This window comes from Ornithorhynchus anatinus, chromosome 7, assembly GCF_004115215.2.
Source record: "Ornithorhynchus anatinus isolate Pmale09 chromosome 7, mOrnAna1.pri.v4, whole genome shotgun sequence".
Lineage (NCBI taxonomy): Eukaryota > Metazoa > Chordata > Mammalia > Monotremata > Ornithorhynchidae > Ornithorhynchus > Ornithorhynchus anatinus.
In genome coordinates this window covers 81413709-81702066 of record NC_041734.1, presented here as the reverse complement: position 1 = coordinate 81702066, position 288358 = coordinate 81413709, and the positions used below count along the sequence as shown (strand labels likewise).

The following is a 288358-nucleotide window of genomic DNA, read 5'->3' as shown; positions in this document are numbered from 1 at the left end:
AGACATGAAGGGAGCGAGCAGGATGAGGCAGAAGGGAGTGGGAGAGGAGGAAAGGAAGGCTTAGTCTGGGAAGGCCCCTGGGAGGAGAGTGGTGGTCCGTCGGTTATGAGGATGGAGGGTGTTTCACTCGTTCATTCAAACATTCATTCATTCAGTAGTATTTATTGAGCGCTCACTAGGTGCAGAACACTGTACTAAGCGCTCGGAACGGACAAATCGGCCACAGAGACAATCCTTGCCCACCGATGGGCGCACAGTCTAATCGGGGGAGACAGACAAAAACAACAGCAATTCATTCATTCAAGAGTATTTATTGAGCGCTTACTACGTGCAGAGCACCGTCCCAAGATATAGCCAGAGGCAGGACGTCGGGGAGAGGCCGGTGGCGAGATAGATGAGATGGAGGGACGGGGAGAAGGTTGGCATTAGAGGAGCCAAGTGTGAGGGCGGGGCGGTAATAGGAAAGTAGTGAGTTGAGGGAGGAAGGGGGAAGGGGGGTTGAGCACCTTCAAGTTGACGGAAAAGAGTTTCTGTTCGATGTGGAGGTGGGTGAGCAACCACCGGAGGGTCTTGAGGAGCGGGGAAACACGGACCGAACGCTTCTGTAGGAAAACGACCCGGGCAGCGGAGTGCAGCTTGGACTGGAGTGGGGAGAGACGGGAGGCCGGGAGGAGGAGGCCGATGCGGTAATAGAGACGCGAGACGATAACTGCTCGGATTAACAGGGTAGCAGGTTGGACTCAGTCCGTGACCCACGTGGGGCTCACGGTCTTAATCCCCGCTTTGCAGGTGAGGGAACTGAGGCCCAGGGAAGTGAAGTGACTTGCCCAAGGTCACCCAGCGGACGAGGGGAGGAGCTGGATTAGAACCTAGGTCCTTCCGACTCCCAGGCCTGGGCTCCGTCCTCTAGGTTGCCCTACTTCTCGTTCTCTCTGATTCCTCTCCCGCGGGCACAGACGATCCCGACCCCAGAACGCGGGTCTCCCGTACCTCCTGCCGCTGGTTATGTCCACGTGTTGTAGTTGGCAAGTGACGTGGACTGGTGGAAAGAACCCAGGCCTGGGAGTCACAGAGGACCTGGGTTCTAATCCCAGCTCTGCCGCTTGTCCGCTGGGTGACCTTGGCCGAGTGACGTCGTTTCTCTGGGCCTCAGTTTCCTCCTCTGTAAAATTGTTCTCCCTCCCCTTTAGACTTTGAGCCCCTTGTGGGACAGGAAATGCGTCTCACTGTGGGCAGGGAATGTGTCCGTTTATTGTTCTATTGTCCATTCTACTGTCCATTCTATTGTCCTCTGCCAAAGCCTTCAGTACAGTGCTCTACACACGGAAGCACTCAATAAATACGATTAATTAATTGCATCATCTTCGTCTCTACCCCAGCTCTTAGTACAGCGCAAAGCACATGGTAAGCGATTCACAGAGAGTATTGTTAATAATGATGATAATAGTAATGTTGGTATTTGTTAGGCGCTTACTATGTGCAGAGCACCGTTCTAAGCGCTGGGGGAGATCCAGGGTCATCAGGTTGTCCCACGTGAGGCTCACAATCTTCGTCCCCTTTTTACAGATGAGGGAACTGAGGCACAGAGAAGTGAAGTGACTCGCCCACGGTCACACAGCTGACCAGTGGCAGATCTGGGATTCGAACCCACGACCTCTGACTCCCAAGCCCGGGTTCTTTCCACTGAGCCGCGCTGCTTCCCTAATACGACGCGGCCACTGTCAGGGGAACGACCTCTTTTACTCATCCGCTGACTCTGTCCAGAGTTTTGCTGGAAATTGAGATGAACGAAGCAGGTGCTCACTGGACCGCATCCCGCGGGATTAAAAGGAATCGGATAAAAGCGGCGTAGCGTAGCGGATAGAGCCCGAGCCTGGGAGTCAGAAGGTCACGGGTTCTAATGGCGGCTCCTCCACCCGTCTGCCGTATGACCTCGGGCAAGTCACTTCACTTGTCTCTGCCTCAGTTACCATCTTTAAAATGGGGATTGAGACTGTGAGCTCCCATGCGGAACGGGGACCGCGTCCGACCCGATTTGCTCGTAACCACCCCAGCGTGTTGTACAGGGCCTGGTGCGCACAGTAAACGTTTAACAAACACCCAAATTGTTCTCGTTATTATTATTATAAAATCAACCACCAAGTTAACTGGTGACCACCCTGGCCACAGCGCTCACCCCTCACTTCGGTCAATAAATGATTTTTCTGTTCTACCTCTTCATTAGCGTCCTTTTCGACAGGAAAGCAGAGAGCCTCCTCCTGTCCTACGATTTTCCATTTTCAGTTCCCCGCTGCCGGTTGACGGATCATTGAGTATGGCTTGACTAAAGTGACATTAAATGGATCCTTCCATTCCCTTCATTTCCCTGTTCCCGGACTCGGGCCCCCTCTAGTCATTTTGAAGCGTAGGGAGAAAAATGCTTTTCCTTTTTCATTTATCCAGCGACGCTGATTGGGTCTATTTAACCTTTGAACGCGCTCATTTATAATCACACGGAAGACGTCGGGATGGTCCGTCTGAGATATTGGTTTTCCAGGCCATCTGCGCGTGGATTGGTCTGAGGAGCTGGGGAATTTCAGTCAGTCAGTCAGTCAGTCGGATCTGTTGGGCGCTCACTGTGTGCCCACCACTGTATTAAGTGCTCGGGAGAGTCCGATATATCAATAAACGGACACATTCACTGCCCACAACACGCTTACAGTCTCGGGGTGCGACGGCCGTTAATAGAAATTAATTAAAATACACATATAAATAAATCCCAGAAGTAAATCATGGGTTCGACTCCCGGCTCTGCCACTTGGCAGCTGTGTGACTGTGGGCAAGTCACTTAACTTCTCTGTGCCTCAGTTGCCTCATCTGTAAAATGGGGATTAAGACTGTGAGCCTCACGTGGGACAACCTGATTACCCTGTATCTATCCCAGCGCTTAGAACAGTGCTGTGCACATAGTAAGCGCTTAACAAATACCAAGATTATTATAATTACAGAATATGGCCGGGAGTGGGTGGTGATTAAGAGAGCTGGTCTGTGGCCTAAAGTGTCCACCAAACTCTGTTATAGTGGGCTCGCCCAAGTGCTTAGAACAGTGCTCTGCATACAGTAGGCGCTCAATAAATATCATTGATTGATTGATTTTAAGCTCGTCGTGGGCAGGGAGTATGTCGGTTTATTGTTATATTATACTCTCCCAAGCGCTTAGTACAGTGCTTTGCACACAGTAAGCGTTCATTCGATCAAACCGGTTGAATGAACGAACGAATGAATGAATAAATCATTTATTTATTGATATCGAGGTCTGTCTCCCCCTCTAGACTGAAAGCTCGTTAGGGGCAGGGAACGTGTCTGCTAATATTTGGTGCACTGTGCTCTCCCGGGTCTTAGTCAAGGAGCTGTGCGGCCTAGTGGCAAGAGCAGGGGCTTGGTTGTCAGAGAACGTGGGTTCGAATCCCGGTTCGGCCACACTCTGCTGTGTGACCTTGGACAGGTCATTTAACTTCTCTGTGCCTCAGTTCCCTCACCTGTAAAATGGGGATTGACTGTAACCCCCACGGGGGACAGGAACTGTGTCCAACCTGATGACCTGTAATCTCCCCCAGCGCTTAGAGTAGTGCTTGGCCCATAGTAAGCGCCAAACAAATACCCATCATTATTATTAGTCCACTGCTCTGCACACGGTAAGCGCTCAGTAAATGCATTTGAGTGATCGGTTGATTGATTGATTGATCCGCAGTAGCCCTGGGGGCTAGGTGCTCCATTCTCATTCTTGTCTCCCGTTCCCACATCTCTCCATACCCAACAACACAGATGATAGAGTTTTCTTCCAGTTCATCTTGATTCTATTTATTGCTATCGTTTCTGTCTGTCCGTCTCCCCCGATTAGACCGTAAGCCAGTCAGAGGGCAGGGACTGTCTCTATCTGTTACTGATTTGTCCATTCCAAGCGCTTAGTACAGTGCTCTGCACATAGTAAGCGCTCAATAAATGCTATTGAATGAATGAATGAATGAAAGGGAGGGTGGTTCTTTGGGCTGGGAGTTCAAGGGCCGGTAGGGGAAGACCCGTTCTCAGGTGGTCTGAAAGGGCCAGTTGTTCCAGTTCTGTGAGGAATTTCTCCGAGCATCCTCCGCTTCTCGTCCCCAAAGTTCAGAGGACCCGGGTTCTAATCCTGGCACTGCTCACTTGCCTGCTGGGTTTACCCGGGCAAATCATTTCACTTCTCTGGGCCTCAGTTTCCTTATCTGTAATTGCTGCCAGAATCCTCTGTTTCCCTTCCTCAAACTGCAGAGGACCTGGCTTCTAATTCAGGCTCTGCCCACTTGCCCGCCGGGTGACCTCGGGCAAGTCGTTTTGCTTCTCTGTTCCTCACTTACCTCATCTGTAAAATGGGGATGAAGACTGTGAGCCCCACGTGGGACGACCTGATGACCCTGTAACTATCCCAGCGCTTAGAACGGAGCCCCGTACATAATAAGCGCTTAACAAATACCAACGTTATTCTCTGGGCCTCAGTTTCCTCATCTGAAAAATGGGGATTCCATACCTGTTCTTCCTTCTACTTGGAGGGTGAACCCCATGTGGGGTAGGGACTGTTCCTGATCTGACGATCTTGAGTCTACTCCGGTGCTTAGCACAGTGCTTTGCTACCGAATTAGCGCTGAAAGACGATCACAATGAATAAGGGCGCCTTGCTCTCCACTGTCCTCTCCCTCACTCTAATTTCCCCTCTTGGAGGACCCCCCCTCTTCCCGTCAGACCCCAGCCCTGAAAGTCTGCCTCCTCCACGAAGCCATCCCTGATTCATTCCCAGTATTCCAAGTCATGAAAACCCATCAGCCAGGCCCATCTAGCATTCCTTACGTCATCCCGGACCCACGATCCCATTACGTCTTGTACCATCATGACGGAAGACAGAAGCAACAGCAGCCTGAAGCCTCTGTGGAACTTGGAGAGCTGGGCTTTCCTGGTTGTTTTGGATTTTTTGTTTGTTTGGGTTTTTTTATCCTCTTTGTTTTTATTTGCATTTGCCCTTCCCTTAGGCTGTTTTAACGAGTTGATTGTTTCATCTCTCATTTACCTGTGGCCAGTCCTCTCTTCCCTCTTTATTCTTCCCTTGTAAGTCTCCTGAGGGACCCGACCCGCGTTCGATTCTCCCCTTAGTCCCCTTTATTCCCCCCCCGAAACCATTGAAAACCCATTGCGGTTTCTGTAGATCAAGGGAAATGGCGACCGTGCGCGAGGAGAAGCTAGAGGAGAGAATAATAATGATAATAATGTTGGTATTTGTTAAGCGCTTACTATGTGCCGAGCACTGTTCTAAGCGCTGGGGTAGATACAGGGTCATCGGGTCGTCCCACGTGAGGCTCACAGTTAATCCCCATTTTACAGATGAGGGAACTGAGGCATAGAGAAGTTAAGTGACTCGCCCACAGTCACCCAGCTGACAAGTGGCAGAGCCGGGATTCGAACTCATGACCTCTGACTCCCAAGCCCAGGCTCTTTCCACTGAGCCACGCTGCTTCTCTCTGAGCCACGCTGCTTCTCTAGTCATCATCTTGGAATACGACGAGTCCTTGCAAACGTGGAAACTTAAATTCTCCATTTTAGGAGGAGTCCTTGCAAACGTGAAAGCTTACATCCTCCTTTTCCAGGTGGATTTCTTGAGGAATTTCACGTTGCACATCTTGAACTGGGCTACTGACTCGAAAATTGGGTATAGGAGTCATTCCGTCCTCGCCCTTTCCGTCTTAATGGACCCGTGTTAAGTGCTCAGAGTCAGGGCTTAGTTTAGGGGTGAATGAAGTGAATTAGTTCGGCGCTGTGCTCACAGTAAGTGCTCAGTAAATACTATCGATTGATTGATAGACATTTCCCTTCAGCCTCCTCATCAGGCCCCAAACCAAATTGATGTACCACTTCTAACGACAGAATCGAATCAATCAATCGATGGTATTTATCGGGCACCGTACTAAGCGCTGGGGAGAGTTCAAATGTTACTGAAGAGTAACAGATATTCCAGAAGACCATTTTATTTAAAATAATGATAATTATGATGATATTAAGCCTTTACTAGGCATACACACAGTACTAAGCAGTAGGGCAGGAGCCAGATTTTCAGAGCAGAGTGTTCTTCCCACACCGGGTTCAGAATCCGAGAGATAGAGCGAGAGAGGGAGCATGAGAGAGACATAGCGACACACACACACTCAGAGAAAGAAGGATAGAGAGAGAGAGTAAATGATAAGTATTTTCCCACACTCTGAAGCAGCTAACTGAAGCAGCTAACGGGATAATTTAACACCGACGCGTCCGTTTGTCTTTCCGATAGGCTTTGGGCAAGCAGAGGTATGTTTTCCTTCTCAACAACAACAACAAAGATTCAGGCCGCTGACACAAATGTCTCAAAATGACCCATTTTATCTGACTCGGGCAAAATTGCCCATAATTCCCTTTCCCTTGAACAAATAATTGTTTATCGATCCGGAATGAGAACAAAATCACAGAGAGCAGAATAGGGCGAGATCGGCTTGGCTTTAATTCACTTTATTTTACCTGTTTATTGAGACTCCAGCCCAAGGAGCTGGGCAGGTTATGCGTACGTGCTCGAGGCAGGGAGAGAGAGAGACACGAGAGAGGAGAGGATTGGTATCCCGTCTCCGGATTTTCCGAAAGCTCCTTGTGGACGGGAATCGGGGTCTCGTCTCCTGCCGGATTTTCCCCAAGCGTTCAGTTCAGTGTGCCACTCCATTTGGGAGCTCAGGACATAGCCTGACCGCTAAAGAATTACCCACTTTATAACATACGTCCATATCTGTAAATTTATTTATTTATAGTAATACCAGATTCCCCCTCTACAACTGCCAGGTCCTATGGGCAGGGAACGTGTCTGTTATGTAGTCGGGTTGTCTTCTCCCAAGCGCTTAGTCCAGTGATCTGCACGCGGTAAGCGCTCAACAGATACGATGGACTGACCGACTGATCAGTCGGTGATACCAGCGAAGGGGGAATGAAGAGTCAATTCCGGCTTCATCTGCCCCTTCTTTGGGGTGGGGGAAGAGGCACAGGGTGGGAAGGAGGGCTACTGTGAGCCCCCCCGAATCCTAAATGAAGACCTCCCACCATCCCTCCCTTTCTCCTCCCTCCCCCATCACTCCCTCCCTCCCCTTTCTAATAATAATAATGATGATGATGATGATGGTATTTGTGAAGCACTTACAATGTACCAGCTCTGGACACCGTAGACTGAAAGCTCTTCAGGGCAGGATCGCACCTCCTAACTCTATTGTTCTCTTCCAAGCGCTCAGTACAGTGCCCGGCACTGAGTAGACTGGAAGCTCCAGGGATCATGTCTACTGTCCTCTCTCCAGTGCTCGGTTCGGTGCTCTACTCTCCGTAGTTCGGAAGTCAGTCGATCGTATTTATTGAGCGCTTCCTGTGCCAGAACACCGTTCTAAGTGCTCGGAAGACTCCTAAAGAACAATGTAACAGACACATTCCCCGCCCACAACTTGCTTACAGTCTAGTGGGGGAGGCAGACATTAATGTGGAAGCTCCCTGAGGCCAGAGATGGTGTCTAATGAGTCTTTTGTCCCAGGTGCTCAGCACAGTGCTCTGCACGTAACGGCCGTTCGATAAATATCACTGATGAATTAATTCTGCCCTTCCCCTTCCTTCTCCTTCCCTCCTCACTCCCTCCATCTTAAATCCACCTCATATTTCTCTAGCACGCGACGTGTACGTTTTGCTCATCAACGTCTCCTGATTTTCACACATTATCCATTTAATATGCACGCACCGCATTTGAACAACCTGCTAAGGTGAAGGCCACCTCAAACTGACTGAAAATCCTCCCCACAAGCTGTCGTTTTGTCGCTTCCCCTTCGAGATCGTTGCCAGGGTGGTTGGAGATGTTGTTTCATAGGCAGATAGTTATTTTCTTTCTAATTTGCCGGGGTCTCTCCCTCTCTATTCTCATTTGAATCGGAAGAGTGCTTTGGTTTTCCCCCAACCGTCAATGATCTCGTTTTATTCTCACGATCCCAGCAATGTCCAGATCCTTATAATAATTATGGTAAGCGTGGTATTTGTTAAGCGCCTACCGTGTGCCAGGCACTCTACGAAGCGCTGCGGTGGACACAAGGAAATCGGGTTGGACCCGGTCCCTGTCCCGCGTGGGGCTCAGGGTCTCAACCCCCATTTGACAGATGAGGGAACTGAGGTCCCGAGAAGTGAAGTGACTTGCCCAAGGTCACCCAGCAGACGAATGGCGGAGCGGGAATCAGAACCCACGACCTTCTGACTCCCAGGCCCGGGCTCTGTCCTTACGGAGACCGATCCAGAGGACTCTGTGTAGCTACCATTCCACGGCACATTCGATGACTTCCTTCGATGACTCTATCTGTAAATTCTTTGATGCCTGCTTCCCCCTGGAGACTGGAAGCTCCTTGAGGACAGAGATAATGTCCGCTAACTCTGTTGTCCTCTTCCCAGTGCTCGGTCCAGTGCTCTGCACACAGTAAACGGTCAGCTCCTTGAGGAGAGGATCATGTTCATCAACTATCGGCCAGCCAGTCGGTCGTCTTTATTAATGTTAACGTTGGTATCTGTTAAACGCTCACTATGTGCCGAGCACTGTTCTAAGCGCTGGGGGAGATACAGCGTAATCAGGTTGTCCCACGTGAGGCTCACAGTTAATCCCCATTTGACAGATGAGATAACTGAGGCACAGAGAAGTGAAGTGACTCGCCCACAGTCACACAGCTGACAAGTGGCAGAGCTGGGATTCGAACCCATGACCTCCGACTCCTAAGCCCGTGCTCTTTCCACTGAGCCACGCTGCTTCTCTGTGTGCGGAACACTGTACTAGACTGTAAGCTCGTCCCCCAGACTGTAAGCTCATTGTGGGCGGGGAATGTGTCTATTTTTATAGTGTACTCTCCCAAGCGCTTAGTACAGTGCTCTGCACCCAGTAGGGGCTCAGTAAATACGATTGAATGAATGAATACAAAATGCTTGGGAGATTATTCATTCATTCATTCATTCAATCGTAGTTATTGAGCGCTTACTATGTGCAGAGCACTGTACTAAGCGCTTGGAATGGACAAATCGGCAACAGAGAGAGACGGTCCCTGCCCAATGACGGGCTCACAGTCTAATATTAATTTATGACAGACATATTGCCTGCCCACAACGAGCTTACAGTCTACAGTTGGAAGTACGTGTTTGACGGAGAACATTACTTATGTTTAGCACTCCTCCGCACAGGCGATACTGAATTTTACTGCCCGGATTCCTTTCGTCTCTTTATGACTCTCCAACTTGGTTTCGGTTTTGCAACCCAGCGCTATCCACCTCGGCTCAAAACCTCTCGACTTCTCCTCTCCGTCTCCCTTGACTTTTGAAGCACTGGTTTGGCTTGAACGGCTCATTTCAAAGCGTGTTTGATCTCTGCTGGGCACAGGGTGTCTTTGTGCTGGGGAGGATGGGAAAGGAAGGGAAAGAAAACACTTTGAAAGTGTTTTTAAATCAAACTACTTCATCTGAGCGTTTCCGTGTGTACGCTTACATCTGCTTCCTGATCTTTTGCGGCTCGTTCGCGTCGCAATTCGATCATTTGCTTATGTGAAAGTAAATACGTAGATAAAAAGGAGATAAAAGTATGGCATCTTTCATCAGCATCGAAAACCTAGATTTCTATTAGCTTTGTCCTCTGTTTGGGCCATGGAAATGCTTGAATGGCTTCTTCCCCACTGCTTTCAAACAGTCCCCCATGTCCCGTGTCCTCCCCGTGCCGATAAAACCCTCCCTTGACCCCACGGCTCCCTCCAGCTGCCGTCGCATCTCCCTCCTACCGTTCCTCTCCCGACTGTTCGAGCGAGTCGTCTACACCGCTGTCTCAAGTTCCTCTCCTCCAATTCTCTCCTTGACCCCCTCCGATCTGGCTTCCGTCCCTCTCGATGCCCTCTCAGAGGTCTCCGACCATCTCCCTCTTGCTAAATCCGACGGCCTCTACTCCATCCTAATCCCCCTCGACCTCTCGGCTGCCTTCGACGCTGTCGACCGCCCGTCGACATCTCTGAGGAGCAGGGCAAGGCCAATAACTGGGGTGTTTGTTCAGCTCTTACCGTGTGCCGGGCACTGTACTAAACGCTGGGGTGGACACAAGCAAATCGGGTTGGACACAGTCCCTGGCTCGCGTGGGGCTCACGGTCTTCATCCCCATTTTCCAGATGGGCGAAGGGAGGCCCAGAATAGTGAAGTGACTTTCCCAAGGCCACACAGCAGACGTGCGTCGGAGCCGAGGTTAGAACCCACGACCTTCTGACCCCCGGGCCCGTGCTCTATCCACCACGGTACGCTGCTTCTCTAACTACTCCCCTTTTCCGGATGAAGGAATTGAGGTCCAGAGAGGTTAAGTGACTTACCCGGGGTCACCCAGCAGGCCGAGGGCAGAGCTGGGATTAGAACTCACATTCTCCAACCCCCCGGTCCCTCCCCCACCTCCCCATCTGACCTTCTGCCTTTCGCGCTAATTCCGGAGAGGAGAAGTCGGCCCTGTAAACGGACCGCCTCTGAACCATCCTCGTTTTGTCTTAGGATTCGGCGGTTTCAGATCGCGAGCGGGGTCGAGACACCGGAAAATCGGACTTCTAATTCCTCACCGTGAAAATCCACCCTGCCCCGACCGCATTCCGTTCAGATCCTTCATCTTCTCTCGGGAGGAAGCCCCCCCAGTGAATGCGGCGGGGAATGAATGGCCTTCATCTCCTCACCTCTCCTCGCTCATCAGACACCGGGCAGAATCAAAGAAAAACGCAAGCTAAACATCTGGCTTTTGCTGCCGAAGACAGCTCTCTGTCAGACAGATTGAGGCTCCTTTCCCTTCTGGCCCATTTGATCATTTTTGCCCAAGCGGACGCCGGAGAGTTGAGGATTCTCTCCGACCCCGCGAGGCGCTTTGACTTTTCTTTCCCACCCGCTCGGCCCGTTGTGGCTTACACTTCTCCCACTGAGATATCAAGCTGTTTGTTCTGTATTTTGGATGGTTTGTGGAGAGTGGCTTCTTTGCTTTCCCACTCTCTTTCCTTCTCTCATTATTTCCCTCTCACTCTCGCTCCCCTGCCTCTCCTTTGCTCGATGGGTCTCTGTTTCTCTCTTTCTTTCTCTTTAATAATAATTGTGGTATTTGTGGATTGCTTTCTATATAAAAACGGCGGCTTTTGTAAGCGCTCACTATGTGCAAAGCCCTGTCCTAAGCACTGGGGAGGATACAAGGTGATCAGGTCGTCCCACGTGGGGCTCACAGTCTTCATCCCCATTTTACAGATGAGGTAACCGAGGCCCAGAGAAGCGAAGTGACTCGCCCACAGTCACACAGCTGACAAGGGGCAGAGCCGGGAGTCGAACCCATGACCTCTGACTCCCTAAGCCCGGGCTCTTCCCACGGAGCCACGCTGCTCACAGGAATCTCTGAAGCAAGTGGGATGTTTGATCCGATCCAAGCCACTTTTCTCATTCATTCCAAGATCGTACGGTTCTGAGATTAATACCCGCTCTGTCCTGCCTGGGCAAAGAGCGACGTGATATTTTTCGTAGCTGGGCGTGCGATGTTTCAAGTCGGCATTTCCATCTCTTGTGCAATCGCTAGGACTCCCTCCCCCTTCTGCCTTCGGGAAGGGGGTTTTTAAATTTGAAAATTGCAGCTTACAATTTATGTTCTAAATCAAATGCTCGCTCACCATAAGGTATTTATTTTGTGTCGCTCAGTAGGGGTTAGTTGTTAATTGAGAGCAGGATGAAGAGAAAGTAATCACCAACTGCTAATTAAGTCTTCTATTATCATTAAGAGGAGCAATACCCTCCTATCAGTTGGGAAGGGAGAGGGCCAGAACTCCTTCTTTTACCCTCTGCAAGTTGACGGAGAAATAAAATTCACCACAAAATGAGGAGGGATGGTTGAACCCAAGCGAGTTGTTAGACAAGTTCCCTACGCAAGTCACTTCGCTTCTCGGGGCCTCAGTTTCCTCATCTGTAAAATGGGGATGGAGACTGTGAACCTCCCCGTGGGACAGGGACTGTGCCCAACTCGATTTGCTTGGATCCACCCCAGTGTTTAGTAATAATAATAATGTCCGCATTTGTTAAGCGCTTACCGTTTGCCGAGCGCCGTTCTAAGCGCCGGGGGAGATACGGGGTCATCGGGTCGTCCCACGTGAGGCTCACAGTTAATCCCCATTTTACAGTTGAGGTCACCGAGGCACAGAGAAGTGAAGGGACTCGCCCACAGTCGCACGGCTGACAAGCGGCAGAGCCGGGCGTCGAACTCATGACCTCTGACTCCGAAGCCCGGGCTCTTTCCACTGAGCCACGCTGCTTCCCCGGGGCCTGGCATGCAATAAGTACTTAACAAATACCACAGTCACCTCAGCTATTAGAACAGTGCTTGGTACATAGTAAGCGATTCATAAATACCATTATTATTATTAATAATAAACAAATGCCATTAAAATAAAATCAACACCTCACTCTCAGTCCTCCTCTCTCTGACCCCTCCTCACTCACCCCCATTTTCCCAACGTGAAATTCTTTCATTTTCCCACCAAATTCTCTGGCTTGCAACTCTTTCCATCCCCACAGCACTAAATCCCATCTTTACAAAATTTTCTAATGGTATTTATTAATGGCATTCGTTAGAGAAGCAGCATGACTCAGTGGAAAGAGCACGGGCTGGGGAGTCGGGGGTCATGGGTTCAAATCTAGGCCCCGCCGCTTGTCAGCTGTGTGACTCTGGGCAAGTCACTTCACTTCTCTGGGCCTCGGGGACCTCATCTGGAAAATGGGCATTAAGACTGCAAGCCCCACATGGAACCACCTGATCACCTCGTATCCTCCCTAGCGCTTAGAACAGTGCTTTGCACATAGTGAGCGCTTAACAAATGCCATTATTATTATTATTAAGTACTGGCACCGTACCGAACACTGGGCTAGACAGAAGCTAACTGGACTCACAGTCTTGAGCCACTGTTTTACAGATGAGATAACCGAGGCCCAGAGAAGTGAAGTGATTCACCCAAGGTCACTCAGGAGGGAAAGCCATTCATTCATTCATTCATTCATTCATTCATTCATCCATCCATCCATTCATTCATTCATCCATTCATATTAATGGAGCACTTACTGTGTGCAGAACATTCATTCATTCATTCATTCGTACTAATGGAGCACTTACCGTGTGCAGAACATTCATTTATTCATTCGTTCATTCATTCATTCATTCATATTTATTGAACACTGTACTAATGCAAGAGTAGGGATCAGAACCCAGGTCTCCTTACCCAGTCTGGTTCCCTTTCCACTGGAACACGCTGCTCTGTCAGTCAGTAAGTCAATCGTATTTATTGAGCGCTGACTTTGTGCAGGGCACTGTACTAATCGCTAGGGAGAGTACAATGGAGCAATAGGACAGACACGTTTCTTGCCCACAACGAGATCACAGTTTAGTAGGCGAGACAGACGTAAATAGAAATCAATAAAATGGCAGGTCGGTACATGAGCGTGGCTCAGTGGAAAGAGCCCGGGTTTGGGAGTCAGAGGTCATGAGTTCGAATGCCGGCTCTGCTACTTGTCAGCTGGGTGACTGTGGGCAAGTCCCTTCACTTCTCTGTGCCTCAGTGACCTCATCTGTAAAATGGGGATTAACTGTGAGCCTCACGTGGGACGACCTGATTACCCCATATCTACCCCAGCGCTTAGAACGGTGCTCTGCACATAGTAAGCGCTTAACAAATACCAACACTACGATAAGCGGTGTGGGGATGGGAGAGGGGATGAAGAAAGGGAGCAAGTCAGGGTGACGTAGAAGGGAGTGCTCAATACGTCCAATCGGGCTGAAAACTAAGGCCGGTTTTGCCCTAAAATGGGGATTTCCTAGAATGCCACTCTTGCATTTTATTTATTCATTCATTCTATCATTCGGTGGTATTTACTGAGCGTTTACTGTGCGCAGACCACTGTACTAAGCGGTTGGAAAGTATAATTCGGCCACAGAGCCAATCCCTACCCAACAACGAGCTCACGGTCTAGAAGATTTTACCACACTACCCTATGCTTTCATCGATCACTATCAAATAATAATGATAATAATAGTATTATAGTAATAGTATAATAGTAATAATAATAGTATAATAGTAATAATATTACTAGAGACAATAATAACAACAACGATAATAACAATAAACAGTAATAACTGTGGTATTTAACGAGAAGCAGCCCGGCGTAGTGGATAGAGCCCGGGCCTGGGAGTCAGAAGGTCATGGGTTCTAATCCCCGCTCTGACACTTGTCTGCTCTGTGACCTGGGGCAAGTCACTTTACTTCTCTGGGCCTCAGTTACCTCATCTGGAAAATGGAGATTGAGACCGTGAGCCTCTTGGGAGACAGGGACTGCGTCAGCCTGATTTGCTTCTATCCACCCTCTGCGCTTACTACAATGCCTGGCACGTAGTAAGAGCTTAGCAAATACCATTATTTGTTAAGGGTTTTACTAAGTGTTGAGGGGTGAGCTAACCACTGAGGTAGATAATAACAATAATAATGATATTTGTTAAGTGCTTACTATAATAATAATAACAGTGTTGGTATTTGTTAAGCACTTACTATGTGCAGAGCACTGTTCTAAGCGCTGGGGTAGACACGGGAATCAGGTTGTTCAATAGTATTTATTGAGCGCTTACTATGTGCAGAGCACTGTACTAAGCGCTTGGGATGGACAAGTCGGCAACAGATAGAGACAGTCCCTGCCGTTTGACGGGCTTACGGTCTGATCGGGGGAGACGGACAGACGAGAACAATGGCACTAAACAGCGTCAAGGGGAAGAACATCTTGTAAAAACAATGGCAAATAAATAGAATCGAGGCGATGTACAATTCATTAACAAAATAAATAGGGTAACAATAGGTTGTCCCACGTGAGGCTCACAGTCTTAATCCCCATTTTACAGATGAGGTAACTGAGGCCCAGAGAAGTTACATGACTTGCCCACAGTCACACAGCTGACAAGTGGCAAAGCTGGGATTCGAACTCATGACCTCTGACTCCAAAGCCCATGCTCTTTCCACTGAGCCACGCTGCTTCTCGCGCCAGGTACTGTTCTAGATCCAAACTAATCGAACTGGACATAGTCCCTGTCCCACATGGGGCTCACAGTCTTCATCCCCATTTTCATTCATTCATTCATTCAATAGTATTTATTGAGCGCTTACTACGTGCAGAGCACTGGACTAAGCGCTTAATTTTCCAGATGAGGGAACTGAGGTCCAAAGAAGTGAAGTGACTTGACCAAGGTAACGTAGCAGATTAGCGGCAGGGAATATGTCGGTTTATTGTTATATGAATTATATTTTCCCAAGTGCTCAGGACAGTGCTTTGCAGACAGTGAGAGTTCGATAAATACAATTGAATTGAATTGAAGTGGCGGAGTTGGGATTAGAACCCAGGTCCTTCTGACTCCCGGCCCCATGGTCTACCCCCTAGGCCTCACTGCTTCCATACTGCGATGACCCGGTAGTTAGCAGGGGATTGGGTTGGACACAGTCTCTGTCCCCCAGACAGCGTGGCTTAATGGAAAGAGCCCGGTCTTGGGAGTCAGAGGTCGTGGCTTCTAATCCCACCCCCGCCACTTGTCTGCTGCGTGGCCTGGGCAAACCACTTAACTTCTCTGTGCCTCAGTTACCTCATCTGTAAAATGGGGATTAAAAGTGTGAGCCGCAAGTGGGACAACCTGATAACCTTGTATCTACCCCAGAGCTTAAAACAGTGCATGACACATAGTAAGTGCTTAACGAACACCTTCATTATTATTATTATTATTATTATTCTTCTTTAAGGATTCGGAGCACCTCAGACGGGTTCTGATCCAACTTCGGGAGAAGATTAAGTGGAATCATTCCTCGGCACGGGCTCACCCTGGTGGAATATTCCCCGGCCAATTAAAGAGATTTCGGAGCCAAGCACCGGCTTCCTCCTCCCTCCAGCTGCCAGGGAAAGCTGAGCGGCGTTTTGACAGGTAAATGGACCCTCTCATTAATTATCAAGAAATCTCATGTTAATTGGGGAAGAGCGAACATCCTGTCAGCCCGCGACAGGACATTTGTGGAGGGAAAATTCCCCCGACGCGGAGGTGACAGAAATGCACAGATTCACCCGAGCATCTGGGGGGGGGCGGGGGGAAAGGGCTCGGTTCTGAAGGATTAAAGACGGGCAACCCTGTAGGAGAAATCAAAAAAGGGGGCAGATGGGGAAGAGACCCAGGGTTTTTCATTCCGGCTAACTGGGAAATATCGACTTTCGACATCCTGAGCGAATTCCTGGGAGAGATAACGTTTGGAGGCGATTAATGTCTAAACGGGCCTTGTCGTAATATTATTAATAATAGTAATAATAATGTAGGTACTTGTTAAGTGCTTACTACGTGCCAATCACTGTTCTAAGCGCTGGAGTAGATGCAAGGTAATCAGCTTGTCCCACGTGGGGCTTATAGTCTTCATCTCCATTTTACAGACGAGGTAACTGAGGCACAGAGAAATTAAGTGACTTGCCCAAGGTCAAACAGTTGACAAGTGGCAGAGCCGAGATTAGAACCCACGACCTCTGACTCTCAAGCCCGGGCTCCTTTCAGTAAGCCATGCTGCTTCTGTGAATCCTGTGTTCTCTGCCTGGGGATGGGAGGAGGTTCCGGGCACTGGATTTAACAATTTCTAAATAATAATAATAATGGTATTTGTGAAACGCTTACTACGTGCCATGCACTGTTCTAAGCGCCGGGGGGATACAAAGTAATCAGGTTGTCCCATGTGGCGTACACAGTCTTCTTCCCCATGAGGTCACTGAGGCACAGAGAAGTGAAGTGATCGGCTCAAAGTCACACAGCTGACAAGTGGCGGGACCGGGATTAATAATAATGTTAATAATAATGTTGGTATTTGTTAAGCGCTTACCATGTGCCGACCACTGTTCTAAGCGCTGGGGTAGACACAGGGGAATCAGGTTGTCCCACGTGGGGCTCACAGTCTTCATCCCCATTTTACAGATGAGGGAACTGAGGCACCGAGAAGTTAAGTGACTCGCCCACAGTCACCCAGCTGACAGATTAGAACCCACGACCTCGGACTCCCCAAGGCTGGGCTCTTTCCCCTAAGCCACGCTGCCTCTCTAAATCCGGGGGATGGAACGCTAACCCCAGCCAGGGATCACGTCGCTCACGGAATTACGTGCTCGCACGTCAGTCAGTCAATCGTATTTATTGAGAAGCAGCATCGAGAGTTTTAGCGAGAGATTTGAAGCCAATAGTGAGGAGTTTTTGTTTCGTGCGGAGGTCGAACGGCAACCGCTGGAGGTTTTTGAGGAGGGGAGTGACAGGCCCAGAGCCCTTCTGTAGAAAGACGATCCGGGCAGCGGAATGAAGAATGGACTGGAGCGGGGAGAGACAGGAGGAAGGGAGATCAGAGAGGAGGCTGACACGATAATCCAGTCGGGATATTATGCGGGCTTGTACCCGCACGATAGCCGTTTGGATGGAGAGGAAAGAGCGGATCTTGCCTAAGGTCACGCAGCAGACGAGTGACGGAGCCAGGATTAGAACCCACGTCTTCCGGCTCCCAAGCCCGAGCTCTTGCTACTGAGCCACTCTGCTTCTCTGTCCCCTTTAAACACCTGATATTCCCCCTCCCCTCAGCCCCACAGAATTTACGTCCACATCCCGAATCTGTTTCACTCTCTCTCCCCTCTAGACTTGTAAAGTCCCTGTGAGCGGAGAACATTTCTATCAAAGCAGCGTGGCTTAGTGGAAAGAGGCCGGGTGTGGGAGTCGGAGGTCGTGGGTTCTAATCCCACCTCTGCCACTCGTCAGCTGCGTGATTTTGGGTAAATCGCTTCACTTCTCTGGGCCTCAGTGACCTAATCTGTAACATGGGGATTAAGGCCGCGATACCTCGTTTCTACCCCAGTTCTTAGAACAGTGTTTGGCATCTAGTGAACACTTAACAAATACCATTATTATTATTATTATTACTCTGCCAAGCAGTCAGAATGGTGCTCTGCACACAGTAAGTGTGAAATAAATATCATTGATTGATTATCCATAATTTTATTTTAATGTCTCTTTCCCTCTGTCAACTGGAAGCTTCTGGGGAGGAAGTGTGTCTATCACTCAGGAAGAGGTCTTAATAATAATAACGATAATAATGTTGGAATTTGTTAAGCGCTTACTATGTGCTGAGTACTGTTCTAAGCGCTGGGGGAGATACGGGGTCATCAGGTTGTCCCACGTGAGGTTTCACAGTCTTCATCCCCTTTTAAAGATGAGGTAACTGAGGCCCACAGAAGTTAGGCGATTTGCCCGAAGTCACGCAGCTGACAGTGGCAGAGTCAGGATTAGAACCCGTGACCTCTGACTCCTAAGCCCGGCCTCTTTCCACTGAGTCACCCTGCTTTTTAGTCTTCCTTGACTAAGCCCTCATTTTCCTACTCCGTTTCCTTTGTGCATCGCTCTGATTTGCTCTTTTTATTCACCTCCCCCTCAGCCCCACAGAAATTATATCCATATTTATCATTTCTTTCTTTCTCTGCACAGGTAAGACCTCGATAAATGTGATCGATTGATCGAATGATGGATTGATAATAATAATAATGTTGGTATTTGTTAAGTGCTTACTGTGTGCGGAGCACTGTTCTAAGCGCTGAGTTAGATACAGGGTGATCAGGTTGTCCCACGTGAGGCTCACGGTCTTCATCCCCATTTGACAGATGAGGGAACCGAGGCCCAGAGAAGTGAAGTGACTCGCCCACAGTCACACGGCTGACAAGTGGCAGAGCCGGGAGTCGAACCCATGACCTCTGACTCTCAAGCCCGGGCTCTTTCCACTGAGCCACGCTGCTCGGTACAGTGCACACAGTAAGCGCTCAATAAATACCATTGATTGTCAGGTCAGTGAGGCTAAGCAACACTTTGAGATCACCCCGAGAAGAAGCAGCGGCAGGGTGTGGTGCCCGTGAGAGGGGAGAGAAGCAGCGTGGCCTATTGGTTAGAGCCAGGATCTGGGAGTCAGAAGGTCATGGGTTCAAATCCGGCTCTGCCACCTGTCTGCTGTGTGACCTTGACGAGTCACTTCACTTTTCTGTGCCTCAGATACCTCTATTATAAAATGGGGATGAAGACGGTGACCCCCGTGTGGGACAGGGACTGTTTCCAACCCAATTACTTTGTATCTACCTCAGCGCTTAGTACAGTGCCTGGCACATAGTAAGTGCTAACTAATACCATTATTATTATTATTAAAGGTCTACAAGGGGGTACATGAAGACTCATTTCTTGACCCGCCTGGAGGAGAGCAGAGAACTTCCATTCATTCATTCATTCATTCATTCATTCATTCATTCAATAGCATTTATCGAGCGCTTACTATATGCAGAGCACTGGACTAAGCGCTTGGAATGAACAAGTCGGCAACAGATAGAGACGGTCCCTGCCCTTTGACGGGCTTACGGTCTGATCGGGGGAGACGGACAGACGAGAACGATGGCGATAAATAGAGTCAAGGGTTCCGTTGGTGGAGTAAGTATAAAAACGTGGAAGTCATTGAGTTTTATAATTATTATTCCTAATGTCAATTGTAATTATAATGTTACTTGTTAAGCACTTGCTATGTGGCAAGAGATTGAATCCCCATTTTACAGTTGAGAAAACTGAACTACAGAGAAGGGAAACGATTTGCCCAAGGTCTCACCCTCAGCCCGGGTTCTTTCCGCTGCTTCTCGATTCAAAATAATAGTCTTCTAAATAATTACATTTTGGCGGTTGACATTCAGAGTGTGGTTGGGTGGGGGTGTTGAAATCTTGAATGTAGGTAGAGGCTAAATAGATTTTGGAAACTTGTTCCTAGAAATTATGGGCATCATTATCGCCTGATGATTTTTTTTTATGGCTTGATGAATATCTGAGTATGCTAATGTGTCCCGTGGGGGTGATAGAGTTTGCATTATTATTTGGATGAAAGGAATTACTAGGACAAAAGCCAGGCTGTTTCATGAAGTTCTTCTCCATCAGGACCCAGATTTGGGGTCACGGAGGGGTACGTGGACTTGCGGAAATTTTCGGGGAGTGGACTGAATGAATCGAGACACTGGGCGCGTCCTCATTCATTCATTCACTCATTCATTCATCCATCCAATCGTATTTAGTGAGCGCTTACTGTGTGCAGAGCACTGCACTAAGTACTTGGGAGAATATAATATAGCAATAAACAAACGTATTCCCTGCCCACAGCAGGCTTACAGTCTAAAGGGGAAGATTGCCTATTGAAACACCCATTTTGCGGTACTTGTTGAACACTTACTATGTGTCAGACACTGTACTAAGCACCGGGGTAGATACAAGCTAATCAGGTTGGACACAGTCCCTGTCCCACAGGGGGCTCACGATCTTCCTCTTATTATTGATCTAGATTTGTAGCAAGCCAATGATGCGTCCCTAAACTGATGTTTGATCCTAGTCTAGAAAAAGTATTTGAATAAATTGATTTTGTTTTGGATTTTATTTTTAAATGCCTGAAGGCTGCTTTATTTGCTTGCTTAATGCTGATTGCCTGATTGCTAGCATTTCCACTTAACCTTTAAGAAATTCTCCTCCTCAAGATTCTTATTTTCCCAGTGGATAAATTGAACTCGACAATCTGTCCCACTCAAGAAAACTTATTCTTTTAAAATCCTGTTCAGTATCTCATATCAGTCAATCGATGAGTGGCATTTTAAAAATCATATTTGTTTCAGCGCTTACTATGTGTCAGGCACTGTACTGAGAGCTGGGGTGGAAAAAGCTTAGTCAGGTTGGACACAATCCGGGTCCCGCGTGGGGCTCACATTCTTAATCCCCATTTCACAGATGAGGAAACCGAGTGCTTACTCTAAGCACTTAGAAGAGAAACAATACAACAGAGTTGGTAGACACATTCCTTGTCCACAAGGAGCTTACAGTCCGGAGGGATCGATGGGTTTGATTTTTAAGGACTGACTGAACTATTACCCTCTGCCTCCTTATTTTTTTGTTTTTCGGACCCTCACCGCCTTTAATAACAGCCACGTTGAGTTTAAATTTGCCTTTTAAGACTGCATAATTCCCTCCTAAACCCAGGGGTGAAAAGATTATTCATTCAATTCAGTCATATTTATTGAGCGCTTACCGTGAGCGGAGAACTGTACTAAGCACTTGGGAACATCCAATTCAGTAGCAAAGAGAGACAATCCTTGCCTTGCAGTATTTGTGCTTTACTCAATACCTACATTTATCGTCTACTGAAAAACCATCCAAAATGAAAGTGGTCCTTCATACGTATATGTGATTTGAGCAGTCGTTTTTTTCTTTTCAATAGTATTCGTTAAGCGTTCACTGCGAGTCAGGCCCTGTTCTAAGCGCTGGGGTAGATGCGAGCTAATCAGGTTGGCTAGAGTCCACGATCCACATGGGATTCCCAGTCCCTATTTTACACAAGAGGTCACTGAGGCCCAGGGTCGTGAAGTGACTTGCCCAAGATCACACAGCAGACAAGCGAAATCAAATAAACTTGTGGCTCAGTGGCAAGAGCCCGGGGTTGGGAGTCAGAGCTCATGAAATCGAATCCCGGCTCTGCCACTTGTCAGCTGGGTGACTGTGGGCGAGTCACTTCACTGGGCCTCAGTTCCCTCATCTGTAAAATGGGGATGAAGACTGGGAGCCTCACGTGGGACAACCTGATGACCCTGTATCTACCCCGGCACTTAGAACAGTGCCCTGCACAAAGTAAGCACTTAACAAATACCGACGTTATTATTATTATTATTACTTCTCTCTCTCGTTCAAACCGTACATTCGGTCCGTCATCCTATCCTGTCCGCTTAACTTTCAGAGAGTCATTAAATTCCACCCTCCTCTAGCCAAACTGTTACCTCGTTAGTCCAAGCTCTCATCCTCTCCCTGCCATCTGACTGCATCAGCCTCTTTGCTGTCCTCCCTGCCTCCTGTCTCTCCCCCCTCCGGTCAATTCTTCGCCCTGCTGCCCAAATCATTTTTCTACAGAACTGTTCAGGCCGGGTTTCCCCACTCCTCAAGAAGCTCCAACCCCCCTGCACATCCAACAGAAACTCCTCACCATCGGCTTTAATCCCCTCAATCCCCTTGCCTCTTCCTACCTCACCTCGCCGCTCTCCTACTCCAACCCAGCCCGCACGCTTCCCTCCTCTAATGCCCACCTACTCATCGTGCCTCCATCTTGCCCGTCTCACCACTGAACCTTCACCCACGTCCCGTCTCCGGCCTGGAATGGCCTCCCTCCTCACATCCAACAGACGATTAGTCTCCCCCCCTTTTAAAGCCTTGCTGAAGGCCCATCTCCTCCAAGAGGCCTTCCCCGATTGGGCCCTCATTTCCTCTTCTCCCACTCCCTTCTAAGTAATAATAATAATGTTGGTATTTGTTAAGCGCTTACTAGGTGCAGAGCTAGTTCTAAGCGTTGGGGCAGATATGGGCTAATCGGGTTGTCCCACGTGAGACTCACAGTCTTCCTCCCCCTTTTCCAGATGAGGGAACTGAGGCCCAGAGAAGTGAAGTGACTTGCCCAAAGTCACACGGCTGGCAAGCGGCAGAGCCGGGATTAGAACCCACGACCTCTGACTCCCAAGCACGGGCTCTTTCCACTGCTTTTCTAAGTCACATTTGAACTCAGATTAGCTCCCCTTATTCTCCTCTCCCTCAGTCCAAAAGCCTCTGTGTCCATATCCTTGATTAATTTATTTTCATACCTGTCTTCCCTTCTAGACCGTCAGCTCTCTGTGGGCAAAGACCGTGTCTACCGACGCAGTTATACTGTACTCTCTCAAGCGCTTAGTCATAATAATAATGATGATGATGGTATTTATTAAGCGCTTACTATGTGTCAAGCGCTGTTCTAAGCGCTGGGGGAGATGCACGTTAATCCGGTTGGACCCAATCCCTGTCCCACACGGGGCTCACCCTCTTCATCCTCGTTTTACAGATGAGATAACTGAGGCCCAGAGAAGCGAAGTGACTTGCCCAAGGTCACACAGCAGACAGGTGGCAGAGCTGGGATTAGAACCCAGGTCCTTGTGATTCCCAGACCCGGGGTCTAGCCACTAGGCCAAACTGCTTCTCAGCCCGCGGTGCTCTGCACACGGTAAGCTCTCAGTGAATACGACTGACTGATTGATTGAAACGAGCCTTGTCGTTTTACAAACGGTACAAGAGTTTGAAGCTATTTACTCATTGGAGGCTTTTTATGTAGATGCTTAATGAGTTTTCGATGCTGTTGAAGAGCATTGTGAAGATGAATTGGTTGATTCCACGGGGATTGCTCTGTAATTCCAAATCACAGCCTTTTGCGCTAAATTTCCAGCTAACCTGTAAGCGTCCATTTAGCACCTCGGTACGTACAGGCACACTCAATCCCGGTCCGTGGTGCCGCTCTTCAGGATTTATATTCCCATGGGTTTACATCGCTATTAACTATTTCTTTTTTTAAAATTCATTTGTCCACCCACCTGCTTTGATGGAGATTAGGCCTTGGGGTTCAAAGAAGATATCTTTGAGGGCAGAGTTCATTTATGAGTAAGTTTGTGGCTGATTAGACTGCGAGCCCGTCGTTGGACAGGGATCGTCTCTATCTGTTGGCGAATTGTACATTCCAAGCGCTTAGTACGGGGCTCTGCACGCAGTAAGCGCTCAGTAAATATGACTGATGTTTGCTGCCCCTGAAGGTCTCGACGCCTCTTGCCCGGTTAGATTAGTAATAGATATTACGGTATTTGTTGAATGCTTATTGCACTGAGGTAGATACAAATTTGTCAGGTTGGACACGGTCCCTGTCCCACGTGGGCCTCACAGTCTTCATCCCCGTTTTACAGATGAGGGAACTGAGGCTCAGAGAAGTGAAGTGACTTGTTCAAGGTCACACAGCAGACTATGGAGGAGCCGGGATTAGAACCCATAACCACCTGACTCCCAGGATTGTGCTCTATCCAGTGTGTTATGCTGGCGGCTTGTTGATGTTCAGTAAGTGGTCACGTCCGATGACAGATTTCCAGATCTCACCATTTGTTTTGGGATCATATGAAATTTTAATTCAGAAATTCATGTTCAGAGGGGAGTATTTAACAATAATAATAACAGTTGGATTAAGAAGGGAGAAAAGACTCATCCTTGAAACATGTTACGAGAAGCAGCGTGGTCTAGTGGAAAAAGCCTGGGCTTGGAAGTCAGAGGTCGTGAGTTCTAATCCTGGCTCCGCCACTCGTCAGCCGTGTGACTTCGGGCAAGTCGCTTCACTTCTCTGGGCCTCAGTGACCTCATCTGTAAAATGAGGATGAAGACTGTGAGCCCCACGTGGCACACCCTGATTACCTTGTATCAACCCCAGTGCTTTGCACGTAGTAAGCACTTATCAAATACCATAGTTATTATTATTATTATGAGCAGTGTGGTCTAGTGGAAAGAGCCCAACTCTGCCACACCCAACACCGAAATAACAATTCCATCTTCATCCTACAGCTCCGCTGTGTGACCTTGGGCAAGTCACTTAACTTCTCTGTACCTCATTTCCCTCATTTATAAAATGGGGATTAAGACTGGGAGCCCCACATGGGACAAACTCTGTGACCGGCCCGACTACCTTGTATCTACCCCAGTGCTTAGAGCAGTGCTTGGCACATAATGAGCGCTTAACAAATACCCCCATTATTACTAAGAAAAACAGAATGAAAGCACACACCCCAAAGCTAAGCACCTCTGAAAGGTTTCCTTTTTTTTTTTTTTTTGAGAAAATATTCTCTATGGCATGTGATGCTAATCAGGGGTGACTTGAATTAAACCCGTAATTACATTCATATCTATATGAGAGAGAAAATGATGTCACTGTGTGAAACGGGGAATAAAAATACAAAAGACTAAATACAAAGGAACTAATGAACTCGCATTTCTCTCCTTCAGGCGCAATATGTTTTAGGCTATTATCTGTCTCGTGGAAGAGCGGAGCTGTAGGATGAAGATGGAATTGTTATTTCGGTGTTGGGTGTGGGCAGTGATTGGGTTTCGAATAGCTTGTTTGGACTTCATTTTCGGGCAAGGTTAACATCCGTCCCCGAGGAGCTGTTGATGGCCGAGCTGGTACTTTCCAAGCGTTTAGGACAGTGCTCTGCACACAGTAAGTGCTCAATAAATACGATTGAATGAATGAACCAATAGCCAGGCACGTCACAAATTGAACGGAACAGTAGAAACCAGAAACCAGGAAAGCAGCCTGGTGGACTGAGCCCGGGCCTGGGAGTCAGGAGGACCTGGGTTCTAATCTTGCCTCTGCCACTTGTCTGCTGTGCGACCTGGGGCGAGTCACTTCACTTCTCTGGGCCTCAGTTACCTCTTCTGTAAAAATGGGGAATGACACCGTGAGCCCCAAGTGGGACAGGGACTGGGTCCAACCTGATTAGCTGGTATCCACCCCAGTGCTTAATAATAATAATAATAATAATGTTGGTATTTGTTAAGCGCTTACTATGTGCCGAGCACTGTTCTAAGCGCTGGGGTAGACATAGGGGAATCAGGTTGTCCCACGTGGGGCTCACAGTCTTAATCCCCATTTTACAGATGAGGGAACTGAGGCCCAGAGAAGTTAAGTGACTCGCCCACAGTCACACAGCTGACAAGTGGCAGAGCTGGGATTCGAACTCACGAGCCCTGACTCCAAAGCCCGTGCTCTTTCCACTGAGCCACGCTGCTTAGTACAGTACCTGGAACATAGTAAGTGTTTAACGAGTACCATAAAAAGATGGACTTGGAAAATTGGAGCTTCTTCTCAGGGCCAAATATATTAGTTTTTGTCTTCCCAAGCCAAGCCAAGTGATGGGGAGGGGGGCAGAAAGATGGACAGGTTTTGCCTGGTCTTAGCTGTGCTGATGACATTTGACGTGTTCATCTGCAGACGGCGAGAGGATTTTTCTCGGAATCTTTTTGGATCCCAATTTTTTTTTACGGTACCTGTTAAGCGCTAACTATGTGTTGAACATTATTCTAGGTGCTGGGGTAGATACAAGTTAATTAGGTTGGACCCAGTTCCTGTCCCACGTGGGGCTCACGATCTAGGTAGCATTCATTCATTCAGTAGTATTTATTGAGCACTTACTATGTGCAGAGCACTGTACTAAGCGCTTGGAATGGACAAATCGGTAACAGATAGAGACAGTCCCTGCCCTCGGACGGGTTTCCAGTCCAATGGGGGGAGACGGACAGACAAGAACAATAGCTATGAGTCATAATAATAATTAATAATACGGAGAACAGCTATCCTAACTTTACAGTGGAGGAGGCTGAGGCCCAGAGAAGTGAAGTGACTTGCCCAAGGTCACACAGCAGACAAGTGGTGGAGCTGGGATTAGAACCCAGTTCCGTCTCACTCCCAGGCCAGGGCTATCTAGCCACTAGACCAGAGAGAAGGGAGGTCTGTGCTTTTGATTTTTTTTCAGGGGTGTTTAAGTGCTTACTATGTGCCAGACTATACACTACTCTAAACGCTGGGGTAGATTCAAGCTAATCCCTCTCCATGTCCCACAGGGGCTTTATAAGACTTAATGCCTTTTTTCAGATGAGGGAACTGAGGCACAGTGAAGTGACTCGCCCAAGGTCACACAGCAGAAAAGTGGTGGAGCCTGGATTAGAAACCCAAATCCTTCTGACTTCCAGACCTGTGCTCTATCCACTAGGCCGCTTTTCTGCTTGTGAAGATCTTTTCGTGCCTCCTTCAATAGTATTTATTGAGCGCTTACTATGTGCAGAGCACTGTACCAAGCGCTTGCGATGAACAAGTCGGCAACAGATAGAGACACTCCCTGCCGTTTGACGGGCTTACGGTCTAATCGGGGGAGACGGACAGACGAGAACGATGGCAATAAATAGAGTCAAGCCCTGCTCCTGGTCTGCCTGAGTTATCCGGATTATCTGTGGATTTCAATTTTCAATTCCACCCCTGCCTTGCCTATAATTTTTGGATTATCCTTGGATTTCAATCATCTGGCCTGCCTGGTTTTTTTGGATTATCCATGGATTTCAGATATCTGCCCGTCTTTTTGGATTATCTGTGGATTTCACTTGGCTGCCCCGCCCCTGCTCCTGCCTGTATTTTTTACCTTATCCATGGATTTCAACGACCCTTCCCTTCTCCCAGTTCCACGGATAATCGAAAGTAGGTTGCACTGAGCTACCTGCTTCAGCAGTCAGAAGAGGTTGGATTTGTTCCAGAGAAAAAAGAGATTTTTGAGTCACAGGCTACAGTGTTGTGGTTTGCGTGTTAGCTGGGTCGTTCAAAGGACAAAAAGGCCGTCTCCCCCCCCACCCCCCCCAAAAGAAAGACAAAATCCAGATATTTTGAATTTTCTGCCGAGCCTATTTCCTTCAGCAGACCTGGAATGAATCATGGCAAGGCTAACACGCCCTCAACCCTACTGGTGTGAATAGTCCCGCTCTAATCCCTCATGACAGCTTTTCACAGTGTGAGCATATGGTTAATGTCTTGTTTGGATGAGAAAACGCAGAAAGCGATCTGTCGTGGGCCGCTGGATTTGGGTGAGAAAACACCCTGTCTTCTCAATGCCAGCCCGAGGTCTGCCTTCAGAAAGGGTCTGTCCTCTAGACTGGAAGCTCGCTGTGGGCAGGGAATGTAGTTAATTGTTCTCTTGTCCTCTCCCAAGTGCTTAGCACAGTGCTCTGCACACAGTAAACACTCCATAAATAATAATAGTGGTATGTGTTTAGTGTTTACTCTATGCCAAGCACTGTTCTAAACTCTGGGGCAGATACAAGATTATCAGGTTATCCCACGTGGGGCTCACGGTCTCGATCCCCATTTTACAGGTGAGGGAACTGAGGCACAGAGAAGTGAAGTGACTTGCCCAAAGTCACACAGCTGACAAGTGGAGGAGCCAGGATTAGAACCTATGACCTCTGACTCCCAAGCCATGCTCTTTCCACTAAGCCTAGCTGCACGATTGAACGGAGGATTGAATAGTCTACAGCCAAAGCGTAGCCTAGTGGATAGAGCCCAGGCCTAGGAGTCAAAATAATAATAATGATAATTTTGGTATTTGTTAAGTGCTTACTATGGGTCAAGCCCTGTTTTAAGAGCTGGGGTAGATACAAATTAATCAAATTGGACACTGCCCCATCCCACATGGGGCTCACACTCTTAATCCCCATTTTATAGGTGAGGTCACTGAGGCCCGAAGTAAAGTGGCTTACCCAAGGTCACACAGAAGACAAGTGGGGGAGGTAGGATTAGAACCCAGGTCCTTCTGACTCCCAGGTCTGTGCTCTATCCACTAAGCCACAGAGCTACTAGAAAATTTAGTAAGCTTAGAGAAACAGCCAGTTTAGAGAGAGAGAAAGTCTAGAAAGGTAAACAGTATAAGGGGATAGAAAGTCTAGAAGGACAGGCAGTCTAGAGAGAGAAAAAAGTCTAGAAATTTAGTTTGGGGAGAAAGAAAGTCTGAAAAAACAAATAGTCCACAGAGAGAGAGAATCTAGAAAGATAGACAGTATGAGAGGTTAGAAAGTCTAGAAAGACAGCCGGGAGAGATAGAAAGTCTGGAAAGACAGATGATCGAGGGAGATAGAAAGTCTAAAATGACAGATAGCAGAGGGAGATAGAAAGTCTAGAATGACAGACAACTGAGGGAGAGAGAAAGTCTAGATTGACAGACAGCTGAAAGAGAGAGAAAGTCTAGAACGGCAGACAGGTGAGGGAGAAAATCTAGAAAGACAGGCAGCCGAGGGAGAAAGAAAGCTCTAGAAAGGCGGACAGCTGAGAGAGAAAGCCTTATTATTAGGGTATTGGTTAAGCGCTTACTATGTGTCAGCCACTGCCTAGAAAGAGTGATAAATGAGAGAGATAACCTATAAAACCAGAGCTGTCCTCCGGTTGGAAGACGGGCAGGCCGTAACCTCGGACGTGGTCGTAGCTGAGGGTGACACCCCAGCACAGCTGCCCTCCGTGTCCACCGAAACCCAGTCGGGCACAATTTTTGGCCCCGGCCGCTCAGATGACCGCCATTCGGATGCCGGTGGTGAAGGGGGCAAGCCTTGTTCTATCTCTCTCGGGATCTGCTCTGGACTTGTGTTTGCAGCGGTGGGGATGGTTTGCCCCGAACGGTCCCCACTCCCTGAGGTGGTGCCCCCGTGGTCAGCGCCACGCCACTTGAGTTGGCGGGCAGGGAGCAGCCTCCAGCCGCTGGACAGAACCTCTCCGAGACCCGACTGGCAGGAGTGGCCGACGGCGCCAGGCCCTCACCCACTTCACAGGCCATTTTTGAAGCGGGTATGCTCCGTGCGTTTCAGTCAGCGTCCGGGGAGATTTCTTCTATCTTGCAAAAGTGAGACACGAAATACTAAATGTCTATAAAAAGCAGCCCATCACCACCTAAAACCAGAAAAAAAGGACATTTTAGTCTCCTGGTTTTTTTGCGTGGTTTTTTGATGGTTTTTTTTCCTTGGGGGTGGTGAGGGGGCTTGAAAGGAGGCACCGTGATTAACCTGAAACTTGGGAGAATGGGTTGGGTCCAGATAATTACAGAAATCAATTATGTGATTCCAGAAAGACGCTGACACACTTAACACTGAAAATCAGACCCCGCAGCGGGGTTACACCAAAATAGCAACAGACGGAAATCAGAAGGAAGGTTTTGACCTCAAATCCTTCTCACTGAGCAGAATTCCGGGTTAGTCCTAAACTCTGAAGCAGATTTTTTTTTTAAAAAAGGTTTCAAACCACACACCTCCCAACCCTCTTTCCTTTCCCACCTCTGTAGATTCTTCACGCAACATCTTCCGCATGAGAAATTAAGCGACTGCTCACCTGAGGAATCCCCTTTAAGCTCTGATCATAAGAGGATGGATTTGGAGTTACAAACAAACTGCGTGCCCTTTGGCTTTATGCAGTGCCATTCGATTTTTTGCCTTGTTGTTGTAATTACTAATCACTCATTGGCCCCCTCCAGGAGGGGAGCCTTGTGTCCAAAAAGGATGGAGAATCTGAGTGAACAGGAAAGCTAACGTTTGCAGACCGTCTGTATGCAGAGATGCTGGATTCTTAGATTCTTAGACATCAGGCCGACCTCCTCCATCTCAATTTCACCTGTTTTAACCCTGCCCTCCCCACCGCCCGACCCCATTATTTCTCTGTCCTTATTTCTCAACCGCTGTCCCGGCCAATTCTTTCAGACTTTTAGCTCCCTCCTCAAATCCCCTGTCCCGCTGTTGCTCCATCTCTTGCCCTTAATGACCTTACCTTGTATTTCCCTGAGAAAGTTGAAACTATCAGGCGTGATCTCCCTAAAATCTCCCCTGTCCCTCTCCAGTCTCTCCTTCCTCCTGCCCCTTCTTCACCTCTCCCACCGTTCCCAGCAGTGTCTCAAGAGGAGCCCTCATGCTTCTTTCCTATCCCCTCTGACCCCAATCCTTTGGAACTTAGCAAAACACTTCCCTCCTCCCTTCTTTCCTCCTTCACCACCATCTTCAACAGTTCACTCTCCACCGGCTTCTTCCCCACTGATTTCAAACAGGCCCATCTCTCCCCCTGTCCTGACAAAACCCTCCCTTGACCCCAGGACTCCCTCCGGTTATCACCCCATCTCCCTCCGACCATTCCTCTGAAAACTCCCGGACCGAGTTGTCTATACTCGCTGTCTCAAATTCCTCTCCTCCAATTCCCTCCTGGATCCCCTCCGATCTGGCTCCCATCCCCTTTACTCTTCGGAAACCGTCCTCTCAATCACCAACGTTCTCCTTCTCGCCAAATCCAGTGGCTTCCACTCCAACCTAATACTCCTCTACCTCTCGGCTGCCTTTGACCCTGTCATTCATCCAGTCCTCTCTATCGAGCGCTTACTGTGTGCAGAGTACTGTACTAAGCGCTTGGGAGAGTACAATGCAACAATAAACAGACACATTCCCTGCCCGCAATGAGCTTCCAGTCTGAGAGACAGACATAAATGAGGTCTGTGTAAATGACGGATATGTAAGAGAAGCAGGGTGGCTCAGTGGAAAGAACCCGGGTTTAGGAGTCACAGGTCGTGGGTTCTAATCCCGCCTCTGCCACTTGTCAGCTGTGTGACTTTCGGCAAGTCACTTGACTTCTCTGGGCCGGAGTGACCTCATCTGGAAAATGGGGATGAAGACTGTGAGCCCTACACGGGACAATCTGATTACCTTGTATCTACCCCAGCGTTTAGAACAGTGCTTGGCACATAGTAAGCGCTTAACAAATACCAACATTGTTATTATTACATAAGTGGTGTGGGGCTGGAAGGGCGGATGAATATAGGGAACTAGTCAGGGCAACGCAGGAGGGAGTGGGAGAAGACAAAAGAAGACATAGGAGAGCTTCCTTTCTTCTACGTTTCTGGTGACTCACTCTCAGTCTCTTTCTCAGGCTCCTCCTCTGTCTCCCACCCCCTGACTGTGGGAGCCCCTCAGGGCTCAGGTCTGGGTCCCCTTCTACTCTCCGTCTACACCCATTCCCTTGGATCGCTCATTTTCTCTCCCCCAGTTTCGACTCCCACCTCTGTGCGGATGATTCCCACGTCTCCATCTCCAGCCCTGATCTCTCTCCCTCTCTGCAGTCTCGCATTTCCTCCTGCCTTCCGGACATCTCTACTCGGATGGCCTCCCGTCACCTCAAGTTTAACGTGTCCAAAACAGGACTCCTTATCGTGGCAAAACGCCATGTTAGCCTCTCCCGCATCAGCCTCCTCACTGACCTCCCAGTCTCCTGCCTCTTCCCACTCCGGTCCGTACTTCACTCTGCTGCCCGGACCATTTTTCTTCAGAAAGGTTCAGTCCATGTCCCCCAACTCCTCAAGACCTCCAGCGGTTGCTGCGTCAAACGAAAACTCCTCACCTTTGACTTTTAAGCAGTCAATCACCTTACCTCCTCCTACCTCACCTTGTTACTCTCTTACGATAACCCAGCTCACACACTTTTCACCCCTCTGATGCCAACCTTCTCTCTGTCCCTCCATGTTGTCTCTCTCCCCACCGACCCCTCTGGCCTGGAACGCTCTCCCTCCTCAAATCCCACAGACGCTGACTCTCCCCCTCTTCAAAACCTTATCGAAGGCCCATCTCCTCTAAGAGGCCTTCCCCGACTAAACCCCCTTTTCCTCTTCTCCCACTCCCTTCCACGTTGCCCTTCTCCCACTCCCTTTTTTCATCCCATCTCCCAGCCCACCCCACTTATATCTTTATCTGTCATTTATTTATTCTATTAGTGTCTGCCTCTGGACCGTTAGCTCGTTGTGGGCAGGGAGTGTGTCAGGTTATTGTTGTATCGTCCTCTCCCAAACGCTTAGTACAGCGCTCTGACCACCATAAGTGCTCCATAAATATGATTAAATGAATGAATGGATGATTGACTGATTGGTTGCTTGAGGTTTTGCTTGATGAGGAGGGACATGGGAAGTTGATGGTGGCTTTGAAGAGAGGATGATAAGCTTTGTTTATTGAGTGCTTATTAATAATGTTGGTATTTGTATTTGTTAAGCGCTTGCTATGTGCAGAGCACTGTTCTAAGCCCTGGGGTAGACACAGGGTCATCGGGTTGTCCCACGTGAGACTCACAGTCTTCATCCCCATTTTCCAGATGAGGTACCTGAGGCACAGAGAAGTGAAGTGACTTGCCCACAGTCACCCTGCTGCCAAGTGGCAGAGCCGGGATTCGAACCCATGACCTCTGACTCCCAAGCCCTTGCTTTTTCCACTGAGCCACGCTGCTTATTGTGTGCTCAACAGTGTACTAAGCACTCGGGAAGGTGCAATACCACAAGAGTCGGTAGACACATTCCCTGCCCACAGTGAGCTCAGAGTCTAGACGGGGAAATTTGCAGTCTTTTAACTTACACCTACAGAGTGCGCTTTTAACATCCACCGAAAAGTAATTTTCTCAGTGGCTCAGTGACTTAATTTTGCTCCTCTCCGTCTCTGAAACACAATGTTGTTCTTGAATTAATTCTCTGTTTTTGCTTTACAACTGTTGTATGCATGCAAATTACTTTGCAGTTAACATCCATTACGGTGTTTACTTTAATCTGCGGGATGAAATAAAGGTGCACGTTTATTGGATGCATTTATCATAGAATTCCAGCGAGACCCATTCACGGCTGGACATTTCTCTGTGCCTCAGTCACTCTTTACTAAAGAAAGAGCAAGAGAGCCTCAATCATTTCCTCAAAATTTTGTCGGGATGCACCTGTTGCCGGTGAATATGACATATAATTATCCTCATCATTATGGATGCTGTTTATTGAGCACTTACTGTGTGTAGAGTATTGTACTAAGTGCTTGGGAGAGTACAGTACAACAAGGTTGGTAGACACTTTAAGGGCACGGGCTTGGGAGTCAGAGGACATGGGTTCTAATCCTGACTTTGCCAATTAATAATAATAATGTTAATAATGTTGGTATTTGTTAAGCCCTGGGGTAGATACAGGGTAATCAGGTTGTCCCATGTGAGGCTCACAGCCTTTATCCCCATTTTGCAGATGAGGTAACTGAGGCACAGAGAAGTGAAGTGACTTGCCCACAGTCACACAGCTGACAGGTGGCGGAGTCGGGATTCGAACCCTTGACCTCTGACTCCCAAGCCCGGGCTCTTTCCACTGAGCCACGCTGCTTCTCCAGAGCCACGCTGCTTCTCTAGAAGAAGCATTTCACATTTCACAGCATTTCACAGCATTTGTCTGCTGTGTGACGTTGGGCAAGCCGCTTCACTGCTCTGTGCCTCAGTTCCCTCATCTGTAAAATGAGAATTAAGACAGTGAGTCCCACGTGGGACAATCTGCTTACTTTGTATCTCCCCCAGCGCTTAGAACAGTGCTCAGCAAATAGTAAGTGCTTAACAAATGCCCTAATTATTATTATTATTGTTATTCTTATTACCTCCAACCAGCTTGCCTTCTAGAGGGGGAGATGGACATTAATATAAATTAATACATTTCAGATATAGGCACAAGTACTGTGTGTGTGTGTGGGTGAATAAAGGGTTCAAATACAGATGCAAGGGAAACACAGAAGGGTGTAGGAGGAGAGGAAATGGAAAAATATTGTTCTGGTAACTGGCTTTATTTTAGTGTTGACTCACAGAGAACTCACTCACTCACATGGTTTCAACTGATCTCCCTTCCTCCTGTCTCGCACCGCTCCGGTCTATCCTTCACTCCGCCGCCCGGCTCATCTTCCCGCAGAAAGGCTCTGGGCCTGTCACTCCCCTTCTTAAAAACCTCCAGGGGTTGCCTATCGACCTCCGCTCAAAACAGAAACTCCTCACTCTAGGCTTCGAGGCCCTACATCACCTGGCCCCTTCCTACCTCTCCTCCCTTCTCTCTTTCTACCGCCCACCCCGCACGCTCCGCTCCTCCGCCGCCCACCTCCTCACCGTCCCCCGGTCTCGCCCGTCCCGCCGTCGACCCCCGGGCCGCGTCCTCCCGCGGCCCCGGGACGCCCTCCCTCCTCACCTCCGCCAAACTCATTCTCTTCCCCTCTTCAAAACCCTACTTAAAGCTCACCTCCTCCAAGAGGTCTTCCCACACTGAGCTTCCCCCCTTTTTTCCCTCTGCTCCCTCTACCCTTCCCCCCCTCGCCTCTCCGCAGCTATACCCTCTTCTCCCCCCTTTCCCTCTGCTCCTCCCCCTCTCCCCTCCCATCCCCTCGGCACCGTACTCGTCCGCTCGACTGTACATATCTTCATCACCCTATTTATTTTGTTTAATGAGATGTACATCACCCTGATTCTATTTATTTGCCATTGTTTTCATGAGATGTTCTTCCCCTCGACTCTATTCATCGCCATCGTTCTCGTCCGCCCGTCTCCCCCGATCAGACCGTGCGCCCGTCAAAGGGCGGGGACCGTCTCTATCTGTTACCGATTTGTCCATTCCAAGCGCTTAGTACAGTGCTCTGCACATAGTAAGCGCTCAATAAATACTACTGAAGGAATGAATGAACGAATGAACTACCACCTCCGTTCGGATGATCCCCAAATCTACATCTTCAGCCCTGATCTCTCTCCCTCTCTGCAGTCTCGCATTTCTTCCAGCCTTCCCGATATCTCTACTTGGATGTCCTCCCGTCACTTCAACCGTGACGCGTCCGAAACAGACCTCCTTATCTTCCCTCCCAAATCCTGTCCTCTGACTTTCCCGTCACTGTAGACGACACCACAATCCTCCCTCTTGCAAAACTCTGACCTTGGAGTTATCCTTGACTCCTCTCTCTCATTCAACCCACAATTTCAATCCATTACTAAATCCTGTTGGTTCCACCTTCATGACATGGCTAAAATCCACCCTTTCCTCTCCATCCATATTGCTACCACGTTAATCCAGTCACTTTTCCTGCCTTGCCTTGATTACTGTATCAGCCTCTTTGCTGACCCGTCTCTCCCCGCTCCAGTCCATACTTCACCCTGCAGCCGGGATCATTTTTCTGCAAAGATGTTCATGTCTTCTTTCCCCCCTCCTCTAGAAACTCCAGTGGGGTTTGCCCATCCACATCCGCATCAAACAAAAACTCCTCCCCATTGACTTTAAAGCCGTCCATCACCATGCCCCCTCCTACCTCACCTCGCTGCTCTCCTACTGCAAGCCAGCTCACGCACTTTGCTCCTCTATTACCAACCTTCTCACTGTACCTAGATCTCATCTGTCTCGGTGCCGACCTCTCGCCTACGTCCCGCCTCTGGCCTGGAACAACCTCCCTCCTCAAATCCCACAGACAATCACTCTCCCCCCGCTTTCAAAGCCTTACTGAAGGCCCATCTCCTCCAGGAGGCCTTCCCTGACTAAGCCCTCTCTTCCTTTTTTTCACTCCCTTCTGCGTCGCCCTGACTTGCTCCTTTTATTCATTTCCCCTCCCAGCCCCACAACACTAATGTCCATATCTGTCATTTATTTATTTAAATGAATGTCTGTCTTCCCCTCTAGACTCTAAGCTTATCGTGGGCAGGGAATGTGTCTGTTATACTGTTATATTGTACTGTCCCATTCGCTTAACACAGTGTTCTGCACACCGTAAGTGCTCAGTAAATCTGATCCTCGATGATCTCCCCTTCAGGAATCTGATAAAACCAAGTCTTGTTGGCTTCAAGTCATCCATCTTTTGTTTTCCTTTGTAGTTTTTGGTTTACCTTACTTGTAATTGATTTTATTGTCTGTCCTCCCGACTAGATTATAAACTCTTTAAGAGCAGGGGTAGTGTTAACTAACCATTAGGCAATGTTGCTTCTCACATCAGCTAGTCACAGACGCTAACGGTTCCATACTCGCACAAAAGATGCTTAATGACCGGGTTGGGAGCTGGAAGGGGTTCATTAAATTCAGAGACTCCCCGTCTGGAGAAGGCCAGGAGGGAAAATTTACAATTTTTCTGCAAGACCTCATGGAAGATTTGTTTGTACTCAGGGAAGGAATATTCAATCTAGGTTATTTGGTTGTATAAATGAAATACGGTTTAATCTTTCTCCTTAAGATCGATTTTGGGAAAATCTACTTTTTTGATGCCCTTTATGGTGTTTTTTTTTTTTTCCCCAAATAGGATTTCGGCTATGAAAACCAATAATGTAGTTACTTGTTATCACAATCTCATGAGAAAATTAATTCGAGATTAATAGCGATATTCAAACGAGGACGGAGCCTTCTCACTGGGTGCAAATAATTGTTTATTGATCACGGCTGATCTGACCACAGTCAGGGTTCACGCGAAGCCTTAGTCTGGGTGTGAGGACGTTGTGTAAACAGGCGCCTCAAAGCCTGAGTCTGGGTGTGAGAACAGCATGGCGTAGTGGATCTACCAGTCAGAAGGTCATGGGTTCTAATCCCGGCTCCACCCCCTGTCTGCTGCGTAACCTTGGGCAAGTCAGTTCACTGCCCTAGGCCTCAATTACCTCATCTGTAAAATGGGGATTGAAACTGTGAGCCCCACATGGGACGGGGACTGTGTTCAACCTGATTTGCTGGTATCCACCCCAACGCTTACCTGGCACAGAGTAAGCTTTAGCAAGTACCATAATAATAATAACAAATAATTATTATATGTTATTAGAGCATCATGCAAACAGGAACCTCAGAGGCCTAGTCTGAGTGTGAGAACATGACATAAAGAGGAGCCTCCAAGATTTAGTCTTGGGGTACCTGCAAACTTTGCCATTTCCAATCAGTCAGTCGGTAGCACTTACCGAGTGGCTACTTTGTGCAGAACGCTATATTAAGCACTTGGAAAAATACAATAGTGTTAGTAGATACGAACCTTGCCCTCAAAGAGCTTCCAATCTGTTGTGTGCGGAACACTGCACTGAGCGCTTGGGAGAGGACTTTAGAGTTAGTAGACGTAGTAACAATAAGAAGAATTATGGTATTTGTTAAGCGCTCATTATATGCCAAGCACTGTTCTGAGCACTGGGATAGATACAGGGTAATCACGTTGTCCCACACGGAGCTCACGCTTTTAATCCCTGTTTTACCGATGAGGTTACTGAGTCACAGAGAAGTTAAGTGACTTGTCCAAGGTCACACAGCAGACAAGTGGTGGAGCTGGGATTAGAACCCACGACCCCTGACTCCCAAGCCCGGGCTCTTTCCACTAAGCCAAGCTCTGCCCTCAAGGAACTTGCATTCTACTGTGTGCAGAGCACTATGCACTGTGCTGAGGGTTTAGGAGAGTATAATAGAATTAGTAGACATCATCCCTCCCCGCAAGTTGCTCACAGTCGACTGTGGGCTGAACACTGTACCGAGCGCTTGGGAGAGACCAGAAGAGTTAGTCTACACATTCCCTCCCCTCAGGGAACTTTCAGTCTAGCCAGGATTTATTTTCCACTGAAATAAATACATAAAAAGGCGAGAAAAAGAAGTGGATCTATCAGTTAATGCGTAAACATTATTTATTGAGCACTTACTTTAAACTAATTGCTTGGGGAAAGTATCATCCATGCTATTTATTGAACGCTTACCATGGGCAGAGCACGGTGTTAAGTGCTGGGGAGAGTAAAATACAATAGAGTTGGGAATACGATGGCAAAGTGAGAAGAGACGATCCCTATTCAGAAGGAGTTTACCGTTTAAAGTGGATTTCTGGAGGAGCAAATCCTGGAAGGATGGGGCACGTCAGCTTCTAGGTGCAGAAATGCTTTTGGTGGTTGTGCGTTCGTGAGTGTGTAGTTGACGTAGCCTGACTGAAGTCCTGGGCGAGGGAAGAAACGATCAGGGAAGGCTTCCTGGAGGAGAAGGGATTTCTGGTTGGGTTTAAATATGCGGTGAGCTCTTGTCTGTCGCATTCGAATAATAATAATAATATTTGTTAAGCGCTTACTATGTGCCAAATACCCTTTTAAGAGCTGGGGTAGATACAAGTTAATCAAATTGTTCCCTATGGGCTCATAGTCTTAATCCCCATTTTACAGATGAGGTAACTGAGGCTCAGAGAAGTGAAGTGGCTTGCCCAAAGTCACACAGCAGAGGAGTGATGGAACCGGGATTAGAACTCACATCTTCTGACTCCCAAGCCCGAGCTTTTCCCACTAAGCCACGCTGTGGAAGCCCGGGCAGGAAAAAGGTGAGAACTAGGTGTTTGCGGTGGGGAAAACTAGGACAAGGCTGAGTGAGTCAGATAGCTTGGGAAAAATGGAGGGTGTGAGCTGGGGTGAGGTGGGAACAGAGCTTCTCACCCTAAACCCCATTTTTCCCTTCACTGTATTCATTCATTTATTCAATCGTATTTACTGAGCGCTTACTGTGTGCAAAGCACTGTGCTAAGTACTTGGAAAGTACAATTCGGCCACAGATAGAAACAATCCCTACCCGACAGAGGGCTCGCGGTCTAGAAGGGGGAGACAAACAAGACAAAACAAGTAGGCATCAATAGCATCAAAATAGATGAATAAAATTATAGATACATACACATCACCGGAGACAATACCACCATCCTCCCTAACTCACAAGTCCATAACCCGGGCGTTATCCTCGACTCGTCTGTCTCATCCATCCTACATATTCAATTAGTTACCGAGTCCTGTCAGTTGGACCTTCGCTGAAATCCACCCTTTCTTCTCCATTCAAGCTGCTACTTCGCTGATCCAAGCACTTCTCCTATCCCACCCCCGACGACCGCATCGGCCTCCTGGCTGACCTCCCCGCCTCCCGTCTCTCCCCACTCCAGTCCTCACTTCATCCCGCTCCACGGATCGTTTTTCAACAAAAACCTTCAGTCCGCTTCTCTCCACTCCTCGAGACCGTCCAGCGGTTGTCCATCCGCCTCTGCATCAAACAGAAACTCCTCGCCGTCGCTTTAAAGCCCTCCATCGGCTCGCCCCTCCTACCTCACCTGGCCACTCTTCTTCTCCAGCCCATCTCGCACCTCTGGCCCCGGCTCACTCACTGGACCCCCATCTCGTCTATCTGGTCGCCGATCCCTTCTCCACATCCTCCCCCGTCCTGGGACTCCTTCCACTCCATATCACCCTTCAAAGCCTTGTTATGGTCACATCTCCTCCATGAGGCCTTCCCAGATTAAGTCCTCTCTTCTCCTGCTCACTCTCCCTTCTGTCACCTCTATGCACTTGGATCTGTGACCTTTGGGCATTTGACATTCGCCCCCAACCCCCAACCCCACAGCGCTGTGTCCACATCTTTAAATTACATATTGTAATTGACTTATTGCTATTAATGTCTGTCTTCCTCCCTCTAGACTGTAAGCTTATAGCGGGAAGGGAATGCGTCTCTTTCACTGTTAAATTGTCCTCTCTCAAGGGCTTAGTACAGTGCTCTGCACACAGTAAGAGCTCAATAAATATGATTGACTGACTGATTGATTGGCAAGGTTGTGACTGTGGAGAGCAGGGAAGCCCTGTGGAGGGAGGGAAGAAACTCAAGGACTCTCGGTCAGGAAGAGACAGGCCCACCTCTCGCTGCCGCTGCTGTTGTCGCCGTTTGTGTGACCGTGTTTGTCGTTTTGCCGAATTTCCCCTCATGATCTCTTTCCCCCCGGGAATGTAGGCTGTGGACCAGAAGCCGTGTCTGACTCTGAGCCCCACGACCTCTTTCCAGCGCTTAGCACTTCAAGTGCCGAGTAAATGAATATAAATAATAGTCCTGCATCCAAATCGCTTCAGGGGAGGCAGCCTGACAGCTGATCTACGCTTCAGTTCACATGCACTGTGCCATCCCTGCTTGCTGCCAAGGCAGCCTGAGGGGGAGAGAGAAAGAGAGAGTGAGGGGGGCCAGAGAGAGGGCCAGAGGGAGAGACAGAGGGAGAGACAGAGGGAGAGACAGAGGGAGAGACAGAAGGGAAGGGAGGAGAAAGGGGGGAGAGAGAGAGAGAGAGAGGAGATGGGGTGGGGGGAGAGAGAGGGTGGAGGAGAGAATAAGAGGGAAAGAGGAGGAGGAGAAAGAGGGGGAGAGAGAGGAGAAAAAAAGGAGGAAGAGAGAGGAGGAAGAGAGAAAGGAAGAGGGAAGAGAGGGAGTGAGAAAAAGAGGGAGAAAGAGGAAGAGTGAGAAAGTGAGAGAGAGAATGAGGGAGAAAGGGAGGAAGAGAGAGAGATAAGATGGTGGAGAGGAAGAAGGAAAGAAGCAGGAGGAGGGAGAGAGAATAAGAGGGAGAGAGAAGGAGAGAGGGGGAGACAATGTGAGGGAGAAAGGAAGGTAGAGAAAGGAGGAGAGAGGATAAGAGGGAGTGAAGAGGAGAGGGACAGAGAATAAGAGGGAGGAAGGGAGGGGACAGAGCGAGAGAGGGGGGAAGAGGAGAAGAGAGAGGGTGGAAGAGAGAGAAGAGAGAGGGTGGAAGAGAGCATAAGAGGGAGAAAGGAGGAAGAGGACAGAGAGAGGGAGAAAGAATAAGGGGGGAGAGAGGAGGAGGAGAGATGGAGAGAAAGAGGGAGAAAGAATAAGAGGGGGAGAGAGGATGAGAGAGGGAGAGAAAGAGGGAGAGAAGAGGACAGAGGGAGAGAGAATAAGAGGGAGAAAGGGAGGAGAGAGAGAATAAGAGGGAGGGAGGGAGGGAGGAGGAGAGAGAGAGGAGAGAGAATAAGAGGGAACAAGGGTGGAGGAGAGGGAGAGAATAGAGGGAGAGAGAAGAGAGGGGGAAAAAGAGAGGGAAGTAGCATGATGTGGTAGGTAGAGCAAGGGCCTGAGAGTAAGAAGGTCATGGGTTCTAATCCTGTCCCAGCCACTTCTCTGCCATGTGACATTGGCAAATCACTTCACTCCTCTGGGCCTCAGTTCTCTCATCTGTAAAATAGGGATTGAGACTGTGAGCCCCACGTGGGACAGGGACTGTGTCCAACCCGATTTGCTTGTGTCCACCCCAGTGCTTTGGACGATGCTTGGCACATAGTGAGCACTTGACAAATATCATCATCAACATCACTGTTATTACTGGGAGGAGAGAGAGAGAATAAGAGGGGGAGAGAGGAGGAGGAGGAGGAGGAGTCTTCCTCTCTAGACAGCAAGCTCCTTGTGGGCTGGGATCGTAATTACCAAATCTATTATATTGTCCTCTCCCAAGCCCTTAGTACAGTGCTCTGCACACAGTAAGTGCCTTATAATAATAATAATAATGTTATTTATTAAGCATTTACTATTAAGACTGTGAGCCCCACGTGGGACAACCTGATCACCTTGTATCTACCCCAGCACTTAGAACAGTGCTTGGCACATAGTAAGCACTTAGCAAATACCAGCATTATTATGATTATGATTATTATTATGTGCCGAGCACTGTTTTAGGCCCTGGGGGAGATACAAGGTCATCAGGTTGTCCCACGTGGGGCTCACAGCCTTCATCCCCGTTTTACAGATGAGGCAACTGGGGCACAGAGAAGTGAAGTGACTTGCCCCGACTCACATAGCTAAGTGGTGGAATAGGGATTAGAACCCGGGACCTCTGACTTCCAAGCCCGGGCTTTTTCCACTGAGCCATGTTGCTTCTGATTGATTTGAGTGATTAGATTGATTGATTAGATGAGGTCCAGAGGCAGGATGACGACGACTCTCCCCGCGTTCAAAGCCTTATTAAGACCACACCTCCTCCAAGAGGCCTTCCCTGACTAAGCCCTCATTTTCTCTTCTCCCCCTCCCCTCTGGATCTCCCTGGCACGTGGATCTGCACCCTATAATCCCCCGCTCCCCCAGCCCTTACGTCGATATCCCCGATTCATTTATTTCTATTAATGTCTGTTTCCTACTCTAGACTGTCAGCTCGTTGTGGATCAGGACCGTGTCTGCCAACTCTGTTATACTGTACTCGTCCAAGTGTTTAATTCAGTGCTCTGCACTCAATAAAAACCACGATTCATTGATTGTCGGTGGAGAAATCCATGATGGTGCATGAAATCTCGCGTGTCACCACATAGCCTAGTGGAGAGAGCCCTGGCCTGGGAGTCTCGGGACCCGGGTTCTAATCCTGGCCCTGCCACTTGTTTGCTGGGTGACCTTGGACAAGTCACTCAACTTCCCTGGGCCTCGATTTCCTCACCTGTAACTTGGGGATCCAATCCTTGTTCTCCCTCCCGCTTAGACTGTGTGGGACGGGAACCGAGTAACGGCTGCTCATACTGTACCCACCCGAGCAGTTAGTACAGTGCTTGGCACATAGTATGCACTTAACAGATAACACCACAGTGATTATTCCTATAACCAAGTGCCGAGGACGTGATTCAGCAAAATCTTTGGAAAATTCCACTGTTGCGAGAAATTAGCTCATTATGTCCTGCCTGCTTTACCGGAGGGAAAGATTTCCTTCTCTCCTTCCTGTCTCAGACCCGGTGTGATGTTTTAAGCGTGGGTCTGCCGTCTCTTGGCTATTTATTTATTTGGCGATTCATTTAATTGTAGCAAATCGTGCTTCCTGCCTTATTTAGCCTCCGAGGCAGAGATTCATCCGTCCTGTCAGAGAGTTGGGTTTTAAGAAGTCAAAGTTTCTTGAGAAACATTGAAACGTAAAATGCCAGAGGCCCCAGCGAGACGATCCCCCTCACGTCGGTCCGGGATTTCTGGGGGAAGGGGCCGGGCAGAAACCAGCTTTAGAGACTCTTCGCCTGACGCCCTTCCAGACGTGTGAGACGCGTGGGGGGCAGACAGAGGTCAAGACCCAGACCAGGGGTGGGCAGGCTGGGCGCACGTGGGGACACATAGACACATGTGGGGAGGGGACACACAGACACACGTGAGGAGGGGAGATACGGTCACACACGTGAGTCCCATGTGGGACGGGGACTGCGTCCAACCCGATTTGCTTGTGTCCACCCTAATGCTCAGTACGGTACCTGGCACATAATAACAATTACAATAATGTTGGTATTTGTTAAGGGCTTACTATGTGCAGAGCACTGTTCTAAGCGCTGGAGTAGATACAGGGTAATCAGCTTGTCCCACGTGAGGCTCACAGTCTTCATCCCCATTTTACAGACGAGTTAACTGAGGCACAGAGAAGTGAAGTGACTTGCCCACAGTCACACAGCTGACAAGTGGCAGATTTGGGATTCGAACCCACGACCTCTGACTCCCAAGCCCGGGCTCGTTCCACTGAGCCACGCTGCTTCACATATAAGTGCTTAACAGATCCCATAATTTTTATTATTATGGGAAGGAGGAGGGGAGACACAGATAAAAGTGGGGAGGGGAAGGGGAAACCCAGAAGACACCCAGAGTTTGGGGGAGACCCAGACAGGGGAACGGGTCAGTGCTCCATTTGTTCATTCATTCAATTGTATTTATTAATAATAATAATAACGTTGGTATTTGTTAAGCGCTTACTATGTGCAGAGCACTGTTCTAAGCACTGGGGTAGACACAGGGGAATCAGGTCGTCCCACGTGGGGCTCACAGTCTTAATCCCCATTTTACAGATGAGGTCACTGAGGCCCAGAGAAGTGAAGTGACTTGCCCACAGTCACACAGCTGACAAGTGGCAGAGCTGGGATTTGAACTCATGACCTCTGACTCCAAAGCCCAGGCTCTTTCCACTGAGCCACGCTGCGTACTTATTAGGCATTTACTGTGTGCAGAGCACTGTACTAAGCGCTTGGGAAAGTACAAAACGATAAAGAGAGACGATCCCTGCCCACAGTGAGCTCACAGTCTAGGGTGGGGGAGACAGACATCAATACAAATAAATAAAATGACAGATCTAGACATAAGTGCCGTGGGGCGGGGGGAGGGGGGAAGAGCAAAGGGAGCAAATTAAGGTGACGCAGAAGGGAGTGGGAGATGAGGAAGAGCGGGGCTTAGTCTGGGAAGGCCTCTTAATAATAATGATAATAATAATAATAATGATGTTGGTATTTGTTAAGCGCTTACTATGTGCCGAGCACTGTTCTAAGCGCTGGGGTAGACATAGGGGAATCAGGTTGTCCCACGTGGGGCTCACGGTCTTAATCCCCGTTTTACAGATGAGGGAACTGAGGCACAGAGAAGTGAAACGACTCGCCCACAGTCACACGGCCGACGAGTGGCAGAGCTGGGATTCGAACTCATGAGCCCTGACTCCAAAGCCCGTGCCCTTTCCACTGAGCCACGCTGCTCCTCTTGGAGGAGGTGGGCCTTCAGTAAGGTTTTGAAGGGGGGCAGAGGGCATGTGAAGGCATATGAGGCCGGGTGAGGGTGGGTGAGGGCATGCGAAGGCGTGTGAGGGCGCTGGGAGGGTGGGCGAGGTTGTGCGAGGGCATGTCAAGTTGTGCGTGAAGGTGTGTGAAAGTGTGTGTCAGTTAGAACAGTGCTTGACCCATAGTAAGCGCTTAACAAATACCATCATTATTAGTATACGTGAGCACAGGTGAAAAGCAACATGGCCCAGGGGATAGAGCACAGGCCCGGGAGGCAGAAGGTCATGGGTTCTAATCCTGCTCCGCCACTTGTCTGCTGTGTGACTTTGGGCAAATCATTTCACTTCTCGGGGCCTCAGTTCCCTCATCTGGAAAATGAGGTCTAAGACGGTGAGCCCCATGTGGGACAAGGGGCTGTGGCCAACCTGCGATGCTTTTATCCACCCCAGTGCGTAGTACAGTGCCTGGCACATAGTAAGTGCTGAACAAATGCCATAATAATAATAATTATTTTAATGTGAGGGCATCTGTGAGGATTTGTGAGGGTGTGTGAGGTCATCCCTTCGATGCCTTGAGTTTTGTGGGTGTAACTTTTTGCCCAGAGCAGAACGATTCATCTTTCCCATGATAAATCATATTAAAACATTCAGAAATAATGATCTGACATGAATTGACGATTGTTTCTTATCAGTGAGAGATGAAGCAGGCCAAATGAAAGTGTTTTCATTAGCACCAAACCCCAGTTTGAAACAGGCACTTAAAAGACCCACAGCGGCTTTCGTAAAAAGAATGGAACAGCCCATATCTTCAAATCCTTCCGCTATTCATTCATTCAATCGTATTTATCGAGCACTTACTGTGTGCAGAGCACTGTACTAAGCGCTTGGAAAGTCCAATTCGGCAATAAAGGGAGACAATCCCTGCCCACACCGGGCTGACAGCTATGCCCAAACTGCTCTTCCCCTCTTCAAATCCCCCCTGATCAATCCATCAATCATATTTATTGAGCGCTTTTATTTGCAAAGCACTGTACTAAGCGTTCAGAAGAGGAGTCAGTAGTATTTATTGAGCGCTTACTATGTGCAGAGCACTGTATTAAGCACTTGGAAGGGTACAAACAGATGCATTCCCTGCCCACAACGAGTTTACAGTCCTGCTCCACCAAGCCCTTAGGAATTCACCCACCCATCTTTATCAGCTCACTGTCAGTCAGTCCATCAATCAACAGTATTTGTTGAGCGCTTACTGTGAGCAGACCCCTGTACTGAGCACTTGGGAGAGTACAATATAACAGTGGGTAGATACACTCCATGCCCACAACGAGTTCATTATAGTCTAGAGGGGGAACGTCCTCTCAGGGTGGCACCTGGAGAGTTTCCAGTCTTCTCCCAGTTTTAGGGAGGGAGAGAGAAGCAGAGGCAGAAGCAGAATGTATCTGCCCGCTCTGTTGTCGTTTACTCTCCCCAACACTTAGTACAGTGCTCTGCACACAGTGAGAGCTCAATAAATACAATTGCTCGATTGATTGTGTATCTGTTTGTTTTATGGTACTCGTTAAGGACTTGCTTTGTGTCAAACACCTTTCTAAGCACTGGGGTGGGAACAAGTCCTATGGCACGCGTGGATATATCTGTAATTTATTTACTTATTTATTGATTTCTATTAATATCTGTCTCCCCCTCTGGACTGTGAGCTCGCCGTGGGCAGGGAATGTGTTTGCACACAGTAAGTGCTCAGTAAATACGGTTGAATGAATGAAGGGATGAATGCAAACGAGTTCATCAGGTAGGACACAGTCCCTGTTCCACTTGGGGCTCACAGTTCATTCGTTCATTCAGTAGTATTGTATTTATTGAGCGCTTACTATGTGCAGAGCACTGTACTAAGAGCTTTCAAGTTAGAGGGAGAACAGGTATCGAATCCCGACTTTACTGTTGAAGGAAGCGAGATGCAGAGAAGTTAAGCAACCAAGGTCACGCAGCAAGCAAATGGCAGAAGAACTGACGGAGCCGAGATTAGAACCCAGGTCATTCATTCAATCGGATTTCATTCATTCATTGGTATTTATTGAGCGCTTACTATGTGCAGAGCACTGTACTAAGCGCTAGGAAGGTACAAATCGGTAACAGATAGAGACAGTCCCTGCCCTTCGAGGGGTTTACAGTCTAATCGGGGGAGACGGACGGGCAAGAACAATAGCAATAAATAGCAATATATAATAAATAGCAATATAAATAGCAATAACAATAGCAATAAATGAATCTCGAATTTATTGAGAGCTTACTGTGTGCAGAGCACTGAACTAAACGCTTGGGAGAGTGCAGTTCAACAATCAACGGACACATTCCCCGCCCACAACGAACTGACCGTCTCCTCTGATTCCCAGGCCCAGGTTTTTTCACTAGACCACGCTAAGTCTCCACAGAGGAGTCAGTCATATTTATTGAGCGCTTACTGTGTCAGCAAGCTCGTGGTTCACTTCTAATAATAATAATGTTGGTATTTGTTAAGCGCTTACTATGTGCAGAGCACCGTTCTAAGCGCTGGGGTAGACACAGCGGAATCAGGTTGTCCCACGTGGGGCTCACAGTCTTCATCCCCATTTTACAGATGAGGTAACTGAGGCACAGAGAAGTGAAGTGACTTGCCCACAGTCACACAGCTGATAAGTGGCAGATCTGGGATTCGAACCCCTGACCTCTGACTCCAAAGCCCGGGCCCTACTGAATTCCCCCCGAGCGGCTAGGCCCAGAAAAGTGAATTGACTGTCCCAAGGGCACACAGCAGATGAGCGGCGGAGGCAGGATTAGAACCCATGACCTCTCGTTTCCCAGGCCCTCAATCTAGCCGCTACGCCAGGCTGCTTCTCATTCTGCCCTTCTCCACAGTAGCATCTGCTGAGGACTGTACTAAGCGCTGGGGAGAAAGGGAATAATAAGGTCGGACACGGTCCCCGTCCCCCACGGGGCTCCCAGGCTAAGGGGGAGGGAGAGCGGGTATTGAATCCTCATTTTACCAAATGATAAAACATCTGCAAAACAAAGGGAAGCAGCATGGCCTAGTGCCTGGAGCCGGGGCCTGGGAGTCAGAGGATCTGGGTTCTAATCCCTTGTCGGTTGTGTGACCTTGGGTAAGTCGTTTCACCTCTCCAGACCTCAGCGACTGCATCTATAAAATGGGAATCGAGACTGTGAGCCCCACGTGGGACGGGGACTGTGTCCAACCCGATTTCCTCGTATCCACCCCAGCACTTAGGACTGTGCCTGGCACCTAGTAATCGCTTAACAAATACCAAAAAAAACGCCGAATCAAAACAAAAACACCGAGGCCCAGAGAAGTTGAGTGATTTGTTCTGGAAATGTTTGAACAAGGACAAAAAAAATAAAGTTTTCTTTTATACTCTTATTTTTCCTGCAACCCCAAACTGTTCACCGCTTTTCCGTTCTCTTCTTGCTTGTCGAGATTACTGAAATAATTAAGATAGATTCACCTCCATGAATGATAAATTTTATTCAAACGCTCTCTGGGACGGCGAGAGACCTTCTCCGGAGAGATGAACCAGCCTTTGATTCACATAACGCAATTTATTATCATAATCGTCTGCTTATGCTATTGTCAGGAATGCTCATTTCTCCACATTTGCATTTGAGGATGGAGATGCTATCGTTTCATCCATTTTAGGGCTAATCCTTAATTCCAAACGGGGTTTGGGACCCTCCTTCGGGGGATGACGGTTTCTTTACTTGATTGGATGCCTCTTTTACCTGAGAGATTTATAAAGCAATTAGCAGGGTTCGGTTAAATCTGCCAGCTGGTCATTTAATAATAATAATAATGATAATAACATTGGTATTTGTTAAGCGCTTACTATGTTCCGAGCACTGTTCTAAGCGCTGGGGTAGACGCAGGGGAATCAGGATGCCCCACGTGGGGCTCACGGTCTTAATCCCCATTTTACAGACGAGGTAACTGAGGCACCGAGAAGTTAAGTGACTTGCCCAAAGTCACACAGCTGCCAAGTGGCCGAGCCGGGATTCGAACCCATGACCTCTGACTCCAGAGCCCGTGCTCTTTCCACTGAGCCACGCTGCTTCTCATTTGACTCTAGACTGTAAGCTCACTGTGGCAACTGCGTTCAGAGCCCGGGCCTGGTAGTCCAAAGGATATGGGTTCTAATCCCGGCTCTGTCGCTTGTCTGCTGTGTGACCTTGGACAGGTCATTTAACTTCTCCGTGCCTCAGTGACCTCGTCTGTAAAATGGGGATAGGAGTGTGAGCCTCACGTGGGGATCCCAACTGTGCCACTTGTCAGCTGTGTGACTGTGGGCAAGTCACAACTTCTCTGTGCCTCGGTTCCCTCATCTGTAAAATGGGAATTAAGACTGTGAGCCTCACGTGGGACAACCTGATTAATAATAATAACGTTGGCATTTGTTAAGCGCTTACTATGTGCCGAGCACTGTTCTAAGCGCTGGGGGAGACCCAGGGGAACCTGATTACCCTGTAACTACACCAGCGCTTAGAACAGTGCTCTGCACATAGTAAGCGCTTAACAAATGCCAACATTATCATGTGGGACAGGGACTGTGTCCTACCTGATGAACTTGTATCAACCCCAGCGCTTAGAACAGTGCTTGAGCGCTTAATTGGCACCATAATTATTACTATTAACAATCATGACGATGAAAATACTGTACTCTCCCAGGCGCTTAGTACCCTTCTCTGTGCACAGTAAGCGCTCAATGAATGCAGTTGAAAGAATGAGTAATAATAATAACTGTGGTATGTGTTAAACACTTACTACGTGCCAGGCACCGTACTAGGTGCTGGGGGAGAGGGGATGCAAGCGCATCAGGTTGGACCCGGTCCCTGTCCCACTTGGGGTCACAGTCTCAATCTCCATTTTACAGATGAGGGAACTGAGTCCCACAGCGGGGAAGTGACTTGTCCAAGGTCACACGGCAGACAAGCGGCAGAGCCGGGATTAGAGCCCATGAACCCTCCTTTCCCCAAGGGACTGGGGGATCCGATGAGGGAGTCGGGATGGTTCGGTGCAAACCATCCCCACTGCTGCAAACACAACTCCAGCACAAGGTCATGCCGGTGGTAGAACGCGCGTTCCCCGCTCCTCGTTGGCGTCTGAGTGGTTGTCACCCGAGTAGCCAGGGGCAAGCGTTTTCCTGGACTACACCAAGTGCCTAATATAGCGCTCCGCATGCGGTAGGCGTTCAGTGAATACAACCGAACGAATAATGAAGTGTAATCTTTCTTTGGCTCAATTTTATAGCTCGCCGATGACCTCCCCATCCATTGAAATAGCCACGTCTGTCTGTTTTCCCTTATGAGGTTGTAACTCTCTTCAGTGACCCGTGTTTGTAATTCCCAAGCACATTATGGCGCTCAATCCCCTTGCCCCTTCCGACCTCACGTCCCTCCTGTCCTTCTCCACGGCAGGCCGCACGCTCCGCTCCTCTGCCGCCGCTCACCTCCTCGCCGGGCCTCCGTCTCGCCCGTCTCGCCGCCGACCCTCGGCCCACGTCCCGCCTCTGGCCCGGGACGCCCTCCCTCCTCAAATCCTCCAGACAGTGACTGTCCCCCAACTTCAAAGCCTTCCTGAAGGCCCATCTCCTCCCAGAGGCCTTCCCAGACTAAGCCCCGCTCTTCCTCCTCTCTCACTCCCTTCTGCGTCACCTTAATTTGCTCCCTTTCCCCTTCCCCTCCCCCCCACTCCCCTCCCCGCGGCGTTTACGTCCAGATCTTTCATTTTATTCATTTATATTGAGCTCTGTTCATTTATATCAATGTCCGCCTCTCCCCCTCTAGATGTGAGCGCGCCGTGGGCGGGGATTGTCTCTCTTTATTGCTGTGTTGTACTTTCCCAAGCGCTTAGTACGGTGCTCTGCACGCAGCGAGCGCTCAATAAATACGACTGAATGGAGGAGTGAATGAACATGAAGGAGGAGGACGTTCCGGGCCAGAGGCCCGATTGGACCGTGCGCCCGTCAAAGGGCAGGGACCGTCTCTATCTGTTGCCGACTTGTTCATTCCAAGCGCTTAGTACGGTGCTCTGCACATAGTAAGCGCTCAATAAATACTATTGAATGAACGAGTGAAAGGCCCGATGTGGGCGAGAGGTTGGCGGCCAAGAAACGAGATCTAGGAAGAGCGAGTGGATAAAACGGATCCATCCAGGGTGAGAAACGCTCCGTAGTCAATCAGGGAAACAGTGGTATTTACTGAGCACCATGCGTGTGCAGAGCATCGTACTAAACGCTTGGGAGAGTACAGTGCAACAGGGTTAGTGACACGTTTCCTCCTCACGCGGGATTTAGCGGCTAGAAGGGGCTGACGGTCTAAATTCTTAGGGTCCACAATGTCTAGACATTCGATTTTTCTTCTTCCTTGCACCGTCTAATGGTGGTATTTGTTAAGCGCTTACTATGTGCAAAGCACCGTTCTAAGCGCTGGGGGGATACAGGGTGATCAGTCTGTCCCCCGTGAGGCTCCCGGTCTTCATCCCCATTTGACAGATGAGGTGACGGAGGCCCAGAGAAGCGAAGCGACTCGCCCACGGTCACACGGCTGCCAAGTGGCAGAGCCGGGAGTCGAACCCGTGACCTCTGACGCCGAAGCCCGGGCTCTTCCCACTGAGCCACGCTGCTAGAGCTCCTAACCGCGGGGGTTTGAATTCGTTAGTAATCCACCTACAACGAATTTGAAGAGTGGCGAACCTCAGGTGCTAATCGTCTGTGACTCCATTGCTTTATTACTGCCGTTTTCTTTATTTCCGCCGGGTTGTCTTTTTCACGTATTTTTCGTGTCCTTATGATAAATTTCACTTGGGGAATAGGGCCGTGAGATCCGACGGGTTCACGCTGGCCTGTTTTCCTATTCTCTAACCCCAGGAGTTGCTAAAGAGCAAAAGAAACATTCAGGAAGAAAGAGAAAAGACACCTTTCCGAACGTAATTTCGAATAAATGTGATATATCAATCCAGAGTTTTGACTCTGTACTTTACTACGGAGATGCAGCGTGGCTCAGCGGAAAGAGCCCGGGCTTGGGAGTCAGAGGTCGTGGGTTCTAATCCCGACTCTGCCGCTTGTCTGCCGTGTGCCCTCGGGCAAGCCGCTTAACTTCTCTGGTCTCCAGTCACCTCCTCTGTAAAATGGGGATGAAGACTGTGAGCCCCATGTGGGACGACCTGATTATCTTGTTCATACCCCAGTGTTTAGAACAGTGCTTGGCACGTAGTAAGCGCTTAACAAGCAGAAGCAGCTCGTAACATGGCCTTAACACGGCCAGGCCTCTAAGCGCTTAACACGCTCAGAAGCAGCGTGGCTCAGTGGAAAGAGCATGGGCTTTGGAGTCGGAGATCATGGGTTCGAATCCCAGCTCTGCCACTTGTCAGCTGTGTGACTTTGGGCAAGTCGCTTAACTTCTCTGCGCCTCAGTTACCTCATCCGTAAAATGGGGATTTAAGACTGTGAGCCACATGTGGGGCGACCTGATTCCCCTGTGTCTACCCCAGCGCTCAGAACAGTGCTCTGCCCATAGTAAGCGCTTAACAGATACCAACATTATTATTATTATTAATAATAACAAATACGATGATAATGATAATAATAACTCTTCATTTGGGAGGGTTTGAGTTAGTAAACATGATCCCTGCCCTCAAAGCAGTTTACAGTCTACTATGTGCAGAGCAGTGGACCGAGTAGTTGAGAGAGAACAATGGAGTTAGCAATAATAATAATAATAATAATAATAATGATAATGATGGTATTAGTTAAGCCGCTCACTGTGTGAGAAGCAACATGGCTTAGTGGAAAGAGCACCAGCCTGGGAGTCGGAGGTCGTGGCTTCCAATCCCAGTTCCGCCACTTGTCAGCTGTGTGACTTTGGGCAAGTCATTTCACTTCTCAGTTCCTCAGTTACCTCATCCGTTAAATGGGGATGAAGACTGTGAGCCCCACGTGGGATAACCTGATCACCTTGTATCCTCCCCAGTGCTTAGCACATGGTAAGCACTTAACAAATACCCTCATTATAGGAGAAGCAGCATGGCTTAGTGGCAAGAGCCCGGGCTTGGGAGTCAGAAGGTGTGGGTTCTAATCCCAGCTCTGCCACTTGTCTGCTGTGTGACCTTGAGCAAGCCACTTCACTGCTCCGGGCCTCGGCTCCCCTCGTCTGTAAAATGGGGATTGAGGCTGTGAGCCCCACGTGGGACAACCTGATGACCTCGTATCTACCCCGGCGCTTAAAACAGTGCTCGGCATATAGTGAGCGCTTAACAAATACCACCATTATCATTATTATTATGCACCAGGCACTGTACTAAGCGCTGGGGTAGATACAAGCAAATCGTGTCGTGCACAGTCCCTGTCCCCCGTAGGACTCACAGTCTTAAATCCATTTTCCAGATGAGGTCACTGAGGCACAGAGAAGTGAAGCCACTTGCCCAAAGTCACACATCTGACAAGTGGCGGAGGCGGGATTAGAACCCACGACCCCCGACTCCCAAGTCTGGCCTCTTGCCACTCGGGCACGCTCCTTCTTATACACAAAGCACTCCATCGATTTAGTAGACACGATCCCTGTGCTCGAGGAGTTTATGGTCTACTACGTACGGAGCACTGTACTAAGCACTGGGGAGAGTACATCTAGCTAAGCAGCGTGGCTCAGTGGAAAGAGCCCGGGCTTGGGAGTCAGAGGTCATGGGTTCGAATCCTGCCTCTGCCACTTGTCAGCTGCGTGACTGTGGGCGAGTCGCTTCACTTCTCTGGGCCTCAGTGACCTCGTCTGGAAAACGGGGATTGAGACTGTGAGCCTCCCGTGGGACAACCTGATGACCCTGTATCTCCCCCAGCGCTTAGAACGGTGCTCTGCACATAGTAAGCGCTCAACGAATACCAACATCATTGTTACTCTGTGCCCAGAACTTCCGTAAAAGCTTGGGAGAAAAAAGACGGTCTTAGACACGATCCCCTCTTTTGAGGAGTTTATAGTCCGGCCAGGGAGAGAGAAAATGAAATAGTTTACAAAGGGGAGGAAGAAAAAGTGAATATAGAGATGAGTTAGAGATCAAATAGCCATCGGTCAATAAATCAGCAGTCATTTTCCGTGGCTACCATGTGTAGCGGACTTTAATGGCATTTGGAGACCATGATGGAATGAATATACAAGTGTCTTCAAGGTGTCTAATCTGTAATTAATAACAACAATAATAATGATAATAATCACGGTGGTATTTCTCACGTTTTGTTTTTAGTGCTGGGGGTGATACAAGGGAATCAGGTCAGACTCGGGGCTCACAGTATAAGTAGGACGATATGGAATCCCCATTTTACATATAGTAATGATAATGATGGTATTTGTTAAGCGCTTACTATGTGCCAAGCACTGTTCTGAGCGTTGGGGTAGATACGAAGTCAACAGGTTGTCCCTCACGGGGCTCACAGTCTTCATCCTTATTTGACAGATGAGGGAACTGAGGCCCAGAGAAGTGAAGTGCCCAAAGTCACACAGCTGATAGGTGACAGAGCCGGAATTAATAATAATAACGATTATTCTCAATCATGATTAGAACCCACGACCTCTGACTCCCAAGCCCGTGCTCTTTCCACTAAGTCACGCTGCTTCTAAGCATGGGAACTGAGGGAACTGAGACACAGAGAAGTCAGGTGGCTTGCCCAAGTCACACAGCAGACAAGCGGCGGAGCCGGGATAAGAACCCATGACCTGTGACTCCCAGGCCCGGGCTCTCCCCACTGCTCCATGCTCCTTCATGTATTTACATGACAACTAATACGTATTCCACTAGTCTGCTGTGTGGCCTTGGGCAAACCACTTCACTTGTCTGTGCCTCAGTTACCTCCTCTCTAAAATGGGGATGAAGACTGTGAGCCCCATGAGGGACAACCTCATTACCCTGTACCTATCCCACCGCTTAGAACGGTGCCTGGCACATAATAGGTGCTTAAGAAATGCCATTATTATTATTATTATTGTTAGTCTAGATATTATTCGTGCTATTTTGTGAATGTATATTTAATGAACCAAAGCAGAGGCCTATAATGAAGTCATTATTTATTTATTTTTGCTTGGCTTCCCCCAAATTGGCGATTCTGGCTCAAGCCATTTTGATTCCAAAACTACTGATAGTTTTTAATAGTGAAATGATTGCAAGATTGCAATAGTAAAATATTGGCTATACATCCCTCTCAAAGCACCGTTAGACACGTGCAAGATAGTTTCCCAAGTAGCTTCCTAATTTCGATGCAGTTCTAAAAATCACTTAGGATCGTTGTTTAAAAATGTCTCCATTTTCTCGGGGAGAAGCATCTCACTGTAGTGATCGTGTTTTTCAGCAATTCCTTAAATATCTCTTCTCTTATAATTCTTATAATATAACCATTTCTTCTGCTTATCATTCTCATTATTGTTCTGCATCCTTTAAGATGGTTTTCATTAGCACAGAATAGGGTGTATTCATGTCATTGGAATGCCATTTATTAGGGGGAATATTAAATTTCATGGTGTGAGGATACAGAAGATGTCAGTTTTTTTTTTTATCCCTAGGGACCGAAATGCATTACCACTTGGATGTGAAATCAATTGCCATATTTCCACACAAACGATATCAGAGTAAAGGTAAAACCTGTGAGATAAATTAGGCATCTCCAAAGAGGGAGTCAATAAAAATTTATATTTGGGACATTTGTTAAGTGCTTGCTGGGAAATAAGCACTTATAGCGGATAGAAAATTATCAAATTGGATACGGTTCTTGCTCCACATGGGCCTTTCGCGTAATCGGGAGGGAACACAGTTATCGAATCGCCCGTTATACAGATGAGGAAACGGAGGCACAGAGAAGCGAAGTGGCTTTCAAGGTCAACTGGCTGGCGAATAGTGGAGTGGGGATTGGAACCCGAGTGAAGAAGATGGAAGATATTTTTCCTCCTACGGTGGAAACCTGCCTCGGAGGGAGAGAGGCTTTTTCCTACCCTGGGAAAATAGTTCAGAAGCATCAGATGATGTCCTGTCATTAAATAATGCAAAACAAAACTCAAAGTCGGCAGACAATGTGTGAGCTGGAAGTCAAAATGGATATTAGGACTATTCTCTTTTATTAAATTATTCAGTTTAATGGAGGTAGGGTTACATTTTCTATGTCGCCTGCAAAGAGAGGGAATCAGGTCAGTCAGTCTAAAGTATTTATTAGGCAACTACTTTGTGCAGAGAACTGAGATAGAAGTAATGGTAGAAGAGATAGTAGTAGGACATGGGTTCTAATCCAGGCACCGCCACTTGTCTGCTGTGTAACCTTGGGCAAGTTTCTTAACCTCTCTGTGCCTCAGTTACCTCATCTGTAAAAATGGGCATTAAAAAAAATGTGAGCCCATGTGGGACAATCTGATGACCCTGTATCGACCCCAGCGCTTAGAACGGTGCTCTGCGCCTAGTAAGCGCTTAACAAATACCAACATTATTATTATTCTCCAGGCCTCGGTTCCCTCATCTGTAAAATGGGGATTAAGACCGTGAGCCCCACCTGGGACAACTGATAACCTTGCACTGACCCCAGCGCTTAGAAGAGTGCTTCACACATAATAAGTGCTTAAGAAATACCATCATCATCATCACTACCACTGGCAGGCAGCACGGCCTAGCGTAGAGAACACAGGCCTGGGCGACCGGGGATCTGGGTTCTAATCCCGGTTCTGCACGACCATGAGAAAGGGACTTTACCTCTCTGTGCCTCAGTCCCTCCACCGTCAAATGAAATAATTAAATGATGAGAGTGACAAGAGAAAGCCTATTAAAGGAATCACAGATCTGGACACATGTGGGGCAGGGCTGAGGGGGGGAACGAAGAAAGGGAGCGAGTCAGGGTGACGCAGAAGGGAGAGGCAGAAGAGGAAAGGGGGGCTTAGTCTGGGAAGGCCTCTTGGAGGAGACGTGTCTTTGATATTATATATCTTGATGATTAAAAAAAAGTGGGGTGATTTATTAAGCACTCTCTCTCCCTTCACATCTCCGGACGACCGCTTTCCCCATCTTGATTCTATTTATTTGCTATCGTTTTAACGAGATGTTCTTCCCCTCGATTCTATCTATCGCCATCGTTCTCGTCCGTCCGTCTCCCCCGATCAGACCGTGCGCCCGCCGGACGGCAGGGACCGTCTCTTATCTGTCACCCGTTTGTCCATTCCAAGCGCTTAGTCCAGTGCTCTGCACACAGTAAGCGCTCACTAAATACCGGTGAATGAATGAATGAATCTTCAAAGGCCTACTAGAGAAGCAGCTTGGCTCAGTGGAAAGAGCCCAGGCTTGGGAGTCAGACGTCGTGGGTTCTAATCCCGTCTCCGCCACTTCCTCTGACTCCCAGGCCCAGGGTCTTGCCACTAGACCATGCTTTCCAAGCTCATCAGGTTGGACACGGTCCCTGCCCCACGTGGGGCTCGCAGTCTTCATCCCCATTTTACAGAGGAGGCAACCGAGGCCCGGAGATGTGAAGTGTTTACTGCCTGTTTACTTGCTTTGTCCTGTTCTGCTGTCTGCCTCCCCCCTTCCAGACTGTGAGCCCGTCGTTGGGTAGGGATGGTCTCTATCTGTTGCCCAGTTGGACTTTCCAAGCGCTTAGCTCAGTGATCTGCACACAGTAAGCGCTCAGTAAATACGGCGGAAGGAACGAACGGATGAAAGTGATTTAGAGGAGCTGGGTTAGAACTCAGGTCCTTCTGACTTCCAGGCCCGAGTTCGGTCCGCTAGGCATCGTAATGATAATTAATAATTTTGGCATCTGTTAAGGGCTTACTATGTGCAGAGCACCGTTCTAAGCGCCGGCGGAGATGCAGGGTCATCCGGTTGTCCCACGGGAGGCTCACAGTCTTCATCCCCATTTTCCAGATGAGGTCACTGAGGCACAGAGAAGTAAGTGACTCGCCCACAGTCACACGGCTGACGGGTGGCAGAGCCGGGATTCGAACTCATGATCTCTGACCCCCAAGCCCGGGCTCTTTCCACTGAGCCACGCTGCTTCTACTGGTACTCTCCTCGGGCATTTAAGGAATCTTTAGATATTCCTGTCAAAATCCTCTTTAATGACTAAATCAAATACCTTCTCCCGTTCTCCCTCCTGCTGAGACCGCGAGTCCCATGCGGGACGGTGTCCAATCCGATCATCTTCTAGCTACTCCAGATCTTAGGACGATGCTTGACACATATAGTAAGGACTTAGCCAATACTTAATTACTATTAATCATAATGATCGCCGTATTTGTTAAGCGCTTACTCTGTGCCGGACCCTGTACTAAGCGCTGGGGTGGATAGAAATACATCGAGTTGGACCCGGGTCCTGACCCACCTGGGGCTCACGGTCTCAATCCCTATTTTCCAGATGAGGTAACTGAGGCACAGAGAAGCGAAGTGACTTGTCCAAGATCACACCGAACGGACCAGTGGCGGAGCCGGGATTAGAATAGTAATGATAACGGTGGCATCTGATAAGCACTTACTATGTGCAAAGCACTGTACTAAGCTCTGGGGGATACAAGGCGATCAGGTTGTCCCACGTGGGGCTCACCGTCTTAATCCCCATTTTACCCATGAGGTAACTGAGGCCCAGAGAAGTGAAGTGACTTGCCCAGAGACACACAGCCGGCAAGCGGCAGAGCCGGGATTAGAACCCACGACCTCTGACTCCCAAGCCCGGGCTCTTTCCACTGAGCCACGTAGAACCCACGACCTTCTGACGCCTGGGCCTGTGCTCTAGCCACTATGCCATGCTCCTTCCCAGCACTTAGCACAATGATCGGCACATGATATGCACTCGACCGACACCCCAATTATTACCATTCAAACTAATTTTATTATAATTCTGTGCACCACTACTGGAAATGATGATCACCTCCGCAAACAATCCAATCCAGCACAAGAGAATTGCACCGCTTTGAGCTAATCAGTGTGAGATGTGCTCTTTTTCTCATTAATGTGACATTATTCTATGTGAGAAGAAGAAGGCAGGTTGGGGGGGGGGGGGCGTTGCCATGGAGATGCAGCCTCGCCAAGCGAGAGGCGGTGTGGCTTAGTGGCTAGAGTCAGCTGGGTGACCGTGGGCAAGTCACTTCACTTCTCTGGGCCTCAGTGACCTCATCTGGAAAATGGGGATGAAGACTGGGAGCCTCACGTGGGACAATCTGATCACCCTGTATCTCCCCCAGCGCTTAGAACGGTGCTCTGCACAGAGTAAGCGCTTAACCGATACCCACATCATTATTAGAGTCCGGGGCCTGGGAGTCGGAGGACCTGGGTGCTAATCCCGGCTCCCCCCACTGCCTGCTGTGTGACCTGGGGCAAGTCGCTTCACTTCTCTGGGCCGCAGTTCCCACATCTGGCAAATGGAGATTAAGACTGAGATTATGAATCCTATTTATTGAGCACTTACCGCATGCAAAGCACTGTACTAAGCACTTGGGAGAGTACAATATGACATCAAACACTGCCCACATGGAGCTCACAGTTTAAAGATGCCCCTGTGATCCGAGATCTATTTGTTTTGACGTTCGTCTCCCCTCTTTGAGACTGCGAGCCCGCAGTGGGCGGGGATTGTCTCTATCTGTTGCTGAATTGTACTTCCCAAGCGTTTAATACGGTGCTCTGCACACAGTAAGCGCTCAATAAATACGATTGAATGAATAAATGAATGAACAAATCCCTGTGTGGGACATGGACTGTGTCCAACCTGATTAGCTTGTATTTACCCCAGGGCTTCGTACAGTGCCTGGCACATTCATTCATTCATCCAATGGTATTTATTGAGCGCTTACTGTTTGCAGAGTGCTGTAATAAAAAAACCCTGTGGTCTTTGTTAAGCGCTTACTATGTGCAAAGCACTCTTCTGAGCGCTGGGGGATACAAGATGATCAGGTTGTCCCAGGTGGGGCTCACAATCTTCATCCCCACTTTACAGATGAGGGAAGTGAGGCCCAGAGAAGGGAAGTGACTTGCCCCAAGTCACCCAGCTGGCAAGTGGCGGAGGTGGGATTAGAACCCGTGACCTCTGACTCCCAAGCCCGGGCTCTTGCCACTGAGCCACGTTACTCCTCTAAGCTTTTGGAAAGTAAAATTCCATGATAAAGAGAGACAACCCCTGCCCGCACCTACATAGTAAGCGCTTAACCAATACCCGAATTATAGTAAGCGCTTAAATACCATTAAAAAAAAAAGAGAAAAAAGGGAAAAATGTTGAGCTGAGCGGAGTTCCCTCCTCCTTTACTGCAATAAATATCGCACGATGTAATGGACTGCCATGATGATCTCAAACATCGTCTCGCTTCCTGCTGAGAGGTCTCGGGTAGCTAACGACCGATGAGGGTACCGGGGATCTTTTTTTGTTGGTTATACGGTATTTGTTAAGCTCTCACTCTGTGCCAGGCACCGTCCTAAGCCCCCGGGGTAAATGAGAGTCGATCGGGTTATACGCGGTTCATGTCCCACGTGGAGCTCACGGCCTTAATCCCCATTTTGCAGACGAGGTAAACTGAGGTACAGAGAAGTTAAGTGACCGGTCCAAGAATTTGTCGGTCAGGCTTTTGTTCTGGAGTGAATGGGTGAGTACAGTGCTCTGCACACAGTAAGCGCTCAGTAAATACAATTGACTGGCCGGGAGAAATGTAAGGGAGAGGCAGAGAGGGGCAGGGAATAGGTCTGCTAACTCTCCCAGGCGCTCAGTACAGCACTCTGTACATAGTAGCATTTAAAAAATACCACTGATTGATTAGATTGTGAATCTCGTGGGGGAGAGTCAGGGTCTGAAATGATCCCGGCTCTGCCACTTGTCAGCTGTGTGACCGTGGGCAAGTCACTTCACTTCTCTGGGCCTCAGTGACCTCATCTGGAAAATGGGGATTAACTGGGAGCCTCACGTGGGACGACCCGATGATCCTGGATCTCCCCCAGCGCTTAGAACGGTGCTCTGCACCTAGTAAGCGCTTAACAAATACCAACGTTATTATTATTCTGTATCTATCCCACCACTGGGCACTCCAAAAGCATTTAATAAATTCCAGCATTATTAAATACCATTGATTGATTGCTAGAAGGAATTATAGACTGTTCTAAAGTTTCTCTGGAAATTGCCTTCCTACAAACGTTTTATGTTAATTTGCCAAGAATTATCAATGCGAGATCACATTAACCTCAATCAAAGAATGATAGCTGACACCTGTTTTTCTTTCTTTTTTTTTTTAAAAAAAAAGAAAAATAAAGACAAGCTCACCTGCTGCTTATTTTCAGTGTTAACGAACCTGGAAAAAATGGTGAATAAAAATGCATTTTTCGTGACTCGTCCAAATCTTCAAAGTAAAATATTGATTCTGAATGGAGTTCACATTTCTTTAGTATGAAGAAAAGCAGGTTATTCATCTGATAAGTTATTCAATCCATCATATTTATCGGGCGCCTACTGTGTGCAGAGCACTGCGCTGTACTAAGCGCTTGGGAGAGGACAATATAACGGAGTTGGGAGACGTGTTCCCTGCCCGCGTTCGCTGCGACTCAACGTCCTTGGAGTCGCGGGACCCGGGTTCTAATCCTGACTCCACCACCCACCTGCTGCGTGACCTCGGGCAAATCGTTTCACTTCTCCGCGCCATATTTTCCTCATCTGCGAAATGGGGATTAAGACCGTGAGCCCCAACGGGCGACACGGACCGTGACCAACCTGATAATCTTGAATCCATTCCAGCGTCTAGTAGGGTGACCGGCGCGTAGTAAGCGCTTAACAGAAACCCTAAAAAAAAGAACCCATCTTCGGGTTTTAAGCTCCCGGTTGGAGGAATCCTCAAAAGCAGGATTTGCGGCGAGTAAAGGAGACACCAAGTAAGTAGGTCCAGTCTTGGAAAATCAGGCGGTAGCATGAATCATTTAGATCTGACCATCCCGCTGTTAGCTTTCCTGGTTTCGAGTTATTATCTCGGGGTTTCCCTGAAGAGACATCCTTACTGATCTAAAGTGTCTTTCCGGAGTGCAGTAGAATCACGCCGTCTGAAGAAAGAGGATATAAATCTGTTTGCCTTAGGATATTCCGTGCCCGCCAACTCCTCATCTGCTACCGAATGGTTTTACCTGGAGTGGCTCGCCGGCGTAACCCTAACTAGCATTTCATTTTCAATAGTTCGGGAAAATTAAATGCATTCAGACATGCGCTATATATATGCTCTTGGATTTCCTTCGCAGCAGGAAGACCGTCTTCTGGAGGCCGAGTTCGGATTCCATTGACCGGGAGTTAGAGATGGGATGTATCGCCGGAACTTCACCGACGTGGATTTCAGAGGACTTTTAAACCGAACGTGGAGGAGATGTGTTCCTAGTGGATTTTAGGTGGGAACAAGGTCCACATTTGGAGCAAAGAGAGTTAAATCGGAGTTGGGGGTCAGCTTGTTCGCATCTCTCCTCTCCTCCAAACCCTCCCCTGGCTCCCCTTGCCTCTCTGTGTTGAACAAAACCTCCTCCACGCTGACTTCCAGGATCACCCCCACCTTCCTCTCTGCTGCCTTAATAATATTGTTGGTATCTGTTAAGCGCTTACTATGTGCCGAGCACTGTTCTAAGCGCTGGGGGAGACGCAGGGTCATCAGGTCGTCCCACCTGAGGCTCACAGTTAATCCCCGTTTTACAGTTGAGGGAACCGAGGCCCAGAGAAGTGAAGTGACTTGCCCACAGTCACACAGCTGCCAAGGGGCAGAGCCGGGATTCGAACTCATGACCTCGGACTCCCAAGCCCGGGCTCTTTCCACTGAGCCCCGCTGCTTCTCGTCTTGTCTTGTCCCCCTATCTCCCAGTCTCCCTCTCCAGAGAGAGAGAGAGGGAGAGAGAGAAAAAGAAAAGCAGCGTGGCTCAGTGGAAAGAGCCCGGGCTTGGGAGTCAGAGGTCATGGGTTCAAATTCCCACTGTCAGCTGTGTGACTTTGGGCAAGTCATTTAACTTCTCTGTGCCTCCGTGACCTCATCTGTAAGATGGGGACTAAGACTGTGAGCCCCACATGGGACAACCTGATCATCTTGTTTCCTCTCCAGCGCTTAGAACTGTGCTTTGCACATAGTAAGCGCTTAACAAATGCCATTATTATTATTATTATTATTATTATTGGAAAGAGGGAGAGACAGAGAGATAGAGGCAGGAGGCAGAGAGGCAGAGAGAGACAGGGGAGGCCAGAGAGAGACAAGGGAAGTGAGAGAAAGAAATGGAGAGATACAAAGAAAGAGAGAGAAGACAGAGAGGAGAGAGAAAAGGGAGAGACAAGGAAAGGGGAGAGAGGGAGGGAGGGAGAGAGAGCGGGGAATGTGTCTACTAACTCTGTTGCATTGTACGCTCCCAAGCATTCAGTAGTGTTTACTGAGCGCTTACTATGTGCAGAGCACCGTACTAAGCGCTTGGAATGGACCGATCGGTAACAGAGACGGTCCCTGCCCTTTGACCGGCTTACAGTTTAATCGGGGGAGACGGACAGACAAGAACAATAGCAATAAATAGAATCAAGCACATAGGACAGGGCTCTGCACGCTGCAGATGCTCAATAAATACGATTTATTGATTGAGAGAGAGGTGAGAAAGAAGAGAGAAGCGGCGTGGATCAGTGGAAAGAGCCCGGGCTTGGGAGTCAGAGGTCATGGGTTCGAATCCCGGCTCTGCCACTTGGCAGCCTGTGGGCAAGTCACTTCACTTCTCTGTGCCTCAGTTACCTCATCTGTAAAATGGGGATGAAGACTGTGAGTCTCATGTGGGACAACCTGATTACCCTGTATCTACCCCAGGGTTCACAACGGTGCTCTGCACATAGTAAGCGCTTAACAGATACCAACATTATTATTATTATTATCATTCTAATCCTGACTCCGCCACTTGTCTGCTGGGTGTGACCCCGGCCAAGTCACCTCACCTCTCTGGGTCTCAGTTACCTCATCTGTAAAATGGAGATTAAGACCGTGAGCCTCCTGTGAGACAGGGACCGTGCCCAACCTGATTTGTTTGTATCCACCCCAGCACTTAGTACAGCGTCTGGCACATAGTAAGCACTTAAATACCACAATTATTATTATTGCTATGAGATGGAGGACGGAGAGAAGATAGAAGAGAGAGGAGAGAGAGATTAGAAGAATGTGAATAGTTTTCTTTCCACCGTTTCCACATCTCAATCTCCCATTTCAATCTCCCTTTATTTGAGTTTAAGGCTGAGAATTTCTGAAAAATGAAATGCACCAGTGAATGATTGCAGTCTTCACTGCATCCCTGTGTGTGACGATGATCGGATTGCTATTGTCTTCCGCTGGAAATAAGTCATTTTAATGGTACAGACAATGATGAGGCAGAGAGAGACAGAAAGAAGAAAAGGAAATAATTTACCGTCTGAAATTTCTACAGAAGGAAGTGATTTTTGACAGGTTTATCATAGGATAAAACAGAATCGAAGCGAAAAAACAGATGTTTAAATGCTCGGGGTAGAAGAACCAATGATATGATGATAATTGAATGTGGTAATTAGATTATACAGAGTCTCCAGTGATTGCAAAACTTGTATTTTGAACAAAAATAAAAAATACTGACTGCGAGGCTGAGGTAGGGAAGACTAGAACTTCATATTTAACTGAGAAAAGAGAGCAATGGACTTCACAAATTAGCCGGTGGAAACGGTGCATTGAACAGAATTTGTGTTCCGTCTGGAAGACGAAATCGGCTTCCTTCTCTGGCCTGTCGTGTGGCCTTGGATGAGTCACTTACCCTCTCTAGGCCTCAGTTTCCTCACCCCCAAAATGGGGATTCAATATCCGTCCTCCCTCCCTTTTTGACTTATTTATTTCTATTCGTGTCTGTCTCCCATTCTAATCTGTAAGATTGTCGTGGGCAGGGAGCATATCTTCCCACTCCGTTGTATTGGACTCTCCCAAGCACTTAGTGCAGTGCCCGACACACAGTGAGTGCTCAATAAATACCTTGGATTGATGGACTGATCGATTGACCGACTGTAAGTCCATTCATTCGTTCATTCAATAGTATTATTGAGCGCTTACTATGTGCAGAGCACTGTACTAAGCGCTTGGAATGTACAAATCAGTAACGGATAGAGACGGTCCCTGCCCTCTGACGGGCTTACGGTCTAATCGGGGGAGAGATTAGTTCCTCGTGGGCAGAAAATGTGTCGACCAACTCTGTTGTACTGTACTCTCCCGAGCGCTCAGTACAGTCTTCTGCACACCGTGAGCAGAGAAGCGGCGCGGCCTAGCGGATAGAGCGCGGGTCTGGGAGTCAGAAGGTCATGGGTTCGACTCCCGGCTCTGCCGCCTGTCTGCTGTGTGACCGTGGGCAAGTCACTTCACTTCTCTGGGGCTCAGTGACCTCATCTGTCAAACGGGGATCGAGACTGTGAGCCCCAGGTGGGCTTCACGGACTCCGTCCTCTCCTGGTTCTCCTCTTATCTCTCTGGCCGCTCGTTCTCAGGCTCCATCGTGGACTCCTCCTCTGCCTCCCACCCCTGAACTGTGGGAGTTCTTCAAGGTTCAGTTCTGAGTCCCCTTCTATTCTCCATCTCCACTCCTTGGAGAACTCATACACTCCCACTGCTTCAACTACCATCTCTGTAATAATAATAATAATAATAATTATCTCTATGCAGATGATCCCCAAATCTCCATCTCCAGGCCTGATCTCTCTCCCACTCTTCAGGCTCGCATCTCCTCCTGCCTTCAAGACATCTACACTTGCTTGTCCTCCGGTCACCTCAAACTTCACGTATCCGAAACAGAGCTCCTTCTCTTCCCACCCAAACCCTGTCTTCTCCTGGACTTTCCCGTCTCTCCTGTCTCTCGAGCCCCTAACCTTGGCGAGATCCGTGACTCCGCTCTCTCGTTCGACACACGTATTCAATCCGTCACCAAATCCGGTTGGTTCCACCTTAACGACATCGCTAAAAATCCTCCTTTTCCTCTCCATCCGAACGTTCAGATGATCGCTCCTCCTATCCCGCCTGGATAACTGCATCAGCCTCCTTGCTGACCTCCCAACTGCCTTCCTCTCCCCACTCCGGTCCTTACTTAGAGAAGCAGCGGGGCTCAGTGGAAAGAGCCCGGGCTTGGGAGTCAGAGGTCATGAGTTCGAATTTCCGCTCTGCCCCTTGGCAGCTGTGTGACTGTGGGCGAGTCACTTCACTTCTCTGGGCCTCGGTTCCCTCCTCTGTAAAATGGGGATGAAGACGTTGAGCCTCACGTGGGACAACCTGATTACCCTGTATCTCCCCCAGCGCTTAGAACGGTGCTCGGCCCATAGTAAGCGCTTAACAAATATCAACATTATTATTATTATTATTACTTCACTCCGCTGCCTGGATCATCTTTCTACAGAAATGCTCAGGACGTGTCACCCCCCCCCCCAAAAAAAACTCCAGTCGTTGCCCATCCACCTCCACATCGAACAAAAGCTTCTCACCATTGGCTTTAAAGCCATCCATCCCCTTGCCCCCTCCTGCCTCATCTCATTTCTCTCCTACTCTAACCCACACGCACACTTCACTCCTCTAGTGCTAACCTTCTCCCCGGGCCTCCATCCGACCCCTGGCCCGCGTCCCGCCTCTGGCCCGGAACGCCCTCCCTCCTCAAATCCCACAGACGATGACTCTCTCCCCCTCTTCAGAGCCTTATCGAAGGCCCACCTCCTCCAAGAGGCCTTCCCTGACTAAGCCCCACTTTTCCTCATCTCCCACTCCCTTCTGCGACTCCCTGACTCGCTCCCTTTGCTCTTCCCCCTTCCCAGCCCCGTACCCACTTATCTATAACCTGATTTATCTCTACTGATGTCTGTCCCCCCCACCTCTGAACTTGCTGCGGGTGGAGAATGTGACCGTTTATTGTTGTATCGTACTTTCCCAGGCGCTTAGTAGAGTGCTCTGCACACGGTAAGCGCTCAGTAAATACGATTGAATGAATGAATGAGCCTGAACAGAATATCCTGGTATCAGTGGCACACGGAAATGCCGATCCTGAGATTAGAGGATTTATGTATATTAGATATATTAGAATATTAGGATATTAGGAAATATTAGAGAAGCAGCGTGGCTCAGTGGAAAGAGCCCGGGCTTGGGAGTCAGAGGTCATGGGTTCGAATCCCAGCTGTGCCCCTTGTCAGCTGTGTGACTGTGGGCAAGTCACTTCACTTCTCTGGGCCTCAGTTCCCTCATCTGGAAAATGGGGATTAACTGTGAGCCTCACGTGGGCCAACCTAATTACCCTGTATCTACCCAGCGCTTAGAACAGTGCTCTGCACATTGTAAGTGCTTAACAAACACCAGCATCATTATTATTTTTATTATTATGTGGAGAAGACTCAGTACGGCAAACATCTAGCTGTTCGTGGGCCTAAACTCTTGAGGTAAAAACACATTACCATTTCTTAAATGTTAATTCCTCCCTGAAAATGGAAAGATGGTCCCCGTGAGCCTTCATTCAACTCTGCCAACTTAGAAATAGAAAGGTGGCAGCGTGGCCTAGTGGGAAGAGCACAGATCTGGGAGTCAGAAGGACCGGGTTCTAATCCTGTCTCGCCACAGGTCCGCTGGGTGACCTTGGGCAAGTCATTTAACTTCCCTGGGCCTCAGTTACCTCATCTGTAAAATGGGGATGAAGACTGTGAGCCCCACGTGGGACAGGGACTGTGTCCGACCTGATTACCTTGCATCTACCCCAGTGCTTAGAACAGTGCCTGGCACCCTGTAAGCACTTTTAACAAGTACCGTACAAAGAAAAAAAAGATTTCATAAGGTGAAGTAACCGTATTTATGAAGTAATCATGATGTAATAATAATAATTACAGTATTTGTTAAGCGCTTTACTATGTACCAAGCACCGTTCTAGGCACTGAATGGACAAGGAGCTTTGTTATGTCTGGGATATAATAATAAGTAGAATCAGAATACTAATACTACTACTAATAATAATGATGGCATTTGTTAAGTGCTTACTATGTGCCGTGCACTGTTCATAGCGCTGGGATCTCACTTGGGGCTCCCAGTCTTCATCCCCATTTTACAGATGAGGTAACTGAGGCACAGAGAAGTTGAGCGACTTGCCCAAAGTCACACAGATGACAAGTGGCGGAGTCGAGATTAGAACCAACGACCTCTGACTCCCGATCCCGGGCTCTTGTCACTAAGTCACGGTGCTTCTCTAGTAATGATAATAATAGTATTTGTTAAGTGCTTACTATGTTCCAAGCACTGTACTAAGCGCTGTAGTAGATACAAAATAAACAAGTCCCACACAGGGCTCACAGCAGCATGGCGTAGAGGACAGAGCACGGGCCTGCGAGTCAGGAGGTCATGGGTTCTAATTCCGTCTCGGCCACTTGTCTGCTGTCTGTCCTTGGGTAAGTCACTTCACTTCTCTGGGCCTCAGTTCCCTCCTCTGGAAAATGGGGATCGAGACTGTGAACCCGATGTGGGACAGAGACTGTGTCCAACCCGATTTGCTCGTATCCACCCCAGCGCTCAGTACAGTGCCCAGCACGTAGTAAGCGCGTAACAAATACCTTAATTTATTTTATTTTAGGAGGGAAAATAGGGATTGAATCCCCATTTTGAAGATGAGGGAACTGAGGCCCAGAGGAGTGAAGTGACTCAGCCCAGTTGATACAGCAGACGTGGGGAGGGGCCGGGATCAGAACCCAGGACCTTTGATCCCCCAGGCCCGGGGTCTTTCCGCTAGGCCACACTGACCCACTCTCTGGTCCTCCCGGCTCTCACGGGCTGAGGAGAAGCGGCCGATGGTGGACGATGCCTAAGGGAGGGCTGTGGGGAGGCCTTGTTAGTGACTGTTTGTGATCCCGTGAACAAGGACAAGGATGAGACTGGTGAAGGTTCCGACGGGCCCCACCTGGGGCAGGTGATGACGGGCCTGTGAGCACAGAGCAGAGAGGGAGGTGGGGTTTTTTCCCCCTTTTTTCCCACTAACAGGCCCCGGGCCAATCACTGACTGCCACTTGGGTCCCAGCTGCCATGCCTAAACCAGGTAAAAGGCGCTCGTTGTGTATCACACTAGGTCACCTGGAGGTTTGAGTCAAGCCAATGGGACCGGGAAAGCAGCGCTGAGAAGCACAGCGAAGAAGCGTCTGCAGAAGAGGCTCCTTTGACCACAGACTGATATTGGACCCTTGGGTGGTGGGGTGAGTGCGTCTATGGATGTATGTGTCACTCCCTTGCACGCTGGTAAAACTAAGTAAAAAACTTTCCACTTTAACCTCGACGATCAGAGGTGTGGTTTGACTTCTCCTGAATGTCACCGAGGCTCCCCCGGGCCAGGAAGGTCGTGTTTGGTATGAACTGGGGGCTTGAGGTAAAGATGAAGCTAAATCTATAAGACAAAATAAATCCCCTAGACTAATGATAATAACAATTTTGGTATTTGTTAAGCGCTTACTTTGGGCCAGGTACTTTACTAAGAGCTGGGGTGGAAAGAAGCAGATGGGGTTGGACACAGTCCCTGTTCCACACGGGGATCACGGTCTCAATCCCCCTTTTCTAGATGAGGTAATTGAGGCCCAGAGAATAATAATAATAATAATACTTGTGGAGTTTAATTCCTCCTATGTGCAAGGCCATGTACAAAGCACTGGAGTAGATTCATTCAGTTGTATTTATTGACTGCTCACTGTGTGCAGAGCACTTTACTAAGCGCCTGGAAAGTACAATTCGGCAACAGAAAGAGACAATCCTTATCCAACAACAGACTCACAGTCTAGTAGGGGGAGACAGACAACAAAACAAATAGAAACTAGTTAATCAGGTTGGAAACAGTCCCTGTTCCACGTGGGGCTTACAGTCTCAATCCCCCTTTTCCAGATGAGGTAACTGAGGCCCAGAGAATAATAACAATAATAATACCCATGGTGTTTGTTAAACTCCGACTATATGCAAGGCACTGTACAACGCACTGGGGTGGATACAAGCTAATCAGGGTGGAGACAGTCCTTGTCCCACAAGGGGCTCATGGCCTCAATCCCCGTTTTACAGATGAGGGAACTGAGGCACAGAGAAGTTAAATGACTTGCCCAAGGACACACAGCAGACAAGAGGCGGAGCCAGGATTAAAACCCATGACCTTCTGACTCCCAGGGCCTGGCTTTAGCCACTACGCCATCAAGGGGTTTAAGATCGATTTTGGGAGATGGGGTTGTGAAATGGGGATAGGTGGAAGAAGGGATATATAAATATACAGGCAAAAGTGTTACTTTCATTCAATTGTATTTATCGAATGCTTACGGTGTGCAGAGCACTGTGCTAAGTGCTTGGAAAGTACAATCTGGCAACAGATAGAGACGATCCCTACCCAACAAGGGGCTCACAGTCTAGAAGAGGGGAGACAGTCAACAAAACGAGTAGACAGGTATCAATAGAGTCAATATGAATAAATACAATTATAGATATTCCTCATTAATAAAATAGAATAATAAAGTATAATGAATGTGTACATATATACACAAGGGCTATAGGGCGGGGAGGGAGTAGGGGTGATGGGGAGTGGAGGAGAAGCAGAGGAAAAGGGCTCAGTCGGGGAGGAAAAGGGAGTCTGGGATTTGGGGTTATGGGGTTTGGGGGTCTGGGGTGGAGGGTGGTGTCAAGTGCAAAGAGGACATAGAAATGCTGATGGGGAATTTGGGGGGGGGAAAGTGGGTGGGGATGATGCAGGGAAGGCTTCCTTGAGGAGGTGGGCTTGAGAATTTCAGGCCTAAGAACGGGTGTGAGCGAGAGAGCGATGGAGGGAAAAAGACGAGAATGAACCTCAGTAGGGGGACTGCATAGGTGTTAGGTGGAAGCTAGGGGATCGTGGGGGAGGAGTGAATTTGTACTTTCCCAGTGTTCTGCACACAGTAAGCAATTAATAAATAAGTTTGAATGAACGGTGGGGAGAGAGTTGACTGTGAACACTTTTCAACCCTCCCCTCTCCATCCCTTGCTCTCCCCCAGTGACCCAACGCGGGCTATCCCACCCTCTCAGGAAGCTGGTGTCTTTGCTCCCTGAATTTTTCTGCCGTACATATTTACACCCTTTACTCGTTTCGTGAATTATCCAGGCACGTTTCGACAAAAAATGTTAAAAGGATGAAATGGAAATTGTTTTAGTAGAACATTGGCAGTCTCACACACTTAAAGGCAAAATGACATTCATTACACATTCTTGTTTTCACTTTTTCATCGCAATATCAGAAATTCTCTTGTGACTGAAGCTTTTCCCTGTTGGCCTCTGACCAAGGATAAGGGCTTCTGAAAAGTTCAAATTAAATCAGTTCAACTATTTTGAAGTCACAGATGCATCCAAAAGGGTGTTGATTTTTTTTTTTTTTAAATCATGAGCCTTTTCAAAGGGTTTTAGGGGGAAATACTCAAAGTGTTCTCAAACCCCTCTCTCCTCCGAGGACAGACGCTATGCCTCCAATTAGACTTCGGTGAGATTAGCTACAATAATCGATCGATGGCGTTTATTGAGCGCTTCCTATGTGAAAGCACTATAATAATAATAACTGTGGTATTTGTTATGCGCTAATTATGTGCCAGGCTCTGTACCGGGCGCTGGGGTGGAGACGAGCAAATCGGGTTAGACACGGTCTCTGTCCCCCGTGGGGCTCACGGTCTCAAGCCCCATTTTACAGATGAAGTAACCGAGGCCCAGAGAAGTGAAGTGACTTCCCCAAGGTCACACAGCAGACAAGCGGCGGAGTTGGGATTATTACCCATGACCTTCCGACTCCCAGGCCCGGGTTCTATCCATTACACTATGCACTGTACTAAGCAGTTGGGAGAGTACAGAACCAGGCCCGTGTGAAAACCTACAATTGGCCTTTAATGAATGCTTTTTGATGACAAAGATCACGAGAGACTTCTAATGTGCTGCTCCTTTGATGCTTCCATTTCTTCCTTTCCATCTTTTGATCATCTCCTGAGTAGGGAGCTTTGAGGACAACTTATTATTTGGACACAAACATCCTGACCTCTTGGGAGAAAAACACTCGATGAAAATGCAGACGCTTTGAAGTTAGTCTAGCCGATAAAAAAAATGTATCGATGTTTTGTTTTGTCTTTCCCAGACCTCTGATAGCATTTCAAAGTGTGATCATGGTTCAAATTGGGAATTTCTCTAGGCTTATGACAGGGTTCAGACATTAATCAATCCCCTCTCCCGAAGAAATCTATTCATTGGCTCTTAATAGCGTTGAAAGACATAGAGGGCTACAACGTTTTGTCGCTGATTTCTTTCTGCTTTTATCGTGTGAGATTTGTTGAAAGCAATAGAGCCAATTAGCTTCTGTCTAATGACCAGAAATATGGGACGTAAGTGTGTGTGGGGGAAATGATTGTTTTAAAGACACAGTGAAGCTGTCTCATTGGATCAGGGCCATGTCTGGACGCTAAGGGAGGGAAATCATTGTCTCTGGACACAGAATGGTGGGGGAGACCAAGCAGTAATGCACAAAAATGGCTGCCTTGCTGGACCACCCAAATGGGGAGGTCACATGGGATCTCAAGCTGGCTGCAGGGTGTCCTGGAGGTGACGGGTCCTTGAGATCTCACAACGATGGATCCTTTGCTGGCCTTCCCCCAAATGGAGGTCACATCGGCTCTCCCTAAGATGGCTGCAGGACCAGTTGGAGATGGTGGGTCTTTGAGATCTTACGAGGATGGCTGCCTTGTTGGACTGCCCAAAGATGGAGGTCAGATGGGATCTCACTAAGTGGCTGCAGGACCACCTGAAGATGGTTGGTCCTTGAGATCATCCCAAAGATCTCAGTTACCTCATCTGTAAAATGGGGATGAAGACCGGGAGCCTCACGTGGGACAACCTGATTACCCTGTATCTATCCCAGCGCTTAGAGTGCTCTGCACTTACTAATCGCTTAAATACCAACAATATTATTATTATTTAAGGATGAGGTAACTGAGGCTCAGAGAAGTGAAGTGATTTCTCCCAGGGTCACCCAGGAGGTAAGTGGCAGGGTTGGAATTAGAACTCAATTCCTTGCCTTGCGCACTGACCATATATGGCGGTCACACGGGATTACCCCAGAGGTGGCTGCTCCCCCTCCACCCCCAGCTTCACCTCTCCTCAACTAAGCCCTCTTTTCCCCCCTCTCCCTTCCCATCCCCTCAGCACTGTACTCGCCCGCTCAACTGTATCTATTTTCTTTACCCTATTTATTTTGCTAATGAGATGTACATCGCCTTGATTCTATTTAATTGCCATTGTTTTAAGGAGATGTTCATCCCCTCGATTCTATTTATTGCCATCGTTCTTGTCCGTCCGTCTCCCCCGATTAGACCGTGAGCCGGTCAGAGGGCAGGGACTGTCTGTATCTGATACCGATTTGTACATTCCAAGTGCTTAGTACAGTGCTCTGCACATAGTAAGCGCTCAATAAATACTATTGAATGAATGAATGGCTGCTGTTCGGGATCTACCCAAAGATGGTGGTCACTTGGGGCTTCACGGAGGTGGTTGCCATGCAGGATCTAGGAAAACAGCCTGGTGTAATGAAAGGCGCATAGGTCTGGGAGTTGAGGAGCTGGGTTCTAATTCCAACCCTGCCACTTACCTCCTGGGTGACCCTGGGGGAAGCCACTTCACTTCTCTGAGGCTCAGTTTCCTCATCCCTAAATAATAATAATAATGTTGGTATTTAAGCGCTTGGTATGTGCAGAACACTCTTCTAAGCGCTGGGATAGATACAGGGTCATCAGGTTGTCCCACGTGAGGCTCCCAGTCTTCATCCCCATTTTACAGATGAGGTAACTGAGGCACTGAGAAGTGAAGTGGCTTGCCCACAGTCACACAGCTAAGTGGCAGAGCAGGGATTCGAACCCATGACCTCTGACTCCCAAGCCCCGGCTCTTTCCACTGAGCCACGCTGCTTCCGGGGGGATTGAATGGAGATTCAATACCTGTTCTTCCCCCTACTTTGACTGTAAACCCCATGTGGCACAGGGATTGTCTGACCCAATTATCCGGAATATGGGCCAGTCTTTAATACAGTGCTTGTTCCTTACTAAACGCTTAACGAATGCCATAATTATGATTAATATGAATAATTATGTTTGAATCCCGGCTCTGCCACTTGGCAGCTGTGTGACTGTGGGCAAGTCACTTAACTTGTCTGTGCCTCAGTTACCTCATCTGTAAAATAGGGATTAAGTCTGTGAGCCTCATGTGGGACAACCCGATTTCCCTCTATCTCCCCCAGCGCTTAGAACAGTGCTCTGCACGTAGTAAGCGCTTAACAAATACCAATATTATTATTATTATTGATTTACAATACTCCTAGTAACGTGTCAAGCACCGTTCTAAGTGCTGGGGTAGATACAACTTAATCAGACCAGACCCAATCTATTATTATTGCTATTATTATTATTGTTACTTATCTAAAGAGGGTGGACATATGGGCTCTCCTAAAGCTAGCACTACACGGGGCCGCTAGGGAGCTCCTGGCCTTTTAATCGATCATTTATTGAACGCTTACTGTGCGCAGAGCATTGCACTAAGAACTTGGGAGAGTCCAATGTAACAGAGTTAGTGGACACGATCCATGCCCCCCATGAGTTTATAGATTTAAAGGCAGAGATGGATATTGAAATCAATTTCAGAGATGTTCATAAGTGCTGTGGGGTTGAGGGAGGAGTAAATAAGAAGAGCAAATCAGAGCGATGCAGAAGGGAGTGAGAGAAGAGGAACCGAGGACTTAGGGAAGGCTTCTTGGAGGAGATGGGCCCCTTCAAGATGGCCCTTCTTCAAGATGGCGACCACCAAGTTCCTCTCCCAGATGGCGGTGTCACTGTCAAGAGAGGGCCGGGATGGAAGTGATCCATTAGTGGAGCGAAATAATAATAATGGTATTTGTTAATAATAATGTTGGTATTTGTTAAGCGCTTACTACGTGCAGAGCACCGTTCTAAGCGCTGGGGGAGAAACAGGGGCATCACGTCGTCCCACGTGAGGCTCACAGTCTTCATCCCCATTTTATAGATGAGGTCACTGAGGCCCAGAGAAGTGAAGTGACTTGCCCACAGTCACCCAGCTGACAAGGGGCAGAGCCGGGATTTGAACCCGTTGCCTCTGACCCCCAAACCCGGGCTCTTTCCACTGAGCCACGCTGTTTCTCTATCTCATCTATCATACGATGTGTGCAAGTATTGAAAGTCGCACACCTGTAGCTGTGCATCCTTCTATCTTTCCCGTCTCTGTGCTTTTGAACTGAATGTTTGTGTTTAAATTTGGAACGCTTGGAAAATATTCATTGTCGTATTTATGGAGCGCTTACTGTGTGCAAAGGACTGTACTAAGCGCTTGGGAGAGGACAGTATAACAGATGGACACATTCTTGTCCGCAACGAGCTCACAGCCTGGGGGGGGGGGTGGGCAAACATTAATGTAAATCAATCAATTGATAAATGGATAAATAAGCAGCGTACAGTATGGCTCAGTGGAAAGAGCCCGGGCTTGGGAGTCAGAGGTCATGGGTTCGAATCCCGGCTCTGCCACCTGGCAGCTGGGTGACTGTGGGCGAGTCATTACACTTCTCTGTGCCTCAGTGACTTCATCTGTAAAATGGGGATTGAGATGGCGAGCCTCACATCGGACAACCTGCTTCCCCTGTATCTACCCCAGCGCTTAGAACAGTGCTCTGCACATGGTAAGCGCTTAACAAATACCAACCTTATTATTATTAGATAAATGAATAGATAAATACGCAGATGGATAGCTAAATTTCAGATCTATGCAGTTATGTGCTGTGGGGATGGGAGGGAGGATGAACGAAGGAGCAAGCAGGAGTGGGAGAGGAGGAGGGCTTAGTCAGGGAAGGCTGCTCGGAGGAGGTGGGACTTCAGTAAGGCTTTGAAGCGGGGGAGAGCAATTTATCTGCGGGATGTGAAGAGGGAGGGCGTTCCAGGTTAGAGGCGGGACGGGGGCGAGAGGTCGGTGGTGAGAAAGACGAGATGGAGGGACCGCGAGCACGTTGGCATTAGAGGAGCGAAGTGTGCGGGCCGGGTTGGACGAGGAAAGCAGCCGGGTGAGGTAATAATAATAATAATAATGCTGGCATTTAAGTGCTTACTATGTGCAGGTCACTGTTCTAAGCGCTGGGGGAGATACGGGGTCATCAGATTGTTCCACGTGAGGCTCACGGTCTTCATCCCCGTTTTCCAGATGAGGTCACTGCGGCCCAGAGAAGTGAAGCCACTTGCCCACAGTCACACAGCTGACAAGTGGCAGAGTGGGAGGAGGAGGCCGGGGATGGACAGCCTTGAAGGCAACGGTGAGGAGTTTTTGTTTGTTAATGATAATAATAATGATGAGGTTGGTATTGGTGAAGCACCTGCTATGTGGAGAGCACCGTTCTAAGCGCCGGGGGAGATCCAGGGTCATCAGGTTGTCCCACGTGAGGCTCCCAGTCTTCATCCCCATTTTCCAGATGAGGGAACTGAGGCCCAGTGAAGTGACTCGCCCACAGTCACCCAGCTGCCAAGTGGCAGAGCCGGGATTCGAACCCGTGACCTCTGACTCCCAAGCCCCGGCTCTTTCCAGTGAGCCACGCTGCTTCCCTTTCGTTACGTTGAAATACAGGCCCTAACAGTAGCAGGGGTTGTATTGATCGAGCGCTTCCACGGGTGCGATGCACTGCGCTGAGCACTTGGAATTGAGGGTGAGTGGGAAAGGGCAACTGTCGGAATCACTCAGTGGGACGTACCGAGGGGCGCAGAGCCTTGGGGTGAGGACGAAGGAGTCAGTAGATATGATCTGCTCTTAAGGGGTCGAGAGTCTACTGTGTGCAGAGCACTGTACTGAGCACTGGGGAGAGGACAGTAGAGTAGACACAATCCCTGCTGTCGAAGAGCTTCCGGTCTACTGGATGTCGAGCACTGTACTGAGCACTGTTGGTATCTGTTAAGCGCTTACTATGTGCCGAGCACTGTTCTAAGCGCCGGGGTAGACATAGGGGAATCAGGTTGTCCCACGTGGGGCTCACGGTCTTAATCCCCATTTTCCAGATGAGGGAACTGAGGCACGGAGAAGTGAAACGACTCGCCCACGGTCACACAGCCGACGAGTGGCAGAGCTGGGATTCGAACCCATGAGCCCTGACTCCAAAGCCCGTGCTCTTTCCACCGAGCCACGCAGAGTAGACACAATCCCGGCTGTCAAAGAGCTTCCGGTCTACTGTATGTCGAGCACTGTACTGAGCACTGGGGAGAGGACAGTAGAGTAGACAGAATCCCTGCTGTCAAAGAGCTTCCGGTCTACTGGATGTCGAGCACTGTACTGAGCACTTGGGAGAGGACAACAGAAGTAGTACAAACGATCCTTGTCCTCAAGGAGTTTACGGAAGCGGCACGGCTTAGCTGCAAGAGCCCGGGCTTGGGAGTCAGACGTCGTGGGTTCTAATCCTGCCTCCCCCACTGATCAGCTGTGTGACTTGGGGCAGGTCACTTCACTTCTCTGTGCCTCGGTGATCTCATCTGTAAAATGGGCATTAAGCCTGTGAGCCCCACGTGGGACAACCTAATTACCTTGTCTCTACTCCCAGCGCTTAGAACAGTGCTCGGCACATAGTGAACACTTAACGATTGTCATTATCATTATTATTATCACAGTCTACTGAGAGCAGAGCACCGTGCTGAGTGCTCGGGAGAGCATAAAAGAGTGAGTAGACCTAATCCCTGGCTTCAGTGAGTTTACACTCTACTATGTGTAATAATAATAATAATACGGGTATTTGTTAAGCACTTACTATGTGCAAGGCACTGTACTAAACGCTGGGGTGGATACAAACAAATCGGGCTGGACACGGTCCTCGTCCCACCTGGGGCTCACGGTCTCCATCCCCATTTTATTCATTCATTCACTCATTCGATAGTATTTATTGAGCGCTTACTATGTGCAGAGCACTGGACTAAGCGCTTGGTAACAGAGAGCGACGGTCCCCGCCCTCCGACGGGCTCCCGGTCCGATCGGGGGAGACGGACGGACGAGAACGACGGCGATAGATAGAATCGAGGGGATGAACGTCTCATTAAGACGACAGCAGATAAATAGAATTAAGGCGATGTACATCTCGTTAACATTCTACCGACGAGGTCACTGAGGTCCAGAGAAGTGAAGCGACCTGCCCAAGGTCACGCCGCAGACAAGCGGCGGAGCCGGGATTAGAACCCGCGACCCTCTGACTCTACGCCACGCACTGTACTGAGCGCTTGGGAGAGGACAGTAGAATAGTAGGCCTATTCAATGGCCCGAAGGGACTTAAAGAGTAACGGGCAAAAGAGGGGGAAGAAGGGATTTTCTGGAAGGGAAACAATCCGTGGCTTCATCTTCATCTTGGATGGGACGTCTCTAACTCGTGTAATGACGGGGGACGACGATTCCTGGGAAACTGTAAACATTCGCCTTTTTAATTAACACCCCTTCCCCAGAGGAGTCGATTGCTATTCCCACGGCTTTCTCATTTACATGTCACTCAGGGAGGTGTTTATTCCTCTTCTGTTCTCCATCGGTTAAGAGAATTCAATTAGATCCACACACGGGAGTCTCAACTGCCGTCCCGCTTTCGGCGCGAAGCCGTCGAGGCTGGACCGGAACGGGATCTGCGCTTGGAACTCCGGACGGAAGAGGACGGAAGAGAAATGTCCGCATTTTCCCCTTTAGGGAGCGGGATTCGACCTCTACGAGACTCTCCACTCTTTCCTCCCACTACACCCCAGCTCGCGCTCGTTTTCCCTAGCGAGCCAACCAACTCCCGCCGCCTCTTTCTCATCTCCCCTTCTGACTCGCCCCCTCGCTCCCTCCTGCCTGTCAGTCATTCCATCGTATTTATTGTGCGCTTACTGTGTGCAGAGCGCTGTGCTGAGCTCTAGGGAGAGGACGATATAAGAACGTGACACATTCTCTGCCCACGGCGAGCTTACGGTCTATCGGCGAAGTCCCTCCTCCTTCCTCCCGGTGTGGCTCAGTGGAAAGAGCCCGGGCTTGCGATTCAGAAGGTCATGGGTTCTAATCCCGGCTCCGCCGCGTGTCGGCTGTGTGACTTTGGGCGAGTCACTTCACTTCTCTGAGCCTCAGTGACCTCATCTGTCAAATGGGGATGAAGACTGGGAGCCTCACGTGGGACGACCTGAGGACCCCCGTATCTCCCCCAGCGCTTAGAACGGTGCTCTGCACATAGTAAGCGCTTAACAGATACCAATATTATTATAATTACTGAGTGCTTACTGTGTGCGGAGCACTGTACCAAGTACTTGGGGAAAAGGTAATGCAACAATAAACGGTGACATTCCCTGACCACAACGAGCTTACAGTAGAGGGGGGGTGGGAGACAGACGTCAATACAAATAAATAAAATTACAGATATGTACGTTATACGGTGTGGGACGGGGACGGGGGAAGAGCAGAGGGAACCAGTCGGGGGGCGCAGAAGGGAATGGGAGATGAGGAAAAGCGGGGATTAGTCTGGGAAGGACTTTCGGAGGCGATGGGCCTTGGATAAGGCTTTGAAGGGAGGGAGACTAATTGTCTGTGGGATTTGAGGAGGGAGGGCGTTCCGGGCCGGAGGCGGGCCGTGGGCCAGGGGTCGGCGGCGAGACAGGTGAGATGGAGGCCCAGGGAGAAAATTAGCAGCACCAGAAAAGTGCAATCCCCTCTTCAAAACCCTATTTAGAGCTCACCTCCTCCAAGAGGCCTTCCCACACTGAGCTCCCCTCCTCCCTCTGCTCCCTCTACCCTTCCCCCCTCACCTCTCCGCAGCTAAACCCTCTTCTCCCCCCTTTCCCTCTGCTCCTCCCCCTCTCCCCTCCCATCCCCTCGGCACCGTACTCGTCCGCTCGACTGTACATATCTTCATCACCCTATTAATTTTGTTTAATGAGATGGACATCACCCTGATTCTATTTATTTGCCATTGTTTTCATGAGATGTTCTTCCCCTCGACTCTATTCATCGCCATCGTTCTCGTCCGCCCGTCTCCCCCGATCAGACCGTGCGCCCGTCAAAGGGCGGGGACCGTCTCTATCTGTTACCGATTTGTCCATTCCAAGCGCTTAGTATAGTGCTCTGCACATAGTAAGCGCTCAATAAATACTATTGAATGAATGAATGAAAAGTGTGGGGGCTAGGTTGTAGGACATGCATGTGCACTGCTACAAATGCACGTATATGTGTGTATATATATATATATATATATATGTTCATACAGCTATGTGATATATGTACACATAGCTACGTACCTTCCCTTGATTCTATTTATCGTGATAATGTCTTGCTTTTGCTTCATTCTGTTTTGCTCTGCCGTCCGTCTCCCCCGATTAATGTTGGTATTTGTTAAGCGCTTACTGTGTGCGGAGCACCGTTCTAAGCGCTGGGGGAGATACAGGGTCGTCAGGTTGCCCCTCGTGGGGCTCACAGTCCTCATCTCCATTTTACAGATGAGGAAAATGAGGCACGGAGAAGTGAAGTGACTCGCCCACAGTCACCCAGCTGCCAAGTGGCAGAGCCGGGATACGAACCCATGACCTGTGACTCCCAAGGCGGGGCTCTAGCCACTGAGCCACGCTGCTTCCCATAGATTAGACCGGGAGCCCGTCGAAGGGCAGGGACGGTCTCTATCTGTTGCTGAATTGTCCATTCCAAGCGTGGAGTACGGTGCTCTGCACATAGTAAGCGCTCAATAAATACTATCGAATGAATGTACATGCGCATTAATTTACACACATCTGCTGGGGCGAAATGTAGACGGATGAGAAGATAATCTAGAGGAGATTAAGGAGAATCCGATCAAAGAGACGAAGGCATTCGCCTATCTGTCGGTGATCTAGTAACACACGGATTTTAAGATTCAGAGGTGTATTTCTGCAGGGCTCTTTTGGAGGGGAGGATGCAAATCTTTGTTTTGCCTCCGTACGGGACGTGGTTGGGTTTCGGAAGTTAGGAGCCCCTTATCGTGTGCAAAGCACTGAGCTACAGCACCAGCAGAAGAGGGAGATAAAATCTCTGCCTTCAGGGAGCTCGGGTTTCAGTGACAAAGGAGATAAAGTCCAGCCTCCGCGAAGGGTGTAAATAGGAGTGTTTGGAAAGATTTTAGTGATTATCAGCAGTTGCTGATGTCACGGTGTTAAATTGATCAACGGCCTTTCTCTCCATCTCTTCGAAATGAAAAGCTCTCTACCGATCGAATCTCCTGACTCGATCGGGACCGTTTCTCGACCGGACTCGCTTACAGCTCATTTCTCTGTTTTCCCCATTCCCTTTTCTGTTGGCTGATCAATTCTCCGGGTTTTAATTCATCGATATTTGAGGGACCACCATCCATCCATCAATCGATCACATTTATTGAATGCTTCCTGGGTACCGAGCACCCTGCCAGGATTTTGGGAAGTACGGTACGAGAGAGTTGTCCACACGGTGCCTGCCCATGAGGAGCTTACGGTCGGTCTAAATAAATGAGAGAAGCAGCGTGGCTCGGTGGAAAGAGCACGGGCTTTGGAGCCAGAGGTCATGAGTTCGAATCCCGGCTCTGCCGCTCGTCAGCTGTGTGACTGTGGGCGAGTCACTTCGCTTCTCTGGGCCTCAGTTCCCTCATCTGGAAAATGGGGATGAAGACTGTGAGCCTCAGATGTGACAACCTGATTCCCCTGTGTCTACCCCAGCACTTAGAACAGTGCTCTGCCCATAGTAAGCGCTTAACAGATACCGTAATTATTATTATTACATCTTCACCATCTCAGTCTATGCCCTGTTCTCATCTCACTCCAAAGCCCTCTCTAAACTACGTTGGAAACCATTTTTCTCTGGGAATTGGCCCAGGTCGATTGGTTGCCTTAATGATAATTGTAATAGTCATGCTTTACGCGGCCTAGAGCGTGGCCAGTCAGAAGGATCTGGGTTCTAATCTTGTCTCTGCCCCGTGTCTGCTGTGTGACCTAGGAAGAGTCACTTCACTCCTCTGGGCCTCAGTTCCCTCCTCTGTAAAATGGGGATGAAGACTGGGAGCCCCACGTGGGGCAACCTGATGACCTTGTATCTACCCCAGCGCTTAGAACAGTGCTGGGCACATAGTAAGCACTTAAGAAATACCCTCATTATTATTATTATTACCTCCTCTGTAAAATGGGGATTCAGATTGTGAGCCCCAGGTGGGAGAGGCGCTGGATCCAACCACTTTGTTTGTATCTACCTCAGTGTTTAGAACAGTGCCTGGCACATAGGAATAATAATAATAATAATGATGATGATGATTCTGGTATTTAAGTGCTTACTATGTGGCAGGCACTGTACAAAGCGCTGGGGTGGATACAAACAAATCGGGTTGGACACAGTCCCTGTCTAACGTGGGGCTCACGGTACCAATCCCCGTTTTATAGATGAGGAAACCGAGGCACAGGGAAGTGAAGCGACTCACCCAAGGTCACAAAGCAGACACGTGGCAGGGCTGGGTTTAGAACCCTCGACCTTCTGACTCCCGGGCCCGGGACCGTGCTGCTTCGAATACCATACTTATCCTCAATATTGCTATTATTATTATTTCTGCTTGCAAACGTTTTGCTTCTCCCCACCTGCCCCCGCACCAATGCCTTAGTTACCTCATGTTGAGGCACAGAGTGTCAGAATCTTAACCCCATTTTGTAGATGAGGAAACTGAGGCACAGAAAAGTAAAATGACTCTCCCACGGCCCAACGCAGCAGTGGGAAAATTGGAATTAGAGCCAAGATCTCTGGAAGGTTATAAATCCATCGGGGATGGGGACCGTGACCGCTGACTCTATTGTCCTCTCCCTGGCGTTTAGTACAGGGCCCTGCACTCAGTAGACTGTATGGTCCCCAAAGGGGGAGGAGATCGAGTCTACTAACTCTTTCGTGTTCTCTCGAGTGCTCAGCACAGTAGACGGTAAGCTCCTTGAGGACCCGATCGGGTCCGCTGACTATTGTTCTCCCTCGTACGTTCGGTACGGTGCTCTGCATCCGACAGACTGTCAACTCTTCAAAGACAGAGAACGTGTCTACTTCCTCTATTGTCCCCTGCCCAACGCTCGGTCCAGTGCTCTGCACACGGTAGACCGGAAGCTCCATACGGCGTCCACCGACTCCCGCCGTCTTCCTGGTGCTTAGTACGGTCCCCCGGCCACAATCGGCGCTCAGTAAATACCGCCGATGGACTGGCTGATCCGAGGCCGGGCCTCCTCCGATTTTCAAATGGAGCGAAGATGGGGAGAATCGTTCGGCCTCAGACGGCGCTTCTGAAGCGAAAGGCCCGTTTCTTTCCCTCAGACGAAAGCGTATATTGAGAAAACATTAAATCAGTTCAACGGCTCTTTTTATCTGCAAAGATAAGATTCCTTTGTTTCTCCTCTTGCGGGGCCTGACGTTCGCTGAAGCCGGTGCTCGGCTGGTAAGTACAAAAATAAATGATATTCGGCTGTTTTCAAATGGCTTTCAGGCCCTCTCACATATCGGGTTGATGCGACGGGGCTTCGGCTGAGAAGCTTATTTATTTTATTTTGGAGTTCACATTTAGAGGAGATCTGTTGGGGAGGGGAGACGTAACCAGCGAACGGATGTGGGAGGAGAGGCGGTGAAAAAATACCACTGCGAAGAGAGGCGGGGGGATCGCGAAGAGCCCACCGGTTGTGCGTTTGTGCGGTCTGGGGGAGGGCACTGTACCGAAAGGACCTCGGACTCCTTCCCTCATCGGGGCAAGTGGGAGACTAAAGACACGATGATGGTGATGATGGGTATCTGTTAGGCGCTTACTACGTGTCAAGCCCCCTTCTAAGCGCTGAGGTAGATGCTCTATCTTTGGCCGAATTGGAGAAAATAAAATTGTGCTATCGGTTAAGCGCTTACTATGTGGAAAGCACTGTTCGAAGCGCTGGGGGAGACGAGGTGATCGGGTTGGCCCACGTGGGGCTCACAGTTTTAAACCCCATTTGACAGATGAGGGAAGTGAGGCACAGAGAAGTCAAGTGACTTGCCCAAGGTCACGCAGCTGACCGGCGGCAGAGCCGGGAATAGAACCCGTGACCTCCGGCGCCCAAGCCTGTGCTCTTTCCACTGAGCCGCGCTGCTTCTCTAGCCACGCTAGAGCCCGGGCCTGGGAGTCAGAGGTCATGGGTTCGAATCCCGGCTCCGCCGCCTGACAGCTGTGTGACTGTGGGCAAGTCACTTCTCTGTGCCTCAGTTACCTCATCTGTAAAATGAGGATGAAGACCGTGAGCCTCACGTGGGACCACCTGAGTAGCCGGCATCTCCCCCAGCGCTCAGAACGGTGCCCTGCACATAGTAAGCGCTTAACAAATACCAACATTATTATTATTACTTTCCAAGCGCTGAGTACGGTCCTCCGCACACAGTGCTCAATAAATTCGATTGAATGCGAGATAATTAAGTTGGAAACTCCATCCCCATTATGCGGATGAGGAGGCTGAGGTCGAGAGAGGCGTCAAGTCTAAGGTGACACGGTGCTTTGCAGACTGTTGTTAGGAGCCCTGCTATCGCCACGGCCGAGTTGGTCGGGAGGAGAGAGTTCCGTTTGGGAAGGAGACGTCAGGGCTAGGGAAGGCTGAGCCATTAGAGGAGTGGGTAGAGCCCGGGCCTGGGAGGCAGAAGGCCATGGGTTCTAATCCCGGCTCAGCCACTTGTCTGCTGACCCTGAGCGAGTCACTTCACTTCTCTGGGCCTCAGTTCCCTCATCTGGAAAATGGCGTTTGAGACTGTGAGCTCTACATGGGGCAGGGACTGTGTCCAACCTGATTGCTTGTATCCACCGCTGCGCTTAGTACGGTCCCTAGCACATAGTAAGCACTTAACAAATACCACGGTCATGCTTACGATTATAATTAGCCACATCAATCACAAAAACATCCCGGTATTTGCTAAAGCTAACAGCCGGGGCCTATATAAGGTGATCAGGTTGGACACGGTTCCTTTATCTTATTTTTATTTTTTATGGTATTTGTTAAGAGCCTACTACGTGATAGACACTGTACTAAGCTCTGGGGTAGTGACAAGATGATCGGGTTGGACACAGTCCGTGTCCCACATGAGGTTCCCAGTCCTAATCGCCATTTTACAGGTGAGGGAACCGAGGCACAGCCAAGCGACTTGACCAAGATCACACTGCCGAAAAGCGGCAGAGCCGGGGAAAGATAATAATAATGTTGGTATTTGTTAAGCGCTTACTATGTGCAGAGCACTGTTCTAAGCGCTGGGGTATACAGGGTAATCAGGTTGTCCCACCTGAGGCTCACAGTCTTAATCCCCATTTTACGGATGAGGTAGCTGAGGCCCAGAGAAGTGAAGTGACTTGCCCAAAGTCACACAGCTGACAAGCGGCAGAGCCGGGATTCGAACCCATGACCTCTGACTCCCAAGCCCGGGCTCTTTCCTCCACTGAGCCACGCTGCTTCTCTAAGATGCAACGTGGCCTACTGGCCAGAGGCCGGACCTGGGAGTCAGAAGGACATGGGTTCTAATCCTGTTTCCACCAGGCATCCTCAGTGTGACCTTGGGCAAGTCACTTCACTTCTTTCATTCGTTCATTCAGTCAGTCGTATTTATTGAGCGCTTACTGTGTGCTGAGAACTGCATTAACCGCTTGGGAGAGGACAATACAACAATAAGCAGACACATTCCCGGCCCACAACTAGCTCACAGCGGGGCTCAGTGGAAAGAGCCCGGGCTTGGGAGTCAGAGGTCATGGGTTCTAATCCTGGCTCCACCACCTGTCTGCTGGGTGACTTTGGGCCAGTTACGTAACTTCTTTGTGCCTCAGTTACCTCATCTGTCAAATGGGGATTAAGACTGTGAACCCCACGTGGGATCACCTGAATATTTTGTATCTACCCCAGATCTTCATACAGAGCTTGGCACGTGGTAAGCGGTTAACAGATACCTTTATTATTATCAGAGGGGCAAAACAGTGTTGCTTAGTAGCTGGAACCCGGGCCTGGGAGTCAGAAGGACCCGGGTTCTAATTCCAACTCCGCCACTCGTCCGCTGTCACCTTGGACGAGTCACTTCACTTCCCTGTGAATCTCAGGGCTCGGAGCCGGCGCCATATCCGAGACCGGATTCCCCCCTCCCCCCCTCCCGACTTCCAGGAGGGAATGGGCCAGAAGCCCGGGAGCAGATTGCGGACGGGCGGGAATGTCCCCCGGCCCGCCCATCACGGAGACCGATATCAAAGGGATCTGGCATGATTAATAGCGTTGTAATGAATGCCCTATGAATTAATAATGATTGGCCACTTCTGGAAGTTGAAATGGCTCCATCTGTCTTGTGATTCACTGGACATAATTCATTATTTCAGGGTTTTTTTTTTTTGCTTAGGCTGACTTTAGAAAAGCCACGGTCTGGAAAGGCCTTGAACCCTTCAGCGGGAAGCGTTCGCCAGCCTTGGCAGCGGGGTGATAATAACCGCAGTATCCGCTAAGCGCTTACTATGGGCCAAGCACTGTTCTAAACCCTGGGGTAGATAAAAGGTGATCAGGTTGGACACAGTCCATGTCTCCCGTGGGGGCTCACAGGCTTAATCCCCATTTTCCAGATGAGGGAACCGAGGCCCAGAGAAGTGAAGTGACTTGCCCCGAGGCCACACAGCAGGCGTGTGGCGGATCTGGGATTAGAACCCACGGCCTCTGACTCCCGGGGCCGTGCTCTTTCCACTAGGCCACGCCGCTTCGCCCGCCGGATTCTCCTCCATCGGATCTAGACCTGCGGTGATAAGCTTGGAAAGAAGAGGGTATAATCATAACGACGACGAAGGTATTTAAGCGCGTACTCTGTGCCAAGCACCGTCGTTCTAGGCGTCGAGGTGGATGCGAGGCGATCAGGTTGTCCCACGTGGGGCTCGCGGGCTTCACGCCCATTTTCCAGAGGAGGGAACTGAGGCCCAGGGAAGTGGAGTGGCTTGCTCAGAGTCACACAGCAGACAAGTGACGGAGCCGGGATTCGAACCCACGTCCTCTGACTCCCAAGCCCGGCCTCCTTCCGCTAAGCCACGCTGCTTCTCTAGTGACGTCGGTGATAAATAAGCCACAAAGGCACATCACAGAAGCGGCGTGGTCTAGTGGATATAACCCGGGCCTGGGACTCGGAAGGACCTGGGTTCTCGTTCCGGCTCCGCCGCTCGTCTGCCGGGTGACCTTGGGCAGGTCCCTTTGCTTCTCTGGGCCTCAGTTCCCTCCTCTGGAAAATGGGGATTAAGACTGTGAGCCCCATGTCGGGCATGGACTGTGTCCAACCTGTCGAGGTGGTAGCTACCCCAGTGCTTAGTACAGTGCCTGGCACATGGTAAGTCTCAACCGATACCGTAAAAAAGTAAAAGAATAACAAGTGGGGAGAGCTTGGTGAGAGAAATAAGACCTTCGTTTTACACATGAGGAAACTGAGGCCCAGAGAAGTGGGCAGGCCTCTGGTGGAAAGAGCCCAGGCCTGGGAGTCAAGGAGGACCCGGGTTCTAATCCCACTCTGCCACTTGTCTGCTGGGTGACCTTGGGCAACTCACCAAACCCCTCTGGACCTCAGTCTCCCCCATCTGTAAAATGGGGAGAAAATTAAAATTCAACTCTTCCTCTTAGACTCTGAGTGGGACGGGGACAGAGAAACGGCGTGGCTTAGCGGAAGGGGCCCGGGTTTGGGAGTCAGAGGTGGCGGATTCTAATCCTGCCCCTGCCACTTGTCAGATGTGTGACTTAGAGAAGCAGCGTGGCTCAGTGGAAAGAGCATGGGCTTTGGAGTCAGAGGTCATGAGTTCGAATCCCAGCTCTGCCACTTGTCGGCTGTGTGACTGTGGGCGAGTCATTTAACTTCTCTGTGCCTCAGTTACCTCATCTGTAAAATGGGGATTAAGACTGTGAGCCCCACGTGGGACAATCTGATTCCCCTGTGTCTACCCCAGCGCTTAGAACAGTCCTCGGCACGTAGTAAGCGCTTAACAAATACCAACATTATTATTATTATTATTATTAAATCGCCTCACTTCTCCGTGCCTCAGTGGCCTCATCTGCAAAATGGGGATTAAGATTGTGAGCCTTAAGTGGGACAGCCTATTCACCCTGTATCTCCCCCAGTGCCCGGCACATAGTAAGCATTTAACAAATACCGTCATCATCATCATCGTTATGTTAGAGCAGATTGATTTGTATCTTCACGCGGAGCTTGGGACGCGGCGAACTTTTAGTAAATATGATTATTATAATGATCATCGTCACTATTATTATTCTTGGGCCTCGATCGCCCAGGAGGTCAGTGGCAGAGTTTGGAGACAAGGTCACAAACTGCAAAGGGTGACTTCCTCGCGTATCCCGGGCCGGGAAGATCAAATTCACGATTTTCTGTCCCCCCGGGAGCGTATGAGATCCCCTGTCAGTGAAGATGACGCCCCTGGTATATATTACTTTAACCTTGCCGATAGAGGTGGAAATATATTTATGAGATTCTGTTCTTGAATAAATTTAACTTTGTTTCCAGCAGTGGTTAGTCTGATTTATGCCAGCCCATAGCAGCGTAGTATTTGCTAAACCCAGACTTAGATTGCAGAAATATTTTGTTCCGGAGAGCGGCCCCTGTACTTTAAATTTCACTCTATTAAGTTTTACTTTCAAATAATGGACACTCTAACTGCACTTCACGATGAATAAGTGTATTAATTATGAGACAAATCGGGCCAGCCGGCAGTGGCCCCCGTTGCAATTCTTGGAGAATTTCGATGAATTTAATTTTACTTTAAAATAAAGGACATTTTTTATGTATCCGGCAATGACTAAGTGGACTAATTATGGGTGATAAATAACTTTTTATTGAAATCTGAATGTCTACACTTGTCAGTTGCCCCCCAGATGTGTTATATTCGTTGTGAATCATCTACCTCCATGTATATTTTAATTAATTATACATTTGTCTTATGACTAATTTAAAGCCCTACTTATGTAAGCGTAACTTGACGGGGCTTTTTATTTTTTTCCCGATTTCTCTGAATGGCCCCGATCTCGTCGCTGAGAATCGGAAAGATTTGTACTTGGCGGGTGACCCCGCAGCTAGGGAACGAGGGGTTCGGATCGATTCAGCCGATCCACTGGTGGTGTGTACTGAGCGTCTACTGTGTCCGGAGCAGAGTACTAAGCGCTCGTGAGACTACGATGGGGGTAATAGAGGCCTAAAGGAGCTGACCGTCTAGCATTTGCGGATGGAAGAGGAAGGAAATGCGGAGCCAAAACACTGACTCGGGCGAGTCACTTCACTTCTCTGGGCCTCGGTTTCCTCATCTTCAAAATGGGGATTCAGTACCTGCCCTCCTTCTCCCTTAGACTGATTTCCGTGTGTGTCCCACCTAATTCACTCCATCGTATTTATTGAGTGCTTACTGCGGGCAGAGCACTGTACTAAGCGCTTGGAAAGTACAACTCGGCAACAGAGACAGTCCCTACCCCACACTTAGACTGTAAGCACCTCCTCTAGACTGTAAACTCCCGTTCCGTCGTATCGGACTCTCCCAAACGCTCAGTACGTAGTAACGCTCAATAAATCCCCCTGGTTGGTTGATCTTCCCCAACACAGTGCGTGGTACGTAGTAAGAGTGTAACAAATACCATCCTTTATTATTAATAGATAATGATGTATGGGTTTATTTTTATTAATAATTCTCCACTGTTGTGAGGGCAGTTTGCCTCTGCTTCCTCCACTCATTTGGCTTTAACCTTGTCAAGCACCACGCTGGATTTTCTCACGCTTGCCGCCCGAGCGTCCAGCACAGTGCTCTGCACCCAGTAGGTACCCACTAGGTGCCGGTGAGGACGATGACACGGGATCCCCTGACTCACAGTCAGTCGACGGTATTTACTACCTCGCATGCAGACTGCGTGCTGAGCACCGAACCGAGCATCGTGTCAATACTGTTCGGATGGTTTATCGGCAGGTGTCGCGTCCAGACGGTAGGCGAATTCCAGATAGAACGTAATCCCCGGATCTTTTTAAACGATTGCAACTCAGGAGAAGACATTGGTGAGTCTGTTCCGTGGGTTTCCGTTCCATATCCGATCAGAGGGTCTGCACCGCCATCTAATTTCTTTCGGCCGGGGTGGGGTCAGCTGACAAGATGGCACTTCTAAGGAAAGATTCTAATCCTTTTGTCGACTCTCTTACCATTAATCAACTTGATGGATTTCCTCTCCGGTGCTGGGAATTTCATCAAAAGGTAACATTCGTTTAAAGTTTAAAAAATAGCACAAATTAAAGAAACTCTGGCAGCGAGGGGAAAAAGATCCGGGGTGGATTGTGTGAAATTGAATAAATTAGAAGTCAGATCATGTGGCTTTGACACGGGGGAAAATACAAAATACGTTGCTACTTGTGAAGTAGAATTCTCTCTAAAATATCTATCAATCACACCGGCGTCTCAACTAAATAGAAATCGATGCTGCTTTAGAGAGCCGAGGCAGATCTAATCTTCCTCTCAATGTCTCCCTCTTTTAGCCTCTCCTCCTCTCCCACCCTCCTCTCTCTCCTCTTCGACTTCTTCTGCAATAATAGCGATAATAATTTGTTAAACATAATAATAATAATAATGATGCTGGTATCTGTTAAGCGCTTACTATGTGCCGAGCACTGTTCTAAGCGCTGGGGTAGATGCAGGGTCATCGGGTTGTCCCACATAAGGCTCACAGTTAATCCCCATTTTACAGATGAGGTAACTGAGGCCCAGAGAAGTGAAGTGACTCGCCCACAGACACACAGCCGACAAGTGGCAGAGCCGGGATTCGAACTCATGACCTCCGACTCCCAAGCCCGGGCTCTTTCCACTGAGCCACGCTAAGACATTCATTCAGTAGTATTTACTGAACGCTTACTATGTACAGAGCGCTGTACTAAGTGCTCGAGAGAGGACAGAATAGCGATAAACGAACATTTTCCCCGCCTGAAGTGAGCTTCCGGTCTACAGTTTACAACCGAACACTGTTCTAAGCTCTGCGGTAGACACAAGCTTGGACACGGTCCCTGTCCCACGTGGGGCTCACGGTCTTATTCCTCATTTTACAGATGAGGGAACTGAGGCCCAGAGAGGTCAAATGACTGGCCCAAGGTCACCCTGCAGATAAGTGGAAGAGGAAGGATTTGAACCCAATGGGCTCTATCCACTAGGCCATGCTGCTTATACCCGAATAATAATGTTGGTATCTGTTAAGCGCTTACTAGGTGCGGAGCGCTGTTCTAAGCGCTGGGGTAGATGCAGGGTCATCAGGTTGTCCCACGTGAGGCTCACGGTCTTCACCCCCATTTTACAGATGAGGGAACTGAGGCCCAGAGAAGTGAAGTGACTCGCCCACGGTCACCCAGCTGACGAGTGGCCGAGCCGGGATTTGAACCCACGACCTCTGACTCGCAGGCCCGTGCTCTTTCCACTGAGCCACGCTGTTTCCGCTCTCTTCTCCCTGGTGTAGTGGTTAGAGCACAGGCCCGGGAGTCAGAAGGTCACGGGTTCTAATCTTGGCTCCGCCACTTGTCTGCTGTGTGACCTTGGGCAAGTCTCTTCGCTTCTCCGGGCCTCAGTTCCCTCGTCTGTAAAATGGGGGACAGGGACGGTGTGCAACCCAATTTGCTTGCATCTACCCCAGAGCCCAGTCCAGTGCCTGGTAAGCGCTTAGCAAGTATCATAATCCCAGCTCCACCCCACTCGTCTGCTGCGTAACCCTGGGCAAGTCACCTCGCTGGTCTGGGCCTCAGTGACCTCATCTGTAAAATGGAGATTGAGACCGTCCCGTGCGGGTCAGGAGCTGCGTCCAACCCGATTACTTTGTATCTACGCCCCTGCTCAGAACAGTGCCCGACACATAGTAAGCACTTAGCAAATACCATAAAAAAAAAAGGTCCAGTACAGTTAGTAGAACCAATCCCTCCCCTCAGGGAGCTTATGGTTTATTGTCTGCAGTGTATTGGACCGAGTGAGTTTTGGGGAGAGGACGGGAGAATTAGGAGGCGCTTTCTCAACCCATGAAGAGCTTCTAGTCTACTGTGTGCAGAGCACTGGAATGAACGCTCGGGAGAGGACAAGAGATTTAGCAGACATGATCTCATCCCTCAAGGAGCTTCCGGTCTTCTGTGTGCCCGGCACCGGACTGAGCGCTTGGGAGAGGATAATAGCGTCGGAAGACGTGATCCCTTCCTACAAGGAGTTTCCACAAGGATCTTCTTCCCCGGGCTCTTCCCGTGAAATAGCCAAACAGAAGCCAGGAGTCTTGGGATGGTCTCTGCGATCAAGAACCCTCGGGAGATCGGCCCGTCTCGCTTCCCCGCGTGACGAGACGGACGCTGACTATTTTCGTTGGCATCCACTGATCCCTCGTAGATTTCGGAATCGGCGGAGTTTGGATTTTCGAAGAGGCCGATGCTTTCGGATCTAGAATGTGGACCGAAGAAATGCAACGTTTTGGTGTCACAGAGAGGCATGGTGTAGTGAGATAGAGCTCGGGCCTGGGAGTCAGAAGGTCATGGATTCTAATCCCGGCTCTGCCACTTGTCCGCCGTGTGACCTTGGGTCAGTCGCTTCACTTCTCTGGGCCTCGGTTCCCTCATCTGGGAAATGGGGATTGAAGCTGTGAGCCCCCACGTGGGACAATCTAATTACCCTGTATCTATCCCAGCACTTAGAACAGTGCTTGGCACAAAGTAAGCGCTTAACAAATACCACCATTAGTATTATTATTATTCACTTCTCTGGGCCTCAGTTCCCTCATCTGGAAAATGGGGATTGAAGCTGTGAGCCCCCACGTGGGACAATTTAATTACCCTGTATCTATCCCAGCACTTAGAACAGTGCTTGGCACAAAGTAAGCACTTAACAAATACCACCATTAGTATTATTATTATTCACTTCTCTGGGCCTCAGTTACCTAAACCTGTAAAATGGGGATTGAGACTGTGAGCTCCGCATGGGGCAGGGACTGTGTCCAACTTGATTTGCCTTCAGCCACCCCAGCGTTTAATACAGCGCCTGGCACGTAATAATAATAACAATTATGGTATTTGTTAAGCGCTTAACTATGTGCCAGGCACTGTACTAAGCACTGGGGTGGATACAAGCAGATCAGGTCTGACACTCACGTACTCAGTGCTTCACAGATCATTATAATTATTATTATTACGAGCCCGGGTGAGGGGCTGAAACCCAAGCGGATATTCTCATTGGCCTTGTTTCTCTTCCGGCCTTGTGCCCGCCTGATGCCCACCTGCAGACAGACGGTGGCATCTCTGTGGCTCAGTGGAAAGAGCCCGGGCTTGGGAGTCAGAGGTCCCGGGTTCGAATGCCGGCTCTGCCACTCGTCAGTTGGGTGACTGTGGGCAAGGCACTTCACTTCTCTGTGCCTCAGTGATCTCGTCTGTAAAATGGGGATCAAGACTGTGAGCCTCACGTGGGACAACCTGATGACCTTGTATCTCCCCCAGCGCTTAGAACAGTGCTCCGCACATAGTAAGCGCTTAACAAATACCAACATTATTATTATCTCTGTCACTGTCCACAGGCCCCGCAGACCTCTCGCCCACATCCTGCCTCTGGCCTGGAACTCCCTCCCTTCTCCAATCCGACGAACAATGACTCTCCCCGCTCTTCAAAGCCTCACTGAAACCCCATCTCCTCCCAGAGGCCTTCCCTGACTGCGTCCTCCTCTCCTCTCCTCCCTCTCCCTTCTGCGTCGCCCTGACCTGCTCCTTTTCTTCATCCCCCCTCCCAGCCCCACGCCACTTCTGTCTGTTTCTGTCATTCATTTATTTCTATCAATGTCTGAATCCCCCTCTAAACTGTAAGAGAAGCAGCGTGGCTCCGTGGAAAGAGCCCGGCTTGGGAGTCAGAGGTCATGGGTTCGAATCCCGGCTCTGCCGCTTGTCAGCTGTGTGACCGTGGGCGAGTCACTTCACTTCTCTGTGCCTCAGTTCCCTCGTCTGTAAAATGGGGATTAACTGTGAGCCCCACGTGGGACGACCCGATGACCCTGTATCTCCCCCAGCGCTTAGAACGGTGCTCCGCACGTAGTAAGCGCTTAACAAATACCAACATTATTATTATTATTATTAAGCTTGGTGTGGACGGGAAATGTGTCCGTTCTATTGTTCTATTGTCCTCTCCCAAGTGCTTAGTACCGTGCTCTGCACCCAAGAAGGTGCATGGTACTTGGTCCTCTCTGTACCCAAGAAGCACCCAATAAATAGGATTGACCGACTGACGGCCGCGGCCCCCGTTTCGGACCATCGGACCGTCTCCCTGCCCAGCTCGTCCCAGCCCCCGGGCGCCTCTGCCGAAGATAATTGAGGGGTTCTGGTTTCTGTCAATTTACCCTCGCCTCTGGTTCCAGCGGCCCCTTCCCCCCGGGGGAATCGGAGTCCGGAGTCTGGACTTCGTCATTCCGCCGATCTTTCCCGACGGCGTTGCGCTTTCGTACCCGGGCGCGGCCTCCGAGACGGACGCAGGCCGCCGTTGCCCTAATGGGCAGTCTGGGAGGCTGCCGGCCCGTGAGATTTGCCCGGGAGGGAGGCCGCCGTCTGGATTTCCTTTTCGTCTAATGAAGTAAAGGCTAATTCGGCTTTAATAAGGCAGGGCTGGGCCATCAAGAGAGTCGCAGACCCTGCAGGTCGGCAGAACTCTTGCGGTCCATTCTCCACAAAATCTACCATTTTGAGGCCTCGGTCAGTGTCCTGGGGGCTGGGGTCGGGGGTCGGGGGGGGGGGGGAGATTGTTGCACTTTCCGTTGGGTAAAGCCGGGTTGACGGGGATGCGCTGGGAGTCTCCCGTCGTGTCGAACAGTCCCCTCCCAAGCTTTGACTCCAGTGCTCTGCACAGAGTGAGCGCTGGGTCAATGTCACCGATTGATCGGTTGATCGATCGTGGATGATGGAGGTCCCTCTGTCCGTCCCGGAGGAGTTGATTCTAGTGCCGGTGGCTTGGTCGACGACACCCGTGCTCTCCCGTCTCTACCCGTCGGGTTCCCGCCGGGGGCCCGGGTGCCACGAGAGAGGAGGCGGGCAGAGGTGCCGCTTGTGGTGAAGGGAGAGTTGGACGCACAGGGCGACTTACCTCAGTTACTTCATCTATAAAATGGGGATTAAAGCTATGAGCCCCACGTGGGACAACCCCATTACCCTGTCTCTACCCCTGGGCTCAGCACGTAATAAGCACTTAACAGAGAACATAATTATTATTATGATATAACAGAGTGGGTAGTCACGTTCCCTGCCTACTAGGAGTTTAGAGTCTAGCAGATGCAGACTCAGTCTAGAGGGGGAGACATAAATATGAATAATTTACAGTATATATTTTAAAGATGTGTACATAAGTGCTGTGGAGGTGAGGGTGGGGCAATTATCAAATGGCCAAAGATCACAGATCCAAGCGACTAGATGCTGCAGAAGGGAAAAGGAGCTGGGGAAAAGGGGGCTTTAACCGGGAATGAGGTGTGATCTTAATAATAATAATAATAATAATAATAATGTTGGTATTTGTTAAGCACTTACTATGTGCAGAGCACTGTTCTAAGCGCTGGAGTAGACCCAGGGTCATCAGGTTGTCCCACCTGAGGCTCACAGTCTTAATCCCCATTTTCCAGATGAGGTCACTGAGGCACAGAGAAGTGAAGTGACTCACCCACAGTCACACAGCTGACAAGCGGCAGAGTTGGGATTCGAACCCATGACCTCTGACTCCCAAGCCCGGGCTCTTTCCACTGAGCCATGTAGCTTCTCTCTTAATAATGCTTTCAAGGAGGGGAGACTGGTGGTCTAGTGTATATGGAGGGGATTAGCACATAGTAAGCATTTAAATATAATGGTAATAATAATAAAAAGATAAGGATAAAATTTATAAAATGTCTATAAAAATCCCCTTCTGTTTGGAAAAGCCAAGTCAGAAGCCAAAGGAAAACCCATGTATTATCTCCCGCTTACTTGGACTGTGAGCCCTTCTGGGACCGTGTTCAACCTGTCAGCGTGGCTTAGTGGCAAGAGCACGGGCTTGGGCGTCAGAGGTCACGGGTTCTAATTCCTCCTCTGCCACTTGTCGGCTGTATGACCCTGGGCAAGCCACTTCACTTCTCTGGGCCTCAGTGACCTCATCTGGAAAATGGGGATGAAGACCGTGAGCCCCATGTGGGACAACCTGATTACCTTGTATCTACCCCAGCACTTAGAACAGTGCTTGGCACATGGTAAATGCTTAACAAATACCATTATTATTATTATTATTAATATCAATAGTGCTTAACCCCTAGTAAGCATTTCACAAATACTGAAAGTATCGTTATTAGGGTTGGAACATACTCTGACATCTGAGTCTGCTGGGTGATAAAGACATTCTTTGTCACAGTTAAAATAAACCGTGTCCCATCCTGATTACCTTCTTTCTACCCCAGCGATAAGCTCTGTGCGTGGCACTTTCCAAGCCTTTAACAAATTCTCTTCCTCCTCCTCCACCAACCTCCATCTTCTCTTCCTCTTCCTCCACTTCCTCCTCCTGTTCTTCCTCACCTTTCTCCTCCTCCTCCTCCTCCACCCACCACCTCTTGCTCCTCCTCCTCCTCTTCCCACCCTTCCCCTCCTCTTCCTCCTCTCCTCCACCACCTCTTCCTCCTCCTCCTTTTCAGCCCCCCCCACCTCTTCCTTCTCCTCCTCTTCCCACCCCTCTCCTCTTCCTCCTCCTCCACCCAACCTCTTCCTTCTCCTCCTGCCTTTCCCCTCCTCTTCTTCCTCTTCCTCCCTCGCCACCTCCTCCTCCAGCACCCTTTCCTCTTCCTTTTCCTCCTCCTGCTCTCCCCCCACCTCTTCCTTCTCCTCCACTTCTCCTCCCACCCTGCCCCTCCTCTTCTTCCTCCTCCTCCACCCCCTCCTCCTCCACCCCTTCCTCTTCCTCCTCCTCCACCCAACCTCTTCCTTCTCCTCCTGCCTTTCCCCTCCTCTTCTTGCTCTTCCTCCCTCGCCACCTCCTCCTCCGCCACCCTTTCCTCTTCCTCCTCTTCTGCCCCCCCACCTCTTCCTTCTCTTCCTCCCCCTCCCACCCTTCCCCTCCTCTTCTTCTTCCTCCTCCACCACCTCCTCCTCCACCCCTTCCTCTTCCTCCACCGCCCCCCCCCACCTCTTTCTTCACCTCCTGCCTTTCCCCTCCTCTTCTTCCTCTTCCTCCCTCGCCTCCTCCTCCTCCACCACCCTTTCCTCTTCCTCCTCCTCTGCCCCCACCTCTTCCTTCTTCTCTTCCTCCACCTCCCACCCTTCCCCTCCTCTTCTTTTTCCCCCTCCACCACCTCCTCCACCACCCCTTCCTCTTCCTCCTCCTCCTCTGCCCCCCAGTTCTTCCTTCTCCTCCTCCTTCCCCCTCTTCCCTCCAATTTATGAGAAAAGTGGATCGATTTCTCGGGTGCCAATCTTTGGCCCAGGACCTTTTGGGCCCGGGTGGGTGGTCAGGGTCCTTGTCCGGAGTCTTCCTGTGCTGGGCCATCCCCGCCGACCGCTCGGCTCCGGCCGCCCCGACCCCGGGCCGGGAGCCGTGGAGAGCTTGCTCCGAGGAGCGCTCGGATGGCCCCCGAAGTCTGCTTTCGGAATCTCTATTTCCGCATCGGAGTGGGAACGGGCCTCATTTGGGATATCTTAATTAAAGCGATCTTCCAGCCAAAGATAATTAATTTTCCTTCCATTTCTTTCTCTCTTTTTTTTTTGGCAGGAGTGGGAATGAAATGAGAAAGTCGAAAAAGACCTCGATTCGTTCCGTTGGAATCTGAAGGGTTTGGAACATCTCATCAGTGAAGTTAGGGACGTGGGTGAGCCAGCCAGGCAGGAGAAGCAGCGTGGCTCAGTGGAAAGAGCCCGGGGCCTGGGAGTCGGGGGTTGTGGGTTCTAATCCTGACTCCACCACGTGTCTGCTGGGGGACTTTGAGCAAGTCACTTCATTTCTCTGGGCCTCAGTTACCTCATCTGGAAAATGGGGATCAAGACCGTGAACCCCACGTGGGACGACCTGATCACCTTGTATCTCCCCCAGCGTTTAGAACAGTGCTCAGCACATAATGAGCACTTAGCAAATACCATCATTACTATTATTATTATTATTCCCTGGGCCTCAGTTTCCTCATCTGTAAATGGCAGTCCGTTGCCTGTTCTCCTTCAATCAAATAATCATATTTATTGAGCACTTATTGTTCCCAGAGCACTGAACTGATGATGATGTTGATGGTATTCGTTAACTGCTTACAGTGTGCCAAGCACTGTTCTGAGCTGTGGCACTGTACTAAATGCCCCCCTACTTAGACTGTGAGCCCCATATGGGATTGGGACTGCACCCTGGTTGTCTTGTGTCCGGTGCCTAGTACAGTGCTTGACTCTTAACAAATACCACAGTTATCACTATTGCTATTATTATTATCTATTGTCCTGACACACTTCTACCATCAAAACTTTCATCATTAATAATGATAATAATGATAATGTTGACATTTGGTAAACCCTTACTCTGTGTGAAGCATTGTTCTAAGCGCTGGGGGGTTACAAGGTGGTCAAGTTGTCCCAGGTGGGGTCACAGTCTTCATCCCCATTTGACAGATGATAACTGAGCCACAGAGAAGTGAAGTGACTTGCCCAAAGTCACACAGCTGACAAGTGGCGGAGCCGGGATTAGAACTCATGACTTCTGACTCCCAAGCCAAGCTCTTTCCACTGAGCCACACTGCTTCTCACATCATTATTCTTTTCCCTGCACCTGTTATTTTTAAGTAATTCATGTCTACCTCTTTCCCCCATTAAATTAATAATGTTGGTATTTGTTAAGCGCTTACTATGTGCAGAGCACTGTTCTAAGCGCTGGGGTAGACACGGGAATCAGGTTGTCCCACGTGGGGCTCACAGTCTTCATCCCCATTTTACAGCTGAGGTAACTGAGGCGCAGAGAAGTGAAGTGACTTGCCCACAGTCACCCAGCTGACAAGTGGCGGGGCTGGGATTCGAACTCATGACCTCTGACTCCAAAGCCCATGCTCTTTCCACTGAGCCACGCTGCTTCTCTAAATTATAAATTTAAATTATAAACTCCCAGAGGGCGGGGACCCTATCTTCTTTTTTTCTACTTTTCCAAGCATTTAGTTCAGTCCTCTGCATGCAGGAGGTCTCAATAGACAAGGGCTGAGTCTGTCCTGATCGTCTTCTACTCATTCAAGCGTATTTACTGAGTGCTTAATGTGTGCGGAGCACTGTACTAAATGCTTGTATCTACCCCAGTGCTCACTACGGGGCTCGACACACAGTAAGACACGTAGAGAAGCAGCGCGGCTCAGTGGAAAGAGCCCGGGCTTGGGAGTCAGAGATCATGGGTTCGAATCCCAGCTCTGCCACTTCTCAGCTGTGTGACTGTGGGCGAGTCGCTTCACTTCTCTGTGCCTCAGTTACCTCACCTGTAAAATGCGGATTAAGACCGTGAGCCTCACGAGGGACAACCTGACTACCTTGTATCTACCCCAGCGCTTAGAACGGTGCTCCGCACATAGTAAGCGCTTAACAAATACCAACATTATTAAGTGCTTAAAAATCCCACAGTGATTATCATTAATCATTGCCACCGTTCTCGTCCGTCCGTCTCCCCCGATCAGACCGTAAGCCCGTCAAACGGCAGGGACCGTCCCTACCTGTTGCCGACTTGTTCATTCCAAGCGCTTAGTACGGTGCTCTGCACATAGTAAGCGCTCGATAAATACTATTGAATGAATGAATGATCATCATCATAATAATTAGGATACTTGTTAAGTGCTTACTATGTGCCAAGCACTGTTCTAAGTGCTGGGGTAGATTCAAGTTAGATTGGGCACGGTCCCTGTCCCCCATGAGGCTCAGGTTCTTACTCTCCACTTTACAGATGAGAGAAATGAGGTCCGGAGAAGTGAAGTGAGTTGTCCGAGGTCACGCAGCAGACATGCGAAGAAGCTGGGATTGGAACCCAGGACCTTGTGACTCCCAGGCTCTAGCCACTAAGCCATTCTGCCTCTCGTTATAATCGGGCCACGGTCCGTCTTGGTATTAGACCCCGGGCCGGGAAGACATCCCCATTTTGTCCCCTCCCGGGCACGGGCTCTCGCGGGCCCACTCCGCACCGCGGAACATTCGTCCCAGGATTTCCTTGCCAACCTCAAGAATGGGGGGTTGGGGGGCCTGGGGCTGTTACGGATAGATACAAGTCAATCAGGTTGGACCCAGTCCCTGTCCCATGTGGGGCTCACCCTCTTCATGCATGGCTCAGTGGAAAGAGGCCGGGCTTTGGAGTCAGAGGTCATGGGTTCGAATCCCTGCTCCGCCCCTTGTCAGCTGTGTGACTGTGGGCGAGTCACTTCACTTCTCTGGGCCTCAGTTCCCTCATCTGTCAAATGGGGATGAAGACCGTGAGCCCCACGTGGGACAAGCTGATTCCCCTGTGTCTATCCCAGCGCTTAGAACAGTGCTCTGCACATAGTAAGCGCTTAACAGATACCAACATTATTACTATTTTCCAGATGAGGGAACTGAGGCCCGGAGAAGTGTAGTGATTTGCCCAAGGTCACCCAGCAGGCAGGTGGCCGGGCCGGGAATAGAAGCCAGGTTCTGTTGACTCTCAGGCCCACGCTCGATCCGCTAAGCCACTCTGCTCACTGTGTGCGGAGCACTGTACTAAATGCTTGGGAGAGGACAATACGACAGTGTTGATAGACTCATTCCCTGCCCACCGTGAGCATAGTTGAAGGAATGTCCTTAGCTCTGGTCTTTTTTTTTGAGTTTTTATTTGATATTTGATGTGTTTACTATGTGCCAGGCACTGTATTAAGCGCTGGGACGGACGCAAGGTAATCACTTGGTAATCACAGGGTAATCAATTGGTAATCACGTGGAGAAGCAGTGTGGCTCAGTGGGAAGAGCATGGGCTTTGGAGTCAGAGGTCATGGGTTCGAATCCCAGCCCTGCCACTTGTCAGCTGTGTGACTGTGGGCGAGTCACTTCGCTTCTCTGGGCCTCAGTGACCTCATCTGTAAAATGGGGATGAAGACTGTGAGCCCCGCTTGGGACAACCTGATTCCCTTGTGTCAACCCCAGCGCTTAGAACAGTGCTCTGCACATAGTAAGCGCTTAACAAATACCAACATTATTATTATTATTTATCAGGTTGGACACAGTCCATGTCCCGCATAGATCTCACAGTCTTAATCCCCTTTTTATAGATGAGGTAATCGGATCATGGAGAAATAAAGTGACTTGCCCAAGGTAACTGAACAGACTGTTGGAGCTGGGATTAGAACCCAGGGGCTTCTGACTGCCAGGCGCAGGCTCTACCCATTAGGCTTCCCTCTTCCTCATCCATGTCAACGATAGCAAGCACAACAACAACAAAATCAACATAATCGTTTTGGACCCACTTTTACTGAGTGGAGAACAGTGCATAATAATCATTATGGTATTTGTTAAGCGCTTACTATGTGCACCCTTACTATGTGCCAGGTACTGTACTAGACGCTAGGGTGGATACAAACAAATCGGGTCGGATGCAGTCCCTTGTCCCGGGTGGGGCTCACAGTCTCAATCCCCATTTTACAGAGGAGGTAACTGAGGCCCAGAGAAGTGAAGCGACTTGGCCAAGGTCACGCAGCAGACAAGTGGCCGAGCCGGGGGGAGAACCCCTGACCTTCCGACTCCCAGGCCCGGGCTCCGTCCAGTATGCCATGCTGCTTCTCTAATTCAATCGTGTTTCGATCGGTTGTTATGAGAAGCAGCGTGGCTCAGTGGAAAGAGCATGGCCTTGGGAGTCAGAGATGATGGGTTCGAATCCCGGCTCTGCCACGGGTCAGCTGGGTGACTGCGGGCAAGTCACTTCACTTCTCTGTGCCTCAGTTACCTCATCTGTAAAATGGGGATTAAGACTGTGAGCCTCGCGTGGGACGACCCGATTACCCTGTGTCTCCCCCAGCGCTTAGAACAGTGCTCGGCACAGAGTAAGCGCTTAACGAATACCAACATTATTATTCTTTAGTGAGCGCTTACTGTAGGCAGAGCACTGTAGTAAACCCTTGAGGGAATGCAATGTAACAGAGTTGATAGACACGTTTCCTGCCCACAGCGGGTTTCTAATCTAGAGGCCCGAACTAGAGATCTAGTACATAGTAAGCACATAGTACATAGTAAGCACATAGTAAGCGCTTAACAAATACCAACATTATTATTATTATTAGATCTCTTATGTGCAGAATCCCACATTGGGAGTTTAGGATCAAACAATAAAATAACATTTCAAATCATCTTAAATTTCAATCCTTCGGAGTCATCGGTAAGTAAAGAGCCACACAGTCATCAAGCGAGGATGGAGCGCTTTTAAATGAAATCATAAAGCACCCGTGTCCTTGTTGAACTAATGAGAGTTGTTATTAAGGTAATGAACTCCGTCCTTGGAATAATTTACCTTGTGAAATAAGTAGGTTAATTTCAATAATAGGGTTTAAAAGAGAAATATATTCTTTTGATAGAGAGAGGAGAATTTATTTTCTTTTTGGATAAAACGGGCTGCTGAGGTCTTTCTTGGGAAGAGCAGGGAGAAATGATTTCATGAGGATAAAGCAATGTTTATGTGAAGGCTGAAATGAAAGCCTGCCGTGACTGAGTGTACGTGTGTGTGTGGGGGGGGCTGAAAGGCGATTGTGGCATTCACAGTCCTGCCGCCAACGGACACACAAAAAGTCAGCCTCCCGTTGTGTTGTTGTGCTCAATCTATGCCAGGGCTTGCTGCTCCTTTCTCTTTCATCTCAGTGTCTCTTCTCTCTTCCATTCGGGGCTTTTGCTCAAAGAAAGCAGCTCCCTTCTCGACGGCGGTGTGCCGTGAAGAAGCAGTGTGGCCCAGCGGAAAGACCCTGAGGCTGAGATTTCAAGGGACCTGGGTTCTAATTCCAGCTCTGCCACTCTTCTGCCGTCTCACCTTGGGCCAGTTATTATTATTATTATTGTTGGAGTATTTGTTAAGCACTTACTTTGTGCCAAGCACTGTACTACGTGCTGGGATAGATACAGGGTAATCAGGCCGTCTCATGTGGGGCTCACAGTTTTCATCCCCATCTTTCAGATGAGGTAACTGAGGCACGGAGAAGTTAAGCGGCTTGCCCAGGGTCACACAGCAGACAAATGGTGGAGCCGGGATTAGAACCCAGGTCCTCTCAATCCCAAGCCCAGACTCTTTCCACTAAGCCACACCAGTCACTTAACTTTCCGGTGCCTCATTTTCCTCACCTGTAAAACGGGGACTAAACACTGTTTTCCATTCCTCCTCTAGTCTGTAAACTCATTGTTGGCAGGGAAAGTCATATTGTACTCTCCCAAGTAGGACAGTTAACTTCTCTGTGCCTCAGTTTCCTCATCTGTAAAATGGGGATTAACACTGTGAGCCCCCTGTGGGGACAACCTGATTACTTTGCATCTACCCCAGTGCTTAGAACGGTGCTTGGTGCATAATAAGCACTTAAATACCATCACTATTATTATTATTAGTCCAGAGCTCTGCACACAGTAAGACTTAATAAATATGATCGACCGAGTGACTCTTTGACTGTGGACCCCATGTGGGACAGTGACCGTGCCAGATCCGATTCATCTTGTATCTAAAACCAAAACCTAGTAAAGTGCTTGGCACAAAGGAAGTGTTTAGCAAGTATCACGTTGTTATTTTTATTGTTATTATTACGATGATGTACATTCTCAGGAATTGCCTCCCATTTTTCCCAGTGGGATGTAGCATTGTTTGAGGAAACAGAGGCTCAGGGCAATCCTCCTTTGTCTGCCATTCCCTGTTGGATTTTCCTCTGTGGAGATTCCCGTTCTGCAGAAACAGGCACTTAATCGGTGGTATCTGTTGGACGCTAACCGTGTGCAGAACTTTGCTCAAGGTGCTTGGGAGAGAATACAACAGAGTTGGTAGGCGTGGAGCTTTCAGTTTAGATGACTGTTCTTATATAGGTTTTTTTTGTTGTATTTTGAATGACAGTTAAGTGCTTACCGTGTGCCTCGCTTTGTACTAAGTGCTGGGGTGGATACAAGCAAATCAGGTAGGTCACAGTCCCTGTCTCAGGTGGGGCTCCAAGTCTTAATCCCCGTTTCCAGATGAGGTAACTGAGGCCCAGAGAAGTGAAGTGACTTGCCTAAGGTCACCCAGCAGATGAGTGGAGGACCGGGGATTAGAACCCAGGTCCTTCAGACTCCTGAGCTCTAGCCACTAGACCTGCGCCTCATAAACTTCTCATCAACAGTTCTTATAATGAGTGTAGTGAAATGATGGAAGAAGTGCCCTGTTAGCGGGAAAGGACGGAGGAGAGTGGCTTTCTCCAAAAGAACCTGGCAAGAAGATGCAGGATTTTGTGTCTCCGTAGCAGGGGGCCGCTCACCTCCTCACTGGGCTCTTTCTCACCTGTCCCACGATCCCTGGCCCACGTCCTACCTCTGGCCTGGAACTCCCTCCCTCCTCACGTCCCCCAAACTAGCTCGCTTCCCCCCTTCAAAGCCCTACTGAGAGCCCACCTCCGTCGACCCCTGGGCCACGTCCTCCCGCTGTCCCGGAACGCCCTCCCACCTCACCTCCGTCAAACTAATTCTCTTCCCCTCTTCAAAGCCCTACTTAGAGCTCACCTCCTCCGAGAGGCCTTCCCACACTGAGCTTCCCCTTTTCCCTCTGCTCCCTCTGCTGCCCCTCTACCTCCCCCTTCACCTCCCCTCAGCTAAGCCCTCTTGTCCCCCCTTTCCCTCTGTTCCTTCCCCTCTCCCTTCCCCTCCCCTCAACACTGTGCTCGTCCGCTCATTTGTATATATTTTTATTATCCTATTTATTTTGTTAATGAGATGAACATCCCCTCGATTCTATTTATTGCTATTGTCTTAATGAGATGTACATCCCCTCGATTCTATTTATTGCTATTGTTTTTGTCTCAGTCTCCCCCGATTAGACCGTAAGCCCGTCAATGGGCAGGGACCATCTCTATCTGTTGCCGATTTGTCCATTCCAAGCGCTTAGTACAGTGCTCTGCACATAGTAAATGCTCAATAAATACTATAGAATGAATGAATGAATGGAGACCTTCCCAGACTGAGCCCTCCCTTTCCCTCTGCCCCTCTTCCCCTCCCCATCGCCCCAACTCCCTCCCTCTGCTCTACCTCTCTCCCCACCCCACAGCACTGCGTGCAGAGCACTGTACTAATCGCTTGGAAAGTACAATTCGGCAACAAATAGAGACAATCCCTACCCAACGACGGGCTCACAGTCCAGAAGGGGGGAGACAGACGACAAAACAAGTAAACAGGCATCAATAGCATCAATATAAATGGATAGAATTATAGATATGTACTCACTAATTAAATCAAATAAATATGTACATGTATACACAAGTGCTATGGGGCATGGAGGGGGGTAGAGCAGAGGGAGGGAGTCGGGGTGATGGGGAGGGGAGGAGGAGCAGAGGGAAAGGGGAGGTTCAGTCTGGGAAGGCCTATTCCTTCCTATTCCAGCCTTGCCCGCACACTCCGCTCCTCTAGCCCCGGTTTCCCGAGCCCCCATCTCGTCTATCCGGCCGCCGACCCCTTCCCCACGTCCTCCCCCTCGGCCTGGAAATCCTTCCCCCCGATATCCGCCACAGCACCCCTCTCTCCACCTTCAAAACCTTATTAAGTTCACCTCTTCTCCAAGAGGCCTTCCCCGTTGAAAGCTCTCTTTTCCCCCGGCTCCTTCTCCCTTCTGCATCCCTGACCCGTGGACGTTTAGTATTCGCCCCACCCCCAACCCCACAGTACTGAGGTAAATATCTTTAAATGATATATTATGAATTATTTATTCATATTTATGTCTGTCTCCCCCTCTAGACTGTAAGCTCATTAAGGGCAGGGAACGTGTCTGCTCATTCTGTTGTATTTTCCTCTTCCAAGCACTTAGTACAGTGCTCTGCACTGTAAATAAATACAATCAATCGACTGACAGATATATTTTCCATTCAGGAAATGGAGCCATTAGAGCCCCGAGAGTTCATGTTTTCAGATTCTCTTTGAAGAGAAGTTTTTTTTATGGTATTTGTTGAGCTCTTACTATGTACCAGTCACTGTACTAAGTGCTAGATACAAGTGAATCGGGTTGGACACAGTCCATGTCCCACGTAACGATAATAATGATGGTATAATTAATCACTTACTATGTACCAGGCACTGTTCTAAGCACTGGGATAGATATAAGGTAATCAGGTTGGACACAGTCTCTGTCCCACTTGGGACTCGTAGTCTTAATCCCCATTTTACAGATGAGGTAACTGAGGCACAGAGAGAAGTTAAGTGACTTACCCAAGGTCACGCCTCAAGCTAGTCGCAGAGCCAAGATTGGAATCCACGTCCTCTGACTCCCAAGCCCAGGCTCTTGCTACGGGCCGTGCTCAATCTTCATTCCCATTTTGCAGATGAGGTAACTGAGACACAGAGAAGTGAAATAACTAGCCCATGGTCGCACGGCGGAAGAGTGGCGGAGCCGGGATTAGAACCCAGATTCTTCTGCCTCCCAGAACTGGGCTCTAGCCACTAGGCCACGTGGCTTTTCATGTGTTTATTTGAACATATTCTCACAGGATTTCTACCCCAGGTGAACAATTTCTAAAATTCAATTTAGGCTTGAGGGAGTGTGGATCGGGCTACTTTTTGGCCAGCCAAAATTTAATTTCAGCTTCAAAGAGCACCCGGTTTAAATTCTAAATGAAGGCTGATGGAAAGGGGGAAATAAATAGCGGAATAGAATTGTGGAAACTACGCGAACTTTAATGTTGCCAATTTGTAGCTACCGACGCTGAAAATTTGTCTCTGTTCCCTTGAGCCTTTGAGGGTTTATTCTCAAATGCATTTTGTTCCCACCACAGGCTCCCACCTCATCTACTTATCGGTAAAGACGCTTCCGGGCAAATATGGAGCAACAACTAAAATTGATCATCCGCACTTAAATCCAGAAAAATTTTAAATTTGACACCTTAAAAAATGCTCTTTTTCTCTGGTCCTTTAAGAACTCAGGAATGTATCCTCCAGAGGCAGGGGAATTGAAGCTGGTTGCTCTTTGAATCATAGCTTGAATTGGACTTTTATATTTTTTTCTGGCATTTGGTAAGCGCTACTATGCGCTAAGCACTGTCCTAAGTGTGTAGAGCACTGTATGGAGTTTCTGCGAGAGCACAGTAGACCCCTTTCCCATCCTAAAGGATCTTCCAATCAACTCACTGAGAATCAGCATGGCCTAGTGGGATGAGCACGTACCTGGGAGTCAGAGGACCTGGGTTCTAATTACGCCTCGTCCCCTCGTCCGCTGTGTGACCTTGGGCACGTCACCTCACTTCTTCGTGCCTCAGTTCCCTCAGCTGTAAAATGGGGATTGAGACTGTGAGCCCCACGTAGGACAGGGACTGTGTCCTCCCTGATTTGCTTGTATCCACCCCAGGGCTTATTACAGTGCCTGGCACATAGTAAGTGCTTAACAAATACCGTTATTATTGTTATTATTATTACTGTACTGAGCATTTGGAAGAATTAGTAGACATAATTCCTGCCCTCAGGGATCTTTCAGCCCACTGTGTGTAGAGCAGTGGCTCAGTGGAAAGAGCCTGGGCTTCGGAGTCAGAGGTCATGGGTTCGACTCCCAGCTCTGCCCCTTGTCTGCTGTGTGACTGTGGGCGAGTCACTTCACTTCTCTGTGCCTCAGTTACCTCACCTGTAAAATGGGGATTAACTGTGAGCCTCATGTGGGATGACCTGATTACCCTGTATCAACGCAAGTGCTTAGAACAGCGCTCTGCACATAGTAAGCGCTTAATCAATACCAACATTATTAAATACCAACATTATTAGTAGTGTGCAGAGTGCTAGGGAGAATACAGTAGATTTAATAGACACAATTTCTGCCCTCAAGGGGTTTCTAGTGTATTGTATAATAATAATAACTGTGGTATTTGTTAAGTGCTCTCTATGGGCCAAGCACTGTACTAAGCCCTGGGGTGCATACAAGCAAATTGGGCTGGACACTGTCCCTATTCCACGCGGGGCTCACAGTCTCACTCCCCATTTCACAGATGAGGGAACTGAGGCGCAGAGGAGTGAAGCAACTTACCCAAGATCACACAGGAGACAGGTGGCGGAGCCTGGATTAGAACGCATGACCTTCTGACCCCCAGGCCCGTGCGCTACCCGCTAACACCGTGCTGCTTCTCCTGTGCGGAACACTGTATAATAGAGGCAGAAGACAAATTTCAAACAGTATCAATAAGTGGTATTGATTGAGCAGAGGACGGTATTAAGTGCTTGGGAGGGTAGAGTGCAACAGAGTCGATAGGCACATTCCCTGCCTCACAGTTTTAGAGGGGGAGACCGTCACCGATACAGATAAAGAAATTAGGGTTAGGGACAGAAGTGCGGTGGGGTTGAGGGTGCGGTGAATTCCAAACGCCCAAAGGTCAAAGAACCAGGATAACGCGGAAGGGAGAGGGAGCCCGGGAAGAGAGGGTTTAATCGCGGAAGGCCTCTTGGAGGAGGTGTGACTTCAATAAAATGGGATTAATGACTGCGTCGTCTCACCCTGGACTCTTCCACCTCTTCGTCTCTCATTCATTACAAAAGGCAACATTCCGTTAATAATAATAACGATAATGGCTTTTATTAAGCACTCAGTATGTGCCAGACACCGTTCTAAGTGCCGGGGTGGATACAAGCGAATCGGGTTGGACACAGTCCCTTATCTCATGGGCATATATCTATATTGCTATTTATTCTGACGCTATTGATGCCTGCTTGTTTTGTTGTCTGTCTCCCCCTTCTAGACTGTGAGCCCGTCGCTGGGTAGGGATTGTCTCTATGTGTTGTCAAATTGTACTTTCCAACCGCTCGGTACAGTGCTCTGCACACAGTAAGCGCTCAATAAATACGACTGAGTGAATGATTTGAATGAATGAATGTATCTCATGCGGGCTCACAGTCTCGATCCCCATTTGAGGTAACTGAGATGAGGTACCCCAGATGAGGTAACTGAGGCACAGATACGCAAAGTGACTTGCCCAAGGTCACCCAGCGGACAAGTGGCCGAGCCGGGATTGGAACCCATGACCTTCTGACTCCCAGGCCCGGGCTCTAGCCACTATACCAGGCTGCTTCTCTTGATTGACTGGTTGGCTGATGGATTGATGCGTGCCCAAGTTCTGTGACGAATTGTGGGAGATGCAGAGGCGGAGATAGAATCAGAACTGTGCCAGGCACTGTGCTAAGCACTGGGGTAGATACCAGATAATCCGGTAGGACACAGTTACCACATGGGGCTCACAGTCTTAATTCCCATTTGACAAATTGCTGTGGGCAGGGAATGTGTCTACCAACTCTGTTACAGCGTACTCACCCAAGTGTTTAGTGCAGTGCTCTGCACATAGGAAGTGCTCAATAAATAAGCACTTAATTTATACTACTATGTGCCAAGCACTCTGCTAAGGGCTGGGGTAGACACAGTTTCTGCCCCATATGGGTCTCCCACTCTAAGTAGGAGGGAAAATGGTTAAGGAATCCTCATTTCAAGGAGAAAACTGAGGTCCAGAGAAGTGATGTCGGATAAGCGTTCACTATGTGTTAAGCACTGTACTAAGTGCTGGAGTAGCTACGACATCATCTGGGAAGCAGCATCGCACAGTGGATCGAGCCCAGGCCCGGCAGTCAGAAGGCCATGGGTTCTAATCCCGGCTCCGCCACTCGTCTGCTGGGTGAACTTGGACAAGTCACTTCACTTCTCTGGGCCTCAGATCTCTCATCTGCAAAATGGGGATTGAGACTGTGAGCCCCACATGGGACAGGGACTGCATCCAACCCGATTTGCTGGTATCCAACCTAGCGCTCAGTACAGTGCCTGGCACATAGTAAGCGCTTAAAAATACCATTATTATTATTATTATAATCAGGTCCCACATGGGGCTCGCAGTCTGAGTAGGAGGGAGAGGAGGTATTGAATCCTCGTTTGCAGGAGAGGGAACTGAGCCCCAGAGAAGTGACTTGCCCAAGATCTCACAACAGACAAGCGGCAGAAAAGGGATTAGAACCCAAGACCTCCGACTCCCAGGCCCGGGCTCTTCCTACCAGGCTACCCGGCTTCTCAAGATCCCTCAGTCGCCCCGCACCAAGCGACCGACGGAGAAGCGGAAAAGTTACATCGTGCAGGTGTCAAATGACTGTGTGGTCTAGGATTTAATAGTAGCAACTTTGTCAAGTGACATCCTATAATTTATATACCATCGCTTGTTATTACATGATTATGACATTTATGGAAAAATAATTTCAAGTGTCAATGTCAGCTATGTCATCGACTAATTAAAAATGACAAGCTTTAGAGGGAGTCATTGAGATTAAGACACCACTGTTGGTATCTGAAAGAATAATTGGAGGGGTGGAACCCAAGGGTTTAATGTCTCTGAACTCGAGCTGGGGAGACAATCCGCTCATCTGCGAAAGCTGGGATTGAAGCTCAGGGGAGGATAACGAGGGTAATCATTAAGCGCTTACTATGTGCCAAGCACCGTTCTGAGCGCCGAATCGGTTCCCTCAGCCCATCAATCTATCGTAGTAATTGAGTTCGTGGTTTTCGTAACCATAATAATCACCTCTCAGGATCGCACCTCGAGAGTTTCCAGTCCTCTACCAGTCTCGACTAGGGGACGAAGAGTCATCTTAGGACTCCCAGGCCCATCCTCTATCCACCGTACCGTGGGTTAAGCGCTTACTAGGTGCCGGGCACTGTACTAAGCGCCGGAGTAGAAACAAACTAATCGGGTTGGACACGGTCCCTGCCCCACACGGGCCTCTCAGTCTTAAGCCCATTTTACAAATATTAAACCTCGTTGGGGGCAAGAAAGGTGCCTCCCAACTTTGGCATATCTTACTCTTCCAAGTGCTAAGTATGGTGCTCTGCACACAGGAAGCACTCAATAAATAAACACTTCAATAATAATACCGTTATTCCACAACGGTTCTATGAGGGGCTTGTACCATGAGATAAGGGAGCCGGGAGGTTCATTTAGACCCAGTGACTCATCCTGACATCCTAATAAATATTGTGATGATAATAGCGGTGATGACAAGGATGATAAGGGAATTTACTGTGGATTTACTGGGGGCCAAGCACTAGGTTGGGATTGGTGCAGATAAAATCCCAGTTCCACCCTTTACCTGCTGGGTGACCCTGGGCAAGTCACTAATTCTGTTGCCGACTTGTTCATCCCAAGCGCTTAGTACAGTGCTCTGCACATAGTAAACGCTCAATAAATACTATTGAATGAATAATTTCCTCCGGACCTCTCTTTCCTCTGTAAAATGGGGATTCGCTACCTGTTCTTTCAACCTCCGATAGGTTGTGAGGTTTGCGTGGGAGGGGGACCGTGTCCAACCTGATTATTTTACATCTATATCAGTCAATCAATTATATTTATTGAGTGCTTACTCAGTGCAGACCTGGGTACTAAGACTTGGGAGAGTACATATTACATAGTACATATTACATATTTGTAATTTATTGACATGTTTTTCTATATTACGTTGATATTAATGTCTATCTCCCCTCTAGGCCGTAAGCTCGTCGTGGGCAGGGAATGTGTCTGCTTACTGTTACATTCTTCTCTCCCAGGTGCTTAGTACAGTGCTCTGCACTAAGTAAGCACTCAATAAATATGATTGAATGAGCGAATCCAACAAAATAATAATAATAATGTTGGTATTTGTTAAGCGCTTACTATGTGCAGAGCACTGTTCTAAGCGCTGGGGTAGACACAAGGGAATCAGGTCGTCCCACGTGGGGCTCACAGTCTTAATCCCCATTTTATAGATGAGGTAACTGCGGCACCGAGAAGTGAAGTGACTTGCCCAAAGTCACACAGCTGACAAGTGGCAGAGCTGGGATTCGAACCCATGATCTCTGACTCCAAAGCCCATGCTCTTTCCGTGTGTTCCCTGCCCACAGCGAGTTTGCGGTGTTCAATCCAGGCTTTAGTCCAGCACTCGACACTTGATCAGGGTTTAAAACCTCCCCCACTGTTATTACTAGAATGAATTTGGATGCTCTTCCTGGTAAGCGCCCAGAGAAAACAACCTTTATTAACTTCCAGGGACACAGACATGAAGATAAATAGACTGTGTTGTTTCTTAAAAGCATTTAAAAGCATCCTTGTCAATCAGACTTCACCTTGCTCTGTCCCAGGAGCACATTTTTCTAGGTATCCAAGAAAAGAATTCCCAGCCTGTTTACACCCCCCTCCTCCCCAAGAGATAGAAAAGGACACTGCAGATATAATGAAATCAGCACAGTTCTCAAAGCAGAAGAGATGTGACTTTTCTTTCGGGAGCCGAATCTCTAATAATAATATTAATACCTATGCTACTTCATTCATTCATTCAATAGTATTTATTGAGCGCTTACTATGTGCAGAGCACTGTACTAAGCGCTTGAAATGTACAAATCGGTAACAGATAGAGACGGTCCCTGCCCTCTGACGGGCGCACGGTCTAATCGGGGGAGACAGACAAGAACAATAGCAATAAAACTTGTTAAGCGCTTACTATGTGCCAAGCACTGATCTAAGCACTGGGGTAGATACAAGTTAGTCTGGTTGGACCCAGTCCCTGTCCCACATAGGACTCACACACTCTTAACCTCCGTTTTGCAGATGAGGGAACTGAGGCCCAGAGACGTGAAGCGACTTGCCCGAGGTCACACAGCAGGCGAGTGGCAGAGCCGGGACTAGAACCCATGACCTCTGACTCCCAGGCCCGGGCTCTAGTCACTAAGCCAAGCTGCTTCTCCGTATAACGTAAGTAATGTCACGTTGAATATTCACGTGTCGGACGTGTCTTGCAATACGTGGCGTAGTGGATAGAGCCCGGCCTCGGGAATCAGAAATTCATGGGTTCTAATCCCGGCTCCGCCACTTGTCTGCTGTGTGACCTTGGGCAAGTCATTTCACTTCCTCTGGGCCTCAGTTCCCTCATCTGTAAAATGGGGATTGAGACTGTGTCCAACTCAATTTGCTCGTATCCACCCCAACGCTTAGTAGAGTGCCTGGCACACAGTAGGCACTTAACAAATACCTCAATTATTATTACCCTTCATTCTCTAGATTCCAAGCTCGTCCTCTAGGCTGTATGCTCGTCGTGGACGGGGAATGTGTCCGTTTATTATTTTAATAATAATAATAATGTTGGTATTTGTTAAGCGCTTACTATGTGCCGAGCACTGTTCTAAGCGCTGGGGTAGACATAGGGGAATCAGGTTGTCCCACGTGGGGCTCACAGTCTTAATCCCCATTTTACAGATGAGGGAACTGAGGCACAGAGAAGTTAAGTGACTTGCCCACAGTCACACAGCCGACAAGTGGCAGAGCTGGGATTCAAACTCATGAGCCCTGACTCCAAAGCCCATGCTCTTTCCACTGAGCCACGCTGCTTCTCCATTTTACTGTACTCTCCCCAGGGCTTAGTACAGTGCTTTGCACACAGTAAGCGCTCAATAAGTACGATTGAAATACGATTGACTGTGACTGTAGAAGTAATGGCAGTTGAATAGTCATTCTTGGACGTTTGCACTGATTACGGTGCTCCGTACATAGTAGACTGCAAATTCCGTGAGCACGGTCCTCTCCGACACGCTCAGTACAACGTTCTGCACAGGGTAGGCCGTAAACCCCTTGAGGGCAGCGATCGTTTCTACTTACTGATGCCCTCTCCTACGTGCTCAGCACACGTTGGACTGTCAGCTCCTTGAGGGCAGGGATCACGTCTCCTAAATCTTGCTTTCTCCGAAGCGTCTAGTACAGTGCTCTTCCCACAGTAGACTGGAAGCTCCCTGAAGGCAGGGATTGTATCTGCTAACAATATTCAACTCTCCTAAGTATTTAGTATCCTCAGTTCAGTGCTCTGCATAGAGAAAACCGGAAAGGTAGGAATTGTACATACATGACGCGTTCAATAAACATTCTCGATTGATAATCGATGCAGACGTACTTTTGAAAAATGAAGTTGTCTTACGAATTATAATGATCGTGGTATTTGGTAAGCACTTACTATGTGTCAGGCACTGTACTAAGTGCTGGGGTAGATACAAGCTAATCAGATTGGACACAGTCCATGTCCCATGTGGGGCTCACGGTCTAAGGGTGGAGGAAGGACTGGTATCTAATCTCCATTTTATAGATGAGAAAACTGAGGCCAGAGAAGGAAGCAACTTGTCCAAGATCACACATCTGACGAGTGATGATGATGATGGTATTTGGTAAGCACTTACTATGTGCCAAGCACTGTTTAAAGTCCTGGGATAGATACAAGGTAATCAGGTTGGACACAGTCCATGTCCCATGTCATCTTCTTCTTCGTCTTTGTCTTCCTCTTCTTCTTTTCTTTCTCCTTCTCTTTCTCCTCTTTCTCACCCTTCCCCTCCTCCTCCTCCTTCTACTTCATCATCTTGTCCTCCTCCTCCACCTTTTTCTTCTCCTCCTTCTCTTTCTCCTCTTTCTCCCCATTCTCCTCCTCTTTCTCCTCTACCTCCTCCTTCTCCTTCTCCTCCTCCTTTTCTCCTTTTCTCCTTTTCTTCTTCTTCTTCTTCTTCTTCTTCTTCTTCTTCTTCTTCTTCTTCTTCCTTCTTCCTTCTTCCTTCTTCCTTCTTCCTTCTTTCTTCTTTCTTCTTTCTTCTTTCTTCTTCCTTCTTCCTTCTTTCTTCTTCCTTCTTCCTTCTTCTTTCTTTTCTTCTTTCTTCTTTCTTCTTCTTTCTTCTTTCTTTCTTCTTTCTTCTTTCTTTCTTCTTCTTCTTCTCTTTCTCCTCTTTTTCACCCTTCCCCCTCCTCCTCCTCTACTTCCTCCTTCTTCTATTTCTTCTTCTCCTCCTCCTCCTCCTTGTTTTTCTCATCCTCCTCCTTCTCCTCCTCATTCTCTTCCTCCTCCTTGTCTTTCTCATCCTCCTCCTTCTCCTTCTCCTCTTCATTTTCCTCCTCCTCCTTCTCCTTCTCCTCCTCCTTGTCTTTCTCCTCCTCCTCCTTCTCCTCCTCATTCTCCTTCTCCTCCTCCTCCTTCTCCCCCTCCTCCTTCTTCTCCTTCTCCTCCTCCTTGTCTTTCTCCTCCTCCTCCTTCTCCTTCTCCTCCTCCTCCTTCTTCTCCGTCTCCTCCTCCTTGTCTTTCTCCTCCTCCTCCTTCTCCTTCTCCTCCTCATTCTCCTCCTCCTCCTTCTTCTCCTCCTCATTCTCCTCCTCCTCCTTCTCCTTCTCCTCCTCCTTGTCTTTTTCATCCTCCTCCTTTTCCTCCTCATTCTCCTCCTCCTCCTCATTCTCCTCCTCCTTCTGCTCCTCCTCCTCCTCCTCCTTGTCTTTCTTGTCCTGCTCCTTCTCCTCCTCCTCCCAACAGCACTTATGTCCATATCTGTCATTTATTGATTTCTGTTAATGTCTGTCTCCTCTCTCCAAACTGTAAGCTCTCTGTGGGGAGGGAATGTGTCCATTAATTGTGGTATTGTACTTCCTAAGCGCTTAGTACAGTGCTCTGCAAACAGTAAGTGCTCAAATATGATTGAATAAATGAATGAACTTTTTTGGGAATAATGATCCAGGCAGAGTGAAAGGTAGACTGGAGTGATGAGAGACAAGAGGCAGGGAGGTCAGCGAAGGGGCTGATGCAGCAGTCAAGGCGAGATAGGATAATAGCTTGGATTCTAGACTGTGATCCTGTTGTTGGACAGGGATTGTCTCTACCTGTTGCCAAACTGTACTTTCCAAGTGCTTAGTACAGTGCTCGGCACCCAGTAAGTGCTCAATAAATACGATTGAATGAATGAATGAACGTGATAGCAGTTTGGAGGGAGAGGAAAGGGTGGATTTTTGTGATGTGGTGAAGGTGGAACCAACAGGATTTGGCGACAGCTTGAATATGTGAGTTGATAGAGAATGATGAGTCGCAGATGATGCCGAGATTACGGGCTCGTGAGACAGGGAGGATGGTAGTGTTTGAGCTTACCCGAGGATTAAGGTCAGCAGAGTGAAATAAGAACCGGAATGGGGAGAGAAGGAGGAAGGGAGGTCATCGAGGGTCTGATGCCGTGGTTGACATGGGATAAGATACCATCATCATCATTATTATTATTATTGTTATTATTATTTGATGAGTCCTGGGGTCAACTTGGTATCAGTTTGGCAGGAAAGGAACGGTTTCAAAATCCTTGAAAGCCTTCTCCACCTCTCCGCGTGCCGAATTTTATTTAAACGGGATTTTCGACGATGGAATATACTTCAAAAAAAAATCATCTGATTAAGCAGATGGGAAAACGGCTGTATCCCGACCGACCGTAATTACCGCTTTATTTTGAAGGCACACTTGTCTTAGGAAGTCCTCAGCGATTACTTACGGGGATAAAGAAATACCGAATGCGCTACGAAAACGGTCATGGGTGGAGAGAGCAGAATGAATATTTTTTAATATTAGCACGCTGGGCTCTCCATTCCTTGCTGGGAGGATATTCACTTACCACGCAATTAATGTATTTGCAGCCCGGGATATTTACTTCGATATTTCCGACAAACCGCCCAGCTCAGCGGTTAGCAAATGCCAGGCATCACCTCTTCAGATGATAATATTATGGAATTAGAGTTCACGTTCTCTGTTATTCTTCCTTGAAGGAATCCACTTTATTTATCTCTAGACTCTAGACTGTAAGGTCAATATGGGTCGGGAAAATATCTGCTAATTCTGTTGTGTTATACTCTTCCAAGTGCTTCGTCCAGTGCTCGGCACATGGTAATAACATTGATTGGTTGATTTTCAACCCTGCTTTTGCCGGGCAGAAGCACTGAAACACTGTGGGAGAGAGACACGGAATGAGAGATAGAAATCTTCTTCAATCAATCAATTATTATTATGATGATCAATATAATAATGGCCTTTGTTAAACACTTACTATGTGCCAGGCACTGTTCTAAGCACAAGGGGAGATACAAGATAATTAGGTTGGATACAGTCCTTGTTCTACATAGGACTCACAGTCTTAAACCCCATTTTTCAGATGAGGGAACTGAGGCCTAGAGAAATGAAATGACTTGCCCAAGGCCACACAGCAGACAAGCGACCAAACAGGGATTAGAACCCATGACCTTCTGGCTCCCAGGACCAGACTTTATCCACTCTGTCACAGATTCAAATCGTCCCAGGATGCTTTACGGGTGCTTTATTTTTAGAGATGGGTTTCATCGAGGCCGGGAAAGAGAGAATTCGGTAACTCACAGGAGTCTTTTAACAACAATAATAGTATTTGTTAGACACTAATGATGATAATAATAATAATGTTGGTATTTGTTAAGCGCTTACTATGTGCAGAGCACTGTTCTAGATGCTGGGGTAGATACAGGGTAATCACATTGTCCCACGTGAGGCTCACAATCTTAATCCCCATTTTACAGCTGAGGGAACTGAGGCACAGAGAAGTGAAGTGACCTGCCCACCGTCACACAGCTGACAAGTGGCAGAGCTCTGTTCTAAGTGCTTGGGTAGATACAAGGCTAACGGGTTGCCCTACGTGGGGCTCACATTCTTAATCCCCATTTTCAGATGAAGTAAGGCACTTCACACAGCTGACAAGTGGCGGAGCCGGGATTAGAACCCACAGCCTCTGACTCCCAAGCCCAGGCTCTTTCCACTAAGCCACGCCGCTTCTCTTTAGGAAAACACCTTTATACGGCCAGAAGATTTGTTTAGAGGGAGACGGGGAAGTCACATGGGAATAAAAGCCCGGAGCGACTCAAACTGCTTCCCACTTATGATCTTCACATTTCAGGGTGCTGGGGTGGGAGGTGGGAACTGCATGAGGGTGACTCACTATTTCAGGGCTGCTTCCCTCTTATTCCTTCAACCGCATTTATCGAGAGCTTCTTGTGAGCAGAACACTATACTAAGCACTTGGGGAAGTACAATACAGCAATAAAGAGAGACAATCCCTGCCCACAACGAGCTCCCAGGCTATTACAGAGTTTACTGACTCCGTTAGAAAATACATATTTTTTTTTAAGGTATTTATTAAGTGCCAGGCACTGGTAGTTATGCTGGAGTAGATACAAGCTAATCAGACAGGGACTTACTGTCTGAATCCCCATTTTATAGATGAGGGAGCTGAGGTCCAGAGAAGTTCATTCATTCGTTCCATCGCATTTATTGAGTGCTTACCGTGTGCAGAGCACTGTACGAAGCACTTGGGAGAGTGCGATATACGACATACAGACGCATTCCTGCCCACACTGAGCTCACAGTCCACAGGGGGAGACAGATGTGAATTTAAATGAAGAAATAGATAAATAATAAATTATAGATATATGCACATATATACAGAAAGGAAGTGAATGGGCCAAGGTCACACAGAAGACAAGTAAGGGAGCCAGGATTACTCCAACTCCCAGGCCCAGGCTCTATCCAGTAGGCAACACTGCCTCTCTTTTGTATATTGTCCTCTCCCAAGTGCTTAGAGAAGCAGCGTGGCTCGGTGGAAAGAGCACGGGCTTGGGAGTCAGAGGTCATGGGTTCGAATGCGACTCCTCCACTTGTCAGCTGTGTGACTGTGGGCGAGTCCCTTCACTTCTCTGTGCCTCAGTGACCTCATCTGGAAAATGGGGATTAACTGTGAGCCTCACGTGGGACAACCTGATTCCCCTGCATCTACCCTAGCGCTTAGAACAGTGCTCTGCACATAGTAAGCGCTTAACAAATACCAACATTGTTATTATTATTATTAGTACAGAGCTCCCCCCCCCCCCACTGTAAACCCTCAATAAATACGACCGATCGATTGATTTCAGGGTGGACTATTGCTTTCAACAACCACCTCTATGCAGATGGTTCCCAAATCTACATCTCCAGCACTCAGTCTCTGCAGTCTCGCATCTCCTCCTGCCTTCAAGACATCTCTACTTGGAAGTCTTCCCGTCGCCTCAAACTTAAAATGTCTAAAACAGAACTTCTTGTCTTCCCACCCAAATCCTGTCCTCCCCCTTACTTTCCAATCACTGTAGACGGCGCCACCGTCTTTCCTGTCTGGCAAGCCCATACACTTGGTGTCATACTTGACTCCTCTCTATCATTCCACCCACATATTCAATCCATCACTAAATCCTCTTGGTTCCGCCTCCGCAACATTGCTAAAATCCACCCTTTCCTCCTCATCCAAACCGCGACCACATTAATCCAGTCAGTCACTTATCCTATCCTGCCTTGATGACTGCATCGGCCTCCTTGCTGACCCCCCAGCCTCTTGTCTCTTCCCCACTCCGGTCCGTACTTCACTCTGCTGCCTGGATCATTTTTCTAGAAAAACGTTCAGGCCATGTTTCCCCCTTCTCAAGAAACTCCAGTGGTTGCCCTTCCAACTCCGCATCAAACAAAAACTCCTCACCTTTGGCTTTAAAGCAGTCAATCCCCTCGCCCCCTCCTACCTCACCTCACAACTCTCCTACTCCAACCCAGCCCACACGCCTCACTCGTCTAATGCCAACCATCTCACCGTACTTCGATCTCGCCTGTCTCGCCACCGACCTCTTGCCCACGTCCCGCCTCTGGCCTGGAGTTTCCTCCCTCCTCATATCTGACAGATAATGACTAATCCCTCCGCTTCAAAGCCTTCTCGAAGGCCCCTCTCCTCCAAGAGGCCTTCCCTGACTAAGCCCTCCTTTCCTCTTCTCCCGCTCCCTTCTGCGTCGTCCTGACTTGCTCCCTTTCTTCATTTCCCCCTCCCAGTCCCACTCCGCTTTCGTCCACATCCCTCATTTATTTCTTTCTATTCGTGTCTAGTTCCCCCGCTCTAGACTGTAAGATCACTCTGGGCAGGGAAGATGTCTATTTACTGTTCTATCGTACTCTCCCCAGTGCTTAGTACAGTGTTCTGCACACAGTAGGGGCTCAATAAATACGATTGAATGAATGGCGATGCGGGGGACGAGCTGGGACGGATCCCGGGGAGGCAGCGGGGACATCGGTCCAGGAGGCGCCGAGGATTCCGGGATCCAAGGTGGAGGGCCGCAGGACCCCCTTGGATTCGCTCGGCCGCCTGGGGGAAGCGTGGTTGGGGGGTCGCTGCGACATCTTCGATCTCGGGGGCCCTCAGGGCACAGGCTCCGTGCCAGTTTTCCTGGGTTCTTTTTAAACATGAACCTCCCACTCTGGTCCAGCTCCTCGAGGGTCTGCGGTGGGCAGGGGGAGCCCTCACAGAGGGGGTCAGAACGCCAGGCCCATCCTTCAGAGAAAAACCATTAATCACAATGTAGCCATCATTTTCCATTCTTCTGCTCTTTAAACACGTCTCCCTGCTATTTCTGGACTTGGGGGCTGAGAAAAATCCCTCTCCAACAGCTCTCTGGCTTGATTCACGAGAGGAGGATAAAGGTTATAAAATGATTCCCAAATCCCACCGCCCTCCCCCCCCCAGCTTTTTCTCCTGCTGCATGTTTCATTGTTTATCTGTCAGAGTGTTTTAGCTTCAGATGAGAAGAGAGGAGGAAGCTTGGTAGATTTTTTTTCTTTTCGCTTTCAAAGTCCCTAGTCCCTAATGTTAAAAAAAAAAGAAGCTTTAAACAGCTGTTCCAATTTTGTGATTAAAGTTTTAAAATGATCTGGAAAACACTAACGAGCACTGAAATTCTGACTGGCCTCATATTATTATCATCATCAAAGTGTTTTTTGATCCCTTTCTGTGTTCGGAGCCCTGTACCAGGTGCCTGTGTGTAATCGATTAATCAGTGGAATTTACTGAGTGTACAGATCACTGTACTGTGAGTTTGGGAGAACACACTGCAACAGAATCGGTGGACACGGTCCCAGCCCACCAGGATCTAGAGCGTAAAGTGCTGTATTAGATGCCTACTCCGTGTAGAGAACTGTACGGTGCATCTGTTCCCTCTCGTTCACCCCACACATCCTATCCGTTACCAAGACCTGCCGGTTTCACCTCTACAATATCGCCGAGATCCGCCCTTTCCTCTCCACCCAGACGGCTACCTTACGATTACGGGCTCTCGTTATATCCCGGCTAGACTACCGTGTCGGCCTTCTCTCTGACCTCCCTTCCTCCTCTCTCGCCCCGCTCCGGTCTATTCTTCACTCCGCCGCCCGGCTCATCTTCCCGCAGAGACGATCTGGGCACGTCACTCCCCTTCTTAAACAATTCCAGCGGTTGCCTGTCGACCTCCGCTCCAAACAAAAACTCCTCACTCTAGGCTTCGAGGCTCTCCATCACCTTGCCCCTTCCTACCTCTCCTCCCTTCTCTCTTTCTACCGCCCACCCCGCACGCTCCGCTCCTCCGCCGCCCGCCTCCTCGCCGTCCCTCGGTCTCGCCCATCCCGCCGTCGACCCCCGGGTCGCGTCCTCCCGCGGTCCCGGAACGCCCTCCCTCCTCACCTCCGCCAAACCGATTCTCTTTCCCTCTTCGAAACCTTACTTAAAAATCACCTCCTCCGAGAGGCGTTCCCAGACCGAGCTCCTCTTCCCCCTCTACTCCCTCCGCCATCCCCCCTTTACCTCTCCGCAGCTAAAGCCTCATTTTCCCCTTTTCCCTCCGCTCCTCCACCTCTCCCTTCCCATCCCCACGGCACCGTACTCGTCCGCTCGACTGTATATATTTTCGTCACCCTATTTATTTTGTTAATGAATTGTACATCGCCTCGATTCTATTTAGTTGCCATCGGTTTTTACGAGATGTTCTTCCCCTCGACGCTGTTTAGTGCCATCGTTCTCGTCTGTCCGTCTCCCCCGATCAGACCGTAAGCCCGTCAGACGGCAGGGACCGTCTCTATCTGTTGCCGACTTGTTCATCCCAAGCGCTTAGTACAGTGCTCTGCACATAGTAAGCGCTCAATAAATACTATTGAATGAATGAATGAATCTGTTGTAGCCAGAGTGCTATACTGGACACCTACTCTACGCAGCATGCTGTACTGAGCTCTATCTACCTCTCTGCAGACTTCTTGCACATGTCCTGCCTCTGGCCTGAAATGCCTTCCCTCTTCATATCTGACAGTCTATTACTCTCCCTACCTTCAAAGCCTTATTGAAAACACATCTCCTCCAAGAGGCCTTCCCTGACGAAGCCCCCCCTTTCCTCTTTTCCCACTCCCTTCTGTGTTCCCCTGATTTATTCCCTTTATTCATCCCTCCCTCAGCCCCACAGCACTTACCTCCATTTCCGTAATTTATTTCTTTTACGTCTGTCTCCCCCTCTAGACTGTAAGCTCGCCCCGGGTAGGATGTGTGTCTACCAACTCTGTTGTATTCATTCATTTATTCAATCGTATGTGTTGAGCGGTTACTGTGTGCAAAGCCTTTTATCGTATTCTCCCAAGCGCTTAGGACCGAGCTCTGCACACAGTAAGTACTCGATTGGTTGACTGATTGACGTTCAAACGTATCCCATGGTTACAGGTATGGGATCTTATTTAAAAGTTTAACATCTGAAATGGGAAAGTGAAAAAAAAAAAAATGTGGCAGGGTGATTGTCAGGAACGAAAATAGCAACTTTCAAAGAGGAAAAAAACATCAATTTTTCATGGAATAGGAGTGAGATAGATATATGGTAATTTCATCATAGATATCTGTGTGTATCTGGGTATATGGGCGTATGCGTGTGCGTATCCCTTTTCGGGATGGCACCTGGAGAGTTTCCAGTCCTCTACTAGTCTGGGCTGCGGGAGGGAGAGTCAAGCAGAGTCCCGTCCGTTCCGTCCCGAGCTCGGCCAGTGGCTAGCGAGCGGCAGGCCAAACTCTACGAGGCAAATCTCCTCCCGTGCCGGGCAGCAGCGGCACCGGAGGGAGTCGAGGGCGGAGACTCGAGTTGACTGCGCGGAAGGCGGCCGTGGTCAACCACTTCCGAATATTTCCCGAGAAAACTCTGCGGATCCACGACCGGAACGATGGCGGATGGAGAACGGGGCTTCTGGGAGAGATGCGTCCGTGGTGACACTAGGGGTAGGCGATGACTGGATAGCATAAGACAAGGCAAATGTGTGTGTGTGTTTTAATGTGGTGTGTGTGAGAGAGAGAAAGTGGGATCACGTCCCTGCTTGTGAACAATCCTGACTGGACAAAAGATGGCTTCCCCTGCCCTTCCTCCGCAAATCCCACAGACATTGACCCTCCCTGACTTCAAAGCCTTATCGAAGGCCCATCTCCTCCAAGGGTCCTTCCCAGACTAAGCCCCACTTTTCCTCATCTCCCACTCCCTTCTACGTCACCCTGACTCGCTGCCTTTGCTCTTCCTCCTTCCCCACAGCACTTACGTATCTGTCATTTTATTTACCTATATTGACGTCTGTTTATTTGCACTGATGTCTGTCTCCCCTCCTCTAGACTATGAGCTCGTTGTGGGCAGGGATTGTCACTCTTTATTGCTGTACCGTACTTTCCCAAACGCTTAGTACGGCGCTCTGCACACGATAAACGCTTAGTAAATACGAATGAACGAATGATTGGCCGGCAGGTTCGGGGCTCAAGGGGACCCGTCTCCAGGGTATGAAATCCCACAACCCCCAGAAGTCAGAAGGTGGTGACTTCTGACCGGTGGGCTTTGTCCGGCATTCCCAGATGCGCCGTGGCACCCCTTCTCCCCAAAGCTGCCAGCAGCCTGGCACAGGGGCACTAGAAGAGATGGGCAGCAGGCAGTGTGGCCTGGTGGAAAGAGCTCCGGACTGAGGGGGAGGGAGGACTGGATTCCATCCCCCTGCTTGTGACCTTCTGCTGCGTCACCTTGGTCCAGTCCTTCAACCTCTTTGGGGCCGAGTTCAGGAACAAGTAGATCCACTCTGTACGGCACAGCAGAATAAAGAAACGGAGAGGCCTTTCCGTTGCTGTTCCCCTGAGGAAAACACCGACCCTCCCCCCCCCCGTCCATTTTTTTATGGTGCTTGTTAAGCACTTACTCTGTGCAGAACACTCTACTAAGTGCTTAAAAGAACAATATATTAGAGAGAGACGATCCCTGCCCATAACAGGCTCACATTCTGGGGGGGGGGGGAGACTGGACATCAAAACGAGTAAATGGACGTCAATATAAATAAATAGAATTATAGATCCATAATATATACATAAGTGCTGTGGGACAGGGAGGGGGAGAAGAGCAAAGGGAGTTAGGGTGATGCGGAAGGGAGGGCGAGCTTAATAACTACCACAGTTATTATTATCATTATAAGTGACTAAGCAATACCATTCTTATCATTAGCCCTTGAAACTGGGTTCTGAAAAGGGGAGGGAGATGGGGGCTCGGAGAAGCCGGAGGGCTCATTTTTGGTGAAAACGCTGGCCCCAAGCCGGACAGGGTCTCAGGACGAGGGTCCCGGCCGTCCTTCGTGTTCGAACCTGTGGGAATGGAGCCTGTTTGGTTCTGTCCCTCCCGGGGCCTGTCTCCATTTTCCAGCCTGCCTCTGGGTGACCCGAGGACAGGATTTCTCCTCCCAAGCAGCGTAGCCTGGTGGCTAGAGCCCGGGCCTGGGAGTCGGAGGACCTGGGTTCTCATCCCGGCTCTGCCAATTGTCTCCTGTGAGACCTTGGGCAAGTCACTCCAATTCTCTCTGCTTCAGCTCCCTCGTCGGCAAAAATGGGGATTCAATCCCCGTTCTCCTCCTACTTAGACTGTGAGTCCCATGCAGGACCTGATCAGCTTGTGTCTGCTGCAGAGCTTAGTACAGTGTTTGGCATATATTCAGTGCTTAAAAAATACTCCAATTATTGGTATTCTAATTATTAGAAAGTTTCAGGAGGGTAAAGGGAAGGAACAAAGAGTCAGAGGTGAGTGAGCTATGAGAAGGTTGGTTCGTGGAGAGTGAAAAGCCGGGTTTAACAGAAGAAGAGAGCAGAACCAGAAAGCAATCAGTCAATTCTAATTATTGAGCACTTACTTTGTTCCGAGCACTGTACTAAATTCTTGGGAGAGTAGAGTATGAACAGAGTTGATAGTCATGTTCCCTGTCTTCAACAAATTTACAGTCTCGAGGGGGAGGCCGACATTAATATGAATAAATGAATTTCAGAAATGGATATAAGCGCTGTGGGCTGAAAATGGGGTGATTCAGTTGCAACGATGATGCAGAAAAGAGAGGGGGTGGGGGAAACGAAGGCTCAGTAGGGGATGTGGTGTAGTAGCTAGATCCCGGGCCTGGGAGTCAAAAGGGCATGGGTTCTAATCCTAGCTCTGCCCCTTGTGGCCTTGGGTAAGTCACTTCACTTCTCTTGGCCTCAGTTACCTCATCTGGAAAATGGGGATTAAGACCGTGAGCCCCATGTGGGACGGGGACTGTGTCCAACCCAATTTGCTTGTTTCCACCCCAGCGTCTAGTACAGTGCCTGGCACAAAATAAGCACTTAACCAATACCACGATTATCATTATTATTATGTTGAAGGAGATGAGGTTTTCATTAAGACTCTGAAGGTCAAGGACATAGTCGGTCAAGGAAGCCAAAAAGCTAAAATGAAACGAACAAATGGAATAAATAAACTGAGCTAAAAGCAAATTCCCGGAGGGGCGGATGGGAGTGGGAAGATCATAGTGGGCGAAATCTCCAGGGCGTTGGCAAAGATGGAGCCTCGAATTTTTAATTCCGTTCCCCGCATCATCCCTGCAATTGCAACTTCAATTTAATCCTTTCAGTGTAGTGCCGAGAAGGGCTCTGATTTGTTTTGACAATTGAATAAATTGACTAGGGCACAGTATATTAGGAGCTCGACATAAACATGCAGGGTATGCTGGATTTAAACATTCTTGGAGGAATTCACGAAATTTAGTAATAAAACAAAAGAATGAAACGCATGTCAACAAGCTGTCTGGAAAGGTAGAGGAAGGGAACAAGGAGTCCATTTAAAAATGACTTCTTGGGAATAAAAATCGACGTTTACATCGAGCAATAGACCGGCCATTTTGTATTTCCTCGGTCATCTCCTCCGGGAGGTCTTCCCTGACCAAGCCCTCGTTTTCTCTTCTCCCACCCCCTTCCACGTCACCCTTGTGCTTGGATCTGCACCCTTTATTCACCCCTCCGTCAGCCCCACAGCACTTATGTCCAGATAATAATAACAATAATTGTGGTATTTGTTAAGCGCTTACTGTGTGCCAAGCACTGGTCTAAGTGCTGGGGTAGATACAGGGTAGTCACGTTGTCCCACGTGGGGCTCACACTTTGAATCCCTATTTTACAGATGTGGTCACTGAGGCCCAGAGAAGTGAAGTGACTTGCTCAAGGTCACACAGCAGACAAGTGGCAGAGCCGGAATTAGAATCCAAACCCGGGCTCTTTCCACTAAGCTATGCTGTTTAGTGGCAGGTCCATAATTGATATTGATATCTGTCTCCTCCTCCAGACTGTAAATTTGCCGTGGGCAGGGAACGTGTCTACGAACTCTATATTGTAATAATAATAATAATAGCGCTATTTGTTCAGTGCTTACTATGTGCCAAGCACTGTTCTAAGCCCTGGGGTACATACATGGTAATGAGATTGTTCCACATGGGGCTCACAGTCTTAATTCCCAATTTACAGATGAGGTAACTGAGGCACAGAGAAGGTAAGTGACTCGCCATCTGCCACAAGTCAAAACTCCCCCGTGCCGGGCAGCAGCAGCACCGTGGAGCGTCGAGGGCAGAGACTCGAGCTGACCGTGAGGAAGGCGGCCGTGGTCAACCATTTCTGGATTTTTCCCAAGAAAACTCTGTGGATCCACTACCGGAACGATGGCAGATGGAGAGCGGGCCTTCTGGGACAGATATGTCCATGGCGTCGCTATGAGTCGACGACGACTCCACGGAATAAGACGGTAACAACCGAGGCACCCAGAAGAGTAGGCCACTGCGTGCGGAGTACCGGACTAAGCATTTGGGAGAGGACAATGGAGAGAGGGAGTCCGATTCATTCATTCATTCATTCGATGGTATTTATTGAGCGCTTACTATGTGCAGAGCACTGTACTAAGCGCTTGGAATGGACAGTTCGGCAACGGATAGAGACAATCCCTGCCCACTGACGGGCTCACGGTCCGATGCGAAGCTAGAATGGAAGCCCCTTGTGGGCAGGTAGAATGGCTACTAACGCTCATGTATGCTCCCAAGGGATTATCACAGTGCTCTTCACTGGAAGCTCCTTGCGGTCAGGGATCGTCTTTACTAACTCTATTATCCTCTCCCAAGTGCTCAGTCCAGTGTTCTGCACGCAGGAGACTCCTGAAGAGAGGGACTGTGACTGCGAACTCTAACTTCTCTGTGCCTCAGTTCCCTCATCTGTAAAATGGGGATTAAGACTGTGAGCCCCTCGTGGGACGATCTCATTCCCCCGTGTCTCCCCCAGCGCTTAGAACGGTGCTCCGCACATAGTAAGCGCTTAACAGATACCAACATTATCATTGTATTTTCTTTAGCGCATACTGCAGTCCCCAGCAAGCTCTTTGAGGGCGGGGACTATGACTAACAATTCTAATGTCTCGTTTTGGGTGGGGAATGTGTCTCTTTTATTGTTTAATTGTACTCTCCCTAACGCTTATCACAGCGCTCTGCTAACAGTAAGAATTCAATACACATGAATGAATGAATGCTCTGTGCCCAGTAAGCGCTCAGTAAATAATAGTAATGATATAATGTTGGTATTTGTTAAGTGCTCACTATAATGACGTTGGTATCTGTTAAGCGCTTACTATGTGCGGAGCACTGTTCTAAGCGCTGGGGGAGATACAAGGTCATCAGGTTGTCCCATGTGAGGCTCACAGTTTATCTCCATTTGACAGATGAGGTAACTGAGGCACAGAGAAGTTAAGTGACTTGCCCATAGTCACACAGCTGACAAGCGGCAGAGCCGGAATTCGAACCCATGACCGCTGACTCCCAAGCCTGGGGTCTTTCCACTGAGCCCCGCTGCTTCTGACTGTACTGTTCCAAGTACTCAGCATGGTGCTCTGCACACTGTAAGTGCTCAATAAATGCCGGGGAATTAATTAATTCAATATTGATGATATTTGGTTAAGGGCTTAGATTAGACTGTATTAGACTAGATTAGATTAATAATAATAATAATAATGTTGGTGTTTGTTAAGCGCTTACTAGGTGCCGATCACTGTTCTAAGCGCTGGGGGAGATACAGGGTCATCAGGTTGTCCCACGTGGGGCTCACACGCTTTTAATCCCCATTTTACAGATGAGGGAACTGAGACAAAGAGAAGTGAAGGGACTCGCCCACAGTCACACAGCTGACAAGTGGCAGAGCCAGGAGTCGAACTCATGACCTCTGACTCCGAAGCCCGGGCTCTTTCCACTGAGCCACGTTGACTAGATCAGATTAGACTAGATTAGACTAGATTATTCATTCAAAAGGATTTATTGAGCGCTAACTATGTGCAGACCACTGTACTAAGCGCTTGGAATGGACAGATCGGTAACAGATAGAGACGATCCCTGCCCAGTGACGGGCTTACGGTCCAGTCGGGGGAGACGGACAGACATGGAACAATAGCAATAAATAGAATCTAAATAGATTAGACCGTAAACCCGTTATTGGGCAGGGATTGTCTCTATCTGTTGCCGAATTGTATATTCCAAGCGCTCAGTACAGTGCTCTGCACATAGGAAGCGCTCAATAAGTACGATTGAATGAATGAATGCTTACTCTGTGCCAAGCACTGTTCTAAGCACGGGGGTAATATCAGGTGGTCCCATGTGGCGCTTTTAATTGATTGGTCGCACTGAGCAAGCGCTCAATAAATAATACCGATTGTTTGGGATTGTCTCTATCTGTTACCGATTTGTCCATTCCAAGCGCTTAGTCCAGTGCTCTGCTCATAGTAAACGCTCAATAAATACTATTGAATGAATGAATGAATGAATGAGGGCCTCACTTAGAAACAAAACCGCTCTCCCCAATACATTTCCTTTATATCACTGTCAAACTATCGTCAAATAATAGGATGTCTCATTATTCGGTGGCATTTATCTCCAACGTTTATTCACATCTCCTCTGCTGGACTATCCATTTTGGGGGATTATCAGTGTGATTTACTTGTGCAAAGAAGTTTTATTTTATCTCTTGTAAATGAAAGTCAGGGCCCGGTGTAAAGTGGAGGTTAATGCAACATTCTCCACCTTTCCTTGACACAACCTCCTTGAATAATGCAGATAAGGCAAGGAGATTTAAAAGGAAAATTAGGAGAAGTGGATTTGGTGCTGGTGGAGGTTAGGGTTGAGTACTGGGAGAATATTCATGCTCATTATATTACTCTGCCCTGGCCTGATAAAGAAAATCCCATCCTCGAATCACGGCTGGTTGATTTCTAATGAATTTCAATTAGATTTCCTTTCTAAATTAAAAAAAAAATAATCACAGAGGAATTTTCCCTGTCCCGAGCTGTAAATAAATTGGAAAAAATTATGAATAAATTCACATTTACATTTAGGCAAATGAATCAGATTTCATTTTTATTCATGGCTGTAAGAAAGGGCTTAAGCAGAAGTTTGAAGATGGGGATGTGGGGAGGAAAAAAAATATCTCAATCTACTTTGTGTTGCCTCTTATGTTTATATAAAAAGCCCATAGAAGGATGTTAAACTTTCTTTCTAGGGATCAGATTATATTCTAATAGTCACTGCATCTTTCAGGAGTTGTTCTGTGGGAAGTCATCTTGGTTTCAGTCTTTAAAATTAAACTCATTTTGCTTTTTACGGCAGTCACTGCAGTGTGGCCTAGTGGAAATAATAATCGTGGTAATAATAATAATAATGTTGGTATTTGTTAAGCGCTTACTACGTGCAGAGCACTGTTCTAAGCGCTGGGGGAGAGACAGGGGAATGAGGTGAGGCTCACAGTCTTCATCCCCTTTTTACAGATGAGGGAACTGAGGCACAGAGAAGGGAAGTGACTTGCCCACAGTCACACAGCTGACAAGGGGCAGAGCTGGGATTCGAACCCATGACCTCTGACTCCCAAGCCCGGGCTCTTTCCCCTGAGCCACGCGTGGTATTCGTTAGGTGCTTACTGTGTGCCAGGCAGTATACTAAGCACTGGGGTGGATCCAAGCAAATCGGGTTGGACACAATCCCTGTCCCATGTGGGGCTCGCAGTCTTCATCCCCATTTCACAGGGGAGGGAACTGAGGCTCAGAGAAGTGAAGTGGCTTGGCCGAGGTCGCACGGCAGAGAAGTGGCAGAGGTGGGATTAGAACCCATGACCTTCTGATTCCCAGGCTCTATCTGCTCCGCCAGGTTGCTTCTTCGGCATGGAAAGGGCCAAGCCCGCGAATCACAGGTTCTAATTCCCGGGTCCACCAGTGCTCGGCTTGGGCGAGTCACTTCACCTCTCTGGGACTCAGCTTCCTCACTGGCAAAATGAGAATTATAATGATAATGTTGATATTTGTTAAGCGCTTACTATGGGCAGAGCACTGTTCTAAGCGCTGGGGGAGATCCAGGGTCATCAGGTTGTCCCAAGCTCACAGTTCATCCCCATTTTCCAGATGAGGTAACTGAGGCCCAGAGAAGGGAAGTGACTTGCCCACAGTCACACAGCTGACAAGGGGCAGAGCGGCGATTCGAACCCATGACCTCGGACTCCCAAGCCCGGGCTCTTTCCACTGAGCCACGCTGCTTCTCTAATACTGTCTAATAATACTGTCTAATAATACCGTAGACTGTAGACAGCTGTAGACTGTCAACTCCTTCTGGGCAGGCCTACCGACTCTGCTGTATTATACTCTCCCAACTGCTTAGTACAGTGCTCTGAACACCTGATAAATACTTTTTTTATGATATTTGTTAAGGGCCTACTATGTGGCAAGCACTGTTCTAAGCGCAAGCTAATCAGGCTGGGCACAGTCCCCGTCCCACGTGGGGCTCGCAGTCTTAATCCCATTTTCCAAATGAGGGAACTGAGGCTCAGAGAAGTGAAGTGACTTGCCCTAGGTCACCCAGCGGACAGGTGGTGGAGCCGGGATTAATAATAATGATAATAGTAATATTGATAATGTTGGGATTAGTTAAACGCTTACTATGTGCAGAGCACCGTTCTAAGCGCTGGGGGAGATACGGGGTCATCAGGTTGTCCCAAGCTCACAGTTGATCCCCATTTTTCAGCTGAGGTAACTGAGGCCCGGAGAAGTGAAGTGACTCGCCCACAGTCACACAGCTGACAAGTGGCAGAGCGGTGATTCGAACTCATGACCTCTGACTCGCAAGCCCGGGCTCTTTCCACTAGGCCACGCTGCTTTCAGGTCCTTCCGATTTCCAAGCCCCGGGCTCTACCCACTGGGTCAAGTGCCCTTAATTCTACCCACGCTGAGCACTTTTCAGTGCTGCGGTTAAGAGTCCTCCATTAGTCAAGAAATTCCGTCTGCCCGAGGACTTCCTACATGCTTAGCACAGTGCACTGCACCTAATGGGTGCTCAATAAATGCTCTTACTTGGGCAAGTGGCTTCTCTGGCCACACTGGCCTCATCTGTAAAGTGGGAATTCAGACCCTCTCGACCGTGCGCCCCAATGTCGGACATTGTATCCAGCCTGATGAGCCTCTATCCACCCATGCGTTTAGTACAGTGCTTGACACATAGTAGGTGCTGAACAAATGCCATAAAAAAAAGACTTGGAGAGTTCAACGCTTTTTAGTTGACTAGAGAATTTATTCCCAATAATCTATTTTTGGGGACATCATTATAGAAGCAGCGTGGCACAGTGGAAAGAGCACAGGCTTGGGAGTCACAGGTCATGGCTTCGCATCTCTATCTGTTGCCGAATTGTCCCTTCCAAGCGCTTAGTACAGTGCTCCGCACATAGTAAGCGCTCAATAAATACTACTGAAAGAAGGAAAGAATCCCAGCTCTGTTACTTGTCAGCTCTGTGACTGTGGGCAAATCACTTAACTTCTCTGTGCCTCGGTTCCCTCATCCGTCAAATGGGGATGAAGACCGTGAGCCTCACGTGGGACGACCCGATGACCCTGGACCTCCCCCGGCGCTTAGGACGGTGCTCTGCACGTAGTAAGCGCTTAACAAATACCAACATTATCATTATTATTATTAGTCATTCAATCAGTGATAATTATATCCATCAATGATAATTATGGTTCGATGGTATCTGTAAAACACCCACAGCTGTTCTAAAGAGAAGAAAAATGAAATAAACAGGCAGAGCTGGGAGTAGAATCCAGATCTCCTGAATCCCAGGCCCGATCTTTTTTTCCCACATAGTCACGTTGCTACTCAGCTTTTTCTCTATTTTGATTTTCTAAAGGGGAATATCCACGGGAGAGAGATGTCTACTTAGTCATTAGTTGAACGCCTTCGGAAAGTCTCTTCTGAAGTTTTTCTGCGTCTTTAATAATTCATCTTCGTTTCTTTTCAGAGAAATGTTGTACAATTCATCACTCTGCTTTCCTGGCTAATCTCTCTAGGCAACATTTTATTACTCGTCGTTTCGTTTTAAACCTATTTTCAATCAAGTCCCACACTGTGAACTGTTATTATCCATTAGAAACTTCGCAACTCTGTCAAATAGAGAAGACGTGAAAGGCGGTCCTGAGCTCGTTCAGACTCTGTCTAACCGCTCCTAAGAGCTGTGATTAAAAATTCCGTCGATACTTGGGAGGGCGGCGTTCCCTCTCCCAAATCCAGGTCACCCACGCGCGTGGAAAGCCACCCCCTCGACGGCTAGAATCAAAACAGATTCGCTAAATCGGACGGGGCAGGTTGGAACCCGCTCCGCTCTTTCTTCCGATATTTGGGATTTTACGTTGGTCCCCATTTCCACGGATAACAGACTTAATCTGGGGGAGTTCAAGTGAAAAATGTTCAAGTGCTAGGAAGCAGCGTGGCTCAGTGGAAAGAACCTGGGCTTCGGGGTCAGAGGTCACGGGTTCGATTCCCGGCTCCGCCACTTGCCAGCTGGGTGACTGTGGGCGAGTCGCTTCACTTCTCTGGGCCTCACTTACCTCATCTGGAAAATGGGGATTAACTGTGAGCCTCACGGGGGGACGACCTGATGACCCTGTATCACCCCCAGCGCTTAGGACAGTGCTCTGCACATAGTAAGCGCTTAACAAATACCATAATTGTTATTATTATTATTATTGTTACGAGGGAGGGAGGACAGATATTGAATCCTCATTTTACAGTTGAGGAAACTGAATCTGATAATCTTTGTTTTTTTAATGGTGTCCTTTAAACGCTTATTGTAATAAGAATAATAATAACAATGGCATCTATTAAGCGCTTACTTTGTGCCAAGCACTGTTCTAAGCACTGGGGTAGATTCAGCGTAACCAGCTTGTCCCATTTGGGGCTCACAGTCTTCGTCCCCATTTGACAGATGTGGTAACTGAGGCACAGAGAAGTGAAGTGACTTGCCCAAGGTCACACAGCAGAGAAGTGGTAGAGCCAGGATTAGCACCCACACCCTCTGACTCCCAAAGCCGGGCTCTTTCCACTGAGCCACGCTGCTTTGCACTGGGATAGATACAAGGCAATTAGGTTGGACCCATGTGGAGCTCACGGTCTTAATCCCCATTTTCCAGATGAGGTAACTGAGGCACAGAGAAGTGAAGTGACTTGCCCAAGGCCACACAGCAGGCCCATGTTGAAGTCGGGATTAGAACCCAGCCCTGTCAATTCTGTGTTCTTCCTAAAATAATAATAATAATGTTGGTATCTGTTAAGCGCTTACTATGTGCAGAGCCCTGTTCTGAGCGCTGAGGTGGATACAGGGTCATCAGGTCGTCCCGCGTGGGGCTCACAGTTAATCCCCATTTTCCAGATGAGGGAACTGAGGCACAGAGAAGTCAAGTGACTCGCCCACAGTCACACAGCTGACAAGTGGCAGAGCCGGGATTGGAACCCATGACCTTCTGACTCCCGAGCGTGTGCTCTATCCACTGGGCCATGCTGCCTCCCATAATTGTAGCATATAGTTGTACAGTACCATATGATAAAGGGTGTCCGTAGGAAATGAATTTAGAATATCTCAATATTCTCTAGGACGATTAGGTGCGTGGTGGGGCTGTATCTTGAAATCTGATCCTTGGTCCTTAATAATAATAATAATAATAATAATGATAATAGAATTTATTCAGGGTTTACTGTGTGCAAAGCACTGTACTAATTGCTTGGGAAAGTACTTGGATGTTAAAAGCCATACAGGGTTCCCAGAAAGATGGGCATGTATTCATTCTGTGATGAAGGCAATATCAATCAATTGTATCTATTTAGCACTCAGCCAATAGTATTTATTAATGTTGGTATTTGTTAAGCGCTTACTATGTGCAGAGCACCGTTCTAAGCGCTGGGGGAGATACAGGGTCATCAGGTCGTCCCACGGGAGGCTCACAGTTCATCCCCATTTTTCAGATGAGGGAACTGCGGCAAAGAGAAGTGAAGCGACTCGCCCACGGTCACCCAGCTGACAAGTGGCAGAGCCGGGAGTCGAACTCATGACCTCTGACTCCGAAGCCCGGGCTCTTTCCACTGGGCCACGCTGAGCACATACGGCCTACAGAGCACTGAACTAAGCATTTGGGAGAGTACGGTATAAAAAGAGCCAGACACATTCCGGCCCACAACGAGCTTATGTTGTGCAGAGCACTGTACTAAACACTTGGGAGTGTCCACTATAAAAGAGTCTGTAGACACGGTAGACAGAGTTTGGAGAGCCTCAGGTCTGGAGATGGAATTCATTTCTCTCTGAAAGTGATGAATCCTCTATCACAGTTACGGGCATGTCAAGGTTTACTTTCACTCTGCGACCTTGGCCAAGTCACAACTTAATAATAATAATAATAATAATAATAATAATGTTGGTATTTGTTAAGCGCTTACTATGTGCAGAGCACTATTCTAAGCGCTGGGGGAGACACAGGGGAATCAGGTTGTCCCACGTGGGGCTCACAGTCTCAATCCCCATTTTACAGATGAGGTAACTGAGGCACAGAGAAGCGACTTGCCCACAGTCACCCAGCTGACAAGTGGCAGAGCCGGGATTCGAACTCATGATCTCTGACCCCAAAGCCCGTGCTCTTTCCATTGAGCCACGCTGCTTCTCAACTTCTGAAGCAGCATGGCCCAGTGGCAAGAGCACGGGCTCAGGAGTCAGAGGACGTGGGTTCTAATCCCGGCATGGCTACTTGTCTGCTCTGTGACCTTGAGCAAGTCACTTAACTCCTCTGGGCCTCAGTTAGCTCATCAGTAAAATGGGGATTAAGACTGTGAGGCCCTCGTGGGACAGGGACTGTGTCCATCCTGATTACCTTGCATCTACACCAGGGTTTAAAACAGTGCTTGACACATAGTAAGCACTTAAAAATACCATTATTATCATTATCATTATTATTATTTGTTTCCTCAGGGGTAAAATGAGGATTTGATATCGGTTCTCTCTCCCCGACCCATGACGGTCAGGGAGAGTAAAACGTAAAAGAGTTGGTAGACATGTTCCCTGCCCTCAGTGAGCTACAATCTAGAAGGGGAGATAGCTCAATCAATTGTAATTATTATAATAATAATAATAACGTCGGTATTTGTTAAGCACTTACTATGTGCCAAACACTGTTCTAAGCGCTGGGGGAGATACGAGGTAATCGGGTCGTCCCACGTCGGGCTCCCGCTCTTCATCCCCCATTTTACAGATGAGGGAACTGAGGCCCAGAGAAGTTGAGTGACTCGCCCAGGGTCGCACAGCTGACGAGCGGCGGAGCCGCCATTAGAACCCGTGACGTCCGACTCCCAAGCCCGGCCTCTTGCCGCCGAGCCACCTATTGGGCGCTGACCGTGTGCAGAGCACTGTACTGAGCGGTTGGGAGAGTACAATCTAACAGAGTTGGTAGACACGTTCCCTGCCCACAGCTACAGTCCGGAGGGGGAGACGGACATTAACGCGGAGGATTTATGGATGCGTACGGAAGTGCTGGGTAAATTCGAATGCAGGAGAGGGGGAAAAGAGGGACTGAGGGGCAAATCAAAGGAGGCCCCTTGGTGGAGACATGCTTTGGTTAAGGCCGTGAAGAGGGGGGGAGAGAAGTGGTCTGCCAGATATGAAGAGGGAAGGAGGTCAAGAGGCGGGACGTGGGTGAGGGCTTGGCGATGAGGTAGAAGACATCTAGGAAGAGTGAGAAAGGTGATATTAGAGGAGCGAAGCGTGCGGGCTGCATTAGAGTCATAATAACGTTGGTATTTGTTAAGCGCTTACTATGTGCAGAGCGCTTTTCTAAGCGCCGGGGTAGACCCGGGGGAATCCGCAGTCTTCACCCCCATTTTCCAGATGAGGTCACTGAGGCCCAGAGAAGTGAAGCGACTCGCCCACAGTCACCCAGCTGACAAGTGGCCGAGCGGGGATTCGAACTCATGACCTCTGACTCCGAAGCCCGTGCTCTTTCCACCGAGCGAGGTGAGGTAGGAGGGGACGAGGCGGTTGAGATCTTTAAAGCCAACGCAACCGCTGGAGGTTCTTCAGAAGTGGGAAGACGCTGAATGTTTTTGTAGAAAATTCATCCGGGCAGCAGAATAATAATAATAATTACGGTATTTGTTAAGCGCTTACTATGTGCTGAGCACTGTTCTAAGCGCTGGGGGAGATAGAGGGTCATCAGATGGTCCCACGTGAGGCTCACGATGCGTGGACTGGAGTGGGGAGCGACAGGAGGCTGGGAGGTCAGCAAGGAAGCTGACCTAGGGGTAGGATAAATTCTTGGATTAACACGGCAGCAGTTAGGATGGAGAGGAATGGGTGGATTTTAGAGATATGGTGATGTTTAAACCTACGGGATTTGATGGCAGATTGAATGGGGGGGGGTTGAACAATAACAGTGTTGGTATTTGTTAAGCGCCTACTATGTGCCGAGCGCTGTTCTGAGCGCTGGGGTAGATACAGGGTCATCAGGTCGTCCCACGTGAGGCTCACAATCTTAATCCCCATTTTCCAGCTGAGGGAACTGAGGCCCAGAGAAGTGAAGCGACTTGCCCGCGGTCACACAGCTGCCAAGCGGCAGAGCCGGGATTCGAACCCACGCCCTCCGACTCCCAAGCCCGGGCTCTTTCCACTGAGCCATGCTGAATGACAAAGACGAGTCAGGCATAACGCCAGGGTTGCAGGTTCGTGACAAAGGGAGGATGGTGCTGGTGTCTACAGTGATCAGACAGTCGGGGGAGGACAGGGTTTGGGTGGGAAGATGGGGACGGGTTAAGTTGGAGGTGTCGGTGGGACATCCAAGGAGAGGTTTCCCCGAAGCAGGAGGGAGGGGGAGATTGCGGAGGAGGAGAGAGGCGAGGGCTGGAGATGGAGGTTGGGAGTCGTTCACTCAGAGGTGATCGTTGAAGCCGTCGTAGTGAATGAGCTCTCCAAGGGACTGGGTGTAGATGGAAAATAGAAGGGGACCCAGAACCGAATCATAGTTAGGGGGTGGAAGGCAGAGGAGAAGCCCGCGAAGGGGACGGAGAATGGGCGACCGGAGATCGGAGGAGGACCGGGAGAGGACGGAGTCGTCGCGGCCGAGGTCGGGTGACGCCGCCAGGGGAAGAGGGTGGTCCGCAGTGTCGAAGGCAGCCGGGAGGTGGAGGAGGATTAGGATGGAGTAGAGGCCGTTGGTTTGGGCCAGGAGGAGGTCACCGGTGCCCTTCGACAGGGCGGTTTCTGTGGAGAGGAGGGGACCGAAGCCCGATTGGAGGGGGGCGAGGAGAGAGTTGGAGGAGAGGAGTTGGAGTCAGTGGGTGTAGACGCCTCGCTCCAGGAATTTGGAGAGGAACGGTAGACGGGAGCTGGGGCGATAACCAGCTGGAGCTGTGGAGTCAAGGGAGGGCTTTTTCTAGGCGGGGAGACGTGAGCGTATTCATTCAGTAGTATTTATCGAGCGCTTACTATGTGCAGAGCACTGTACTAAGCGCTTGGAATGAACGAGTCGGCAACGGATAGAGAGGGTCCCCGCCGTTTGACGGGCTCACGGTCTGATCGGGGGAGACGGACGGACGAGAACGATGGCGATAGATAGAGTGGAGGGGAAGGACAGAGCGTGTTTGAAAGCGGTGAGGTAGAAGCCCTGGAATAAACGATTAAGCACCCGTACAGTGCTCTGCACACAAAAGATGACGAGTAAAGTGCTCTTCACCCAGTTGGCGCCCAATTGAGTGCCCTTGGCGCAGATTATGATGAGCACCGTGCTCAATCCCCGGTGGTGTTTAGGACAATCAATCCGTCAGTACAGAGCACTGTGGCTTGGAAGAGTAATAATAATAACGGTGGTATTTGTTGAGCGCTTACTGTGTGCAAAGCACCGTACTAAGCGCTGGGGGGATACAACGTGATCAGGTTGTCCCACGTGGGGCTCGCAGTCTTCATCCCCATTTCACAGATGAGGTAACTGAGTCACAGAGAAGTGAAGTGACTTATCCAGGGTCACACAGCTGGCGAGCGGCGGAGGCGGGATTGGAACCCATGACCTCTGACTTCCAAGCCCGGGCTCTTTCCACTGAGCCACGCATACATCCCCGCAATCGAGTAGGTGAACACGATCCTCGCTCTTGAGGAGCTTAGTCCACTCTGTGCCGAGCGCTATTCTGAGCGCTTGGCAGAGGAAAATAGCACGTGGCTCAGTGGAAAGAGCACGGGCTTGGGAGTCAGGGGTCATGGGTTCTAATCCCGGCTCCGCCGCTTGTCAGCTGTGTGACTGTGGGCAAGTCACTTCACTTCTCTGGGCCTCAGTTCCCCCATCTGTAAAATGGGATCAAGACTGTGAGCCTCACGTGGGACACCCTGATTACCCTGTATCTCCCCCAGCGCTTAGAACAGTGCTCTGCACATAGTAAGCGCTTAACAAATACCAACATTATTAAATAGCAGACACCATCTCCGCACTCCAGGAGCTGCCAGTCCATCGTGTGCAGAGCGCTGTCAGCGTGCACTTGGGGGACGACAAAAGAGTTAGTAGACACGATCCCTGACCTCGAGGAGATTACCGTCTAGTGGACAGTGCTCAGCGCATAGTAGGAACTCGCTGCCCAGCCCTGATTGATGGATCGCAGGACCCCGCCCAGGAAGTGGATTTTGAGGGTCATCGTTTGAGGGATTTCTCTTGCCGGAACAGGCCGCTCACTTACTTTCCGAAATAGCGCACCGCGTGAGTTGAGGATCGGGCAGTTTAAATCAACCGATGATTTAAAAGGAAGAGAAGCCGTCGGAGGCCGCGGGAAGTTAATTGATTATAAAGACTTCCCGTCTCGAACCGTGTCTGAAGCAGCCTCCGGGTAGCACGGCACCAGTCGGAGCGGAGGGGAGCGATGGGTAATTCCCTCGATAGACGATTTCTAAATGGAAACAAACAGATGGAACCTGTGACGGGAGATATGAGAGAGAGGGGAAGCCGGGCCGGATTTGATTTGGGAGCAGGGGGTGCCCGGGGATGAGCTTGGAACAACCAGGAGCTTTCCGTCAGGGTAGAGAAGTCCTTTGGCACGGCCCTGCCGCTATTCTTAATAAGATCTGGTTTCGATCATCGAGGGAAGACCTCTCCCTCAGCTCCTGAAGGAAGGGTCCGGTCATTAGATACGCGGCCGGACGGAGCTGAGAATCCTGGTGGCAATATTTCGGCCCTGCGCGCGTTTGAGTCTTCCCGCAAGCCCTTCTTTTGAACTAGAAAGGAGGGTGGAGGAGACAGACAGAACGAGAGCCTCTCCGTGGTTGGACTATTGGCCACGGAGTTATCTCAGTGTGTAGCAACTTGGGAGAGCATCAGAATCATTTCCTCTACTCTTTTTCTTCTATGGTATTTGTTAAATAAATAAAAAATAAATAAACTGTGGTGTTTGTTAAGCGCTTACTATGTGCAAAGCACTGTTCTAAGCGCTGGGGGAGCCGAGGTGATCAGGTTGTCCCATGTGGGGCTCACAGTTTTTTAATCCCCATTTGACAGATGAGGTAACTGAGGCACAGAGAGGTCAAGTGACTTGCCCAAGGTCACACAGCTGACTGGTGGCGGAGCCGGGATTAGAACCCGTGACCTCTGACTCCCAAGCCCGCGCTCTTTCCACTGAGCCACGCTGCTTCTCTAAGTATTTACTAAGTGCCAGACATTGCACTAAACTCTGGGGCAGATACAAGCTAATAATAATAATGATAATAATAATAATATTATAATTATAGTATGTGTTAAGCACTTACCATGTGCCAGGCACCATCCCGACCCCACAGCACAAACGTGCATATCTGTATATATCTGTTACTAATGAACTTATTTATTTATTATTAATGTCTGTCTCCTCCTCTAGATTGTGAACTTGCTTTGGGCAGGAATGTGTCTGTTTATGGTTAAGGTGTACTCTCTCAAGCGCTTAGTAAAGTGCTTTGCACACAGGAAGCGCTCAATAAATACGTTTGAACGAACGAATGAATACCAAGCACCAGAGCGGATACAAGCTGATCAGGCTGGACGCAGTCCCTGTCCCACATGGGGCTCACGGTCTTAATCCGCCTTTTACAGATGAGGTAACTGAGGCACAGAGAAGTGAAGTGACTTGCCCCAGGTCACACAACAGGCATGCAGTGGAGCCAGGATTAGAACCCAGGTCCGTCTGACTCCCAGGCTGGGGCTCCATCCACTAGGTCACGTGGCTTCTCAATTCTGTTCACACAAGGATGACGTTTTAATTTTACAAGACAAACTTTATGAATGTTCCTCTTCTAAAATACCAGACTCCCCCCCAAAAGTTCACTTCAACTCCAAACGGGTAGATGAAAAAAAAGAACCAGACTATTTCCAAGACTTTAAAAATGTATACAGACACGCCTGTATTCGAGCCGTTATAGCTGTCCCTTTTCTTCTTATCAACTGAAAATATTCTGAAAGATTGCTCTAAAGCCCCTTCGATATACAATGTCTCTTCTAATGGAATAATTAAAAAATAAAATAGTTCACTCCTGGAATGATTTGTATCAATTTAAATATTTCAGAAGGCTACCTTCAAGTGTATCCTGATCATTTATGGGGAGATTTCAATCCTGGTCCGATGATGGAGTTTTTCTGCCCTAACTAGAGGGGAAGGTCCAACTGGACATACTGTGTGTATGTGTGTGCGTGTGAGCGACTGCTTAAGTCTAGATAATAAAATGAAAATGGCCCAATTATCTTGGTTCACTCTTTCTCTAACTCCCCGCCATTATCTATGAATTAGTTGAAAATTCTTACTGTGCCTATTCTATTTGCAAATACTTTGATCCTTGTCTTCCCCATCAGTGTGGGCAGGGATTGTGCCATTTGCTTAGTAATATTATTATTATATTAAATGGTAATAATTATGGTACTTACTAGGCACCCTTTTAAGCGCTGCGGGAGATACGAGATAATCAGGTTGGACCCAGTCCCTTCCCACCCGGGGCTCAGACTCTTAATCCCCATTTTACGGATGAGAGAACTGAGGCCCGGAGAAGTGGAGCGACTTCTCCCAGGTCACACAGCAGACACGTCGCAGAGCCGGCATTAGAACCCAAGTCCTTCTGACTCCCGGGGCTCTGCTCTAACCACTAGGCAATCCTGTTTCACAATCGGTGCAGTACACTGTGCCAAATGAATGCTCAGTTAATATCGATACTATTCACTGCTTTTATTCCCGCTTGTTTCTCTTTACTCCTCCTTTTTATCTGTCCCACCTCTGACTCTTTGTACACACCTTTCGCCCTGCTAGAACTCCCTGCCTCATCACGTGTGTCAGCCCTCAGCTCCGCACTTCTCCAGAGTCCTCTGAATCTCCCCCCTCCTCCAGGAGGCCACCCACGATTGACCTCTGTACCGTGGCCCTGATGGGGAAAGCTAAGGATTGGTGGATTTGAAAGCGAAGGAGAGGACGGAGGACTTGAAAAGTTGGAAGAGAAAAATTTCAAAGGCGCCGGTCGCTCTTCGCGATCGCTGGTGTTCCTTGAGCACGTGTCGTGAACCAAAGCCGAGCTGGCCGTCCGCCGAGTGGGGATCGTGCGGTTCTGAGAATCGCGAGACCTGGATTCCAGTCCCGGTTCTGCCTGTTGGGAACTGGGCCACCTGTGGTGAAGGTTTTGGATCAGAGAACACCTGGAGCATTCTGTGAGGGGGTTGGGGAGACCGCGGCCTTGGCCGAGGTCACCGCCCACTAGGAATCTTGGGAAGCGGCCAACGTTGGAGGGGAGACCGTGGCCAAGACCCCCGTCCACCGGGATTTCCGGTAAATGGCCGACGCGAGCGGGGAGATCGCAGCTGTTACTGAGAATGCGGCCTGCCGGGAATCCTGGTAAATGGCCGGCCAACGTGGGCGGGAGACAACGGCCGTGACCGAGACCACCGCCCACCCGGAATCCTGGGAAACGGCTGGCTGATGTAGGCGTCAAAGACCCTAGACCCCAGTGGTAACCAAGGCAACTGCCTCTTAGGTCACAGAATTGGTACCCACAGACTCCACATCCAAGAAAACGAGCTGTTTCCCCCGCATCGCCACTGGGCCAGACTCAATATCCAATGACTAGGCAAGAGTAGGGAAGATGAAATCCTGGAATGTCATCAGCCTCCAGGCACAGACGCTGTATGTACTCTGGGAGGAACGGCGGAGGAGAACGAACAACAGCAGGAGACCCGAACAGCTTCCGGACGGAGAGCTGACGCTGGGGATCCGAAAACCAGGAGGGCAGAGGAAGCGTTTTATGAATCGAAGCCCCAGACGGTGCTGGATCGCAACTGAAAACTGGGAGACGGTGGCTGAGAAGAGCTCAGCATGACACACTACCACAATTCATTCATTCAATAGTATTTATTGAGCGCTTACTATGTGTAGAGCACTGTACTAAGCGCTTGGAATGAAAAAGTCGGCAACAGATAGAGGCGGTCCCTGCCGTTTGACGGGCTCACGGTCTAATCGGGGGAGACGGGCAGACGAGAACGATGGCGATAAATAGAGTCGAGGGGAAGAATATCTCGTAAAAACAATGGCGACTAAATAGAATCAAGAATACCACAAGAATTAGGTGGTCCCTTGTAGCCCAAGCGATGGAAGGAACCAGAGATGAGGAGGCAGAAGAGAAAACAGCACCAGGCACCTCAAGCAACGGACAGGCCAGCCTGTCTCTCCCTCCAAAGTGCCGGGGAAACCAATCTGCTCTGGATCCATCCATCCCTTTTCCACCAGCTCCTCCTTTCCATCAGCTCCTGACTGATTCTGCCATTTTTTTATGGGTTTCTGGGCATCATGCCCAGCTTGGTTGAATTTTCTTTATCATCATGACCTTTCAGATTCTGTTTTTGAATTTGGAAGATTATAAATAAAAATAATTACTATTTACGAACATACTCTCGCGATAAATATATTTGCAATAAATAGTTTTTGTGGTTCATGAGACATTTAATGAACCTCAAAAAGCTGTTTATTGCCTTGTGTACTCAAAGACAACTCTCGTTATTACTTGAATGGCTCACACTGGGACACCACTTGCTGGTTTCCCAATCATCCATGGAGATGTGTCGAGACAGACATACCAAAGCCTCGAATACCAATATTGCATAAGAATCAATTAGAAAGAGTGGCCTTTTTGTCCTGGACAGGTTAAAGAAGCGTGGCAGGAGATCCTCTGGGGAAGACTTTCAGCAGGGGGTGGGTTTGCATTAGAGATTGGAAAGCAATCAATCAATCAATCTATTAATCCATCGTATTTCTTGAGCGCTTATTTTGTGCAGAGCGCACTGGGAGAGTCCAATATTACAGATCTGGGAGACATGTTCCCGGCCCACAACGAGCGTAGATGTGGAAACGGGCATGAATGCAAATGGATAAATTAGGGATATGGTCATAAGTGCTGTGTGGCTGGAGGAAGGGTGAATAAAAGGCGCAAATTCAAATGAAAGGGTGACACAGAAGGGAGCGGGCAAAGAAGAAATGAGGGCTTCGTTGGGGTTGGCTCCTAGGTGGAGATGTGACTCCGATAAAGGTTTGAAGATGGGGAGAGTGATGGTCTGTTGGATATGAGGAGGGAGGGCATTCCAGGCCAGAGGCGGGATGTGGCCGAGAGGTCGGCGGCGAGCCGGATGAGACAGAGGGATGGTGAGTAATAATGTTGGTATTTGTTAAGCGCTTACTGTGTGCAGAGCACCGTTCTAAGCGCTGGGGTAGACACAGGGGAATCAGGTCGTCCCACGTGGGGCTCACAGTCTTCATCCCCATTTTACAGATGAGGGAACTGAGGCACGGAGAAGTGAAGTGTCTTGCCCACAGTCACCCAGCTGACAAGTGGCAGAGCCGGTATTCGAACCCATGACCTCTGACTCCCAAGCCCGTGCTCTTTCCACTGAGCCACGCTGCTTCTCGTAGATTGGCGTTAGAGGAGCGAAGGGTGTCGACTGGGTTGCCGTAGGAATTGCAATTGGTATTCGAATGGACTGAGGGATTAAAGAAGGATGACCTAGACAGTAGTCCGAAAAGCAGCAGATCCCTTAGTGGAAGGAGCACAGGACTGGGAATCACACAGAACTGGGTTCTAATCCTGGCTCGGCCACTGGCTTTATGAATGATCTTGGACAGGTTTGGGCCCCAGTTTACCTCTTTAGCCCGTACCTTTCTCCTCCTCCACCATCTCGCGTTTCCCCCTGCCTTCGGGAAGTCTCTGCCTGCATTCATTTATTCATTCAATTGTATTTACTGAGCACTTACTGTGTGCGAAGCACTGTACTAAGTGCTTGGAAAGTGCAATTCGGCAACAAACAGAGACAATCCCTACCCAACGGGCTCACGGGCTAGAAGGGGGGAGACAGATGATAAAGCGAAACAAAGCAAGTAGACAGGCATCAATAAAATCAATATAAATGAATAGAATTATATATATATATATCATCAATAAAACAAATAGAATAATAAATACGGACATATATACACAAGTGCTGTGGGGCAGGGTGTGGGGGTGGAGCAGAGGGAGGGAGTAGGGGCGATGGGGAGGGGAGGAGGAGCAGAGGAGAAGGGGGAGCTCAGTCTGGGAAGGCCTTCCGGAGGAGGTGAGCTCTCAGTAGGGCTTCGAAGGGGGGAAGAGGGTTAGTTTGGCGGATGTGAGGAGGCAGGGCGTTCCAGGTCAGGGGTAGGATGTGGGACAGGGATCGCCGGCGGGACAGGTGCGAACGGGAGACCGTGAGGAGGCGAGCGGAGGCAGAGGAGCGGAGTTTATGGAGCGGGCTGTAGAAGGACAGAAGGGAGGTGAGGCAGAAGGTGAGGGGGCAAGGTGATGGAGAGCTCTGAAGCCAAGAGTGAAGAGTTTTTGCTTGATACGAAGGCTGATAGATAATGACTGGAGAATTCTACTGAGGAGAGGATGCGTAGCTTGCACCAGTAATGCCGTGCGACGCAGCATGGTGTAGTGGATAGAGCACGGGGCTGGAAGTCACGGGTTCTAATCTGGACTCCGCCACTTGTCCGCTGGGTGACCTTGGACGGGTCGCTTAGCTTCTCTGGGCCTCAGTTATCTCATCTGTGAAATGGGGAATTGAGATCGGGTGAGATTGAGGGACTGTGTCCAACCCGATTTGCTTGGATCCACCCCAGCGCTTAGAACAGTGCCTGGCACAACAGAGTAAGCACTTAACAAATACCTTCATCATGACCACTAATGCAGGTTGTTTGCTGAGGAAAACCATTTTAGAGACTGACAGAAATCCCCCTAATTTTTCTTCTCGCCAATCGGATCACTCGGCTTTGAGGGTCACCTGATCTTGTTTGTTGTTCACCCCACCTCCATCACCGCATTCTAGCCACAACCAAAACAAAAGTTCTCGAGGAGGCCCTGTCCTATGGTATTTTCTTCTCCCCAAACAAACCCTCAGATCGTCTGCTCTTACACCAGGTCTTAGGACTCCAGCCTTTCCCACACTATTCCCAGAGGGAATTCTTTCATACTGGAGTTTTAGAGAGATGATTGTGCGAGGCATTCAGACAGCATTGGTTTGCTTTGTTAAATTCAAACGGATACTTCGGGATGGAGAGGAAAAGATTAGAGATAACTTGTGAAAGCAAACGCTCCCTCTTCTCACCGAGGCCGCGGTCTAGGAATGTAGTTATTGAGAGCGGTTGAAACCTCGATGCTTGTTCGGGAATAAATGCCACGTGAAAGATATGTTTAAGGGAGACAATAAGAGCCAAGATGATGTTTTTATAGGGGTAAAATCTCTAAAGTTTCGGGCAGGAGAAAGGGAAAAGGAGAGGCAGTGAGGGGGGCAAAGGGCAGGAGGGGAATAGAGAGAAAGAGAAAGAGAGAGAGAAAGAGGGAGAAACAGAGAGCGTTAGGAGAGGGAAAGAAAGAGAGAGATAGAGGGAAAGAGAAATAGATCTAGAGAGAGAGAAGGTGAGAGATAGAAAGAGAAGGAAAGAGAAGGGATAGATAGGAAAAGAGAGGGAAAGAGAAACAGAGATAGAACGAGAAACAGCCAAAGAGAAAGTGAAACAGAGATAGAGAGGGAAAGAGAAAGGAGAGATAGGAAGAGAGAAGGAGAAACAGAGAGAACTAGAAACAGAGAAAGTGGAACTGAGAGATAGCGAGGGAAAGAAGGGAGTGACAGAAAGAGAGAGGGAAGGAAAAATGAGAGAGATGGAGTGGGAAAGAGAAAAAAGGAAAGATAGAACTAGAAACAGAGGGAGAGAGAGAGAGAGAAATAGAGGCAGAGTGCCAGTGATTGTCTTGTTCTGTTCATCTGGAGTTGGGTTGAGATTTCAGTCAGTCATTCCTTCAGACATAATCCAAGTGTGCTGAAATTTCGATTCTGGCATTGCAATTTACTGGTTGATTCCCGACCACACGTATGTATATATTTGAATATATCTGTAGTTTAGTAATTCATTTATTTATCTTTTGATTTATTTATTTCTATGAATGTCTGTCTCCCCCTCTAGCCTGTGAGCTCACTGTGGGCACAAATGGATCTATTATTAAACCGTACTCTCCCAAGTGCCTAGTACAGTGCTTTGCACACAGTAAACACTCAATAAATACGACTGACTGAATGAATGACGTATAAATTGTACGCTCCTTGAGGGTAGGACTCTGTTTTCTCCCAATCAAACGTTCCATATAATTTGTGGTGGAGAATGTAATGAAGGTGATATTTTAGCCAGTGGATTTGAACTGTTCCTTGCCTTGGTGATTCCCCAAAAGTTATTATACCTCTTCCCTCCCCTTTAATGGGTGTGATGCCTTTTCTATTATTTTATTACTATATCCTCATCTTCAATCTGTCTGTCCCCCTTCTCTGCTTCTTCCTCCTTTCTCTCTCCTCCATCCTTCCTCCTCCTTTCTCTCTCCTCCATCTCTTCATTCATTTACTGAGTGCTAACTGTGTGCAGAGCACTCAGTCTTTCTTGCAATCCCCTTGTGTTCCGGGGGATCCTGCTGGTAGGTCCATCCCTGGAGGCCGTGCCCCCTTGGAAGCCACGGCCCCAGAGAGCTTATAAGTCAGTCGATCTGTCAAATGTATTTTTTGAGCACTTCCTGTGTGCAGAACACTGTAATAATAATGATGATGGTATTTGTTAAGCGCTTACTATTGCCAAGCTCTGTACTGAGCACTGGGGTAATAATAATAATAATAATAATGTTGGCATTTGTTAAGCGCTTACTATGTGCAGAGCACTGTACTATGCGCTGGGGTAGATACAGGGTGATCGGGTTGTCCCACATAGGGCTCACAGTTAATCCCCATTTTACAGATGAGGTCATTGAGGCACAGAGAAGTTAAGTGACTTGCCCACAGTCACACAGCTGTCAAGTGGCAGAGCCAGGTTTAGAACCCACGACCTATGAGAACCCAGGACCTTCTGACGCCCAGGCCCGGGCTCTAGCCACTCCGTCAGGCTGAGTGATGATGATAATGGTAATCATGGGGATGATGGTGACAATACAAATTGAATTAAATTAAATTGAGGCATGGGTTAAATGCTTCCTACGTCAGACATCGGACTAAGTGTTGGGGGTGGATTCAGGAAAATCGGTTTGTACACGATCCCTGTCCCACTTGGAGCTTGCAGAATTAACCCCCATTTTACAGATGAGGGAACTGAGGCACTGAGCAGAACAGTGACATTCCCGAGTTCACACAGCAGGAAAGGAGCAGAGCTGGGATTAGCACCCAGATCCTTCTGACTCCCCTCTGATTCCCAGGCCAGGGCTCTTTCCACTAGGCTACGCTGATTCCTCATAATGATCCTGATGATGATGGATGATGACGGTGATGATGGTAATAATAGCTGTGGTATTTTTAAGCGCTTACTGTGTGCCAGGCGCTGTACTATGCATTGTGAGGACACAAGCTAATCAGGTTGGACGCAGTCCCTGTTCCACATGGGACTCACAGAATTAACCCCCATTTTACAGATGAGGTAACTGAGGCACAGAGAAGGGAAGTGACTTGCCCAAGGTCACACAGCAGGCAAGTGGCAGAGCCGAGATTAGAACCCACGTCCTCCTGATTCCCCTCTGACTCTCAGGACCAGGTTCTTTCCACTGGGCCAAGCTGATTCCTAGTAATAATAATAATTAATAATGTTGGTATCTGTTAAGCGCTTACTATGTGCAGAGCACCGTTCTAAGCACTGGGGGAGATACAGGGTCATCGGGTTGTCCCACGTGAGGCTCGCAGTCTTCATCCCCATTTTACAGATGAGGGAACTGAGGCACGGAGAAGTGAAGTGACTTGCCCACAGTCACACAGCCGACAAGTGGCACAGCTGGGATAATGATACTAATGATGACGGTGATGATGATTTTAATAATAATAATAGTATTTGATAAACACTAGGTGCCAAGCACTGTTCTAAGCACTGGGGTAGATACAAGGTAATCAGGTCGTCCTATGTGGGACTCACAGTCTTAATCCCCATTTTACAGAAGAAGTAACTTAGGCCCGGAGAAGTGAAGTGACTTGCCCAAAGCCACACAGATGACAAGTAGCGGAGCCGGAATTAGAACCCACGACCTCTGACTCCCAAGTCTGTGCTCTTTCCACTAAGCCATGCCGCTTCCCAATAATAATAATAATAATAATAATTGTGGCATTTGTTAAGCTCTTACTATGTGCTAGGCCCTGCTCTAAGCGCTGGGGTGAATACGAGCAAATGGGGTTTGACACGGTCCCTGTCTCACATAGGACCTACGGCCTAATCCCCATTTCAGAGAAGAGGTGACTGAGGCCCAGAGAAGCGATGTGACTTTCCCCAGGTCACCCAGCAGACAAGTAACGGAGGCAGGAATGGAACTCGGGTCCGTTTGGCTCCCTGGTCCGGGCTCTATCCACTAGGCAACCCCGCTTCTTGTGGTGATGACGATAATGATGGCGACGACGATGAGCAGATTAAGAACTAGGACAGGTACAAGATAAGAAGAAGAAGAAGGACGAGAATAATAGCAGTATTTATCAAGTCCCTTCCTACATGCCAAGAATCGTGCGAAACTCTGGATAGAAACCAATTCGTCGAATCGGACGCAGCTCCGGTCCCACGTGGGGCTCGCGGTCTCAGAAGGGGGGAGAGATGAGACGTGAGAGATGAGAGATGAGGGAGAGATGAGAAGCAGCGTGGCTCAGTGGAAAGAGGCCGGGCTTGGGAGCCAGAGGTCATGGGTTCGAATGCCGGCTCTGCCCCTTGTCAGCTGGGTGACTGTGGGCAAGTCACTTCACTCCTCTGGGCCTCAGTTCCCTCATCTGGAAAATGGGGATTAACTGCGAGCCTCACGTGGGACGACCTGATTACCCTGTGCTTAGAACAGTGCTCGGCATATAGTAAGCGCTTAACAAATACCAACATTATTATCTGCCCAAGGTCACGCAGCAGGCCAGGGCCTGAGGGCCTGAGCTTCGCCTTAAAACACAAGTGAAGCAGCGTGGCCTACTGGGAAAGCAGCGTGGCTCAGTGGAAAGAGCCTGGGCTTCGGAGTCAGAGGTCATGAGTTGGACTCCCTGCTCTGCCACTTGTCAGCTGTGTGACTGTGGGCGAGTCGCTTCACTTCTCTGGGCCTCAGTTACCCCATCTGTAAGATGGGGATTAACTGTGAGCCTCACGTGGGACAACCTGATGACCCTGTATCTCCCCCGGTGCTTAGAACAGTGCTCTGCACCTGGTAAGCGCTTAACAGATACCAACATTATTATTATTATTATTATTATTATGGAAAGAGCCCGGGCCTGGAGCTCAGAGGACCTGAGTTCTGATTCCGGCTCCGCCACTCATCCGTTGCGTGACCTTGGGCAAATCACTTCACTTCAGGGTGCCTCGGTTTCTCATCTGTAAAAAGGGAATAAGAGCCCTTCTCTCCCTCCTTCTTGGACTGTAAACCCCATGTGGAACAGAGACTGTGTCCGACCCCAGACCCTTTTCTCTACCCCATTGCTTAGAACAGTGCTTGGCACATAGCAAGTGCTTAACAGATACCAAAAAAAAAAAAAATGCAGAAAGCTTTGGGTGACACCCGTGTTCCTTCCGATCCCTTAAATCTGGACTTTCTTCAATCCTGTTGTCCACGAGGCAAAATCTCTAGTTTTTGGACAAAGGATTCCAAGCTTTCTCTCAAACACCCTCTCTCTTTTCATTCCGTCGCTCATTTAATCCTATTTACTGAACGCTTACCCTGTGCAAAGCGCTGTACCGAGCGCTTGGGAGGGTACGATACGACAACAGAGAGACACGTTCCTCGCCTACGACGAGTTCCCAGTTGTTTCCTATTGAAGGTCAATCCTAGCCCGGCCCAGAACCTTCCTCTGCCTCCGCAGGTCAATATCTGCATCATCACTGCCTCCTCTGGGAAATGAAACATTCCGACTCCAGACTTTTCATTTATTTCACTCGCGACTGCCGGAAAACTGTATTTGCAATTAGGGTTTACCGTTCATGTGTGACATTCAGTTATTTTCTGTTCTCGATTCATATTTCTCCTTTTCCATTTTATTCAAACCAAGCTATTAAGCTCCGGGGAAGTTATCATAAATCAAGTGTCCGGGCCTCGGCCCCCAGGGTCTGTAATCATTCCGAGTGACTTGGCGAAGTGGATGGAGCCCGGGCTCGGGAGCCAGAAGGTCATGGGTTCTAATCCAGGCTCCGCCACTTTCATTCAGCCGTATTTATTGAGCGCTCTACTCTGTGCAGAGCACCCGTCTGATGGGTGACCTTGGCCAAGTCACTTCACCTCTCGGTCCCTCGGTTCCCTCATCTGCGAAACGGGGATTAAGACCGTGAGCCGTAGGTGGGTCGGGGACTGTGTCCAACCTGATTATCTTGTAACTACCCCAGCGCTTAGAACAGCGCCTGGCACATAGTGAGGACTTAACGAACACCGTTATCATTATTTCAAGTGCCTAAAGGGGACGACGAGATGATCTAATTGGGGAACGTCTCTCTCGTGGCCTGGATCCTTTCTGGTGAAACGTCTCCCCTGTCTGCTAGACTGTAAGCTCCCCGAGGGCAAGGAATGTGTCTGTTTATTGCGGTACGGTCCTCTCCCAAGCGCTTAGTACAGTGTTCTGCACACAGTAAGCGCTCAATAGAAGGGATTGACTGAATGACTTGGCGGGCAGAGATCAGGCCCAGGTTCTCTGTTACACTGTCCTCTCCCAAGTGCTAAGTTGAGAGCTCCGCAGAGAGTTAGCGCTCAATCAATACCGCGGATTAATTGACTGATGGATCCTGGCGAAGCCTTGCGTCTAGGAAAGTGTGACGTAACCGGTCCTTGAATTCGACTACCGTGCCAGCTTCTTATCTAATTAGAGCGACTTGATATCAACAAATGATTAACCCGGAGCTGAGAAATGAAGAACTCTTCCATTAGAGTGAGCTTTTTTTTTTGATAGCTCCTTAAATATTTTAATAGTTTGATCCATTAGCAGACGAGTCGATGGACAGGATCATTTTCAGAGACCGCTGTGTAAAAATAGCTCTCCTTCTCCTACTTAGGAGGAAAATACGAACGCCTCGCTGAAATGGGGGTGAACTAGTTTATCTGGTCCTTCCCAGATGACAAAAGAAGCGGCCAAGCTTCTGCGGCGAACCAAATTCCCGCTATACTCCGCTTTTCTCCCCAGCTTCAGAAGCTTTCTGGAATCACGTCTCCTCCAGGAGGCCTTCCCTGATTCATCTCTCCTCTCCCTCCCCTCTATCTCCTTCCCACAACTGCGTCTTTGTGCCACCTGAACACTGGGGAACTCACAGCTGCCGGAAGCGTTTATGCCGGTATCTTACGTACCTTATCATTAAAGCGTTAACTCGCGTCCAGATTCCCTTTCCCTTCTTCCATCTGTTTGGAATTTGGAGAAGCAGCGTGGCTCAGTGGAAAGAACCCCGGCTTGGGAGGCAGAGGTCATGGGTTCAAATCCCGGCCCCGCCACTTGGCAGCTGTGGGACTGTGGGCGAGTCACTTCACTTTGTGCCTCAGTTCCCTCATCTGTAAAGTGGGGATTAACTGTGAGCCTCACGTGGGACAACCTGTATCTCCCCCAGCGCTTAGAACGGTGCTCTCCACATAGTAAGCGCTTAACAAATACCAACGTTATCATTATTATTTTAACGTCCGTCTTCCCTGCTAAACTGTCGGCTCCTTGAGGGCGGCGTTGGTGTTTTCTAACTCTACTGTACTCCCCTAAACGTTCAGTCCAGTGCTCTGCATACAGTGGATTGAAGGCGGGGATTGCGTCTACCGACGCTTTTGTACACTTCCAAACACTCAGTACAATGCTCTGTACACAAAAACAGCTCAACAAATACCACTGATTAATTGGTCGATCGATAGACAATCCATCAATCGATCAATGGTATTTACGAGTGCTTATTGTACACAGACCACTGCACTAAAACGTTGGACAAGAACAAGGATGTAGCATCACAAAACTAAATCAAAGCAATAGGCCAACGGGAAGCTTGGTGGAGAGAACCCGGGCCTGGGAGTCAGAAGACCTGGGTTCTAATCCCGACTCTACCGCTTATCCTCTGTGTGACCTTGGGTAAGTCATTTCACTTCCCCAGGCCTCAGTGTCCTCAACTGCAAAATGGGGATTCGATACCTGTTCTCCCCGCTATTGACACTGTGACCCCCGTGTGAGGCCTGATTATCTTGTATTTACCCCAAACCTTTGCAAAGTGCTTGGCACAAAGTAAGCACTTAACGATGGCTATTATTATTATCATCATTATTATAATTGTTATAACTGCTATTATTAGTCAGGCCTTCCCTGACTAAGCCAACGTGGCTTAGTGGAAAGAGCCCGGGCTTGGGAGTCGGAGGTCATGGGTTCCGATCCCAGCTCTGCCGCTTGTCAGCTGCGTGACTTTGGGCAAGTCACTTCACTTCTCTGTGCCTCAGTTCCCTCATCTGTAAAATAGGGATTAAGACTGTGAGCCGCACGTGGGACAACCTGATTACCCTGTATTAGAACAGTGTTTGGCAGAGAGTATGTGCTTAATCACTGTCATCATTATTATTATTTCCTCTTCTCCCATTCCCTTCTGCGTCACCTTGACTTGCTCCCTTTATTCTGCCCCCCTCCCAGCCCCACAGCATTTATGTCCACGTCTGTAATGTATTTATTTATATTAACTTCCGTCTCCCCCTTTAGACTGTCAACTCACTGTGGGCAGAGAATGCGTCTCTTTATTCTTAAAATGAAGTCTCCACAGCGCTCAGTCCAGTGCTCTGCACCTAGTAAGCGCTCAATACGTAGAACGGACTGATTGAATGACAGGTCAGAGGCAGCTGAAGCGTCGGGAGCCATTCTACCACACCAGAGAAGCGGTGTGGCCTAGTGGCTACGGCCCTGGCCTGGAAGTCAGAAGGGCCTCGGTTCCCATCGCAGCTCCTCCACTTCTCTGCTGCGTGACCTTGGTCAAGTCACTTCACTTCTCTCCCCTGATTAGACTGTAAGCCCATCAAAGGGCAGGGACCGTCTCTATCTGTTACCCATTTGTCCATTCCAAGCACTTAGTACAGTGCTCTGCACATAGTAAGCGCTCAATAAATACTATTGAGTGAATGGACCTCAGGTGTTCGCTTCCACCTGGACACTTGGGAGACACTTGCAAAGCGTCAGCTGGGGAGGCAAGATCTCCGAGTCAAAGCCGGTGGGATTTAGTCCACCAGTGTAGAAGCAGTGATGTGTCACAGCGCACTTTCTCTGGGCGACAAGAGGAGCCCCAGATGGTCACTCGGCCAGAAGATTAATCGCATTTATCGAACGCAGGTAATTGGCGGAGGCGGGATTCGAATCCGGGTCCTTCTGACGCCCAGGCCCCGGGCTCTATCCACGAGGGCACGCTGCCTCTCGCCCTCGCTATTTTCCCATCTCGTGTCATCGTCAAGCAAGGCACACGGACACCCTCGAAGCTCAGCCGGTCCCGTCGATGAGCACGAGCGGCTCGGCCCAGTGGATGCCGTACTGTAAAAAAAATTGAAAATCAGCTCCTTTAGCTCCTCGAAGCTTCGCTTCTGACACTTCCGATGATTTAGCCAAGCGTTTCGCATGCACACTTTAAACGAGCCTCCCTCTCGTTGGGAAATAGAAGGGAGTCGGAGGACTCGGGGATATTATGAAATGGAGAGGAAAAAACCCAGACTATTTGAATCGTAATAATAACAATAACGATTGTGGCATTTGTTAAGTGCAGCATGGCCTAGTGGTAAGAGCCTGGGCTTGGGAGTCAAGAGGTCGTGGGTTCTTGTCCCCGTTTTGCCACTCGTCTGCTGGCTGACCTTGGGCAAGTCACTTCACTTCTCTGTGCCTCGGTGACCTCCTCTGCAAAGTGGGAATCGAAACTGCGAAACCCACGTGGGACGATCTGATCACTTTGTATATACCCCAGCACTTAGAACAGTTCTTGGCACGTACTAAGCGCTTAACAAGTGCCATAATTATTATTATAATTAAGTGCTTAGTATGCATCAGGCACTGTAGTAGATACAAACTAATCAGGATGGACCCAGTCCCTGTCCCACACGGGGCTCACGGTCTTCATCCCTGTTTTCCAGATGAGGGAACCGAGGCCCAGAGAAGTGAAATGACTTGACCGAGGTCACCCAGCAGAGAAGGGGAGGAGCTGAGATGGGAACCCGGGTCCTTCTGACTTCCAGGCCAGGGCGCCAACCGCTAGATCACACTGCTCCTCTGGTGTGGTAGAATGGCTCCCGACCCTTCAGCTGCCTCTGACCCTCCTCCCCTCCACCCTCTGACCTTCCGCCTCTCTTTTCCTCCTCCGTCAATCAGCCCCTCACCGGGCTTTTGCCTTGGTGCTCAATAAATATCTTCTCCACCACGACGACCTCCACCCTCTCCCCGCCTCAGCTCTCTTTGAGGTGTACCTCCATCTCGTCCATCTCGCCTCTGACTGCGTCTGGCCTAGAACTCCCTCCCCGTTCCTTTTCACTCATCTATTCAATCGTATTTATTGCGCGCTTACTGTGTGCAGAGCACTGTACCAAAGGCTTGGGCGAGGACAGCAATAGACAGTGACATTCCCTGCCCACAGCGCGTTCACAGTCTGACGGGGGCAGGCAGACAGGAACTCAAGTAAATATCTGACAGAAACCCTTCATCCCACCTTCACGACCCTCCTAAAATCTCCTCCTCCAAGAGGCCTTCCCTGTTGGGAGCAGCCTGGCGCAGCGGATGGAGCCCGGGCCTGGGAATCCGGAGGTCGTGGGTTCCGATCCCGGCTCTGCCACTTGTCTGCTGGGTGACCTTGGGCTAGTCATTTCCTTCTCTCAGTTCCCTCGTCTGGAAAATGGGGATCATTCATTCGTTCAATAGTACTTACTGAGCGCTTACTGTGTGCAGAACACTGTACTAAGCGCTTGGAATGAACGAGTCGGCAACAGATAGATACGGTCCCTGCCGTTTAACGGGCTTACGGTCTAATCGAGACTGTGAGCCCTATGTGGGACAGGGACTGTGTCCAATCTGATTTGCTTGTATCCACCCCAGTGCTTAGTACAGTGCCTGGCACATAGTAAGCACTTAAATGCCACAATTATTATCATTAAGCCTTCTTTTCCTCTATTCCTCCCTCCCTTCTGCGTCATCTATGTACTTGGATCTGTACTCTTTGGGCACAAACTCTTAGTACTGTGCTCTGCACGCAGTAAGCGCTCAATAAGTATGAATGAATTTGATATTCACCTTACCCTCAGCCCCAAAGTTCTTACATACAAATACTTGCACTCTCCCATTTCCTTATCAATATATATTTTTTTTACCTACGTCTTCCCGACTAAAACGTAAGCTCCTTGTGGGCTGGGATAGCGTCTACCAACTCTACTGAACTGTAATCTCCCAAGTGTATTCGTTAAGCACTTACTATGCATCAAGCACTGTTCTAAGCACTGTGGCAGATACAAGGTTGCTATTTGTTAAGCGCTTACTACGGGCAGAGCGCTGTTCTAAGCGCTGAAAGGTAATCGGGTTGTCCCCCTTGGGGCTCACAGTCTTCATCCCCGTTTTCCAGATGAGGTCACTGAGGCACAGGGACGTGAAGTGATTTGTCCAAAGTCACTCAGCAGACAAGTAGCGGAGCTGGGAGCAGCGTGGCTCAGTGGAAAGAGTCCGGGCTTGGGAGTCAGGGGTCATGGGTTCGACTCCCGGCTCTGCCACTCGTCAGCTGGGTGACTGTGGGCGAGTCGCTTCGCTTCTCTGTGCCTCCGTTCACTCATCTGTAAAATGAGGACGAAGACCGGGAGCCTCACGTGGGACAACCCGATGACCCTGTATCTACCCCAGCGCTTCGAACAGTGCTCTGCACGTAGTAAGCGCTTAACAGATACCAACATTATTATTAGCACCCACGACCTCTGACTCCCAAGCCCGGGTTCTTGCCAGTAGGCCGTGCTGCTTTTCCTCTTCCTTTCCTTCACCTCAACAAGCACTTTTAGTCTGAACTTTGAAATTACATAATATTCACCCCACTCTCATCCCCACAACGCTGGCATCCGTGCCCCTCTACCCTGCCTCTGTGGTCGATTTAACATCTGTCTCCCCCTCTAGATTGGAAGCTCCTTGCGGTCAGGGACTGTGTCTACCAACTCCGAGAAGCGCTGCGGTCTAGTGGAAAGAGCACAGGCCTGGGAATCGGAAGGACCCGGCCTCTAATCCCGGCTTCACTTCCCTGCGCCTCAGTTCCCTTATCTGGAAAATGGGGATTGAGACTGTGAAATCACGCACTAAATTCCACTGACTGTCTCCGCCGCTTGTCTGCCGCCTCAGGCAAGTCACTTCACTGGACCTCAGTGACCTCATCTGGAAAATGGGGATGACGACGGTGAGCCCGTGGGACAGGAACTGTGTCCAACCTCATTAGCTTGGATCCACCCCAGCGCTTAGTAATAATAATAATGTTGGTATTTGTTAAGCGCTTACTATGTGCAGAGCACTGTTCTAAGCGCTGGGGGAGACACGGGGGAATCAGGTCGCCCCACGTGGGGCTCACCGTCTTCATCCCCATTTTACAGATGAGGTCACTGAGGCCCAGTGAAGTGACTCGCCCACGGTCACACAGCTGACAAGTGGCCGAGCTGGGATTAGAACCCATGACCTCTGACTCCAAAGCCCGTGCTCTTTCCACTGAGCCACGCTGCTTCTCCGGTACAGGGCCTGGCCCACAATGAGAGCTTAACAGGTACCATAAAAAAATATAGGGACTCTCTCCTTAATGGGGAGGCAAAGGGACCCCAATTTTGTGCCAATAGGCGAGGAGGAGGGAGAACGTGAAGGCTCAGTCATTCATCGGGTGTCCAAAAAGAGTCCCAAGCGCAATTCCGGGAGTAGCTTGGGCAAGAGGAAGGGTTAAAAGCAGCCACGGGGATGTTTAAGGACCGTCAATAAAAACAGCCAACAAAAATGGCCTGGCAGTAAACCGTAAAAAAATTTATGTGTCAGTAAAAAATGGCAAGATATTCCAGGAATTTTTTTTTCCTCCCTCCCCAACCCCCAACCACCGAGTGTGACATTCTCTTCTCTGTTTTCAGAAGCGAATTTAATAAAAAGTGATATCAGAAACACGCCGTCAATTCCCGGACTGCGGAGATTACTCACGGGGTGAAATGGAGCAGGAAAAATCACTTGAGACGTTATGGGCTCTTTAACTATTGACCTCTGGGCCCGAGAACAGACTGAAGAGCGAAAAATATTTAAGGTTGCATTCAATCAATCAATCCATCAGTCAGTGGAATTTATTGAGTGCTTAGGTGCGGAGCACTGTGATAAGTGCTCGGGAGAGTCCATCGCATTCGTTTATCGCTGAGTTTTAGACTGTGAGCCCTTTGTTGGGTAGGGATTGACTCCGTTGCTGAATTGTAATAATAATAATGATAATGTTGGTATCTGTTAAGCGCTTACTATGTGCAGAGCACTGTTCTGAGAACTGGGGTAGATTTACAGGGTAATAAGGTTGTCCCACGTGAGGCTCACAATCTTAATCCCCATTTTTCAGATGAGGTCACTGAGGCACAGGGAAGGTAAGTGACTCGCCGACAGTCACACAGCTGACAAGTGGCAGAGCCTGGATTCGAACCCATGACCTCTGACTCCCAAGCCCGGGCTCTTTCCACTGAGCCACGCTGCTTCTACTTTGAGTTGTACTTTCCAAGCCCTTAATACGGTGCTCTGCACACAGTAAGCGCTCAATAAATACGACTGAACGAATGAATGAGTTCTAGCGCCAACTCTGGACTGCCCCTTCTTCCAAACTGAGGTATGGAGAAGTTAAGTGACTCATGCAAGGTCACTCAGCCGGTTAGTTTCGGAGCTGGGATGAGAACTAATGGGTGCTGAGATCTACCTCGTTCTTAGTATTCTCTCCAGATTGATCAATCGATCAATCAGTCAATGCTCTTTATTGAGCAGTTATTGCGCACAGAGCACTGTACTAAACGTTCGGCAGAGGCCAAGATGACAGAGTTGCTGAACACGTTCCCCCCTCGCGAGATGCTTACAGTCTAGCATAGGCTTTCAAACACAAAATTATAGATTCCACCTTGAATTTTTTTTTCTTTACCAATTCCTCTTTACTGGAGATTTTTAAGAACAGCTTTTTTTTTTTTAGCTAAATTCCGATTACATGATAAGCAAAGATTTCGTCTTCAGATTATGTTCTTTTAAAAATACGTCCTTTTTAAAGTTATGTAACTTTTACGTGCCCAATCCAAACTTTTCATTCCGTTTCAGCTGAAGTAGTTTCCTACCTAAAGCATTTTATGTTTTATTGAAATTATTGTAACCCTCAAGATAACTCCTCAAACCCAACTCCATTATTTAACTCCACATCACACTGTTACACCACAGTTCACTATTCTAGGCTAAGTCTGTAGTAGAAAAAAAAACCACGAAAAAGAAGAAAAAAATCCCCCCCAAAACCTTACATGTAAAATGTTTATGTGGCTTGCAGGTGGACATGCAATTTTATATTTTATTTAATTTTTTATTTTACCTTTACTTATTGAGAAGTAAGTAAATTTTCATAAACATGATGTTACCCATGAAACACTTATTAGATCGGAATAGACTCCCATGATCTCTCAGGAGTAAAGGAATTCCGCCTTTGAATGCTTTGAGGACATTTATTTATTTAGAGAAGCAGCGTGGCTCAGTGGAAAGAGCCCGGGCTTGGGAGTCACAGGTCATGGGTTCGAATCCCGGCTCTGCCACTCGGCAGCTGTGTGACGGTGGGCGAGTCACTTCACTTCTCTGGGCCTCAGTGACCTCATCTGTAAAATGGGGATTAACTGTGAGTCTCACGTGGGACCACCTGGTTACCCCGAATCTCCCCCAGAGCTTAGAACAGTGCTCTGCACATAGTAAGCGCTTAACAGCTACCAACATTATTATTATTATTATTTATAATAATGCCTCTTTACTTGTTTTGATGTGTAGCTATCTATAATTCTCTTTATATTGATGTAATTGAGGCCTGTTTAACTTGTCTTGATGTCTGTTTCCCCCCTTCTAGACTGCGAGCCCGGTGTGGGGAGGGATTGTCTCTCTTTATTGCTGAATTCCCCTTTCCAACCTCTTAGCCCAGTGCTCCGCACACAGTAGCGCTCAACAAATACGATCGAACGAATGAATGAATCCGTGTTCCCATTGCGAGCTAAGCACTGAACTAAACGGCTGGGAGAGGACCGCAGAAAGAGTCACAAACCTGCCCTGAAGGACTGAACTGTGTGCAGAGCGCTGAACTGAGCGTCTGAGCGTTCAGTTGAGCTAGTGGACACGATCCCTGCCCTCATGCATTCACTTCATTCGGTCGTATTTATTGAGCGCTTACCGTGAGCAGAGCACTCTACTAGGCACTTACAATATGCCTTGGCAGAGCACTGTACTGAGTGGCTGGGAGAGGACGGTACGAGTTAGTCGACACAATCCTTGTCCACGAGAGGAAATCACAATCTACTGAGTACAGTACGCCATACTGAGCTCTTGGGTGAGTACACTAGAGTCGTCGAGAGTCAGAGGGACGTGGGTTCTAATCCCCGCTCCGCCACAGCGTGGCTCAGTGGAAAGAGCCCGGACTTGGGAGTCAGAGGTTATGGGTTCTAATCCCGGCTCCGCCACTTGTCTTCTGTGTGACCTTGGGCAAGTCACTTCACTTCTCTGGGCCTCAGTGACCTCATCTAGAAAATGGGGATGAAGACTGCGAGCCCCACGCGGGACAACCTGATCACCCTGTACCTACCCCAGCGCTTAGAACAGCGCTCTGCGCATAGTAAGCGCTTAACAAATACCATAATTATTATTACAGGTCCAATCGATCAATCCATCAGTGGTATGTATCGAGCGCTTACTGTGTGCCGAGCACTGCGCTGAAGGCTTTTGTTCTCGTCCGTCCGTCTCCCCCGATCAGACCGTGCGCCCGTCAGAGGGCAGGGACCGTCCCTATCTGTTACCGATCTGTCCATTCCAAGCGCTTAGTACGGTGCTCTGCATCTAGTAAGCGCTCAATAAATACTATTGAATGAATGAATAGACGAAAAGGGTCTGGTATAACAGAGTCGGTAGGGGGGTTCCAGTCTAGAGGGGCAGATGGAAGAACCCCGGCCCCTCTCTTCAAAGCCTTATCGAAGGCCCACCTCCTCCCAGAAGCCTTCCCTGACTGCACCCTCCTCTCCTCTTCTCCCCCTCCCGTCTACTTCCACCTGACTCGCTCCCTTCATTCATCCCCCCCTCTCAGCCCCACCCGATTCATTTCTATACCCGTAATTCACTTATTTATTCCTTTACCTTTGCTAATGTCTGCCTGCCCCTTCTAGACCGTAAGCTCGTTGTGGGCAGGGAATGTTCATTCAATAGTATTTATCGAGCACTTACTACGTGCCGAGCACTGTACTAAGCGCTTGCAGTGTACAGATCGGTCACAGGTAGAGACAGTCCCTGCCCTCTGAGGGGTTACAGTCTAATCTAAATGTGTCTGTTTATTGTTTATGTCATGAGCCCCGTTCCGGGGATGGCTCCCCCATCATATCAGGCGCTCGGCCCACGAGCCCCTCACTGGGGATTTGACTCCCCTCTTTAATTCCGGCGCTTAAATGACAGGTTCCAAAAGCAAAACCAAACAACGCCGTTCCAGCGGAAAGCTTCGATCTTATACTAAAAAAAGGGATTTAGGGGCATACATGCACACACCCGCACGAATTCCAACACCTGTAGCTACCTGAATTACGACCGGTTTTCCCCAAGCCTTCATTCAATCGTTCAGTCGGATTTATCGAGCGCTTACTGTGTGCGGAACCCTGGACTGAGCGCTTGGAAAGTACAATTCGGCAACAAATAGAGACCATCCCTATCCAGCGACAGGCTCACAGGCTAGAAGCGGGGAGACAGACAACAAAACCAAACCAAACGAGCAGACGGGCAACAATAGCATCGGTATAAATAAATAGAATTGCCGATATATACCCCTCATTAATGAAATAAATAGAATAATAAACACGTACAGATATACAGAAGTGCTGTGGGGCGGGGAGAGGGGGGGAACAGAGGAGGGAGTCGGGGCGATGGGGACGGGAGGAGGAGAGGAGGGTAAGGGGGGCTCAATCTGGGAAGGCTTCTTGGAGGAGGGAGGAGCGCTCAGGAGGGCTTTGAAGGGGGGGGGGGGAGTCTTGGTGACCCCAGATCGGAGGAGTTTCAAGGAATCCGACCCCCGGCAGTTTGTCGTTGTCCAGGTCCAAGTCTTAGATGCTCGGGAGTCTTAAAGAGAAGCAGCTTGGCCTAGTGGCTAGGGCACGGGCCCGGGCGTCCGAAGGTCATGGGTTCTAACCCTGCCTCCACCACTTGCCTACTGTATGACCTTGGGTATGTCACTTCTCTGTGCCTCAGTCCCCTCATCTGTAAAATGGGGATGGAGACTGTGAGCCCCAGGTGGGACAGAGACTGTGTCCAACTCGATTTGCTTATCTTCACCTCAGGCCTTAATAAAATGCCTGGCACATACTAAGCATTTAACAAATGCCACAGTGATTATTATTGTTCTTCTGTACTCTCCCGAGCACTTGGAGAAGCAGCGTGGCTCAGTGGCAAGAGCCCGGGCTTGGGAGTCAGAGGTCGTGGGTTCGGATCCCTGCTCTGCCACTTGTCAGTTGTGTGACTATGGGCGAGTCACTTCACTTCTCTGTGCCTCAGTTATCTCATCTGTCAAATGGGGATTAAGACTGTGAGCCTCCCGTGGGACAACCTGATTACCCTATATACCCCAGCGCTTAGAACAGTGCTCTGCACATAGTCAGCGCTTAACAAATACCAACATTATTATCAGTACAGTGCTCTGCACACAGAGGTACTCGATAATTATGATTGAAGGAATGAATGAAAGGGATCGAGGAGATCTGCGGTCTGTCAGAGGTGAGGTGGGCGGGCGTTTCAGGCAGGAGGTAGAACCTCCGCGGAACATTTGACAAAAATACATTTGAGTCGCCCGAAATCGTGTTGGAAATTTGGTAACATTTAAAATGGACGAGAAATGCCATCTCCGAACGATTTCCATCGCACAAGGAACGCATCTCAAAACCTCTCTCGGAAATCCTCTCCTAGCTCTGAGCCCCCTCCCCGCCGACCCGCTGACAACACGCCCTGTGGCTGGCGAAGCAGGGGTCTTGTCTCCATTTTACAGATGAGGAAACCGAGGCCCAGAGAGGTCAGGTGACTTACTCTCCTAATATTAATAATTATGGTATTGGTTGAGCGATTACTGTATGCCAGCACAGTTCTAAACCCTCCTACTCCACCCCAGTCCACACACTCTGCTCCTCTATTGCCAACCTTCCCACTCTTCCTCCATCTCTTCCTCCACAGAGAAGCAGCGGGGCTCAGTGGAAAGAGCCCGGGCTTGGGAGTCAGAGGTCGTGGGTTTCAATCCCGACTCTGCCCCTTGTCGGCTGTGTGACCGTGGGCGAGTCACTTCACTATTCTGTGCCTCAGTTCCCTCATCTAGAAAATGGGGACGAAGACGGTGAGCCTCACGTGGGACAACCTCATTCCCCTGTATCTCCCCCAGCGCTTAGAACAGTACTCTGCACGTAGTAAACGCTTAACGAATACCAACATCATTATTAGTATTATCATCTCATCTATCTCGCCGCCGACCCCTCGCCCACATCCTGCCTCTGTCCCGGAACGCCCTCCCTCCCTCCTCATATTTGACAGACAATGACTCTCCGCCCTTTTCGAAGCCTTCTTGAAGGCCCATCTCCTCCCAGAGGCCTTCCCTGACTGCCCCCTCCTTTCCTCTCCTCCCACTCCCTTCTGCGTCGCCCTGACTCGCTCCCTTTCTTCATCCCCCCTCCCGCACCACTTATGTCCACAGCCCTCATTTATTTATTTCCATTAATGCCTGTCTCCTCCCGCCCCTCGGACGGTAAGCTCTCTGCGAGCAGGGAATGTGTCTGCTTAAAGTTCTATTATACCCTCCCAAGCACGTACTACAGTTCTCTGCATACAGTAAGCACTCGATAAATAGGAATGACTTGTCCAAGGTCACTCAGCAGACCAAAGGCAGAGCTGGGCCCGGAGCCCAGGTTTCCTCACTGGAGTTCCTAACTCTTTCCTCTAGGCCTCGTTCTTTTCTCGATCAATCTGTCTTCCACAGTGGATGGAGCTCACACCTAAACTCCAGCTTTCTAACCAGTTACAACCGGGTTTCCTCTGGCTGTGGCCGTGGAATAATAATAATACTAATAACAATGTTGGTATTTGTTAAGCTCTTACTATGTACAGAGCACTGTTCTAAGCGCTGGGGGAGATGCAGGGTCATCAAGTTGTCCCACTTGAGGCTCACGGTCTTCATCCACATTTTCCAGCTGAGGTAACTGAGGCACAGAGAAGTGAAGTGACTCGCCCACAGTCACACAGCTGACAAGTGGCGGAGCTGGGATTCGAACCCATGACTTCTGACTCCCAAGCCCGGGGTCTTTCCACTGAGCCAGGCTGCTTCTCAATTAATCCTTTTCATGACCGCTACGCATCTCACCGTCAATTCAGCGGAATACAGAGGTGGAAGAAAACAGCTAGGCCTTTGCAAATAATAATAATACTAATGGTATTTGTTAAACACTGTTCTAAGCTCTGAGGGGGCGATACAAGGTTACCAGGTTGTCCCAGTCTTAATCCTCATTTTCCAGATGAGGTAACTGAGGCACAGAGAATGAAGTGACTTGCCCAAAGTCACACAGCCGACAAGTGGTGGAGCTGGGATTAATAATCATGATAATAATTATAATGATGGCATTTGTTAAGCACTTACTATGTGCCAAGCACTGTTCTAAGCGCTGGAGGCGATACAAGGTTATCAGGTTGTCCCACGTGGGACTCACAGTCTTGATCCCCATTTTATGGATGAGGTAACTGAGGCATAGAGAAATTAAGTGGCTGGCCCAAGGTCACACAGCAGACAAGTAGCGGAGCGGGGATTAGAACCCATGACCTCTGACTCCCAAACCCATGATCTTTCCACTAAGCCACGCTGCTCTTCTCTTTACCATTTCAAACTTGTCACTGGCCAGGGTTCATGACTATTTCCCCTTTCTGTAAATTCCATTTTTTTCATGGTATTGGTTAAGCACTTACTATGTGTCAGGCGTTGTTCTGAGCGCTGGGATGGATACAGCTTCATCAGGTTGGACACAGTCCCCGTCCTGCCTGGGGCTCACAGTCTTAATCCCCATTTTACAGATGAGGTAACTGAGGTACAGCGAAGTGAAGTGACTTGTCCAAGGCCAAAGAGCAGACAAGTGGTGGAACTGGTATTAGAACCCAGGGCCGTTTAAATGTCTATCCCCTACCCTGGACTACAAATCCCTTATTAATAATAATAATAATGATGGTATTTGTTAAACACTTACTATAATAATGCTGGTATTTGTTAAGCGCTTACTATGTGCAGAGCACTGTTCTAAGCACCGAGATAGATACAGGGTAATCAAGTTGTCCCCCGTGAGGCTCACAGTTAATCCCCATTTTACAGATGAGGGAACTGAGGCACAGAGAAGTGAAGTGACTCGCCCACAGTCTCACAGCTGACAAGTGGCGGGGCCGGGATTCGAACCCATGACCTCTGACTCCCAAGCCCGGCCTCTTTCCACTGAGCCCCGCTGCTTCTCAATTAATCCATTTCATGACCGCACGCATCTCACCGTCTCACTTACTATGTGCCAAGCACTGTTCTAAGCACTGGGGTGGATAAAAGGCGATCAGGTTGGACACCATCCCTGTCCCGCTTAGACTGTAAGCCCATCATTAGGCAGGGATGGTCTCTATCTGTTGCCGACTTGTCCATTCCAAGCGCTTAGTCCAGTGCTCTGCACATAGGCAGCGCTCAATAAATACTATTGAATGAATGAATGAAAGTGAAGTGATTTGCCCATGATGTAACAGCAGACAGGCGGCAGAACTAGAATCAGAACCCATGACCTTCTGACTCCTAGGCCCGGGCTCTAGAAGCAGCGTGGCTCAGTGGAAAGACTTCGCGCTTGGGAGTCAGAGGTCATAGGTTCGAATCCCAGCTCTGCCTCTTGTCAGCTGGGTGACCGTGGGCAAGTCACTTCACTTCTCTGGGTCTCAGTCACCTCGTCTGGAAAATGGGGATGAAGACTGGGAGCCTCACGTGGGACGACCTGATGACCCTGCATCTCCCCCAGCGCTTAGAACGGTGCTCGGCGCTTAACAAATACCAACATTATCATTACATCACGTTGCTTCTCGTCCCTTGTAGGCAGGGATCACACCTCCCGGCTCTGTGGCGTTATATTCTTCCGAATGCTGGGTACGGGGGTCTGCCCCAAGGAAGCACTCAGTAAATGCCACTGATTTATTGTTTGATTATTCCCCGGTTTTCACTGTTCAGTTGGCGGACACCGGCTTAGAGGAAGCAGCACAGGTGAGAGTTGGAGGACCTGGATTCTAATCCCAGTCCTCCACTTGCCTGCTGTCTGACCTAGGGCAAATCCCTTAATAACAATGTTGGGTATTTGTTAAGCGCTTACTATGTGCAGAGCACTGTTCTAAGCGCTGGGGGAGATACAGGGTCATCAGGTCGTCCCACATTGAGGCTCACGTTTAATCCCCATTTTCCAGATGAGGGAACTGAGGCCCAGAGAAGTGAAGTGACTCGCCCACAGTCACACAGCTGACAAGTGGCGGAGTCGCGATTCGAACCCATGACGTCTGACTCCCAAGCCCGGGTTCTTTCCACTGAGCCACGCCCTTAACATCTCTGTACCTCAGTTTCCTCAACTGTAAAATAGAGATGAAATGCCCGTTCTCTCTCCTAGTTAGGCCGGGAGCCCCACGTGGGACAGAGACCGTGTCCAACCTGTTTAACTTGGATCTATTCCAGTGCTTAGAACAGTACCTGACACATATTAAGCCATTGATAAATATGATAATAATAACGCCGCTGGTAACCATAACAATAATTATAACAGCAATTAAAAAGACAGTCACTTGGTCCCGAAATATTCCCATTCTAAGAAGAGTTGCACTTCCTTTAAGGAATTAGAGCGGTCAGGGGCTTGATCCACGAACAACATGGCGTTGGATCCGTCCGGAGATTAATGATGATGATGGTATTTGTGAAGCGCTTACTATGTGCCAAGCACTGTTCTAAGCGCTCGGGAGATACAAGGTGATCAGGCTGTCCCACGTGAGGCTCACGGTCTTCATCCCCATTTTACAGAGGAGGGAACTGAGGCCCAGAGAAGTTAAGCGACTTGCCCAGACTCACACAGAAGCGGACACTCCATGTGGCCCCAGCTATCGGAGCACCTCATTAGCTTGGATCCACCCCAGAGCTTAGTAATAATAATAATGTTGGTATTTGTTAAGCGCTTACTATGTGCAGAGCACTCTTCTAAGCGCTGGGGTAGATACAAGGTATTCATTCATTCATTCAATAGTATTTATTGAGCGCTTACTATGTGCAGAGCACTGGACTAAGCGCTTGGGATGAACAAGTCGGCAACAGATAGAGACGGTCCCTGCCGTTTGACGGGCTTACGGTCTGATCGGGGGAGACGGACAGACGAGAACGATGGCGATAAATAGAGTCGAGGGGAAGAACGTCTCGTAAAAACCGATGGCAACTAAATAGAATCGAGGCGATGTACAATTCATTAACAAAATAAATAGGGTAACGAAAATATATACAGTTGAGCGGACGAGTACGGTGCCGTGGGGATGGGAAGGGAGAGGTGGAGGAGTGGAGGGAAAAGGGGAAAAAGAGGGTTAAGCTGCGGAGAGGTAAAGGGGGGATGGCAGAGGGAGTAGAGGGAGAAGAGGAGCTCGGTCTGAGAACACCTCTCGGAGGAGGTGAGTTTTAAGTAGGGTTTCGAAGAGGGAAAGAGAATCAGTTTGGCGGAGGTGAGGAGGGAGGGCGTTCCGGGACCGCGGGAGGACGCGACCCGGGGGTCGACGGCGGGACGGGCGAGACCGGGGGACGGCGAGGAGGTGGGCGGCGGAGGAGCGGAGCGTGTGGGGTGGGCGGTAGAAAGAGAGGAGGGAGGAGAGGTAGGAAGGGGCGAGGTGACGGAGAGCCTCGAAGCCTAGAGTGAGGAGTTTTTGTTCGGAGCGGAGGTCGATAGGCAACCACTGGAGTTGTTTAAGAAGGGGAGTGACGTGCCCAGATCGTCTCTGCGGGAAGATGAGCCGGGCGGCGGAGTGAAGAATAGACCGGAGCGGGGCGAGAGAGGAGGAAGGGAGGTCAGAGAGAAGGCTGACACGGTAGTCTAGCCGGGATATAACGAGAGCCCGTAACGGTAAGGTAACCGTCTGGGTGGAGAGGAAAGGGCGGATCTCGGCGATATCGTAGAGGTGAAACCGGCAGGTCTCGGTAACGGATAGGACGCGTGGGGCGAACGAGAGAGACGAGTCGAGGACGACACCGAGATCGCGGGCCCGAGAGACGGGAAGGACGGTCGTGCCATCCACGGTGATAGAGAAGTCTGGGAGAGGACCGGGTTCGGGAGGGAAGATGAGGAGCTCGGTCTCGCTCACGTCGAGTTTTAGGTGGCGGGCCGACATCCGGGCGGAGACGTCCCGGAGGTGGGAGGAGAGGCGAGCCCGAAGGGAGGGGGAGAGGACAGGGGCGGAGATGGAGATCCGCGTGTCATCCGCGTAGAGATGGTAGTCGAAGCCGTGAGAGCGGATGAGTCCACCGAGGGAGTGAGTGTGAATGGAGAACGGAAGAGGGCCGAGAACTGACCCTCGAGGAACTCCGACAGTTAAAGGATGGGAGGGGGAGGAGGCTCCGGCGAAGGAGACCGAGAATGACCGGCCAGAGAGGTGAGAGGAGAACCGGGAGAGGACGGAGTCCGTGAAGCCGAGGTGAGATGAGGTATGGAGGAGGAGGGGATGGTCGACGGTGTCAAAGGCAGCAGAGAGGTCAAGGAGGATCAGAATGGAGTAGGAGCCATCGGATCTTGCAAGAAGGAGGTCACGGGTGACCTTAGAGAGAGCGGTCTCGGTAGAGCGGAGGGGACGGAAGCCAGATCGGAGGGGGTCTAGGAGAGAATGGGAGTTAAGGAATTCTAAGCATCGACTGTAGATGACTCGTTCTAGGATTTTGGAAAGGAAGGGTAGTAGGGAGATAGGGCGATAACTGGAGGGGGAGGTGGGGTCGAGAGCGGGTTTTTTTAGGATGGGGGAGACGTGGGCATGTTTGAAGGCAGAGGGGAAGGAGCCCTTGTAGATTGAGTGGTTAAAAATAGAAGTTAAGGAAGGTAGGAGGGCAGGGGCGACGGTTTTAATAAGGTGTGAGGGAATGGGGTCCGAGGCGCAGGTGGAGGGGGTGGCGCTTGTGAGGAGGGAGGAGATCTCCTCTGAGGATACTGCAGGGAAGGATGGGAAAGTAGGGGAGGGGGTTGGTGGGGGGGGGAGGGGAGAGGCGGAGGGGTGACTTTGGGAAGCTCAGAGGGGAGAGGCGGAGGGGTGACTTTGGGGAGCTCAGACCCGATCGTGTTGATTTTCGTGAGGAAATAGGTGGCCAGATCATTGGGGGTGAGAGATGGGGGAGGGGGAGGAACAGGGGGCCTAAGGAGAGAGTTAAAGGTCCGGAACGATCGGCGGGGGTGACGGGCGTGGGTGTCGATGAGGGAGGAGAAGAAGCTTTGCCTGGCGGAGGAGAGGGCAGAGTTAAGGCAGGAAAGGATAAATTTGAAGTGTGTGAGGTCGGCCCGGTGCTTGGACTTTCGCCAGCGGCGCTCAGCGGCTCGAGCATAGGAGCGTAGGAGGCGGACGGAGGAGGCGATCCGGGGCCGTGGGTTAGTGGAGCGAGAGCGGCGGAGGGAAAGGGGGGCGAGAGAGTCGAGATGAGTAGAGAGGGAGGAGTCGAGAGCGGAGACACGATCGTCGGGAGTGGGAAGAGAGGACAGGGCGGCGAGGTGAGGAGAGATGCTATTGGAAAGACGGACGGGATCGAGAGAGCGGAGGTCTCTGTGGGGCAGTAGCGAAGATCTGCAGGGGGAGGGAGTGTGAGAGATGAGGCAGGTGAGAAGGTTATGGTCAGAGAGAGGGATTTCAGAGTCGGCGAGGGAGGAGATAGGGCAGCGGTAGGAGATGACGAGATCGAGGGTGTGACCGAGTCGGTGAGCGGGCGCGGTACGGTGGAGGAGGAGGTCGGCAGAGTCGAGGAGGGATAGCGGGCGGGCGGCAGAGGAGTCGTCGGGTACATCCGTATGGATGTCGAAGTCTCCGAGGATCAGAGTGGGCAGAGGGAAGGAGAGGAGGAAGGTGGAAAGGGGTCAAGGTGGTCGAAGAAGTCGGAGGTGGGACCGGGAGGGCGGTAGATGACGGCGACAAGTAACCGGAGGGGGTGGTAGAGGCGAACGATATGGGCTTCGAAGGAGGGGAAGGAGAGGGAGGGGGGAGGAGGGATAGTGCGGAAGCGGCAACGGGGTGAGAGGAGGAAGCCGACGCCTCCTCCCTTACCGGTGAGTCTGGGGGAGTGGGAGAAGGTAATCAGGTTGTCCCACGTGAGGCTCACAGTTCATCCCCATTTTACAGATGAGGTAACTGAGGCACTGAGAAGTGAAGTGACTCGCCCACAGTCACACAGCTGACAAGTGGCAGAGCTGGGATTCGAACCTATGACCTCCGACTCCAAAGCCCGGGCTCTTTCCACTGAGCCACGTAGAGAAAAGCAGCAGGGCCCGGGAGGAAAGAGACCGTACTTCTCTCTGCTGCCGGGATCATTTTTCTATAAAAACCATTCAGTCCACGTCTCTCCAACCCTCAAGAAACTCCAGCCGTGGTCCAACCACCTCTGCAGCAAACGGAAACTCCTCACCATGGGCTTTAGAGAAGCAGCGGGGCTCGGCGGGAAGAGCCCGGGCTTGGGAGTCAGAGGTCATGGGTTCAAATCCCTGCTCTGCCACTCGTCAGCTGTGTCACTTGTCACTTAACTTCTCTGGGCCTCACTTCTCTCATCTGGAAAATGGGGATTAAGACTGTGAGCCTCACGTGGGACAACCTGATGACCCTGTATCTACCCAGCTCTTAGAACAGTGCTCTGCACATAGTAAGCCCTTAACAAATACCAACATCATTATTATTATTAATCGGACGTAATCCCTGCCCTCAGTGAGCTTACAGCCTAGAGAGGGAGACAGACATCAACGAAAATTAAATGATTTATATTACATTATCATTATTATTAAAGCCGTCCATCCCCTCGTCTCCTCGTTCTTCATCTCGCCGCTCTCCCACTCCAACCGGGCCCGCACACTCCGCTCCTCTAATGCCGACCTTCTCGCTCTACCTCGATTTGGCCTACGTCGCCGCCGATCTGTCGCCCACGTCCTCCCTCTGGCTTGGAATGGCCTCCCCCTCGGTACCTGGCAGACAATTCCTCTCTCCACCTTCAAAGCCTCCTCGAAGAAGCGAGTGGCCTTCCCAGGCCCGAGTCTTCATTTCCTCTTCTCCTACTCCCTTCTCCGTCCCCCTTTTCAATCACTCATTCAATCGGATTTATTGAACAGTTGCATTTTCTCCCTTTATTCACCCCTCTGCACTTACGCCCCAGACTGAGCTCCCCCTTCTCCCTCTGCTCCCTCTGCTCCCCCTCTACCCTCCCCTTCACCTCCCCTCAGCTAAACCCTCTTTCCCCCCTTTCCCTCTGCTCCTCCCCGTCTCCCTTCCCCTCCCCTCGGCACCGTACTCGACCCCTCGACTGTATAGATCTTCGTCACCCTATTTATTTTGTTAATGAGATGTACATCACCTTGATTCTATTCATCCGCTATCGTTTCAATGAGACGTTCATCCCCTCGATTCTATCTATCGCCATCGTTCTCGTCCGTCCGTCTCCCCCGATTAGACCGTAAACCCGTCAGAGGGCGGGGACCGTCTCTATCTGTTACCGATCTGTCCATTCCAAGCGCGTAGTACAGTGCTCTGCACATAGTAAGCGCTCAATAAATACTATTGAATGAATGTCCATATCCCTAATTTATTTGTTCATATTAATACCTGTCTCCCCCTTTAGACGGTAAGCTTGTTGTGGGCGGGGAACGGGTTTACCCACTCTGTAATATTGTTCTCTCCCAAGCACTTAGTAGTAATGACGGTATTTGTTAAGCGCTTATTAGGTGCGAAGCACTGTTCTAAGCACGAGGAGGGATACAAGGCGATCAGGTTGTCCCACGTGGGGCTCGCAGTCTGCATCCCCATTTTACAGATGAGGTGGTGACTGAAGCCCAGAGAAGTGAAGTGCCTTGCTCAAAGTCACACAGCAGACAGGTGGCGGAGGCGGAATCAGAACCCGTGACCTCTGACTCCGAAGACCGGGCTGTTTCCGCTGAGCCACGCTGCTTCTCCAGTACGGTGCTCTGCACGTAGTAAACGCTCAATTGATCGATTAACTGATCTAGGTTCTCACCCGGGCCCTGCTCAACGTGACCTGGGGCAAGTCACCTCACTGCTTGGGACAGGGACTCTTTCGGACCTGATTGCCTTGCATCTACCCCAGCACTTAGCACAGTGCTCGGCGCGTCGTCGTAGCCTAATAAATGCCACGATCGTGACCGTTATCTCTGCTGCCGGAATTATCACGGTGGCGAGGACAAGTTGGAGGCAATTGCAATTTCACATCTGAGTTTCTATGACCTTGCAGCAATGCAAAATGGAGACTATTAGACAGTTTGCTAATTAAATAATGATAATTAGATCATTTGTTAAGCACTTAGGATCACTGTCAGTGACATTTCTTGAGTGCTTGCCGTGTGCAGAGCACTGCACTATAGGCTTGGGGGAGTAGAGAAGCAGCGTGGCTCAGTGGAAAGAGCACGGGCTTTGGAGTCAGCCGTCATGGGTTCGAATCCCGGCTCTGTCACTTGTCAGCTGTGTGACTGTGGGCGAGTCACTTCACTTCTCTGGCCCTCGGTTTCCTCATCTGTAAAATGGGGATGAAGACTGTGAGCCCCACGTGGGACAACCTGATTCTCCCGTGTCTACCCCAGAGCTTAGAACAGTGCTCTGCACATAGTAAGCGCTTAACAAATACCAACATTATTATAAAATATAACAGAATTGGGGGAAACAGCGTGGCCCAGAGGCTAGAACCCGGGCCTGGGAGTCAGAAGGACCTGGGTTCTAATCCTGGCTCCGCCGCTTGTCTGCTACGTGACCAAAATGGGCAAGTCACTTCACTTCTCTGAACCTCAGTTTCCTCCTCTGCAAAATGGGAATAGAGACCGTGAGCCCCACCGGGGACAGGGATTGGGACCAACCCGACTAGCTTGAGAAGCCGCGTGGCTCAGTGGAAAGAGCCTGGGCTTCGGAGTCAGAGGTCACGGGTTCGACTCCCGGCTCTGCCGCTTTTCAGCTGTGCGACTGTGGGCGAGTCACTTCACTTCTCTGTGCCTCGGTGACCTCATCTGGAAAATGGGGATGAACTGTGAGCCTCACATGGGGCAACCTGATTACCCTGTATCTACCCCAGCGCTTAGAACAGTGCTCTGCACATAGTAAGCGCTTAGCAAATACCAACATTATTATTATTGTATCTCCCCCAGCGTTCGGTACAGTGCCTGGCACATAAGAAGCCCTTAAATCCCGTAAAAAAGAGGAGCTTAGAGTCTAGAGGGGGAGACGGACAGTGATAGAAATGAATAATTGATAAGATTGAACTTACACAGCAGGGAAGTGACGGAGCAGGAACTAGAACGCCGGGGTTGTGGCTCCTAGTTCTGTGGTTTCTGTACTAGGCCACGCTGCTGGTGGGAGAAGGTCTGTCGTGGAGCCACAGCGGGATGAGGAGAGGAGTGGGAAGTTGGCGGTTGCCGTGGTAACCGCTGTGGTCTTCCCCCATCTTGTTCTCCGGCTGTTTCTTGGGATTCCCGCCAGATCGGATCTCCTCACGGAAAATCCCCACCGCATCTTAGGCCAGAAACCTTAACCCCCGCACTGGTGCAGCCCTTGCATCCGGAGCCAGAACTTGTCCCCGGGAGTAGCAGCGACGCGTAGTGGTTAGAGCCCGGGCGTGGGAGTCAGAGGTCGCGGGTTCTAATCCCGGGTTGGCTTTGTGACCTTGGGTAGTTCACTTCACTTCTCTGGGTTCAGTTCCCTTATCTGTCAGTGGGGACTAAGACTGTGAGGCCCGGGTGAGACGGGGACTGTGACCAACCTCATTAGCTTGTGTTGACCCCAGCGCTTAGAACGGTGCTTGGGAAATAGTAAAGGCTTAGCAAATATCACAGTTATTATTATTAAAGAGCCCTGGTCTTGGAGACAGAGGATCTGAGTTCCAATCCCAGCTTCACCACTTCAAACGACTGTATTTATTGAGTGCTTACTGTGTGCAGCGCACCGTTCTAAGCCCTTGGGAAAGTACAAGATGACAGGCACATTCCCCGCGCACGGCCTAGAACGAGGCAGAGGAAGTAAGTTCTTTTGAAGGAACCTCTCATTCCCCAGAGAAGCAGTGTGGTCTAGTGGAGAGTGCACGGGCCTGGCGGTCAGGGGACCTGGGTTCTAATCTCGGCTCTGTCGCTTGCCTGCCGTGTGACCTTGGACGAGTCTCTTAACCTCTCAGTGCGTCACTTTCTTTATGTGTAAAACACTGCTTCCTTCCCTGTTCTTCCTCCCCGTTAGATGGGGAACCCCATATGGGACAGGACTTGTATCGCTCCGATCATCTCAAATCTCCCCAGCGCTTAGTACAGTACTTGGCACTTAGTAAGTGCTTAATGAATGCCGCAGTAATTACTATCACAGTGTGATCTGGTGTATGTGGGGGGGAAGAGAGTGAATAGTTAAGAGGGAAGGAGATAAAGTCCTTTAATTCACTGGTCATTTTTTTTTCTTCTTTTTCTTTGGTATTTGTTAAGTGCTTACTATGTGCCAAGCACTGTACTGAGTTGTGTGGTAGATACAAGATCCAGTCCCACTTGGGGCTCACAGTCTTAATCCCCATTTTCCACATGAGGGAACTGAGGCCCAGAGAAGCGAAGTCACTTGCCCAAATTCTCAAAGCAGACGAAAGGCGGTGCTGGGATGAGAACCCAGGACCTCCTGACTCCAAGGCCCGTGCTCTATCCGCTAGGCCACACTGCTTCTTATCGAGTGCTCACCTTGTGCAGATCACTGTCCTAAGCGCTTGGGAGAGTACAATGGAACAATAAACGGATACATTCCCTGCCCACAACGAGCTGACAGTCTAGAGGGGGAGGCAGACAATCCTCCACACCTCCGCCAAACTCACTCTCTTCCCCTCTTCAAGGCCCTACTGAGAGCTCACCTCCTCCAAGAGGCCTTCCCACACTCAGCTTCCCCTTTTCCCTCTGCTGCCTCTCTGCCCCCCCTTCCCCTCCCCTCAGCTAAGCCCCCTTCCCCCCCTTTCCCTCTGCTCCTCCCCCTCTCCCTTCCCCTCCCTTTAGCACTGTGCTCATTTATATATATTTTTATTACCCTATTTATTTTGTTAATAAGGTGTCCATCCCCTTGATTCTATTCATCGTGATTATGTTGGCTTGTTTTTGTCCAACTCTCTCCCCCGATTAGACTGTGAGCCCGTCATTGGGCAGGGATGGTCTCTATCTGTTGCCGAAACCCGTGATTAGACTGTGCGCCCGTCAATGGGCAGGGATTGTCTCTATCTGTTGCCAAATTGTACATTCCAAGCGCTTAGTACAGTGCTCTGCACATAGTAAGCGCTGAATAAATACTATTAAATGAACGAATGAATTCTAAGCGCTTAGTCCAGTGCTCTGCACATAGTAAGTACTCAATAAATGCTATTGAATGAATGAATGAATGCATTGTACATTCCAAGCGCTTAGTACCGTGCTCTGCCCATAGGAAGCGCTCAATAAATACTATTGAATGAATGAATGGATGAACGTGAATAAATAAATTACGGATGGGACATTGGTAATTTGGGGCTGAGGGAGGGGTGAATATAGGGAGTAAATCAAGGTGATGCAGGAGGGGATGGGAAAAAAGGAAATGAGGGCTTAGTCCGGGAAGGCCTCTTGAAGGAGATGTGCCTCCGAGAAGGTTTGAAGGTGGGGTGAGCGATGGTCTGTCGGATACGAAGAGGGAGATGTAGATTTGGGAGTCAACCGCGAAGAGATGGTGCTCTATCCACTAGGCCACGCCGCTTCTCCACGCAGTAGACCCCGAGTGGAATATCTTGGTCTGACACTGCCGCCGGTCCAGCCTGAGACATATGTTCCGGCCGTTTGCTGCAAGGGATCCCAAGATAGAAGAATCTGGAAGTCGCTCTTTGGTACTGACTCCCCAGACACCGCCTAATGAGACACTAAATGTGATAAAGACCGCAATACGAAACTTAAGAGAAATGTTCATTTCTAAATGAATAAAATACTAATGGAGTCTCGGAGTCATCGCTGATTTAGGAATCGGCACGTGAACGACGTGCAATTGGTCTTACATTTTCTCTTCGCGAGGAAAGGATGAGGGAAAAAGATATTTTGTGGGGGCTTTCTGTATAAAGCCTCAGAGTCATGTCTTGTTCTTCAAGATGGAAGGGTGAAATTAGGTTTTTTTTTCTATCTGATAAAGTTAATCAGTTCTCCTATCGTTATCGGATTACCTGCCTGGCAAAAACTGTATTAAGCAAAATTTGTGCTGTAATAATAATGATGATGATGACAATGAAAATAATGGTAAACGATCGTTTACTTTGTGCCCAGCACTGTGTAGTAAGCACTTTGGAGATGAATAATGACCACAAAAAATAATAATGACAAAAACCATAAAATCACAACACCATGAGAAGTAGCGTGGCTTAGTGGAAAGATCACGGGCTTGGGAGCCAGAGAACGTGGGTTCTAATCCCGACTCCGCCACTTTTCATTCAATAGTATTTATTGAGCGCTTACTCTGTGCAGAGCACTGTACTAAGCGCTTGGAATGGACAAATCGGTAACAGATAGAGACGGTCCCTGCCCTTTGACGGGTTTACAGTCTAATCTGTCTGCTGTGTGACCTTGGGCGAGTCGCTTAACTTCTCTGTGCCTCAGTTCCCTCGTCTATAAAATGGGGATTAAGACTGTGAGCCCCACGTGGGACAACCTGGTTACCTTGTATCTACCCCAGTACCAAGAACAGTGCTGGGCACATAATAAGCGCTTAACAAAAACCATCATTATTATTATTATTAACAATAAAGAGCTTAGTGTATGCCAAGCACTATACTAACCACTGGAGCAGACAATAATAATAATGATTATTGTATTACTTACTATGTGCACTTGGGAAAATATGATGTAACACACTTATAGTGTATATTTTTATGGTATTACTTCAGTGCTTGCTATGTGCAAGACACTGTACTAAGTGCTTGGATAGATGCAAGCTAGCCAGGTCAAGTTGGACACAGTCCCTGTCCCACGTGGGGCTCACAGTCTCAATCCCCATTTTACAGATGAGGGAACGGAGGCCCAGAGTAGTGAAGCGACTTGCCCCGGGTCACACAGCAGACAACGGGCAGAGTCGGGATTAGAACCCAGGCCTTCCTGACTCCCAGGTCCCCGCTCTATCCAATAGGCCGCGCGGCTTCTGCATATCATGTCGACATGGGCAGGGAACGTGTCTACCAACTCTGTTACATTGTACTCTTGGATGAGGCTGTTATATTATTGTGTCTAACACGCCTAAGTGCTTAGTTCAGTGGCCATCACATAGTGAGTGCTCAATAAATACCACCGACTGATCAAGTGTTCTCCCAAGAGCTTAATACAGTGCTCTGCAAAGCAGTAAGCGTTCAATAAACTTGATGATGGAGTTACAGTAAGCTCTCAAACCATACCACTGATGGATTGAAGAATAAAAGAATTATTCAATTCTTGTTGCGAAACACTTATCCTTGTTTCAAAAAGAATTGCTCTTTTCCAGCCCGTGCCCCAGGCGGCCCTCTCTTCCACAGGGAGCGTCCGCGTTTCAGCCGAGATGGGGAATTGGCGGAGACTCTGTTGAACTGGAAAGCTACGGGGCCTTTCTCCTCATTTTTGGATATTTTTCCAGTTTGAGCTCACGGTGCAAGAGTTATCCGGAAGCCCTGCTGGGATAGCAAGCAGGCTTCTTGAGCGTTTTACAGACATTTAGAGGAAAGAGAAGAAGTTTGCCTGTAAGGGCAGATTCACCATTTCCATGAATAATTCTGTTTTAAACTCTCAAATAATGTGGATATAAAGTGATTATGTTTAGTGTTGCTAGTCCCGAGACTTTATGGGATGGCGCGCAATATTGCACTTTAATTAACAACTAGTAAACTGGGATAAGAGTGTGTGAGTTAAACCATGTAATCTCGCGGTGTTATTAGATTCTAATGCGAGCAGCTTTTCATTGCTTATGATGTACCAGATTCTCATTAAATGTTGACGTTTCGAGTGTCAATAATTAAACCAAAACGGCAGAGGTTTTTTTTTTATAGATATTGGAAATGTGATTTGAGGCCCGTTACAACTTGTAACATTTAAAAATGTTTATAAATAGAGGCCTGATCAATTTAATGTTCTCAAATTGCATTTGAGGAAGCTGCCAATTATTTCTACGGAACGAATCTGACAGTGTTACAAGAATACGGTCAAGGACTAAATTCAGAACAACTCTCTAAATAAATTTAATCGATTTCCTCCTTGTCTCTTTGCAGATTTCCGTGCAGTTCCTTGTGTTGTGATTTCTCAGGCCCCAATACGTCGCGCTTTTTAGGTGCTCAATGATGACCGCATCTTCCAGTGATTTTAACCGGGGTGTCTGTTTCTCTGTGCCCACACTTGAAGACTTGCAAGGCGATCGGGTTGGCTACAATCTCCATCCCGCGTGGGGCTCACAGTCGAAGCGGGAGGGAGAACAGATAATTTCCATTTTCTAGGTGAGGAACCTGAGGCCCGGAGAAGCAGCACGGCCTAGTGTAAAGAACACAGGGCTGGGAGTCAGAGGACCTGGGTTCTAAGCTCCTGTTCTGCCACTGCCTTGCTGTATGACCTTGAGTAAGTCACTTCACTTCTACTCATCTGTAAAATAGGGATTCCATACCTAGTTCTCCCACCTTCTGAGACTGTGAATTAGCCCCTGCTTCGCTCAAGTCGTGGTGGACGTTGTATAGCGGGGTGTGATTGTAACCCGGCGTGTGTCTCTGTGTCCCCAAATTGGCCTTCGCTTAACACAAAAGCACTGATTTCCAGAAAAATGGCTACCTCCCCCACCTCCTAAGTTAACTAAGACAATATTTCACTGTTTCGCATATTCCGAGGACTCCTCCGACCAATATTTGCATATTAAGTAAACGGACTTTAGGGGTTAAAGATTTCATGCTTCAGTCAATAAACCCTCCGATGAAATTAATTAAAATTGTTTCTTATCTTCCCCTTGCCTTCATATTCTCTTGGAATCTAAATGACCTTAATTAAAGTAGAATGGAAAGGTAGCTGTGTTCATTATTTCATGAATCTAAGATATTTTTAGCACTCTTAAGTTGGTCTGACATGTTTGCCGTATTTTTGACTGGGACTAAGTCGTGCATCAGCGTGGTACGATATTGTGGCATTTGTAAAGCACTTACTATATGCCAAGCACTGTACTAAGCGTTGGGTAGATACAAGTTAAAAAGATCAGATAAGAAGCATCATGACCTAGTGGACAGAGCATGGGCCTGGGAGTCAGGAGGATCTGGGTTCTAATCTCGGCTCCGCCGCTTGTCTACTGCGTGACCTTGGGCAAGCCGCTTCACTTCTCTGGGCCTCAGTTCCCTCATCTGGAAAATGGGGATGAAGACTGTGAGCCCCATGTGGGACGGGGACTGGGTCCAACCTGATTAACTTGTATCTATTCCAGTGATCTGTTGGTGAATTGTACTTTCCAAGCGCTTAGTACAGCGCTCTGCACACAGTAAGGCCTCAATAAATACGATTGAATGAATGCATGAATGAATGGCTAGAACAGTCTTTTGGCACATGGGAAACCCTTCATGAATTCCATTAAAAAAAAAAAAAATCAGAGCTACGTTCATTCCTTCATTCCATCGTATTTATTGAGCGCTTACCGTGTGCAGAGCACTGGACTAAGCGTTTGGAAAGTACAATTCGGCAAAAGATAGAGACAATCCCTGCCCAATAAGCTACATGAGGCTCACAGTCTAAGGAGGAGGGAGAAGTATTCAGTCTGCATTTCACGGACGAGAAAATCGCGCTACGGAGAAGTGAAATGGCTTGCCTAAAGTCACAGAGCTTGCACTTAGGTACGGATACACTTACTGATTCTGGCTACTCTATTAGTAAATACTTTCACGTCCGATTCACCGGACAGACGTCAAGCTCTTTGTGGGCAGGGCATGGTGTCATTTCTTTATTTTGTAGTTCCCAAAGAGTAGCTTGAGTATTTACTGAGTGGTGCAGAGCATAGGAATAAGGGTTTGGGGAGTTCCAAAAAGAGGCATGAAGGTAGTCGTCAGGTAAATGATTGAATATATATTTCTATATGAATACAGGTAGCAACATGAGACAAGCATGAGAAGCAGCGAGGCCCACTGGATAGAGCCCGGGTCTGGGAGTCAGAAGGTCATGGGTTCTAATCCCGGCTCCCCCACTTGTCTGCTCTGTGACCTTCGGCAAGTCACTTCACTTCTCTGGGCCTCAGTTCCCTCATCTGGAAAATGGGGATTGAGACCATTTGCCCCACGTGGGACAGGGACTGTGTCCAACCCGATCTGCTTGTATCTGCCCCGGCGCTTAGTACAGTGCGTGGCACATAGTTGAGCACTTAATAATAACAATAATGCTGGTATTTGTTAAGTGATTACTATGTGCAGAGCACTGTTCTAAGCGCTGGGGTAGATACAGGGTAATCAGGTTGTCCCACGTGAGGCTCACAGTCTTCATCCCCATTTTCCAGCTGAGGTAACTGAGGCACAGATAAGTGAAGTGACTCGCCCACAGTCACACAGCTGACAAGTGGCAGATCCAGGATTCGAACCCATGACCTCTGACTCCCCAACCCGGGCTCTTTCCACTGAGGCATGCCGCTTCCCAATACTAAAATAATAATAATAATTATTATTGTTGAGTATTCTGGATGGGAAAAATCCCTTCATCACTAGGAGAGATGTCTGATGGGTTTATAGGCTAATGATGCTGATTGTTGAGGTTATATCAAAAAATCGGACACAAAATCACAAAATTATATCCCCAAATCACCTGGGCCACATGACACTCCCAGCCTAAGGTCGAGTCAGACAGTCAGTCATTTTCCCCCTCCTTCCAAATTAATCAATCATTCATTCAAATAAAGCTGTTGGCTGATCACCTTCAAGGCACCTGGGAGACTACTCTGAACATATCCTAAAATTATGAAATGAACATGACTAAAATCCCAGAATGATATTAATAATAATTATGATATTTTTAGGCGCTTACTTTGGGCCAAGAACTGCTCTAAGCACCGGGGTAGATACGCGTCAGTCAGGTCAATCAGACAGGTGAGGCTCACAGTCTTCATCCCCATTTGCCAGATGAGAGAACTGAGACCCAGAGAAGCAAAGTGACTTGCCCAAGGTCACGCAGCAGACAAGCGGTAGAACTGAAATTAGAACCCAGGTCCCTCCGACTCCTAGGCCGGGGCTCTAGCCACTAAGCCGTGCTGCTTTTCAATCCGTTGGCCCAAATTGTTGACCAAGATCATTTTCTCAATTACGTCTTCCAGGGTCTATTTTAGCTAATAGATTTTATTTGTATTTCATAATTAGGAGAGTTAATCATTTTCGCTTTATCAGTTTATTTCTCAGCGAATTCTATGCGAACTCTTCTACCTTCTAATTAGTTCGAATGTTCAACACCAAATGATTTCATTTAAATTAATGCGTACTTGAGTCAGACTGTTACAGGTAATCATTCATGTTAAAATCGGGCTTCGGTAAGAGCAACTTGACTAAAAAATGAGTCTGTCCCTTGTTTTAAATTTTAATTGACTGCCAACTCTCTTAAGCAGTCCATTTTACAAAACGGTCATGTGCTATTTCGATCTCCTCTTTGGCTGCGGTTTTCACGTTTAAGCCTGTGGCCCCGACGGTTTCATCGGTGCAAAATAACAGTCCTTCCCTCTTATCAATCCGATCAGACCGCGCGCCCGTCAGACGGCAGGGACCGTCTCTATCTGTTGCCGACTCGTTCACTCCAAGCGCTTAGTCCAGTGCTCTGCACATAGTACGCGCTCAATAAATACTATCGAATGAATCAATCCATCAATCCACCTCTGGATTCAAGCCGTATGTCTTGTCTTGCCTTGTGCTGTCGAGTCGTGTCCGGTGTCGCCGCTGCCCGGCACGGGGGAGTTTCGGCCCGTAGCCGCGGGCCCGCCGCTCGCCGGCCACCGGGCAAGCCGGGGACGGCGCGGACGGGCCTCTGCCTCGCCCTCCCTCCCGTAGCCGAGACCGGTAGAGGCCTGAAGACTCTCCGGGTGCCACCCTGAGAGGGGCAGACTGTATGGAACGCTTCTTTTTCATCCAATTCACATTACTCATGGACATGTCTTTATTATACTTTCCTAAACTCTTATTAAAGGGCTCTGCACACAGTAGACGGTGAACTTCCTGAGGGCGGGGCTTCTATCTACTAACTGTACTAGGCTCTCCCAAGCGCTCACTACTGTCTTGAGAAGCTAGGAAGCTTCCTAGCTCACGAGAAGCAGCGTGGCTCAGTGGAAAGAACCCGGGCCTGGGAGTCAGGTCATGGGTTTGAATCCCGGCTCCGCCACTTGTCAGCTGTGTGACCGTGGGCGAGTCACTTCACTTCTCTGGGCCTCACTTACCTCATCTGGAAAATGGGGATGAAGAGTGTGAGCCTCACGTGGGACAATCTGATTACCCTGTGTCTACCCCACTGCTTAGAACAGTGCTCTGCACATAGTAAGTGCTTAATAAATACCAACGTTATTATTATTCTCTGGGCCTCAGTTGCCTCATCTGTAAAATGGGGATTAACAGTGAGCCTCATGTGGGACTACCTGATTACCCTGTATCTACCGCAGCGCTTAGAACAGTGCTCTGCACGTAGTAAGCGTTTAACAAATACCAACATCATTATTATTATTACTGTCCTCTGCACTTAATAGACTCCCAGGCCCAAGTTCTATCTACTAGACCACAACGGCTTCTCTAGAATTTAATAATAATGTTGGTATTTGTTCAGCGCTTACTAAGGAGAAGCAGCGTGGCTCAGTGGAAAGAGCCTGGGCTTCGGAGTCAGAGGTCATGGGTTCGACTCCCGGCTCTGCCCCTCGTCGGCTGGGTGACTGTGGGCGAGTCACTTCACTTCTCTGGGCCTCAGTTCCCTCATCTGTCAAATGGGGATGAACTGTGAGCCTCACGTGGGACGACCTGATGACCCTGAATCTCCCCCAGCGCTTAGAACGGTGCTCGGCACCTAGTAAGCGCTTAACAAATACCGATGTTATTTATGTGCAGAGCACCGTTCAAAGCGCCGGGGGAGATACAGGGTCATCAGGTTGTCCCACGTGGGGCTCACGGTCTTAATCCCCATTTTTCTGATGAGGGAACTGAGGAACAGAGAAGTGAAGTGACGTGCCCACAGTCACACAGCTGCCAAGTGGCAGAGCAGGGATTCGAACCCATGACCTCTGACTCCCAATTGTTAAGGCAGGTATTTGTTAATCCCCTCACAAGTGCCTGCTGGGTGACCTTAGGCAAATCACTTCGCTACACTGTTCCCCGGTTACCACATCTGTGAAATCATTCGTTCGGTCGGATTTATTGAGCCCTTACTGTGTGCAGAGCACTGTACTAAGCACTTGGAATGGACAGGTGGGCAACAGATAGAGACAATTCCTGCCCAGCAGCGGGCTCACCCAGTAAGGGACCTGTCCAAGCTTCTACTTAGATTGTGCGTGGCTGAGTGGAAAGAGCACGGGCTTTGAAGTCAGAGGTCATGGGTTCGAATCCCTGCTCTGCCACTTGGCAGCTGGGCGACTGTGGGCGAGTCACTTCACTTCTCTGGGCCTCAGTGACCTCATCGGGAAAATGGGGATGAAGACTGGGAGCCCCACGTGGGACAAGCTGATTCTCCTGTGTCTCCCCCAGCGCTTAGAACAGTGCTCTGCACATAGTCGGCGCTTAACAAATACCAACATTATCATTATGGGACGGGGACTGTGTCAACCTAATTTTCGCGTATCTAACCCGGTGCTTAGCAGAGTGCTTGGCACATAGAAAAGGGCCACAAGGCCCCGGTTGAGGGGAATTCTGGGAAGCGTCCTAGCCGACCTACCTGTAAAATCTCAACCAACTCGGCCTCTGCCGTGTAGACCTCAAAGGAAGTTCAGATTATAATTCAAAACATCTTCTCCACCCTGCCGGATTTGATTACAGCGTAGGAGGTTCGGTTATTAATCTCCGCTCTCACTCCCTAAAACATCGCCGCGTAAACAAGCGGGATGCCGTGCCCGGCCGATGACATTATCTTCCTCGTATCCTTCCCACAGTTTTCCTGTGATTTCCAATCCACGCCCCGCCTTTGAGCAAAAATACGGGAAGAGGAGAAAAAAAAAAAACAATTACATCATCATGGCTAAGCTCATCTGGGCGACCCTGAGCACGGAATGAGATAATTAGTTCTCAGATGAGTTCTTTAACAAGCAGTCGAAAATGGAATATTTAAATTTAAACGGTCTAAAAATAGATCGTTCAAAGTTTCGGTGATGGAAATTCAGCTTCTGCTCCATCCGCTCGGATGAGCAGATTCGGCTCCCGAAGCCTGTGGATTATTGGTCTGCAGATACAGAGGACGGAGGGACTGTATTTTGGAGAAGCAGCGTGGCTCAGTGGAAGGAGGCCGGGCTTGGGAGTCAGAGGTCGTGGGTTCCGATCCCGGCTCCGCCGCTGGTCAGCTGAGTGGCCTTGGGTAAGTCACTTCGTTCATTCAGTTCGTTGGATAGGATTCATTGAGCCGTTACTATGTGCAGAGCACTGTACTAAAGCTCTTGGAAAGTACAATTTGGCAACAGATAGAGACAATCCCTGCCCAACTCATTCAATAGTATTTATTGAGCGCTTCCTATGTGCAGAGCACTGGACTAAGCGCTTGGAATGGACAAATCGGTAACAGATAGAGACCGTCCCTGCCCTTTGACGGGCCTACGGTCTAATCACGGGTGACGGGCTCGCAGTCTAAACGACTTAACTGAACCGAATTTAAATTCCCTGTACCTCAGTTCCCTCATCTGTAAAATGGGGATGAAGACTGTGAGCCCCACGTGGGACAAGCTGATGACCTCTTATCTACCCTGGCGCTCAGAACAGTGCTTGGCACATAGTAAGCGCTTAACAAATACCAACACTATTATTATGATTATTGACTGTGAGAAGAACCGCTCAATAATAATAATAATAACGATGGTATTTGTCGTGCGCTTATTAGGTGGCAGGCACTGTTCGTCGTGGGTTCTAATGCCGGCTCTGTCACTTGTCAGCCGTGTGACTTTGGGCAGGTCACTTCACTTCTCTGTGCCTCAGTTCCCTCATCTGTAAAATGGGGATTAAGACTGAGCCCCACATGGGACCACCGGAATAACTCATCTACCCCAGAGCTTAGAACAGTGCTTAGCACATAGTAAATGTTTAACAAATATTGCTTTAATGAGACGTTCTTCCCCTCGATTCTATTTATCGCCATCGTTCTCGTCCGTCCGTCTCCCCCGATCGGACCGTGCGCCCGTCAGAGGGCGGGGACCGTCTCTATCTGTTGCCGATCTGTCCATTCCAAGAGCTTAGTCCAGTGCTCTGCCCATAGTAAGCGCTCAATAAATACTATCGAATGAATGATCATCATCACTGGGGTGGATAAAAGCAAATCAGGGTGGACACAGTCCCCGTCCCGCGTGGGGCTCACGCTTCTGATCCCCATTTTCCAGATGAGGTCACTGAGGCCCAGAGAAGTGAAGTGACTTGCTCAAGGTCACACAGCGGACAAGAGGCGGAGCTGGATTAGAACCCACGACCTTCTGTCTTCTCTAGCCGCTACACCCTGCCTCTTCTCACACCCTTACTTCACACCCTACCCGCTTCTCCCCTCAATTCTCTTCACTGCCTCCCGCGACCCCTTAGGTATGAGGAAGACTCCCCGATTCCCCCATCCGCTATTGATTTTTCTCTCCTTCCCAATCAATCAATCAATCAATTAATCGATCATTTAAACAATGCTCTCGGTTGAACACCTTAAAGGATCTTGGGAGAGCACTCTATAAAGATGAAGATGTGATCCCTGCCTTCAAAGAGCTTAAAAAGCTACTGTGTGGAGAGCACTGTCCCATACTCATGGGCGAGCACAAAAGTGGAGAAGCAGCGGGGCCCAGTGGAAAGAGGCCGGGCTTGGGAGTCAGAGGTCGTGGGTTCTAATCCCGCCTCCACCGCTTGTCTGCTGTGTGACTCTGGGCAAGTCACTTCACTTCTCTGGGCCTCGGTGACCTCATCTGGAAAAGGGGATGAAGACTGCGAGCCCCACGTGGGACAACCTGATGACCTTGTATCTATCCTAGCGCTTAGAACAGCGCTTGGCACATAGTAAGCGCTTAACAAATACCACCGTTATTATTATTATTATTAAGTGTTATTAGGCAAGATCCTTGCCCTTAAGGAGCTAACAGTATAATGAAGACAGAACACTGCAGCGTGCCTTAGCGGAAAGAGCCCGGGCTTGGGAATCAGAGGATGTGGGTTCTAATCCCGCCTCCGCTACTTGTCTGCTGTGTGACCTTGAGCCAGTCACTTCACTTCTCTGGGCCTCAGTGACCTCATCTGGAAAACGGGGACTAAAATTGTGAGCCGCTTCACTCCTCTGGGCCTCGGTTACCTCGTCTATAAAATGGGGAGTAAGACTGTGAGCCCCACGTGGGACAACATGATGACCTTGTATCTCTCCCAGCGCTTAGAACATAGTAAGTGCTTAACAAATACCATAATTATTAGTATTATTATTACCGGACTGAGAGCTTGGGAGGGGACAGTAGAAGAAGCAGACGTGTTCTGTGCCTGAAAGAAGCCTCCAATCTAGCATGGGAGGCCATCATAACATAATGTGCCAATCAATCAACCATTCGATTACTTAATGGTAATAATAATAATAATAATAATGAACGATAATAATAACTCCGGTATTTGTTAAGTGCTTACTATGTGCCAGACATTGCCCTAAGCACTAAGGTGGATGAGAAGCAGCGTAGCACAGTGGCTAGGACACAGGCCTGGGAGTCAGAAGGTCTTGGGTTCTAATCCCCGCTCCACCACACCTCTGCTGAGGGACCTTGGGCAAGTCGCTTCACTTCTGTCAGCTCGTCCTCTAGACTCTAAGGCTGAGTAGTCAAGGGTCATGTCTACCACTCTGTTGTCATCTCTCAAGCGTTCAGTACAGTGCTCTGCACACGGTAGCGCTCAATAAATACCACTGATTGATTGATTACTTACTGTGTGCAAAGCACTGTACCAAACTCTTGGGAGAGTGTCAATATAATAAATTTAATGGTATCGTCCTCGACGTCCGGAAGCATAAAATCTACTGTGTGCAGGAGATTGAAGTAATAATATTCATTCATTCAATTTTATTTATTGAGCTCTTGCTATGTGCAGAGCATTGTACTAAGCGCTTGGAATGTACAAATTCGGCAACAGACAGAGACGATCCCTGCCCAACAATGGGCTCAAGGTCTTATTTATTAAGTGTTTTCTATGTGTATAGGAAACCCTGTACAGGCACTGGGAAATCAATCGATTAATCAGTGGAATTTTTTGAGCGGTCACTCTGTGCTGAACGCCGTTCTGAAGTGCGCTGGAGACACGCTCCCTTCCCACAACAAGCGTACAGTCTAGAGGGAGACACAGGCGTTAAAATAAATGACGGAAAAGGACATAAATGCCTTGGGGCTGAAGGCGAGGTGAGTAGCATGTGCTTAAAGGTTACAGATTCATTCATTCAATAGTATTTATTGAGCGCTTACTATGTGCAGAGCACTGGACTAAGCGCTTGGAATGGACAATTCGGCAGCAGATAGAGACGTTCCCTGCCCAATAAGGGGCTCACTGTCTAAACGGGGGAGACGGCGAAGCATAGCAGAACAGATTCAATCACAAGTGTGACTTAGGAAAGAAAAGGGAATAAGGGAAATGAGGGCTTAGGGAAGATCTCTTGGAAGAGACGCGATTTTAATAAGGCGGGGAGAGGGGTGGTCGGTGGGATGTGAAGGGGGTGGGAGTTTCCAGGCCAGGGGCAGGAGGAGGGTGAGGGGTCGACAGCGAGACAGACGGGATCGAGGTAGAGTGGGCGGGTTGTACTTTCCGATCGCTTAGAGTAGTGCTCTGCACCCAGTAAGCGCTCAATAAATACGATGGAATCGTAGGGGAGCGAATTGCGTGGGCTGGGTGAAATCCCGGCTCGGCCACTTGTCAGCTGTGTGACTTTGGGCAAGTCACTTAACTTCTCGGTGCCTCAGTTACCCCATCTGTAAAATGGGGATTAAAACCGTGAGCCCCACGTGGGACAACCCGATTCCCTTGTGTCTACCCCAGCGCTTAGAACGGCGCTCGGCACATAGTAAGCGCTTAACAAATACCAACATCATTATTGTTATCATTAAGAGGGGCGAGGCTAGGAAGAATGCGGGAAGAGCCGATTGAATGTCTTAAAGGCGTCGGTAAAGATTTCCCGTTGGATCGAGAGAGGGACTGGCACCCGTTGGAAAAGTTGTACGGAGAGGAATTGGATTTTCGAGATGCTGTGAGGGTAGAAATGACAGGATTCGGGGACAGCGAACGTGTTGCGTTGAACGAAGGAGAGGAGTCGAGGAGAACGCCAAGCCAACAGGCTCGTGAGACAGAATAGCAGCGCTTAGTACAGTGCTCCGCACCCAGTAAATGCTCAATAAATACAGGTGAATGGATGAACCAAAGATCATCATTTTCAATTCCAAAGCTACAATCCTGTCCGATCCAGTTCCCGAATAAAGCGTCGGAGACGGAGCGCGAGGCCTCTCTCTCCAAAGGGTAAAACCTCAGCTCTTCCCGACACCGACGGGCTAACGGAGATGGATCGGGATCACTCGTTCGGCGACGGGTCGAGGCGGGGTTCCCTCCCCAGCCTCAGGACCCATCCAGAGAGGCCGGTGGGGCGTGAGGGGGAAGGGATCGGAGTATCCGAAATGGGCCGTCAATCCCCGTGGGGTCCTGCGAGACGGATGCTGCCGGAGGACCCTCTGCCCTGGAGAATACAGATTTTAGCGGCAGCGGTCTTGGGTTACTGACAGCCGGGAGGCGTTTGCGGACAGGCCCGTTCCCGGGGGAAGCCGGAGCTCAGGTGGGCGGAGTTGATCGGCCGCTTGACGTTTACTGAGACGCGGAAGAGCAAATCGAGGCACCGTGGGGCCTCAGATTGTCGATTCTGTTATTGAAACCGGCGACGTGCTTGGCGACGGCATCCAGGTCAAGAAAATGGTGTATGCTTCTAAGAAGTAGGCGGTCAATGGGCCATGTTTCTAGCGTCTGGTTCTTCTCAGTGTTAAATAATAATAATGTTGGTATTTGTTAAGCGCTTACTCTGTGCAGAGCACCGTTGTAAGCGCTGGGGGAGATACAGGGTCATCAGGTTGCCCCACGTGAGGCTCACGGTCTTCATCCCCATTTGACAGATGAGGGAACTGAGGCACAGAGAAGTGAAGTGACTTGCCCACGGTCACCCAGCTGCCAAGTGGCCAGCCGGGATTCGAACCCACGACCTCTGACCACCAAGCCCAGGCTCAGGGTGAGCAGACTCTGCTGACAGGAAAGTTTCACCCGAAACTGTCTCCGTGGCTGAAAAGTCCCACCCGGCCACATCGGTTTAATTGGGGTTATTACGCTACTTTTTAAGCGCTTTTCTGTGTGGCAGGAAAGACTGTGAGCCCGTCGCCGGGTAGGGATTGTCTCTATCTGTTGCCGAATTGTACTTTCCAAGCGCTTAGTACAGTGTTCTGCACACAGTAAGCGCTCAGTGAATACGATCGAATGAATTAATGTTCCAAGCATTGGGGTAGATAAAAGTTAATCAGGTCGGACACGGTCCCTGTCCCACGTGCGGCTCACAGCCTAAATAGGAGGGGAAACGAGTAACAATAATAATGTTGGTATTCGTTAAGCGCTTACTATGTGCCGAGCACCGTTCTAAGCGCCGGGGTAGACACGGGGGAATCAGGTCGTCCCACGTGGGGCTCCCGGTCTTCATCCCCATTTTACAGATGAGGGAACCGAGGCACCGAGAAGTGAAGTGACTCGCCCAAAGTCACACAGCTGCCAAGTGGCCGAGCCGGGATTTGAACCCATGACCTCTGACTCCAGAGCCCGTGCTCTTTCCACTGAGCCACGCTGCTTCTCTAAATCCACTGAAGTACTAAGTCCCGAATCCACTTTGCAAAGGGGAAGGAACTGAAGCCGAGAGGAGTCAAGTGACCAGTCCAAGGTCACACAGCAGACAACTACTACTCCTAATGATAACAGTGGCATTTGTTTAGCGCTTACTACGTGCCAAGTACTGTTCTAAGCGCTGGGGTAGATACAAGGTAATTAAGGTTGTCCCACTTGGGGCGCTCGGTTTTGAGAAGCAGCACGGCTTAGTGGAAAGAGGTCGGGCTTGGGAGCCAGAGGTGACGAGTTCTAATCCCGGCTCCACCACTTGTCAGCTGGGTGACCTTGGGCAAGTCGCTTGACTTTTCTATGCCTCAGTTACCTTATCTGTACAATGGGGATTAAGACTGCCCCAGTGCCTAGAACAGTGCTTGGCACATAGTAAGCACTTAAGAAATACTCTTATTATAATGGTTATAGAAATGAATATTAATTAATATCATTATTGTGGTTGTGTATATATCCATGATTCTATTCATCTATTTTGAGGGCACTGACGCTTAACTACTTGTTTTGCTTTGCTGTCTGTCTCCCCCTTTTAGACTGTGAGCTCGTCATCGGGCAGGGATGGTCTCTTATCTGTTGTCGAATTGTCCATTCCAATCGCTCAGTACAGCGCTCCGCACACAGTAAACGTTCAGTAAATGAGATCGAATGAATGAATTAGCGAATCGCCCCCATTTTTAGAAACGAGGTAACTGAGGCTCAGAGAAGTCAACCGGCCTGCCCACCATCACACAGCAGACAAGTAGAGGAGTGGGATTAGAACCCATGCCCTCTGACTCCCAAGGCTGGGCTCTAGCCATTAGGTTATGCCGCTTATCCTACTTACGATACTAATTTCCCTACTATCAGTAATAATAACGTTGGTATTTGTTAAGCGCTTACTATGTGCCGAGCACCGTTCTAAGCGCTGGGGTAGACACGGGGGAATCGGGTCGTCCCAGGTGGGGCTCACGGTCTTAATCCCCATTTTACAGATGAGGTAACTGAGGCACAGAGAAGTTAAGTTGACTCGCCCAAAGTCACACAGCTGCCAAGTGGCCGAGCCGGGATTCGAACCCATGAACTCTGACTCCAAAGCCCGGGCTCTTTCCACTGAGCCACGCTGCTTCTCTGTACCAGCCTCCTTCTACCATACTTGCTATTATTACTACTACTACTACTAATAATGTTGGTATGTGTTAAGTGGCGAGCACTGTTCTGAGCGCTGGGGTAGATACAAGGTCATCAGGTGGTCCCACGTGGGCCCCCCGGTCTTCATCCCCATTTGACAGATGAGGTCACTGAGGCCCAGAGAAGCGAAGTGACTTGCCCGAGGTCACACGGCCGACGAGGGGCGGAGCCGGGATTAGAACCCGTGACCTCTGACTCCCAAGCCCGGGCTCTCTCACGCCAAGCCACGCTCCTTCCCAAGGCGCAGTGTGTGTATGAAACTGAATAACCGCCGGGGGAAAATGAAAACCCTCTGCAGTCTCGGAGTCTTATTATCCTTGCCCTTATGGCCAAGATCCAAAGCAGGAAAGGTGGACTGCAGCGAGCAAGGGGAGACCTCCCAGCAGGAATATCGGAAACTTCAGCCGGGAGGAGAGCTCCGTCACGGGTTAGAGTGCATTTTGCGTCCCGAAGCGTTCGCGAGGTGAAATCCTTCCGGACCGTATGACAAATGAGTGGTTTTTAATGGCCGCGGATCGATGGTCTCCCAGGCCGAATTGCAAACTCTCCCGCTCTCCGGCGAGGAGGAAGGCGGGGACTCTTCCTGACGCTCCGTAGGAGGATGGGAGCCGTTCATTCATTCCGTCGTATTTACTGAGCGCTTACTGTGTGCGGAGCGCCGTACTAAGGGTTTGGGAGAGGACAGTACGATAGACCGGACACCTTCCCCTCCCACCAGGAGCTTACAGTCCGGTCAAGTCACGATAATGATAATGATTACGGAGTTTGTTGAGCGCTTACTCTGTGCCAGGCGCCGTACTAAGTGCTGAGGTGGATACGAGGACATCGTATTGGACACAGTCCCTGTCCCGCGTGGGGCTCACGGTCTCCATCCCCATTTTACGGATGAGGGAACCGAGGCCCAGAGAATAAAGTGACTCGCCCAAGGTCACGCAGCAGACAGGTGGCGGCAGAACCAGGACGGGAACCCATGACCTTCTGACTCTCAGGCCCGGGCTCCGTCCACATCGCCATGCTGCTTCCTATGGAGATTAACGATGATGATTAATAATAACGATGGTATTTGTTAAGCACTTACTATGTGCCAAGCACTGTTCACAGTGCTGGGATAGATACAGAGTAATCGGGTTGTCCCACGCGGGGCTCCCCGTCTTCATCCCCATTTGACAGATGGGGTCACTGAGGCGCAGAGAAGCGAAGTGACTTGCTCAAGGTCACGCAGTAGACAAGCGGCGGAGGCGGGATTGGAACCCACGTCCTCTGACTCCCAAGCCCGGCCTCTTGCCGCTGAGCCACGCTGCTTCTCTAGAAACAGTAGACCGTCCACCGGGCCACGCGTGCTTGGGGTTTCTTCCGAAACCGAAGCGTGTGTGGGTGAAGGGGGACACGGCTCTTTGTCACGGAGAGGCAGCGTGGCTCAGTGGCAAGAGCCCGGGCTGGGGAGCCAGAGGTCGTGGGTTCTAATCCAGGCTCCGCTACGTGTCAGCTGTGGGACTTCGGGCAAGCCGCTTCACTTCTCTGGGCCTCAGTTCATCTGTCAAATGGGGATGAAGACTTTGAGCCCCACGGGGGACGACCTGATGACCTTGTTTCTACCCCAGCGCTTGGAACAGTGCCTGGCACATAGTAAACTCTTAACCAATACCATTATCGTAATGATAGTTATTATTATTAATAAGAAATACCATTATGATTACTATTGTCAGACTCTGAGAAGCCCTACCAGGCCCATGGATTGTTGCCTGGGACTCCTCCATTGTCAAATGACTGGCAGCGGTGGGAGGCACCATTTTGGATCATGTTTCGACCGTTCCTCCTCCATGTTAGAGAAGCAGCGTGGCCAGTGGAAAGAGCCCGGGCTTGGGAGTCAGAAAGACCTGGGTTCTAATCCCGGCTCCGCCACTTGTCTGCTGTGCGATCTTGGGCGAGTCACTTCACTTCTCTGGGCCTCGGTTACCTCATCTGGAAAATGGGGATTAAGACTGCGAGGCCCCTGTGGGACAGGGACAGTATCCATAACCTGTGTCTATACTAGCGTTTAGAACAGAGCTTGGCACATAGTAAGCGCTTAACAAGCACCACGATTATTATGATTATTATTTACTGCGTTTGGTCGTAGTTGTTTAACTTCCTCCGCCTTGGAATTGGTGACGCTTATAGGCCGCCCAGACAAATTCGTAAACCGACGACACACCGCTTCTGAAAATCGTGCTCCCGCCGTGGACTTGAGACACCTGCACTCCCCCGAGCGCTTAGTACAGTGCTCTGCCAAGGCAAGTGATCAATAAATACCATCAATCGATCTCTTTTCACAAGTACTATCGGGCTAAGCGTGTTCTAGCCTATACCCTACTGCGTCAGTCATCGATGGATCAATCAGTGGGTGTTTATCGAGCGCTTACTACGTGCAGAGCACTGGACTGAGCGCTTGGGAGAGGACAGTACGACAGAAGTGGCAGTCACGTTTCCTCGCCCAGGTGGCTCTAATCCGTTTGCAAAGTCAAGTCAGGTATGAGATTTAATGCGTCGTTTTACTAGCGCAGACATTCCATTCCAATCCACGTCGGACAAGTGGAAAATATTAATATTTGATGGTCACCCCGAGCCCGGATGTTGGGATGAAATCGGCGGGAAAATATCTCTTGCTCTTCTCACGCAACCCGCCCCCCCCCGGCTAATTCTGCTCATTAATTTCAACGATTAATTCCGGGGAGATTTCATTTTCACTCACAATCCTCATCCTGCCCGAATCTCTATTTTACTAAGCCGAATCTCACCTCGAATGGTTTTCTGGCTCTTCATTTCTTCTCCCGGAATGTCATAAAAATAACATTTGCTCAGGTAACTTTCTAATATAATGGGAACGATCATATGACCCTAAATCTGAAATGCAAATGGAGTGGAAGAAAAGATCATCCTTGGCATTCGGGGAAGTTAAAAAGATGCGGGGAGAAGAGTCGACTTGGCATTCTGCATTAATTTAATACGCAGCCTGCTCGGTTTGTTTTGCGTTGAGAATTCAAGTAAACACCAGCCTTTTCTACGTGAAACAGGCCGTTTTTCGGCCTGAAAAATTTGCGGAAGACAACTGGTTTCCGTCTTCTCTCTCCCCGGTACCTGGGCGATGAGATGGATATACAGGTAAACCGACTTGAAGCAGAAGGAATTTCTGATCACTTCTGTTATTTTATTCATTTATTCGATTGTATTTATTGAGCGCTTACAGTGGACAGAGCATTATACCGGACGCTTATTTTACCCTCATAAGCGCTGAGTACAGAGCTCCGCACAGAGTAAGCGCTCAATAAATACCACAGATTTGATCCCTCTAAGGTACAGATTATGTGATCCATTTTACACACGTGGAAGCTGAGGCCACGAGACAGGTTAAGTGGCTTGCCCAAGGTGATGCAGCGGGCCAGTGCCTCTCACGGGGCTTCATTCAATCCATCTGTTGTTTTTACTGAGTGTTTGTTGTGTGAAGAGCACTGTACTAAGCGTTTGGGAGAGCATTCATTCACTCAATCGCATTTAGTGAGCGCTTACCGTGTGCGGAGCGCTGTACTAAACGCCTGGGAGAGTACGATACATCAATCGGTAGACACATTCCCCGTCCTCAACGGGGTCACGGTCTAGAGACTTGAGATAGGCAAGAGCCCGGGCTTTGGAGTCAGAGGTCATGGGTTTGAATCCCGGCTCTGCCACTTGTCAGCCGTGTGACTGTGGGCGAGTCGCTTCGCTTCTCGGTGCCTCAGTTACCTCATCTGGAAAAGGGGGATGAAGACTGGGAGCCCCACGTGGGACGACCTGATTCCCCTGTGTCTCCCTCAGCGCTTAGAACGGTGCTCGGCACACAGTAAGCGCTTAACAAATACCAACATTATTATAGACCTGTTCCCTAACCATTGGAAGTTGAGAGTCTAATTGAGGAGTCGGATATTGATATAAATGAATCCATTATGGATATGGAGTCCTGGGAAACGTTACTGACTGATAATAACGGGACCGGGTCTCCCCCTCTAGACTGTAAACTCACCGTGGGCAGGGAATGTGTCCGTTCATTGTCGTATTGTACTCTCCCAAGCGCTTAGTACACAGTAAGCGCTCACTAAATACGATCGAATGAGCGAATGCTCTCCCAAGCGCTTAGTAGAGCGCTCTGCTCCCATCAAACACTCAATAAAAACTACCGATGGATTGATTGACGCCCCACGTCTGCCTACTGTTCTCTTGAACTCTCCCAGGCGTTCAGTACAGTGCTCCGCGCACAGTCAGCGCTCACTATACGCAGTGGAACGAATGAATGGATGAAAGCCAATCCGCCGAGTGAGAAGGCAAGGAAGAGAAAGGTGGATCTCTGGGAAAAGGATTCAGGATCTGGGAACGTTCCACCCTTCCACAGGAGACGAGGTTCTTTGGCTCCGGCGCAGGGAGATTCAAGCTTCTTTCCAACTGGGCTCTTTTTTTCATTTGGATCTGACTTTTCCTCTCCGACTTTGATTTCTTTCAGCCCTAGAACACATTAGTGAACTCTGCCCCCTCCCTAGCTTAAAGGATTGAAAAAAGGCACAATTAATTGATTTCAAAAAGCAATCGAGGATATTAAAGTGACGAGAGAGACACGCTCGCACGGCTCGAAGGGAGAGAGGCGTAGGGAGAAACGTTCTAATAAAAGCGCACGCGTTCTTCCTTCCTGTTAGTGGGGGTGGACGGAGGAGAGATCCAGGATGGAATGGGAGGGAATTCTTTACCAGGTGGGATAAAGACTCCAGGAATCGACTGATTTAGGCGTCTTAAGCGGGGGCTACGGCCCAGGATCTTGGTTTAAGAGGGTCAAGGGCCTGTTCTGCACAGATGAATTCTGAGCAAATGGCAATATTCCCGGGAAATTCCAGAAAGTCACCTAGATTTATTTAATCCGTTGAAATTCAAAGCTAATAACCTAGGTACACGTTTTAATCGACGTGCGGTGGGGAATGTTTACTGTCATTTTTCATTTTTCAAAGAATATTGACGCTTGCAGTTCCGGCCCAGTCAGCACTAAATATAAATGTAAATATAAGAAATGCAAAGAGTTATGTAAATGTGTATTCCGATATCTAGTAGACTGACAGTATTCCTTCGCTGATTCATTGATTCATTCGATTGTATTAACTGAGGGCTTACTGTGTGCAAAACACTGTACTAAGCACTCGGGAGAGGATAATAGAACAATAAACAGACACATTCCCTGTCCACAGTGAGCTTACAGTCTAGGGTCTACAGTCTGTTGCTGAATTGTATTTTCCAAGCGCTTAGTAGAGTGCTCTGCACACATTAAGCGCTCAATAAATACCATTGAATGAATGAATGAATGGAGGGGGAGACCGACATTAATAGAAATAAATTAAATTACAGATAGGGACTTAAGCGGTGTGGGGCTGGGAGCTGGGACGAATTAAGGGAGCAAGTCAGGGTGACGCAGAAACGAGTGGGAGAAGAGAAAAGGAGGGCTTAATCAGGGAAGGCCTCTTGGAGGAGATAATAGTAATAATGCTGGCATTTGTTAAGCGCTTACTATGTGCCAAGCACTGTCTAAGCACTGGGGTAGATACAAGGTAGTCAGGTTGTCCCACGTGGGGCTCCCGGTCTCAATCCCCGTTTACAGATGAGGTCACTGAGGCCCAGAGAAGTGAAGCGACTTGCCCGAGGGCACACAGGAGACTAGTGGTGGAGCCGGGATTAGAACCCGCGACCTCTGACTCCCAAGCCCGGGCTCTGGAGATGAGTCTTCAAGAAGGCTCTGAGGTCAGGGATCGTTTCTATAAATCTACTATCCTCTCTCATGCTCTCAGTACAATGAACAGCAAGCACTCAACAAATGGACTGATGGATTTATATTTTAAAATCATGCACATACTCGTGTGTCCCTACATATTATACATGTTTGGGCTCCCTATAAAATATAAATAATACATTCGTATTTACATTTATATTTAGTGCTGACTGGGCCAGAGCTGCAAGCGTCAATATTCTTTGAAAAATGAAAAATGACATTTAACATTCCCCGCCGCACGTTGATTAAAACGGGTACCTAGGCTATTAACTTTGAATTTCAACCGATTAAATGAATATAGGTGACTTTCTGGAATTTCCCGGTGAATAGCGTCGCTCTCTCCCCGGTGGAATTTCTCCCCGATCTGCATTCGGCGTCCCCATGTTTTTAGCCTTTGCTGTGAGCTGTTGTTGGAAAAATAAATATTTACCCGTTTCGTCCAACGTCTTAATAGCAGTAAACATCTCGTCCCATTTGTACCAACCAAATTGGGCTAATGTAATACGTCTTCTCTGACATAAAGGGAAGGGAAATTCATCTGCAGCACTTTAATTTGTTTTTAAAATGAGAGTAGTCCCGCGGAGTGTATTTAAACTATGTTACCGATTCTAACGCAGTTGTTCCCGCAGGTCACGACCACGCTCGGAGGATGAGAACTGGGAAAAATGACGCAGCCTATATAATGAAATAAGTTAGAATAAGAGGTAAATAGCTTCGGCGGAGGGGTGTGCGTTTTGTCGACTCTATATTTTGACTTCTGAGAACTCTTCAGCATTCCTTTGGGGTTGGAAAATGGAGAGATGCTAGCGAGGGGGAAAATGGAGCGGAGATTGAAGGGAAGCAGAAAATTCGGCCGAGGTAGAGCGACTGTCGGTCATATCACGGAGAGGGAGGGAGTCCCGGGCCAGAAGCAGGTTGGGGGCCGGGGGTCGTCGGCGAGGTAGACGAGACGGAGGTACGGGCATTAGAGGAGCGAAGAGTGAGGGCCGGGTTGCAGGAGGAGGGTAGTAGACCCTCCTTAGAGTTCTCAGACGGGCAGTACAGTGCCCAGGGGTAGATGGAAGATCGTCAGGTTGGGTCCAGCCCCGTCCCAAATGGGACCCGCTGTCTAAACAGGAAGTTAGACAAGGACTTACCCACCGTCTCCAGTTTCTCTCCCCCAGTTCTCCCCCAATCCTCTCCTCGACTCCTTTCGATCTGGCTTCCCTTCACTCCACAGAAAGCAAAGGTCACCGTTGACCTCCATCTTGCCGGAGCCGACGGCCTCTACTCCATCCCGATCCTCCTGGGCCTCTCGGCTGCCTTCGGCAGCGTGGACCACCCCCTGCTCCCGGAAACGTTATCCGACCGCGGCTTTACCGCCTCTGTCCTCTCCCGGTTCTCCTCCTATCTCTCCGGCAGCTCGTTCTCGGTCTCCTTGGGGGGCTCCTCCCGTGCCTCCCACCTCCTGACTGTGGGGGTTCCTCGAGGTTCACTTCTGGATCCCCTTCTCTTCTCCATCCGCACCCACTCCCTTGGACGACTCGTCCGCTCCCGTGGCCTCAAGACATCTCTATCCGGATATCCCCTCGGCGCCTCAGACCTAACGAGTCCAAAACAGAATCTTCCCACCCGAATCCCCACGACTTTCCCATCGCCGTAGAGCCCACCACCGTCCTTCCTGTCGCGAGAGCCCGTGAGCCGGGCGAAATCCTCGGCTCATCTTCCCATTCGACCCAAGTGTTCAGTCTGCCACGAAATCCGGTGGGTTCGGCCTTCACGACATGGCTGAAACCCGTCTCTTCCACCCCGTCTGCCGCCGTACCGATCCAAGCCCTTATCCTATCTGATTTTGAGGACTGCATCGGCCTCCCGGCTGACTTCCTTTCCTCCCGTCTCTTCCCACTCCGGGCCGTACTTTACTCCGCTGCCCGGATCATTTTTCTACCAAAACGTTCCGTTCGTGTTTCCCCGCTCCTCAAGACCCTCCAGGGGTTGCCCACCCACCCCCGCACTGAGAGGCAGCGTGGCTCAGTGGAAAGAGCCCCGGCTTGGGAGTCAGAGGTCATGGGTTCGAATGCCGGCTCTGCCCCCTGTCAGCCGTGTGACTGTGGGCAGGTTGGTATTCGTTGAGCGCTTACTGTGTGCAAAGCACCGTTCTAAGCACTGGGGGAGATACAGGGTCATCGGGTTGTACCTCGTGGGGCTCACAGTCTTAATCCCCATTTTCCAGATGAGGTCACTGAGGCCCAGAGAAGCGAAGGGACTCGCCCACAGTCACACGGATGACCAGTGGCAGAGCCGGGAGCCGAACCCACGACCTCTGACTCCGAAGCCCGGGCTCTTTCCACTGAGCCACGCTGCTTCTCCACATAGTAAGTGCTTAACAGATACCACTATTATTATTACTACAGTGCTCTACACACAGTGAGCGCTCAATAAATGCACATGAATGAATAAATAAATGCCGGGTGACCTTGGGCGAATCACCTCGCTTGTCTGGGCCTCAGTTCTCTCATCTGTAAAACGGGGATGAAGAGAGGGAGGCAACAGTCCAGCTGACAGAGCCCAGCGGAGAAGCCGTTTCTCACGGCTTCTCCTGCCTCAAGGCGGCCCTTCTCTAGACGACCGACTCATCCAGCCGGAGAGTCAGCCTTCTCCTAGGTTCGGGATAATTCTCCTTTCTTCCTCTCCAGAGGCGAGGACTCTACTGGATTTCTCCGGCTCCACGGTTCGTTAAAAATCGCCCCCCGAATGGCCGAGCGCTTCTGTTTTGGTTCATTTCGCATTTGCGAAATCCCGGCTCTGCCACCTGTCAGCTGTGTGACTGTGGGCCGGTCACTTTACTTCTCTGGGCCTCAGTTCCCTCATCTGGAAAATGGGGATTAAAAGCGTGTGAGCCCCACGTGGGAGCGAAGCAGCGTGGCTCAGTGGAAAGAGCAGGGACTTGGGAGTCAGAGGTCATGAGTTGGAATCCCGGCTCTGCCACTTGTCAGCTGGGTGACTGTGGACGAGTCACTTAACTTCTCTGGGCCTCAGTTACCTCATCTGTAAAATGGGGATTAACTGTGAGCCTCACGTGGGACGACCTGATGGCCCCGTATCTACCCCAGCGCTTAGAAAAGTGCTCGGCACATAGTAAGCGCTTAACAAATGCCAACGTTATTATTCGCACCTATCTCGACTGATCAGAGAAAAATCGCTCAACGGCAGGGTTTTTCCATTTTCAACCTCCTTGTTGGAGAGTCAGCGGTGACTAGGGGAAGCAAAGTGGCTTAGAGGCGAAGGCCCGGGCTTGGGAGTCGGAGGACGTGGGTTCTAATTCCGGCTCCGCCACTCGACTGCTGTGTGAGCTTGGGCCAGCCGCTGCACTTCTCTGTGCCTCAGTTACCTCCTCTGTAAAATGGGGAGGAAAACTGGAGCCCCATGTGGGACAACCAGATTACCTTGCATCGACCCCAGTGCTTAGAACAGTGCTCGGCACAAAGTAAGCGCTTAACAAATACCATAATGATAATAATTATAATAATCATAGCCTTGTGATTCTAAGCCAGAGCATAGAATAAAGTAGCTGCCGCGTGGAAAGCTGGAATTGGGAAATGACAAACAACAAATAAAATTGTTTATTATTATAGCGTCCTCTCCCAAGCCCTTGATACAGTGGCTTAATGGCGAGAGGCCGGGCTTGGGAGTCAGAGGTTGCGGGTTCTAATCCCGGCTCCGCCGCTCATCTGCTGTGTGACCTTGGGCAAGCCCCTTAATCTCTCTGTACCTCAGTGACCTCATCTGTAAAATGGGGATGAAGACCGTGAGCCCCACCCGGGACAACCTGATTACCTTGTTTCTACCCCAGCGCTTAGAACAGTGCTTGGCATATAGTAAGCGCTTAACAAATACCATTATTATTATTATTGTAGTGTTTTGCACTCACCCATTCAATCGTATTTATTGAGCGCTTACTGTGGGCAAAGCTCCGTACTAAGTGCTCGGGAGGGGACAGCAACAAACAGATGCTTCCCACGACGAGCTCTAAGTCTAGAGGGACTAGCCTAGAGGTCCTCAGAAAGTGCTTAGTACAGGGCCCAGCGTTTAGTACAGCGCCTGGCACGTAATAAGCACTTAACAAATACCATAATCATTCAATACGATCGAGTGAATGAAGGAACGAATAAGCATTTTAAGGAGGAGGGAGAACCAAGACTAGGCGGAGCCGAACCCCAGCCGAAAACTGGGAGGCAACTTTCATTCGATCATTCAGTCGTCTTTATTGAGCGCTTACTGTATGCAGAGCACTGCACTGAGCGCTTGGGAAGTACAATTCGGCAACAGAGAGAGACAGTCCCCGCCCAACAACGGGCTCACAGTCTAAAAGGAGACTGTGAGCTGGTTGTGAGCGGAAATATCCCTGTTTATTGTCACACTGTGCTTTCCCAAGGGCTTAGTAGGGCGCTCTGCACACAGAAAGCGCCTAATAAATACGTGTGGAAAAATGAATGAATTCTCCTGCCGCTACTAATATGCTGATGACGAAAAGGAGGAATTGCTTTCCTCAGAAAAGGCCAACTGATCTACTTCTGATCAATCCTAGGGAAGGGTTAATCTCAGCGAGCTCCTTTTCAGATTTCCCCAGGCCTCCGGCGGCCGATCAATATTCCAGCCATGCTTAGGACATCGCTAGGTCTCTCTTTGATAAACTCTTTCCTGTTCACGGTGTCTTATGCATGACAGAGTGCTGGAAATGGATCCGGGTGATTTCAAAGGCTTTCACAGCTGGGAATCTATTCATCAGGGATTTGAGAGGTAATAATGCCATTTAGCATTAAACAGCACTTTTCATCTTCAAAATGCTGGGTAAATTTTAAGTAATTATTCTCATAAAACTCCGGTTGATGCTGTGCCTTTTTCCTTCCCCGAAAGGAATCAGAATCTAGGGGGAGGGTTTTGAGAGGCCCAACTGGATCTCTGTGAGAATGTCCTCTCCCGAGCGCTTAGGCCGACGCTCCGCGCGCGATACGATGGATCGATCGGGTGGCCGCCGAAATCAGGAATTCCATTCTGGGAGCGGTTCGAAGACTCTCGGAATCTTTCGAAGAAAACGCAATCTCACTTTATTTACACCACAGTAATTGAAGATTACTTTGGAGTCTTCTAAACACTGTGATCCTTTTCGGTCCCATCCGATTGGAATTGGCATGATAATGGTCATAATGATAATGATAGTAATAATGGCAATTTGTTAAGAGCTTACTATGTGTCAAGCCCTGTTCTAAGCTTTCAATACTTGACGGGCGCACGGTCCGATCGGGGGAGACGGACGGACGAGAACGACGGCGATACACAGAGTCGAGGGGGAGAGCGTCGCGTAAAAACCGATGGCGACCGAATAGAATCGAGGCGATGTGCGTTTCATTAACAAAATAAATCGGGTGATGAAAATATATCCAGTCGAGCGGACGGGTACGGTGCCGAGGGGAGGAGGGAAGGGAGAGGGGGAGGAATATAACGGAAGCGCCTCACCACTGGCTTTAAAGCTCTCAGTCCTCTTGCCCCTCTTATTTCACCTGGCCGCTCTCCTACCCCAACCCATCCCGCACACTTGGCTCCTCTAATGCCGACCTTCTCGCCGGGCCTCCGGCTCACCTGTCTCGCCGCCGACCCCCGGCCCGCGTCCCGCCTCCGTCCCGGACGCCCTCCCTCCTCGAATCCCCCAGACGATGAGCCTCTCCCGCTTCAAATCCTCACTGAAGGCCCACCTCCTCCCGGAGGCCTTCCCCGACTGCGCCCTCCTTTCCTCTTCTCCCTCTCCTTTCTACGTCACCCCGACTTCCTCCCCTCGTTCATCCTCGAATCCCGGTCCCACGCTACTCATCTTCGTATCTGCCCTTTATTTAATTCTATTGATGTCTGTCTCCCCCTCTAGACCGTGAGCTGATTATGGACGGGGGATGTGTCTCTTTACTGTTGACGTGTAATGCTAATAATTATGATGATAATGGTGGTATTTGTTAAGCGCTCACTATGTGCCGAGCACCGTTCTAAGCGCTGGGGGGATACAAGGTGATCAGGTTGTCCCACGTGGGGCTCACAGTTTTAATCCCCGTTTTCCAGATGAGGGAACTGAGGCATAGAGAAGTGAAGTGACTTGCCCAGAGTCACACAGCCGATGAGCGGCGGAGCCGGGATTCGAACCCGTGACCTCCGCCTCCCAGGCCCGGCCTCTTTCCACTGGGCCACGCTGCTTCTCACAGGTCTCGATACACAGTAGGTCCTCGGTGAATATGATGGAATGAGTGAACGCTGTGATCGGGACACTGGATTGAAGACTTTGGAGAGTACAATACAACACAAACAACCGTATTGTGTATTGTGTGTTCAACACAACGTGTAGAGCGCGGTACAAAATACATGATACAAGTCACATTCCCCGACTACAAGGAGCTGACGGTCAACGGGTCCAATCAATCCGTGGTATTAGTCCCCATCTCGTGGCTCAGTGGCAAGAGCCCGGGCTTGGGAGTCAGAGGTCATGGGTTCGAATCCCCGCTCTGCCCCTTGTCAGCTGTGTGACTGTGGGCGAGTCACTTCTCTGGGCCTCAGGGACCTCATCTGTCAAATGGGACGACCTGATTCCCCCGTATCTCCCCCGGCGCTTAGAACAGTGCTCCGCACATAGTAAGCGCTTAACAAATACCAACATTATTATTTATTGAGCGCTTCCTGTGTGCAGAGCTCTGTACTAAGTGCTTGGGGGAGGAGTTGATTACAATACCAGTGGAGTCCTCGCAGTAACTCGCGCTCGTCCCGTCCCTGGCTGTCGTGTTTCCGCTGGGGGCCGGAGAGTCACGTCCAGGAGGTAGGCAGGGGTGCCGCACTCAGAGAAGCGGCACGGCCTGGAGGATGTGGGTTCTGATCCCGGCTCTGCCGCTTGTCCGCCGTGTGACCTTGGATGAGTCACTTCACTTCTCTGGGCCTCAGTTCCCTCATCTGTAAAATGGGGATGAAGACTGGGAGCCCCACGTGGGACGGGGACTGCGTCCGACCCCATTCGCCCGTATCCACCCCAGCGCTTAGAATAGCGCTCGATACGTTGTGGGCGTTTACCAAATGCCATCATTAAATCCGGGCCTCCTCGTCAGCCACGATAGTTGGCTTCCGACTAGAACCCAAAGCGTGTTCCCTGTCCACAAGGTGCTTCCGGTTCCAGAGGGAAGAACATTGAACGATCAACTCTGTCGATTCGACCGTGCGCCCGTCAAAGGGCAGGGACCGTCTCTATCTGTTACCAATCTGTCCATTCCAAGCGCTTAGTACAGTGCTCTGCCCATAGTAAGCGCTCAGTAAATACTCTTGAAGGAACGAACTCTGGAATTCTGCAACTCCTCCACTTATTAGACTGTGCGCCCAGTCTAATGGAGGCAGGGATCGTCTCCATCTGTTGCCGAATTGTCCGTTCCAAGCGCTTAGTCCAGTGCTCTGCGCATAGTAAGCGCCCAATAAATACTATTGAACGAATGAATGAAACGTCTCGGAAACTGGAAGCGCCAAAGCGGTTCCTGGGATGAGATCAATTAATCCATGAATGGTCATTCAATTATTCATTCAGGCGTATCTATTGAGCACCTCCGGTGTGCAGAGCACTGTACTAAGTGCTTGGGAGAAGCAGCGTGGCTCGGTGGAAAGAGCACGGGCTTTGGAGTCAGAGGTCATGGGTTCGAATCCCGACTCGGCCGCTTGTCAGCTGGGTGACTTTGGGCGAGTCACTTCACTTCTCGGTGCCTCAGTTCCCTCATCTGTAAAATGGGGATGAAGACTGTGAGCCCCACGTGGGACGACCTGATTCCCCTGTGTCTCCCCCAGCGTTTAGAACGGTGCCCGGCACATAGTAAGCGCTTAACAGATACCAACATTATTATTATTACTATTATTATTATTAATAATAATTGGACGTAATCCCTGCCCACAGGGATCTTACAGTCTAGAGAGGAGACAGACATCAATGAAAATTAAATGATTTATATTACATTTTTACAGTGCTCTGCGCACGGTAAGCTCTCAAATGAATGAATGATTATAAATATCTTTTTCATATTGATATCATATGATCGATATACGCACTACCTTGTTATGAATATATTATTTATATTAATATAAATCGCATGGTTAATATAAATTGATATGAATATTGATATGAATAAATGACCGATATCTATGTAAGTACTGAGGGGCTGGGAAGGGGGATGGTATTTATTGAATGTTTACTGTTTGCAGAACACTATATTAAGTTCTGGGAGAGTCCGATAATAATGATGGTGGTCTTTGTTAAGCGCTTACTATGTGCTAAGCACTGTTCTAAGCGCAGGGAAGCAGCGTGGCTCAGTGGTAAGAGCCCGGGTTTGGGAGTCAGAGGTCACGGGTTCGACCCCCGGGTCTGCCACTTGTCAGCCGGGTGACTGTGGGCGAGTCACTTCACTTCTTTGGGCCTCAGTGACCTCATCTGTAAAATGGGGATTAACTGTGAGCCCCACGTGGGACCACCTGATGACCCTGTATCTCCCCCAGCGCTTAGAACGGTACTCTGCACATAGTAAGCGCTTAACAAATACCAACATTATTATTATTAACAGTGCTCTGCACATAGTAAGTGCTTAACAAATACCAACACTATTATTATTATTATTATGTAAGATTATCAGGTTGCCCCGGATCGGGCTCCCAGTCTTCATCCCCATTATTCAGTTGAGGTCACTGAGGCCAAGAGAAGTGAAGTGACTGGCCCACAGTCACCCAGCTGACAAGCGGCGGAGCCGGGATTAGAACCCACGACCCCCGATTCCCAAGCTCCGGCTCTTGCCACTGAGCCACGCCGCTTCTCTAGGTTTAGTAGAAACGGTCTCTGCCCTCGAGGAGCTTGCAGTGTACTATGTGTAGAGCACTGTGCTAAGCGTTTGGGAGAGGGTCATGCACGAGAGCTGGTAGACGCCTTCCCTGCCTACAACGAGCTTATAGTCTACAGGTGGTCTCAATCCAATCCTGGAGATCACAATAATAATGATAATAATCATGATGGTATTCGTTAAGCGCTTACTATGTGCCGAGCGCTGTTCTAAGCGCTGGGGGATCTACAAGGTGATCAGGCTGTCCCACGTGGGACTCACCATCTTCATCCCCATTTGACAGATGAGGTCACTGAGGCCCAGAGAAGTGACGTGACCTGCCCAAAGTCACCCGGCTGATAAGGGGCGGAGCCGGGATTCGAACCCACCACCCCGTGACTCCCAAGCCCGGGCTCTTCCCACTCAGCCACGCTGCTTCTCCGCCTGGGGCGGGAGGCATCGGAGGTCACGAGAGGTCACCTCGGCGTCGACCATCGGGGCGAAAGGTCAGCCGAAAAGGGTCCCTCTTCTGCTCGGACGCCCCCGATTTTTCGCAGTTTGAGAAAACGACACGTAGAATTTCCCGTAGATTCCCCATAGTTGATAAAATGCAAACTGCCGAAAAGAACAGAATTCCAACATCCCAGAAGCGCGGCGATAAAACTCGACCCGTCAGAGTGAATATTCTCATTTTCCCGAGTTAGTGGCATTAAAAAATGATGAAACGGAGGTTTGAACGGCCAGTCTTTTTTACGCCTAATGTCACAATGTTTTTCAACCAGGAAATATATAAAACTTTCCCTGGCTGCTTAAATACTTTCTGAGTTGTTCATAAAAGCGCTTCCGGAAAAATGATGTTTGATTTCTCCGAGCGCGGAGCCGTTCTTCGGTTGACTTATGCGCTTCTGATCTAAAAGGACGCTGGGGTACGGACCAAAAAGGCGCTGAAGTCCCGAAAGCAGCCCCCGGGGCATCGGAGCCGTCCCGGCCTGGTCGTGGGTTCTAATCCCGGCTCCGCCGCTTTTCAGCCGGGTGACTTTGGGCCGCTCACTTCACTTCTCTGGGCCTCAGTGACCTCATCTGTCAAATGGGGTTGAAGACTGGCAGCCCCACGGGGGACGACCTGATTCCCTTGTATCTACCTTGAAGCAGCGCGGCTCAGTGGAAAGGGCCCGGGCTTGGGAGTCAGAGGTCACGGGTTCGAATCCCGGCTCCGCCGCTTGCCAGCTGTGTGGCTGTGGGCGAGTCACTTCGCTTCTCGGTGCCTCAGTTCCCTCATCTGGAAAATGGGCATTAAAACTGTGAGCCCCACGTGGGACAACCTGATCACCTTGTATCCCCCAGCGCTTAGAACAGTGCTCGGCACATAGTGAGCGCTTACTAAATACCAACATTATTATTACCCCCTTGCTTAGAACAGTGCTTGACACATAGTAAGCGCTTAACAATCACCTTCATCATTAATATTATCATTATTAGCCCGGAGTCATTCACAACCGGAAGCTCTTCCAGTTGCCTTGTTTCTGTCCGTCCGTCTCCCCCGATCAGACCGTGAGCCCGTCGGTGGGCAGGGACGGTCTCTCTCTGTTGCCCAATTGTCCATTCCAAGCGCTTAGTCCAGTGCTCTGCACAGAGTAAGTGCTCAATGAATACTGTTGAATGATTGAATGACAGTGCTCACGTTTGCTAACTCTGCCGTCCTCTCCCGAGTGCTCAGTGGAGCGCTCTGCACAGAGTAGACTGGAGGCTACTTGAAGGCAGGGGTTGCGCCTACCAACTTCGTTGTCATTCCCTCATTCAGTCGTATTCAATAACTTAACGTTGGCATCTGTTAAGCGCTTCCTACGTGCAGAGCTCCGTCCTAAGCGCCGGGGGAGATACAGGGTCATCGGGTCGTCCCACGTGAGGCTCACGGTCTTCACCCCCGTTTTACAGATGAGGGAACTGAGGCCCAGAGAAGTGGAGTGACTCGCTCACAGTCACACAGCTAAGCGGCAGAGCGGGGATTCGAACCCATGACCTCTGACTCCCAAGCCCGGGCTCTTTCCACCGAGCCACGCTGCTCCTATCTGCGCAGAGGACTGTCCCAAGTGCTCAGTACAGAGCTCTGCATACAGCGGGTGCTCAATACATACTACTGATAGATTAAGAAGTTCACTCATTGTAAGCTCACGTGTGAATTCTCTGGGGACGAGATCACATCTATTAATTTAATAATGACGATGATGTGGGTATTTGTTAAGCGCTTACTATGTGCAGAGCACTGTTCTAAGCGCTGGGGGAGATACAGGGTCATCGGGTTGTCCCACGGGAGGCTCTCAGTCTTCCCATTTGACAGATGAGGTCACCGAGGCCCAGAGAGGTGAAGTGACTTGCCCACAGTCACACAGCTGGCAAGTGGCGGAGCAGGGATTCGAACCCATGCCCTCTGACTCCCAAGCCCGGGCTCTTTCCACTGAGCCACGCTGCTTCCCTGACATCAGAACGGGACGGAGCCGGGATTAGAACCCAGGTCCTTCTGACTCCAGGCCCGGATTCTATCCACTAGGGAAGCAGCGCGGCTCAGTGGAAAAGAGCCCGGGCTTCGGAGTCAGAGGTCGTGCGTTCGACTCCCGGCTCTGCCACTCGTCAGCTGGGTGACCGTGGGCGAGTCGCTTCACTTCTCTGGGCCTCAGTTCCCTCATCTGTAAAACGGGGATTAACCGTGAGCCTCACGGGGGATGACCCGAGGACCCTGCATCTCCCCCAGCGCTTAGAACGGCGCTCGGCACATAGTAAGCGCTTAACAGATACCAACATCGTCACTAGGCTGATCCTGTCCTCAAGAAGCCGAAGGTCTACTGCGTGCAGAGCGTTTTACTGAGCGTTTAGGAAGAGGGCGACAGACTTAACATATGCCATCCTTGCCTTCAGGGAGCTTTGAAGAGAAAGGCATTTTCATCCTGAGAATAAGCGTCTTCTCCCATCGTGTAACCGTCCAAATGCCGACTTGTTCATTCCAAGCGCTCAGTACAGTGCTCTGCGCATAGTAAGCGCTCAATAAATACTATTGAAGGAATGAATGAATTCTTCCCAGGGACGGCTTCTCTCCGCTAACGAAGAAAAAGACCCAAACCCCAAACGCTCTCATTAAATGATGGTCGACCACGTCTTCCGTTTCGCCAGCGAGATCTCCTGCTTTCCATTTATTAACGAACCAGTCGCGTTAAGGTTCTAGAAGGGAAGAGACCACCCTTAAGACAACCCTTGCGGGGAAATGACCCGTGGAATATTCTGTAGGGGGAAAAAAATGGATTGAAGAAGATCCTGATTGAGTTCGAAATCCGTTTACTCCGTTGTATTCTAATTTAGCTCCAGACGATTCACCGAGCAGAAAATATCTCTCCACATCGGGGCCGGGCTGCATCTTAAAAGGAAAACGAAAGAAATTACATTCTCTTCCGCGGAGACGGTCTTGGACGGTGATGGGAATTTTCCCAAGATGGACTAGGATTACGGAACAATAACGATAATGGCATCTGTTCGGCCCTTACTATAATGATAATGATGTTGGTGTTCGTTAAGCGCTTACTGTGTGCCGAGCGCCGTTCTCGGCGCGGGGGGAGGTACAGGGTCATCGGGTTGTTCCACGTGAGACTCGCAGTTGATCCCCATTTTACAGATGAGGGAACTGAGGCCCAGAGAAGTGAAGTGACTCGCCCCCGGTCACACAGCTGACAATAATGCTGGTATTTGGTAAGCGCTTACTAAGTGCAGAGCGCTGTTCTGAGCGCTGGGGGAGATCCAGGGGAATCAGGTCGGCCCACGTGAGGCTCCCGGTCTTCATCCCCATTTGACAGATGAGGTCACTGAGGCCCAGAGAAGTGACTCGTCCACAGTCACACAGCTGACAAGGGGCAGAGCGGGGATTCGAACCCATGACCTCCGACTCCCAAGCCCGGACTCCTTCCATCGAGCCACGCTGCTTCTCTACTATGTGCCAAACACTGTCTGAAGTCCTGGATTAGATGCAAGGTAATCAGTTTGAACACAATCCCTGTCCCACTTGAGGCTCACGGTCTTAATCCCCATTTTACAGGTGAGGCAACTGAGGCCCAGAGAAGTGAAGTGACTCGCCCACGGTCACTCAGCTAAGTGGCAGAGCGGGGATTCGAAGCCCTGACCTCTGACTCCCAAGCCCGGGCTCTTTCCACTGAGCCACGCTGCTTCTCAATGTGTCTGTTATATTGTTCTATCGTTTGTTCCCGAGCGCTTAGTACAGTGGCCTGCCCACGGTAAGCGCTCAATAAATACGACCGACTGACCCAGCGACGGTGCTCCCGGGCTAGGCCACCGACCGTCCCGTCCACCGTGAGCATGTTGAAAAATCAAATCATTCAATTAACAAATGGAACCTCTTGAGCGCTCACTGGGGGGCTGGAGGCTGTGCTAAGCGCTTACAAGAGGACAACCGTTATTGGACAGGGATCGTCTCTATCTGTGTGACTGCGGGCGAGTCACTTAACTTCTCTGTGCCTCAGTGACCTCATCTGTCAAATGGGGATTAACTGGGAGCCCCACGCGGGACGACCCGATGACCCCGGACCTCCCCCAGCGCTTAGAACGGTGCTCGGCGCCTAGTAAGCGCTTAACAGATACCAACGTTATTATTGTTACCTGTTGCCGAATTGTACACTCCAAGCGCCTAGTCCAGTGCTCTGCACATAGTAAGCGCTCAATAAATACTACCACTGAATGAACGTAGCCGCCATCCCGGCCCTCAAGGAACCTCCGGTCTAGGGTGTGCACAGCACTGTAATAACGTCGGTATTTATTAAGCGCTTACTACGCGCAGAGCGCCGGGCTAAGCGCCAGGGTAGACACGGGGGAATCAGGTCGTCCCACGTGGGGCTCCCGGTCTTCATCCCCATTTGACAGATGAGGTCACTGAGGCCCAGAGTAGTGACTCGCCCACAGTCCCCCAGCTGGCAGGTGGCCGAGCGGGGATTCGAACCCATGACCTCTGACTCCAAAGCCCGTGTTCTTTCCACCGAGCCACGCTGCTTCTCACTGTACTAAGCACTTGGGAGAGTCCATTACAGTAGAATAGATGATATTTGGTCTCCTAGCGCTTGCTGTTATTCCCAGCTGGGAGAGTTCAAACCCATCCTTGACCCATTCACCCTGAGGAGGGAATGACTGCTTGATTGGTCGATGCTTAATTTAATAATAATAATTCATTCAATAGTGTTGATTGAGCGCTGACTATGTGCACGGCACTGTACTGAGCGTTTGGAATGTAAGTAAGCCCGCCCAAGGTCGGGGACCGTCTCCATCCGTGGCCGATCTGTCCATTCCAAGCGCTTAGCACGGCGCTCGGCACGTAGTAAGCGCTCAATAAACACCACTGAATCCGTGCTTTCCGTGTGCCAAGCACTGTTCTAAGGCCTGGGATGATTACAGGGTCATCGGGTCGTCCTACGTGGGGCTCCCAGTCCTCATCCCCATTTTCCAGGTGAGGCCACTGAGGCCCAGGGAAGCGAAGCGGCTTGCTCAAGGTCACCCAGGAGACAAGTGGCGGAGGCGGGATTAGAACCCACGTCCTCTGACTCCCAGGCCCGGCCTCTTGCCGCTGAGCCCCGCTGCTTCTTAGAGGTCACTTGGGAGTCGGAGGTCATGGGTTCGAATCCCCGCTCTGCCACTCGGCAGCTGGGTGACCGTGGGCGAGTCACTTCACTTCTCTGGGCCTCGGTTCCCTCATCTGGAAAATGGGGATTAACTGGGAGCCTCCCGTGGGACGACCCGATGACCCCCCCCCCGTGTCTCCCCCAGCGCTTAGAACAGTGCTCGGCACATAGTGAGCGCTTAACAGATACCGACGTTATTAATACGGGACGTGAGGATTTTATTGAGAAACCACCCTCCTGCTTCGATTGTCCCGGCCGAGATGCCGGTTACCGGCATTTCGTTCTCTGTGGGCAGTGGAAAGCGTCTGTCGCTGAAGTGGACTCTCCCAAGCGCTTAGTACAGTGCTCTGCGCACGGCAAACCACTCAACCACTGACGGTGACGATTTTACCACTCCGCACTGGGGTATAAAGAAGAAAGCCGGGAAATTCCTAGATTCAGACTCCCGCTTCCAGTTCCTTTCGGGCATGAGATCATCTCATGAGGCACGAGAAGCAGCGCGGCTCGGGGGGAGGAGCCCGGGCTTGGGAGGCCGGGGTCATGGGTTCGAATCCCCGCTCGGCCACTTGTCAGCTGTGTGACCGTGGACGAGTCGCTGAACTTCTCTGTGCCTCAGTTCCCTCATCTGTAAAATGGGGATGAACTGGGAGCCTCACGTGGGAGGACCTGACGACCCCGCATCCCCCTCAGCGCTTAGAACAGGGCTCTGCACGTAGTAGGCGCTTAAGAAATCTCAACGTTATTACTGGGGGTCCGAGGTCATGGGTTCGAATCCCCACTGGGCCACTTGTCAGCTGTGTGACTTTGGGGAAGTCTGGGCCTCAGTTGCCCCATCTGTAAAATGGGGATGAAGACACGTGGGACATCCTGATCACTCCGTATCCTCCGGCGCTCGGCATATAGTAAGCGCTTAACGAATGCCATCCTTATTATCATTATCTTCCCGAAGCGTCCATTGAAAATAACAAAGAATTTGGACCGCCACGGGCCTCAGTTAGACCAAGCAGGATCCCGAGAACTTCCTCTGGCATTTTTTTTCTTTTACCTCCATCGCATTTCCTCACGCTTCAACCGAGAACGAAAACCTTTGTTCCCTAGAAGCGTTAAGGAGCCCAACCCCAAGGCAGAGTTTGAAGGAAGGAATTACCTCCGTGTCATCTCCGAAACAGCGGGCGCGCGAAGCGGAACCGACAGACTGTGGGTAAGGGTCGTAGGAGCGGGGACGTCGAGAGCGGGAGAGCCGCTTCTTAATAAAATCCTCACGTCCCGCCTTCCTAACTCGGGAAGCCGCTCTCATTCCCTCACAGTCTTTTCCAGGTCCTCTGCCAAACCTCTCCCCAAACCTCGCCTCCTCCAACGGGCCATCCCCACATCCAACGAGCAGTGTGGCCTAGTGGAAAAAAGACCCCGGGCCCGGGTTCTATGTCTGGCTCGGCCGCTTACTCGTTGTGGATGAGTCACTCGACTTCCCCGTGCCTCAGTTTCCTCAAAAGCAAGATGAGGATCCGATACCTGCTCTCCCTCCCCTTCAGGCTGGGATCCCCGTGCGCGACTGGGCCGGGGTCTGACCCGACCGACTCGTAGCATTCAATAGTATTTCATTCAATAGCATTTACTGAGCGCTTACTGTGTGCAGAGCGCCGTACTGAGCGCTTGGGATGAACAGGTCGGCGACAGGTAGTAATGATAAGAGCGACGGCGACGGTATCTGTTAAGCGCTTACTGGGTGCCGAGCGCCGTTCCGAGCGCTGGGGGAGATACGGGGTCGTCGGGTCGCCCCCCGTGGGGCTCACGGTCTTCCATTTCCCAGATGAGGGAACTGAGGCGCAGAGGAGTTGAGGGTCACCGGCGGACAAGCGGCAGAGGTGGGATTAGAACTCAGGTCCTCCGACTCCCAAACCCGTAATCTTGCCACTGAGCCACGCTGCTTCTACTACTGATAATGTTGGTATTTGTTATGTGCCTTCTGTGTGCCAAGCCCTGTCCTAATCGCTGGGCCCTCTTCTAAGCGCTGGACACCGTTCTGAGCGCTGGGGCAGATACGAGGTCATCAGGCTGTCCCACGTGAGCCTCACAGTCTTCATCCCCGTTTCCCCGGGAGATAGAGAGGCAGCGCGGCTCAGTGGAAAGGGCCCGGGCTTGGGAGTCGGATGGCATGGGTTCGAATCGCGGCTCCGCCATTTGGCGGCCGTGTGACTGCGGGCGGGTCGCTTCACTTCTCTGGGCCTCAGTTCCCTCATCTGGGAAATGGGGATTAACCGGGAGCCTCACGTGGGAGGACCTGTCTTTTTGGGAAGCGGCGTGGCTCAGTGGAAAGAGCCTGGGCTTCGGAGTCCGAGGTCATGAGTTCGACTCCCGGCTCTGCCACTCGTCAGCTGGGTGACCGTGGGCGAGTCGCTTCACTTCTCTGGGCCTCAGTTCCCTCATCTGGAAAATGGGGATGAAGACTGGGAGCCCCACGTGGGACGACCCGATGACCCTGAATCTCCCCCGGCGCTTAGAACGGGGCTCTGCACATAGTAAGCGCTTAACAGATACCAACATTATCAGTATAACTGAGGCCCAGAGAAGTAAAGGGGCTTGACCCAGGTCACCCAGCAGACAGGTGGCGGAGTTCCCCGATCAGACCGTGCGCCCGTCAAAGGACGGGGACCGTCCCTATCTGTTCCCGATCTGTCCATTCCAAGCGCTTAGTCCGGTGCTCTGCACACAGTCAGCGCTCAATAAATACTATTGAATGAATGAATGAATGAATGAATGAGTTGGGATTAGAACCCATATCCTCTGGCTCCCAAACCCGTGATCTCGCCACGGAGCCCCGCTGCCTCCACTCCTAATGAACGATGGCATTCGTTAAGCGCTTTCCATGTGCCAAACCCTGTTCTGAGCGCTGGGCGCTGTTACTACGATGACTGCTATTGTACAGTGGAAAGAGCCCGGGCTTTGGAGTCGGTGGTCATGAGTTCGAATGCCGGCTCTGCCACTCGTCGGCTGTGGGACTGTGGGCGAGTCACTTCACATCTCTGGGCCGCGGTGACCTCATCTGGAAAATGGGGATGAAGGCTGGGAGCCCCGCGTGGGACAACCTGATGACCCTGGGTCTACCCCAGCGCTTAGAACAGTGCTCCGCACGTAGTAAGCGCTTAACAAATACCAACATTATTATTATCATCACAACCATCTCTGCTCTTCCAAACTGACTCTCTTCCCCTCTTCAAAGCCCTACCGAGAGCTCACCTCCTCCGGGAGGCCTTCCCGGACCGAGCCCTCCGTTTCCCTCCGCTCCTCCTCCCCTTCCCATCGCCCCGACTCCCTCCCTCCGCTCTACCCCCTTCCCCTCCCCGCAGCACTTGTCTATATTTATCTAAATTATTTATTACTCTATTTTATTAACGACGCGCACACATCTACGATTCTGTTGATCTATTTTGATGGCATCGATGCCTGACTACTTGGTTTTGTTTTGTTATCCGTCTCCCCCCTTCTAGACCGTGAGCCCGTCGTCGGGCAGGGAGGGTCTGTGTCTGTTGCCTAAGTGTCCATTCCAAGCGCTTAGGACGGTGCTCCGCACACAGGAAGCGCTCAATAAATACGATCGAACGGATGAATACTATCACCTCTGCTGCTCAGACCATATGACTAAGAGAGAGGCTGAAGAGGACATCCAGTACATAGTTCCTCTACGTTCCCTCTGTGGGGCTCGTTGTTGGGCGGCGATTGTCTCTCTTTATTGCCGAATTGTACTTTCCCTGCTCCGCACACAGGAAGCGCTCAAAAAATACGATGGAATGAATGAATGGATGGGGAACGGCTAGGCCGAACGGACGATTGGTCTGCACCAGTCTGGATTTTCTTTCATTTTTCTGAGGCAGAAAATAATCGTCATTAATAATAATTGCTATTATGCTATTCGTTAAGCGCTTATTATGTGGCAGGCGCCGTATTAAGCGCCGGGGTGGATACAAGCAAATCGGGTCGGACACCGTCCCTGTCCCACGTGGGGCTCACGGTCTCGGCCCCCATTTTACAGATGAGGTCACCGAGGCACAGAGAAGTTTAAGCGACTCGCCCAAAGTCACACCTCAGACAAGCGGCGGAGGCGGGATTCGAACCCACGACCTCTGACTCCCAAGCCCGGCCACTTTCCACTAAGCCGCGCTGTTTCTCGTCAAGTCTTCACCGTTTGGTCCTAAGTGGTTTCATATGTTTCTTTATCTCAGTTTCCCGGTATTCCGCTCATTACAGAATATTTCTCGAATACATTGTACATTAATTGATTCTTAATACCAAATTCGACTATCATGACAGTTACCGTGAATAACAACATGTGGAATGATACAATCAGCATAAAATGAACGCATGTAAAGCAGATGAGAAGTGGATATGTGGAAATTAGCTAAGTTATTTTCCCAAATGGACATTAGGCAGAATAAATCCATTTCTATCCATTAGTCCCCTTCAATTTTGAAAATGAAACCCTCGCTTTCGAAAAGCCTTCGCAGAAGGTTTTGAGTCACACGCGTCCTCTCATCATAGGCTCACAAAAGCCAGGACTGCAACTTCCCGCTCTCCGGAAGCACGGCCTATGATGATAATATTAATGATGACGACAGTAATGGTGTCTGTTAAGCGCTCACTATGTGCCAGGCACCGAACTGAGCGCCGGGGTGGACACGAGCCGGTCGGGTCGGACACGATCCCCGTCCCACGTGGGGCTCACAGGCTTGACCCACATTTTACAGATGAGGGAACTGAGGCCCAGAGAAGTCAAGTGACTTGCCCAAGGTCACACAGCGGGGGAGTGGAGGAGTCGGAATTAGAACCCGGGTCCTTCTGACTCCCAGGCCCGGGCTCTACCCACTAGGCCACGCCGCTTCTCTATGATGCGCAGTGCTGCTTTATGTAACTGGATCGACAAATACGCCTCATTCATTCATTCGATCGTATTTATCGAGCGCTTACTAGGTGCAGAGCACTGTACCGAGCGCCTGGAATGGACAATTCGGCAACAGATAGAGACGGTCCCCGCACGATAACGGGCTCACGATCTGATCTGTTGCAAACAGGATCGTTCCACTGTACCGTCGACTCCTTGAGGGCAGCGATCAGGTCCACCCTGTCTATTGTATGGAACTTTCCCAAGCGCTTAGGACAGTGCTCTGCACACAGTAAGCGCTCCATAAATACGATCGAACGAATGTTCTACGTACAGTGAGCGCTCGGTAAATCCGATCACTGAACCTAACTTGATGACCCTGTATCTCCCCCAGCGCTTAGAACAATGCTCTGCACCTAGTAAGCGCTTAACAAACGCCAACATTATTATTATTTCCCATCCGTGGAGAGAAACACTAGTTTAGAGGAATTAGGTTCTAATAATAATAACGATGATGATGATGATGCTATCTATTAAGCGCTTACTAGGTGCCAAGCATTGTTCTAAGCGCCGGGATAGATACAAGGTCGTCAGGTTGTCCCTTGTGGGGCTCCCGGTCTGCTTGCGGGAAGCAGCGTGGCTCAGTGGAAAGAGCCCGGGCTTGGGAGTCGGAGGTCACGAGTTCGAATCCCGGCTCTGCCAACCTGTCAGAAGTCACTTAACTTCTCTGGCCCTCCGTTCCCTCGTCTGTAAAATGGGGATGAAGACTGTGAGCCCCCGTGGGACAACCTGATCACCTCCTATCCCCCAGCGCTTAGAACAGTGCCCTGCACATGGTGAGCGCTTAACAAATACCAACATTAATTTCCATTTTTTCTTAATCCCCATTTGCCGGATGAGGTAACTGAGGCCCGGAGAAGTGAAGCGACCTGCCCCGAGTCACACAGCAGACAGGTGGCGGAGCCGGGATTAGAACCCGGGTCCTCCCGACTCCCAGGCCCGAGCTCTACCCACTCAGCCACGCCGCCTCTTTGGCTTCCTTCGACGCCGTCCTCCCGAGGAAGAAAGGGAAAGAGGCTTCCCAGACTTTTTTTTTTTTTAATAAAAATCCAGTGCAAACCATTCCAAATTTAAATAGATTACATTTTATCATCGTAACGCAGAATGATGGATAGCCTCATCGGATGAAGTTTACACTTTTATACTAAAGAAATCCGGGCTTTACATCTCACTGTCAAAATTCCCCGTGTATGCGAGTCTAGGGGTTAACTTAGTTTTCTAGTTTTCCGAGGCTAGAGCATCGTGATGGTGATCCTCTTGGACCGTACGCTCCTCGTGGGCAGGCTGAGATTTAGCAGCAGCCTAGTGGAAAGAGCACCCACCTGAGAGACACGAGGTCTGGGTTCGAATCCTGACTCTGCCTTTTCCTTTTACGGTATTTGTTAATAATAATAATGTCGGTATTTGTTAAGCGCCTACTATGTGCCGGGCGCCGTTCTAAGCACCGGGGGAGATACAGGGTCATCAGGTTGCCCCACGTGAGGCTCACAGTCTTCATCCCCATTTGACAGATGAGACGACTGAGGCCCAGAGAATAATAATAATAATAACGATGTTGGTGTTTGTTAAGCGCTTACTATGTGCCGAGCGCTGTTCTAAGCGCCGGGGGAGATGCAGGGTCATCGGGTTGTCCCACGTGAGGCTCACAGTTAATCCCCATTTTACAGGTGAGGTCACTGAGACCCAGAGAAGTGAAGTGACTCGCCCACCGTCACCCAGCTGACACGTGACAGAGCCGGGATTCGAACCCACGACCCCTGACTCCTAAGCCCGGGCTCTATCCACTCAGCCACGCTGCTTATCTGAAGTGAAGTGACTTGCCCCCAGTCACACAGCTGACAAGTCAAGCGCCTAGTACGACCCAGACTCTGTTCTAAGCGCTGGGGGAGGATACAAAGAAATCAGGTTGGACGCAGTCCCTGCCCCACGTGGGGCTCCCAGTCTTCATCCCCATTTTACGGATGAGAGAACTGAGGCCCAGAGGAGTGAAGTGACTTGTCCAAGGTGACACCGCAGCCAAGTGGCGGAGCTGAGATTGGAACCCAGGTCCTTCCGAACCTCAGGCCCGTGCCCTACCCACTAGGCCACTTGCTTGGTATGTGACCTTGGATTAGTCACTCAAATTAAATCCTCCTCCTTCTGAATCAATGACAATAATAATAATAATAATGGTATTTGTTAAGCACTTACTATGCGCAGAGCACTGATATAAGCGCTGGGGTAGATACAGGGTAATCAGGTTGTCCCATGTGGGGCTCACATTTTTTAATCCCCATTTTTACAGATGAGGCAACTGAGGCACAGAGAAGTGAGGTGACTTGCCCACGGTCGCACAGCGGACAGGTGGCGGAGCCGGCCATTAGAACCCACGGCCTCTGACTCCCAAGCCCGGCCTCTTGCCACTTAGCTTAGACCGCCAGCCCCACGTGGGACGGGGACCGTGTCCAACTTCATCTTGATCTACCCCGGCGCTTAGAACGGCGTCTGCCACATCGTAAGCACGGGGCTTAGCGGAAAGAGCCCGGGTTTGGGAGGGAGAGGCTGTGGGTTCTAATCCCGGTTCCGCCACTCGTCAGCCGAGTGAGTTTGGGCGAGTCGCTTCACCTCTCTGGGCCTCAGTGACCTCATCTGGAAAATGGGGATGAAGACTGGGAGCCCCAAGGGGGACAACCTCATGACCTTGTATCTCCCCCACCGCTTAGCCTACTCAGTGCCTACCGAGAGCTCACCTCCTCCGGGAGGCCTTCCCACCCTCAGCTTCCCCTTTTCCCTCTGCTCCCTCTCTGCCTCCCCTTCCCCTCCCCTCAGCAAAGCCCCCTTTTCCCCCCTTTCCCTCTGCTCCTCTCCCTTCCCCTCCCCTCAGCACTCTGCTCGTTTCTCTCTATTTTTATTCCCCTATTTATTTTGTTAATGAGATGTCCGTCCCCTCGATTCTATTTATCGCCATCGTTCTCGTCCGCCCGTCTCCCCCGATCAGACCGGGCGCCCGTCGAAGGGCAGGGACGGTCTCTATCTGTTGCCAAATTGTCCATTGCAACCGCTTAGTCCAGTGCTCTGCACAGAGTAAGCGCTCAATAAGTACTACTGGATGAATGAAGGAATGCTTAGAACAGCGCTTGGCACATAGTAAGTGCTCAACAAATGCCACGGTTATTGTTCACACCTACCGTAAAAAAGTTACCCAATTTTTGATTAGTTATTAACTCCTCTGCCTGGTGTTGAGACACATTTCCCCAAGGGCAGCGCGGCCTAATGAAGATTAGAACGAAACAGAAACCCGGGATCTGAAACACGCGGGGAGATGGTTTCCGAGAGCAAGCAGACGGCAAAACGAACAAGGCAGATTCAAGATGCGGCGCGCTCCTCTCGCCCATCGAAACGGAGAGGGAAAGTGGATTTTTCATCACGAGGCACGCGCACGTTTTCTTTCAAATGGTATTTGTTAAGCGCTTATGGTGTGTCGAGCGCTGTTCTAAGCGCCGGGGAAGTTGCAGCGTGGCTTAGTGGGAGGAGCCCGGGCTCGGGAGTCGGAGGTCGTGGGTTCTAATTCCAGGTCCGCCACTGGTGAGCTGTGTGACTTGGGGCAAGTCACTTGACTTCTCTGGACTTCAGTGACCTCATCTGGAAAATGGGGATGAAGACTGGGAGCCCCAAGCGGGACGACCTGGTTACCTTGAATCGCCCCCCCCAGCGCTTAGAACGGTGCTCGGCACATAGTAAGCGCTTAATAAATGCCATTATTATGAATAAAATGGGGATGAAGACTGTGAGCCCCAAGTGGGATGACCTGGTTATCTTGTATCCCCCCCCAGCGCTTAGAACGGTGCTCGGCACATAGTAAGCGCTTAATAAATGCCATTATTATTATTATTAAAAATGGGGATGAAGACCGTGAGCCCCAAGAGGGACGACCTGGTTATCTTGTATCCCCCTCAGCGCTTAGAACGGTGCTCGGCACATAGTAAGCGCTGAATAAATGCCATTATCATTATTATTATTATTAAAATGGGGATGAAGACCGTGAGCCCCAAGCGGGACGACCTGGTTATCTCGTATCCCCCCCCCCAGCGCTTAGAACGGTGCTCGGCACATAGTAAGCGCTGAATAAATGCCATTATTATTATTAATAAAATGGGGATGAAGACCGTGAGCCCCACGTGAGACAACCCGATGACCCTGTATCTGCCCCAGGGCTTAGAACAGGGCTCGGCACATAGTAAGCGCTTAAAAAAATACCATTACTATGATCGCATGATAGGTAAGATACAGTCCCTGTCCCACGTGGAGGGAGAAGCACTGAATCCCCATTTCACAGATGGGGACACCGAGGCACAGAGAATCGAAGCGATCCGCCCGAGGTCCCACGGGAGACGGGTCCCCCGACGCCCTACCCCGGGCTCTTTCCGCTAGGCCACGTGGCGGGCTCCGATCTTCCCCCGAAGCTTTGAGTGCGACATTTGGAAATGAGATTTCAAAAGGCGTTTTCGTAATTGCGAATTCTCTTCTCCCGCTGGGTGTAAATAACGTGGCACTTCCCAGTCTCCCGCGGAGACGGTAGCGCGGTTGGAATAAACACCGAAATAGATCATCCCGGTGCTTTTCGTGGGGCATCGGATGGTGAAGCTTTTCTGATATAGGGAGGTTCGTTACGATCAATAAATCGGCGGCATCTGTCGAGCGCTCACCGGGTGCAGAGCGCCGTACTGAACACCCGGGAGAGGACGGAGGCCGTGTGGCCTAGCGGGAAGAGGCCGGGCTTGGGAGTCGGAGGTGGTGAGTTCGAATCAAGTCTCCTCCACTTGCCAGCTGTGGGACTGCGGGCAAGTCACTTCACTTCTCTGTGTCTCAGCGACCTCATCTGGAAAATGGGGATGAAGACCGGGAGCCCCACGGGGGACAGCCCGATCCCCTTATATCTACCCCCAGCGCTTAGATCAGTGCTTTGCATATAGTAAGCGCTTAACAAACACCATTCTTTTCATTCAATCGTACTTATTGAGCGCTTACTCTGTGCAGAGCACCGGACTAAGCGCTTGGAAGGTGCAATTCGGCAGCAGATAGAGACAATCCCTGCCCCCTGACGAGCCAACAGTCCAGTCGGGGGAGACGGACGGACAAACACGATAGCAGTAAATAGAATCAAGGGGTTGGACAGCTTATTAACAAAATAAATAGGGTAATAAAAATATATATAAATGAGCACAGTGCCGAAGGGAGGGGAAGGGAGAGGGGGAGGAGCAGAGGGAAAGGGGGGAAAGGGGGCTTAGCTGAGGGGAGGGGAAGGGGGGGCAGAGAGGGAGCGGAGGGAAAAGGGGAAGCTCGGGGTGGGAAGGCCTCTCGGAGGAGGTGAGCTCTCGGTAGGGCTTTGAAGAGGGGAAGAATAAGAAGAAGAACTCTTCTTCTTCTTATTACAATATAGCAGATTTGGTAGACACGTTCCCTGCCCCACAGAGAACCCGCAGTCTAGAGGGAACTTCCCTCCTTCCAAAAGAGCCTGGGCCCGGTTCTCATCCCGGCTCCGCCACTGTGGCCGAGTGCCCCCGGGCAAGTCATTTATTTCAGTGGTATTTATTGAACGCTTACTATGTGCAGAGCACTGTGCTAAGCGCGTGGAATGGACAAATCGGGAACAGAAAGAGACGGTCCCTGCCCTTTGACGGGCGCACGGTCTGATCGGGGGAGACTGTATTTCTCTGCGCCTTGGTTTCCTCAACTGCAAAATGGGGATCCCGTACTCGTTCTCCTTTCCATTTCAACGGCGAGCCTCATGTGAGACTGTTCGATACCTGATGATCTTTTCTGTAATATCTGGTCTAGTAGAATTTGGCACATAATAAACCCTTAATAAGAGTCATGATGACGATGATGATGGCATTTATTAAGCGCTTCCTAGGTGCTTAGAGCTTTGCTAAGCTCAGGGGTAGATACAAGGTAATCAGGTTGTCCCACGTAGGGCTCACAATTTGAATCCCCATTTTCCAGATGAGGTCACTGAGGCACAGAGAAGTGAAGTGACTTGCCCAAAGTCACACAGCTGCTGAGTGGCGGAATCGGGTTTAGAACTCACAATCTCTCGCTCCCAAGCCCGGGTTCTTTCCACTAAGCCACGCTTAAGCGCCTACTATGTGCCGAGCCCTGTTTCAAGTGCTGGGCTAGATGCGAGGTAATGAGATCGTCCTCCGTGGGGCTCACGGGCTTCATCCCTATTTTACAGATGAGGTGACTGAGGCACCGAGAAGTGAAGCGGCTTGCCCAAGGTCACACAGCAGACGGGTGGCGGAGGCGGGATTAGAACCCACGACCTCTGACTCCCAAGCTCAGGCTCCTGCCACTAAGCCACGACCTGCCTTTAGGTGCCCGTTGCTATAATCTATGTACGTGTGGGTGAACGGAATCTTCGGTGGGTGGCAGGCGGGTGGGATTTCCACGCTTCCTCCAAGTCAGTCAGTCAATCAATCGTATTTATTGAGCACCTACCGTGTGCAGGGCACCGTACAAACCGCTTGGGAGAGTATACAATACCACAATAAACAGACACATTCCCTGCTCACAAGGACTTTACAGTTGAGACAGACATAATGATGTTGGTATTTGTGAAGCGCTTACTATGTGCAGAACACCGTCCTAAGCGCTGGGGTAGACACAGGGGAATGAGGTTGTCCCTCGCGAGGCTCACAGTTTTCATCCCCATTTTACAGATGAGGGACTCGAGGCCCCGCGAAGTGACTTGTCCACAGTCACCCAGCTGACGAGCGGCGGAGGCGGCATTGGAACCCGTGACACGGGATTCGAACCCGTGACCTCGGACACGAAATGAAATAAATCGCTGAGAGGTGAGGACACCCGCGGTGTGGGGCCGGAAGGGGGGTTGACGAATAGAGGGAGGACGTCGGGAAGACGCGGAAGGGAGCGGGAGAAGAGGAGGGCGCAATCAGGGAAGGCTTCTCGGAGGAGGTGGGCTCCCCATAAAGTCCCGAAGAGGGGGAGAGTCGTCGTCTGGGGGAATCTGAGGAGGGAATGGGCGAGAGGTCGGCGGTGAGACAGACGAGACGGAAGCCCAGCGAGAAAGTTGGCATTAGAGGAGCGAAGCGTGCGGGTCGCGTTGGCGAAGGAGAGTAGGGAGGTGAGGTGAGAGGGGGCAAGGTGACGGACGGCCTTAAAGCCCACGCGAAGGAGTTTCTGTTTGACGCGGAGGTGGACGGGCAACCACCGGAGTTTCTTGGGGCGGGGTGAAATCCGGCCTGAACGTTTCTATAGAGAAATGATCCGCGCGGCAGAGGAAGGATGGACCCGAGTGGGGAGAGGCAGGAGGCAGGGAGGTCAGCGAGGAGGCCGATACGGCCATCCAGGCGGGAGAGGGCGTGCGATCGGATTAAAGTCGTAATTATAACGTTGGTATTTGTTAAGCGCTAACTATGCGCAGAGCACCGTTCTAAGCGCTGGGGGAGACACGGGGTCATCGGGTCGTCCCACCTGAGGCTCACGGTTAATCTCCCTTCTACAGACGAGGGAACTGAGGCCCGGAGAAGTGAAGCGACTCGCCCACAGTCGCACAGCTGACAAGTGGCGGAGCCGGGAGTCGAACCCGTGACCGCTGACCCCCGAAACCCGGGCTCTTTCCACCGGGTCGGTCGGAAAGGAGAGGGCGGATTTCCGCAGAGTTGGGAAGACTTGCCCTACGGAAGGAATCTAGATAGCATTGGTGGAGATGTAGGTGGAGCTCATGGAAATTCAGGTGGACCCCATGAGAACCCAGATGGTTTCCGTGGAAACTCAAAGGGCATCCATGGAAACCCAGATGGCATCCATGGAAATCCAGGTGGCACCCAAGAAATCCAGATGGCGCCCGCGGAAATCCAGCTGGCGCCCTTGGACCAACCAACGCCGTCCACCGCAACTGGATGGAGTCCGGCAGAACCCGGATAAGATACCGGGGGAAGGAGAAAGGAAGGACGGATACAGTCCCGCCCCGTACGGGGGTGGTCCTTGTGTGGGCACGGAGCGTTGCTCTCTCTAAAGTGCTCACCCAAGTGCTCGGTACGGTGCTCGGGGAACACCGCGACTCCCGCCCCCCGCTTTCAACTCTTTCCCCCCACCCGGCTCCCTTCCGATCCTGCCCAAGAGCATAAATGACTCTGCGAACCCAAGCTCTTCTCACCCGCGCCGTTCTTGATGTTGGGGACGATGCAGTATACTGTTAATCGATTAATTACGGTATTCGCTGATTGCTTCCCCCTGTGCCAAGCACTGTTCTAAGAGCTGGGGGAGGTACAAGGTCACCGGGTTGTCCCACGTGGGGCTCGCATCCTTAATCCCCGTTTTACAGATGAGGTGAATGAGGAACAGAGCGGTGAAGTGACTTGTCCAAGGTCACACGGCAGACAAGCGGCGGAGGCGGGATTAGAACCCACGTCCTCTGACTCCCAAGCCCGGCCTCTTGCCGCTGAGCCCCCCGGCACTTAGAGAAGCGCTCGAAACATAGTAAGCCCCCGATAAATGCCTTCATCATGATCTATATTCTCCTCAGCTCTTAATGCTCAGCACAGATAAGCGCTCAATAAATAATAATGATATTTGCTCATTCATTCAATAGTATTGACTGAGCGCTTATTATGTGCAGAGCACTGTACCGAGCGCTTGGAATGGACAAATCGGTAACCCAGGAGACAGTCCCTGCCCTTTGCCGGGCTTACGGTTTAATCGTTGAGTCGTTTCGTCTAATTCGTTAAGCACTCGCTATGCACCAAACGCTGTACTAAGTGTTGGGTTAGATGCAAGAGGCCTCCCGTCCGGGAGGAGAGATACTGAATCTCGGCTTTGAGGGAACTGAGGCCCCAACCAAGTGAAGTGACTTGTCCGAGGTCACACAGCCGGCGAGTGGCAGACCCGGGATTAGACCCGCCCGGCCTAATAATAATGTTGGTATCTGTTAAGCGCTTACTATGTGCCGAGCACTGTTCTAAGCGCTGGGGGAGACGTAGGGGAATCGGGTCGTCCCACGTGAGGCTCACAGTCTTAATCCCCATTTTACAGATGAGGGAACTGAGGCACAGAGAAGTTAAGTGACTCGCCCACGGTCACACAGCCGACAAGTGGCAGAGCTAGGATTCGAACTCATGAGCCCTGACTCCAAAGCCCGTGCTCTTTCCACTGAGCCACGCTGCTTCTCTTTGGCCTAGCGGAAAGAACGCCAGCCCGGGAGTCAGGGGGACCGGGTTGCAATCCCGGCTCCGCCACTTGCCTGCCTTGCGACCTTGGGCGGGTCGCTTTACTTGTCTGGGTCTCAGTCACCTCATCTGTAAAATGGGGATTAAAACTGGGAGCCGCACGTCACCCGTCTGCTCTGTGACCTTGGGTAAGCGTTTTAACTGCTCCGTGCCTCGGTGACCTCCTCTGTAAAATGGGGATGAAGCCTGTGAGCCCCACGTGGGACAACCCGATGACCCTGTATCTCCCCAGCGCTTAGAACGGTGCTTGGCACATAGTAAGCGCTTAACGAATACCATCATCATTATCGTTATTACATAGTGTCAAAAGAGCGTGGCTTCTAATCCCAGCGCAGCCACTTGTCTGACGTATGACCCCGGGCAAGTCACTTTACTTCACTGAGCCTCGCTTATCTGATTAGAGAAGCAGTGTGGCCTAATAATGATAATAATGATAATGTTGGTCTTTATTAAGCGCTTACTACGTGCACAGCACCGTTCTAAGCGCTGGGGGAGATCCAGGGTCATCGGGTCGTCCCACGTGGGGCGTCCAGAGGAGGGAACTGAGGCCCAGAGAAGTGAAGTGACTTGCCCACAGTCACACAAGTGGCAGAGCTGGGATTCAAACCCATGACCTCTGGCTCCCAAGCCTGGGCTCTTTCCACTGAGCCACGCTGCTTCTCTATAATAATAATGTTGGTATTTGTTAAGCGCTTACTCTGTGCGGAGCACCGTTCTAAGCGCTGGGGGAGATCCAGGGGCATCGGGTCGGCCCACGGGAGGCTCACGGTCTTCATCCCCTTTTTACAGATGAGGGAACTGAGGCACAGAGAAGTGAAGGCCTAGCGGATAGAGACCGGGGCATGGGAATCAGAAGGACCCGGGTTCTAATCCCGGCTCCGCCGCGGGTCCGCTATGTGACCTCGGGCAAGTCACTTCACTTCAATGCGCCTTAGGTGTTTGGGCAGGTCACTTAGCTTCTCTGCGCCTCGTTTACCACATCTGTAAAATGGGGATTAAGGCCGTGAGCCCCATGTGGGACCACCTGATTACCTTGCACCTCGCCCAGCTCTCAGAACGGTGCTTGGCACATAGTAAGCGCTTAATAAATACCGTAATAATCATTATTATGTGGGACGTGGAAGGAGGGGAAGGAGATGTGGGAGAGAAGGCAGGTGTGGACGTTAATTCAACCGTATTTATTACGCGCTTACTGTGTGCGGAGCACTCTAGTAATAATAATAATGACGTTGGTATTTGTTAAGCGCTATGTGCCGAGCACCGTCCTAAGCGCTGGGGGAGACGCAGGGGAGTCGGGTCGTCCCACGTGGGGCTCCCAGTCTTCATCCCCATTTTCCAGATGAGGGAACTGAGGCACCGAGAAGTGAAGCGACTCGCCCGCGGTCACACAGCCGACGAGCGGCCGGTCCGGGAGTCGAACCCATGACCTCTGACTCCAAAGCCCGCGCTCTTTCCACCGAGCCACGCTGCTTCTCTACTAAGCGCTGGGGAAAGTACGATCCGACAGTAAACAGTGACGATCCCTGCCCACGCCAAGCTCACAGTCTAGAGGACGTTGTGATCAGAGAGAGGGTTTTCCCGGTTTATAAACCATCCTTGTCCCCGAGCCTTTTGTTGGGTCGGGATTCTCTCTATCTGTCGCCGAGCGGTGCTTTCCAAGCGCTTAGTACAGCGCTCTGCACACAGTAAGCGCTCGATAAATACGGCTGAATGAGTGAATGAATTCGTCTCACCTCTTCTCCTGCCTTTCTGCTCCATTTTCTGCAGGCCTTCACATACTGTAAGAATTACTGTATTTAGACCGTGCGCCCGTCGGAGGGCAGGGACCGTCTCTGTCTGTTACCGATTTGTCCATTCCAAGCGCTTAGTCCGGTGCTCTGCACGTAGTAAGCGCTCAGTGAATACTGCTGACTGTTCTGGAAGTGTTATCACAGCTTTCCCTCCCCCTCTGTGGGAGAATCCAGAAACCGTTCCCCCGCTCAGCTCCCACGGGAACGCGGCCGGGGGATATCCAGGAGCGGCGGATGGACCTGGGAGACGGAAGGTCTTGGGTTCATGATAATGTTGGTATTTGTTAAGCGCTTACTATGTGCGGAGCACCGTTCTAAGCGCCGGGGGGGGGGGATACAGGGTCATCGGGTTGTCCCACGGGAGGCTCCCAGTCTTCGTCCCCATTTTCCAGATGAGGTCACTGAGGCCCAGAGAAGTGACGTGACTCGCCCACAGTCTCACAGCTGACAAGCGGCGGAGCCGGGATTCGAACCCATGAGCGCTGACCGCCAAGCCCGGGCCCTTTCCGCCGAACCACGCTGCTCCTCTTTCCCCCCGATCAGACCGTGCGCCCGTCAGACGGCGGGGACCGTCTCTATCTGTTGCCGCCTCGTTCATTCCAAGCGCTTAGTACGGTGCTCTGCCCATAGGAAGCGCTCGATGGATACTATTGAATGAACGAATGAATTCCCTAATCCCGGCTCCAGCCACCTGTCCGCCGGGTGACCTCGGGCCGGTCGATTCTCTCCCCTGGGCCTCAGTCGCCTCATCTGCAAAAGGGGGATTGAGACCGCGAGCCTCTCGCGGGACAGGGACCGGGTCCAGCCCCATTTGCTGGTGTCGTCCCCGACGCTCAGTGCAGTGTCTGGCCCACTGTAAGCGCTCAAGTGAGAAGCAGCGTGGCTCAGTGGAAAGAGCCCGGGCTTGGCAGTCGGAGGTCACGGGGTCAAATCCCGGCTCAGCCACCTATCGGCTGTGTGACTTCGGGCAAGTCACTTTACTTCTCTGTGCCTCAGTCACCCTATCTGAAAAATGGGGGATGAAGACCGTGAGCCCCACGTGGGACAACCTGATCACCTCGTATCCTCCCCGGCGCTTAGAACGGTGCTCGGCACGTAGTAAGCGCTTAACAAAGGCCATCGTCGTCATGATCAGTAACAAATACGCCAATTATTATCATCACGGTTACGTCGGGGGTCTGTCTCCCGGGCTTTTTCAGCCACGGCCCGGTCCTCTTCTCATCCCGCGGACACACCGGGCAGCCCGCCCGTCCGCCATCCCTCTCGGAAACGTGCAGCTCAGACCGTTCCCTCCCGAGATATTTACTGCTCTTCCCCTTAAAATGACGAAGAGAGATTCAGGGACTCTGGCCTTCGAACGTACTCGATCCTAGGGGACGTTTTTATTATGGCAGTTACAGTGGCCAAGGGCGACAGCGAATTGATGATTTAACTAGATTAGGGGTCAATATTCCGCCTGATGTATTATGTATGAGACTGAGTCAGGGAACTGATTAGGGAGCGGCTGGATAGGGCCGACGTGAAAGATTCGACGCGAGAAGAAAATCCGCGCGGCTCGACGTCCGCCGCCCCCGTTTGAAATCCACTTCCAGATCCGCTGAAATCTAAATGGTATTCATTCATTCATTCATTCAATAGTATCTATTGAGCGCTTACTATGCGCAGAGCACTGGACTAAGCGCTTGGAATGGACAGATGGGTAACGGAGACGGTCCCCGCCCTCTGACGGGCGCACGGTCTGATCGGGGGAGACGGACGGGCGAGAGCCATAGCAACAAATAGAATCGAGGGGATGAACATTTCGTTAACGAAATAAATAGGGTATAATAACGATGGCATTTGTTAAGCGCTTACTATGTGCAAAGCACTGTTCTAAGTGCTGGGGTATACAGGGTAACCAGGTTGTCCCACCTGAGGTTCACAGTCTTAATCCCCGTTTCACAGATGAGGTCACTGAGGCCCAGAGAAGTGAAGTGACTCGCCCACCGTCAGCTGCCAAGTGGCAGAGTCAGAATTCGAACCCATGACCTCTGACTCCCAAGCCCGGGCTCTTTCCCCTGAGAAACGCTGCTTCTCTGTTACCAAGTGTGGTATCTGGTAAGCACGTACTATGGGCCGTTCATTCAATAGTATTTATTGAGCGCTTCCTATGTGCAGAGCACCGGACTAAGCGCTCGGAATGGACAAATCGGGCCAGGCACTGTACTGGGCGCCGGGACGGATACGATCGTCCCGTGAGGGGCTCCCAGTTTCAATCCCCGTTTTGCAGATGAGGGAACTGAGGCCCAGAGAAGTGAAGTGACTTGTCCAAGGTCATACAGCAGACAAGTGGCAAAGACAGGATTAGAACCCACGACCTTCTGGCTTCTAGGCCCGTGCTAGATCCATTGGGTCTTGCTGCTTCTAATAATGATGATGATAATCACAGTAATAATAAAACAGCTAATAGAGGGGGAAAGGAGAAAGAGGAGGAGGGAAGAGACGGAAGGACGGGGGAGGCTGCGAGCTCACTGTCTGTAGACTGAGAGCTCCTTATGGGCCGCAGCGTGTCTGATGGTTGTTCTGTTGTACTCTCCCAAGCGCTTAATACAGTGCTTTGCACACAGTGAGCACTCAAAAAATATGAATGGCTTCATTCATTCATTCAATAGCATTTATCGAGCGCTTACTACGTGCAGAGCGCTGGACTGAGCGCTTGGAACGTACAGTTCGGCAACAGATAGACACCATCCCCTGCCCACTGACGGGCTCGCAGTCCAATCGGGGGAGACGGACGGACAAAGACAATAGCAGTAAGTAGAATCGGGGGGATGGACATCTCGTTAACAAAATGAATAGGGGAATAAGAATATAGACAAATGAGCTCAGTATTTATGGATGAGGAGAAGGGAGAAAGAGCTTGCTGTGGGTCGAAGAGCTGTACTAGGTGCTGGGCTGGTTAGAGGATGTCCTGTCAGACGCACAGTGAGATTCCAAGCCCTCGGTAATAATAATAATAATAATAATTTTGGTATCTGTTAAGCGCTTACTATGTGCTAAGCACTGTTCTAATCTCTGGGGTAATCATAGTAACAGTGTTGGTATTTAAGCACTTACTACGTGCAGAGCACCGTTCTAAGCGCCGGGGTAGATACGGGGTCATCGGGTCGTCCCCCGTGAGGCTCACGGTTAATCCCCATTTTCCAGATGAGGTCGCTGAGGCCCAGAGAAGCCAAGCGACTCGCCCACGGTCCCACAGCTGCCAAGCGGCGGAGCCGGGATTCGAACCCGTGACCTCTGACTCCCAAGCCCGGGCTCTTTTCCACTGAGCAACGCTGCTGCTCTAGAGTGTTCTGCACCCAGGGGTACACACAGGGGGTGCTCAATAAGTACGGCTGAATGAATGAACGGATGATTCCCATTTATTAAGGCTTTAAGGATCTTGTTGCGCTGAGCAGGTTGAAGAAGGTAGAGAAGCAGCGGGGCTCAGTGGCAAGAGGCCGGGCTTGGGAGTCAGAGGTCATGGGTTCGAATCCCGGCTCTGCCACTCGTCAGCTGGGTGACTGTGGGCGAGTCACTTAGCTTCTCTGGGCCTCAGTTCCCTCATCTGGAAAATGGGGATGAAGACTGTGAGTCTCATGTGGGACGACCTGATTCCCCTGTATACCCCAGCGCTTAGAACGGTGCTCCGCACATAGTAACAATAATGATAATGTTGGTATTTGTTAAGCGCTTACTATGTGCGGAGCACTGTACTAAGCACTTGGAATGAACAGGTCGGCAACAGATAACAGAGCTGGGAGTCGAACCCGTGTCCTCTGACTCCCAAGCCCGGCCTCTTTCCACTGAGCCACGCCGCTTCTCTACTAAGCGCTTAATAAATACCGACATTATCATCATTAAGATTATTATTAAGATGAGTTGAGAACATCATTAAGCACCATTTGGGCAGGACTTCCCGAAGCTGGTAACTTGCAGGGCGAAGTTCTTGCAGGCAGCGGCGGAGAGTGATGGTAATTTTTTTTTATGGTATTAAGCACTTATTTTGGGCCAGGAACTGTACTAAGCGCTGCAGTAGATCCAAGCTGATCAGATTGGACCCGGTCCGTGTCCCACCTGGGGCTCATAGCCTTGATCCCACTGAGGGGAAGTGTGAAGTGACTCGTCCGAGGTCACGCGGCGGGCGAGTGGCAGAGGCGGGATTAGAACTCAGAGCCTTCTGACTCCCCGGCCTGGGCACTACCCACTAGTCCCAGCTCTGCCACTTGTCAGCCGTGTGACTGTGGGCGAGTCACTTCGCTTCTCTGGGCCTCAGGGACCTCATCTGGAAAATGGGGATTAACTGGGAGCCCGCCGTGGGACGACCCGATGGCCCCGTATCTCCCCCAGCGCTTAGAACGGTGCTCTGCACAGAGGAAGCGCTTACCAGATGCCAACATTATTATTATTACAGAAGCAGCGTTGGTCAGTGGAAATGACCCGGGCCTGGGAGTCAGAAGGTCGTGGCTTCTGATCTCAGCTCTGCCACTCGGCAGCTGGGTGACTTTGGATAAGTCGCTTCTCTGGGCCTCAGTGACCTCATCTGGAAAATGGGGATTAAGACTGTGAGTCCCGCGTGGGACAGTCTGATGACCTCGTATCTCCCCCGGCGCTTAGAATAGCGCTTGGCACGTAGTAAGTGCTTAACAAATGCCATTATTATTATCATTAGTAGTCCACGGTGCTTCTCTAATCCAGCTCGCCTACTGGTTTGCTGAGTGACCTTAGACAATTCAGTCAGTCAGTATTTATTTATTCGATTGTATTTATTGAGTCCTTACTGTGCACAGAGCACTGTGCTAAGCGCTTGGGAGAGGACGCTGCAACGATAAACAGACGCATTCCCTGCCCCCACTTCACTTCTCTGGGCCTCAGTTCCCTCCTCTGGAAAACGGGGATGGAGACTGTGAGCCCCACGTGGGACGGGGACCGCGTCCAACCCCATCTGCTTGGATCCACTCCAACGCTCAGTACGGTGCCTGGCGCAGTTAAGCGCTCAACAGCGTAGCTCAGTGGAAAGAACACGGGCTTGGGAGTCAGAGGTCATGGGTTCGAATCCCCGCTCTGCCCCTTGCCAGCTGAGTGACTGTGGGCAAGTCACTTCACATCTCTGGGCCTCAGTTCCCTCAGCTGTAAAGTGGGGACGAAGACTGTGAGCCTCGCGTGGGACAACCCGACGACCCCGTATCTCCCCCAGCGCTTAGAACAGTGCTCTGCACGTAGTAAGCGCTTAACAGATACCAACGTTATTAACAGATACCGTAGTTATCATTATTATGATAATTCTCGGCCTCAGTTCCCTCATCTGTGAAACGGGGATTGAGACCGTGAGCCCCATGTGAGACGAGGACGGCGTCCAACACGATTTGCTTGGATCCACCCCGGCACGTAGCAAGCGCTTAACGAATACCACGGTTAATATGATCACTGATGCCTGGCACGGGGTCGGCGCTCAAGAAATAGCACAAAAAGAGTAGTAAAGATTGATCGTCCAAACCACCCCACAGCCGGGCTGGGGCCTAGCGGGGGGAGAAACCTCCCGGGGGAGCCTGGAAGGACGGTACCGATGTTCCCAACCTTTCCCGGCTCCGGTTGTTTATTCCCCCGATTGAAACCGCCGGAGAAAGAGGCTCGTTAGACCCTGGGAGACGAAGCCATAAATGCCGCTCTCGGCTTTACTCCGCTCTTTTCTGGAAGAGAAAAATGTACGCTATAAAACACGTTCTTAACAGCCCAGAGCTGTAGCCGGTAATAGTAAGTTTTTAGGGACCGCGGCGGAGGCAGTCCGGGAGCAGAGGAAGGGGCCGCGGTCCCCTGGGCAGACCGTCGGACGTCACCTGGACGCGCCCGTTCCGAACCCCAGAGGTCGCGAGTTCTAATCCCGGCTCCGCCGCGGATCAGCGCTGTGACCTCTGGCAAGTCACTTGACTCCTCTGCGCTTCGGTGACCTCATCCGTAAAATGGGGATGAAGACTGTGAGCCCCACGTGCGACAAACTGATCACCTTGTATCTTCCCCAGTGCTTAGAATAGCGCTCGGCACATAATAACAATAATAATTCTATTTGATTCTATTTAGTCGCCATCGGTTTTTACGAGACGTTCTTCCCCTCGACTCTATTTATCGCCGTCGTTCTCGTCCGCCCGTCTCCCCCCGATCGGACCGCGCGCCCGTCAGACGGCGGGGACCGTCTCTATCTGTTGCCGTCTTGTTTATTCCAAGCGCTTAGTACAGTGCTCTGCACATAGTAAGCGCTCAGTAAATACAATTGAATAATGTTGGTATTGGTTAAGCGCTTACTTTGTGCCGAGCACTGTTCTAAGCGCTGGAGGAGATACAGGGTCATCGGGTTGGCCCACCTGGGGCTCCCAGTCTTCATCCCCATTTTCCAGATGAGGGAACTGAGGCCCAGAGAAGTGAGGTGACTTGCCCAAAGTCGCACAGGTGGCGGAGGCGGGACTGGAACCCACGACCTCTGACTCCTAAGCCCGGCCTCTTTCCACTGAGCCACGCTGCTTGCCATCATCATTATTATTATTAAAGCCCGCCTTTGAAGCCTAATCCAAGGTCCATCTCCTCCAGGAGGCCTTCCCTGACTGCCCCCTCCTTTCCTCTTCTTCCCCTCCCTTCTGCGTCGCCCTGACTCGCTCCCTTTCTTCATCCCCACCTCCTAGCCCCACATCCCTCCGAGAAGCAGCGCGGCTCAGGGGGAGGAGCCCGGGCTTGGGAGTCAGAGGTCATGGGTTCAAATCCCCGCTCTGCCACTTGGCAGCTGTGTGACCGTGGGCGAGTCACTTCACTTCTCGGTGCCTCAGTGACCTCATCGGTAAAACGGGGATTAACCGTGAGCCTCAGGTGGGACAGCCCGATGACCCTGTAGCGCTTCGAACGGTGCTCTGCGCATAGTAAGCGCTTAACAAATACCAACATTATTATTAAATATCTCTCAAGTATTTATTTCATTCATTCAATAGTATTTATCGAGCGCTTACTATGCGCAGAGCACCGTAGTAAGCGCTCGGAGCGAACGAGTCGGCGACAGACAGAGACGGTCCCCGCCGTCCGACGGGCGCACGGTCCGATCGGGGGAGACGGACGGACGAGAACGACGGCGATACACAGAGTCGAGGGGGAGAGCGTCGCGTAAAAACCGATGGCGACCGAATAGAATCGAGGCGATGTGCGTTTCATTAACAAAATAAATCGGGTGATGAAAATATATCCAGTCGAGCGGACGGGTACGGTGCCGAGGGGATGGGAAGGGAGAGGGGGAGGAGCGGAGGGAAAGGGGGGGGGAAAAGAGGGTTAATTTATTTCTATTAATGTCCATCTCCCCCTCTAGACCGTAAACTTGTCGTGGGCGGGGATTGTGCCTACTGTTTTATTGCCCTCTCTCAAGCTCCTAGTACAGTGCTCCGCGCACAGTAAGGGCCATTAGACGTCCCTTAGAGAAGGCCCATAGAGAAGCAGCGTGGCTCAGTGGAAAGAGCACGGGCTTTGGAGTCAGAGTTCGTGGGTTCGAATCCCGGCTCGGCCACCTGTCAGCTGTGTGACTTTGGGCGAGTCACTTCACTTCTCTGTGTCTCAGCTACCTCATCTGTAAAATGGGGATTAAGACCGTGAACCCCACGTGGGACAACCCGATTCCCCCGTGTCTCCCCCAGCGCTTAGAACGGTGCTCGGCACATAGTAAGCGCTTAACAGATACCAACATTTAAAGGTGATCGAATCAACGAATGAATGAACCGCGAGAATAGTAGTGACGGGCAAGCCGTGGTGTCATTTATTGATTTCAATTAATTTCGATCCCCCGCTCTAGACTTTATGATCGTTGTGGGCGGGACTATGTCTGCCAACTTGGAAGCAGCTTGGCTGGTGGATAGAGCCGAGGCCTGGAAGTCAGAGGTCACGAGTTCTAATCCGCTTTGTTGTTGATAGATCTAATCCGATCTATGTGTTACCCATTTGTCCATCCCAAGCGCTTAGTCCAGTGCTCTGCACGTAGTGAGCGCTCAATAAATACTACCGAACGGATGAATCCCCGATCTGCCTCTGGTCTGCCGGGTGACCCTGGGCAAGTCACTTCACTTCTCCCCTGGAAAATGGGGATTAAGACCGTGAGCCCTATGTGGGACACGAACTGGGTCCCACCTGATTAACTCTGTACCTTCCCCAGCGTTTAGAAGAGTGCTTGACACATGATAAGAGGCTGACAGATCCGATCATCATCGACATCATTATTATTAATAATGATCATTATTATTTTGTACCCAATTGTAAGTCGGTGGTCTTCTCCTTGGATGACGGACGCTAAAAGAAACTCCTCCTCTTCTAAGTATGCCTTTAAGATACCTCCCGGTCGATCCGTCGACCTACCTGTGTTTATTGAGCACTTACCGTGCGCGGAGCACCGGGAGAGTATGATAGAAGAGAGTGACCTGGAAGTCAGAATCTGGGTTCGAATCTCGGCTTTGCCACTTGTCTCCTGGGTGACCTTAGGAAAGTCATTTCACTTCTCTGGGTCTCAGTTAACCCAGCTGGGAAAAGGAGATTCAATCCTCTTCCTTCCGACTTAGACTGTGAGTCCTAAGGGAGTGCGTCTAACTTGACAAACTTGTATCTACCCCAGTTTTGGGAAGAGTTCTTAGCGTACAATAAGCATTTAGAGAAGCAGCGTGGCTCAGTGGAAAGAGCCCGGGCGTGGGAGTCGGAGGACGTGGGTTCGAATCCCGGCTCTGCCGCTTGGCAGCTGTGTGACTGTGGGCGAGTCACTTCACTTCTCTGGGCCTCGGTTGCTTCGCCTGGAAAATGGGGATTAACCGTGAGCCTCACGTGGGACGACCTGATGACCCTGTATCTACCCCAGCGCCTAGTACAGTGCTCTGCACACAGTAAGCGCTTAACAAATACCAAAACTCTCTCCCTCTCTCACTCATTTAACAAATACCACCAAAAATACAAATAAACCCCCCCAAGTTGGTAGATTCAATCCCTGCCTTCAAGCGGTTTATGGCCTGCTGTCTCTGGGTTTAGTGGATAGAGCCCCGGCCCGAGAGTCAGCGGGACTTGAGTTGAATCCCAGCTCGGCCACGGGGCTGCTGGGTGACCTTGGGCAAGTCACTTCACTTCTCCGGGCCTCGTTACCTCCTCCGCAAACTGGGGATAAGAGTGCGAGCCTCGGGTGGGACAGGGACCGTGTCCAACCTGATCGCCTTGCATTTACGCCAGGGCTTAAAACGGTGCCTGGCGCCTAGGAAGCGCTTAACGAGTACCGTGATAATATAATAACATCATCCAGTCTCGTAGTCTCCGCTTTCAATCTCATACGCCCACACGCCGAGTCAAGTACAGGGATCCTTCAAGCGGATCATCTGACCATTTTCTTCAGAAAGGCGGACAAAACGTAAAATCCTGTCCGTAGCTGGAGCCTCCGAGGGAGTTCGGGGAGATGGATGAGTTCCCCTCCTTTCAGGACACAGACACACAGTCCCGCAAACACACACGCGCACACGGAGCCGAGTGCAAGGGGCGGCTCCAACTGGATGATCTGCCCGTTTTCTTTAGAAACCCAGAGAAACCATAAAATGCTGCCCATTAGCCGTCGCCTCACAGGGAACAGTTCATGGGGAAGAACAGACCGTGAATGAGATGGCCCCGTATCCCCCCCACGCTCACCCACAAAAACACACACAGCCACGTTAACCTACGCAGAAATACAAACCCAAGTGCCGGGATGACACTGGTTATTTGCCGTTAGGCCTGGGCCCCTGGGGTTTCAACTCGCCTCTCGCCAAACCACCTGCCTTCCTCAGTTCGGAGCCACGTTAAAATAAAAATAAACGGTGGTATTTGTTAAGCGCTACGCGCCAAGCACCGCTCTAAGCGCTGGGAGACCCGAGGCGATCGGGTTGTCCCACGTGGGGCTCACAGTTTCAATCCCCATGTTACAGATGAGGTCACTGAGGCACAGAGAGGTGAAGTGACTGGCCCAAAGTCACACAGCTGGCAAACGGTGGAGCCGGGATTCGAACCCGTGAACTCTGACTCGCAAGCCCGGGCTCTTGCCCACTGTGCCACGCTGAGCCCCAGCCGCATTTCAGACCGGCCGATTTCTCCCGGAAATCCGAGCAACCGTTTTCTTGGCCCGCCAGTCAGTCAATTGTATTTATTGAGCGCTTATTGAGTGCAGAGCTGTGTACTAAGCGCTCAGGATAAGACTATATAATAATAACGTTGGTAATGATAATGTTGGGATTTGTTAAGCGCTTACTACGTGCCGAGCACCGTCCTAAGCACTGGGGGAGATACAGGGTCATCGGGTCGTCCCACGTGAGGTTCGCCGTCTTAATCCCCATTTTACAGATGAGGTCACTGAGGCACAGAGTGTTATGTGCAAAGCACTACTCTAAGCACTGTGGGGGATATAAGGTGATCAGGTTGGCCCACGTGGGCCCACAGTCTTCATCCCCATTTTCCAGATGAGGTCACTGAGGCCCAGAGAGGTGAAGTGACTTGCCCAAAGTCACACGGCCGACGAGCAGCGGAGTCGGGATTAGAACCCACGACCTCTGACTCCCAAGCCCGGGCTCTTTCCACTGAGCCACGCCGCTTAACAATATAACCATAAACAGACACCTGACCACAACGAGCTTATAGTCTAGAGAGGGGGACGGGTAGGGACACGAGTGCTGTGGGGCTGGAGGGGGGGAAATAATCATAATAATTGTGGTATTTGTTAAGCGCTGACTATGCGCCAAGCACTGTACTAAACGCTGGTGTGGACACAAGCAAATCCGGTTGGACACCATCCCCGTCCCTCACAGACTCAATCTCCATTTGACAGATGAGGTCACTGAGGCCCAGAGAAGTCAAGTGACTCACCCATGGTCACATAGCAGACAAGTGCGTGGCTCAGTGGAAAGAGCCCGGGCTTGGGAGTCACAGGTCACGGGTTCGAATTCCGCCTCCGCCCCTTGTCAGCTGTGGGACGGTGGGCGAGTCACTTCACTTCTCTGGGCCTCAGTGACCTCATCTGTCAAATGGGGATTAACTGTGAGCCTCACGTGGGACGACCTGATCACCTTGTATCCTCCCCAGCGCTTGGAACAGCGCTTCGCACATAGTAAGCGCTTAACAAATGCCATTATTAATATTATTGTTACAAGGCGCTCGCGAAAGGGCAGTACAACAGAATTAGCGGATACGCACCCTGCCCGTAACTACCTTTCAATCTACAAGTCTAGGAACTCAGATAAAGAAATAAACAATTTATTCGTTTTAATGTTTGTCCGCCGCTCTAGACTCTTAGCTCATTGTGAACGGGAAATGCGTCTGTTTGTCGTTACATTGCACTCTCCCAACCGTTCAGTACAGTGCTCTGCCCAGGGAGCGTCTCTATCTGTCGCCGAATTGTACACCCCGAGCATTCATTCATTCAATAGCATTTATTGAGCGCTCACTATGTGCAGAGCGCTGTGCTGAGCACTTGGAATGTACAATTCGGCGACAGATAGAGACGATCCCTGCCCACCGATGGGCTTACAGTCTAATCGAGCATTTAGTCAAGCATCTGGTACAGTGCTCTGCACACAGTAAGCTCTCAATAAATACGACGGTGAATGAATGAACGGTAAGAGCTCAATAAATATCACTGACTGACTGACTTTCAGTCATTCAGTCGTATTTACTGAGCGCTTACGGAGCACTTGGAAGGTGCAATTCAACACGGAGAGAGACAATCCCTGCCCACACTGGGCTCGCCGACTGGAAGAGGGGAAAAGGATTAAATCTCCGGACGGATTCATCCCCGTCGAAGAAGGTTCAATCTTCTGTGTACAAGAGTGTTAGACTGAGCGCTTGTGCAGTAAAATTTCTTAGCCTCGGAGTCTGGGGAAAATAACGAATAATTATGAATCGTGTTCACAGATGACAGGTTCAGAGAAGCAGCGTGGCTCAGTGGAAAGAGCACAGGCTTGGGAGTCGGAGGTCACGAGTTTGAATCCCGGCTCTGCCACCTGTCAGCTGTGGGACCGTGGGCGAGTCACTTCACTTCTCTGGGCCTCAGTGACCTCATCCGGAAAATGGGGATTAACCGCGAGCCTCTCGTGCGACAGCTTGATGACCCCGAATCTCCCCCCAGCGCTTAGAGCAGTGCTCGGCGCATAGTAAGCGCTTAACAAATACCAACGTTATTATTATTACTGTTATAATATGGCAGCCCAACTCTCTCCTTTGAAACATTGAATATCCACGGAGAGATTCTTAGGTTTCGAAATATCCGATTACTTCAAAGTCAAATCTAACAGGACTCCAACCTCCCTGTGTGTATCCCGGCCCTGCCACCTGTCAGCTGGGTGACTGTGGGCAAGTCACTTTACTTCTCTGTGCCTCAGTTCCCTCATCTGGAAAATGGGGATGAAGACTGGGAGCCTCACGTGGGACGACCCGATTACCCCGTACCTCCCCCGGCGCTTAGAACGGTGCTCTGCACATAGTAAGCGCTTAACGAATACCAACCTTATTATTTCCTTTCAGAAGAAACGATCGATTAATGGTATTTATTGAGCGCGTACCTTGTGCAGAGCACTGTACTGAGCTCTCGATACAATGCAGCAGGGTTGGTAGACGTTGTCGCTCCCCACAACAATCCGGTGAAGTCTAGAGGAGGCGACGGCCTTTAAAATAAATAAATAATTGATAATAGATCAGTAACAAGTAAGGAAATGTCGAAAACCCGAATGTAAAAGTCTTCGCATATAGCCGGGTGATCCCATATTCATGAGTTGCAGATTTCCGAGCCATCCGTCGGCTTCCGAAGCCGTGGCGGCTCTAATTTCCCCGCTGTAAATTCAGAGACACCCTCCCAAACGCTGCTCGTGTCTGAAAGATATTTTAAAATTAAATGGCATTATTCATGGAACGGTATAATGATTTTCTCAGAACTACAATGAAGTCCTTTTGGAGAGTCTGCGAACCACCATTGCAGAAAATTTGGGGAATCGACTCGGTCTCTGCAGAATATGCAGAATTTGGAAACGGTTCCATTGTGGCAGAGCTTTTTATTCGCCCCTGCTGACAGACGGCGAGTACGTTGGCCGTGCGATCATTTCATTTTCCCGTTCTTTGAAAACTTTTAAAAGAGAAGCGGCTTCGCCTGTCGGCGAGAACGTGGGCCTAGGTGTCAGAAGGACCTATCTTTTAAATCTGGCTCTGCCACTCGGTGTCTGAGTGTCCTCGGGCGAGTCATCTGACTCGCCCGGGCCTCGGTTCCCTCATCTGTAGGATGGAGATAAGACCGTCGGCCCCCTGCGGGACGGGGACGTTGTCCAACCTGATTCGCTTGAACTAGCGCTTAGAACAGCGCTTGACCCGTAGTAACAAATACCAACATCACAGCCCGGGCTTGGGAGTCAGAGGTCATGTGTTCGAATTCCGGCTCTGCCACTCGGCAGCTGGGTGACCGTGGGCAGGTCACTTCACTTCTCTGGGCCTCGGTTCCCCTCATCTGTCAAATGGGGATGAAGACGGTGAGCCTCCCGTGGGACGACCCGATGACCCTGGATCTCCCCCAGCGCTTAGAACGGTGCTCGGCACGTAGTAAGCGCTTAACAAATACCACCATCATTATTCTTATTATTCTTATTAGAAGAGGAGAGGAAGCTTAGGGACGGCTTCTTGGAGGAGATGTGCCTTTAATAAGGCTTTGAAGTGGGGGAGAGTAATTATTTGCCCGATAGGAGGAGGGAGGCAGTCCAGAGGTAGGACGTGGACGAGGGGCCGGCGGCGAGATAGACGCGATCGAAATAGGGTGAGAAGGTTGGCATAAAAGGAGCGAAGTGTGCGGCCTGGCTTGGAGTAGGAGAGTAACGAGGTGAGGTGGGAGGGGGGCAAAGGGGATTAGACTGTAACCCCGTCCCTGGGCAGAGATTGTCTCCATCTGTCGCCGAATCGTCCGTTCCAAGCGCTCAGTCCAGTGCTCTGCGCCTAGTGAGCGCTCAATAAATCCTACGGAATGGATGAATTTAAAGCCGAGGGCGAGGAGTTTCTGTCCGACGCGGAAGCGGATGGGCGGCCGCTGGAGTTTCCGGAGGAGCGGGGAAGCGTGGACCGAACGTCTTGGAGGGAAGAAGATTTGGGCCGCAGAACCAAGTCTGGACTGGAATGGGGAGAGGTAGGGAGAGGGGGAGGCCAGTAAGGAGGCTGAGACAATAATCGAGGCGGGAGAGGAAAAGCGCTTGTAATTTTGTTGTAGCAGTCTGGATGGAGAGGAAGGGGTGGGCTTTTGGCCATGCTGTGAATAACAGTGTTGGTATCTGTTAAGCGCTTACTATATGCAGAGCACTGTTCTGAGCGTTGTCTAAGGTCGTCCCACATGAGGCTCACGGTTCATCCCCATTTCCCAGATGAGGTCACTGAGGCCCAGAGAAGTGAAGCGACTGGCCCACGGTCACCCAGCTGACAAGGGGCGGGGCCGGGAGTCGAACCCGTGACCTCTGACTCCCAAGCCCGGGCCCCTTCCACTGAGCCACGCTGAGGGGACTTAGCGATAGCTAAATCTATTGTCTTCTCCCAAGTGTTGAGAACAGCGTTCTGCTCACAGTAGAACGGAAACTCCTTGTGGGCGGGGATAATAATGTTGGTATTTGTATTTGTTAAGCGCTCACTATGTGCCGAGCACCGTTCTAAGCGCTGGGGTAGACACAGGGGAATCAGGTCGTCCCCCGTGGGGCTCCCGGTCTTCATCCCCGTTTTCCAGATGAGGTCACTGAGGCACCGAGAAGTGAAGCGACTTGCCCAGAGTCACACAGCTGACAACTGGCCGAGCCGGGATTTGAACCCATGACCTCTGACTCCAAAGCCCGTGCTCTTTCCACTATCATGTCTGCTAAGTCTGCTCGTCCTCTCCCAAGTGCTCGGCACAGTGCTCTACGCGCAGTAGGCCTCAGGAAATTATATGGAGTAAAGTAATGTGTGGGAAGCAACCAGCAGGGTATCTGCAGCTCTAAGCAGCCTAAAGTGGCTCAGAAAGAGGCCGGGCTTGGGAGTCAGAGGTCATGGGTTCTAATCCCGGCTCCGCCACTTGTCAGCTGTGTGACTTTGGACGTGTCACTTCACTTCTCGGGCCCTCAGTGACCTCATCTGGAAAATGGGGATTGAGACTGTGAGCCTCCCGTGGGACGACCTGATCACCCTGTATCTCCCCCAGCGCTTAGAACGGCGCTCAGCACATAGTAAGCGCTTAACGAATACCACCATTATTATTATTATTACTGTTATTCCCTTTAAAATCGCATCTCCACCAAGAGGTCTCTTCTCATTAAGCTCTCATTTCCTCTACTCATCCTCCCCTATGTTTCCCCTTTGAGCTTCCAAGGAAGCAGGGTGGCCTAGTGGGTAGAGCCCGGGCCTGGGAGTCAGAGGACCTGTGTTCTTGTTCATTCCAAGCGCTTAGTACGGTGCTCTGCACATAGTAAGCGCTCAATAAATACTATTGAATGAATGAATGAATGCGTTCTAATCCTGGCTCCGCCACTTGTCTGCTGTGTGACCTTGGCCGAGTCATTTCAGTTCTCTGGGCCTCAGTTCCCTCATCTGGAAAATGGGGCTCGAGACTGTGAGCCCCATGTGGGACAGGGACAGTGTCCAACCCGATTTGTGTGTAATAATAATAATGTTGGTATTTGTTGAGCGCTTACTATGTGCAGAGCACTGCTCTAAGCGCGGGGGTACACACAGGGTCATCAGGTTGTCCCACGTGGGGCTCACAGTCTTAATCTCCATTTTCCAGATGAGGTCACTGAGGCCCAGAGAAGTGAAGTGACTCGCCCACAGTCACCCAGCTGCCAAGTGGCAGAGCTGGGATTCGAACCCATGACCTCTGGCTCCCAAGCCCGGGCTCTTTCCACTGAGCCGAGTATCCGCCTCAACGCTTAGTTAAGTGCCCGGCACACAGTAAGCGCTTAACAGATACCACAATTATTACTGTCCCTTAAACACTTGATAATCACCCCTTCCTCAGCCCCACCGCACTTGTGTCCATCGCCTCACACTCTGGGATTTCTCTCATCTGTAATTGATTTTGTTGCTTATAAACTCCCTGGGGACGGGGAATGTAGTGTGGCTTAGTGGAAGAGCCCGGGCTTGAGAGTCAGAGGTCGTGGGTTCTAATCCCGGCCCCGCCACTTGTCTGCTGGGTGACCTCGGGCGAATCACTTAACTTCTCTGGGCCTCAGTGACCTCATCTGGAAAAATGGGGATTAAAAACTGTGAGCCCCACGAGGGACAATCTGATTACCCTGTATCTACCCCAGTGTTTAAAACAGTGCTCAGCACACAGTAAGCGCTTAACCAACACCCTAATTATCATTATTGTGTCGTTTTATTGTTACACTGCCCTCCCCCGAGCCGTTAGTACGGCGCTCTGAACACAGTAGGCGCTCAGCAAATATCACTGATCAACCGATTGATCGACTGAGGAAACTCAAGTGCAGAGAGGTTCAGCGCGCTGCCCAAGATCACGCAGCGACGAGGGTGGGGGAGAGCGGAGCCGAGATTAGAACCCAGGTCCTCCGACTCCAAGGCCCCCGCTGGTTCCCCTCGGTCGCTCTGCTCCTCAGCGTCTACTTACCATCAAATTACCGAGCGTGTCGAAGACTTTCTTGTATCATCGTTTGTCATACAAATTATTAGAAATCCGTGCAAGGATCCCAGCGTTCTTTTCCACTCCATGTTTTCCGAGGCTTTTAAATAAACGATACCGTGACATTTGCCGTAATTAGGTTCAAACCCGATCCTGAAATGCCACCCCAGCTTTGGGGGGGAAAAAAAAAAAGACTTTAAGATGAACAATTAGAGAAAATGTCATCTCTACCTCAATCCACCTTTATTTATTTAGCCGAGAAAACATCTATGGAAGTTCAGATTCGCTAGGACGTTATGCTAATTCCGTCCCATTAATATCGCAAATAGCGAGGAGAGGTTAATTACCGTAAAACCGACACGAAGGGCTGGCGCTCGCCGTGTCCCTTCTCTCCATCGACGACCGCGCTCTCCCCGCCCCGAGTTTTAGCTGAGAACGGTTTTGCTAGATTCAAATTCAGCGTGGCTCAGTGGAAAGAGCACGGGCTTTGGAGTCAGGGCTCATGAGTTCGAATCCCAGCTCTGCCACTTGTCGGCTGTGTGACTGTGGGCGAGTCGCTTCACTTCCCTGGGCCTCAGTTCCCTCATCTGTAAAATGGGGATTAAGACCGTGAGCCCCACGTGGGACAACCTGATCCCCTGTGTCTACCCCAGCGCTTAGAACGGTGCTCGGCACATAGTAAGCGCTTAACAAATACCAACATTATTATTATTATTATTATTAAATTCAGGTAGCAATTCGGCGAGTCTGGGGAGCGGCACGGTTTATCTTCGGGTTTTCTTTTATAATGGTATTTGTTAACCGCTTACTCTGTGCTGGGGTAGATACAGGATAATCGGTCAGGACCCAGTCCTTGTGCCACGTTTTCATCCCCATTTTCCAGATGAGGTCACTGAGGCCCAGAGAGATGAAGTGACTTGCCCCAGATCACACGGCAGACGAGCGGCGGAGTCAATCAACGGAATTCAGTGCGCGATTTCTGTGTGAAGAGCACCGTATTCCGCTCTAGGGAGAGTATTTTTCCCGATCGCAAGGAAGAGAAGCAGCCCGGCCTAGGGGTTAGAGCACGGGCCTGGCAGTCAGAAAGATCTGGGTTCTAGTCCAGGCTCTGCCACTCGTCTGCTGGGTGTCCTTGGCCGAGTCACTTAATAATAATGTCGGTATCTGTTAAGCGCTCACTATGTGCCGAGCGCCGTGCTAAGCGCTGGGGGAGACACAGGGTCATCGGGTCGTCCCATGTGAGGCTCCCAGTTAATCCCCATTTTACAGAGGAGGGAACAGCGGCACAGAGAAGTGAAGTGACTCGCCCACAGTCACCCAGCTGACCAGTGTCAGAGCTAGGATTTGAACTCATGATCTCTGACTCCCAAGCCTGTGCTCTTTCCACTGGGCCACGCTGCTTAACCTCTCCGGGCCTCGGGGTTCTCGTCTGTAAAAGGGGACGGAACGGGCAACGTCGCCCAGTGGGTAGGGCGGAAGACTGGGGGTTCGGTGGACCTGGGTTTCAGTCGCAGCCCTGCCAACGGCCTGCTGTGTGACCTTAGCCAAGTCACTTAACCTCTCTGGGCCTTGGGGTCCTCGTCCTGATTCTATTTATTTGCTGCTGTCCCCTTGACTCGATTTATCGCCATCGTTCTCGTCCGTCCGTCTCCCCCGATCAGACGGTGAGCCCTTCGGAGGGCGGGGACCGTCTCTATCTGTTACCGATCTGTCCATTGCAAGCGCTCGGTCCAGTGCTCTGCACATAGTAAGCGCTCAGTAAATACTATTGAATGAATTATAAGCCTTGCAACAGAGAGGAGTTGCTTGGGTTCCAGACACTGTCCATTTTTTTTATTTTTTATGGAATCTGTCAAGCGCTTACTATGTAATAATAACGTTGGTATTTGTTAAGCGCTTACTATGTGCCGAGCACTGTTCTAAGCGCTGGGGTAGACATAGGGGAATCAGGTTGTCCCACGTGGGGCTCACAGTCTTCATCCCCATTTTGGATCTGACGAGAACGATGGCGGTAGATAGAATCGAGGGGATGAACGTCTCATTGAAACGATAGCAGATAAATAGAATCAAGGTGATGTACATCTCATTAATAAAATAAATAGGGTGATGGCAAAATGGGCCTGGAAGACAGGAAGAGCTGGGTTCTAATCCCACCCCCGCCACTTGTCTGTTCTGTGACCTCGGGCAAATCACTTATCTTCTCTTGGGCCTCATTTCCCTCATCTGTAAAATGGGGATTCAATACCTGCCCTCCCTTTCATTCATTCAGTCGTATTTATTGAGCGCTTACCATGTGCAGAGCACTGTACTGAGCGCTTGGAATGGACAAATGGGTAACAGAGACAGTCCCTGCCCTTTGACGGGCGCACGCCTGATCGGGGGAGACGGACGGACGAGAACTGAACCATAAGCCCTGGGTGAGATTATCTCGTACCTCCCCCAGTTCTTAGCACAGTGCTCGGCACATAGGACTTAATAAATACCGCTGCTATTAAGATTACTAACTGCATTGTATTCTCCCAAGCACCTGATACGGGATTCTATGCACACAGTAGATTGTAAATTTCTGAGAAGCAGCGTGGGCTTAGTGGAAAGAGCATGGATTTGGGAGTCAGAGGTCAGGGGTTCGAATCCTGCCCCTGCCACCTGTCAGCCGTGTGACGCTGGGCAAGTCATTTCACTTCTCTGGGCCTCAGTTCACTCATCTGTAAAATGGAGATTAAGACCGTGAACCTCGCGTGGGTCAACCTGATTACCTCGTATCTCCCCCAGCGCTTAGAACAGTGCTCGGTACATAGTAAGCGCTTAACAAATACCGGCATTATTATTATTATTATTATTAATAAAGGGTGAGGATTGTATCTACTAACATTCTCATACTCTCGTCAGCTGTCAGTACTGCACTCTGGAAAGAACGGAAGCAGCATGGCCTAGTGGAAAGAACACAAACCTGGGAGTCGGAAGGACCTGGGTGCTAATTCTGACGCCACCGCATGTCTGCCGTGTGGCCTTTGGTAAGTCTTTTCATGTCTCTGGGCCTCAGTTCCCTCTTCTGTGAAATGGGGATTAACGCCGTGAGCCCCTACAACCTGATTAGCTCGTACTTACCCGGGGGCTTAGAACAGAGCCTGGCGCATGGTAGGAACTTAACCGGTACCATTAAAAAAAAGCCTATAATTAAATTGAGAATGATCAAGCTCATATAATCATAATAATAATAACGGTGTTTGTTAAGGGCTTTCTCCTGTGCCAAGCACTGTTCTAAGTTACAAGAGTAGCAGCGAGGCTCAGCGGAAAGGGCCCCGGGCTTGGGAGTCAGAGGTCGTGGGTTCGAATTCCGGCTCTGCCACTTGGCAGCTGTGTGACTGTGGGCGAGTCGCTTTACTTCTCTGGGCCTCAGTTCCCTCATCTGTCAAATGGGGATTAACTGTGAGCCTCACGTGGGACGACCCGATTCCCCTGTATCTCCCCCAGCGCTTAGAACAGTGTTCTGCACATAGTGAGCGCTTAACAAATACCAACATCATCATCATTATTATTCTGCCAGGTCAGCTTGGCTTTTCAGGTGAAATGCTTCATAAACCGCAGCCAAAATAAAAATAGTAAAATAGCCCGTTTTTTTTTTTTTTGAAAAAAAAACCAACAAAAAAGTTCCCCACTGAATTTAATTAAACTCTTGGGGAATGAGTGAGAGGCGGCGTGTGGGTTTGTTCTTCTCTAATTATATGTTTAAAGTTCAGCTCTCTCTGACGTGAATTCTTCTGAACTAATAGAACATGGCTTAACCGACTACTTGAGGCTAAGTCGCAGTCGAAATCGGAAAAAATGTATATCCAGGGCCCACAAAATGTCGACGGAAATGGGCAATCCAACGAGGAGGGTGAGAACCTTCTCTGACTCCTTCAGGGATGCTTCTGGGTGTCCATTTCATAGAAATTCTACCTTGGAACCACCAGGAGTCGATTAATCCATCAAAGCCATTCACTGAGCACTTACTATGTGCGGAGGACTGTACTAAGCACTGTTTTAATAATAATCGTAATAACGTTGGTATTTGTTAAGCGCTTACTACGTGCAGAGCACCGTTCGAAGCGCTGGGGTAGGTAACGGGGTCATCCGGTTGTCCCACCTGAGGCTCACAGTTAATCCCCATTTTGCAGATGAGGTCACTGAGGCACAGAGAAGCGACTTGTCCACAGTCACGCAGCTGACAAGCGGCAGAGCCGGGATTTGAACCCATGACCTCTGACTCCCAAGCCCGGGCTCTTTCCACTGACCGTCCACAGAAATCTGTCTCAATTTTATTCACCCTCTCCAACCTCTCACCCAAGTGCGAGCCCCCCAGCCTGGAACTCCTTCTCCCTTCTCCCCAAATCCACCAGACCACAGCTCTCCCCACATTCAAAATTATAATAATAATAATAATAATGTTTTTTATTAAGCCCTGACTATGTGTCAAGCTCTGCTCTGAGAGCTGGGGTAGATACAAGCTAATCCGGTTGAGCACGGTCCCTGTCCCACGCGAGGCTCGCGGTCTTCATCCCTATTTTACAGAGGAGGGAACTGAGGCCCAGAGAAATTAAGCGACTCGTCCAAGGTCACACAGCCGACATGTGGCGGTGCCGGGATTAGAACCCGGGTCCTTCTGACTCTCAGGTCCGGGCTCTATGCAGTAGGTCACGCTGTTCCCAAGGCTGCTTCAAGGACCCCATAATCGTAGCTGTGGGAAAGGATTTTAGGTACCAAGGACCCCGGACTGGAGAGCTGCAAGGTGGTAAACTGAGTCCTTGGATCACGGCCTAGTAAAGAACGGGGGCCTGGGAGTCAAAGGACCGGGATTCGAATCTTGTTTCTTCATGAATTCATTCATTATTTATTTACGGAGCGCTTACCGTGGGCAGAGAAGCAGCTGGGCTCCGTTGAAAGAGGCCGGGCTTGGGAGTCAGAGGCCATGGGTTCGAATCCCGGCTCTGCCACATGTCAGCTGGGTGACTGTGGGCGAGTCACTTCACTACTCTGGGCCTCAGCGAAAATGGGGATTAAGACCGGGAGCCCCACGGGGGACAACCTGGTGACCTTGTATCTCCCCCAGCGCTTAGCACAGTGCTCTGCACATAGTAAGCGCTTAACAGATACCAACATTATTAATACTAAGCACTTGGAACGGACAGTTCGGCAACAGCTAGAGACCATCCCTGCCCAACAACGGGTTCACAGTCTAAAACGGGGAGACAGGCCGCAAAACGAAACAAGTAGGCAGGCATCGGTACCATCAAAACAGATAAATAGAATCCTAGATATGTACACATCTAGAGAAGCAGTGCGGCTCAATGGAAAGAGGCCGGGCATGGGTTCGAATCCCGGCTCTGCCGCTTGTCAGCTGGGTGACTTTGGGCAGGTCACTTCACTTCTCGGTGCCTCAGTGACCTCATCTTTAAATGGGGATTAAGACTCTTGAGCCTCCCGTGGGACGACCCGATGACCCCGGATCTCCCCCAGCGCTTAGAACGGTGCTCGGCACCTAGTAAGCGCTAAACGGATGCCAACTTTATTATTATTATCATTCGCATCATTATATATCTGCCAGTTGCCGGCTGTGTGACCTTGGACAAGTCATTTGACTTCTCTTTGGCTCAGTTTCCTCGCCCGCGAAATGTGGATTCAATATCTCTCCTCCCTCCTCCCGAGACCGTGAGCCCTATGTGGGAAAGAGACTGTGCCCAACCTGATTAACTTGTAGCTACCCCAGCCCTGAGAACGGTTCTCGACACATCACAGCGAAGTAATTAAATCCCATCGTTATTATTACCATTAATTCTTCTATACCACTCTCCCTAACGTCTAGCGAGAAGCAGCGTGGCTCGGCGGAAAGAGCCCGGGTTCGGGAGTCAGAGGTCATGGGTTCTAATTCCGGCTCCGCCACTTAGCTGTGTGACTTCGGGTGCGTCACGTCACTTCTCTGGGCCCCAGTTACCTCATCTGGAAAATGGGGATGAAGACCGGGGAGCCTCACGTGGGGCAACCCGATGACCCCGGATCTACCCCAGCGCTTAGAACGGTGCTCGGCACGTGGTAAGCGCTTAACAGATACCAACATTATATGAGAAGCAGCGTGGCTCAGTGGAAAGAGCCCGGGCTTGGGAGCCAGAGCTCTGCCGCCCGTCAGCTGCGTGACTGAGGGCAGGTCACTTTGCTTCTCTGTGCTTCAGTTCCCTCATCTGTAAAACGGGGATTAACTGTGAGCCTCACATGGGACTACCTCATTACCCTGTATCTCCCCCAGCGCGTAGAACAGTGCTCTGCGCACAGTGAGCGCTTAACGGATACCGACATCATTACTCCGCAAGCAGGAGGCGGACCCTCGGCCCAGGTCACCGATCGATAGCTCATACGTCTTTCACATCTGAGAGCAGCCGAGGCGCAGAGAAGCTAAGCGACTCACCCAAGGTCACGCGGAGAGTAGACGGAGGGGCCGGGATTCGAACCTGGGTCTCTCGACTCCCGGGCCCGGGCTCGACCCGCTTGGCCGTGCTTCTTCCCAGGTGGAATAAAACGTAAATTGAATGCACAAGTTGTACTTTCCTTCCTCAGCGGGTTCTAGTGATGAATCCTGTCTTAATTGTTAATGGAATATGGTAAACTGGTCCGAAAATAGGTTCCCTTCTATGCTGTATTTAATTCAATCTTACAGTAGGTGAAAGGCATGAAGGAAAGGGTATCTAATTAAGAACACCTGAAATATCGCAGACGAAAATAAATCGTGAGGATTTTTCCCGTGTGTTATACGTTACACATTTCTTTTTTGCCGTTTACTGGAAGTTCCGAGACTGTTCGAACTCTATTTTTAAATGATATCCCTACCGATAAATGGCATTTTGCTCTCCTCATCGTCTAAAGGAAAAGTTTACTCTTCAGTATATAAGATGATTACATTCAGAAGATAGGGAACAAGTTACCAAATAACTTGTGGATTCCGGACTAGAGTAAAACTGCACCTCCTCCAGGAAGTCTTCCCTGACTCATCTCTTATCTCCCTTCTCTATTGTCCCTCCCTCCAGCACGTGGCCTTGGGAGTCAGAGGGCGTGGATTCGAATCCCCGCTCCGCCGCTTGTGGGCTGTGCGACCTTGGGAAAGCCACTTAACTTCTCTGTGCCTCAGTTCCCTCATCTGGAAAATGGGGATGAAGACTGGGAGCCCCACGTGGGACAACCTCATTGCCCTTGTATCTACTCTAGTGCTTAGAACAGTGCTTGGCACATCGTAAGCGCTTGACTGATACCATCATTATTGTTATAATTTGCCACTTGCCTCTGGGACTCTGGGCAAGCCGCTTAACTTCTCTGTGCCTCAGTTCCCTCATCTGGAAAATGGGGATTAAGGCTGTGAGTCCCACGTGGCTTAGAACGGTGCTTGACACATAGTAAATGCTTAACAGACACCATAATTATTATTATTATTGTCGTTATTCAGCATAACACACACACACACTTGAATCCCCCTTTCCCTCCGCTCCTCCCCCTCTCCCGTCCCATCCCCTCGGCACCGTACTCGTCCGCTCGACCGTCTAGATCTTCGTCACCCTATTTATTTTGTTAATGAGATGTACAGAACCTTGATTCTATTCATCCGCTATCGTTTCAATGAGACGTTCATCCCCTCGATTCTATCTATCGCCATCGTTCTCGTCCGTCCGTCTCCCCCGATTAGACCGTAAACCCGTCAGAGGGCGGGGACCGTCTCTATCTGTTACCGATTTGTCCATTCCAAGCGCTTAGTACAGTGCCCTGCACATAGTAAGCGCTCAATAAATCCTCTTGAATGAATCCTCTCCCACTAAATATTTAGACCTTTATCCTATTTCCCCTCTACCCTATCCTTCTAATATCCAATAATTTGTGGCTTCTCCTACCTTATTATTATTTTTTTAATGGTATTTGTCGAGCGCTTACTACGTGCCAGGCACCGTTCTGAATTCTGGAGTAGACACAGAGGTATCCGGTTGGACACAGTCCCACAAAGGATTTACAAGTCTTAATCCCCATTTTCCAGATGAGGTAACTGAGGCACAGAGAAGTTAACTGCCTTGCCCAAGGCACACAGCAGACAAGGTGCGGATCCAAGATTAGAACCCAGGTCCTCTGACTCCTAAATCCGTTCCCTTTCCACTAACTGTCATCTGCACTCGAGTGAATGTTCCTTCAAGGGCAGGGATCATATCTAGTATCCTGTACTCTCCCAAGCGCTCAGTACAGTGCTCGGGACACAGTAGACAGGAAGCTCCCGAAGGGCAAAGTCATGTCTTTCAACTCTGTCCTCTCCCAAGCACTCAGCACAGTGCTTGGCACACGGTAGAAGGACCTGGCTCAGTGGAAAGAGCCCTAGCTTGGGAGTCAGAAGTCATGGGTTCGAATCCCAGCTCTGCCTCTCGTCAGCTAACGCCTAACTTCTCTGTGCCTCGGTGACCTCATCTGGAAAATGGGGATGAAGACTGTGAGCCTCACGTGGCACAACCTGATTTTCCTGTATCTACCCCAGTGCTTAGGACAGTGCTCTGCACATAGTAAGCGCTTAACGGATACCGACATCATTATTATTATCATCATTATTACGGAAGACCGCAAGCTCCTGAAGGGAAGGGATTGTGGGAAGCAGCGTGGCTTGGTGAAAAGAGCTCGGGAGTCAGAGGACACGGGTTCTAATCCGTATCTGCTGTGTTTCCTTGGGCAAACCCCTTCATCTCTCTGTGCCTCAGTGACCTCATCTGTCAAATGGGGATGAAGACCGTGAGCCTCCCGTGGGACAACCTGATTACCTTAATCAGTGCTTAGAACGGTGCTCGGCACATAGTGAGCACTTGAGAAATACCACGGTAATCATTATTATCATCTACTGTCCTCTCCCAAGCGCTCAGTACAGTGCTCTGCCCCCAGTAGCCGCTCCGCTACGTGGCCATCCTGGACCGCACTAAGCCGCCGGTGTCAAGCCATCACCCAAACGCGGTTGGGTTTTCCCAGGAGCAGTTCGGCTCCCAGATCCGCGGGCAACCCAGCGGCCGCCTCCCGGACCTTGCAATTCTCTCAGCTAGAATGTGAAATTCAGTTTCTCCTTCAGACCTAATCCGTCTGTCTGCGTTCAGACAGTGACCTCCCGGTAGGCCGGAAGCCAGAAAAAGACATCGAGCCGCCTTTCCCACTTCCGAACGCCAGATCACGGCGGAGAGGTTGCGACGTCGGCAGGGTAAATGGATTCATGTCCCGTTGGCGTAACTCCTGGTCTCTCTCTCCTCGGCCTCTCTGTCCGGGTCCAAATCACACTTGAGATTTAAAGATGCAAAGCAGAAGAGACGGGGTGCTTTAGCGCGTCGAGGCAGCCTGTTCTCTTGACTCCGAACGGATTAGAGAACGTCTCATCAAACGTGATCAGAGCCGACCCGGAACGGCGGCTTACTGTGGTTTTATATTCCTGGAAACGGAAAAGAAGCTTCTTCGGAGAGGGCACGGCCTGTGCGTTTGCGAGGACGGCCGGGGCGTGTGGTGGAGCGGGCAGAGCTCGTGGCTGGGAGGCGGGAGACTCGGGTTTTCAAGCGCCGAGTGCCGGCATAGAAACGGGATAACCTCTTGGTCCCCGTCCCTCTCCCACCAAGAACTTACACTCTTAGAAGGATGGCAGGCGGGCGTCTTGTTCCCATTTTACAATGGAGGAAACTGAGGCAAAGAGAGATGGAATGGCTCCCCCAGGGTCTCCCGGGGGGAAGTGGTGGAGTTGGGATTAGAATCCGGGTCCTCTGACTCCCAGGCTCGGGCTCTTTCCACTAGGCTACCAAGAAAACAGGAGCTAATAATAGTGATCACCACTATAACTCCTCACCCTTGGCTTCCAAGCCGTCCATCCCCTGGCCCCCTCCTACCTCACCTCCCTTCTCTCCTTCTCCATCGCGGCCCGCACGCTCCGCTCCTCCGCCGTCGCTCACCTCCTCCCCGGGCCTCCTTCTCGCCCGCCCCGCCGTCGACCCCCGGCCCCCGTCCTCCCGCGGTCCCGGAAGGCCCTCCCTCCTCACCTCCGCCGAACTAACTCTCTTCCCCCCTTCGGAGCCCTACTGAGCGCTCACCTCCTCCAGGAGGCCTTCCCACACTGAGCCCCCCCTTTTTCCTCCGCTCCTCCTCCCCTCCCCATCGCCCCGACTCCCTCCCTCTGCTCTATCCCCCCTCTCCGCCCCACAGCACTTGTGAACATGTGTCCATATTTATTATTCTATTAATTGTATTAATGATGGGTATATCTATCTATAATTCTATTTATGTATACAGATGCCATCGATGCCTGTCCACTTCTTTTGTTTTGCTTTGTCGTCTGTCTCCCCCCTTCTGTGAGCCCGTTGTTGGGTAGGGATTGTCTCTATCCATTGCCAGATTGCGCTTTCCAAGCGCTCAAGCGCTCAATAAATACGATTGAATGAATGAATGAATGAATGGTATCTGTTAAGCCCTTACTGTGTGCCAGACGCTGTACTAAGCGCTGGGGTGGATCCAAAAAATAGGGTCGGACACAGTCCCTTGTCGCTCTTGGGGGTCACGGTCTCGCCCCCCCCCCCCCATTTTCCGGATGAGGTAACCGAGGCCCGGAGAAGCGAAGTGACTTACTAGTAATGATAATGTTGGTATCTGTTAAGCGCTTACTATGTGCAGAGCACCGTTCTAAGCGCCGGGGGAGACACAGGGGAATCGGGTCGTCCCACGTGGGGCTCACAGTCTTCATCCCCGTTTTCCAGATGAGGTAACTGAGGCACAGAGAAGGGAAGTGACTCGCCCACAGTCACGCAGCTGACAGGTGGCCGAGCCGGGATTCGAACCCATGAGCTCCGACTCCAAAGCCCGGGCTCTTTCCGCTGAGCCACGCTGCTTGCCCGGGATCACGCGGCAGACGAGCGGAGGAGCCGCGATCAGAACCCGCGACCTTCTGACTCCTAGGCCCGGGCTCTGCCCGCCATCGCCTGAAAAGTGGGAAGACTTTATAGAATCTCCGGCTTGGGATCCGGGCCAGACCCGAAAACCTTTAAAACCCAGCTAGGGGTGAGGATCCTGATTCAATATCTTCCTGGCAGAAAAGAGAGAAGAGAGTACTCAGAGGCAATTATGGAAGATGTCATCTCTTATGAATCACAGTTTGCCGAACCCATCCGTAAAGCGCCGCTGAGAATTTCTCTTTCCGATCACCCAGCCCGCTCCCCGGGAAGGAGTAAATACCAAGAGAGGCCAACGGAGAAGAGAGGCCGCGACCGATTCGGCGTCTCGCGTCGAGTTTGGACGCCTTCCCCCAACGTCCACCGCAATTACGATTTCGTTTAAGATAGGAGCGGGGCGGAGGGGTTAAAAATAAGACGGCGCAAATCTTCTGAGGGACGAGGAGCGGGCCGTTCGTCAAAAAGACGCTCATCCAAGTTCTCCGGGGCATCTGACGAATCTCCGAATGAAGCCAGACGGTCCGAGGATTGGGTAAGTGCGCTTTTGGTCTCCGTCCCGCTCGAAATGTTTTAGCCGCGCGGAATAAATAGCCTTTCTGGGCTTCTCTCCCCCTTCCCCACCTGAGTCAGAGCCAGAATTAGAATCGCATCTACCTTGGCGGTGGGGAAAAGGATCTCGAAGCCGGAATGAGGCTCTCATTCATTCCGTCGTATTTCCCGAGCGCTTGCTGTGAGCAGAGGACTGCGCTAAGCGCTTGGGAGAGACCGGCCTTCCCTGCCGCCGCCGAGCCTACAGTCTAGAGGAAGGGGAGACAGACGTCAGGACGAATAAATGATTTAATAATGTTGGTATTTGTTGAGCGCTTACTAGGTGCCGAGCAGCGTTCTAAGCGCTGGGGGAGATACGGGGTCATCGGGGCGTCCCACGTGAGGCTCCCGGTTAATCCCCATTTTCCAGATGAGGTCACTGAGGCCCAGAGAAGTGAAGTGACTCGCCCACAGTCACGCAGCTGACAAGTGGCAGAGCGGGGAGTCGAACCCACGACCTCGGACTCCGAAGCCCAGGCTCTTCTATGGACATGAGTATTGCGGGGCGAGGAGGGGCGATGGATTAAAGGGAATCCCTCTTTAATTTAGCCGAAACAGGGCGACGCAGAAGGGAGTGGGAGAAGAGGAAAGGAGGGCGCAGTCAGGGAAGGCCTCTGGGAGGAGGCGGGCTTTCAACAGGGCTTTGAAGAGGGGGAGGGTCACTGTCTGTCAGATTTGAGGGAGAGAGGACTTTCCGGGCCAGAGGCAGGATGTGGGCGAGAAGTCGGCTGTTTCCTCGGGATGGTTCTCCAACTCTAGTAGCTGAATAATAATAGTAATCATGATAATTCTGGGATTTGGTCAGTGCTTACTGTGTGCCAGGCACTGTACTAAGCACTGGGATGGGTACGGGCCAATCGGGTTGGACGCCTTATCCCACGAGAGGCTCACTGTCTCCATCCCCATTTTATAGATGAGGTCACTGAGATCCAGAGAAGTGAAATGATGCTGGTATTTGTTCAGCGCTTACTATGTGCAGAGCACCGTGCTAAGCGCTGGGAAGTGAAATAATGTTGGTATTTGTTAAGCGCTTACTATGAGCAGAGCACCGTGCTAAGCGCTGGGGTAGATACAGGGTCATCGGGTTGTCCCACGTGGGGCTCACGATCTAAATGCCCGTTTTCCAGATGAGGTCACTGAGGCCCAGAGGAAGTGAAATGACTCGCCCACAGTCACCCAGCTGACAGGTGGCAGAGCCGGGATTCGAACCCATGACCTGTGACTCCCAAGCCCGCGCTCTTTCAACGGAGCCACGCTGCTTCTCTGAATGACTTGCCTAAGTCACCCAGCAGACAAGCGGCGGAGCCGGGATTAGAACCCGTGACCTTCTGACTCCCGGGCCCGGGCTCTATCCGCTATGCCAGATGGTTGTCCTACGCGTGTTATGCCTCAGGGGGCTGGAAATGGGACTGGAAATTCAGCCGGGAAGGCTTGTTGGAAGAGGTGGGATTTGAGGAGGGATTTGGGAATGAGGAGAAGCTGAGGTCTGTGTGATGTTGGGAGGGAGGAAGTTCCGGGCCGAGGAACCGAGTGAGGGAGGAGACGGAGGCCGGGGAGTGAGGGGAAAGACGTAACTAGAAGGTTGAAAGGCAGCGTGACTTAGTGACAAGAGTCCGGACTTGGGAGTCAGAGGTCGTGGGTTCTAATCCCGGCTCCGCCGCTCGTCGGCTGTGTGACTGTGGGCAAGTCACTTCACTTCTCGTGACCTCATCTGTAAAATGGGGATGAAGACTGTGAGCCTCACGTGGGACGACCCGATGACACTGGACCTCCCCCAGCGCTTAGAACGGTGCTCTGCGCATAGGAAGCGCTTAACGAATACCAACATTATTATTATTATTATTATTAATCCTGGCTCTCCCACTTGTCTGCTGTGTGATTCATTCATTCAGTAGTATTTACTGAGCGCTTACTATGTGCCGAGCACTGGACTAAGCGCTTGGAATGGACAATTCGGCAACAGATAGAGACGGTCCCCGCCCAATGACAGGCTTACAGTGTGATCTTTGGGCCAGTCACTTCACTTCTCTGTGCCTCAGTTACCTCATCTGGAAAATGGGGATTACGACTGTGAGCCCCATGTGGGACAACCTAATTGCCTTGTATCTAGCCCAGCGCTTAGAACAGTGTTTGGCACCTAATAAGCGCTTAACAAATACCATCGTCGTTATTATTATTATTGGATGCGAGTGTGGGGAGAGCTGGAGGCTGTCGGGTGTGGTGACGGGGAGAATTCCAGTCATGGTGTAGGGGACGGGGCCCCAGCCTGAGAGTCAGAAGGTCAGGGGTTCGAATCCCGGCTCCGCCAGTTGTCTTCTGTGTGGGACCTTGGTCCAGTCACTTCACTTCTCCGAGCCTCAGTTACCTCATCTGGAAAATGGGGAGAGAGACCGTGAGCCCCACGCGGGACAAGGGACTGTCTCCAAACCGATTCGCCTGGATCCGCCCCAGCGTTTAATACAGTGCCTGGCACACAAAGTAAGCGCTTAATGAATGCCATCATCAACATGAGGACGGGGGGGAGAAGCTTGAGGAAGGGGACAGAGATGGGGGAGTGTGATGGACGGGGCACTGTATTAGAGGCCCTCTGTGTTGGTGCCTCTCTTTGTCTTTTTCCACTGACCTTGGGTGAAACCTCAGTGACCTGTGGATGCTGTTTCAGATTCTCGATGAAACTCCAGCACTGATCTATGACAGTAGTAATAATGATGAAGGTATTTGTTAAGCGCTTACTATGTGACAAGCACTGTTCTAAGCGCTGCGGGAGATGCAAGGTTATCAGGTTGTCCCATGTGGGGCTCACAGTCTTAATCCCCATTTTACAGATGAGGTAACTGAGGCCCAGAGAATTGAAGAGACCATGACCTCTGACTCCCAAGTCTGTACTCTTTTCACTAAGCCACTCTGCTTCTTAATAATAACAAATACCATCCTTATTATTATTATTATTAATAAGAATGGTATTTGTTAAGTACATACTATGTGCCAAGCACTGTTCTAATCACCGGGGGAGATAACAAGGTCCTCAGGTTGTACCACACGGGTCTCACAGACTTAATCCCCATTTTCCAGATGAGGTTACTGAGGCACAGAGAAATGAAGTGACGTGCCCAAAGTCACACAGCTGACACGTGGTGGAGCCGGGATTAAAAAATGTCAAATGTTGGTATTTGTTAAGCGCTTACTCTGTGCATAGCACCGTTCTAAGCGCTGGGGTAGATACAGGGGAATGAGGTTGTCCCACGTGAGGCTCACAGTCTTCATCCCCATTTTACAGATGAGGGAACTGAAGCCCAGAGAAGTGAAGAGACTCGCCCAGAGTCACACAGCTGACGAGTGGCGGAGCTGGGAATCGAACCCATGACCTGTGACTCCCAAGCCCGGCCTCTTTCCACTGAGCCACGCTGCCCTCTGACTCTCAATCCTGGCCTCTTTCCACTAAGCCGCACTGCTCCACTTTATGTCTCTTCCTTCTTGTGAATTATTTTCCATCGAGCTTTGTCTTAGGAAAGTTTGTCCTTCAACGGAATAAACTCTTTCCCAAACCCCAAAACCCTTCTTTTGCCCCAAGTCTCTGAAATGGGCATATCATATCTCCTATCATGGGCATATTCCTGCTCTCAGTAGCTACGACCAATGCGTTTCATAATAAAATCATGCGTTTTATTGCTATTGCTCTCGTCCGTCGCCCCCGCTTAGACCGTGCGCCCGTCGATGGGCAGAGGCCGTCTCTATCTGTTACCGATTTGTCCATTCCAAGCGCTTAGTACAGTGCTCTGCACATAGTAAGCGCTCAGTAACTGCTATTGAACGAATGAATAATAATAATAATAATAATGACTGTAGCATTTGTTAAACGCTTACCACGTGCCGCACGCTCTACTAAATTCTGGGGCGGATCCAAGGAAATGCGGTCGGACACGGTCCTGGTCCCACAGAGGGCTCTCGGTCTCAATCCCCATTTTACAGATGTAGTGCCTGAGGCCCAGAGAAGTGAAGTGACGTCCCCAAGGGCTCCCAGCGGATGAGTGGCGGAGTGGGATTAGAACCCATGACCTTCTGCCTCCCAGGCCCGGGCTCTATTCACTACGGCCCGTTGCTTCTGCGATACTTCCTATGCCTCTTCCCGTCTGTGAAACATTTTCTAACGACCTTTGTCTTTGAAGAGTTTGTTCTTCACTGGAGTAAATCCTCTCCCGAACCCCAAAACTCTACTTCTGCCCAGAGACTAAGAAACGAGGATATAATAATGTTGGTCTTTGTTAAGCGCTTACTATGTGCGGAGCACTGTTCTAAGCGCTGGGGTAGATACGGTAATCGGGTTGTCCCACGTGAGGCTCACAGTCTTCATCCCCGTTTTCCAGATGAGGTCACTGAGGCCCAGAGAAGTGAAGCGACTCGCCCACAGTCACCCAGCTGACAGGTGGCAGAGCCGGGATTCGAACCCATGACCTCGGACCCCCAAGCCCGGGCTCTTTCCACTGAGCCACGCTGCTTCTCTATCTCTCGAATATCAATTCGTGCTCTCTATAGCCACGATCTGCTCTGCATAATGCATTTCAGGAGTTCGTTACTGGAGATGTGTTTTAACATCACCTCATTATTGATACGTTCTGTCCGTATTACAATGTGGACACATTCGGAATTACATTAATATCAGACTATTAATACACTAGTTAAGAGCTAATCTCATTAAGCAGGCAGGAAAGATCAGGGCAAGAGAGAATCGGGAGAAAATAGATGTGGTCCCGGGTAAGAGAAGCAGCACGGGTGTAGTGGATAAATCCCGGGCCTGGGAGTCAGAAGGTCTTGGGTTCTAATCTCCGTTCCGCCACTTGTCTGCCGGGTGACTTTGGACCAGTCATTTCACTTCTCTGAGTCTGGAAAATGGGGATCGAGACCGGGAGCCCCACGTGGGACAGGAACCGTATCCAACCCGACTTGCTTGGGTCCACCCCAGCGCTCAGTACGGTGCCTGACATGGAGTAAGAACTGTATTAACGAATACCACAATCATTAATGTCACTATTAATGATCCGTGGCCCTCGGTACGGAAATTTTTAATGTCCTGTAGCGCAATGTCCCCAGTTCCTCAACCGAATGAAGTGAGAGGGAAAGGGCAAGTGAAATGTAGTGGGAATCAATCACTCGATTATCAGTACGTACTGAGCATTTACTGTGTGCAGAGCACTGTACTGAACTCTGGAGAGAGTGGAAGCAGCATGGCCTAGTTCAATCATTCAATAGTATTTATTGAGCGCTTACTATGTGCAGAGCACTGTACTGAGCGCTTGGAATGGACAAATCGGTAACGGATAGAGACGGTCCCTGCCCTTCGACGGGCGCACGGTCTGTTCGGGGGAGACGGACGGACAAGAACAATAGCAGTAAATAGAATCGATCTTGAGGTTCCAAGGATCTGGATTCGAATCCCGGATCCACTATTTATCCGATGTGTGACCTTGGGTAGTTTGACAGAGTCCCTGTCCCACCTGAGCCTCACGGTCCCAATCTCCCTTTTACAGATGTGGGAACCGAGTCTCTGAGGAGTGAAGTGACTTGCCCAAGATCACGCAGCAGACGAGTGGCGGAGCCGGGATTAGAACCCATGACCTTCTGCCTCCCAGGCCCAGGCTCTATCCACTGGGCCAGGCCGCTTCCCAGCAGGAAGGTTCGACACGTTTAAATCACCGCATCAGCTATTCTGCCCTAATATTCTGAAGCAACGCGGCTCAGTGGAAAGGTCAGAGGTCATGGGTTCTAATCCCCACTTCGCCATTTCTCAGCTGCGTGACTTTGGGCAAGTCACATCACTTCTCTAGGCCTCAGTTACCTCATCTGTAAAATGGGAATTAAGACTGTGAGCCCCACGTGGGACGACCTGATCGCCTTGTATCCCCCCCCCCCCCCCCGTGCTTAGAACGGTGCTTCGCACATAGTAAGCGCTTAACAAACGCCATCATTATTATGACGACTCTGGTATTTACTGAACACCTACTGTGTGCACTGTACTAAACCCTTGGAAGAGGACAATCTAATAGAGTTGGTCCCTGCCCATAAAGGAGCTTACGAAATTCTCGACGAATGTTTCCGAGATGGCCATTCGTTCGTTCGGTGGTATTTACTGAGCGCTTACCGTGTGCAGGGAACAGTCCTAAGCGCTTGGAAAGTACAGTTCGGCAACAAATAGAGACAGTCCCTACCCAACGACGGGCTCACACATGCAAACCACACACCTCCCCCCCGTCTCTGGAGGGAATCATTTTCCAGACGTTGCAGCACTCCATCCCATTCCGCTGCTTCTGGAGAATTCTGTTCTTTCCCCGATCTCCGGTGGGTCTCTGTGTCCCGGCCGGGCAGCGTGGCTCAGTGGAAAGAGTCCGGGCTTGGGAGTCAGAGTTCGTGGGTTCGAATCCCGGCTCTGCCACTTGTCAGCTGTTCGACCGTGGGCGAGTCACTTCACTTCTCTGGGCCTCAGTTCCCTCATCTGTAAAATGGGGATTAACCGTGAGCCTCACGGGGGACGACCCGATGACCCCGTATCTCCCCCAGCGCTTAGAACAGTGCTCGGCACATAGTAAGCACTTAACAAATACCAACATTATTGTTATTATTATTATTGTTAGGAATCCGTGTCGGTCGTTGGTCTTGACTTCTTTCTAGGACAACGGGAAGCAGAATCATCAAGCCTCTTTAGGCCGGTACAGCTAAGCACAACAGGTACTGAGAGGAAATTGGCTGTAATAATACAATAATAATAATAACGTTGGTATTTGTTAAGCTCTTACTATGTGCAGAACACATAGCGCTGGGGGAGATACAGGGTCATCGGGTTGTCCCATGTGAGACTCACAGCTAATCCCCATTTTCCAGATGAGGTCACCGAGGCCCAGAGAAGTGAAGTGACTCGCCCACGGTCCCACAGCCGTCGAGTGGCGGTGCCGGGAGTCGAACCCATGACCTCTGACTCCGAAGCCCAGTCTCTTTCCACTGAGCCACGCCGAACGGTCACGATATGAAATTCAACTCCGATGACGCCTCTGTCGTCAGAGTCGGCTTCGGTACAAGCCGACGGATGATCTCAGATGGATTGACGATGGTATCTGTCAAGCGCCTACTATGCGTGAAGCGCTGTTCTAAGCGCTGGGACAAGCTAATCGGGTGGGACCCGGTCCCCGTCCCCCTTGGGGCTCACGCTCCCGATCCCCATTTCCAGATGAGGGAACTGAGGCGCAGAGAAGTGAAGTGACTTGCCTAAGGTCGCCCCGCGGCAAAACGGCGGCGATCAGAACCCGGGTCTTCTGACTCCCAGATCCGTGCTCTTTCCACTGGGCCTCACTGCTCCTCTAGGGCCCGTCCGTGCAGATCGTCAGGAAACGGGTCGTTCGGGGCCGTCAGGATAATTCCAGTGGGTTTGAATGACGCTAGCCAACTGATACCGATCAGGCTAAAGTCCAGACGGCCATTTAGGAGAAAGAAAATCCGGCTCGGAGAAGTCACGGCGAAAGAAGTCTAACGAGAACCCCGGCGAAACCATAAATATCTTAGGCCGGAGCAGAGGTCGACCCTCACGGCGGGATAAATATCGATTCCCTTTCTCTGCTCCTCGGCCTTGACTGGCAGCAACCGCTCCTTCCGACGGAATTCCCTCTGCTTCATCGTCTCGCGACGGACGGATCTGGCGAGCGTTGGATTTTCACCGTTGCACTGGGTTCTGCTCTTCTCAAAGCCCTTCGTGCTCCCCCAAACCGATTAAGCCCTTTTTTCCCGGACGCCCCCGCCCCTTTCCGTGTCGTCGAATGATAATAATAATGTTGGTATTTGTTAAGCGCTCACTATGTGCAGAGCACTGTTCTAAGCGCTGGGGCAGATGCAGGGTCATCAGGTTGGCCCACGTGAGGCCCACGGTTAATCCCCATTTTCCAGATGAGGGAACCGAGGCCCAGAGAAGTGAAGTGACTCGCCCACACTCACACAGCTGACAAGTGGCAGAGCCGGGATTCGAACCCATGACTTCTGACTCCCAAGCCCGGGTTCTCGCCACTGAGCCACGCTGCTTCTCTAAGCAGTTGGAAGCGGCGTGGCCTCGGGGGTAGATCCCGGGCCCGGGAGTCAGAAGGACCTGGGTTCTAATCCCGGCTCCGCCGCTTGTCTGCTGGGTGACCTTGGGCAGGTCGCTTCGCTTCTGTAAAATGGGGATCAAGACTGAGCCCTGTAAGGAACGAGGACTGTGTCCAACCTGATTGGCTTGTAACTACCCCGGTGCTTAGAACAGTGCTTGGCACATAGTAAGAGCGTAATGAAGACCACAATTATTATTATTATTATCAAATATTGCTATCAACCATTTAGTGGTATTTTTTGAGCTCTTACTGGGGACAGAGCACAGTACAGAGGGCTTCCCCCGATCAGACTGTGCGCCTGTCGAAGAGCAGGGACTGTCTCTATCTGTTACCAGTTTGTCCATTCCAAGCGCTTAGTACAGTGCTCTGCACATAGTAAGCGCTCAATAAATACGATTGAATGGATTGAATGAATTCTCACTGAACCAGGTACTTAGAGAATCTGCACTTACCAGCCTCCGCCTAATTCCAGATCCCTATACTGACCAGAATCAGATATCCAATGTGCAAGTGGGTTTTATCAACCCATCAGTGCTATTTATTGAGCGCTTACTGTGTGCAGAACACCGCCCTGAACATTTATTAGTGTACTGGGCACTAGAGAACCCACCCTGTACTCGTTTCTGCTCAATTCCAGGTTCTCCGTAGTACCTGTGGTATCTGGGGAAGCGCTGTGGCTTGGCGGGAAGAGGCCGCGCTTGGGAGTCAGAGGTCGTGGGTTCTAATTCTGGCTCCGCCGCTTGTCAGCTGGGTGACTTTGAGCAAGTCACTTCACTTCTCTGGGCTTCAGTTACCTCATCTGGAAAATGGGGATTATGCTACTGATAATAATGTTGGTATTCGTTAAGCGCTTACGGTGTGCCGAGCACCGTTCTAAGCGCTGCGGTAGATCCAGGGTCATCGGGTCGTCCCACGTGAGGCTCACGGTTAATCCCCATTTTTACAGACGAGGGAACCGAGGCCCAGAGAAGTGAAGTGACTCGCCCACAGTCACCCAGCTGACAAGAGGCAGAGCCGGGGGTCGAACTCATGACCTCTGACTCCGAAGCCCAGGCTCTTTCCACTGAGCCACGCTGATGCCAGTCTACTTGTTTTGTTTTGTTGTCTGTCTCCCCCTTCTAGACCGTGAGCCCGTTGTTGGGTAGGGATTATCTCTATCTTTTGCCGATTCGTATTTTCCCAGCGCTTAGTCCAGTGCTCTGCACACAGTAAGTGCTCAATAAATACGATTGAAAGAATGAATGAATGAGCAAAGACCGTGAGCCCTACCTGGGACAATCCGAGAACCCTGTATCTCCCCCAGTGCTTAGAACAGTGGTGGGCACATCGTAAGCGCTTAACAAATACCGTCATCGTTATTATTATTATTATTTAGGCTTTTACTATATACCAGGCACTGTACTAAGCGTTGGGATGGCTACAACCAAAATTGATTTGGACACAGTCCCTGTTCCACATGGGGCTCACGGCCTTCACCCCCATTTTACAGAAGAGGGAACGGAAGCCCAAAGCAATTAGTGACTGGCCCAAGGTCACACAGCAGACAAGTGGCAGAGCCGGGATTAGAACCCAGATCCATCCGCTCCCAGGCCCGGGCTCTATCCATCTGGCCAAGCTGCTCTCTACGGATCTGAGTCAGATATCTGTTGTGTAGGTGGATTTTATCAATTCATCGATGCGATTTATTGAGCACTTATGTTACAATGATAATAATGTTGGAATTTGTTAAGCGCTTACTATGTGCCGAGCACCGTTCTAAGCGCTGGGGGAGATCCAGGGTCATCGGGTTGTCCCACGTGAGGCTCACAGCCTTAATCCCCGTTTTACACGTGAGGTAACTGAGGCACCGAGAAGTGAAGTGACTTGCCCAAAGTTACACAGCTGACAGGTGGCGGAGCCGGGATTAGAACCCACGACCTCTGACTCCTAAGCCCGGCCTCTTTCCACTGAGCCAAACTGCTTCTCAATAACAATGTTGGTATTTGTTAAGCGCTTACTATGTGCAAAGCACTGTTCTGAGCGCTGAGGTAGAAACAGGGTCATCAGGTGGTCCCACGTGAGGCTCACGGTTAATCCCCATTTTACGGATGAGGTCACTGAGGCCCAGAGAAGTGAAGTGCCTCGCCCACAGTCACACAGCTGCCAAGTGGCAGAGCCGGGATTCGAACCCGTGACCTCTGACTCAAGTCCGGGCTCTCCCCACTGAGCCACGCTGTGTTCAGAGCGCTGAACTAAACGCTCTGGAATCGCGTTCATCTTTCTTACCTTGAGTTAATCCCGTCTCCGCCACTTATCAGCTGTGTGACTTTGGGCAGGTCCCTTCTCCGTGTCTCGGTTCCTTCATCTGTAAAATGGGGATTAAGAGCGTGAGCCCCACGTGGGACACCCCGATTACTTTGTATGTACCTCAGCGCTTCCAACAGTGCTTAGTACATCATCAGCAGCGTGGCTCAGTGGAAAGACCCCGGGCTTTGGAGTCGGAGGTCATGGGTTCGACTCCCGGCTCTGCCACTTGTCAGCTGGGTGACTGTGGGCGAGTCACTTCACTTCTCTGGGCCTCAGTGACCTCATCTCTAAAATGGGGATGAAGACTGTGAGCCCCACGTGGGACGACCTGATTCCCTTGTGTCTCCCCCAGCGCCTAGAACGGCGGTCGGCACATAGTAAGCGCTTAACAGATACCAACATTATCATTATTATCATTATTATTCCGCTTCTTATACAGGCCTGTTTTAATGGAGTTGACAACATCATCTGTAAATTAGCACCCGCCAGAGCTCTGCTACCCTGGCACTCGATTCCATCTCGAACCAAACGCTCTTACGGTTTTAATGAATGACCAGGGTACGAGGAAATTACATCCTTCCGAGGACATTTTTCTGGCCGGTCGTACATTAGAAAAGGAACAGTTCGAGCGTTCCTCTGAAGAGGATGACTCCTTTCTCTCCTCATTCTTCGATTATTTTCGCTTTCCAGCCACCCGGGCTCATCGCCGGACTCATCTACGACGCCGACGGAGCAAAGTGAAACGGTGGCTGAAGGCCACCAGAGCTGACGTGAAAAATCACCCAACGGTGGAGATCGAACGACAGAAAGGGCGATCGAGGAAAAATTGCCACGGGGGTCCAGCTGCTTCCGTCTTATTTCTCCTTGCGGTCCTGCGGATATCAATTATTAAAGTTACTCTCCGGGCTAATGGTAGGAGAGTATAATTTATGACTTTTAAGGAGCAAAATGAGTCGCGGCAAAGTGAGGTAATGAGCGACGTGTAATTAGGAAACGAAAACGGTCACGGCTCGGGCCGTATGTCCTCGGTTCCCGAGGCGGTCCGCGACGCACGGTTCGTCTTTCACGGATCTGATGCTTTCAGTTCTGACGAAATTTCTATCAAGCACTGACGAGGACAGGAGGACTGGGGAAAATACGAGAAAATCGGATCGGACGCGATCCCTGACTCACGTCTGCTGCGTCACCTTGGGCGAGCCGCTTGACTTCTCTGGGTCTCGGTGACCTCATCTGGAAAATGGGGAGGAAGACTGTGAGCCCCACGTGGGACAACCCCATTACCTCGCATCCACCCCAGCGTTTAGAATAGTGCTCGGCACGTCGTAAGCGCTTAACAGATGCCGTTATTATTATTATTATTATTATATGAGGCTCCGGTCTGAGTCCCAGGGAGAGTGGGCACTTGATACCATCCATTACCATTATCATTATTATCATTATTAGGCCGTGCTGCTTCTCCATCCATTTCTCCCAACTCAGTCCGTGCTTAACGAATACCGTTATCATTATTATCATTATCAGGCCGTGTTGCTTCTCCATCCATTTCTCCCGACTCAGTCCGTGCTTAACGAATACCGTTATCATTAATATCATTATTAGGCCGTGCTGCTTCTCTCTCCATTTCTCCCGACTCAGTCCGTGCTTAACGAATACCGTTATCATTATGATCATTATTAGGCCGTGCTGCTTCTCCCTCCATTTCTCCCGACTCAGTAAGTGCTTAACAAATACCATTATCATTACTATCATTATTAGTCCGCGCTGTTTCTCTGTCCATTTCTCCCACCTCGGGCTGGACTCACGGAAGAGCCAGCCCCGTGGTGATCAGTTCTGTCGACGACCCACACGAGGATCCTTTAGCCTTGGGGTGTGTGGGCTTGGAAATGTTTTCGACACCGTACCACGCACTTCACCCTCTCTCCCAGCCCGAGAAGGCAATAGATTTATAATTGCTTTCCGTAAACAACTCCAGATGCTTCTGCGGAGGTTGTTTAGGATGGGAGCAAGAGCTTTTATTTTTCAGCAAAGCTCTTCGCCGTCCCTCCTCCCCCCAGACTCGCATTATCACCACCAAAGTCAGGAGAGCTCAGCTAATGATAGTAATAATAATAATAATAATAATGGCATTTGTTAAGCGCTTACTATGTGCCGAGCACCGTTCTAAGCGCTGGAGGGGGATACAAGGTAATCAGGTTGTCCCACGTGGGGCTCACAGTCTTCATCCCCATTTTCCAGATGAGGTAACAGAGGCACAGAGAAGCGAAGTGACTTGCCCGGAGTCACACAGCTGACAAGTGGCAGAGCCGGGATTAGAACTCATGACCTCTGAATCCCAAGCCTGGGCTTTTTCCACTGAGCCACGCTGCTTCTCATGTTGTTAGTTGTAGCTAACAACTTGTAGCTAGTTGTTCTAATCGTCATAATTAGGGTATGGGGTAAGCACTTCCTGCTTCCCGGGCACTGTACTAAGCGCTGGGGGTGGATGCAAACTAATCGGGTTGGACGCAGTCCCTGTCCCGTGTGGGGCTCACAGCCTCCACCCCCATTTTACAGACGAGGTAACTGAGGCACGGAGAAGCGAAGCGACTCGCCCAAGGTCACACAGCCGACAAGTGGCCGAGCCAAGATTAGAACTCAAGACCTTCTGACTCCCAGGCCTGGACTCTAGCCACTACGCCGTGCTGCTTCCTGAAACATTTCATCTAGGGATCTTAGTGTCCCTGGACTTCTACCAAGACACTGTCTCATCTGGGAGTAATGGTGGGGTTTAAGTAGGATCGCTATTTTCAGACTTACTTAATTCAATCCTTTTACTGCATAATCACACACAGAGCTAGACTAGACCTTTTATTATATTTCCTATTTGAAAGCAAAAAAAAAAAACCCCAAACTTCCAGAAAAATCTATCCTTGAAAGTCAGTCTTGTGCTAAAATTCTGTCATTTCAGGACTTTAGACTCTCCGAGGCACGGTGGCAGAAGGTTGCTTTGTGTACGCCGCATGTAATCATCGTAATAATAAAAATAGTATTTGTTAAGTGCTTACTGTGTGCCAAGCACTGTTCTAAGAGCTGGGGTAGATACAAGGTCATCAGGTTGTCCCACGTGGGGCTCACGGGCTTCATCCCCGTTTTCCAGATGAGGGAACTGAGGCACAGAGAAGTGAAGTGACTGGCTCAAAGTCACACGGCAGACAAGTGGCGGAGCCGGGATTCGAACCCGCGACCTCTGACTCCCAAGCCCGGGCTCTTTCCATTAAGCCAGGCTGCTTCCACACAGTAAGCGTTCAATAAGTATGCTAATAAATACGAATGACCGATTGGTTGATTGGTATTTATTGAGTACTTGCTGTGTTGCCCATAGTCACACAGCTGACAAGTGGCGGAACCGGGATTCGAGCCTGAATAATCATGATAGTAATGATAATAATAATAATGTTGGTATTTGGTAAGCGCTTACTCTGTGCAGAGCACTGTTCTAAGCTCTGGGGGAGATACAGGGTCATCAGGTTGTCCCATGTGAGGCTCACAATCTTCACCCCATTTTCCAGATGAGGTAAGACGGGCTCAGAGAAGTCAAGTGACTTGCCCACGGTCACACAGCTGCCAAGTGGCAGAGCCGGGATTCGAACCCATGACCTCTGACTCCCAAGCCCGGGCTCTTTCCACGGAGCCCCGCTGCTTCAATGAACGTCAAGAACGTTCTTAACGAATGAACGTTAAGAGCTTGGGAGAGGCCGACGAGGCAGAGTTGGGAGACTCGTTCCCTGCCCGCAACAAGCTTACAGTCTAGAAGGGGAAAAAGATATTAATTTAAATGAATGTTAACGGATTTATTCATTCATTCATTCATTCATTCATTCAATCGTATTTATTAAGCGCTTACTATGTGCAGAGCACTGTACTAAGCGCTTGGAATATACATTTGGGCAACAGATAGAGACCATCACTGCCCAATAACGGGCTCACGGTCTAAACAGGGGACACAGACAGCAAAACAAAACAGAACAAAACCAAACAAGTAGTGGGAAGAAAGTGCTGTGCGGCTGGGGGTGGGGTGAATACCAATCATAATGTTGGTATTTGTTAAGCGCTTACTATGTGCCGAGCACTGCTCTAGGCGCTGGGGTAGATACAGGGTAATCAGGTTGTCCCACGTGAGGCTCACAGTTAATCCCCATTTTACAGATGAGGTAACTGAGGCACAGAGAAGTTAGGTGACTTGCCCACAGTCACAGAGCTGGCAAACGGCATGAATCGAACTCATGACCTCTGACTCCCAAGCCACCGAGCCACGCTGCTTCTAGTACCCGAAGGCCTCGGATCCAAGTGCGTAGACGATGCGGAAGAGAGAGGAAGTCGGGGAAAAGAGCGTTTACTCAAGGCAGGCCTCCCGGAGGAGGTGACATTGTGACATTTGATCGGATATCTAAATTGGATGAAAGAGAAGATAATGCATATGTATAAACCATCATCAATAGCATTTAATCATCATCATCGTCATCATAACAATTGTGGTATTTATTAAGTGCTTGCTCTGTGCCAGGCACTGTACTGTGCGCTGGCGTGGAAAAAAGAAATTGGGTTGGACACAGTCCCTGCCCCACGTGGGGCTCGCAGTCTCCACCCCTATTTCACAGATGAGGTCACTGAGGCACAGAAAAGTCAAGTGACTGGCCCAAGATCACCCAGCAGACAAGTGGCCGAGCCGGGATTAGAACCCATGACCTTCTGACGCCCAGGGCCGGGCTCTATCCACTACGCCGTGAGGTACGATATCCCCAGCGCTTAGAGCAAATAGAATCATCGTCATTATTATTATTATCATATATTCCTCTTTAGCAAATATTGAAGTTACACAACCTCGCTAATGCAGGCAGTAGGTAGAGCACAGGCCGGGGAATCCTAAGGACCTGAGTTCTACTCCCGACTCTTGCCGCGTGCCTGCTGTGTGACCTTGGGCAAGTCATTTCAATTCTCCGGGCCTCGGTTCCTTCGTCCGTAAAATGGGGATGAAGACTGTGAGCCCCATGTGGGTCAGGGACTGCGTCCAACCTAATTAATGATAATAATAATAATGTTGGTGTTTGTTAAGCGCTTACTTTGTGCAGAGCACCGTTCTAAGCACTGGGGGAGATACAGGGTCATCGGGTTGTCCCACGTGAGGCTCACATTCTTAATCTTGATTCTATCTATCGCCATCGTTCTCGTCCGTCCGTCTCCCCCGATCAGACCGTGCGCCCGTCAAAGGGCAGGGACCGTCTCTATCTGTTACCGATTCGTCCATTCCAAGCGCTTAGTCCAGTGCCCTGCACATAGTAAGCGCTCGATAAATACGATTGAATGAAACGAACGAACGAATGAATCCGCATTTTCCAGATGAGGTCACCGAGGCCCGGAGAAGTGAAGTGACTCGCCCACGGTCCCCCAGCTGACAGGTGGCAGAGCGCGGATTCGAACCCATGACCTCTGACTCCCAAGCCCGGCCTCTTTCCACCGAGCCACGCTGCTTCTCGATTACACTGTACCTGCCCCAGCGCTCGACTCATAGTAAGCTCTTAACGAACACCCTCATTAGAGAGTGAGCTCTTAACAGACCCCATCGTTATTATAAAGCGGTCTTTTTATTCACGCCTTATTTACAAATATCCAACTCTCCCGGCACCAAGATGAATTCCCCTCTATATTATATAGACGCCCCCCCTCCCCAAACGCAAATATACGAGAAGCTCCGCATTGATTCCGTGAAGGTGCAGTGATGTAAAGGACATCAAATCAATTATGCCGCTCCCTTTCTATTATTTGATAGAGGAGAATGGCTCATGAATATTAGAACCGTAACCTAAATTATAAATGCGACTCCTGTGGTATTCTCTGCTTCGCTTCTTAATTATCTGCGGTCGTGGAGGGAAGAGGAGAGGGGCCCGTTTAGAACTAATAACGGTTTCCACACCAGGTCGCTGGGAGAGGGATAATAGCGAGGCTATTTGTTAGGCGCTCGCTATCTGTCAAGCGCTGTTCTAAACGCTGGGGTGGTTCAAGCTAATGGGGATGGGGATCCCGGTCTTCACCCCCATTTTACAGAGGAGGTCACTGAGGTCCAGAGAAGTGAAGTGACTCGCCCAAGGTCTCCCAGCAGACAAGCGGCGGAGCCGGGCCTGGAACTCAGCTCCTTTCGACTCGCAGGCCTACGCCGCCCGATCCGCTAGCCCACGCCGCCTCGTCTTTATGAAGGAGGATTGTAACATCCGGTTCTCCCGAATGGAAAAGTTCCTTTAAAACTGGCTATTTTGGGGCGGCCTTTATCATCACGTCACCGAGACCGGCGTAAAAAGTACAAAAGACCACACGCTGCGAGAACCCCCAAGTGAGTAATAGTTCTAATCATAATTCGAGGAACCGATGAAATTTTCAAGAGACGGGTTTCGGAAAAGGCAACCGGAAGGCAGGTTTCAGGCCTGGTTTCGTGACCGGGCCGCTCGAATAACAGCGTGGAGACTCAGTCGGTGGTTCTGTCGTATTTATTGAGCACTTACAACGTGCGGAGCACTGTACTAAGAGCACTGTACTGGCCAAGCAGCGTGGCTCAGTGGAAAGAGCCTGGGCTTCGGAGTCGGAGGTCGTGAGTTCGACTCCCGGCTCTGCCACTCGTCAGCTGGGTGACTGTGGGCAAGTCCCAACTGTGCCTCAGTACCCTCATCTGTAAAATGGGGATTAAAAGTGTGTGAGCCCCACGTGGGACAACCTGATGACCCTGTATCTCCCCCAGCTCTTAGAACGGTGCTCAACACCTAGTAAGCGCTTAACAAATACCAACATTATTATTATTATTATTATTACTACTAAGCGTTTGGGAGAGGACAATAGAATAATATTCATTCGTTGGTTCGTTCATTCAATCGTATTTTTTGAGCGCTTACTGTGTGCAGAGCACTGTCCTAAGCGCTAGGAAAGTACAGTTCAGCAATAAAGAGAGACGATCCCTGCCAACAACGGGCTCACAGTCTAGAAGGGGGCGAGATGGGTATCAAAAGAAGTAGAACAGGCATCAATATAAATAAATAAAATTATATATATATATGCACATCAAAAAAAAAATCAACCAAACAGGCATCAGTATAAATAAATAGAATTATAGACGTATAAATATGCACATAAATGCTTTAGGGAGGGGAGGGGAGGGCAAAAGGGAGTGAGTCGAGGTGACGCGGAATGGACGGGAGCTGAGGAAAAGGGAGGGCTGTAAGATACATTTCCTCCTTGGAATCATTCAGTTCATTCAGTTGTATTTATTGAGTGCTTACTGTGTGCAGAGCGTGGTAATAATGTTGGTATTTGTTAAGCGCTTACTATGTGCCGAGCACTGTTCTAAGCGCTGGGGGAGATACGAGGTCATCAGGTTGTCCCACGTGGGGCTCACGGTCTTCATCCCCATTTTGCAGATGAGGTCACTGAGGCCCAGAGAACTTAAGTGACCGGCCCAAGGTCACACAGCAGACGAGTGGCGGAGCCGGGATTAGAACCCACGACCTCTGACTCCCAAGCCCGGCCTCTTGCCACTGAGCCGCGCTGCTTCAGCCGGGCAGGTGGGCCTTTCTAATCCTGCCTCCGCTACTCATCCGTTGTGTGACCTTAGACAAGTCACTTCACTTCTCAGTGCCTCGGTTCCCTCATCTGCCAAAGGAGGAATCCATTTCCAGTCTCCCTCTTTCTTAGGCTGCCATCCCCTCGTGGGACCTGATTGTGCCTAGTCCAGTCCGTGGCACATACTAAGCGCTTACCGAATCCCACAATTATCATTTATTATTCCTGCTAGATTTTTTAAATTCTCCATTGGGTGACAGTCTTTGGTCGTCCTTCAGATGACGAACAATCTCAGCTCGGATGAGGGAGTCCCGTCTCACTCCGGAACGATCCGGATGAGTTAAGGAAGGCCACGGTGAACCGGTCCCCGTCTCGGCACACGGAAGAACACGTTCCGCCCCTCGGCCCGACTCCAGAGTGGAGTCGATATTCGTCTTCCGACCCGGTCGGAACTCGCTCCTCTCCGAAGGGAAAAGGCGCGAACCCAAAGGCCGTCGAGAAACGTGAATGACGGATGAGACCGAGCTAGCAAACTCTGGACAAGATAGTCTTGTTCGGCAGTGAGCGGTGCATTCCAAACTCAATTAATTATACAGTACATTTTGTTTCAAATTAATAAATGCCTAGTGCGGGTCCCCAGTTTGAAAGCATCTGGTATCCGCATCCATCGTCTGTCTGGATCGGAGTTGTGGGGATGACTTATGCCGGAATTAAAGTGGATATTTCGGGCAGTGGCTTCCTGGAAGGAAAGTAATAATGCTCCCGTTTAAAATATAATCGGTCGATCGATCAATTGTACGTCTGGAGCGTGTACCGTTTGCGGAGTAATCAATCAGTCCATCTTTTTGAGGGCTTCCTGCGTGTAGGGCACTATAAGATGATGCCGGTATTTGTTAAGCGCTTCCTGTGTGCCAGGCTCTGTTCTAAGCGCTGGGGGAATAATAATAATAATAATGTTGGTCTTTGTTAAGCGCTTCCTATGTGCCAGGCTCTGTTCTAAGCCCTGGGGGAATAATAATGATAATGTTGGTCTTTGTTAAGCGCTTCCTATGTGGCAGGATCTGTTCTAAGCGCTGGGGGAATAATAATAATAATAATAATGTTGGTCTTTGTTAAGCGCTTCCTATGTGCCAGGATCTGTTCTAAGCGCTGGGGGAATAATAATAATAATAATAATAATGTTGGTCTTTGTTAAGCAAGTCACTTCACTTCTCTGTGCCTCAGTTACCTCATCTGTAAAATGGGGGTTTAAGACTGTGAGCCCCACGTGGGACAACCAGATTCCCCTGTGTCCACCCCGGCGCTTAGAACAGTGCTCTGCACATAGTAAGTGCTTAACAAATGCCAACATTCAGCGCTTACTATGTGCCAGGCTCTGTTCTAAGCGCCGGGGGAATAATAATGATAATGTTGGTCTTTGTTAAGCACTTACTATGTGCCAGGCTCTGTTCTAAGTGCTGAGGGAATAATAATAATAATAATGTTGGTCTTCGTTAAGCGCTTACTACGTGCCAGGCTCTGTTCTAAGCGCTGGGGGAATAATAATGATCATGATAATGTTGGTCTTTGTTAAGCGCTTACTATGTGCCAGGCTCTGTTCTAAGCGCTGGGTGAATAATAATAACAATGTTGGTCTTTGTTAAGCGCTTACTATGTGCCAGGCTCTGTTCTAAGCGCTGGGGGAATAATAATAATAACAACGTCGGTCTTTGTTAAGCGCTCACTATGAGCCGACCACCGTTCTCAGCGCTGGGGTAGATACCAGGTAGTCGGGTTGTCCCATGTGGGGCTCACAGTCTCAATCCCATGAGGGAACTGAGGCCCAGAGAAGTGACTTGCTCAAGGCCACACAGCGGATAAGTGGCAGAGCGGGGATTAGAACCCATGACCTCTGACTCTTAGGCCTGGGCTGTAGCCACTACGCCATGATGCTTCCACTGAATGTGGGGAGAGGGACTGTCTGCTGGATATAATAACGTTGGTATCTGTTAAGCGCTTACTATGTGCCGAGCACTGTTCTAAGCGCCGAGATAGATACGGGGTAATCAGGTTGTCCCCCGTGAGGCTCACAGTTCATCCCCATTTTCCAGATGAGGTAACTGAGGCCCAGAGCAGCGAAGTGACTCGCCCACAGTCACCCAGCCGACAAGTGGCAGAGCCGGGATTCGAACCCATGACCTCTGACTCCAAAGCCCAGGTTCTTTCCACTGAGCCACGCTGCTATGAAGGGGGAGGATATTCCAGGCAGGAGGCAGGACGTGGGCGAGGATGTGGTCGTGAGATAGACGAGATGGAGGCCCAGGGAGGAGGTCGGCATGAGAGGAGCGAAGCGCGCGGGCCCGGCCGGGCCGGAGGAGGAGAGGTAGGAGGGGGCCGGGGGTTGGACGGCTTATAACGTCGACGGCGACGAGTCTCCGTCGATGGGGAGGTGGACGGGCAACCGCTGGAGGGTCTTGAGGAGGGGGGAGACACGGACTGAACGTCTTTGTAGAAAAATGAGGCGGGCAGCGGAGTGAACTATAGACTGGAGTGGGGAGAGACGGGAGGCCGGGAGATCGGCGAGGAGGAGGCTGAGGCAGTAACCAAGGAGAGATAAAAAAATAGTTATAATTGTGGTATTTGTTAAGCGCTTCCTATGTGCCAGGCTCTGTACTAAGCTCTGGGGTGGATACAAGCAAATCGGGTTGAACCAGTCCCTGCCCCCTGTGGGGCTCACAGTCTCCATCCCCATTTTACAGACGAGGGAACTGGGGCTCAGAGAGGCAGGATGAAGGTTTGGAGAAATGTAGTAGCCGTTAGGACGGAGGGGAAAGGGAGGACGTGAGCGACGTCACGAAGGCCGGAACGACGGGATTTGGTGGCGGATCGAAAACGTCGGTTAAATGAGAGGAGTTGTGGATGATGCCCGGTTTCGGGATTTACGAGACGGAGAAGGCTGGTGGTGTTCGCACTCACCCAAGGACTCAGGATAACGTAGCCTTATGGAAAGAGCCCAGGCCCGAGAGTCGGATGACCCGGGTTCTAATCCTGGGCCTTCCGGTGACCTGGGTTCTAATCCCGGGTCTTCCACCTGCCCGCTGAGTGACCTCCGCGAGTCCTTTAACTTCTCCGTGCCTCAGTTTCCACTTGAGACCGTGAGCCCCATGTGGGACCGAGACGGTGTCCGATGGGATTAGCTGGTATCTAGCCCGGTGCTCTGCACAGGGTAGAGGAAGCAGTGTGGGCTAGTGGTTAGAATAGGGGGCTGGGAATCAGAAGGACCTGGCTTCCAATCCCGGCTCCGCCACCCGTCTGCTGGGTGACCTCGGGCGAGCCGCTCGACCGCTCTGTACCTCAGTGACCTCATCTGTAAAATGAGGATTAAGACCGGTGAGCCCCCGGTGGGACAGCGACCGTGTCCACGCACATGAGCTCGCGTTCATTCTTTCATTCAGTAGTATTTACTGAGCGCTTACTCTGTGCAGAGCACCGGACCGAGCGCTTGGAATGGACAGTTCGGCAACAGATAGAGACGGTCCCTGCCCACCGATGGGTTTACAGGCTAATCGGGGGAGACGGACGGACAAAAACCAGACAGCGTAATCACGACAGATAGAATGAAGGGGAGGGACACCTCATTAACGGAATGAATAGGGGAATAAAAATATATACAAATGAGCAGACGAGCACAGTGCTGAGGGGAGGAGCGGAGGGAAAGGGGGGGAAAGGAGGCTTAGCTGAGGGGAGGTGAAGGGGGAGGCAGAGAGGGAGCAGAGGGAGCAGAGGGAAAAGGGGAAACTCAGCGTGGGAAGGCCTCTCGGAGGAGGTGAGCTCTCGGTAGGGCTTTAGAGAGGGGAAGAGACCTACCAACCCCGGCGCCTAGTACAGTGCCTGGCACGTAATAAGCGCTTAACCAATGCCATAAAAAGAGGAAGCCCTTTTCAAATACCACCGTCCTGCTGTCGCCGCCTCTGCCATTTCGAGTCCAAAGTGAGGACTGTGTCTTTTCTGTCCGCTTTCATCCAGATGGGGACGTTATCCATCTTTAGCAACTAGACAGCAGCCTCTGCGCTCTGCATCCCCAACCCAGGTTCTCGGAGGAGCCGGGCCTGTGGCTTCTGTCAGCCCCCCGCCTTTCTCTCCTCCGCTCCTCGCCTCTCTCCCTACTTGTCGGAGGCGCTTTGGAAATCGCTTTCTCGGAGCTCGGGGTTGAGTGAGATCTGAGGCTTCTTTCGTGGTCCTCCGGGGCTCAGAGGAGACGCTTTAAATCTTGAAAAGGAATCCCGAAGACTCGATTCGGTTTGTATTCGTTGGCTCTTCCTCTCACTTCCCGGCCCGCGTTCTCATCCTTGGCTGCCCTGAGGGTTACCTCAGGGACCTCATCTGTAGAATGGGGATATATATATATATATATATATATATGTGTGTGTGTATATGTGTATGTATGTGTATATATATGTATACATATATGTGCATTTATATATATATAAAAATAAAATACACATATACATATATGTGTGTACACACACACACATGTATATGTATATATATGTACACACACACGTGTATAAATATATATTTATATGCATATGTGTATATTTCTATAACTATATCTAGATTGATAGATATAGATATATACACACACATATATATACACACAGACACACATATACATATACATATATGTGTGTGTATATATCTATATCTAGATAGATAAATATAGATATATACACACACATATATACATATACATATGTGTGTGTGCGTATATATGTATGCGTACACACACACACACACACACACATATGTATATGTATATATGTGTGTATATGTGTATATATATGTGTGTGTATATATCTCTATCTATAGATATAGATACTCTGCACACAGTAAGCGCACAATAAATACGATCGAATGAATGAATATATGTGTGTGTGTGTACAGTATAAGTAGCATAGAGCACTACTGGGTATATATATACTGGACACAGGGACTGTGTCCAGCCTGATTAACTTGTAGAGACTCCAGTGCTTAGAACAATGCTTGTCACGTAGTGAGCACTTACCCCTCTCAGGACGGCACCCGGAGAGTTTCCAGTCCTCTACCGGTCTCGGCTACGGGAGGGAGAGCGGAGCAGAGGCCCGTTCGTCCATTCCTAGCTTGCCCAGGGGCTAGCGAGCGGCGGGCCAGCGGCTACAAGGCAAAACTCCCCCGTGCCGGACAGCGACGGCACCGGAGAGGGTTAAGGGCGGGGACTCGAGTCGACTGCGTGGAAGGAGGCCGCGGTCAACCGCTTCCGGATTTTACCCGAGAAAACTCTGTGGATCCACGAGCGGAACGATCGCGGATGGAGAACGGGGGTCTGTGGCGTCGCTGTCGGTCGGACACGACTCGACAGCGTAAGACAGCAACGAAACGCACCTGACGATTACCGTAATGATAATTACAATGGTGATACTATCCGTGGTCTCCCTCCCTTTTAGACTGTAACTCCCACAGTGAGCAGGGATCGTGTCCGATCAGATTATCTCATATCCACTCACGGTTGGCGCTTAGTAAATCCCGTTGCTACTGTATATTGCAAGCACGTCTTTTGGCCCGTGACCTCGTTTCGGATGGGGAATGTGTCTGTTCACTGTCATCTTGCCCTCTCAAAGCGCCGAGAGAAGTGCTCTGCGCACGGTAAAGTACTTTTGGCGAAGATTAAGTGTAGTATCTGTTCCTATCAGTTTAATACCTGATCTGTCCTCGATATGAGGACGCTGCATCAAGCGTCTTTTTGGAGGAGGGAGGCGGGTTGGAGCCTGGCTCCGTCCCGTCCTCGCATCGGCCTGGCATGGCAGTGCTTCCAGGACTCGTCCCCGATTAGACCGTGAGCCTATCACTGGGCGGGGACGGTCTCCATCTGTTGCCGAATCGTCCATTCCAAGCGCTTAGTCCAGTGCTCTGCACGAAGCAAGCGCTCGATAAATACTATTGAACGAATGAATGCTCAATAAATACGATCGACTGACCGGTCGAAAGCCCGCTGTTGAGTTAGCCGGTCATCCTGGGAGATGGTGGACGGGAACCCCGCTCTTCAAGGCGCTCTGGGGGGTCTCCAATCATCCGTTCACCCGCGGAGCAAACCAGGACTCCTCGCCGTCGGCTTTAAAGCCGTCCATCCCCTCGCCCCCTCCTACCTCACTCGCCGCTCTCCCACTCCGGCCCCGCCCGCCCGCTCCGCTCCTCTAGCCCCGATTTACTGACCGAGCCCCCGTCTCGTCTATCCGGCCGCCGACCCCCTTCCCCGCGTCCTCCCCCTAACCTGGAACTCCGTCCCCGTCCGGAGCCGCCGGCCCACCCCCCCTCTCCACTTTCCAAACCTTATTAGGGTCACGTCTCTTACAAGAAGCCTTCCCTGATTAAGCTGTCTTAGCGGAAGGAGTCCGGGCTTGGGAGTCAGGAGTCATGGGTTCTGATCCCGGCTCCGCCACGTGTCAGCCGGGCGACTTCGGGCGAGTCACTTCGCTTCTCCGGGCCTCAGTGACCTCATCGGGAAAATGGGGATTAAGAGCGTGAGCCCCACGTGGGACAACCTGATAACTCTGGACCTACCTCGGCGCTTAGGACAGTGCTCGGCACATAGTAAGCGCTTGACAGATAGGTCATCATCAAGAAATACCATCATCATCACGGAGAAGCAGAGTGGCTCGGCGGAAAGAGCACGGGCTTTGGAGTCGGAGGTCGTGGGTTCGAATCCCGGCTCGGCCACTTGTCAGCTGTGGGACTTTGGGCGAGTCACTTCACTTCTCGGTGCCTCAGTGACCTCATCTGTAAGATGGGGATGAAGACCGGGAGCCCCACGTGGGACAACCTGATTCCCCTGGGTCTACCCCAGCGCTCAGAACGGTGCTCGGCACAGAGTAAGCGCTCAACAAATACCAACGTTATTATTATTAGGCCACGCCGGTTCACGAGGTAGGCAGCTACCTCAGATCAGAGAACTCTTGCGGAAAGGGATTCTCCGTTCTCGACCCCGCATGCGGGACACTATGAGCCCCATGTGGGACAACCTGCTTACCTCGCATCTACCCCAGCGCTTAGAACAGTGCTTGGCACATAGTAGGCGCTTAACGAACAAAATAATAATGATCATTATTATTATCTTGCATTTCGTTCGAAGCGCTGTATCGGCGAGGGGCTTTTACAACGTCTTTGCATCTTAACAAATCAATAGCCCCGTTCGGTCAATCGACGCCGGGCGCCCAGGGCTCGGGCTGGTGACTAATTCAATACAAACCAGTGCTTTAAAGAACCGCTAAATGGATCAAGTGTTTTTATCCCACGATGGAGCGTAAATCGCCCGCTCCCCCCAGGATCCGAACATTTAGAGCCCATCCGACGACGCTGCGGCCTGTCGACTTTCGGCCCCGACCTACATTTTAGGGAAACGGTCTTGCGTGTCCCGGAACGGGCCGCGTAAATTTCCACTGAAAGCGATCCTTCGCCACATCGACCTTAAGGATGATGGTGATAACAGTCATGATAATGATGGTATTTTTAAGCACTTACTATGTGCCAGGCACGGTGCTAAGCGCTGGGTGCATACAAGCCAATGGGGTTGGACGCAGCCCCTGTTCCACCTAGGGCTCGCAGTCTCCATCCCCGTTTTCCAGATGAGGGAACTGAGGCTCAGAGAAGTGAAGCGCCTCGCCCAAGATCACACAGCAGTCAGGCGGCGGAGCCGGGATTAGAACCCATGACCTTCTGACTCCCAGGCCCGTTCTCTAACCACTTCCCCGGGCTTTTTCTCTGGCATTTACTTAGCGTTTACTCTATGCCAAGCACTGTGCTGAGCCGCGAGGTCGATATGGTATCAGTGGATAGGGCACACTTCCCATCCTGTCGAAGAGGGAGGGAAAACAGGTATATTAAGCACTATTTTACAGCTAGGGAAACTGAGGCAGAGAGTGGTGAACCGACACGCCCAGGGCATACAAGGAGTCAGTGGCGGAGCGGGGATTTGAACCCAGGTCTTCTGACTTCCAGTCCTGTGCTCTCTCCTCTAGGCCACAAGTAAGCTCACTGTGGACAGGAAACGTATTTACCACGTCTGCTGGATCATCCGCTCCCAAATGCTTAGTACAGTGCATTCAGTCAGTCAGCCGATCCTATGAGTTCGAATCCCAGCTCTGCCACTCGTCAGCTGTGTGACCGTGGGCGAGTCACTTCACTTCTCTGGGCCTCAGTTCCCTCATCTGGAAAATGGGGATGAAGACCGTGAGCCCCACGTGGGACAACCTGATTCCCCTGTGTCTACCCCAGCGCTTAGAACAGTGCTCTGCACACGGTAAGCGCTTAACAAATACCAACATTATTATTATTATTATTATTATTCATGGAGTGCTTACTGTGTGCAGAGCACTTTACTCGACGCTTGGGAAAGTACCACAGAGAAGCAGCATGACGCAGTGGATCGAGCAAGGGAGTCTGAAGGTCATGGGTTCTAATCCCGGGTCCGCTGCTTGTCTGCTGTGTGACCCTGGGGGAGTCATTTCTCGGTGCCTCGGTTCCCTCATCTGGAAAATGGGGATTAGGACTGTGAGCCTCACGTGGGACAACCCGATGACCCTGTATCTCCCTCGGCGCTTAGAACAGTGCTCTGCACATAGTAAGCGTTTAACAAACACCAACATTATTACTATTAATAAGCGCTTAACCAGTTCTAACAAATACTAAGCGTGGCTTAGTGGAAAGAGCGCAGGCTTGGGAGCCAGAGGACATGGGTTCTAATCCCGGCTCCGCCACCTCTCTGCTGTGTTACCTTGGGCGAGCCACTTAGTTTCTCCGTACCTCAGTTCCCTCATCTGTCAAATGGGGATGAAGACTGTGAGCCCCACGTGGGACAACCCGGTGACCCTGTATCTACCCCAGCGCTTAGAACAGTGCTTGGCACATAGGGATGGAGACTGTGATCCCCAAGTGGGACAGCCTTTTTTTTTTTTTTTAAATTGGTATTTGTTAAGCGCTTACTATGTGCCGAGCGCAGTTCTAAGCGCTGGGGTAGACACAAGGGAATCGGGTTGTTCCACGTGGGGCTCACAGTCTTAACCCCCATTTTACAGATGAGGAAACTGAGGCACCGAGAAGTTAAGTGACTTGCCCAAAGTCACACAGCTGACAAATGGCCAAGACGGGATTCGAACCCATGACCTCTGACTCCAAAGCCCACGCTCTCGCCACTGAGCCACGCTGCTTCTCAGCGTGATAACCTGATAACCTTGTATCTACGCCAGCGCTTAGAACAGTGCTTGGCACATAGTAAGCGCTTAACAAATGCCATCATTATTCTCATTATTAGTAAGCGCTTAACAAATACCATTAATAGTACTATGATTATTAATGAGTACCGCAATTATTAAAGTCTCAGGATCACGACTTCACCTTTAAACCCCACCGCCGTCCTCCAGTGCCTCTGTGATAATCGCCTAGGTAACCACCAAAGTATATCGCGCCGAAATGAATCACTGCGTGAAAAACGCTTCCCCCACAAATTGTTTCGGTAACTACACCCTCTTCCTAATGCAATTACATTTGTCAGCGTTGTTTTTAAGAGATCGGCGCGAGATGCGATTTCTCAAGTTTTATTTCCATTGCATCTGAGCCATTCTTCAATTTGCCCGTAATTAGGCTTTGTGGGGAGTGAATCCGTTGACAGCGTTCCTTCATTATTTCTGCCGGGAAGGAAGGAAACGGAATTGTCTTGTTGCAGTGGCAGCTTTAGGACGTAATAATAATCATGTCGGTATCTGTTAAGCGCTTACTATGTGCAGAGCACCGTTCTAAGCGCGGGGGGAGATCCAGGGTCATCGGGTCGTCCCACGCGAGGCTCCCAGTCTTCATCCCCATTTTCCAGATGAGGTCACTGAGGCACAGTGAAGTGAAATGACTCGCCCACGGTCCCACAACTGACCAGTGGCAGAGCTGGGATTCGAACCCGTGACCTATGACTCCCAAGTCCGGGCTCTTTCCACACTGAGCCACGCTGCTTCTCTAAATATCGGACTCTCCCAAGCGTTGGGTACAGTGTCCCGCCCCGAGTGGGCACTCAGTACATAACGTGACCCCTAATGCTCCTGGATTCTCTTAGGACTGGCCTCTCCGGCGGAGATTATTTTAATGGTATTCGTTAAGCAGCGTACTAAGCGCGGGGGTCGATACAAGCTAATCAGGTTGGACACGGTCCCCGTACCGCGTAGGGCTCGCGGTCTTCATCCCATTTTACAGGTGAGGTGACTGAGCCCCAGAGAAGTGAGGTGACTTGCCCAAGGTGACGCAGCAGACAAGTGGCGGAGCAGGGATTAGAACCCAGGTCCTTCTGAATCCCAGGCCCGGGCTCTATTCACTCAATCGTTCATTCATTCATTCAATCGTATTTATTGAGCGCTTACCGTTTGCAGAGCGCTGCACTAAGCGCTTGCAAAGTACAATTCAGCAACAGATAGAGACAATCCCTGCCCAACAACGGGCTCACGGTCTAGAAGGGGGGAGACAGACAACAGAACAGAACAGGTAGACAGGCATCAATGTAAATAGATAGAATTATATATACACTTCATTAATAAAATAAATAAATTAATAGATAATAATAATAATGTTGGTATCTGTTAAGCGCTTACTCTGTGCCGAGCACCGTTTTAAGCGCTGGGGTAGACATAGGGGAATCGGGTCGTCCCACGTGGGGCTCACGGTCTTAATCCCCATTTTCCAGATGAGGGAACTGAGGCCCAGAGAAGTGAAGTGACTCGCCCGCGGTCACGCAGCCGACGAGCGGCAGAGCCGGGATTCGAACTCATGAGCCCTGACTCCAAAGCCCGTGCTCTTTCCACTGAGCCACGCTTAGACGAGTGCTGTGGGCCGGGGAAGGGAGTAGAGAGGAGGGAGGGAGTCGGGGCGATGGGGAGGGGAGGAGGAGCGGAGGGAAAGGGAGGGAGTAGGCTGGGAAGGCCTCCCGGAGGAGGTGAGCGCTCGGTAGGGCTTTGAAGGGGGGAAGAGGGTGAGTCTGGCGGAGGTGAGGAGGGAGGGCCTTCCGAGAGGGCGGGAGGACGCGGGGCCGGGGGTCGACGGCGGGACGGGCGAGACCGGGGGACGGCGAGGAGGCGGGCGGCGGAGGAGCGGAGCGTGCGGGGTCGGCGGGAGAGAGAGAGAAAAGAGGAGAGGTAGGACGAGGCGAGGGGACGGAGACCCTTGAAGCCCAGAGGGAGAAGTTTTTGTTCCGTGCCGAGGTCGATGGGCCGCCACCGGAGGTTTTTGAGGAGGGAGGTGACCTGCCCAAAGCTTTTCTGAAGAAAAATAATCTGGGCAGCAGAGTGAAGTATGGACTGAAGTGGGGAGAGAGACAGGAGAGAAGCGACTCGCCCGAGGTCACCCAGCGGGCACGCGGGACGGCCGGCATTAGAACTCGGGGCCTTCGGACTCTCAGGCCCAGACTCTTCTCCGCTGGGTGCCGCCGCCTCCCCGGGAGCTCCATCGATACCTCGGCGCCATCGACGAGGAAGCGATCGCTCTCAGGGGGAAAATCCTTTCCCGAACCCCGGGCCGGACGCCGGTGGCAACGGGGAAGATGGCGTCGGCCGGAAGACGGCCATCCTACCTCCCGCGCATTTATTCATTCCCGCTCCGGCTCCGGCTTCGATCCGGTTTTTAATGGCGGAATGAGCCCGTTCATCATCCCTCTTCTTCCCGACTCTCACCGTGTCGTCGGAAGGCGGCTTTCTCCTGCGACGACGTAAATTGTTTCCATTGAAATTAAATTCAAGTTGCCTCTCGGAGGTAGAAGGAGAGGCGTGTGGCGAATTCTACGAGTTAATTAAGGAAACTCTTCGGGGGAGGGAGAGAGAAGGGGTTTTGCGGTTTTTCAATTTCCCAGTAGTGGACGCCTTCTTCTCCCAAGAGCCCCGAGTGAAAACAGAGCTGCGAGGCCGAGCGGGAGGAGTCCGGGCCCGGGGGTCGGGAGGACCTGGGTTCTGATCCCGGCTCTGCCACTTGTCCTCGTTGTGACCTTGGACGAGTCACTTCTCTGGGCCTCAGTTGCCTCGTCTGGAAAATGGGGATTAAGAGTGTGAATCCCACGGCGGAGAGGGTCTGCGTCCAACCTGATCCGCATGTATCCGCCCCGGGGCTTCGTACGGTGCCCACTACCAAGTGAGCGCTTAGAAGCGGCGTGGCTCAGTTGAAAGAGCTCAGGCTTGGAAGTCAGAGGTCACGGGTTCGAATCCCGGCTCCGCGGCTCATCGGCTGTGTGACTTTGGGCAAGTCACGTCGCTTCTCTGGGCCTCAGTTCCCTCATCTGGAAAATGAGGATTAAGACTGTGAGCCCCCTGTGGGACAACCTGATTACCTTGTATCCCCTTCAACGCTTAGAACAGTGCTGGGCATATAGTAAGTGCTTAACAAGTACCATCATTATTGTCAGTGTTATTAAAAAATGATAATAGTAATGAAAAATTGTGGACGCTTTAATATCTAGGAGGTCAAGCCGGGGCAAGTACCATTCAATTAGATCAGTCGCAATATCTGTTCCGCAAGGGGGTCTTAGTACAAGCGCTTAGTACAGTGCTAAGCGTTTAATACAGTGTTTTGCACACAGTAAGTGCTCAATAAATACGATTAAATGAATGACTGCTTCGCACACAGTAAGCGCTCAATACATATGATCGAATGAATGAATGAAGGAAAGTAGGACTGAGCACAAGTATTTTATGCCCATTTTACAGATGAGGAAACCGAGGCCCAGTGATCCGAAGTGACCGGCCCAAGGTCACTCGGCAGGCAAGGGATTAGAACCCCCAGCTCCTCTGGCCTCCCGCCCGGACTCTAACCACCAGGCCACGCCGCTTCTCCAGGGACACGGAGCCGGCCAGTTTCAGAGCCGGGATTAACCAATCAATCCATCGGTGGTATTTATTGAGCACTTACTGTGCGCAGGACACTGCACTAAGCGTTTGGAAGAGTACAGTGAGAATAACGATAGTAACAATAATTACGGAATTTGTTCAGCAAATCGGGTCGGGACACAGTCCCTGTCCCATGTGGGGATGTGTTAGTAGGCGGCGCTTAATACAGTATCTGGCACGTAGTAAGGTCTTGACAGGTACCGTTATTAATAATATTATTCTTATTAGACACAACCCTGCCCTCGGGGAGCTGACAGTCTCCCGTGCGCAGAGCACTGTACTGAACGCTTGGCAGCAGACAATGGGGTGAGTTGACACAAAATTTACAGATTTTCCTCATCCGTAATGGCCATAAAATACCGGTTCTCCTTCCTACTTTCCTCCATTCTTTCATTCATCCAACCGTACTTATTGAGCGCTTACGGTGTGCAAAGCATTTGTTTATTCAATTTTATTTATTGAGCACTTACTGCATGCGAAACACTGTACTTAGCACTGTACTAAGCGCTTCTACTTAGGCTGACTTAGTCTAAGTCAGTATTTAATCTATAGTACTGAACGTTTGGGAGAGGAGAAGCAGCGTGGCTCAGTGGAAAGAGCCCGGGCTTGGGAGTCAGAGGTTGTGGGTTCCAATCCCGGCTCTGCCCTTTGTTTGCCGTGTGACTTTGGACAAGTCACTTCCCGTCTCTGGGCCTCAGTTACCTCATCTGTCAAACGGAGATGAAGACTTTGAGCCCCACGTGGGACAACCTGATCACCTTGCTTCTCCCCCAGTGCTTAGAACAGTGCTTGGCACGTAGTAAGCGCTCAACAAAACCGTCGTCATTATTGAGAAGCAGCGTGGCTCGGTGGAAAGAGCACGGGCTTGGCGGTCAGAGGTCATGGGTTCCAACCCCGGCTCCGCCACTTGTCAGCTGTGTGGCCTTGGGCAAGTCACTTCACTTCTCTGTGCCTCAGTTCCCTCATCTGTAAAATGGGGAGGAAGTCTGCGAGCCCTACGTGGGACAACCTGATTACCTTGTATCTCCCCCAGCGCTTAGAACGGTGCTCTGCAAATAGTAAGCGCTTAACAGATACCAACATTATTATTATCATTATTAGTCTATGGTACTGAACGCTTGGGAGAGGACAAGCCCTCAGTACAGTGCTTGGCACGGAGTAAGCGCTCTAGAAAGACGGTTGAATGAATGAATGGAGGATGATCTAACGTTACAGAGGTAAATAGACATCACCCCATTTATGGACGTCTGTTTATATTCGGTTGTGACCCCTGTCTGGGATTTATTTTAATGTCCGTCTAGAATGTCGGGAAGTGATGATGTTTACTCATTCCGTCGTTCTCTTCCAAGCTCTCAGTCCGGCGCTTTGCCTTGGAGACAAAGATTTTTCCCGTATCGTACTCTCCCAGGCACCCAGTACAGTGCCCTGCGGAGAATAAGCGCTCGGGAAATACTATCCGTCGAATGCTACATTGAGTCAGTGGTACATTCCTGGGAAAAATCACATCTAACGTTCCAGTTTTATTCCACCCTCTCCCAAGCTGTGCATAGCCAAGCCTCACTCGTAGCTGATATCATTTGGGATATATCATTTGGGATATATCATTTGGGATATACACTGGGAAGCAGCGTGGCTC

General features: G+C 50.1%; 1 non-coding gene across 1 annotated transcript; it reads left to right on the top strand.

Moving 5' to 3' along the window:
* The first annotated feature begins 279453 nt into the window (after positions 1–279453).
* On the top strand, positions 279454–279652 carry LOC114813387. The gene has a single exon (XR_003761109.1). It is a non-coding gene; the product is annotated as a U2 spliceosomal RNA (small nuclear RNA).
* The last annotated feature ends 8706 nt before the right edge of the window (positions 279653–288358 follow it).